This window comes from Euleptes europaea, chromosome 6 (assembly GCF_029931775.1).
Source record: "Euleptes europaea isolate rEulEur1 chromosome 6, rEulEur1.hap1, whole genome shotgun sequence".
NCBI lineage: Eukaryota > Metazoa > Chordata > Lepidosauria > Squamata > Sphaerodactylidae > Euleptes > Euleptes europaea.
Window position 1 is genome coordinate 51,315,259 of NC_079317.1, and position 277,425 is coordinate 51,592,683.

Genomic DNA, 277,425 nt, shown 5'->3' on the forward strand with positions numbered 1-277,425 from the left:
GACCTGAGTTCGATCCCGACGGAAGTCGGTTTCAGGTAGCCGGCTCAAGGTTGACTCAACCTTCCATCCTTCCGAAGTCGGTAAAATGAGTACCCAGCTTACTGGGGGTAAAGGGAAGATGACTGGGGAAGGCACTGGCAAACCACCCCGCAAACAAAGTCTGCCTTGGAAACGTAGGGATGTGACGTCACTCCATGGGTCAAGAATGACCCGGTGCTTGCACAGGGGACATTTACCTTTTAATTTGTATTTTGGTAAGCTTGTATGATGAATAGATTTGTTGTGGTATAATATAGAATTTGTTACATTTGTATAAGAGTTTGTTTCTGTGTCAACTTGGTTGTAACTATTGTATACACAGAAGTGTCTATTGCTGCTAACCAAATTTCTACCTAAACAGCAGTACTTTGCTTCCTTCTCCAAGTGTCCTCATTATGTACAATTCCCCCATAGCACTTTGGGGTCCTTAAAGAGCTGTCATTTCCTGACATGTTTTCCCTGTCAAGATCTAGCCCATTTCCATCTAGATTATCCTGACTGCTTAACCCACTATCCCTTAGTGATAGGTCATCCTGAAGCAGATGCCCTCCAATGTTTTGTTTCAATTCTGTTTATATTTCTGGTTGGTTCCAGATTCCTACAATCCAAATCCTGTAGCATTGTCTGTCCCATCCTGTTGATTGTATTGACTTATATTGTGTAATCTACCTTGAGTCCCAGTAAGAAAGGGGGATTATAGCTAACATGAACGAATAAATTAATACACTCTTATCAGTTTTCACCACAGGAGTTCATTTGAAAGCTGCTCTGGAACCTGTTTGATGGTAAGCATTTGCAGTCTGGTGCCATTTAATTTCAGGTGGTACCCATATCTTCTGTACTAGCTTGGCTTGTTCCAAATTCTTCCCCGCTTCCTAAGAAGTCTCTGCCCCAAGCACCATGCATTGAGACCCCTAATCACTGCATGTCTTTCTGGCTCTGTGCTGTTAAAACAAGCAACATTTCTGAAAATGCAACCTTGGAAGTCCTGCACATTAACCTCCTGCCCAGCAACCTATTTTTTTCCTCCAGGACCACACAACTACCCTTGCTAATGTTGGTGCAGTGGACAGCACAACTATTAGCTTTTCCTCCACACTATCTACCAGCCTATCTAGACTGTGTGTAATGTCCACATGCTTTCTCCATGGGAGGCAAGTAACTGGCGAAAAAGCAAGTCACAGACCCATATTTCTATATTCCTAAGAAACTAACAGTCCATTACCAAGCCCCACTTCCACCCCCAGAGGCATCTCCTCAGCACAGAGTTCACCATCTGAGGAATGGATCCCTTCTTACCAATCAGAATAAAGAGGACAGAGCCTAGCGCCCTGGCTTCGCCCTGTTACTGAATTCACAATACTTTTATCCCTCTCCAGATGCTTTATCACTGTAGCTGTGATGTTTCCTTGCTGGGGCTCTCTTGCTTGCAGAGACCCAATTATGATGAAAAGCAAAAACAAGTACCCCCAACACTTATTCAAAACAGCACATTGACTAGTTTATAAAGAGTTACAGCAGTTCATCAAGATTAGGCCCCTCTTCAGATGAGAAGGAAACCGGATGTCCTGCTAATTACATCTCTTTTGAAGGTTGTATTTCCTCTAGTGTAGAAGTGAAACAGAGTTCATTTTAGAATCACTGTGTTAAAAAAACTTACAATTAACTCAGCCAGTGTTGAGCTATAAAAAAGCAGATCAAGTCTAAATATTCTTGTTCCTGTTTCAATTTATCATGCCTGTGCTATTTTTCAGTGGAAGAGAGATTTACATGTCTTGTCATCGTCAACATTTATTATTTCTAGAGTGTTTAGCATGTCCTAGATGCCTTAATTAGATAAACATGCAGAAGAATCTCTACCTGCAGGCTTATTTCTAACGGAGCTGTAGTAAAACAAAACAAAAAAGATAGGGAAGGATTGTTTTCATATTTCCTCTTTCCTTCCTTGCTGCACAGGCTGTTATTCCTGTTAATTAAGATGGTTTTAGAATAACTGAAAAGTGGTGTTAACAGTTCTGCTCCCTTCACCTGGGTCAATGTGTGCCATATTAAGTAATAAAATAGCAATAATAAAAATAACATAAGAACATAAGAAGAGCCTGCTGGATAAGACCAGAGGTCCATCTAGTCAGGTATCCTGTTTCACACAGCAGCCAACCAGTTGCCCTGGAGGGCAAGCAGGGCATGGGGGGGCTGAGACTCTCCCCTGCTGCTGCCTTCGAGCGCTGGTTTTCAGAGGTTTGAAGTCTCTGGAAATTGAGGTTCTATTAAATTATCACAGCTAGTAGCCATTGATGGGCCTCTCTTCCAGAAATCTGTCTAATTCTCTCCTGGTTAATATTTTTGGCCAGTTTTAATAATATAATCAAGGATATTATGAATGAAGCATAACTTATAAATAAATCATGTTAGCACATCATATTTGTCCTATAGTACATCTTCCAACTTATGTATCAGACAGTTCAGTCTTATGCAGAGTTGCTCTCTTTACAGTGAATCAATAGGCTTAGACTAGTGTAACTCTGCACGCACTATGAATTGCTTAAATTACTTTACCCAGGTAACAAAATGTTGCTTGAGCCCAATCACAGGAGTTGTGAGATGCGAACTGACATGCTGTTTTCTTTTTAAAGCGTTAAGCTTTCATTTAACATTAAAAAGGTTTCCATTGTCCTATAAAACGTTTTCAGAATGAAGATTAGACTATAATAATGGGTGCTAGATGAGATTGCCTTTGAAGTCAACTCAAGAAACTTCAGCTGGTTTAGAATACTGTAGCTGAATTGTTGTCAAGATCTAAGAATACACATAGTACACATATTTTGCAGTTGCTCCATTGATTACTGATTAGTTTCCAGGTTCAGAGTGCTGGTTATTACCCAAAAAGTCCTTCATGACCTGGGACTCACATATCTGCAGGGTCACTTCTCCGAGATCCTCCACTGCAACAGCTTTGCATATCAGAGCAAGGTCTTTTGAAGATGTCGCCCTGAAAGCAGGGTGCCTGTACCTGAGCATTCTTTGCTGTGCCCCCTGCTCGGTAGATGATTTTCCTGAAGAATTCAGGAAGGCTCCCAAACTTCTATCATTCCATAGAATGTGTCAAAGTGAACTGTCCAGGAGGACATTTTAGTAAGCAATATCTTTGATAAGTGTTCATGTATGTGGCAATTTTATTGTATGTATTGTTGTTTTAATTGTATTTATGGTTTTCATTGTATTGTTGGGTTCTTAGTTTTTTTTTGTAATCTATTTTGAGTCTCTGAGCAAAAGGTAGATTGTGAATCAAGTAATTAAATAAATGGATATGTACTTGTGGGTTGATCCTTATAGAAAACAGATTGCCTGGGAGCTTCAGGCAAAGCTGGCCAGATCAAAGATTCCGAAAGGAGAGCCAAAAACAAGACTGATCACTAGCCAGAATCAAAGGAAAGGCTATATCGAGTTATTACATTTGGCAAAGGCTCTCTACTCAATTATCTCTACCCAAGCCAGGTAATATAAGTTCACCGAGCAGCTGAAAGATGGAGATGTATCAGAGATTGGTGAGAAGAATACTGTTTTTTGTGCATCTGGGCATGAGTCACCAATGGAAATGCCAGTGGGCTCTTGGTTCTGCTGGTTCTTTTGGACATCTATGGGACTTCCCTACAAATAAAAGTGCATAGGTGTGTCTATACCTAAATTTCACTGTGTGGTGACCACAGGTAAACCAAGCTGGCTGGTATCCCACCATACCTTAACACTGAGCCTGAATGACAAAGGCACATAAAGATATTGTCAGCCTGAGGTGAGCTTTAGGAATTCAGCATGGCCCATATTCAGTTTCTAAGATGAGAACAAGTTATCAGAGAGACAAGCTGAGTGTGAAGCTGATTGAAAGGGGAATAAATCAGCACTGAAAGCCTAGATGTGAAGTCTCGAATCCACCAAACTTCTTCTCACATTATTTTTTAAACCTCACATGTGAAGAAGAAGAGGAAGAATTTCCTTACCTTCCTCTCCCCACAACAGACACCTTGTGAGGTAGGTGAGGCTGAAAGAGTTCAGAAAGAACTGTGACTAGCCCAAGGTCACCCAGCAGACATCATGTATTGGAGTGGGGAAACCAACCCAGTTCACCAGATTACCTTCTGCCGCTCGTGTGGAGGAGTGGGAAATCAAACCCAGTTCTCCAGATTAGAGTTTGCTGCTCTTAACCACTACACCACGCTGGCTCCCATGAGCAGACCACCCTATCTGAAGATATGAAGCTGACTTCTACTAAGTCAGACCATTGGTCTGTCAAGGTCAGTATTGTCTACTCTGAACAGCATATTGAAGAACTGCACAGATGAGCTGCACAAGCAAAGGTGTAAAAAGCAAAACAAAAGGTGTAGAAAGCATCTTTAAATATGTAAATAATATTTATCCAATGATCCTAGCGTGTTTCACATCAAAATACTTCCTCAAAGGATCAAACCTTGTTTTCAACAACAGCCCAAAAGGTTTCTCAATGTACACCCAACTCTGAATAGCAGCAGCTCTCCACTGTCTTTCACATTACCTAATGTGGGGGATTGAAGCCAGGGCATGCAGAGCAGATGCTCTACCACTGAGCCACAACCCCTTCCCAGATGGCTGTCACAAAGTCTGCACCTAGACTGGATTATTTCTGCAAGCAATAGAGCTCCTCTCTCTATGGAGACTGAGAGAATGGTTTATAGAGATTGATCTCCAAGTTTGAGGACATAACTTTTGATTGTCCCTCTAGGAAACCAACTTTCATAACGTAGTCAGCCTCCTTTTGGAAATATTGTTATGATAATTTAATTTTTTTTTTCAAATTGTAAATTACAGCCTTAAAATAGTTACAACAGATCAATGTCTGGGCCAACTCCTTAGTGCACTGAGGGCTTCATATGAATTCTATGTCTTCATTTGTTGTTCGAATGGGAGGGGGACTGCCTGGGTTTGATGTTCAGCTATTAAGAGGTAAAATTAGCAAATGGCAGTTGAGTGTGACATGCTTGCATATAAAGCAGTTATCACACATTTAGCACTCAATTCATAATTAATGTGTGTTGGAATGGAAGGAAAGGCTTATGGAAAAAGATAGCCCATCTAGGCAGCTAACGCCAGTGACATTGATCCCTTGCTTCGATGGAATCCCAGAATTAGCTTCTTTACATGGATTTTGAAAAGTCATTTTCAGATGTAAGCTTTTCATCCCTTCTGATTTTGAAACCAAACCTCATTACAAATATATGAGCCATTGCTGCAATGAAATCACATCACTTCATAGCCTTCTACTCTGCTTATCAAATATTTTTGCATTTCTCATAGTACACATTGCATTTGGAATACTGCTGGGAAAACTAAATATATCAGTCACAAATGAGATATATACGTTGTTAAATGCTCTTATATTACATTTGCGCCACTCCTCGGACATGGTGTTTGACTCAAGGAGGTGCACCCAGGTAAAAAGGGTCCTTGTCAATGAAAGACTACTTCTGCCATTTTTTTACATGGTGTAATTCCTCATGACAAATGCAACATCTGAAGAATAGTGCAATCTGAGAACACTTACACAGTGCAATCCTGAACAGAGTCACACCCTTCTAAGACCATTTATTGGAGGAATATAACTCTGCTTAGGTTTGCACTGCTAATAACACAGGCACCTGTGTTATTATTGAATGTTCACTTTGCAGCATTCTGTAACAGACCATCATGTTCGTGTGATGCCTCCATCTCACCCTTACCTGAACTTCTGTGACATCATGAACATTCAGACTGATGGGAGGGGTGAATATCCATGTGATGCTGAAAACCACTGCAGTTATAATCAGGGAATTAGGTCATTTTGTTCAGAAGAAATATCTTAACCAGGGCCCAAAGACAAGAGAGACTGTATATGTTTTTGAGTGACAGCATACAAAGAAACTGGCTTTGATGCCGTTATAGATTGTGCTTGCCTATTGTGGTGGCCCATCTTATTTTGATGTGTATCAGTGTCTATCCTATCAAAGCAACTTGCTGCCATGCATGAGGAACAAAGTATTTTGCTGACATAACAAACTACATGTCTTTAGAACAGACGGTGCAGGGCAGGTGCCATCCCATTCAGAGCAACTTGGGTTTTGTTGGTTTTTGTCCACAAGACGGTGACATTTATAAAATTGGCAGATTATCTCAAAAAATGCCCATTTTCTATTTCAGCTTTGCATGGCGTTATGCCTGGCTATGGTGGCTGATGTTGTTTTAGTGGTGCTGTACCCAGATTATTGCACTGTGCAATGTTCTTAGTTGGCTGGGGTCAGGATGGTCATAACTTACAGATCATTCAAGCCATTAAATGGCTGTTTACCAAAGCAGAAAACACCCCGTCTTGCCTTCTGAACACTTCAACTGGCTGTCAGCATACCTTGAATTAATTGTTTTGCTATTTTCTTATTAGTTTCTCTGAACCCCTTTAAGTAAAGCAAAAGTAGCTGCTTGCAGTGTGGCCAAGAAGTCATATTTGGAGTTTCTTGGCTCTCCATATCACCTATCCCCTGGTCTTTTTAAGTGGAGATGCTGGGGATTGAGACCAGGACCTCCTGCATACTCTTCCATTGAGCCACAGAGGAGTGAAAGGACAATGGGACCATTAGGATCAGAAGAACCAAGCTCATTTCAGAAACAGGCTGGTGATTGGAGAACGTTTAGGTGATGTCCAAGAACCCAAATTTATGAATGGGGAACGGCTTTGTGCAGGACAAAGCCTCCATAATCCAGGAGAGGAATGTCCCAGAAAGAACCTCCTGGAGGCAAATCCTTGTTTCACTGTCAAGGAGGACTTCAGTGTCCTAGTCTTTTTGGGGTGCCCCGTGCCCGAGATCTTGCCTCTAGCTAACAGGATCTTGGGAAGAGGAGCCGGATCCCCCCCGCCAGCAGATGCCATCCGCTCAAGGACACCTTTCCACAGACGCCGGCAGGGGCAAGCCAAAGAGACTCCCTCCAGTGGAGCACAAGAACCGTCCTGGGGGCGGAGGCGGGGCGGGGGGAGAGCTTTCCTTCCCGCGGGCCAGCCTCAGGAACGCTGAGAGCGGCAGGGAGACCCCGCACCCGGCGGAGGGAAACCCGAAGTTGGCAGCAGGCGAGCTCCACTGCAGAGTTGGGGACTGCAAAGGCTGAGGATTTATTGGCCAGGGACAGCAGCAGGGGAGGCGGACGCCAGCGGCGCCGGGGAGCCTCCCGCCGGCCGGCAGCCTCTTCTGCGTCTCCCAGGGGCGTCTTCAACGCATGCGACCCCCCAAAGTTAAGGAGCAGCCGCAGTATCTCCCCCCCCCCAGCCAGACGGGCAGTGATCGTCACGCCGGCGGGAGCCCTTAGCCCTAAGGACAGCAGCTGGACCCAGGATCGGGACGGGTTTCCATGCAGGGCTGGGACTGGGGCGGCCAGGAGGCGAGCCGGGGTCCCGCGGTCCGTCCGGGGAACGGTGGAGAGGCAGCTGCAGCCCGGAGGCAGGAGGAACTGCCCCATCTCTTGGCTCGCCTTTGGCATATGAGGGGGAGCGGCCAGGTTTGTAATGGCAGAGGATGCCTGCGGAGGGGGAACCAGAAGCAGCCGCCCAAACAACGGCGAGTCCTCCAGAAGCAGCGGCGGGAACTGCAGCCACAGATGCTACGGAGGAGGTGAGAAAGCCAAGGGCAATAAGGGCGTCCGTTGTTGCAGGGGCCGAAGCGGGGCGGGGGGGGGGGGGAGCTGAGCCGGCTGCACGCCAGCAGGGGCTCCACCGCATATTCGATACCAAACCGAGAGAGAGTTACAGGGCTGGAGATAACAGGTGCATGCTCAACTCCAGTATCGCCCTGGCAAAGGAACTATATGGGGGAAAGGTTACTTGGATGCTTTTCTACCTAGGCTTCTCTAAACTCACGGAAAATTGTGGGGGGGATCTGGGTTGGGGGGAAATAATAGCTAACAATATGCACATTTGCATCTAATAGAAATGCATTTGGAAGTCAGTAGGGGTGTGTCTATGCAAGACAGAGAGAGAGAGAGAGAGAGAGAGAGAGAGAGAGAGAGAGAGAGAGAGAGAGAGAGAAAGTTGTTTGTAGACTTCCTTTGAGTTCTTGCAGATATCTATCTGGAGCACTAACCAGCAAACCAAAATTAACTGTCCAGGAAACAGAGCAAAAGAAATACACCTCTCCCTCTATGGCTATTTATACATGGGAGGTTTTGCTTTGGATTCAGCACTCCCTAGATACACTTCTGAATTCTCAAAACTCTGCATGGGGGCTTATTTTTGAGTTTTAAGAATTCAAATGGGAAAAATGTGCATCCAGAGAGTGGCAAATCCAAAGCAAAACCTGCCATGCATAAAGGGCCTCTGTAGGATGAGGTGCTCTCCAAGGTGCTGGAATTTGCAATTTGGACAACCACCAAATATACCCCTCCGCCACATTCCACCTCCAGCTTCCCCTCCTAATTCCTCACCTGAAACCACCCCATGTCATCCAGAGTTCCTGAACAGACAGCATATGCACACCCTGATCATTAATGGACTTCCCTGTTTCATCCTATACGCCACCCTCTGCCCGCCTCGCATAAGGAAGCCCATTTAATTTCCAAACTCTGGTGTGCTGCAGTCTGATGGACTGACCTCAACAAATCACTTTTCTCCACTAGAGCCATAAAACACGCCGCAAAGGTTTTTGCATGCCTTTCTGTGGGTTGTCAGCCATGCAGGGGGCTGGCATCAAGAGCAATACTTGCATGTTTAGTGATGAATGTTTGGGTTGTAATATACAATAGTGTAAAAATCTACACATTTCAAATCAGTCTTGACTGTTATGCTGCATAAGAAGTACAAACAGTTTCTTATTTTATATTGCCAAAAACATTGTTTAAATTCATAATTTACCATTCTATTAAAATAAATATTCTACAATTAAAAACAAACCTACAACACTGTAAACATAAAAATATAAAGTATTACAAAAACAAAGCATTTTTACATCCTATTTATTCTATTGATTTCTATTATAATTGAGCCTGCTTCATCATGAGTCTGACCAAATGGGATCTAGCTCTCATCAGTTTATGCCATAATAAACACGTTAGTCTTTAAGGAGCCACCTTTGATTTTTTGTTAGTTTTTTGCAACATGACAGTCCTGTAGGACACTTTCCAGGGAGTTAAGTTCTCTTGAATAGACCAGAGTAGATTTCTGAGTTGACCTCCTTAGGATAGTACTGTCAGGGTGCAATTGTGGTACAAAATCCATAATCAGACCTCCCACAGCTTAGCCTAACTCTCCCATGAAATCATTGGGACTTAGACATGTTTAACTTTGCCAGATGAGGCTCTGATCCAGCTCTGCATTGATCCAGCTCTACCAACTTTCCCCTCCACCCTCTTGTTACAGTCCACTAAACTTTAATCTTTAAATCTTAAATAAAGGGAAATGTTTATTCAGGAAAAGACTATAAATTCATATATGTTTTTCTGTGAAATTCATACCTGTAATAAAGTTGTAAAATTAAATTTAGTTTACACATGGAAATCAATTTTGAAATGTAATATTGTTTTCCTTGCCGGCTCAACACACACACAAATCACAGTTTAATTTCCCCTCTTTAAAAAGGTAAAGGTAGTCCCCTGTGCAAGCACTGGGTCATTACTGACCCACAGGGTGATGTCACATCATGACATTCACTAGGCAGACTATGTTTACAGGGTGATTAGCCATTGCCTTCCCCAGCCATCTACACTTTACTCTCTTTAGGTTTTGAAAATCCATGCAGATTTGGAAGTGAAGCAGAACTGATTGTTTCTCTGACTACAATATGGAAGTGATGATGGTAGAAACTGTGCTGTCAACTCACAGCTGACTTATGGCAACCCTGTAGGGTTTTCAAGACAAGAAACTTCAGAGGTGCTTCACCACTGAACACCTCTGTGTCACAATCTTGGATTTCCTTGGTGGTCTCCCATCCCAATACGAACCAGGGCGGATGCTGCTTAGCTTCTGAGATCTGATGAGATCGGTCTAGCCTGGATCAACAATATGGAAAAGCTCCCATTATCCAGACTTCAATTACTCCGAGTCCATACAGAATCACCAAAGAAACCTGCATGCACACCAAAAATGCTTCTGTGCCCACACTACAATATTCTGACCACAAGTCTTTGTGCTACGTGGAGTCCATACTATACAGTCCCACAACCTTATAGAGCTGCTTTTTGAGGAACAACATCAGGCTACAGTAAAAAAAAAAAAAAAGGTAACCTCAGAAGCTTCTGAATGTGAGTGAGCTCCATAGCTCTTTGGATCCAATGTTTTATTTCTCTCCTTTCTGCTTGCAGGCTTCAATGGCTGTAGTCCAGGGGTGCTTTTAACTTCCCTCTTAGGCTCCTACACAGGGAGCTGCACAATCTAATTAATCTTTTGAAATGGAAAGGAGATGGCTGCAAAGATCCACAGAGAGATATTACTAAAATTTGCTCTGTGTGAAAACATAGTAGGCCTGATACTGTTTTAAATTAGCTTGGTCTGTCTTCTATAATTGCCAGTATGGAGACATGATGTAAACACACATCCTATATAAAAAGCACAGACTGGCTGCTGGGTAGTCCAGCTTCCAAAAATACTGACTACCAGTTTGGAAGCTCATCTCTCCCTCACTAAATTATGAATCTTGTTCTCATTTACACACAGCAGAGCTTACCACCCCAAATCTGCCTTTCTCCTATTTTTGCAATGCCCTGTTCTGTTGAACTGTCGGTGCCTGCCCAGAATGGGTAGTCAATTTCCTGGGGATCTGCCGGCCAATTAAATATTTTCCCTTCCGGGCAAAGCCCTACTGGTGTGGCTGTATGGGGGGGGGGGCGGTGCCCGTACGCTGCCGTGTTTGCCCCTTCTGTGATCAGGTGGCACCTACGCTGGCATGGGGTCATGCCGGCTCCAAAGGAACTTCACTCCCCCTTCAGGAATAGGTTGCAAAACACAAATGAATGTGTATCAGGTGTCTGAATCCATTGATTGCCAAGCAAGAAGGTTGACCTATAGTTATGTTTCAACATACCTGCATGCTTTAATGCAGGTGGGATTTGTATCTTATCCAGCTACATTGGTCATGGCAGTATGCTGTTAATGCAAGCAAAAAAAAAGAAAAGAAAAGGAAAAGCTTAAGTGTTTTTCAGTTTAACTTAAGTTTAAGCTTACGTGGTTTTATGTTAGTTTGATTATGTTATTTTAATTGTTAGCCATGGTGTCCCTGATTGGGTAGAAAGGCAGAGTAGAAATTCTGTAAATAAATAAATAGTTGCCAAAATATTGTCGAAGGTTTTCACGGTCAGAGTTCCTTGGTTCTTGTAGGTTATCCGGGCTGTGTAACCGTGGTCTTGGTATTTTCTTTCCTGACGTTTCGCCAGCAGCTGTGGCAGGCATCTTCAGAGGAGTAACACTGAAGGACAGTGTCTCTCAGTGTCAAGTGTGTATGAAGAGTAATATATAGTCAGAAAGGGGTTGGGTTGAGCTGAATCATTGTCCTGCAAAAAGTATCAAAGGTAATGTGCTAATCATTGTCCTGTAAGTATCAAGATAATGTGCTAATGAGGGTGTGGTATGTTAATATGGAACCATTGTATCCTGAAGTGATCTGTTAATGTGTGAAATCCGATGCTAATCTGCATGGATATTGTTGACTGTAGTCTTTGTTAGTCTGGAGGTTTTCAGGACAGGAAGCCAAGCCTTATTCATTCTTAAACTCTCTTCTTTTCTGTTAAAGTTGTGCTGATGTTTATGAATTTCAATGGCTTCTCTGTGCAATCTGACAAAATAGTTGATAGAATTCTACTTCTCTGTGCAATCTGACAAAATAGTTGGTAGAATTCTGGTAGAATTCTGGACAAGAATTCTACCAACTATTTTGTCAGATTGCACAGAGAAGCCATTGAAATTCATAAACATCAGCACAACTTTAACAGAAAAGAAGAGAGTTTAAGAATGAATAAGGCTTGACTTCCTGTCCTGAAAACCTCCAGACTAACAAAGACTACAGTCAACAATAGCCATGCAGATTAGCATCGGATTTCACACATTAACAGATCACTTCAGGATACAATGGTTCCATATTAACATACCACACCCTCATTAGCACATTATCTTGATACTTGCAGGACAATGGTTAGCACATTACCTTTGATACTTTTTGCAGGACAATGATTCAGCTCAGCCAAACCCCTTTCTGACTATATATTACTCTTCCTACACACTTGACACTGAGAGACACTGTCCTTCAGTGTTACTCCTCTGAAGATGCCTGCCACAGCTGCTGGTGAAATGTCAGGAAAGAAAATACCAAGACCACGGTTTCACAGTCTGGATAACCTACAAGAACAAATAGTGGCCAGTTTACACCACCTTTCCATTAATGGATGGCATAGATAACAACATGATAATGAAGAATGGCTGTGTAGTTACACCCCTGTTGAGACTTCACATGGATATTTATTTATTTATTTACTTTCTTACTTCATTTGTAGTTTGCCTTTCTCACTGAGACTCCAGGTGGATTACACAACTGAGAACCATGCAAATAAGGACAATATTATACAAACAACAAATAATGCAGTAAAAGTGGATTGCAAGTTTAAGAATAAACCCCAAATAGTATAAAATGTACATTAAATAATGCCATGAAGTACTTAAAATTTCACAGATGTTACTACAGCCCTATTCCCTTTACTTGCTTCATATCATGTAAGACTATCCATCTGTCTAGCTCAGTATTGTCTACTCTGACTGGAATTGGAGCTTCAGTGTCTTAAGCAGAGGAAGGTCTTTCCTATCATCTGGTCGCTGAGATATCCTACATTGAATGTTAGCAATTGAACCAGCAACATTCTGTATGGAAGGCATATGCTCGGTCACTGAGCCACATACATACGTAAGTGGCATAAAGGTGCAAGTGACTTATGGCAACCCCAGCAAGGGGCTTTCAAGGCAAGTGAGAAGCAGAGGTAGTTCGCCATTGCCTTCCTCTGCAGTCTTCCTTGGTGGCCTCCCTTCCAAGTATTGATCCTGCTTAGCTCCTGAGATCTTACAAGATCGGGCTATACCATGCTGCCACTTTTCCCTCACTGAGCCACAGCCCTCCCCAATTTCCATTATTGTTACATGTTTTGGAACTACCACCATCTTCTTTTTAATGGTGTGTTGGTGCACATAATTTGGACCTTACATTTTCATCAAGCCCTTTCTCCAAGAACTTCAGAATAGTGTTCATAGTTCTCTCTCCCACTTACCCCCATTTTATCTTCACAAGAACCTTTCAATCAGGTTAGATTGTGACGGGCCTAAGGTAATTCAGTGTGTTCATTGGTACATGGGGATTCGAACCCCAGTTTCTCCTGTCTTAGTCTGAGGGACTGTGAAGAAGCCATTTGTTTTTGCTGTGTATAAGCAAATGGGTCCAATCCATCCAGAATCAAACATCAACAGCTTCAGGGTTAGAAAGGGTTAGAGTTAGAAAGAGCTTTTCCTCTTCATATAGTCTACAGCCTGGCACCTTGCAGCAAACTTTCACTATTGAGAATATTTTTATTTACTACACTTTCCCCCACCTTTCTTCCAAAAAGCTCAGAGTGCCATACACAAAACCTTCCCATTTTACCCTCACAACAACTCTGCAAGGCAAGTTATGAATAAAAGTATTGATTTGCCCAAGCTCCTTTGGCTCGTCTCATGACCAAGCATGGATTTGAACTCCAGCCTCCCTGTTCTGCATCCAACATACAATGTGATGTCCCACATCTGTTCCTGAACTTCCCTAGAATTTAGCCTGTCAGATGTTTCCTCATCCAGCCTGACAATCTGGCAGCTCAGTTTAATGTAGTAGAAACAGATGTTCCACAAAGGGTTAATCAAGCAAAAATAAAATGAGATTAATGTTCACAAGAAAAGTGGTGGGAGTGAGATGCATACAGCCTTCAGCAGGAATAAACAGATGCATCTATATTTATAAAACTACAAAGTCCTGGAGTGTAAGCAGGCATTCTCACTTTTTTTTTTAGATCAAAAGCAAAATCTTCTCTGCTCAGTATTTGACAAGATGGCTCACAGAAGACAATTATTGCCTAATGATCACTGAAACCTGATCTAGCAGCCGAGAATAGCTTATGCACACACCCAGTGATAAGCTCCAAACATTGCATTTATCTAAGTGCTGTGGGAAAATCCTCCCTTAAGCTGTATTATGCTTCTTGTAGTGGTGATTCACAACCTGGCTGTTCAGGTACACTGCTCAGGTACACTAGGCCACTTCCAAGTATCTTAAAAGGCCAGCATGGTATAGTGGTTAAGAGCAGTGGTTTGAAGCAGTAGATTTTGATCTGGAGAACCGGGTTTGATTCCCCACTCCTCCACATGAGCGGCAGAGGCTAGTCTGGTGAACTTGATTTGTTTCCCCACTCCTACACATGAAGCCAGCTGTGTGACCTTGGGCTAGTCACACTCTCTCAGCCTCACCTACCTCACAGGGTGTCTGTTGTGGGGAGGGGAAGGGAAGGTGATTGTAAGCAGGTTTAATTCTCCTTAAAAGGTAGAGAAAGTCAGCATATAAAAACCAGCTGCTGCTGCTGCTCCTCCTCCTTCTCCTTTTCCTTCTCCTTCTTCTATGGTTTTCACAAAATGCTGCTCAAGGACACCAGAGAATCAGATTATCAGTTAATAAGAATAATGGCGTATACAAGCTCCTTTCCTAGAGACTGAGGAGTGGGGGTTGGGGTGGGCGTCAGGGTAGTACCTGGCCTGCAGGCTAGAGGAAAAACACAAGCGGGTTCCAAAAAGTGAGATGTACCTACTTAACTCAAGCAGCCCCCAAGCACCTGAAACTAAACAGATCTCCAGATGCAGCAAAAAGAAAATGGGAATGAGGCTGTAGAATCTTGATGTGGTAGGATGGACAGCACCAATTTAGCCTGCAGGCAGAGAAACCCGTTTTTGAAAGTTCCTTAAAGAGCTGGGCCAAAACATATCTCCAGGATATGCTAGGTGTCTGTTGGAAATTGTTCATATAGGGCAGCACTCAGAACTGTCCCCTACCTGCAATTGGAAGAGGTATAATCCACTCTACCACCTTAGTATTTGGCTGCATGAAAACAAAGCTATCCAGAATAATGTTATCATCACTGTTTGAAACTGTTGTTCATTGGGGTATATTTGTGAGTCTTCTAGTGATAGCAAGATACTGCAGGCTTGAGTGCAGTTATACATAGCAAGTGCCTGCCAACGATGGTGTTCTCAAGTTGGCATTTTGTGTCACTGTGCTGTGGATCAGTGGAGAAAGATTGAGAGCCACTGTTTCATATTATCTCTTCAATGCCTTTCTCATCCTTTTTGGGAATCATTCTTCAGCTGCTCTTGTATAGTGAGGGTTTTGATGCAGGGTGTTATACAGTGAAGCCTCATTGTCGCTTCACTGAATTTATGTTTCAACATTGCTGCTTTATTCCATATACTTCAATGGACGTGAAGAGCTGTGCTGGTCTATGACTGTTTTTAATAAAGATTGATTGATTGATTGATACTTCGATGGACAATTTGTATAGTTATTTGACTTGACTAACTATTTTCCACTGTGTAATGTTGAACACTGTATAACACTTGGTATTAGTCTTGTGAGACTTCATTATATTTTTGTTGTTCCATGTAGTTTACTTATTTGGGTCTTTTCTTGGCCTCTGTGCTAGTACCTGGAGGTTGGCAACCCTAACAGTCCTGCTCTGAGGAAGATCCTTCTTGCCATGGCGCATGGAGTTAAAACACAAGCACTGGTGGGACACAGGATGAAGGGTGGACTGCTCTGGGTCCTTGTACTATAGTTCAGTGGTAGAAATGAGAAGATGTGACAAGATATGTTGATGCTCACATACTCTTAGCAACAACTGCAATGCTGCTGCTGAATTCCTACCACAGGGTAATATTAAGCAGATGCACCACTATACAGAGCAAGTACTGCATGAACCAGAAGGACATAAACACTGATAAACATGATTACAGTGATTCTCATTATTGCAACACCTTCAAAAAGTGCTGCCACACCATCACTATAAGCACATGTATTGATGTACCATGTATGTGTGCCCCTGTACTACATGTGATAATTTCCTTACATGGATCCAAATAAACCCAAGGGTCAAAAACATGTATGCCTTCATACTCTCTCACGTGTCTCGGGCACCATTGCACTGATGAATAAGTCTTTAAACACTTGCTTCTTCTTTTTTTTGGTATTTGCATTCTGTTAATTTGGTTCACTTTTTTCCTTCCTCTGTTGGACCATTGCCATTGCTCGCCCTCCCCGCATGCGTGTTATGTTTCTCTGCCGTTGCTGTATTTCCATTCAGCCCTCGTCTAGGTTACCCTCTGTTTTCTCTCACTCCATCATTTTAGACTTGATGGCATTTTGTTTCTGCCAAACTGCAGTTGTTAAAGTTAAACATCAGGGCCAAGTTCTTTATCACATACAGACTCTTCTTTGCACATATGTCACAGAAGGGAATGCTAGGCCACAAAATTCTGCATCGAGTATCGCCATTCGGTTTCTCAGTGTTTCTGTTTCTTGTTTTCTTTCTCTTTGTTGTTCCCTTATAGCATTTTTATGAGCTTGGCATCCTGTACCTTGTCTAATAAAAAAACAGTGTTTGGAACTACAAACATTAACACCCAAGAGCTGTTTTAAACCCTTTTGAAATCACAGTTTGGCCTATGACAGCTCTACTGTAGCCCAGATTAAGACAATTTCAATGGCTTCCAGCCCCAATTTTCTTTACAGAGCAAGTAATGGGGCTGACTGATCAGTAGGTACTACTGTATATCACTGATAAGTTTGGAATACTGGTTTTAGGGAATGAGAGTAGGTTGTTGCTAGGGTATCTGGGAAATAACAAAGTAAATGCATGTGTGCATAATAACTATTGCTTACAGTATTTCGTCTATAAATGTATAAGAACAAGTAACTTGCTAGAATTGCACTGGCAATTACTATTTAATCTCAGGATCTAATTGATATAGGATGTCAAATTCAAGTGAAATTCATATTTATCAGTGAACCGTTGTGGCCCCTACACTCAGTGACAAATTGGGCCCTTCAGCCCACTGGAGTTTGACATTTCAGAGATACATGCTCCCACCTCCCACAATAACCAGACATTTCTTTACATTTTAAGGGATGAATTACTCTGTGTGTTTTCTATTGTGTCAACCCTTTTATTATGTTTATAGCAAACTAGTCTTGTCTTCTTCCACTTGGAGGTATCAATGATTAGTAAAACTATAGGTATTCAGCAGTGTTTGTGTAACTGCATTTCAGCAAGGTATGTTTACAAACACTTGAATTAGATGCAATGGAAGATTTTTACTTGTGATCACCAAAATTTTTGTGTAACTTGTGAAATCCCAAGAAATTAATGAGGGCAAAAGTTTTGCAATCATTTTGGGGCTTTGATGTTTAATGAGTTACAAATGAATGTACCCCTAAGCCTTTACAGGTGTTTCCTGTAGAGAATAACAACTTAGTTGGGCAAGAGGTTTTTTTGTTTTGTTTTAATACATCAGACCATATTCACAACATTTTCTGTTCAGTTGCCAACTTGGCAGCATGTGAATGCCAGAGGTACCTGAAATTCCAGTTCTAAATCTACAGTTTCTGGAGCAATTGGATAAAGATCACAATAACAATGTAAATAATCATTCTGAAGCAAAGTAGTGCATAAAAAGGTTTCACACTACGTTTAATAACAAATGATGAGTGAGAGTGATCAGTTTGCTTTTAACATATTTAACATATTAATGAACTTTCCAATGATTTGCCTTGGAAAGTCTTTCATAAGATCTGGGAGCAGTCAATGTATTTGTTGCTAATTAATGACAATATGTTGCAACTATTATGCAGACTTTCTCCCCTGCTGCACTTTCTGGTGATAGGTAGGAGAGTTTTAGTACATTTTACTAGTAATAATAATAATCGATCCAGAAGAAACTGGGCTGAATGGGACAATGATTAAAAAACAGCTTACTAATTAAAAATCCAAAGAAATAATAGAACGCAGTAACCTAGTGTCAGAAACTGGGTCAAAGGATCAAAAAAATCTAACCCTTTATTGGTCCAGCCAGCTGGAACCATTAGCATTCATATATCACCCAGTTAAGAATGAAATGAGTTCCATGGTAAGGCTGATGGAATATTGAGCTTTTTTATTGCTTAGGCAAATTGCATGTCCAGGTGGTAGGACTCCCAGAAAACTTGTGGGCAACTCGTAGCTTTTGCTATAAGACTAGTGTCAGGAGCAGTTCTGCAGTCTCAGTTTAAGGGTAGTCTGATTTGGGGTTGAGCAATTCACTCTTGATGGGATCGCTCAGAACTGCAAATGAAGGCCTAGGTCTCTTCAGTACCAAACTATATCCAACCATCAATATGTGGTATAATACTGCACGTAATAATTTAAATGATCTCATAAGAAATTCTCTTTCTCTCTCCTTGTTCTCTCCCGCCCCCTTCCTTTTTGTGCTCTCTGATTCTCAGCAACAGCCTGTCAAGCAGTCTTTGAGTGCCTCCATGTGCAGAGAGTCCCACTGGAAATGTCTCCTCCTCTCCGTGCTCATGTACAGCTGCCTGGGGGCTGTAGCTTGGTGCCAGCTCACGCAAGTCACCAAGCTTAGTTTCGATAGCTCTTTTAAAGGCAAGTCCATGATCTACCACGATAGCCCTTGCTCTGATGGCTACGTCTATATCCCCTTGGCATTTCTCACCATGCTATATGCAGTTTATCTGGTCGAATGTTGGCATTGCCGGGCCAAAACTGAGCTCCAGTACAAGGCTGATGTGGAAAGTGTCTATGACCGAATTGGCCGAATGAAGCAGGCCACGCCGTGCATCTGGTGGAAGGCCATCAGTTATCACTTTGTCCGACGAACCAGACAGGTGACTCGATACCGCAATGGCGATGCTTATACAACCACCCAGGTCTACCATGAGAGGGTCAACACCCATGTGGCTGAAGCAGAGTTTGATTATTCCCATTGTGGATTCAAGGACATCTCTAAAGAACTCATGGGCTTGGAGTGGTATTCGGCCACAAAACTAAAATTCACCAAGTGTTTCAGCTTTGCCAACACAGAGTCTGAGAACTCATATCTAACACAGCGGGCTCATTTCTTCACAGAGATTGAAGGGCTGGATGACTACATGGAGGTCAGAGAAGGCATGCAGCTCAAAAATATTGACTTCAAAGAGATCATGATGGCCTACGGGGACCCAGAACACCTCCCGTGGTATGTGTCCCACTATGCTTTCTGGGTGGCCGCTCTGATGATGCTTTCCTGGCCACTGAGAGTTTTCATAGAGTATCGGACTGCATATGTGCACTACCATGTGGAGAAGCTTCTTGGGGTAGAGTACAGAGTGCCAGCCGTGGCAGAGGAGCCCTTGTACAGATATCGGATACCCAGGGTCAGCACTCAGGACAGCACTGAACTCGAGTGGCACATCTGCACGAACCGGCAGCTGATCCCCAGCTACTCAGAGGCCATGCTCTTGGACTTGGCAAATCCTCCCACTTGCAACAGCTACTCCGTGTGCAGATACAGCGAGGTCACTCACGGCTGCGAGCACTGCCATCACGCCTCCAGCACCTCCTCCATCTTCTCTCGCCACGCCTTTCACAGCTGCAGCGGGAACTCGCAGCTCTCTCTCAACACCAGCCGCTTCTCCTTGTGCCGAATTCACGGCTCTCACAGGACAGCCCTCGGGAGAAGTCACAGCAGCAGCATCGCCGACCGCGGCTGCCAGGATGACCAGTGCTGCTCCCACTCGAGCCAGCTGGCCATCAATGAAAACCCACCCACTTACCACGACGCGCGTTTCTTCCCGGTGCTAATTGTGCAAAGGCCTGAAAGGCAGGAAGGAAGGCAGTTCTACCTCCGCCGGGCATCCTGCCTGGAGACTCAACTGTGAAAGTGCTTCCTGTCATTCACTCACTGCCTGAATCCTGTTGACCAATGAGAGCAATACCAGGACAGCCATACAGGACAACTGCCCTCTGGTTAAAGTCCCAGTTGTCCATTTCCTGAAATAAGAAGCCCACTCAAATGGCTAGCTACAAGAAGTCTGATGGCCACTTGTTAAGTGTATTGATGTATTCCATGGTATCTTGTTCTCCCTTCAGAAGACAGCCTAGGTAGGGCTGTCCCATCACAGCCACAGTCACCATGGTTAGGGTTAGGTTGAGAGTTGTTCCCAGAGCCATTCAGTGAGATTCATGGCAGAGGAGGGATCTGAACCTAGATCTCCCTTGTCAAAGTCCTAATACTCTGTCCCCTGCAGCATTTGAGCTCTTGTGTAGTAGGAATGCATATTTGGACCTTAACTGATTGACATCTGATCCAAAGATTCTATTAATTACCATAGTTATTGTATTCTAATTAATCTGAATTGAAAAAAGTAACACACCAGTAATATTTGAATATTTTGGCAACCAACTACCTGGCTTCAAGTTCAAAGAGGTAAAAGGAAGATGGGGAAAATTTCAGCAGATATGTAACAGACAGGTATATTTACCAGTCAGTATATTTACCAGTCAGACAGGTATATTTACCAGTCAGCATCTTTCCATCAAGGAGGATTGCACTGATAGGTTTGTCTTTCCAAAATGCCCACCCACAAACACTTTACTAGCTGGGGGAGGGCTTTGATCCTATGTACCTAATATCTCCTGCTAGCTCAGGCTATTCTTGTCTTGTGCAGCATTATCTAAGCGTAGGGACAGACATTTCCCTTGCATACCCTTGTATATAGGCGGAGCTGCAGACTTTTTTGGGGGAAGGAGGGGAGATAATTACTATAGCTCTGACCTCCAGCAATAAGCAGCCCTGCAGTGTGGGGAGGGGACGGTTAGACAAATGTTTTTTTTGCACCCCCTGGAAAGTGAATAGAGGCAAATGCTACAATCCCTCCAACACACATACCAGTAGCATCTATAATTTTCTCTCAGAAATGTATGTGAACAGAACACACAGAGAGGCTCCAGTGAACCAGGGACTTCCATTCATTTAAAAAAAACACACAACAACAACCAGGAACCAGAGACTTCCATTAAAAAAAACACTGAGAGAAACTCTTAATTAAGATCATGGAACTAGATGGAGCCACGTGTGATGACTAGTGACACCCTTAGAGGAACAGAAGAAAACCTCATGCGCCAATGTCACAGAGTGGGCAAAGGGGGTCTGAGCCCCATTCACTGCGTGCCTGCCCAGTGGCATTTTTATTTGTTACTTTATGTATTATTTGTGCCTCCTCAGCTCCACTGCCCACTTTCATGGGTTGCCAAATGCCAGCTTCAGTGTCTGCTCCCCCATTCTCCCTGCTTTCTTGACTTTGCTTTCCCAGGTGCTTCCTTCTGCCCACTCCCCCAATAAAACAGGGAAGCTTTTCCCTACCTGTCAAGATGGGGCAAGAAGGGCCCCCTGGAGGGGAGGGAAGTACAATCTCTGAAAATTGGATGGTGGGTAGAGTTACAGTACAATCTCAAATAAGCCTGCCTTATGCTGATGCCCAGCTTGCTTAGCATTGCCTGGCAGCAGTTCTTTCAATTTTCTCTTTAATTGGAGATGTCAGGGATTGAATCTGGGACCTTCTGCAGACAAAAGCTGTACGTTGAGCTATGCTTCCTTTCCTATCACCCACTCATTTAAAAAAAACCACTTCTTCCTATGCATCTATTCTGATCTTTTCCTTGATTTTTTGCAGTCATGTAAACATGTTAAGCTAAGTACATAAGACACTCTGGAAACATAATGAATTAGGCACCCCACCTTTCTTGACCATGGCATGATACAATGCCACAACAATGACTAATAATTTGTCAACAATTATTCATTAGGGTCTGTGCGTGGGACGTGCATCCTGCAAAATTTCTGTTTGAAAGCAGACAAGTGAAATCCCCCCCCTCAGCGCTCCAGTAGAAACAGTCACTTCAATTACAACTCCATATTAACATATATAGTCAAGGCAGGACTTTGGCATTATACTAAATACCACAACCAAACTCCTCTTATAGGGCTGCTATTTAAGAATCTGTAGTGCACAGTTTAACCTGCTTCATGTGCTGGGACAGTGAAACCCCCCCTGCAACGTAAAAATATGGGAACTAATTCCCTTGCCACATAATAGAAGAGCATTAGTGATGTTCCCAAACATGGGGAAATTTGTGATGTCCTTTTGGTGCTACGAAGAGAAGGATGATCATGATCTCTGGCGTGCCTTTGTTTTCTGAAGGGGTCCAGGAGAAAAATGCTTACTTTTCCACTTCTCTGCGGGTGGAGATATAGATCGAAGAATATGGCTCCGAGAGATCAGGTGGGTCTGCTCTAAATGTCAGCACCACACCCGCCAATCTGACATTTACCTCCAGCCCAGTCAAAACAGACCCTCCTGCCCTTCCCAGAATCACGTCCCATTGTTTCCTTGCTTGTACATTTATAAAATGTTAAACCTCTTCTTTGCTTTTACCTTTTTCTTCTACTCATTCTTCCATTATCTATTCACTTTGAGGGATTTGAATTCAAGTTCCTTTGCATCTTCCCAAGATCATCACATAACATTTCACACCAAGTTCAAGTGTCCTTCCTCATTTTTCAGCATACAGTCAGCTAGAACTGACTTAAAAATAACTTCCATTCAATTCAGCTTTAACATTCACTGTGTGTGTTTGTGTGTCTGCTTCTGTGTGAGTTTGCTCCAAGTAACTGGGTCTCGCAGCTTGGCTTTCACTGCAATACAACAAGCGGCAATTTGCAATGCTGTGCTTCTATCCCTGTACTGGAGACAGAGGGTGCCATGCAAAGGAGGAAACATTGATCCACCCTTTGTTGCATTGTTGCTCTTGTGAAGCCCAGCAAAAGTGGCTCTTCTTCCTACACACTGAATAGGGTACCAATGCAAAAGTGGAGGCTGTACCGTTGTGCCAGAGCTTGGAATTTATATATATAAATTCTTCTGGTGGGCTAAATGCCTTACAGATTTTATCATGTTGTTCCTTACCACAGCCCAGCAATAGATGCATATGGATCACTCATGAACGTTTTTTGTTGTTGCTAATGTTTTACATATGGGAAACTGAGATTGAAGACTGCTTCTCACATGCCTGCATCACCCCTTGATGACTGACTCTCGATGACTCTTTAGCTAGTAACTTTTCCAAGATCACACAATGAAACTGTGGCTAAGAAGGGATTTGAATTCAGGTCAGTGCCCAATGCTCTGTCCACTGGATCTCACTTGTAATGTGCTGTACTCATACAGTGGCTCGTATCTACAAGATCCTGAGCAGCCAGTGAAGAATCAGAACCATAAATACTGACAGTAAAAAGAGAAAACATAGTCCCCAGTACTGTTTCTGCATGTTTTTCTCCATCTCTTTAGCTTTGTTGACTGTTACAGTTCGTAGCACTACTGTGGCTGGCTGTGCTAACTGCAGTGCTGGTGCCCACCTCCCCAGTCATTCTGTTTCTATAACCGGGCCTTAAGAGTCATTTTATGCTGAGCATTCTGTAGTGTCAGTCAGGAGCTGATGGAGAATCCAGTATTGGTTTGGGCCCCTGGAGTACTGCTTGGCTTCTCCCTTGTCCACAGAAGGTTAATCTGGTATGGTTAAGCTATGTACTTGTAGCCTGCCCACGCACTCCCCGCTCATATGCCGTGCAAGGGGAGCGAGGCTGGAGTCAAGCCTCTGTTTCTTTTTTTAAAATCTTCTCAGGTTTACAGACCGCTTCAAGACGAAAAAATCCCTTCCTATCAGCAGTCTTCACACTCCGAAGAACCCCAAAGAAGCAATTTGTATCTGGGTCACAAATGCAATGATCATGATGCCTGGGTTGCAGCAGCTGGCCAAATGTAGTTCCTTGTCTGTTAGAAACAACACTGTGACAAAGCAACTAACATGACCGAGCAACATCTAAGGAGGGTCTGAGAACAAGCCGTCACTCCCAGTCTTGCTTTTCTTTTTAGTAGTATGTTGAAATTGGCAGTGTTTGTTTTGTACATGCAGATGATTATATATGCCTATCTGTGCACATATATCATTGTTTCTTATGGCACCGACTGTTGCATCACATGAAATATAATTCTCTTTTGGAATAATTACCTTGTTTTGCAATCATGTGCTTATTTCATCACAGGAGATGCAGATGCTACTTTATACTGTGCAGATTCGACCACCTGGACGGAAGAGTCATTGAAAAAAGAAAGTGTCTTAATCTTTATGGATATATAAATTTTATAGACGTGTCTGCCTCCTAGTGCTAATTATATATGTTGAAAAACATCTCAATGCTTTTACCCTGATAGATGTTCTTACAGGACCTTGGCCTGCCTTGTTTCATCACATATGTCTGTTGGTCAATGCAAATGCATGGAGAAGGAATGGTATGGGGACATGATTTAGTGTCTATGGCTTGGATCCTAAGGCACAACTGCTGCCCCTCCAACTGAACAGAGGGGGGGGGAGATTTTGCTGATTCCTCCATCCTGCTACTCCTATGTCTCCCTCACAGAAGGGCCAGCCCAAGGATTTTTGGCATCCTAGGCAAATGACTTTGCTGCAAGGAAGCCACTGCCTGCCCACCCCCACCCCCCCGCACCATGAGAAAACTACCTCAGGGAAGCCATCCTCACTAGGGTTGCCAGGTGAGGTCCCTCTTCCCAACCAGTGGCAGGTTTGAGGGGAGGAGCCTGAGGAGGGCAGGGTTTGGGGAGGGGAGGGACTTCAATGCCATAGAGTCCAATTGCCAAAGCGGCTATTTTCTCCAAGTGAGCTGATCTCTATCGGTTGGAGATCAGTTGTAATAGCAGTTCATCTCCAGCTAGTACCTGAAGGTTGGCAGCCCTACCAGGGATGCTGCCTGGGGTTGCCTCTTGCCACAGCAGACCCCATCATTGTGGGCAGACATGGTGGTGACAGGGTGGTTTTGGAACCCATCCCCCTCTTGCGCCCTTGTGTTTCTGGGAGTCCTGTGTTTCTGGGTATAGAAGGCTGCATTGAGAGGAGGGGGCAGGGAAGTTGCATTCCTAGAGCACGGCTCCATTCACGTCTTTCTTTCCATTCCTTATTACAATTTGGGAATTTTTTAGGGCTGGATCTTGGGACAGCAGCATTAATCTTCAAATTTCACATCTTGGCTGCTATCTTCAGTTTAATCCTTCCCAAGTTAATTTGAAGGATTTAAGTATAGGACTTGAGAACAGAATTTTGGGTGCAAAGCACATCACTCCCAGAGCCGTGGGCAGCTGAGCTCAAATTTAGGATTGCAGGATGAGGAGATGCTGAAAACGGAATGAGGAGGAAGCAGCCAAATGATGAAGACTCCACTACATCATATTGCCGATCCTGCTCTTGTTGACAAGACGAAGGTATGATGGCAGGCTCCTCGTATTTATACCACACCTGGGTGATCAGAGGCTCCTTATTGTCTGCCAATTTCATGCGCAGATGTTCCACATCCCTGTTCCCAAAATGGGCTCTAACCTCCAGGTGGTGGCTGGAGATCTCCCACTATTACAACTCATCTCCAGGCGACAGAGATCAGTTCACCTGGAGAAAATGGCTGCTTTTGGAAGGTGGACTCTATGTCGTTATACCCCATTGAAGTCCCTCCCCTCACCAAACCCTGCACTCCTTAGGCTCCACCCTTAAAATCTCCAGGTCTTTCCCAACTCAGAGCTGGCAAGCCTACTCCAAGGTCCTATCCGGCAGTGAAGAGCAATAAGAATTTATTTGTGCAATGTTGCACACATTCAGTGTCTTATGGGGGCAGAAATAGCATGCCAGAGATGCATCATTTGGCAGCCATTGCACTTAATGTTAGCTCAAGTGCATGCTCAGTTTAAACAAGATGCTGTGTGAGTGCAATGTTAGACAAGGAAGTTCCCCAGACTTGTGGTCATACAGGCCCAGGCTAAACCTCAGACTTTGACCATGAATTTCCCGGTTCAAGCTTTGTACTAATACCAGATTACCCAAAGGTAGGGGGGCGGGAACTTGCAGACTTTCTCCTGCAAACGAGTTCCCCAGATTGTCTTCCCTGGAGGTAAGAATAAAATATAGCTTCTATGTGCCAGATATAATACTTAAGCAGGAGGTTTTTGTTTTGGATAACAAAGCACTCCTCAAGGCTTCTTCTCATCTCAGAGCACAACTGGAGAACTTCAAAAGGGACAGATGGATTTTGCAGGGCAGAATCAGCAAGTGGATGAAGATGTATGTTGTGTATGTATTTAGTAGGGTAATAAGCAAGGGGAGGTTTAGGAGCTTGAGTTCTGCACAAAGGATCCTAAACCCTGCTCGCCCTATTGGCTAAGCAAACGGATCCTATTGGCCCTAAGCCAGCATGTCCCATTGGTCACCGAGAGGGTATTCCCCCCTATCACGGATCAGGGGGAGTGGCCGCAGGCGGCCAGGGGGGCACATAAGCAGGGCACATTCAGTGTGTAAGTTAGTTCTGTGCTGAAATCAAATAAAGCTGTGTTGTTGAACTCCATCTCTGATCTCGTGAATCCTTCCCACGTGGACTTAACAGTGGCGACGAAGACTGGGGAGCGGCCCGACTGACCTGCTGACTCACTCTCGTTCTGCCGTTCACAGTGACCGGTAGGCAGCCCGGTCCGCAACGCTGAATCACACGCTGGCTGACCCGCAGCTTCCGCCTCGCTCCGCGACCTTGCTGTGTCTAGGCAGCAGGCCCGATTGCTGATTCACTGGATTCTCGGGAGAGACGACACACGCTGCACGATGGCCACCATCAGCTCCGTAGAAGCCTTCGACATCTCCCGCCCCTGCGAGTGGGAGAGTTATGCCGACCGCATTACTTTCTTCCTGTCCGCCAACTCCGTGACGGACGCTGAGAAGAAGCGCGACGCCTTCCTCAGTGTTTGCGGTCCCCGAACGTTCCAGCTGGCCAAGACCCTGCTGGCCCCATCGAAGCTGAGTGCCTCATCCTTCGACGACATCATGAAGACTCTGGGCAAACACTTCGCTCCACAGCCCACTCAGATGGCCCAAAGCCTGGAATTCCACTTGCGTGACCAGGATCCCAGAGAGTCCGTCGCCAAGTACCTCGCGGCGCTGCGCCAGATCGCAAGGTTCTGCGCATTCAAGGACCTCGATAGGACCCTGCGGGACCGCCTCACCTTCGGCCTCTGCGACAAGAAGGTCCGCTGCCGCATCATGGCCATGAAGGAAGTGAATCTGGCCACCGCCGTTGAGGAGGCCACCGCAGCCGAGACTGCAGCCAGGGGCGACCACCGCCGCAGCCCCGCCCCCCGCCCAAGTGCAAACAGGAGCTTCAGGCGTTCTTGGGACTTTTAAATTTCTACCACGCCTTCCTGCCCAATAAGGCGTCGGTTGCCGAACCCCTCCACCGCCTCCTGGACAAATCGACCCAGTGGGTGTGGGGCAGGCCGCAGCAGCGGGCCCTCGAGGCCGCGAAGGGCCTCCTCTCCTCATCCAGTCTGCTCGTCCACTTTGACGAGAGACTGCCGGTGGTGCTGACCTGCGACTACTCACCCTACGGCGTCGGCGCGGTCCTGCAGCACCGGTTGTCGGACAGCCGGGAGGCCCCAATCACCTTCTATTCCAGGACCCTCACCCGGCTGAGCGGAACTACGTGCAAATCGACCGGGAGGCCCTCGCCGTCGTGGCCAGCGTTAAGAAGTTCCACAACTTCATCTACGGGCGGCAGTTCACCATTGTGACGGACCACAAGCTGCTCTTGGGGTTGTTCATTCCGGATCGCCAAATGCCGCAGATCCTGTCGCCCCGTATGCTCTGCTGGTCGATTTTCATGAATGCCTACGAGTTCCGGCTCGTCCATTGGTCCGGGAAGTCCATCGGCAACGCCGACGCCCTCAGCTGCCTACCGCTGGAGGCCTCCGATCCCGACCCTCATCCCACCTGCGAGGTGATGCTCCTAGAGTCGCTGCCTGAGCCTCCCCTCCACACATCGGACATTGCCGCGCACACTGCGAAGGATCGCTCCCTCCACTGGAAGCCTCCGATCCCGACCTTCATCCCACCTGCGAGGTGATGCTCCTAGAGTGGCTGCCCGAGCCTCCCCTCCACGCATCGGACATTGCCGCGCACACTGCGAAGGATCGCTCCCTCGCCCGGGTCCTTAGCTGCGTGGGGAAGGGGTGGCCGGCGACCCGGCCGGCCGGGGAATTCAAACCATTCGCCTCCTGCCAGACCGAACTATCCCTGAACAAGGGGTGCCTGCTGTGGGGGTGCCTGCTGTGGGGGAGCCACGTCGTGATTCTGGCCAAACTACGCACGAAAGTTCTGGAGGCTCTACACGTTAGCCACCCAGGGGTCGTGCGCATGAAGGCCCTGGCAAGAAGCTATGTGTGGTGGCTGGGCATCGACGCTGATGTCGAGGAGTGGGTGTGCCGTTGCCAACCCTGCCAGGAGTCACGCCTGGAGATGCCACGGGCCCCGACCCAGTACTGGGAGTCTACCCACACACCCTGGTCCCACATCCACATAGACTTTGAGGGGCCATTCCAGGGTAAGACATTCTTGATTATCGTGGACTCCTTCTCCAAGTGGCTGGAGGTGGTCGACGTGGGTTCCATGACCTCAAGTGTGGTCATCCGTGAGCTGCACAAGGTCTTCGCAACCCATGGCTTGCTCGACACTGTGGTCTCCGACAACGGGGCCCAATTTATGCCCTCCGAATTTAAAGACTTCATGGCCAAGAACTTGATCCGCCATGCCACCTCGGCCCTGTTCCACCCTGCCACCAACGGGCAGGCGGAACGGATGGTCCGAACGACAAAGGATGCGTTACGGCGCATCGACCACAGTGACTGGGACAGGGGGCTGGTGGACTTCCTCTTATCTCAGCACACTGCACCCAACTCCGCAACCGGCAAGAGCCCCGAGGAACTCCTCATGGGTCGGCGGCCAAAAACACTGCTCGACCGGCTGCACCCTGACCTGGCGCCTGAGTACCCGGGCCACAAGGACTCGACTGCCACACCGAGGGTCATTGAGCAGGACGACCCCGTGTTCACCTGGAACTATGGAGCAGGCCCCGCCTGGATCCCAGCCATGGTCCAGGACACCACCGGCCCGGTATCCTATTGGGTAGCCACCCCGGAGGGGCTCGTTCTGCAGCGCTACATTGATCAGCTATGACGACGCCCCGCCGACTTGCCAGAAGCAGCCATGGTTCCAGCGCCGCTGCCGACCCCCGTCACCAGAGAGCCGGAACAGCCGGAGCACCCGGAGCCACCGTTGCCGTTGCCTGCGACAGATAACACCGATGACCCAGCAACCGAGGGTGAGATTGATCCGGTGCCAACGGACCATCCAATGGCCCCCGTCCCGGCGCTGCGCCGTTCCCAGCGGAACCGCTCACAGCCAAGCTACCTCCAAGACTTTGTGTGCTCCTAGTGCACCGCTAGGATCACTCGGACTTAGGGGGGAGGGGTGTTGTGTGTGTATTTAGTAGGGTAGTAAGCAAGGGGAGGTTTAGGAGCTTGAGTTCCGCACGAAGGATCCTAAACCCTGCTCGCCCTATTGGCTAAGCAAACGGATCCTATTGGCCCTAAGCCAGCATGTCCCATTGGTCACCGAGAGGGTATTCCCCCCTATCACGGATCAGGGCTGGAGTGCCCGCAGGTGGCCAGGGGGGCATATAAGCAGGGCACGTTCAGTGTGTAAGTTAGTTCTGTGCTGAAATCAAATAAAGCTGTGTTGTTGAACTCCGTCTCGTGAATCCTTCCCACGCGGACTTAACAATGTAAACATACCTTTCCCCCAGCCACCAGTTCTTCCCTACAAATCACATACGTATCCTGCCTTGGTGTTATGAAGGAAACATAGGTTTCCTTTGTTGCACATCCATAGACAGTATCCTATGTGAATCATGGCTTCTCAGAACAAGTGATCTGCTGCAACCCTGTGTGGCCTCTTATGAGTGACTAGAGGGAGCATTTCCCCATACAGGGAGGAAGAAATACACAGTGTTAAGGGACTGGTCACAACCTAACCTGCTGCCACAGATTAATAAAAAGCACTTCTTCCACTTCCTGCGAGTGAAATATTTTCTCATTTCATCCATTGCAGATAGGGTTGCCAGGTCCCTCTTCTCAACTGGTGGGAAATTTTGGGGGCGGATTCTGAGGAGGGCAGGGTTTGGGGAGGGGAGGGACTTCAACGCCATAGAGTTCAATTGCCAAAGCAGCCATTTTTCTCCAGGTGATCTGATCTCTATCGGCTGGAGATCAGTTGAATTAGCAGGAGATCTCCTGCTACTACCTGGCAGTTGGCAACCCTAATTGCAGAGGAGTTAGTTATTAAGAGCTCTCTTGAGGAGTTCAGAAATGGCTTCTGCATTCTAAGGCAAGCCTAATATAACTGGCAGGGTAAGAAAACATGCCACTTGTGGGCTGGATAGGGTTGCCAGGTCCTTCTTCGCCACCAGCGGGAGGTTTTTGGGGTGGAGCCTGAGGAGGATGGGGTTTGGGGAGGGGAGGGACTTCAATGCCATAGAGTCCAATTGCCAAAGCAGCCATTTTCTCCAGGTGAACTGAACTCTATCGGCTGGAGATCAGTTGTAATAGCAGGAGATCTCCAGCTAGTACCTGGAGGTTGGCAACTCTAGGGGTGGATAATGCTACAGATAATCAACACAGCTCACAAAAGATTGCTCAGTTGATTCCTGCCACTAAATGCTGTTGAACGTAATTTGCAATTTGTACATTAAAACTGTTCCTGACTTGTACTACTTTAGATTGCAGGTGGGGAGGAGAGTTGCATGTCTGGGTGAAAAAATTATCACCACCCATGGAAAGGTAGCCTGTCAGGGAGAAGAGCTTTTCCAACTTGGGTTTGTTCTCTTTTGAGTGAAGCCAGTTAGTATGATTGGAAATGTCTTGCTGTCTTCTTTGTATGTGTCCCAACTTTCTGTGAACTGAGATTTTAGCTGGTTTGAATGATGTAAGCTGCTTTGAGGCCTGTCGCTCGGGAGAAAAGAAGGGTATAAATATTTTAAATAAATAAATAAATAAATAATGGTTAGCCTGAGAACCTTTCTCACTGACATGCTACATTTCTATTTAAAGGAACCTTTATGTGGGGATGCATTCAATTACACCATTTCCTCCATCTGCAATGGTATAGTCAAGGACAATTTTACAACATAATCTCTTACCCACAAGTTGTACAGTGACAATGCCTGAGGGAGCCCAGAGAGAAAACAACTTCAAGGACACATGTGCTTGATGCATTTAAATGGAATTTTTTCTACAATGTCATTACTCCATGGGAAATAAGAGAAGCAGGGAGAGAAGAGGAAAGAGGTTATAGACGTCTGTTTCAAAAAAGATCATGTGAGCATAAATGGGGAGGGGAGATAGACTGCACGCAAGTCACAGCTACATCAGAGATACTTAACATCTGGCATGATAAGAAGTTTTTTTTAAAATGCCAAGGGACCTCACATGCACACTCATCATGTTTTTGCACTGTGTACGATGCTTTCCACTGTGTTTTTATTGACAAAATGAAATGCAGTATGTCCAAGACTGGAGCACAATTAGAGAGTAGCACACTTCCATGTAGGGTTGCCAGGTCCCTCTTTGCCATTGGTGGGAGGTTTTTGGGGTGGAGCCCAAGGAGGGTGGGATTTGGGGAGGGGAGGGACTTCAATGCCATAGAGTCCAATTGCCAAAGCGGCCATTTTCTCTAGGTGAACTGATCTCTATCAGCTGGAGAGCAGTTGTAACAGCAGGAGATCTCCATCTAGTACCTGGAGGTTGGCAACCCTACTTCCATGCAAGGAAGAATACATCACATAGGTGCGTCAGGAGGCAGGTATGGTGCAACTAGGTTCCTAGTCATAGTGGCAGTTGTGTGATTTTGCTGTTGGATGTACACAAGCTGGAGGAATTCCATTATTAGAATAAGCAGGGCAAAATCTCCACCACCCAAGTTGAAATCACAATGCTCATCATGTTTGCACGCTAACAGTGCAGTCCTAAGCAGACTTACGCTTCAGTGGATTTAGTCAGGTTTAACTCTGTTTAGGATTGCACCGCAAGCACTTCAGAACATTCCGGTCTTCCTCCTCTTCATTTTGGTCTTCTGCAATCCTGCAGATGTTCCATAATCTTTTGTGTTTGAACATGCTTTCTAATGAATATATCAAAGCTTATCTAAGATACACGACAGAGATCAGATCTATCTATCTACCATTCAGAACTCTTCTTAGTACTGGAAAGTCTCCCTGGCCTGGATGTGAATGAACACTGGATGTGAATGAGCACTCTCATAACCAGCAAATAAAAAACACCCGGCAGTCACATCCTGGATTTCTGTCCCCGCTTGGCTTGAATGTTACCAGCTTGGACACTCCTTCAACATACCAGTGCAAAATGACAAACCTCTTCTCTGGCCAAAACAAGCATTCACTCCGAGGAAAAGGAAATTGGAAGAGCTTAGGCCTTTCACCCATGACTACAGAATCACCCAAATGTTTGACAAATGAATGCACTAACCCAGCAAGTTCTTTACCTTGAGCAGCATAAATCTAATGTTTGAGGGATATCAGGACTGAAATAAATTTTGCCACTGACAATGTAGCCTTGAGATCCCTATCACTTAATAAAAAAGGCATCATGTGCAAGTTCTTAACAGAAAAGGCTTTCTCATTATAGGCCTTTTTTGTCCCAGTAATTTTCTGTCCTGCTATCTCACAGACAGCAGCACATCTGAGAGAGTGAAGGCAAACACAAATTTAATCCTGACAAAAACAGCATTATTGATGGCTGGCAGCCCGTTTGCTCTAGGAGAGCTCTTGTTGTGGACGGGATCACATTCTCCCTCAAGGCTCAGGTGTGCAGTCTGAGAGTATTCCTGGATCCAGCCCTGTTCCTGGATGCTCAGGTGTCTAGTGTGCCTTTTATCAATGGGATCTGATACTTTGATGCTCTAGCACCTCTTCTTGTATGACAGGGACCTAGTTCAGAGACCGAATTGTGATAATGTGTTTTTTGCAGTCCTGTCCTTGAAGATAGTTCAGAAGGTTCATCTTGAGCAACATGCATCTGCCCACCTGTTGGCAGGGCTGGTCACAAAATCCATAATACACCCATCCTAGATAATTTGCATTGGCTGTCAGTATGTTTCCTGGCTCATCACAAGAGTTGGCTTATGATATTAAAGCCCTATAGAAGCCTTTCTCCATATGTGTCTTTCCAGATATATCGCTCATTTCATGAGATCCTGATGAGGGTTTTTTGTCTATAGCATTGTTTGTGCCCTTAATGCATCAGAATAAGGAGGCAGCGTAATTTTAAACAGGAGCGCAGTTTTAATAACTCAGGTTCTTTCTCTGTTTGGAGCTGCAGTAACAACAACTTCCTTTCTTCCTGTTACTGCCCACATCAAGTCCTGGAGTGGAGTAGATCACTCTAAAACACTGGTCCAGGTTAAAGGAGGAGGAGGAGGAGGAGGAGGAGGAAGAAGAAGAAGAAGAGTTGGTTTTCATGTGCCAACTTTCTCTACCTTTTAAGGAGAATTAAACCAGCTTACAAGCTCCTTCCCTTCCTCTCCCCACAACAGACACCTTGTGAGGTAGGTAAGGCTGACAGAGTTCAGAGAGAACTGTGACTAGGCCAAGGTCACCTAGCTGGCTTCATGTGTAGGAGTGGGGAAACCAGATTAGAGTCCACCACTCCTAACCACTACACCATGCTGGAATAGTTGAGTTGACAAAAACATTGCAAGCAGGTCCAATTGATGAGCAGCAAAAATCATCTTTCTCTGTGGTGCCACCACCTATCTTTTGGAATTCCCTTCCACAGGAGACAGAACAGTCTGCTTCACTGTATCGTTTTAAGGTCAAGCTTTTGGTCTTCACGTTTTCATGTTTTCTTTTGTTAAGATGGGCTTTCTGTAATTATGTTTTGTTGTGTTTCAGCTGAGAAGTTTTATAACTGCGTTTTAAATGTCAAATATGTTTACTCTGCTGTTCTTTTACTGTTACTGTTCTTTGTGTTATTATATACCACACTGTGTTCTGTTCATGTAAACATGGGTTTTACAGTGTAAAACGATTTTTAAAAATAAGTAAGCACCCTGCTAGTATCTAACTCAATAAAAGGCCTACTGACGAAGTGGACTGGAAAACGTAGACAGGATTCAGCCCTTCCTCTCAAACAGCGCCACTCACAACAATTGATAAAGCCACACTAACCCCAATCCCCACTAAGTATCCTTCACCACCCTCACAGCATTGCATGAAGAGGCATCCAAGGCAAACCACCATCCTCTTCAAATCCAGACAGAGGAAAGAAGGGAAGAGCGAGAGCCTCTCCATGTCTTCCATCTTTCAGGTCTGTTTCTGTTCCGGTCTCTCAAGGAACATTAAAGGGAAAGCCAACAAAAAACCTATCTGCCTCCACACTACAAGCACTGACTCTTCAAAGAGTCGCTGACTTCCCTCCCCCACCCCAACATCAAGCTCTAAGTGGCATGCTAAACAGGGATTCTGGGATTTTCTGCGAATGGCGTCAGCTGTTCCTAGGATCTCAGGAAACAAGCTGATACAGGAAAGACTTAAGCTACCGTACAATATAAGGTGAAGTGGATATAACAGTGACAATTGGGTAGTAGTCTTTGGAGGACTCAGCATAGGAACATAAGAAGAACCATGCTGGATCAGTCCAGTGGTCCATTCAGTCCTGTATCCTGTTTCACACAAAGTCAATCAGATTCCTGACAAAGGCCTACAAGCAGGGCAGGGAGGCTAAAGCAGCTCCCAGGTCTCAGAGTTAACTCCCAGAGTTAATTCCTCTGAACATGGAGGTTCCATTTAGCCTGATGGTGAACAGCAATTGACGGACCTATCCTCTATGAATTTGTCTAACCCCCTCTTAAAGCCAGCAAAACAATTGGCCATACTACATCCCACTGCATTGAATTCAGCAAGTTAACTACTTATAGAGTGAAGAAGTATATAAGGAGCTACGTTTGATGCAGAACAGGTAAGCTTTCTTTGAAATGCTGCTGTATTGCTTAGAAGCCAATGGTCAGCAATACAGCCAGAGGTTGGAAGATTAAACGATCTGTTTATTAAGGCCAAAATAAATGCAGTCGGGTGTGTTTACCACAAACAAGCAGGTAAATTCACACACCAGAACAAAAGATTACAACATTTATAACTTCTGGTCAGGGGTGTTACAATACATGTAATACAGAGCATAGACATACAAAGATCCAATAATGAACACCTTTGGATTAGCATAGGCCTATCAGTGGGGGTTGAGGCGGCACCTTAACTGGTTACATGATCTGGGGCAGGGAACATTCCTTAGGCCGTAGGTAATTCTGGGCCGTGTCTTGGTGGAAGGTTGTATCAGGCACCGACAGCCTGATTTACTGACTCCTGACTTCTGGTTGCCACCTCCCCAAAGCCCTCATGTGTGTGTGCACATGAATGCATAGTATTTCAAACTGCTCTTATACTTCAGGCCTAGCCTTTCCATAAGAGCAATTATGCAATCTGAACACAAAAGCATACATTCAGATAATAATAATGATTACAGGCATTTCATCTTGAGAGAGCATCACAAAGCCTTTCTTTTATACCTGTAACAGAAAAGTTATTATAGGGTTTCACCAGCACTTGACCATGCTAAACTAAGCTGTCTGGGGGGAAATGGCAAGGAGCATTGTTTTCCTGTTTGTTTGTTTGCTAATTAGCATTTTCAAATGTCTGAAACAAACACGCAAAGATTATTATTGAGCAAAAGCTGGTAGCTATTTGCCAGCAATGACTATGTCTACAATCCTGAGGCCTGGCATGACCCTGCGCCAGCGTAGGTGCCACTTTATCGTGGGATAAAGGGGCACCCATGCCAGCGTGGGGGCAAACACGCCAGCGTCCAGGAGCCATGGAGCTCCACCAGCGCCCCCCCTCAACAACGCAGCCACTCTGGGAACTAAATCCCGGAAGAAAATGGCTGTGCCGGCATCGGGGGAGGCATTCCCAGGGGTGGAGCTGCCTTTAGGCAACTTCCACAGCCCTTTTGGCCTGGGAACGCCCCCTTGAGCAGCAGCAGGGCTGTGCCACCTTTTTCGGTGGTGCAGCCTCGCTGTTTTAATGGGGCCTTTCCCCAATTTTTCTGTATCTTTATTTTTTAAAACCCTTTTTTCCTCCACAGCGGCCATAGAGCCTCTGAGGATCTACCTCCCCTTTAGAAATGGGCTGTAACTGTCCAATCTGTAACTAAATTAAAGTGTCTGATCTGTTTAGCTCCATTGCCTTCAAAGGGGAAGTAAGCAAGTTGCAGACCAAATACTGCAGGGTAACTAGTCTGTAGAAAGGATCATAAGGACATTGAGAATTATACCACCCTCTTTTTCTGTGGGGCAACCTGAGTTCACCACAACAGATGAACTCAAGGAAAAGTGTACAGCTGTATTTTAAAAAGTGACAATAACAACACGAACATTGTCTCTGATCTTTTCTTTCTCATTTGTTAGGGCCTGAAGACATGGCATTGCTGCATCTGTGAAATCACACGGTCCAGGGCTCTGAGGATGTAAATGTTACAAATCAGTGAATAAAATGTTACATTCTAATCAAAATGTCAACATTTAAATTCATTTTTACAAATGCCACCTTTGATTTTACTACAGAGCTATGTATTGGGAAAAGGACATACATTTAATCCAGTAGCACATGCAATGTCACACTGTTCAAAAAGAGAAAGAGGAAGGGGAAATTATTCAAGTCAATAAAGAAGACAGGATTTTATGACTGCATGTCTGATCTAAATCCACATTGGGTGATCACCTGTGATAGATTTGGAATAATCATGCTACCAGCTGCATGTTTCTACTTCAATGAGAAAGAATAAGGAACATGCAGACAAGATTCATCTGCTAAAGCTAGAGGGTGAGAGATTCAAAACAGTTAAAAGGAAGTATTTCTTCACACAGCGCAAAGTTAAATTGTGGGACTCCCTGCCCCAGGATGTGGTATGGCTGCCAACTTGGAAGGCTTTAAAAGGGGAGTGGACATGTTCATGGAGGAGAGGGCTATTCATGGCTATTAGTAAAATTGGATACTAGTCGTGATGCATACGTATTCTCTCCAGAATCAGAGGAGTATGCCTATTATATTAGGTGCTTTATCCACAGGCAGGATAATGCTGCTGCAGTCGTCTTGTTTGTGGGCTTCCTAGAGGCACCTGGTTGGCCACTGTGTGAACATACTGCTGGAGTTGATGGGCCTTGGTCTGATCCAGCATGGCCTTTCTTATGTTATTATTCCTTAAACTCAAGGGCAATCCAAATTCAGAAATTATTTTCTGAATGGTAAAATAGTTCTCTACTGTAGCTTTGTAAAAGAGCCCCATGGTGCAGAGTGGTAAGCTGCAGTACTGCAGTCCCAAGCTCTGCTCACGACCTGAGTTTGATCCCTACGGAAGTTGGTTTCAGGTAGCTGGCTCAAGGTTGACTCAGCCTTCCATCCTTCCGAGATCGGTAAAATTAGTACCCAGCTCGCTGGGGGTAAAGGGAAGATGACTGGGGAAGGCACTGGCAAACCACCCCATAAACAAAGTCTGCCTAGTAAACGTTGGGATGTGACATCGCGCCATGGGTCAGGAACGACCTGGTGCTTGCACAGGGGACCTTTACCTTTTTACTGTAGTTTTGCCACAGGAGTCTAGAATTCAGGGCCATCTGTGCATTTTGTTACATTCCATTTTCCTTACCTTTACTGATGTAAAACAGTTTTCTCAGCTCTGAGAACTGGAAGGTCTCAAGAGAACTCATATTCTATTAAAAGCCATGGAGGTGTGCCTGTTGACAAAAGCCAAGACACTGGCAGTGCCTTCCTAAGCAGAGTAGCCCCCTTCACAGCTCCACTTAGGAAGTCACTGTGGGTGGCATTCACAGGTTTTCTTTTTGAAGCGGTTGCATGAGAACATACAAGTGAAAGTGCTTGATTGCCATTGGCTGTCCACATCCCTTTTTCAAAGGACACTTCAGCTGGAGCAGGAGAATTAGTAGGACAGACCAGGGTCATTCCTAGTCATTCTGAGGCCCAGGGCAAATGTCCAAGATGGGACCCCAGAATCATTGCCATTCCCAACTGGGGCCATCCCCCTGCCAGGGTCAAGCAAGTGGTGGCCCTAGCCATGTGCTATTTGGGAAGAGCTACCACAAGCTGGTAGCCTGAGCCCAGGCCAGGGTGAGGAGTAGTAGCCTGCTCCTCTTCTTCTTTTTCCCTCTCTGTCAGAGAGGCAGTGCCACGGGCAGTTGGGCCCCTAACTGTGAGATTCAGGGCAGGTGTCCTTGTTGCCCATTGGCTAGGACTGCCCCTGGGACAAACAGTTCCAGTGTCACACAATAACATCATGCCAACATCACTCTTCAGAGTTCCAGGCTGTGCTGATACTATGTCTAATTCATATTTCAGAAAAGCTGAAAGCCAGGTTCCCAGTACAGGGCAGAAGGATCAGATCCCAACATCTGCACTCTAGAAGACTCAATGTGCACCAGGTTGTACAAATCTGAAATTGCAAACACAGCTGGTATGTACTGATGAACAACAATTGCTTCAAAGAGTGTCCCCATAATGAGACTGCTTTTGGTGCTTTGGGTCCTGGTGGGCGAAAGGTGGGATAGAAAAGTTTTCAATATATAATACTAAAGGTTTGCCTTATCATAAACTATTTCCTAGCTCTGCTGATTACTATTCTCACTTATTTCTCCTTTCAGTTATGTTGAGAATCACTGTACTGATTAAACATTGGTCCAGGTTAGGCTGATCTAGAGAAGGGATTATTGTACAACTGAAATGAAATTTCACACAGTCAAAGTGACAATTGATCTTTTAAAACATTTTCAAATATTGTTTCTGAAATTTGACTGATTTTGTTTTGGAAATTTAGATTTGCAGTTTCTACTGTGAATTCCTGAATGGATTTACACTATTCTAAGGTGAGTGGAGTCATCAGATTTAGGATATAACTCTGTTTAGGATTGCACTGTAACAGTCCAGTCCTAAGCAGAGCTGTCCTCAGTTAATATACAAGATTTACAAGTTTTACTCTTGTAATATACTTCTTGGGAGATTTATTTTACTGCACTCAATATCACACTTCTATGACTGGGCAAACTCTGCTATATTAATCATATATCCAATAGAACCCACTTATTTGTCTTTTTGACAGTCCATGGTATCGGTAAAACTTGCAGGCAGTATAGGCACTGCTTCAAAAATGGTGAGAACCTACTTGAACTCCTAAAGAGTAAAGCAAGCCTCAACTGAGAGCTAGCAAGAATTTTAAATTCAAATCTATTAATGCAAACACAGCCTTTATATGAAGAGATACATCCTGGCGTTGTTTGTTGACCTCTGGGCACTTCCTTTTGTCTTCTTAGCAGTCTTCCAACAGGTTCCTTCTCAGGATACCATTAAAAAATAAAATTGTTGGTATTCTGGGAAGGAACCTTATGAAGGATTCTTGGATATGGATTCTTTAATATGAAATAAGAGACGGGATATATAAGGTTGGTGAAGTGGAACTGATGAAGAACTGCAACGGCCATCTTCCTCTTCACTTTTGATCCCCTGCTTTGGGACTGAGTAATACTTACCTGGAAACCACACCTGAAAGAAGAAGAAAATGTAGAATTGGTATCTATTGGACTTTTTGTCTGTCTTTAGGATAGTGAATTTTGGAAACCTTGGAATATCGGGATTTTGTGACTTTATGCTTAAAAAATAGTACTTTTTGTATGAGCTTGTCAATGTTATTGTATAATACAGTCTGTTGTTTAGCTATAATTTGTATGGTTGATCTGTATTAGATTTGGAGTAACTACATTTATACACAGAGGTGTCTTTTTTGGCTTATCCTTCAGGTACTAGCTGGAGATCTCCTGCTATTGATACAGATCAGTTCACCTGGAGAAAATGGCCGCTTTGACAATTGGACTCTATAGCACTGAAGTCCCTCCCCGCCCCAAAAACTTCCCACTGGTGGTGAACAGGGACCTGGCAACCCTAAAGTCAATACCCATTGCTGGCCCTGTTGGCCAGGCCGGCCCCTGACTGCTAGATTGTATCACTGCATGGGTCCATCAGTTGGGCTTGCTCTAGGGCCATTCTGACTTCCCAGTTCACCCCTGCCTGAAAACAAACGTCTGTACCAGAAATGTACACCAATCTTCTTCCTCACATTCATAGTCTACTATAAGAAAGGACTGGGAAACAGCAGAAATCAGGAAATTTGCTGGACAGTCTCTCCATCCCCAACATTTATTTCTGAATGCCAATAGTCTTATGAGATCTTGTGGAATCTGCAGAAATGCATAATGAACACAAAGAACAGCACTCTGGTACATACAAGACTCAGACTGAAATCACTTAACTCATTAGCACACAGAGCAGTCTAGGTTTTTAGCAAATGCATGTATATGGCTTAATAGCCTATGAGCAACTGATAACACTGCCTTCGTAAAAGACCTTTGAAGAATGTCATGCCCCAAGAGAACCAAGACTTCTCCGTTTCTCACCTACATGTGGTTTGTAATCTCTCTTCTGAAACTCTTTACTGAAAGAACAGGAGTAGAAGAGAAACATTTTTATTCTAGTCATGAAGACAGCTTGCCATTTTTCCAATGCTGTAGGGATTCCTAAAGGAGTATGAGTAATAGTACGACTGCAGAGCAGGCTTAGCAAATACAGGAGAACAATAAATCAATTCTAATCATGCCTCAGTTTTCTCCTTTGCAGGGAGAATATAATAATACTTGCCTGATTTTAAAAGGCATTTCAAAGCATGACAAATGCAAATTGCTTGAGGGGATGGGTATCATTTAGCTGCCTCACATTTATGCCTATACATTCAAAAACAATCATTGCAATGCAATACATTTAAAATGGCATTCTGTTATTATTTTGCTCCATGCAAAGCTTTCTTATCTGAAGCTCTAATAACAATTACTACTACAAATCAGTCAAGCTACACCTATCAGTTCCATACTAAACATCATCAGTATCGTTTAGAGCAATGGTTCTCAATCTTTTTACCCTGTGAGAAACCCAAGATCAAGTAGTTGTTTAACATCTTCAGTTTTTACTCTCAGCCAGTTTCCATAAAAACAGAAAAGATCACAGAATAGTAGTACTCTGCCACCCCTGCAAATGGGTACTTGATGGCTTCTTCTTAAATATTAATGCTGTTCTGGCTATCCTTTAGGCATTTGGAGACACCTGGTCTAGTCTTAGATTTTTAAAACAACAGACTATCATCAGTACAACAGACCATGGGGGTTACACCGCACCAAGTACGGCAAATGTTCCACAAACTCTTTAAAAACTATAGTGTTGGAAGTGTATTCCAGTTTACCTACCACATCATGGTTGTTTTCACACCGTCTCCAACGTTTAAGCATGCTCACAAATTCAGGGGATTTAACCCTATAAGCAAAATAAGCATATAATTGGGGGATAATTTATTGGGTTGAATGTACTCAGCTTTCCCAGTCAAGGAGCCAATTGTCCTTCCCTTCCTATCACTGCAGTTCCACTCCAAATTATACCCTTGTATGCCTGCTGTTTGAAGCAGAAACTCTGGGATCTCTGTTCATCGAACTCACAGCATCATGTCTGGTTTGGCCTTTAAATACTGTTTTGCACTTTGTAGTCAGACAAAGCCACTGATCATTTTTTACATTTTTATTATCATTATTGCATAATCACATTATTATGATGATCATTAGATCCAATGCTATGAGCAATAACTGGTTTTCTACCAAGGAATATGTAGTACTTAAGCCCCCCCTTCCCCTCCAAAGGAACAGGAGCTGATAATTAATCATTTATTCATGAATATTGGGAGAGAAGCAGCCAGCTGGGAAAGAACAGAAAGTAACTAATAGAGCTGAAAACAAGTAGAAAAAAGAAAAATTGGGGGAAGAAGTGAGACTTTTGCTGAATGAGAATTACTTCTGAATAGGCATATCTTAGAATCTTGTCTTTGGGGACAGATTTTTATGGGGAATACAGTGCTATAGGAGCCCCCATTTTAATTACAGTAGCAGCTAAGTGATGAGCAGGCCAGTACAAAAGCCAGTCAGCCTTTCTTAACTCAGCTAACATACTACAGAGGAGAAAAAGAAGTACAATCAGACAAATTTGTTGACATATTGATTTTATTTATATCAGATGTCAAAACATCAACACTTTTAAACAAATACTTACCTGTATTTCTTTTTAACTTTACAATAAAAAATATTCTCAAAATATTCAGAAGAATTTGAAGTGGAGAAGCAACAGGAGAAAGAGGTGTCCTTAATCTTTGTGATGGAATGGAATGGTTCAGGTGGTTGCTTTTTACCAAAGGAACAGGACTGTAAGCTATTCCGGTGTTTATTGTATGTAGTATCCTGTTCTTACTGCATTGTATTCTACTTTCATAATTTCATTTTCTGCATAGTTTTCAATATATCTGATACCTTTCCCCTTTTTGCACAGTTTTTCTAAATTTGTAATCCAAGTCTTGCTGCATTGTTTATGGATATCTTAAGCTGTCTGATTACATTGTTTTATATCGTGTGATTCGCCTTTAGGATTAGCAAGAAAGGCAGGTTATAAATAAATAACAAAGTGAAGTAAACTAGATAATTATCATCCAGTAGACGATATCAACGTCTTGTACAAGGAGCTTGAGTGAGCGATGGCCAAGGACCGATGCATTTTCCTAGATGAAGTAGTTTATCAAGATTCATTTCAATATAATTTCAGGCCTGAGACTGAAACTGCCTTGGTCTCCCTGTTAAACATCCCGCTCCAGGACAGAGACAGGAGTGTGTCCCTGTTGATTTCTCTTGGATCAGTCAACATCCTTGAATACCATGGATCATAGTATCCTTCCTGGCTGCTGCTTGTCAGGTTAGTACCAGAAGGGGGTATAAGGAAATAACTGACTGAGCCAATAGCACTTGTGCCATCTTATCCTTTGTGCTCTTCAACACATACATGAAACCACTGGCTGAGGTTGTGTAGACATTCAGAGTGAAATGCCACCAATACACTGATGATACTCAGCTCTACCTCTCCCCTTCATCTGATTCAGGTGAAACCCTGTAAGTTCTAAATCATTTCTTGAGGCAGTTTTGGAATGGATTGTGTGTGTGTGTGTGTGTAAAGTGCCGTGAAGTGGCAGTCGACTTATGAAAACCCTAGCAAAGGGCTTTCAAGGCAAGTGAGAAGCAGAGGTGGTTTGTCATCATTGCCTTCCTCTGCAGAGCCCTCCTTGGTGGCCTCCCTTCCAAGTACTGACCCTGCTTCTAAGATCTGACGAGATTGAGCTATACCATGCCACCTTCCCTCTCTTGGGATGAATTAGGGGTGATAAATGGATGATCAGTCCAGATAAGATGGGTTGATAATAATGGGGTCAGTAATATGGCCAGCCAGGAATTGAGGAGTTAGCCTGTTCTGAATGGTGTTGCAATTCCCCTTGAGCTGGTTTGCAGCTTGGGACTGCTACTAGAACCAAAGCTACAGATGGAGGTGCAGGTCTTCTCTATAGTGCTAGGGTTGCCAGCTCTGATTTGGGAAACACCTGGAGATTTTGGGGGTGGAGCCTGGGGAGGGGAGGAACTTCAGCAGGGTATATTGCCATAGAGTCTACCTTCCAAACTGGCCATTTTCTCCAGGTGAACTGATTTCTGTCGCCTGGAGACCAGTTGTAATCCCAGATCTCCAGCTACTGCCTGGAGGCTGGCAACCATATATAGTACACAGCACTTTTGACGAGCTCTGGTTGGTATGGTAGCTGTGGCCCTTCCTGGAGAGACAAAATTGGCAGGGAAGAACCACATATTCCATCCTGAACTCCTTGGAGAAAGAACATGGGTGTTAGATAATATTTATCCATGCTCTGACAACATCCAGGTTACTGGACTGTGCTCTGCATGGGGCTGCCTTTGAAGAAGGTTAGAAGCTTCAGCTGGTGGAGAAAGTGGTGGTCAGATTGTTAACTGGTACCTCCTACAGAGACCATATTTCCATGGGTGTTGAAACAAGTTACTGGGTGCCAATAGACTTCTGGGTACAATTCAAACTCATGGTTATTCACAAGAGAGAACCCATGTGATGCAGTGGATGGAGTAGAGGATTAGCACCCTGGGTGACGAGGGTTCAACTCCCTACTTGCACCATGGAAGTCCGCTGGGTAAAATGGGAGCCATGACAAACTTAGCCAGGTAACTCTGACAGGGTTGCTGTGAGAAAATGGAGGGAAGAATGATATTATAAAAGCCTCTTTGAGTCTAAACTGGGGAGAAAAGCAACATATAAATAAATAAATGCATCAAAATGCACTTTAAAGCCTTAACTTTAAGTTACCCCTGAACAATTGAATGCCCCCCATCTGTATCAATGTTAGAGTTGCCAACCTCCAGGTACTAGCTGGAGATCTCTCGCTATTACAACTGATCTCCAGCCGATAGAGATCAGTTCATCTGGAGAAAATGGCCGCTTTGGCAATTGGACTCTATGGCATTGAAGTCCCTTCCCTCCCCAAACCCCTCCCTCCTCAGGCTCCACCCCAAAAATCTCCAGGTATTTCCCAACCCAGAGTTGACAACCCTAACCAATGTTCAGAGCCCCTCCCTCTTCACTTCTCCTTTACTGTGGCCCAGATGTGGAGTACCCTTTTCTCAGCTATTTGCCAGTCTTCTGAATTTCCGGCACTAGGTGAAAACATAGTTATGTGCTCCCCCATCCCGGTAGAAGAGAGACAAAGAACAATAAATCTGTTAAAACCTGATCCCGTTATCTTTACTCAGAAGTAACTCACATGAAGATCAGTGGTAGTTATTTACAAGTAAATTGGCATAAGATTGCACTCTGGGACCCAATACTTTGCCTGCCGCCTCTGTCTATATAGACAAGCATGCAGTGGTCTTTTTGTAATATTCTCTCTAGAGAAACATTTTATTGCCTTAGTAATATACTGCGTGTTTGTTTTCTGAGTACTCAGGACCAATTCCAAGCGAGTGTGTTGTCTCCATGGAACCTGTGGAGAAAAATTAAGTCTGAATGTCAAAACAACGCTGGAGGCACATTTTACTATGGCAGTGACTCTCCTGAGCCAGAGCCCACTTCGTATGTAAGCAACCACACTGATCTCCCAGCAACATGCCTGCATATCATGGCAATAGGCCCATGTGTTTACTATGCAGGTATTCTTCCACACAGGCTTTTCTGTTTGGGGTGTGTGTGTCTTGAAGTCTAGAATTATTGGTTCTTGTAGGTTATCCGGGCTGTGTGACCGTGGTCTTGGTCTTTTCTTTCCTGACGTTTCGCCGGCAGCTGTGGCAGGCACCTTCAGAGGAGTCACACTGATCAACCCAACCCCTTTCCAAATATATATTACTCTTCCTACACCCTTGACACTGAGAGACACTGTCCTTCAGTATGACTCCTCCGAAGATGCCGACCACAGCTGCGGGCGGAACGTCAGGAAAGAAAAGACCAAGACCACGGGTCACACAGCCCGGATAACCCAGAAGAACCAATGAACTCCGACCGTGGAAGCCTTCGACAATATCTGGAATTTATATTGTCGAAGGCTTTCACGGTCAGAGTTCATTGGTTCTTGTAGGTTATCCGGGCTGTGTAACCGTGGTCTTGGGATTTTCTTTCCTGACGTTTCGCCAGCAGCTGTGGCAGGCATCTTCAGAGGAGTAACACTAACCTGTTACTCCTCTGAAGATGCCTGCCACAGCTGCTGGCGAAATGTCAGGAAAGAAAATCCCAAGACCACGGTTACACAGCCCGGATAACCTACAAGAGCCAATATCTGGAATTATTTTCCTGAGCTTGATTCGTTTGCGTGCCCGCTCTTGCGTGCCAGGCTGCTAGCAGCACCCGCCCACGTTTCTCTTTGGGAAGCAGAAACTGGCCCCCCTGCGAAGAAGTGGCTGCCCAGCTGGGCGAAAGCAAGAAGGGCGTCGCGTGCAAGCTTCATTCCCCCGCAAGCGCCGCCGGGAGCGCGTGCTGCTTCCCCAGCCTCTCAACCTGGCCGAGGCCTGCTCTGTTCCCCGGCGTGGGGGCGGTGGGCGCAGGATCATCGATAGGTGCGATCCATATTCATGAGGCTGCTGATGTCACGGGGAAACGGGGCCCGGCCGGGCGGCCTCCCCAAAGCGCCATTTCCTGCACGAGAAGGGAGGCGGCGGGCCGGGGCGGTGGAGAGCCGCGCGAGGCAGCCAGAGGGGGCTCCGAGCCCGGCCCGGGCCAGCGCCGCTTGAGCGCCGCGCCAACCGCGGCGTGCTGCGGGAGGCCGGCAGGGGGAGGAGCGGCCCGGCTCCGGCTCCGGCTGCCTCGGCGGCGCTGGAGTACAGCGAGAGGGAGAAGGGACGGCCGAGGGGTTGGGCTGCTGCCTGCATCTCCCACCCCGGGCTGCTTCCTTTGCACTTCCCCAGGTTGCTTGTGCAAAGGGCGCTAGCAGCGAGCCGTTTCCGGAGGGAGCCCCTCGGTTAAGAGCCTCGCTTGGGGTCCTCCCCCCCCCCGCCTTGCCATTCGCCCCTTCTTCCTCCCCCCCCCCTCCTCCTCCTCCTCCTCCTCTTCTTTTTTGGTGTGTATTTGGTTGCAAAGCGAGGAGAGGCAACCGGGTTGGAGGATGGTGAAGATGATGATGTGGAAGCGATGGAGATGAAGCCGAGGATGCGGATCCGGGGACTCCTGTTGCTGCTGCTGCTGCTGCCGCCGCCGCCGCTATGGGCTGCGCTTCTCCGGGACGCCGCGGCCGGAACAGGTAAGGCTGCCCCGGCGTCCGAGCCCGCCGCAGCTGAAGCGGAGGAAAGGGATCCGGCTGTCTGGGTCGGGAGGGCAGCGGAAGGAAGGAGGGAGGGAGCGGACCTCCTGAACCAACCCCCTTCCCCCTTGGGTTGTAGTCTTTACGCTTCCCAAGTTTGACCCCAAGGATGCTCTCCGGGGTTTCTCGCCTCGCCTGGCTGTTACCCTGCCCGGTTTTTCTGTTGTTGGTTTGTACCCTGGTCGAAAAGATCATGGGGGGTGTGTGTCCCCCCCCCCGCACCCCCCCAACCGATGCCTACCGCGGCCCTTTTCAAAGGTGTGCTATTCCTTGGGTCACAGAACTCCTGTTGACAATGTACTTCGGAAGGGACTTCAGGGGGAAATGGGAGGAGGGGCTCTCTGCCACCAAACCTTCAGTAGTGACATTTTTTTCTTTTCACCGTTCGTGCCGTGGAGCTGGCCTAATTTTTTCCCTGTTTGCTAAGTAGGGCTGAAACAAGTTACGAAACTTAATGAGGGTATCTAAACGTCATTTCGTTTTTTAAAAAAAAATACCTGCGTTGTATTTAATGACTTGAATTCGTTCGTTTCATCTTTCACCTTGTACAACAGTTTGTATCGTCTGACTTAGAGCACCCCCCTCCCCAGTTTCCCACAATGATGTAGGAAACCATTTCTTCTAAACAAAATGAACATATTCTAGGGATAGTCAGGATTTGACTGCTATTGTGCCGTGACAACCTTCACCTGTAACCTGGTCAGATTGTTGGGTGTCTATAAGTCTTTGAATGTCTCTTATAAGTTCCTTCTAAGCACCTCCATAGATGGCTTCGCTACATTTTTAGAGGTCCTAAATGGAGATACAACATTAGTCACTGGCTAGGAGTGGACTTGCGTGTGTTACATCTGCGGGAAAATGACCAAATCTATGACTGGAGGAATGTCACCTGTGTGACTTTGGAAAACTACCTTATTTTCCAGCCTTTAAAATACTACTGCTGAAATAAAAACCACTAGACATTTTATTTCACTGGTTGCTTTTAAAAATATGTTGTTTGGCATATTGATTTTGGAGCCAGCATTGATGTTTTCTTACCTGAATGTTACCCCTTAGCCTTTACATGTAGGAAGGGTCTCATTCATCAGTATGTGACCCCAGATGTTCATCAGCAGTGTCGAGACAGCTGCAAAGAGAATTTTTCAAAATAGTGATTAAAAATACTTCTGGTACAAAAACTTTTAACGCACATGGGTTCGTGTAACCCTATATGTTCACTGAATAGTTTGGAATAAAACAATGTTCCCTGTTATGATTACAAATTAATAACAGTCAGCCATTGAATCTGTACACCGCATTTGCACTGTTGGTTAGAAGTAGTATTTTTATCCAATTCCATTGAGTGTATTAGAAGATAAAGTAGTTATGTATTTCTGATTTCACCCCTGAATGAATAGATACAGTAGATTCAGTTGGCTAGAAGGGTGGAAATGCAGCTAATTCTTCCCATGCGAGCTCAAAGGGCTCCGAGAATGCAAGTCTGGATCCTCCTGTCAAATATAACTGGTCCAAATAAAAGCATTACTAAATGCAACTGAATAGTTTGTGAAATACTGTTACAAGATATAACTTGTCAGGAATCTGGCTGATGATCAGGTGCTCACCTCTGTGTGGAGTGGATGCTAGTGGCCAGGCCAGGTTATTTGGCTTAGAGCCAGCTCATGATCTGAAGACAAAACCAGTTGTCATAACAGCCTCCAGATTACATTATTTAGGAATGGTTCATCCTTGGCACTACACTAGTCCGTTCTCCCACTATAACCCCAGAGCAGGAGTTGCTATTCCTGTGTAGTGTCTAAGAAAGCTACAGGAGTTGTCTCCAGGTTGTGGACTGGCAGGGAGTTTTTGGTGGTGCCCGTCAGTGTCTCGGGTTAGATGGCAGTATAGTTGTGTGGTCGAAGGCTGAAGTCGTTGTTGAGTGAAAACAGTCTAAAATAGACATGAATGGATGGGAGTAGGGAGAAAAACCAGAAGCAAGGATGAAAGGAGAAATGCAGCTATGACTCATTGGCTCTAGGTAGATAATTCCCAATGCAGTGTCCAAGAGGTATTGCATAGGATTCATAGCTAATCAGGGCCTGTACACTGTCTGAAGACATATGAAAAGGTGGGAAAGTCAACCTATTTCCCAGATGTTCCATGCTGCATAGGATTTGATCCAAGCATTCCAACAGCCATGTGAAATCTACTGGAAATGCTGCCGCAGTCATTATGTGGTTCCTGTCATGTATGACAGATGCTTAGATGTGGTTTGCCCCATTTCTTGGAGATCCTTAATATCACTACCAGTGTCCCCTAGGAACATGCTGCACTGGTGTGAAGACACTTCTTACAAATGGGGTATCCTATGCCCTCTCTTAGGACTATCCATCTGGCAACTGTCAGGTTGTAGGTTTTTTACTGTGATAGTTCCTGCCCTTCAGAATGACTTTCTAGAGTGGGCGTAGAACGTACCTTCATTTCTGCATTCAGGAAGGTGTGTGAAACAATTTCTTAATGATTTTTGTTAGGGACTCCTTCTGGAGCCTATGGGAGAGACCAAATTTCCTACATCTCCTGCCTTTCTGCATAATTGATGTTGATCCCATAAAAGCAGGAGCACTTTCCCTCTGTCTAGCAGAGTATTGTGGCTGAGACTGAGCCACACGACTACTTTGAGTCCAAATCTTTCGGAATCCTGTTTAGCAACTTTTGCATTCCATAGTCACTGCAATTTGAAGAGACATTTGATGACTAGGTTTTAATTATCTCTGTGAGTAAGAGTTTAATTCATTAGGTCATAACCATGGTTGTAAATTTGGAAACTATATATGTATGTATAACATATATATTAATATTAGCGTCTCATCTTTCTAAGCCTACCTGTGTGTTAAGCACATGTTTCCTTTTACTCAGTGTCAAAAGATGACTGTATACAACTGGTCCCTAATTCTCCCTCTTGAAATCCCATCTTTTGTGTACTTTGCCCAGTGCTCTCCTCCTGTACTTTGGTTCCTTCAAATCTTGGTAAAGCTGGGACAATAAACCTTAGTTTGTCTCCAAGATAGCAGTGTTTGTTCATGATTAACCCTTTCAGCCAAGTAGATTGTGGGAAGTTTTGCAAGCACAGGATGTTGCACATGTTTCAAAGGTTTATGTATGGATCTTGCGTATCTATAGAATGGCTATATTGGGTTTTATTACGTAACTTATGGAGAGACATGTTGCTTCAGTATTGTGCATGATGAGAAGAAGAAGGAGAATGATTTCAGGCAGTCACACACATACACGATTTATACCATTGTTGAATTAAATGGCATTTCTCTCAGTAGACTCCTTAGTCCGTAAGCATCAAGATTGTATGTCTAAATGCAAATTATCATTTTGTCAACTTCATTCTCTTAGTAAATGCATTAAGTGGGTGTGGGAACTAGTGGATGAATAGGCTCCTAATATAATAGTTCAAAAAAAAAACAACCCACTGAACACTATTCTGCTGCAGAGTTGGAGTAAGCAGCACTCAGCAGAGGTCTACACCGATCCTCCTTTCTTAATCTCATATTTAAAAGTTCCCTGTTTACTTCCCAATATCATGTGCTAATTTGGCAAAACCAGACATGCCCACAGCATCTTGGGCAACTCTGCCGCCATCCACTGATCATAGGTACACAGGCTCTGCAGACATTGTATACAGTCAGAAAGAAACTATTACACCTTCTACTGCATAAGTTGCCATGGCCTGTATGGAGAAAGCAAGGGCTCAAACTCTGCTGTGGGAACAGTACCTCCATGCCGACAAATTATGTATTTAGTTACTTCATTAATACCCTGCCTTTCTCCCTAGTGGGGACCCAAAGTGTCTAACATCATTCTCCCCTCCTCTATTTTATCCTCATGGCAATCCTGTGAAGTTGGTTAGGCAAAGAGTGGGTGACCGGTCCAGGGTCACCCAGTGAACTTCCATGGTAGAGTGGGGATTTGAACCTGGATCTCCCAGATCCTAATCCAACACTCCAACCACTATACCACACTGGCCACAATGTTGTACATCACTTATTCATTTACAGTAATACATTTTAATCTCACCCTTCCTCCAGCAAGTTTGGGGTGGTGCACATGGTTCTTCCCTCCTTCATTTATTTGCCCAGCAATCCTGTGAAGAAAGCTGAGCTGACTAACTAGCCCAAGTCCGCCCAGTTTCACAACCAGCCGGGATTTGAATCTGTGTCTAGTCTAGGGCTCTGGCCACTATAGCAGACTGTCTCAGTGTGCATTTCTGCCTCTCTGAGAGGAAGGGGGACAGAGGTGTGGGGACGCATGCACAATAAAGAAAGGAAGCTACACCAGCAAGCTCACCCCATGCAGTGGTGGGAAAAGCACAACGCAAGGAGAAAAGGGGATGAGGATTTTAGGCCAGCAGAAATGCCCAAAGTGACCCTGGCAATTCTGTCACCACCAACTTATCACAGAGCTGCTCACTGATGGTGCCTGCTGTTTGAGGCACCTTCTCTGAAGAACTTTGGGTGGAAAAAGGGAGAGACAACAACGGCAGAACATATGCTTTCTGCTCCGCAGAACAACAATCTACCTACATAGCCAGAAGGGTCAAAGCCCATGACAAGCTCCCTTTTCCTCCTCACCCCATGGCTCCCAACCATATAATCCAGCAACCTGAGGAGCCCCATGTGGAAACACAGAGGTTCAATGTGTCACAAGTGGGCACAGGGACTGGCATGTAACTGTATGGTAGGATGCACTTCATTTTACCGAGGCCTCTTCATCCCATCTAGTTACACACACAAGCACATACCTCCCATGTTCATTAGAGTGACAGTCTGTATCTGCTGGTTGTTGTCCCAGGATACCTCATTATCACCAGATGTGTAAGGGACAGTTGTCCTGCTAGTTCACAATTTCCCCACATTGCAGTGAAGGGTATGTGTGGAGAGAGAGAGTGAGATTTTTATTATGGTGTTTGACTGTTCTATATTTATATCGGTTTCTTGGGGGGGGCTTGAGGCAGGATAGGAGGGGTGAAAGGGTGATACTTTGAAACATGTTTTCCTCCTCATGGGTGAACCCCTCACCCTTGCTTACCTGTGTGGCTATATGGCTTTACTTGTAGGTATGGAGCTGAGATTCCTAGTGAGTCTCCCCAAGGGAGGGGGCCTATAAAGGTTTTTGAAAAAGCCATCTTTTTATTGTTGTTGTTGGACTATTGGGTGTTTGTGCAAAATGGCCCATCACTGTGTGCTCTTAGTTTTCTAGACATGCGGGCAGAGTGATGTAGTATATGACATCTTGATGTAACAGATGTGAATTCCCTGACTGCAGCTTTTATGTACCTGCTGATGTGCTGTGGTTTGATGTAGAGAAGTTTGGGATTCTATCCTCCCTTGTACCTGTGGGGATAGAATAAAGTAGGGAGTTCGCTATTGTCTGCATGGGTAAAGTTTTGCCAGGGAGGGGACTGAGCATAGAATTCCAGTCCCCCTGCCACACTCCCAGCATTTCCAAGGTTTCCCCTTTTGTGCTGATGGCCTAGAAAATAGTGTTCATTCATGCCAACATAATCCCCCCCCCCCCCCGTATGCATGGTAAGGACCATACATGTGATCTTATCCCACCAAGCTTGCATAATTTGAGGATAGGATCACTTTGCTGTTCTATGCAGGAGAGGACAGATCATTTAAAAGTGACCTAGAAAATAGTGTTTGATGGTGAACTTTTGGTAGTGATGGGATATGTGAGGCCACATGTTGTCACTGGGAGTTTTCAAAGTATTACTGACCAGGTTCATCAATCAAGTCAAGTCCCTTGGCATTGCCTGGCCCTTATTCCATGGAAACCTTACTACTTAGGACTAGTCGCTTACTCGTAATGGAGATGCTCAGTAGATCCATGCATTGGCAAGACTCAGGCCTTTTATGCAGGGATGTTTCCCTGCGGTCACCCCCACTGACGGCTTTGGGGCTTCCTTTTGATTATGCATGCCTTTTCTGCCCGTCAAAGGTCACCTTACTCTCCACGTGAGGAGAGCGAGGCGACCTCTGACGGGCAGAAAAGGCATGCATAATTAAAAGGAAGCCCCTAAGCAATCAGCGGGGGTGACCACGGGAAACGTCCCTGCATAAAAGGCCATAGTTAGCTTTTTTTTTAAAGCACAGCATGCAAGAAAGCATTGGGGGGGGCATCTTGGAGAAAGCTCGAGCAAATTTGGCAAATATGCAGAGGGGACACTTTCGGTTCATGTGTAGATAGTCTTTCGTTTTATAAATGTGCCATAAAAAGTAAATCTTTAAGAGACACTCTGTGCACTTATGAGACAAAAATTCCTAATGAGCAAGTCTTGCCTTTTTTCTTCTCAAACCTCAATGTATGCAAAGAAAAATCTCTAACCAGGTGGAAGATAATGTGTTGAGTATTGTCACTGGGAAGTTAAAGTTTATCTCAGAGTGTCAGCTTCAACCAGAGTTTTTGTGGTTGGCTAGTTGGTATATAGCTGCTGGGTTTAGTTCACAAAACTGAATTTGTATTGTATTACTGCAGGGAGGATTTCAGGGGTTGGAGATTTTTTATAGATGAAGAACTACTTTTTGAAAAAAACGGAGAAGCTTCTTCAGGTTCATGTTGAAAAATAAGAAGCTTTTAATATGCATCAACTGATCGGCAGACAAATAACATGGAACAATATTTGGAAGGCAACATAACAATATGTTATAGTCCTGAGGTCCTGGAGAGCCGCTGCCAGTCTGAGTAGACAATACTGACTTTGATGGACTGATTCAGTATAAGGCAGCTTCATGTGTTCATGTGTACAGCCCAGGAAAGTGTTAATGCCTGGGGTTGGGTCCAGCCAACAGGTTCATTGAATTTCACTCAGTTCCCCTCCCTTCTACAGCCCCGTATAGCTTCTATGCATGCAGATCCTATTATCCTCAGCAGAGCCTTTTTTTGGTGATCAAAGGAGACCCCTCCTTCCTTTTTATCTCCAGAAAACCTGGCTGGATCTAACTCTGGGAAAATATCGTGTATCTTGTACTGGTCACTGCCCAAATCAGCTAATTAGATTAGTGTGCATTGTGATAATGAACAGACATCCTACTTACAACCAGGTCTCTGAAAAGGCTGCATATAAGTTTTTTACCTAAATAAATATTTGTTAGCTTTGTACCAGACTTTTCCGTTAGCATGCTAAGGCAGCTAACAAAAATTGCCCCAAACTATTTCACTAATTCAATACAAAATGATAATAATAAAGCTCAGAATCTTACAGTGGCAAATCTGAGAAAATTGGCAACTGGCTCCTCCCTCTGCTACTTACAGCAATTTCTGACCAGTGGTTACAGCAGGCTTTTGTGCTGAACTATTTTATCTTCCATCTTCTACTTTGCATGCTTATTTTCAGTTGTGTTTATATCCTTCTTTGCTGCATGTGTTCATTTTTCTCCAAAGAGCTTGTGTAGCCTGTGTCAGTATTTGTGCATGCTAACATATGCCATATATTCTCATTTTATTGAAGCAGTTGCTCTCCACCCACCCACCTACGCACATTCTAGGCTCTGAGGCGTATTCTGAATGCTTTTACCCCATAGGAAATGTGAGAAATAGCACCACCTGCAAAGGAATTAGTGACACCCATCCAAATGAGGGATGAGATCAGGATTTGGCACTTCGTTTTACGCTTAGAGGTTTCCAGGCTACTGGCTGAAATAATCCCACACCACACAATGGAGGTGGTGGTGGGGGGAATGGAGAGAAAGTATGTTCTATAAAAGATTAGTTTTCTTCCATGGCAAAGCTCTAGATCAGCCTTTACTACCACACTGTTTTTAAACCACTTGGAAGCTTTAGCTATAAAGGGAGTGTGAACACTGAACAATCCCTTGTATGAATGACCCCCTGTATGAATGCCAGCTCTTTTCATAGGAAGGGATCAAAAGTCCTGATTGACTCAGGGCCCATTAGTATTACCCAGGAGTCAAAATTCAAAGGAAAAAAATGGGGAGACTTTTAACCACTGTTCTGAAAACAGGACCTAATAAAAGCATTACCAGGGCACTGCTTTAAGGATGTCCTTTGCCTCTGGATCTATCACTGACCGAGTGTTACTGTATGGATTTCACCCTGCTGATCTCCAAATTGGCATGTTGCTGAAGAAGCCCTGCATGGATTTAGCCTCCTCCAATATTTCCTAACTGGAATTTGGCACTCTTATGCTATAATCATTAAACAAATGTAATAAAAGTTCTGATGAGGCATTCAGGGCAGCTGTGCATTTTGTACTTTGATTGTATTGTGCTACAGACCACCAACCTGGATTAATTTGCTGTACTCCCAACCTCCTCGCTCCCATCTTGTGGGTGTGGAGAGAAGGGAGGTTGCTTTCTTCTAGGCACAAAAGGTACTGGAACGCCAATCAAACTGAAGGTGTCCCAGGGGCAGCCTGTGAAACTGAACTGCAGCCTCGAAGGAATGGAAGATCCAGAGATGCTGTGGATAAAAGATGGAGTTGTGGTCCAGAGCGTAGACCAGGTGTACATTCCAGTAGATGAAGAGCACTGGATTGGTTTCCTCAGGTAGGCATGGTGTGCAAAAACAGAGCAGGGAGTGCCAGACTGCAGTCAGAGCTGTGTGTGTTACATACAATTGCTGTGCAAACATGGAATTTGCTATCTGGAATTCTACTGAAACCTTCCTTCCTACTGGTTTAAAACCCTAGACATGTGAACATTTTATGTTAATATCTTATAAATTCAAAGCTCTTTCTAGTTGTTTTCTCATTCATGGTTGGGTGAAGAGCATGGAGACATGTGGGCACAGACAAGTGAGAGCTCAGAGAGCTGAGGTGACCCGAATGGGGCTGGAGCCTCTATGCACATTGGACCAGTGTAGTGCACAGCTCTTTAGAACATAAGAAAGGCCCTACTGGATCAGACCAAGGCCCATCAAGTCCAGCAGTCTGTTCACACCAGTTGCCTCTAGGAAGCCCCCAAACAACACGACTGCAGCAGCATTCTCCTGCCTGTGTTCCACAGCACCCAATATAATAGGCAGGCTCCTCTGATCCTGGAGTTTACAGAAGGAGAAATAACAAACATTTTAAAAGGTATAGAAAAACAATTATTACAGCTAAGACAGGACTTAAAACAAGAATTAATAGAGAGGTGGAAAGAAGTGTTAGTGTTAAGCTCGTATTATTGTATCAATTCCCAATGACAATAACACAGTAGGAGGTTGATAGTTCAAAGCAGTTTGTTTATTAGGCCCAATATACACACCGGGTGAGAATTGCCCCAAATGCGCAGGACAATTCACACACCAGAACAAAGGATTGCAACAACGTTTATAACTTCTGGTCAGGGGTGTTACAAATATGTCATATAGTGCGTAGATACACAAAGACCCATAATGGACACATTTGGATTAGCATAGGCCTATCAGTGTGGTTTTGAGGCGTGGATTTAGGTGGCTACATGATCTGTAATGGAGAAACGAAACTTAACATTCCTATCTGACACCCCTAAATCACTGCCTTGGGCCTCATTAGCCCGGCTAGCTGTACCAGGCCTGCAAGGATGATCTCACTGGCACCTGATTCATAGTGTATGCCAGTTTATGCTAACTCAGTGATCACACAGGAGTGAATCAGAACCAAAGAATAATACTTGACCCCTTATACATGGAGTATTACCATTATATATGTGTACAGAATATGGTATTGTGCTAGATGCTAACCCTTATATCCCGGGCTTAGCATCTTTATAAGTGTGAGTATGCGGACTGAGTATAAAAGCTACATTTCCAATAATAATGAAGATTATAGGCATTACATTAGCACCAATTAATAATCAGTTAAAACAGCTAACTGCTAATATAAAAGGTATAGCAGAGGCTGCCGAGGAAGCCTTTAATATGGGTAAAGAACACCAAAAGCAAATTAAAAGATTGGAGAACCAAAATAGAATAATGAGGCTGAAACTAGCTGATTTGGAAGGCAGAGAGCGTCAAACATCCGCATACACAACCTGCAAGAGGCAGAGGAAGGAGACGATATAATAGACTTCCTTACTAACTGTTCAACTCCCTGGTGCCTGACTTTCCTTTAAGCAAAGCAAATACAGAAAGAGCCCACAGAATTGGGCCATTGAAAACAACAGGCACTCTGATACACAGAGACATCGTAGTACGCTTTGCTAGATATGCAGTTAAAGACTGCTTTCTTAAACAAGTTTGGAAACTCCCATCTCTAATGTATAAAAACAACACAGTCCTGTTTATGCAAGACCTTAGCCCCTAAACGCTCAAAGACGTGCTTTGCGACCAGTCACTAAAAAGCTGCAGGAGGCTTATATAAAATACCGCTGGGGATTTCTTCTCAAGCTAATTGTTCAAAGAGACAATAAAACATTTATTGCTACCTCATTAAAAGAGGCACTGAAAATGCTGAAGGATTTACAACTGGAACCCCCACGTGAGATAAGTGACGATTCTGACAAGGATTCTGGAGGAGGAGGAGAAGAAGAGGAAAGAGAAAGCTATGAATGGCAAATACAGGGGGGGGGGGGAGAAAGAACCCGAGGTCAGGGCAAGAATCTGAAATTCCTGAACGTTTTCAGCTCCAAGGAAAGCAAAGTAAAAAACTTAAAAGATAACGAGCAGTGGATGGTATAAGTTGTTCTGATGCGTGGACGAGTAATCAGCAAAGTTAAAATTCTAGTACTAGAAGTATATTACGTTTTGATTGTCATTGAGGATATGCTATTTTGTTAATATGCTGTCAAGTATATAATATAAATATGTTAAGCACATGAGAGGCTAATTGTATTCAGGTGTGGCTGCAGGCCTCTTTCCCATTCCAAAAAGAGAAATTAGTTAGAGACCCACAAGGGTGTTACATTTTTGTGAGGGGGCAATATGCTAATAAAACATTTACATTTGCCTCTATGCACCAAATACAAAACAAAACAAATTTTTAGGAATACATTTAAAAAGTTAGAAAAATTTAAACAAGGGGAACTTATAATAAGAGGGATCTAAAGTGGACTCACATAGATAGTATAGATAAAAAAGGGGAAAAGAATATAAAAAAGAAAATTGGGGAAAATAAATTGGCAAAGGTGTTGTAAAAATTTGACCTCATTGACGCCTGGAGAATAGACGGTCCACAGGAGAGGGATTTTACATTTTATTCACATAGGCATAATACATACTCCAGAATAGATTTCATCCTAATGTCAACAAGTTTAATGCAAAGTATAGTGAAAGCAGAAATTGGAACTAAAATTATCAGACCATGCACTGGTATGGGTTGATTTAAATATCTTAGGACAACAATCCACCACCTATTCATGGAAATGTAATGCTATTTTATTAACTAAATTAGAATCCAAGAAAAACTACAAGAAGGAATACAGAATTACTTCAAAGAAAATATAACAGAAGGAGTGCCAATGCATATAGTATGGGATGCTTTAAAATCAGTAATAAGAGGGATATGTATTAAAGAAATGTCCAGGTTAAAGAAAGTCCAACTGTGTAAAAAGGAGACTGCAAGTAGAAATAAAGGAGTTTAAAAAAAAAGCATAAAAAATCCGGATTAAAAAATACTTAATGAATTAGAAAGTAAAAGGAAAGAACTAGACGTTATTGAAGTAGACGCTATCGCAAAAAATTGTTATATATTGGACAGAATTATTACGAATTTGGTAATAAAAGCTCCAAATTACTAGCCAACACTTTGAATAAGCATAAAAACAGAAATAAAATAGCAATGATAAATTGCAGCAGTAAAAAAATACATAACACAGAACAAGTAGCAGAATAGTTCACCGATTTTTTTGAAAAATTATATTCCTTGCTTAGTCCATCTGGAGGGAAAATAAATGAGTATTTTCAAAAATTGAATATTGTTGAATTGAAGAGTGAACACAGGGATATTTTAAACAAACCAACTGAGAGCTGCGATTCAAAAGTTTTAAAATGGAAAATTTCCAGGGATGGACAGATATGGCCCAGAGTTTTATAAACAATTTAAGGATCTACTATTACCAAGTATGACGATACTATTCCATCAAATACTGAAAGATAAACAATCACCTTACTCCTGGGAAAAGGCAAGAATCACAGTAATTTTAAAAACTGGCAAGCAAGTGGACCAATTAAATTCCTATAGACCAATAGCATTATTGAATCAAGATGCCAAATTATTTGTGGCAGTCCTTGCAGCCAGATTGAGCAGTATAATAAAAAATTATGTTTCTCCTGATCAAATGGGATTTATACCCCAAAGACAAATAGCAGATCCAATACGTAGAATAGTAAATGTGATTTTTATCAGCAAAAATAAAGAACTACCCCTATCTATATTGTCTCTTGTTGCACAAAAAGCATTTGATCACGTGGAATGGAGCTTCATTTTTGGACTCCTAAAAAAGTTAAATATTGGACATTCTTTTATGAACGCAATAAAATCTATCAAAAATCAAAAGCTAGGGTCAGAATTAATGGCTTTGATTCTAGAAGTTTTCCCCTAACTAGAAGAACTAAACAAGGCTGCCCTTTATCACCTTTGTCTTTGCTCTCTCATTAGATCCCTTAGCAATGGCTATTAATACAAATGACAGATTTAAGGGATTAGAAGTGAATAATAAAGCACATAAAATCAATATGTTTATGGATGATGTAGCAATACTTACTGTTAACCCTAAGGAAGCCATACCAGAACTAGTGAGAGAAATTAATAAATATGGAGCAGTAGCAGAATTACGGATTAATTATAAGAAATCTAGGGTAATGTATATATAATTATATACAAGAATTTGCAACAAATACTAAGCCCTTGACCAATAGTGCTGTAATTTTAATTTCACTGTTTTTCTTGTTTTTCTTTGTTTGCTTTATGTATTTATGTGTTCCTGTGTTTGTGACTGTGATTGTATCTATATCTGTTAATAAAATATGTTTAAAATTTTTAAAAAGCGGTGGTTTGGAGCAGTGGACTCTAATCTGGAGAACCAGGTTTGATTCCCCACTTCTCCACATGATTCCCCACTCTTCCACATGAACAGCGGACACTAATCTGGTAAACTGGGTTGGTTTCCCCAATCCTACACATGAAGCCAGCTGGGTGACCTTGGGCTAGTCACAGCTCTCTTAGAGCTCTCTCAGCCTCACCTACCTCACGGGGTGCCTGTTGTGCGGCAGGGAACGGAAGGTGATTGTAAGCCCGTTTGATTCTCCCTTAAGTGGTAGACAAAGTCAGCATATAAAAACCAACCCGTCTTCTTCTTTTGTTCTCCACTTCTTGCAATCAAGAGAATTTTGGTGTGATGTGGAGACCTGTGCCTACTCCTTTTGTAACCATATAATGGCTGTGTAATGGAAGTAAAGAATGTCAGAATAAGGCTGATAAAAGCTTGTATAATTGTTAGGGGTGTTTCTAGACTCAGGAAAAGTTAGGAGGTGACAATGAAATTCAACACCCAAGGACTGTCTTTAATAAGGCCACCTGACACTCCTGGGATGCACTGTCCTTCTAGACAGACAGCTGCCTGCCTGATCACCTGGTTCATGCCTCACTGCCATCCCCAAACAGGAGCCAGAGGAGACAATCCTCCTTATCTCATCACTCCCCCAAGCCTTTTACAAAGTAGTGCGGCAAGTTATACATTCCAGTTCCCAAACTCTTTGTGCTATTTCTTCAGGCAAGAGTTTGGCCCTCTTTTCTGGTAGCCTGTTACTACAGAAACCAAAATAGTGACTGAACTCTCACAAGAGGAAGTAATCTCATTAGAATTCAGGATGGCATGAGTGGGCAACACTATTTTGAAAGAGCCAGAACAGCAAAGAGGCAAGGAGAGTTATCGCCTCCTTTTCCTGAGTGGAGGCAATGGTGTGTCACTGGGAGGAGGGCAGCAACTGCAGCTGCCTCAGGCAGCAAAACACCTTGAAACATTACTGTTCATGAAGGAGCACTCAACACCTTCCATGTGGACTGCACTAAGCTGTGGGTTTCTGTGTAAGGCAGCATCCTTATCAGGAGATGGGGGATAGAAGGTGTAAAGGGTAAACATGAAACGTGCTGTCCAGTTGCAACTGCCTCATGGTGACCCCATGAAATTCCAAGGGAAGAGATGAGCAGAGATGATGTACCCTTGGGAAAAAGCCCAATATATGAACTTACAAAGTTGCTTTAGACCAGGCCAGGTCATTAGTCTACCTCAGTTCTGTCTGTTCTGTCTACTCCAACTAGTGGCAGCTCTCCTGCATGTCAGGCAGAGGAAGATCTTTCCTACCACCTCTTACCTGACATCTTTTAACTGGAGATATTGTATGTGCTCCCTGCACAATTAAATCTGGAGATAAAACATTTCTGAAAATTTTAAACCATGGGTAATTTTGGAAAAAGACAGTAATATATGTAGTACTTTCTTATGAACCCTATAACTTATTGTCCTGTTGTAACAATATAAAATACAGTATTTATAATAGTTAACAGTGTACTGTTTAGCATAATTATGCAATTTAAAAAGTATAAATGCATTAGTTTTCTACAAGCAAACCAGTACTAGAGGTAGGGAGAAGAGCTGTAAACTGCTGCACCCTAAGCTACCTTAGCACATGCATCTTCGTTTTCGCCATCTGAGGGGTAGGAAAAAAAGAAGTTAAAAATGGAAAACACAAATTTGGTAGCAGCAAAAAGAAAGGAACAGTTGCATACTGAAACAAAGGACTGGCAGCATTTTGGATTATCAAATTGCTTTATAACAATGAGTACTTTGAACTCATCAATAGTTAATATTATCATTACACACAGAGTCAAAATTAGTTACTTCTGAACAATAAACATATCATCGAAATATGTTGTATATGTTATCAGTATGCACAGGAATTACCATTATCTAACATTGCAGATTATCTTATATAGAACTCTTAATATTAAACATTTTAAATGAGTAAAACCTTGTTCTAGAGAAAATTTAACTCATTCTAAATAAATATTTCACAGGATTTTTTTTCAGAGCTCTCAAATATTTCTATTTTTCCATTGGAAAAACAGAAAATAAATCCTTGTTAATTCTTTTTTTTATTGTTTCCTCCCCACTCCACATTTCTACTTAAATGCCAGGTACTAAGCCTTTATCTAAAAGACATAGAAATACAATATGTACACTTTGCAAACTAATAGAAGTCTATGATGTATATTTAAAAACCCATCCCATTTTCTGATCAGGTATTGTTTCCTATATCCTGGGTTTGGGGTGAGAAATGGGGCATAATTTTTAAAGGGTAGAGTGACAAAATTGCATAAAAATCCCCCAAAACAGTTGGAAACAAAAATGTACAAATTTTTCATACTGTGATCATTCTCTCATTCAAGTTCCTCGTAGAACAACTTTAACTAAACCAGTGCCTGAGTGTTCTACATTTGTGCTCTCGGCATGTTATCAAAGCTTAGGTGGCAGCATAGACCCGGAGAAACTATTTTGACCTCTTCTTCCCCAGTGTGATTCTGTGAGACCAGAGCGAAGGAGAACCAGCAGAAGGGATAGCACAAGCCTACACTGTTTCCTATCCCTACCACATCTGTCATTCTGATACAGGAAGACTTTCCTTCTTCTGGCTTTCTCAGTTTACAGCCCCTTTTCCAAAAGACAGATGGAAAAGAAAGCTTTTCTGCCTCTTTTCACCTTGTTTGTTCCAATATGCTCTGCAGCAAAACTGGGAGGCTATCTTTTGAGATGTATTTATGAGTTCTCTTGCGCTCATTTATTCCCAGTGTGTCCCTCACTCCTTGTCTCTGACTAAAAAGAGATGCCCTAATTAAAATCAGACTTCTGAGACCAGATCTGAATCCTGTTGGGAGAAGAGGATGTGTCATATAAACCAAGCCTTGGTCGTCCCCACAAGAGATTTTCCAGCATTTTTACTCCATCATTTAGATCAAGCCAACCATGCAACTCTTGGGCTAATTACCAGGAGGTAAACATATTCAGGGATAGTTTGTTAGCTGTGAAAAAAAAGAAAGAATCAGGCACCTTCGTTGATACAGTTTGCAGGTACAGTGAATACAGTAGCAGTTGCCATAAATATACAAGGAACCCAATTGGCAAACTCCTTTCCCATGAGGCATTTTGATTTAATCTTGAATTTCCAGCAGAGCTCATGAGATTGAATTGGGCTCCTGTAAGCACTTGTTTTAATTGGGTGGGGAGAGAACAAGGTCAGCAATATATTGTAGTCACTGTACTATAGTCATTGACACTGCACCTCTGGTTGTTCTAATTAAAGGCTTTATAGACTGGCACAGCAAACAGAAACTTGGCTTAATAAACTTGCTGGTGTACTGGGAGAGTGGAGCTGGTTGCCCTGTCCTCCGCTGGGCATCTCAGCTTCCTGACACTCTGACTGATGCATATGACCTCCTCTTGCGGCATGTGGTCACCTTGCAGTAATCTTACACCATGAGGTCAGTATAGGCTGACTGTGTCCTGCAGGTGCCATAGCCTGAAGTCATGTAGAGGGATCCCTGGTTTGATATAAATATATATATATATAACTTTAGCGACTGAGGACTCTGCTCTACGAAGGTGCTGTTTCATAGTTGCACCAGCAGCTCCTGCAACGGAATGGTTTTTCCATCTGTGGAGGAGGGCAGGGAGATTTTTGCCAATTCCCCCTCCTGCTGTAGACCCCCACATTGCCCCACCAATATTTCTGAGAATCCACTGACCACAGGAGCAGAATTGCATAGAAGGCTTAAATGAGGGGGGCAGGTGAGGAGGTTACTTTCCTGTAGTGCAACTCAGCTTGCAGGGCTTGGAATCTAAACCCAAGTTTCTCCATTGGCTCAGGAATTTAAAATCCCTAATATCCTATGGGTTTTTTCCTCTTCCCTTCCATAATAAAATATTTGTTCACTAGAACCTCATTAGTTTTGAGCTGTGATGGGGAGGATCACAGAATCCAATGCTTGATTCCATTCTGAGTCACCTTTATTTGAGGAAATGTGTGCTCTACCCTGTGGTTTTCTGTGCATGTTTAAGGCTTTAGTTTCAGGGCTGACTGACTTGGCAGGCCCATCTTTCATTCTGAAAGGAGCTAGACTTCCTGGAACCAGTGAGTTAGTTAACTCCTTCATGTTCTTCAGATAGGAAATTGTACGGCACTCAGTTAATTTGGGCAGCTGTTCCAGATAAGCTTTTATCTCCTGTGCATTGGTGCCAAAGATTTCAACTCTTTTGATAAAAATAGGTCTTCCCACTTCAGTATCTTTGTCTCAAGAACATCTTTTCTGTCATTGTGCTGTGTTGTGCATTTTGCATGGATTAGCTAATTGTCCCGAAACAGGCTTGCAGATGCAACTCACCTTAGCTGAGGCAAGCCATATGCACCGGGCGGCTGCATCAGTCCAGGCAGGATAAGCCCAAAACTGGCAGGGTGGAGGTGTAGCTTCTAGGTTAAGTAATGGAGTTTGGTAGCCAGGTGGAGGAACCAGTCCTCAGAAGGAGTTGGAAGGGTGGCCTATTTAAGGAGGATCAGCAGGCTAGGGAAGATGGAATATCCCTGCTCAGGCAGTATGGGAGAGTAGAGGGTACAGCAAGGAGGAGGAATGAAGTGTTGTAACCTCTCTAACTTGAGGTCTTGCAGGCCATCCGTTGTGGGGAAGGTCATGGAGGAACAAGTGGTGGCCTTGATGAGGGGGCATGTCACACTAATGCCTTCCTCTATAGAGCTCCAGTGATTAATGTCCTAATCACACAATTACTTTTAGGTGCCCTCATCATCCCCACTATACTACCTGGGTTATTTTTTTCTGTACTCCATGTGATAAAATCATTATGGCACAGAACCCTCACTGTGACATTACATGTCCTGCGGAATGTTGGAAAGTAATTGCTTTTGGGTTATGATAAATTGTGGCCTTATACTTTATAATGTGGTCCCAAGAAGAGCCATAGCTCGGGGGCGGGGGGGGGGGCAGGATAGCATGCTTGACACAAAGAGGATCCCAAGTTTATATCCTGCGAGTTCCAATGAACATCAGAGATAACAGATCTGATGAAAACGTAGTCTACGTGACACCCTGGAGCACTGCTGTGAATCAGAATATACCTTACTGGGCTAGAAAGACCAATGGTCTGACTTGAGTACAAGACAGTTTCATGTGTTTATTCTGACTTTTGAAAAATTATTTTATTTATTTTAAATGTTTTAAATCCACTTTTCCACCGAACTTAGGGTCCCTATGATGGAGAACAATATAAGCCATGACTAAAATACATATAAATATATAAAAACAATTAAAATAGAACACAGGTACAAGAAGAAGGGTCAGTGAGAATCTGTGAGAGTATGCAAAAAAAAAAATACAGAAGTCTTCACTTGCTGGTGGAAGACAATAATGATGAAAGGGGACAAGCAAATCTCCCTGGTGAAGAAATTCTATAATTTTGGTGGTATGACTGAGAAGGCCCTTTCACCACCCGTCTAGTCTTAGAGGGTGAGGGCATCCAAAGCAGGGCCTCTGACAATGACCGTAGTAGTCGGGTAGATGTTTTGGCTGGCTGAGGTTGGCCCATTGCTAGTGCCTGTGTTGCTATGGCTGAACACAATATTAATTTGAATGCTGAAGGGGGAAAGATCATAACTTCTGCACTTCAAAAACAGTGCTCACGGTGGCATATCTCCGGTTTGGAAATATTTCATGACGATAGCTGAATATTTATATACATTACTATTTCTGTAACAGTATTCCCTCTTTTTAGCTTGAAGTCCGTAGATCGAGCTGACTCAGGGAAGTACTGGTGCCAAATTGAGACCAAGGGGAAGAAGAAAGAATCACAGCAAGTGTGGCTCACTGTGGAAGGTAAGGGGGAATCTTGGTGGCTCCTCTCCAGAACAGTCATATTGAGTATACAGTAACGGACTGCATGTCGATGTTTTGCTTGGTTGGTGTTGGCTCATTGCCAGTGCCTGTGTTGCTATGGCCAAAACAATTATGTTATTACTATGAGCCAGCGAAGGATCATAAGAAAGTCGTGGCAGTTGTAGGGACTGATTACATCAGTTCCTCTTGAATGCTGCAGGATATGGAGCACTTCCAGTGTTGCATTTCCCAACTTGTCTTTGAAAAGGCATGTGGGAAATAGACAGGATAATGATGTTATGATCAAATGGGATGCCAAACGCATGACCTATAGAGAAGTTCCAGAGAGTCTCCCAAGACATTAATAGGACCCTTCTGACATTAGAAAGATCCACATCTTCTGCCCTTTTCTACTTGCTTCCCTGTACCCATTTTTAAAGCACAAGTAGTGCCTTTAGAGGACAATCTTTTAATGGATATAGATCACTGTGAGCTATTGGTGGCTCACAGCTATTGCAGAGTAGCTCATGCATCCCCTAGAAGACCCAGGTAAAGCTTGCAGAAAGGTCTGCTCTAGCATTTTTTTTGAGAAGCTTTTATATCACAGGATTTTTCTCCTTGCTGCTTAGCTAATAGCTTCATTTCTGGTGCTCTTTCCAGTCCATGTTCTGTTTCTAGGACAGAACACAACTTGGTAGCATACCAGGGTGGGGGGAAGAGCTCAGAACATTTTTCGTTATTCAGAAGTAGCTCTCATTAAAGAGAAGGTTGGCGACTCCTGAATGTAGACTCTCTTTTAGACTCACTGCTTTGAACTTCAAATAACGCATATTCAGAGGCCAGGAGGAACCCCATGAGACTTCTGTTGTTTATGATTTTTAGGTGTAACAAATCTGTATTGGAGAAGCGTTTAGGATTTTACTTTGCGCAGACAGGTAGCATATCAATTTACTTTAACTGCACACACCAAGCTACAGGAACACTTGCTCTGCCTAACATATAAATGGGTTGTCCAAAACCTACACAACTTAGACTAGATGGGTGACTTCCAAAAGCTCACAGCCCATATTTTCTTGGACTGTAATTGCAGCAAATCTCATGAAACTATCCATGTCAGGTCTCTGTGGTGTCTGGGAGTATCTGGAAGGGCATGTGCTGCTGCTGCAGCAGCCTTTCTGCAGCAGGGTTAAATTGCTGAAGTAGTAGGCAGCACTCTGACTCATGCCTGAGTCAGTGTCCCAGCATGGGCTCAGAGTACTGTGCTGCTTTAGGTATTTGCCTTTTGCATGGAGAGCCTTCATCTTTCCAAGCCATTAGAGATTGCATTGCAGTCCTTTGCAAGAAGAGATGTGGTTTCCAGTGGCTGCTGGAACCTGGCAATGATGCAGGTGGGATGTGTGGTCTTTCTCTGCTACACTGGAGAGAAAGGATGTGCCTGTATACTTCCAAGCCAGGAGCTTATGACAATCCTTAACCTGTACAGTGAACTGGGAGGTTTCCTTGTTATTGTTGCAGAGTCAACAAAGGGAGTGGAAGGCAGAAGCCATTTGAAGCAAGAGATAATTTGAGAAATCTAAGACAAGGAATGAGTGTAAAGGATATCCTGAGTGTTTTGCACTTGCTCACTTTGGCTTGGTATTCCTCTTTCTTCTCCTTGTTCCCTTTTCAGCATAGATATGCAAACACATAGCTCAGGTATTGAAAGGGAGCTGTTAAGGTCTCTTTTAAACTGGCCTTTATCCCCAGTGTGCCTGAGAGGGAAGGTTGAACAGCTGCACAAAACATTTTGGTGAATTGGGTGTAGGCTAGGTTCAAATCCTTTCATAGCCATGAACATAGTAGGTGGTCCTGGGCAAAACAAATATCTTCCATCCTTAGTTCCCTGATTGTTACAGTACAAACCTATGTAGAGTTACTTCAGTCTAAGCCCATCTAAGCCCATTAAAACAATGGGTTTAAACTGGAGGATAATGCAGAGGAAGGCAATGGCAAACTGAGAGCCAGTGTGGTGTAGTGGTTAAGAGTGGTGGACTCTGATCTGGAGAACTGGGTTCGATTTCCCACTCCTCCACATGAGCGGTGGAGGCTAATCTGGTGAACCAGGTTGGTTTCCCCACTCATCCACATGAAGCTAGTTGGGTGACCTTGGGCCAGTCACACTCTCTCGGCCCCACCTACCTCACAGGGTGTCTGTTGTGGGGAGGGGAAGGGGATTGTAAGCTGGTTTGAGTCTCCCTTAAGTGGTAGAGTAAGTCAGCATATAAACACCAAGTCTTCTTCTTCTTCATCTCGGTTAGTCGCTTGCCTTGAAAACCCTACTGGGTTGCCATAAATCGGCTGTGACTTGATGGCACTTTACACTCACACATAATGCTGCCCACTGCCTGGAGAAAGAATGTCCTGTTCCTTTAATAGAGGCTTAATGGGCTGTTATTTACCAAGTGATGTTATTTACCTCTGTGCTGATAAAAGCTTCAGCTACCCATCGCCACACCTTAAGCCTCTGTTAAAGGGACAAGACATTTTTCTCCAGGCCTGTTGTCCACCCAGTTGGAGTAACTGCACAGGATTCCTTGCAATAACAAAAAGTAATAGTTTTTTAAGCACTTTGTGCATTAGAGAGATTACTAATAATCCATTTTCATTAGAGTTTGACACGTCTCATTAGGGTTTGACACATCTCAACCCAGGTACTGCTGTTTCATGAAAGAGTAAAGGAGCTTTCATCCCGTCACTTCCCATTGCCTGAAAGGAAAGGAGCTTAAAGCCCAGTCCTGAAGGGTACATAAGCATGCAGAGCCAGCAATGTCTTTAGGTAAGGGGAAGTGGAGTGCCTTAGGCAACAGGCATTGTAGTTCAGTTCAAACACTTCACATGGTCAATGATTTACAATGAAATCCGAAACGAAACAGAGTTACACCCTTGTAATTCCTTTTAAGACAATAGGTTTATAGCAGGGTATAACTTTGTTTGGGATTGTACTGCCATTACTAAATTTTACCACTGGGGGTGGGGAGAAGGGTTTGGGTTTTTTTGTTTGTTCGTTCGTTGTGGTCTCATGCACCAAAAGGTCTCGGGCCATTTCTACAGGCATCTCAGAGCTGATTCACGTTGTGCTTTTTGACAAAGTACACTGCACAGCAGTTTTTCCATGTTTATTACATATGGAGGATACTTCCTCTGGAGGCATCCTCATATCATAGAAAGAAGTATTTACTCTTACGAGCCAGAGATGTAAGGGTTCTTAGAAGCTCACTGGGAGGTCCCAAGGGCTCTGGGGTCATCTTGCTTTCCCAGGGGAAAAGGCCATAAAATGCTCAGGAAGAGATGCATTTCCTTGAAGAGATAACCACTTGCTTTAACTGCCAAGAAAAGCAAGATGGGTGCCTATTGTTAAAACATGAGCTGAGCATAGAGGCATGTGGGATGTGAACCCTCTAATGACAGGAGATAGGGGTCCACAGCCCCATGAGGGACAAGACTCCCTAACTCTGGATTGGGTAAGGAACTTCTAGTTAGCTAGGGTGTGATGGGCTGTGTCTCAGTGGCAGAGCATCTGCTTGGCATGCAGAAGGTCCCAGGTTCAATTCCCGGCATCTCCAGTTAAAGGGACTAGGCAAGTAGGTGATGTGAAAAATCCCTGCATGAGACCCTGGAGAGCTGCTGCTGGTCAGAGTAGACAATACTGACTTTGATGGACCAAGAGTCTGATTCAGTATAAGGCTGCTTTGTGTGTTCATGTGAAGGGTGAAAAGGTCTGAACAACCTGTTAACATTGCTCCAACACCAGGGAGTTTCAATGCACAGAGCAGGTGGAGAGCCAGGATCAGTGTTTGTTCCACAAAGCCTCCAAAGAGAGTGATGCTGAGGTAAACATCTGTAATGTTAAGGTTAGTTTACAGATACCTCTTTTTTCTTTTATTTCGCTAGATCTGCTATAGCTAGTGTATATGATCCAAATGACTAAACTGAAGCTATTGTAGTTTGGTCACATTATGAGAAGACAAGAATCACTAGAAAAGTCAGTCATGCTAGGAAAAGTTGAGGGCAGCAGGAAAAGAGGAAGACCCAACAAGAGATGGATGGACTCAATAAAGGAAGCCACAGCCCTCAGTTTCAAGATTTGAGCAAGGCTGTCAAAGATAGGACATTTTGGAGGACATTGATTCATAGGGTTGCCATGAGTCGGAAGCAACTTGACGGCACTTAACATACACACAGTGTATATGATAGTTATTTTTCCTTGTCTTATACTCTAGTTTGTTAAGCTGTAGTAAATTAAGTCTTTCCTGTTTAAACAAACAGACTGTGTTCTATTATCTCTCCTTGCACCTAGCTCTGGACACATGCACACACTGAAAAGGGGGAGAAGTAGTTGGGAAACATCCTTTGAACATGCTCAGAGACAGCCTTTACTGGTGCTCCCCAGACCACCTGGAAGGCAGGATTTAGTTTGGGGTGGTGGCACTAAAGAACATACACACATTCACACATATAAACCAGGGTGGGTTTGTGTCATTTATCACATCAGGGCAAAACTTGAGGGCGATCCTAAGCAGAGTAATACCCTTCCTAAGTCCATTGAAGTCAGTGGTCTTAGAAGGATGCAACTCAGTTTAGGCTTGCAATGTTAGTTTCAGTAGTTTGGTCTGGCATGGTACAAACACTAGGAATGTTTACAAAATTCTCCAAATGTATTTCTCCCCAGATTTTGGGTGCTGAATTATCTGATGTTGCTTGTGTGGCAGCACCAATAACTGTCTCTTTTCTGTTTTTGATAACTTTGTTTAGACCACTGTGTATGTGCAATGTGCTTCCCCGCCCTTACCAGTTACTAATATGCAGAAGTGTGTATGTGAACTGGTTAAAACACTGCACAAAGTAATCTTGATGTAATCCTGCAGTTGTGTCAAGATTGGAACTTAAGGTCTATGCCCACTCTTGTGTGTTGGCAGCCTGTAAGCACAACACAAATGTGAACTGAATATTGGGGCAGAATGCGCATGTGCCAGTTCCAAAATTAATTTTGGACATCCTCCAACATCAAATCGGAAGGCATGCAGAGCAGAAAGCATAGCACAGCCAACCCACAGAACAATAATGAAAAGGAAGAAGGGATATTCACTCATCCCAAATAAATACCAGCTGTCTTCAAAGGAGTGCACGTTTAAATAAAATGGATGTTTCAGAGAAACTAAGCAGGGCAAAAGCACTTCATAATTTGGTCGTATGAAAAAAGCAACTTGGGAATCCTCAGCCATGTTGTGGAGAAAGAAGATGCTCCTTTGGATCCTGGTCAGAAATTTTACAGTGGCTGTTCTAGATAAACTTTTCTGTTTCACTCCATGATCTTTGGGGAGAGGCCACCCTTGAAATGATAATGAGTAGCTATTGGTGTCAGATGTTGGGTCCTTTTTAAACTGCAGTGTTGCTAGTGTTGCCAGCTCCCTCTTTGCCACTGGGGGGAGATTTTTGGGGTGGAGGGTGGGGTTTGGGGAGGGGAAGGACTTCAATGCCATAGAGTCCAATTGCCAAATCAGCCATTTTCTCCAGGTGAGCTGATCTCTATTGGCTGGAGATCAGTTGTAATAGCAGGAGATCTCCGGCTAGTACCTGGAGGTTGGCAACCCTAAGTGTTGCGAACCCTCATAAATCCTCTTTTCATTTCAACTGGTAATAACTTTTAAACATATGCACCATTGTACAGAGCTGCTTAGGTACACAATGACTGCTGCTGTTATCTTAGAACAACCTGTGTTATGGGTGTGTTATACTTTATATATAAAAAGACTTCAATAGAGTTTGGCATCTTAATTATTTTAAAACAACAACAACCCTATACCTACACAACTTATTTAGGGGATCAGAAGAAGAGTTAATTTTTATATCCCACTTACAAACTGCCTTTAAGGAGTCTCAAAGCAGCTTACAATCACCTTCCCTTCCCCTCCCCCTCCCCACAACAGACACCTTGTGAGATAGGTGAGGCTGAGAGAGTTCTGAGAGAACTGTGACGAGCCCAAGGTCACCCAGCAGGCTTCATGTGGAGGAGTGGGGAATCGAACCCAGTTCACCACCGCTGTTAACCATTATACCATGCTGGCTCTCTACACACTCAAAAGCATCTTGTGTTTCTAATACAGTATCTAAAGGTCAAATCATGCTGTTTTTACTTGAAGCAAAATCTTATTAAGATTAAATTCTTCAAGCATTTGGCCTGAGAGCTGTCAGAATTGGCATTACGAAATGCTTCTTATTTAGGACCTAAAGCCAAAAAGGATGTCTTTCAAAACTGGTCCATTCAAAGCAAGATTCTATTGTACGTGTTGTTTATGTTTTTTTTTAAATTATATTTATTCAATAAAATTAACAACAGCAAAAACAAAAAAGTGGAAAAACATATAGCAGTCTTCATAATTTAAAATAATATATATGTGTGTGTGTGTGTGTGTGTGTGTGTAAACTTAAGAAAACACACCCTGAATTTCTATATTACAGCTTCACAGTTTAGTCCTCTATAAAATAGCTAGACTGTCATCGCAGAAAGTTGTCCTTTCCCACCCTTGATTATAAGAGTTTCCATTTTATTTACAGTTCGTAACCATAGCTCGTCTACGTTCATTGTATCACCATTTTTCTGATATGTTGTTAATTAATACATATATTTCTTTTACTTTAACCAACCATTCCTCTATCTTTGGAGTCATTTTTTGTTTCCTAAGTCTGGCAAAAGTCATTCTAGCTGTTTTTTTTTTATGTTTTATTTGTTACCTGCAAGAGCCAAACAGGATGTTATATGGGGGAAGATAACATAACTGTCTTCTGACTTCGACTATGGGAGGCTGTGAAACTGAGGGGTAGAATGGTGGTGGGGAGAGTCTGCTTACTATGTTATCTATCATTAAAAGAATGCTCCCCTAAAATGGAGGCAGCAGCCATGGGTCAAACCTCTGGCTGCCTGAGGTATTTTCTGTGGTACCCTGTTGTGCCCATCATTTTCTCCCTCCTGACTGCCGGAGTCCTTTTCTCTGGCTTTTAAAATCAGTGGTAGATGATTTTAGCGCATCAAAACACTACAGTAACATACTACTACTGGTTTTTTTTTTTTTAGCCAGCAACGCCAGCAAAAAAGCTGCTATTGTTGGGGGGGCGAGGGTGGTAGGTATGAAGGGATACCGAGAGATTTCTCTGATCTTTTTAAAAACATGAAAGCTGAGAATTCAGAGGGACCAGTAGATCATGGGATGGTGTAGCGGTTAAGAGCGGCAAATTCTAATCTGGAGAACTGGGTTTGATTCCCCACCCCTCCACATGAACGACGGTCACCTCTAGGCTGGATTAATGTAATTCACTCTACATAGGGCTGCCCTTGACACTGATCTGGAGACTCCAGCTGGTACAAAATGCCACAGCAAGGCTCCTTATGGAGACCCCCTCTGTGGGAACATATTCATCCAGTGCTTCATCAGCTGCACTGGCTCAAGCTGGAGTATTGGATCAGGTTCAAGGTGCTGGTTTTGACCTTTAAAGCCTTACACAGTCTGGGACCTTTGTGCCTTTTCTGGTATAGCCCCCCACCCCAAAGAGCATTAGGGTGAAAACGCATGGTCACTTTATCCTCCTTTAATCCCTGTTTCAGCCAGGATTCAGCCAGGATCGAACGCATGCGTTTCGCTTAATGTGCGTTCGATCCTGGTGAAAACAGCGATTAAAGGAGGATAAAGCGACCATGCGTTTTCACACTTACACTCTGCAAATAGCAACTTGTTTGTGGTCCCCAGCCCAAGGAGTGTGTGGCTGTCCTCGACAAGGGCCAGGGCTTTTTCAGACCTGGCCCCAGCCCGGTGGAACTCCCTCCCTAGTGATATCAGGGCCCTGCGGGACTTGAAAGAGTTCCATAGGGCCTGCATGATGGAGTTGTTCCACCAGGCCTATTACTGATGGCAGCCACCGGTTGTCACCTGTGCTGGCCTCCCTACACCCCTCTTGGCTTGCATATGTTTTCCTTTGGTGGTTGATACAACTCTGTAAATATTACCTAGACAACATTAAGCTCTTTTAAGTCCCATTGATTTCACTTGGACAGGTTAGGAATATGTTATCTCCCATTTAAATTAATGGGACTTGTATTTGGCTGGTTTGTAGCTATAGTTATTACATTAAGCACAAAGACTGAAGTAGAATTTAAAATTCATTGTAAACATATGATAAGAGTGATCCAAGTTTGCAAGCAAGGGTGTGTTGGTAAGATACTCTCATAGTCTATATAAGCAACAGCCAATTTAACAGAATTAATGGCTTCAGAAACAGTTGTGCAGAGCAGAAAATTTACAATGCTGGACCTAATTGTTGCCTGCATTCAGAATTTACCATTTTCAATTTAGAATTGACTGATCAGAATTGTCCCACCAACCTTTACACAGTATAAGGAATTTGGTTTTCAAGGTGCAACTCACATTTTGCCAGACCTAATACATTGGGGAAACCCAAAATTAACTTTGAAATTTGTTTTTAAGTATATTTTGAACTATGGGCATTTAATTAGAATTTAGATTGCTATAAAATTTCATATTGTGATACACATGTGGGTGATCTAGTATTCAAACTCGTTTTTCTACATTTCTTTCATCTTTAGCAATAGAAAAAATTGGATCTATTTTTCCTTTGACAGGCAACAAAGTCAATTGGCTAGCAGAGCATGTATCAATCTCATATTTTCCACTGGCCTTTGGAAAACAGAATAGGAAGAGCAATTTGAGGCATTACTTCCATACATTTTTGATTGGTTATTTGCTGTGTTTAGGATAATTGTGGCTTCAGGTCCAGGAGTGAAAGTCAGAACATAAAATAGCAGTACAGTTTAGTACAGTCCAGCTAGGCACATAAGGAGGTTTCTGTGTGCACATCCCTAGTTGGCTTTTAAATTTTGTCTTCACGTTGGTTGCTGACTCCAATTCAGCAGCCAGACTTAACATATACTGCCCTATTTACAAAGCTAGTCAAAAAGGGCAAGAGTCCAGTAGCACCTTAAAGACTAACAAAAATATTTTCTGGTAGGGTATGAGCTGTGGCTCACGAAAGCTCATACCCTACCAGAAAATATTTTTGTTAGTCTTTAAGGTGCTACTGGACTCTTGCCCTTTTTGACTACTGCAAACAGACTAACATGGCTACCCACTGTGAATTATCTACAAAGCTAGTGTTAGACTCATCAGTTGTTCGGGGGGGGAGTGGGGGGGCTGAATGCAGTGGTCCCCAACACCATACCCCTTCCCTGAAAAACAGCAGATCTATGGAATTCCAGCTTTTTAATAAAGAGTTATATGTGTGCAGCCCTGGCCATGCTGATGGATTGTGGCCTCTGGCTGTCATTTCAAGGGTCCATTAAAAATCAATAGAAACAACCGTTCCTGTTCAGTTATCATATGATCATGTAATTGCCTTGTAGTAACTAAATATACACAAATGGGTTCTGTATCTGAACTAAGCTGATCTGTGGTCAGTGTTTGTTAAAGAGAAAGAACAGAAATTGACAACTGTTTTAAAAATCCAGCTCCTAATGTATGTTTTTTTTTTAACCTGGCAGCTATTATTCTGTAAATACCAAGTATTGTGAAGAATTAAGAGGATATACATTGGTTGATCAACATGAAAAATCTCCCTCCATTACATCTATACTTTGTTCTTTTTAGGTGTTCCCTACTTCACTAATGAGCCTGAAGATCTGTCTGTAGTCCCTAATAGTCCCTTTCATATGACCTGTGCTGCAGTTGGTCCACCTGAGCCAGTCACAATTGTCTGGTGGATGGGCGATTCCAGAGTTGGGCATCCTGACATCTCCCCCTCCATCCTCAATGTGTCAGGTAAGACTTTCTCCAAGGATAAATAAAACCACAAACAAAGGATATAGCATTGGCTCATGAGGAGAAGATAAAACCATTTTGCCAGTGTTATGTGAGATGGTTCCTCCGGTGTGTAAAGAATGTGAAAAACAAATGATAGCATTAAGTGGCTGATATACAATGGAGCTCACCAAAGATGCAATTATCGCTAGTGAAATGTCCATAAATCTTTATATAATTCTGTGTAATTTATTTAAGACATTTATATCCTGCTTTTCTGCACAAGGGAACCAATGTGGAATGTGTTACAAAATAGATAATCCAATGAATAAATATATGAAGCTGTGTTATATCAAGTCAGACCATTGGCCCATGTAAGTCAATACTCTCTAGTTTGACTAGCATTAGCAGCTCTTTGTGGTCTCAGGCAGTGGTTGTCTTTCACATCACCTGCTACATTCTTTAATTAGAGTTGCTAGGTATTTAATCTAGGACCTTCTGCAGACCATATTCCCTATGACTGAGTCACAACCCCAATTTTAAGGTTGATAATGAAGAAATTGAAATTGTTAAAAGTTTTTCTAATCCTTGGCTCCATCATCAACCAAAGGGGAGACTACAACCAAGAAATCAGAAGGAGCCTGAGACTGGGGAGGGCAGCTATGAAGGAAATAGAAAAGATCTTTATGTGTAAGGAAGTGTCGCTTGAGACCAAGATCAAGATAATTCATACTATGGTATGCTCCATTACTAAGTATGGATGTGAAAGTTGGACAATGATGAAAGCTGTCAGGAAGAACATTGATTCATTTGAAATGCAGTATTGTAAGAGAATTTTACAGATCCAATGGGCCACCAAGAAGACACAAAATTGGGTTCTAGATGAGGAACTGAGCCTGAAATCTCCCTAGAAGTCATTGTACTTTGGTCACATCATGAGAAGACAAGCCTCATAGGAAAAGACAATAATATTAGAAAAAGTTGAATGCAATAGGAAAAAAGGAAGACCCAATATGAGATGGCTTGACTCAATCAAGGAAGCCATGGCCTTCAGTATGCAGGCCTGAGCAAGGCCTGTTAATGATAGGACATTTTGAAGATAATTTATTCATAGGGTTGCCATAAATTGGAAGTGGCTTGATGGCACATAAAACATGCAAAGTCTCTTGCAATTTTTAAATGTCATTTATACCCCGCCTTTCTCCCCAATGGAGACCCAAAGTGGCTTACATTGTTCTTCCCTCCTCCATTGTATCCTTACAGCAACTCTATGAGGTAGGCTGAGAGTGTGACTGGCCTGAGATCTGAGCTGTAAATCTATTCCATAACTCTGTCATATCTGGCACTTTCATAGGTCTAGGGTAGTATCATAGAGTTGGAATGGGTCATACAGGCCATCTAGTCCCACCCACTGCTTAATGCAGGATCAGCCTAAAGCATTCCTGACAAGTGTTTGTCCAGCCACTGCTTGAAAACTGCCAGTGATGTATATATAGCATATGATCACTATATGGACTTACAGCCATAGAGCAGCTGTGATTCCCTATGGAAACTCAACTTGGAAGTGTTGCAAGTGCCTCATATGGACTGGGACTTTGGCTTGGGAAGAAGAGGTAAATTGGGAGGGGTAACAAATATGGTAGAAGACAGAGCCAGGATACAGGATGATCTTGACAGGCTGAGAAATTGGGCTAAAACTGATAAAATGCATTTTAACAGAGATAAATGTGAAGTTCTACATTTAGGTAGGAAAAATCAAATGCATAATTATAAGATGGGGGAGACTTGTCTTAGCAGTAGTGTGCGTGAAAAGGATCTTTGGGTCTTAGTAGACCAAACACTGAACATGAGTCAGCAGTGTGATGCGGTAGCTAAAAAGGCAAATGGGATCCTGGGCTGTATCAACAGAAGTATAGTGTCCAGATCACGCAAAGTGATGGTATCACTTTACTCTGCTCTGGTTAGACCTCACCTAGAGTATTGTGTTCAGTTTTGGGCACTGCAATTTAAGAAGGATGTAGACAAGCTGGAACATGTCTAGAGGAGGACAACAAAGATGGTGAGGGGTCTGGAGACCAAGTCCTATGAGGAAAGGTTGAAGGAGCTGGGTATGTTTAGCCTGAAGAGGAGAAGACTGAGAGGGGATATGATAACCATATGTCAACATATGTCAAAGTTATGCCTAGTCTGCAGTTTGCTAAACAGATCATACTGATCAGAGTGACAGCTAAGTCATGTGATGATGCTGGTCTGATCCAGTTTGTACAGCCAGGAATGGGGATTTCCAGAATGACTCATCTCAGGTGAACTGTGATTGGTCATGAATGTGTATATAAGTCTGTATAGTGAATGTAAGTTACCTCTTGCTGAAATATATATGCTGGCGGAGCATGCTGTTGCTCAGAGCTGTGAATGTTAACAGCAAAGGACTCTGTGTAAATATTGTAAATAAACTGTACATAGCAGTACTGCGTGGTGTGAAGTTGCTACCAGGTAAACTCCTGAAGTCCAGACAAGCTGTGCGCGACACTTCAAATACTTGAAGGGCTGTCACATAGAGGAGGATGACGAGTTGTTTTCTGTTGCCCCAGAAGGTCAGACCAGAACCAACGGGTTGAAATTAAATCAAAAGAATTTCCATCTAGACATTAGGAAGAATTTTCCAACAGTTAGAGCGGTTCCTTAGTGGAACAGGCTTCCTTGGGAGGTGGTAAGCGCTCCTTCCCTGGAGGTTTTAAAGCAGAGGCTAGATGGCCATCTGTCAGCAATGCTGATTTTATGACCTTAGGCAGATCATGAGAGGGAAGGCATCTTGGCCATCTTCTGGGCATGGAGTATGGGTCACTGGGATGTGTACTGGGGAGGTAGTTGTGAATTTCCTGCGTTGTGCAGGGGGTTGGACTAGATGACCCTGGTGGTCACTTCCAACTCTATGATTTTATGATTCTAGGTGCTCCTGCCTTCCATCCATGCCAGTTTCCCAACCTGAAACAGCACTGTGGGTGTTATTCACTGTGTTAGTACTGATAAAGCTTTAAAAAAAATTGTTATGAGCCAAATGTTTCTGTATCATCATGCCCTGTTGCCGCAGATTAGGGACCAAACCAGTTCATCCAGCCTTCTTCTGACATTCACAGTCATTCCTGAATGTGTAAAAAATGGAGTGGGTTGGTCAGCTATCCCTTTGCCATCTCACTGAGGGCAAGGAAGTCTTGTACCCCTTTTTGTTTAATCCCAAATGGGTTCCAAATTCTCTGTTCATTCTCCATGTGGATTCTATCTAGGCAATGTGGGAATTAAGCCTTGTATGTCCCCAGAAGTCAAATCCTGACATGTTGGCTCATTTCCCCACCCCCCTGCCCCTTTTTTATACCTTTTAAAAGAGCAGAGCAAGACGTAAACAGCAAAATGCATACCAAGAGAAAGAAACAGAGAAAGATAAATGATATTGGAAAAGAGAGTAGAGAGATGAATAAATATGGCAAAAACTTTTCAAAGTGAGCGTGATGTCTCAGATTGTTGTTAGGTGTGACTCCGTAATATGAAGGGGTTGCAGACCATGGTGATTTAGGTGGGTATAAGCTAGAGCTTCAAATTCTCAATCTTTTTTTGAAGCAGAGGTTTTTGCATGTGGAGAAAACAACATCGAAGGAGACTTGAGAGAGAGTTATCACTCCAGGCATTGTTTGCAGAAACATCCCGTCAGAAGGCAATGGATGTAGAATCAAAATAAAGCATATATCAATAGAAATCAAGATAGCCTAGTGAAGTCTGATATGATTAGAGCTGTGCCCTCAATAATCTTCTAAGTGGGCATACCAAACTAATGTCTACATATATTCGTTTGGATGAGACACTCCTAGACCAGATTACAAAGTTCTCAAAGACACGGGACACAGTGGTCACGGGAGATTTCAATTACCCAGATATCCATTGGAAGTCCCAACTCTGCTAAAAATGCAAGATCCAATAAATTCCTGTCTTGCTGACAACTTCATTTCCCAGAAAGTGGAGAGGGAAACAAGGGGGTCTTGGACTTGATTCTTACCAACTGGGAAGAACTGGTTGATGAGGTTAAAGTAGTGGGCACCCTGGGTAGTAGTGACCATGTAATTTTGGAATTTACAATCTTGGAGAAAGGAACAGCTGTACATAGTCAGACATATAGGTTGTACTTTATGAAAGCAAATTTTAACAAACTTAAACTTACGCTGGGTAGAATCCCATGGTCAGAAATACTCAAGGAGAAGGGAGTTCAAGAGGGGTGGGAGTTTTTTAAAAATGAAATACTGAAGGCACAATCACAAACGAGCATTTAGAAAGGATGGATCTGATTTCTCAAGAACAAGTCATGTCAGACTAATCTTATCTCTTTTTTGAGAAAGTTACTACTTTGCTGGATCAAGGGAATGCTGTAGACATAGTTTATCTTGGTTTCAGTAAAGCTTTTGATAAGGTTCCACATAATATTCTTGTTGACAAATTGGGAAAATGTGGTTTAGACCCCAGTATTGTTAGGTGGATCTGTAATTGGTTGACAAATCACAACCAAAGAGTGCTTGTTAATGGTTCCCCATCCATTTGGAGAGGAGTGACTAGTGGAGTGCCTCAGGGATCTGTCCTGGGCCCTGTGTTGTTCAACATCATAGAATCATAGAATCATAGAGTTGGAAGGGACCACCAGGGTCATCTAGACCAACCCCCTGCACAATGCAGGAAATTCCAAACTACCTTCCCCCCACAACTATCTCCCCACCCCCACTTTATAAATGATTTGGATGAAGGAATAGAGGGGATGCTTATTAAATTTGCAGATGACACTAAATTGGGAGGGGTAGCAAATATGGTAGAAGACAGAGCCAGGATACAGGCTGATCTTGACAGGCTGAAAAATTGGGCTAAAACTGATAAAATGAATTTCAGCAGAGATAAATGTAAAGTTCTGCATTTAGGTATGAAAAATCAAATGCATAATTATAAGATGGGGGGGACTTGTCTTAGCAGTATTGTGTGCAAAAAGGATCTTGGTCTTAGTAGACCAATTACTGAACATGAGTCAGCAGTGTGATAATGGTAGCTAAAAAGGCAAATGTGATCTTGAGCTGTATCAAGAGAAGTATAGTGTCCAGATTACTTTATTCTAGGTGAGGTCTGAATTATGTTCAGTTTGGGGTACCACAATTTAAGAAGGATGTAGACAAGCTGGAACGTGTCCAGAGGAGGGCAACAAAGGTGGTGAGGCGTCTGGAGACCAAGTCCTATGAGGAAAGGTTGAAAGAGCTGGATATGTTCAGATTGGCCAAGGATCCTGGAGGGGTGGTTTTTGGTTTTTGGTTTTTGCTATCTTCTGGATGTGGAATAGGGGAGGTGTGGGGGGAGGTAGTTGTGAATTTCCTGCATTGTGCAGGGAGTTGGACTAGATGACCCTGGTGGTACCTTCCAACTTTATGATTCTATATATCAAACCTAGTTATCAACATTCCATCCAATTGTCCCAACATTCCTCCATCTTCTTAAATAGGATAGAAACAGGCTTAATTCTAATGGCTGGGGTTAGTTGCAGAAGGGAGAAGATTTATCTTACACTACAGTAATGTCTATTAATGCACCCTTTTACTTCCATATAAGTAAATAGCTGCAATGTATTCCTGTGAGGAAAAGTAAAATGTTGCTCTTAGGGACAACATTACAGTGTGGTAAATCCTACCAACCCACCCCTGTTACTGAGTAATGTCAACAAGAAGTAATACCCATTTTCTCCTTTTGAAAACAACTCCAGTGCAGAAGGTTAGGCAATATGTTGCAGTGCTCACCTCAGAGAACTGAAGACTCATTCTGGAGGGAGTTGGAGGTTTGCACTGAAACACTTAGTTGGTTTGTGCTGTAAAACCAGAAGCAAGTTGGTAACTTGAGAGGTTTCAATCAGGTAGACACATATATGACAAAGACTTTCCAAATACATTTGTAAAGCCCAAGGCATTCTGTGATTTATTTTGTGCTTATGTTTCTCAGAGCCTGAGGAGGATTAAATAATAAATCTCCTGGACTTAAAATCAATGTTTTCCTCATGGCTTAACTCACTTGTCTTCTTGGGGCTTGGCGTGTCGATTCTTGTCTCTGTAGGGAAGAGGAGGGATCAAAAAGTCAGCCTGCCTGTGCTATCATTAGGTCATGATTCCTGAGGCATGCAACAACAAAGACTCCGGGAGCAGAGGGGAAAAAACTGGTATCAGCAAAGCAGCATCCAAAATAATAAAACTAGAACAAAGTAGAGGGAGAGTCACCATTTTAGTATTTCACCTGATTTATGTGAAATATGTAGATTACATCTCCTTTCAAGCAAGAATGCTGGGTTTTCTTTTTTTGTACCTCGAAAGTGATGAGAACATTTTGGGTGTTACCACAGTTGAAGAGAACAATAGTCATGCTAATATTACTTGGCAAGTCATCTACTTGAATATATCAACTTCTGGTTTCATGACGTAAGAAGCTTTTAAAATGTATCTCGCCATACTGTCATCTTTCATCTTTTGATCTTGAATTCCTCTTCTTCATCTTCATTTTCAATTAAGGCAATACAAGTCGACTACGGACAAGCTCTGCTAGTCCACCTTAGTGCTCAGTTGTAGTTTCAGTTGATATTTTGTGTGTGTGTGTGTGTGTGTGTGTGTGTGTGTGTGTAAAGTGCCATCAAGTTGCAGCTCACTTATGGACCCCATAGGATTTTCAAGGGAAGAGACGTCCAGAGGTGGTTTGCCATTGCTTGTCTCTGTGTAGGGACCCTGGACTGCCTTGGTGGTCTCCCATCCAAATACTAACCATGACTGTTAAGAACATCAACAGCCATTGTATGTTAGCTACATGGCAAATTGAATATAAACTGCACCTTTCTTGTTGGGTAGCCTTTGATCCCATTCTTTTTCATTGTAAATAATTATAAAAGCGGTAGGGCAAATTGCCAATTAGGCCACTTATTGAGAGCCTTGTGTACAGGTCACGTCACCAGTGCTTTATGTAAAAAGGGTAGGGCCCAGGAGCTCAGACCTGACTGGATATTCTGCAGCTTGATTATGGCACTTTGTTTCTAGAGCATTCCAGGCCTTGGGCTGAATCAGATGCAAAGTCCTCTATGGGCTTGGTTGCAGAAGCTGATGCTGGACGTCAGATCTGAGGCACAATTCAGGCAGGAAGAGAAAAACTGATCTTGCATATGCACAGTATGGGGGAACGTGATTTCAAAGCTTGTCACCAACAAGCCTTGGGACAAATTAAGTCCATTTTGTCATCCAGTCTGGATCCATACAGTCTTCTGAATATGACTGTTATTTGGATCATGACAAACTAAAAGGGGGATTGTGTGTTCCGTTTTGTGCAAAAACCATCCATTTTAAAAGCTTTTACTGGAGTAAAAAAAAAAAAAAAAAACACCACAAAAACAAAACACTTTATTTGCTTTTTTTCCTTGTCCACATGGGAAGGGGAAAAAAAGGTTTGAGCAAAATAAACATTGAAAAAAGCTAGAGAGATAGCTGTATTAGTTTGTTCCAGCTAAAATAAACGGGAGTCTTGTGGCACCTTAAAAATTAACAAGATTTTCTTCCAGCATAAGCTTTCCCAGAGTAGAACCCACTTCATCAAACGAAGTGGGCTCTAGACTACAAAACTTACACTGGAATAAAATCTTGTTAACCTTTAAGGTGGCACAAGACTCCGGTTTATTTTAGCTCCAGTTTATTTTAGCTGAAAATAGACCTCTGGAAGAAATAACCACCGCACAACAACTACAACAAGAAACAGCTAAGAACGGAGGAGGGTTGTAATAGCTGTTCTCCATTTTAGATTCTTTCAACATAACCGTATTAGTAACTGGAAAGGTACCAGGGTGCACCCAGACATTCATGCCAACAGTGGCCCATTATGACATGCATGCCTTTTCTAATAAAAGTTTCAGTTCTCAAATGGGGACAAAGTAGAGTTGCCAGGTCCCTCTTGGCAACCGGCGGGAGATTTTGGAGGCGGAGCCTGAAGAGGGCAGGGTTTGGGGAGGGGAGGGACTTCAATGCCATAGAGTTCAATTGCCAAAGTGGCTATTTTTCTCCAGGTGATCTCTATCGGCTGGAGATCAGTTGAATTAGCAGGAGATCTCCTGCTACTACCTGGCAGTTACTAAAAAAAGGCACTAATGGCATATATGAACATCAAGTAATAGTCAATGAAATAGTTGCTAAATCATTTATGAGAACAATGCAAAACTGCAAGGCAATGTAAATAATACAAGCAAAGCACAATCTTTCCAAAGGAAATGAAACAAAATACAATGTCAGAACAGTAATGGTAACAGTATGAAACATTCAAGAGAATAGAGACACTGTGAATGAAAATAGTCTTATCATGAATGTAGACAAATCTTCATAAATCCAAAAGCTAGGAATATGGGATTTCGGTATTAGTCCCCATTTCGCATCATGCTTTTTCAATTTCTGGCCAATTTCTGGAAATTCTGGCAGCTTTTGTAGTGAGATTTACATTCCTCAGAACATTTGTTCTGCAGTACATATATACAATATAACTATGCATATAGAAATATCAAACATAGGAACAAACAGAAAAATAATAGTTACAATAGCAATAAATACACTTACCCAGGAAAAGGACTGTATCCTATATGACAAATTTTAGCTAGTGGATGGCGAAATGTGTCATCTACAGGAAGAAACTTACACCTCGTATAAAAAGCCCTTGACAGGCTCTAATTAGTAACAACCAATCTCAATTGAAAGGACAATGGCAATTTTTACAGTCGAGAAGACCTACAGTCCACTGATAACCATTAAACAAAAATCTATTATTATAAAAAACAACTCAGATCATATTGTATATTAAGTCCATTGGGAGTTAAAGTATCAAATAAAAATATGAAGCGGGCCTCTTGTTGTGATAGTATACGGTCAGCATTTTGAATTTGATATGGTCTATTAGATTTATGAAGATTTGTCTACATTCATGATAAGACTATTTTCATTCACAATGTCTCTATTCTTTTGAATGTTTCATACTGTTACCATTACTGTTCTGACATTGTGTTTTGTTTCTTTTCCTTTGGAAAGATTGGCTTTGCTTGTATTATTTACATTGCCTTGCAGTTTTGCATTGTTCTCATAAATGATTTAGCAACTATTTCATTGAATATTACTTGATGTTCATATATGCCATTAGTGCCTTTTTTTAGTCACTTTCACATTTTGGCACGAGTCTTTCTTTTTGACTACCTGGCAGTTGGCAACCCTAGGACAAAGTACTTTTTTAAAGCACCACTTGCGACCTTCCCACTCCCCCTCACAGGAGTGCTGTGAGTTTCTTCTTGGAGAAGTCTACATTTTCTACATTTGTGTGAAAGGTTGTGAGGGGTATTTACTTCTGAGACAAAAGTACTGTTTTTTTTCGGACCATTGTTCACACAATCCTGTCACACTTTATTAGTTAGTGTCAGCACTGATATTCACTGTTTTTTTATTGGAGGGTGAGGAGATAATTCAAGAGCCATGAGAAGTCCTGGCTGGACCTGGACATTTTCTCAGACATTGCACAAATGTGCTAGTAGAAGGCCACAAGCCATGCCTTGAGTGCACAAACAATAGGGGAGAGGCCAGCCAGGGACAGCAATGAGATCACAGTGGAGAGCAGAGAGCCTAGCACTTTAGCCGCCTGTTTCACAGAGTGCTCCTCCCTTGCATATCATGTGAACTCATCTACAACACCAAATCCTTCCTCTTTTATCAAAAGAAAACCCAATTGACTAGTGAATTACACACAAATCCATGCAATTTTGATCTGCTTCCAGTTCAGCTCCTGACTTGCATATCCAGAGTCTGAGCTGCATGTCAGACATAATTGGAATTCCACTTGAATTTGAAGCCGGGGGATTGTACAGCTGTTTTGTATGTGTTGCTTTCTCATTCTTCCCCTTTTCTGGCTGATTTCCAGGTATTAATCAAAGCACAGTTTTCTCTTGTGAAGCCCACAACATAAAGGGACTGTCTTCGTCTCGGACGGCCACTGTACAAATTAAAGGTGAGAGAGATTACTCTGCCCTCCAAGAGAAAGGTTTTTAGGCCAGGAGGGATACTGTTTGACTGGAAGAGGGGAAAAGCAGGAATAGCTAAGCTGAACAGACTATTCCCCCCTCCCCCCCACCGCTCACACGCACTCATGCTCCGCTCCATGCTCTCAGCAGATGAAATAACATACTGTGCTCACTGTTTGGTATGCAGGCCGGTTCCCCTGCAGCGAAACTGGCAATTAAAAAGCAAACCTCAGCTGACTCAGAAAGGGTATGTGACGCAAGATAACAGATTTTCCTTGAACAGGGGAGAGTCAGAGTAGCAGTGCCATTGGTGGAAGATGGGCTGTGACATAATCTGCAGTAGGTAAATGGTGAAATCTTCCTATTCTTCAGAGACTGTCATCGTTATAGCCCCAGAATCCTTGTCTCTGTGTGTGCGTGCCTTGCTTTGCTCCAATGCACTGGCATCTCATTAAATGCTGAAAACTGGAGGAGGCAGCTCACCAGCGGGGACAATTAAATTTCAGCCATTCCATGGTTTGTATGAGTCCCTGGGCTTTGCAGCTCCAAAACGCTCACTTAAACCATGTCATTTGGAGCCTCATAATTTTTGCTCCCTCCACAGTCACTGCTCTAATATTGTGTTTTCTTCCTCCCTAGCTTAAGAAACTAAAGCAACTACAAGCCTGGAGGAATTCCATTTTCTCTTGGGGAAAATCTGCACTTGAGTTTGCTTGTATTTTTAACTTGCTGTGGAGATGCAGCCACTGCCACTTCATTCCCAAACTCCTCTGACCCAGGAGCTTGTAAGGTTTAGTGAGTTTCCAAAAGCATGGATCCCAGACTCCTCCTTTAAAAATGGGAGGGGGGCTTTCCTCTTCCTGCCATTCTTGGGATCTTCCCTGGACCAGCAACTGGCTGGACACCAGTGGAGCAGAAGGCTGGGATGGACACACATTAGGTGTGATTCAGCAGGGCTTCTCTTATATTCTTTTGAGTACCTTGCACGGTGATTGCGCTGAGGCATTAAGGAGCTATTGCGAACAAACAGAACTGGGGCTGATCTCGGTGTGATGCAGACTGGTGACAAAACGTCTGGCAGTTCAGAGCCTGCTGCAAGCTGCAAAAAGGGGGATTTTCATCCTGCTGCTGAGAGTCTCTGATAAAGGGAAGCTGCCCCTTAAAGCTCCCCTCTTAGCCCCAGTTTGCAGATGTAGTTACAGCCCTTTGAAGTAGGCCATGTGAAAGTGCGGCAAGTGAACCGCGTATGAAGGATTGCTGTGCAGGAGAATGAGGCAAAGCAGATGACAGAGAAGGATCTGAAGGCAAGAGGTAGCATTTTCGGGGAAAGGGAGTGGGAGGCGGTTTCGAGAGTAAGAGGCAGCATGAATGGAACTTCCAAGCCAAGAAGTGGGGGCAGGAGATGAGGGGAGCAGTGAAGGGGCGGATTGGAGAGAACATATGGAGTGAGAAGATTTGGGAGTAAATGAGAGGGGAGAGGGGAGAAAAAGAGGGCCAGAGTGGTGGGAAAGGGAAGGCAGACCTCCAGAGCGTATGTAGCCGAAACAGACAACGAGCTAAGGAAGACCTTGCAAATAACGCTCTAAAATCAAAGAAGCACATAGAAATGTTATCCATTTCCAAGTACAAGTCCTCTGGGTTCTGCTTAAGGGAACTGCAACCAGCAACAGTGCCAGATTTCTGCACCAAAGTGGTGGTTTTAGATTGGTGCGTGTACTCCCCAGCTCATTCTATGCTTCTCTGCATTCCTTTCTAATGTGTCTTGGTGGGATATACGTCCAACTTGTGACTCGCTTCTTTTTAAAATGTATCTTACCGTCCAATATTGGCCTTATGAGTTACACCATATTCATTAATAAAGAATAATCCTCATGTTCTGGGCAAAAGAAAACATTTGGCCCAAGCTTGCCTGTTCAGCTACCAGAAAAACAGCAGGGCTTTAGGAAAAGAAGACATGTTGATTTTTAGACTGTCGGGAGCGGCTGGGACTAGAACTGAGAACTGTGCTCTGCTGGATCTGTGCTCTGCCCAGTGTAATGAGCCATCTGGATTTGTTGAGTGGAAAATCCTTCCTTTGCCCACCCAGGGAGTCAATGGATTTCCCCTAACCTGAATAACAGGCAACTTTGACAGTGTCAGCTTGCAATGCCTTGTACTTGTAACAGCTCACCCGGTGGACTGTCACTTGGTCCTTGATCTTAGGCTCTTGAGTCTCCTGCTTTTCAGCTTGCCAGTTGTCTGTGGGCTTTGCTACATGTTACAAAGTTCTTATGTTGGTTGGTGGAGGACACAAGGACTTTATCAGATGTGCAATGGGAGTTTTGTGCCTTCCAAACATACGCTGATCCTTTTCTGCTGGTGAGTGTGGTACACAAGGAGAAGCAGCTTCATCCTTCCCTCAATGCACCCTTTTCTCATGCTCAGACCACCATGTTAAGCCACTATTGGCTTTGTTGGGTGACTTACATGTAGCCACATAAGTAACATAATTTTTTGCAATGCAGCCAATAGTGGCTCCATGTGGTTGTTTGAGTTTGAGCAAATGATGATTATGAACCAAAAAAAGGCTGGTGTGCATCTGGGAGAGACAAAACCTCCACCAAACATTGGTCCCTTATGTTTTGTGCTTGCCAGATGCATACCAGCCCTTTTTTGCTCATGACCACAGACCCAAGTCCTTGTGTCATCCAGCTACAAAGCTGACAACTTTGTAAGGGTCCCTAAGGATTAGCACCATGGTGGCAGCTGTGGCTTCAGCTTCAATAAATTATTTACTCTTGAGAAGTGTGATGTTTGAAATTTCAGTCTTATATATGGGGCACATTCACAGGGTGTGCCCCATAGAATTTTTAAAAGGAAGACACCGCTGAAGGTGGTAAGATTGATACAAAAGTGAAATTAATGAATGAAGTTTGGTCTGGTTCTAAAACATGCAACTGGTGGTATAAGAAAATGGCACGTGGATATACGTCTGACAGCCCATTCCTGAGAGGAAGGGCTGAGCTGGTGGCTCAAGGCAGTGCCACCACGCCGCCTCCAAAGGAGGATTCACCACCACCCCCCGAAGCCAGAAAGCTGCCCTTACTTCCAGCCCCATGGAACAGCTCCATAGCGTTCCACGGGGCTGTGCCACCTAAAAAGGTGGCATAACTGAAAGTAAGGGCAAAGGGGGTGTTCCTGGCCTGAATGGGGTTAGGAAACTGCCTAAAGGCAGCTCTGTCCCCAGAACGCCCCCTGGAATGCCAGCACACAGATGTGTACTGTCAGGGCGCTGGCGGGAGGCCAAGCTAGTGTCCCAGGGCCACACTGCCACAGCAATGCAGGGAGGCCAACGTGAGCACCCCAACTCCAGCTTCTGTGCCAGTCTTGGCGGTGCAAGTGGTACCGGTGCTGCTGCAAGTGGCACAGATGCCAGCACGGGCCCTTGCTCTCCTCCTAAGACCTTTCGGCCTCACAGCTCAGGAATGGGCTGATAATGTACTGCTTCAGATTACACCCCACTATTGAGTTTTTCGTGAGATACAAGTGGTTACTCAGAAAGAGGAGTATTAACATTTCAGAGGTGTTTGAACTTTGAAGAGTCCATGCAGATAAAGTTTACCTTATCAAGTGGAGACTTAACATTTTTTAACTCAGACTGTTCTGGAAATTCAAGATCCTCCTAACTTAAAATGGAAGTAAGTGAGGATTAATTGCAACTTGTGGCTATCTACCTTTATAAAACAGCATACTATTACGTCTGAGCCCGCTGCTCTTTTGAAAAGAGAAATAATTTAAAAACAAAGAACTTCAGACTGTGACCCTTTGCATCTCAGATTCCACAACAGAATGTTTTAGGAAGTGTCTGTAACAAATGTTCTGTGTTTCCTGTATCTGTTTAGCCACCAAACAGTGAATAAAAAGAATAAGTTATTCAGTGTTAATCAAGGATTATATTAGCATAGCAAGCCACCTCGGTTCATACAGTGATCCATTTGCAACCCACAGGGACCTTATCTAAATCTGCAGGCTGTAGTGTCTGCACATATTACAAATATCTGCTCAGTTCTGCTAAACAGTTTCCATCCTTCTGTTTCAGCTGCCCCCTTTCCACCTCTCAACGTTACAGTATCCCGAATCACCAGCAACTACGCCAGTCTCACATGGGTGCCCGGATTTGACGGCCTTTCCCCACTTCATTCTTGTACAGTTCAGGTATTCAGCATTCACATATACTCCTTCAAAAATAGACAGTGATTTGGCAAAAGGGGAAAGTCTGGAAAGCAAGGCAACCACGAGGTCAGGGAAGAAGGCTTGGGTACCAGCTACAGAGTTGGTGTGGATTGAAATGCCCTTTTAAAATGCCTTGAAAAGGATAAGGTTTGGGTTCACAATGGGATTACCAAACTGAGAAGGTGGAGGAAGAATTCTAGGTGGGTTGATTGAGTTACCAGGACTGGGGAATGGTTCTAGTAGACCTAACAAAGGCTGAGTAGCAGCTTAATGGCATTGTCCTAAATCAGCAACTGAGCTGCTGGGGTAGGCTGGATGATGAAGGTCATTTATGCATGGGTACTTGAACTCATGTTCACCCCCTGTTTGACTTGGTTGTTCCTTGGAGGTCTGCACGTATTTTCCATCCGTTAGAAATGACCTCGCTGCCAGCCCTCACAATGTCCAGATCTTCCTGTTCCTCTGTTAACCCGACTCTTCTCTCTCCCCTGAGCTCAGCCTGGCTGAAATCTCCATGTGGAAGGCAAACCATGGGCCACAGGAATCTCACAGCCAATCACAAAGCAGTGTGTAAAGAGGCAGGGATTCAAACGTTTCCTTCTTCCTCGGGGCTCTTTCTGAGCAAAAGAAAGGCTTTTTAAAAACGAGGCTTGGGTTTCTCCCCCCCCCTTCTTTCAGATTGCTCTGTTTTTTATTTTTATTTGTAAAATGCTTTTTATATGGGAATTGGGTTTTGAGTTGGGGAATCCTCTCTCACAGTGAGCACTGCAAAGTAAGCCAATTACAAAGCAGCATTTAAAGGGGTGGGACTTGATTTGAGCTTGGAGAGAGCTTGGTGCAGAGATTCCCAACTAGAAAGTGTGGGTCTAGCCAGCAACGAACCTCAGGCAAAACTCCCATGCATAAATGACGGAGGGGAGCTCTGTAGCTGCAGGTTATTGTCCAGCAAACTTGAGTCAACCAGTCAAGGATGTGAGGGTGCTTCTGGAGGCTGAGGACAATAGGCTTTAATCAGCATTCCAGCAAGCGAGCTACTCCCATGTGGGAGTGGTCAGAGGAATTCCTGCTAGATCAAGGGAGCCCATTTTGTTATCAAGCTGGATTGCTTAAACTAGGCCTTCAGCAGCTAGGCCAGAGGGTTTTGTGTGGTGTGCAAATATGAAGGCCCCTGTTGGGGAGGGGCAGCCTCACTCGCAGCAAGCTCTCTACTGAGAGTACCTACCTTCATAAGTCACTGTTGTAGCATCGGTTTAAGTAGTGCAGGGTTTCCGTAGCTCAATTTGCAGTCAGAACTCAGATTTCTAGGATTCCAGTCATGCAAAGCATGAGGCTCTCCAGTGGAAGAAACAAGGCATGTGGCTCAGCTTCCCCGATAGGAGTAGCTTTATCAAAACAATGACAGCAGATTGTGCGATCAGCCTTAACTGCAGGCATCAGTGTTTGGCTGGCCTTGCTAAAACATACCCAGCCATCTCAGTCAAACACAGAGCAATGGTTTTTAATGCCGAGCTGTCAGATTTGATTACAGTCAAGGCAATGTCCAAGGAGCAAATCAAGGCGAGGCTGGGTACATAATATCTGCTTGTTCAGTACGTTACACCTTGTTACAAAATGTTAAGATTTTCCTGTTCATTCTGCAGTTTCTTATTCTGGCCAGTGCCAGACACAAAGGGCAGACCACTACAGCATACAATCCAGGTTTATGACCCAATACAAGCTCGGGTCCTAATACAGAGTAATATAATATGTGTCTGTGTTGGCAGCATGTGAGTGAAAGTCACTTCATTGCTCAGACTAGGAATAGCACCACAGTTGTGGCAAATTTAATGATCAAGTTGCAGTGTTGAGCATATGGGCTGAACAAAAGCCGGCACATAGTAGGGTTGATTTGCGATTGCTTACCATGTGTATGGGCTGCTGTTCACCTATGCTTACTGAGCAAGTGGGTTAGTAAACAAGGCTTGAGTTACATGCTGAAATTGTCACACAGCCACTTTATCAAGTTCAACTCTGCTCAACCCACATTCTCAGCAAGCCAAATCAGTCATGTACATTGGTACTCAATATAAACCAGTGGCCCTGTGTGCAGTGCCAAGAATTCTAGGGTCGTCCCTGGCTTAATAAAACAGTCCCCTGGATTCTCCCTCTCCGTTGCCTCAGAGCATGGCGTGCTGTTGCAGTCTGTCTGCCAACCATTCTGCATGCAGCAGATCTGCTTACTTTTTGTACAATTTCTCATGCTGTCGACAGATCAGAATGAATTTCCTCCTGCGTGCTGGAATGCTGAGCTTGCCTCAGCCAGTACAGCCTATCCTCCCTACTTTGCACGTCCAGCAGTGTTAATCCATTTGAGTTCTGAGCTCCTCCCCCAGCTTTCCCTTTCTTTTGCTGTCAATGAAGTTTAAAGGGAAACAAAGTGAGAGTAGTTCAGGTTTCCTCGGGCAGCTAGACTTTCTTCTAAGCTTTGCAGTCCTTTCTACCCCAGGCTGGGAAAAATGAATACAGGGATGTTTCGCTTTCCAATCAGCTGTAGCATGACACTAGTACTCTGTTACAGAAAGCTTTACCTACGGATGGCCACATGTTGGGCATCAGCAATACTATGTTTCATCTGCACTCTCTATTCCACTCTGTGCTCTGATTTTGCTTGTTGACCCATCTTTTCAGATGGCTATCCAGACATGCTCCTAGCTGTCAGGAAATGAATGATGATTATCTTTTAAGGTCTGGGGAAAGGGATTGCTTTTTGGAAAATGAAAGGTGGCAAAGGCATCATGGCCTGTGATGTGCTTACTTCCCCACCCTCATCTTTGTATGCAGGCTTTGTGGGTTTTCAAAGTGCTTTGAACACTTGTGAAAATCTGCTTAATATGCAAAGGTAACGGTGAGTCAAAAAAGGATTGCTCACCCTAGCACTTTTTTCCACCTCTCAGTTTACACTCCATCAAATAAGCAGGGGAAAGGACAGTAATGCAGGAAGAGGTTTTTTTTTTTTTTGGTAGGAACTGCACCTACAGGTAAAATCTAGATTCAGAGACTACCGTGTATAAAGATTAGTTCTTAAACAGATAGACGTAAATGCAAGTCTCAAAAGGCCTTTGTTGAAAATGTATATGTTTTATAAAAAGGATTTTTAAAAGGAACCACCACTCTAGAAATGCTTTGTGCAAATTTTTCCCACTGTGTCTTTGATTTATTAAGTGAATCTTTTTTATATAATGACCAGGCCTCAAATTGTCACTGGATAATGGGGGTTTCATGTTTTACTATTGTACATCTGAGCAAAAACTATAAAATAAACTAAAAAGGAGTCTTGTACAGTATTGAGAATTGCTTTATGTCAATACAGTTCAGCACTAGTATATTTGGGCCCACAGGAAATCTGTAGTAAGTATTGGCTTTAATATAGTCTGTCTTGAGGGCATGCCCACCAAATATGATAAAATGTCCTCAATTGACCATGCTACTGTCTTTTTTTCTGAAGAAGCTATTCTTGAGTTTTGCAATTTTGTATTATTATACAACCTCCAACTATCTGAAGAATTGGTGACTGTATAGCTATGTACTGAAGATAAGCATATACATTTTATGTGAAATTAATGAGATTGCATCTGATTTATGTGTTCATTTTTTTATTTTTGCAACAGGTGGCTGAGCCACAAGAAGAGGAAGAGGTTTTCAGAGAAGTAGTCCCTGTCCCATCCTTTACCTGTGGTTTACCTGGATTAAAGCACTCGACCAATTATAGTGCCCAGGTGCAATGTACAAATGAAATAGGGAGCTCATCTTTTACAGACTCGGTCTATTTTCAGACCTTGGGTTTAGGTAAGAACATAGCAGACAATTGCATGGAATCTTTGGAAGATTTTCCCATATCTTCTATTCTATTTTTTATATTTTTATATTTAAGTTATTTATAGTCCACCTTTCTCACGGGGACTCAAGGTGTATTACACAGAGTGAGTCAATACAATCAACAAAATGGGACGTGCAATAATCAATGAAATAGGATTTGGATCGTAGATCCAACCAGAAGTCTAAAAAACAGAGCTGAAGCAAAGCATAAGTGTTGACATGACACATTAAATGATGAATCAAGTGTGGCCTAATCTGGGAATTGGGGCTGCAGTGACATAAACCAAATAGTTTTGCAAACTTGGTCAACTCCCAGGTTTGCAGAAAAATCTGAAAACCTAAAATTTTTACATTGTGGGTGGTTTAACCTCCCCCCAATAAAAAGTGTTGTCTGCACACATGCAGACAACAGACTGACCTTTGTCGTGGAGAGGAGGCAGTGGTGGAGTCTGGGAGCTGTTCCAGGCCCTGCTGTAGTGGCAGTGGAGTCTGGGAGCTGCTCCGGGTCTGGAGGTGGCTGCGAAGGCTGGAGCCACACCAGGCCTGGTGACTGGTGGGGGATTGGAAGGTGCCGGGGCTGAGCAGGCAAGGGAGGGGAAGGGTGGGGTTCCCCCTGCGAGTCTTGGGGGCCCCTACTTGTAATTATACATTTCTGGAGCACAATACCACTGAACAATTCCCATGGATCCCTGATAAAAGAAAAAAATACAAGGGGCATGTAACCATGTGGATGATTCAAACTATGAATCACTTTGCTTCCTTTCTTTCAGTCAAGCTTGCAGTTTGCAAGTAAACCATATGAAGATTTTCATTCTGGTAATCAGGAGGAACTGCCATTTACACAATTTGTTACAATAAAGAAAAAAGTGCTTTGGACTTCTTAGGACCCTGAGGCATCCTCTGTACAACGTACAGAGAGAATTAGCAATCAGAATATCCAGTTCCCATGGAATTCCACTGAGAAGGACGGAGCCTCTTAGAGCACAGGTGCTCCAAACCCCCATACCTCCGAGAGTTGCTGCTGGGGATGCTTCTTGCTTTCTCCACTCTCTCTTTTTTAAACATAATATACACTGTGACTTTTCTCTCTATACAGCTCCAAACAGTACTCCACAAAATGTGCATGTTATCCAGAGAGATTCGTGTTTGATTTTGGAATGGGAAACAGTGGCTGCAGAAATGCTTAGAGATGGTACCTTGGGATACAAGTTGGAATGGATTCAAGATAACATAACTCAGGTAATGGAGGAGCATAAAAATTGCCTTGGTAGATCAGAAAAGGTCTATCTAGACCAGCTATGGCCAACTCATTGTTGCCTCTTGAAGCAATGATGGTGCTGAATAACCTGTTGTTTGTACTAAGCATCCAGTGCTCAGAAGCCTGAACATAAGAAATTCTGGTTAGCGAATAGACTAATAACCTGGATAATAGCCCTGTTCTTCACTAATTTGTCTAATCCTTTTTGTTTAAAGCTATCTAAACTACTGGCCAGCACCACATTTTATGGCAGTGACTCCCAACAAGATAAATTTGTGAACTATACAAGAATAATTTCCTTTCGCCTTTTGCCAAGAAGTGCGTTTACACATGTGACATGAATTCAATTGATTTGTGTTTAAATCTGGCTACAATGTGAATATAAACTTTGTATGGGATAGAACAGATCTTTTGCATTCTCTCCTGCATTAATGGCATTCACATGTGGCACAAAGAGCAAGAGAGAGACTCAAATGCATGAGGGAGAGAGATTAAAATTTAGTCTCATATATGAAAGTTGTACAGTCAGAGGTAGATCTTTTGGAACAAAGCAGAGAGTGGATAATGTGAATCAAAGAAAATAATCATATGCTGTTATTCATAGTTGTCTTTGATTTATTGAGCAATATCCTGGGCTGTCTTTCAAATAACTGGAGATATAAAAATGAAAATTCATCTGGGGTGAGAAAGCTAAGAAAAGGTTCTAGACTGACAGATCTGGAAATGAAAACCCTCTGTTTATATTCTGAAAAGGCCACAAATACTTGTGAATGGTTTTCTGTCAAGATGAAAGGAAGTAACATATACCATCCTGCAGCAGTTTCTTCTGGATTGGGATCCTGTTCAATATGTTCATGGAGGATTCCCCCCACCCTAAAATGTAGATGACAGAGTTGAGGGGCACTTCAGAAACAAGGTTCCAATTAATAATTTCCTCCAATCTGTTTTGCACAAGAGCAGATAGGCCTGGATTAACTATTTGAAATCAATAGCAATTCTGATAGGTTAACAGCACAATACTAAAGGGGGGGTAGTTAGGTGCCGACTGGTGCATGGTGCAAGTGGCACAGATGCTGGCGTAGGCGTCACGCTGGCTCCTATGCAGCTCCAGGCCCCTCTTTAGGATTGCTCTGTAAGTGTATTGGTACACTCAATTCCAATCTGATTTCAGGGGCTTGAAAAGAGTTGCCTTGGAAGTATGTATGATCCTTCCTTCTGTTTTGTGTGGCCTTGTTTCATGTTATGTTGGGGCACCACTGTGCCTTGAGCTTCTGTACTGTCACACTAGAACAGCGTATTAACATTGTTCATGGGATTGCAAAATTGAGCAATGCATAGGCGAGAAAGACAAAAAGAAAAATGAAGTCCTGAGAGAAAGGAGACACAGCATTAAATGCTCTAGTCATGTGGACTGGGAGAAGTTAGACAAGGAAACTCAGCGAGGACACAAAGGAGATACCAGAATCTTCCCAGATGTGACTGGTATTTTCTGTGTCTTGTTGTGTGCATGGGTGGGGTCCTCTATAATAAAATGTCATTTTAAATGCATTCATTCCAGATTCATAGAGGGTTGACTTCAGAGGACACAATTCAGATGCATACAAGATAATGCCTCAAACGATACCCACAAGGTTAAAAGCTGGTGCAAAAAAGGTCCTGAAGGGATACAAAAATCAGTGATTGACCAATGATGACAATGCATTTCTAGCCCTTGAACAAAGAGTATGCTGTAATTAAAGTAAAACAGTAGTTTGGAGATTCACAGAATCAGACCAAATCAAAAGGTAATTTATCCTAACAGGTTGTAGTGAGGCAGAATATTTATCAGCCCACCGCAATCTAGAGAGCAGGAGCAGTAAAGAAGATGTTTGTAGAGCAAATAGTTGAAAAATACAGGAAGGATTCCTGTGATGATGGAAAATAATCATTGTTGAAAGAAATCTTTCTCTGTTGGAGGAAGACTAGGTAGAATTCAGCATAGTAGAATGGAGTCCTGAGTCCAAATCCTATATAATTTGAGTGCTGATTACAACTTTTGGTTTTCTGGTTTCAGGGGGAAATGGTAGTGCAGGAGACAAGAGCTAACCTTACTATGTGGAATCCCCTAAAAGAACTTGTCATAAGAGTGTGCGTGCTCAACCTGGCTGGTTGTGGACCTTGGAGTGAGTCCTTACTGGTTACAGCCCAAGATTTAATAGGTGAGTTGCACATGCAGTGAGGTTTAACTTTGTTTTTGCACAAGGAAAATGGTTCTTTCCCTGTCAGGACTGCACATGAGCTGAGGAACAGTGACAGCTGCTGGTACCATTGTATGCTTGTGGCCCGGCACTTCTTAGTGCACACAGCTGCCTTTGTTGCATGTGTTAACTGAAGGAGACAGAAGCCAAATGAGATCAAGCAGTCTAGCAGAACCAAAAACAAAAACCCCTCAGCTGTAAATATGATATATTCAAGGGATGTTGCTTTGAATTGGACCTGGCAGGCAGAAAGGAAATGCAATACAAGGGCTCTTTGCCATTGCATTTTTTTGGTAACTAGGTGGGAAAAAATCTGTGGGCATGATATGTTAGATATTACATAATTGGAGCATTTTGTTTTCTACACTTGTGAAGACTTTGTAGGAAGTGATGTGTGTGTGTTAAGTGCCGTCAAGTCGCCTCCGACTCATGGCGACCCTATGAATGAAAGTTCTCCAAAATGTCCTGTCTTTGACAGCCTTGCTTAGATCTTGCAAATTGAGGGCTGTGGCTTCCTTTATTGAGTCAATCCATCTCTTGTTGGGTCTTTTTTCCTGCTGCCCTCAGCTTTTCCTAGCATGACTGTCTTTTCCAGTGACTCTTGTCGTCTCATGATGTGACCAAAATATGATAGCCTCAGTTTAGTCATTTTAGCTTCTAGGGTCAGTTCAGGCTTGATTTGATCTATAACACACTTTTTTTTTTCTGTAACACTCTCCTCCAACACCACCTTTCAAAGGAATCTATTTTCTTCCTATCAGCTTTCTTCACTGTCCAGCTTTCAAACCCATACAGAGTAATAGGAAATACAATGGCATGAATTAATCTAGTCTTGGGGGCCAGTGACACATAGGAAGTAATACAGTTCACAAAATGTAAATGTAAAGAATCCTGTTGATGACGGTAGATAGGTCACAATAAGTCATTGTTAGTTGCTGTAATTATATATGCGCACTCTCTGAGTGAAATAGTCAAGGAGAGAAGAGAGCTGTCTGCCCTCAAAAGACTTGCACATCTCAGTTCCTCCACACTTGTGTCCCCAATACTTCCATAGCTCCCATATTTCCCTCAAACTGCCCACCAGCAGCAGTCTCTTCTCTCAAAATTGCATAACAACTGAAGGCAAAGTCAGTAGCCAGAATCAAGCAATTATGTGTTATTTTCGTTTGGAGCCCACAAAAGCTGAAGTTTGCACTTGCAGAATGTTGCTTTCATTGCTATAGAATTCAGAATATTTGGGTCTAAAATACATATGGAATGGCTTATAAAGCCTCCTAAGAACATGAGAAAAGCTCTGTTGGATCAAGCCAAAGGTTCAACGTTCTGTTTCTCACAGTAGCCAGTCAGATGCCTTTGGAACCCCACAAGCAGAGATTGAAAGACCCAGCTGCCGCCTCCTGCTCTTGCCTCCCAACAGCTGATGTTCAGATGGACAACTAATGTGCCCCTGGAAATGGGGGTTGCTTCTGCCATCATGATTAATAGCTGTTGAAAGACTTATCCTCCATTAAGTTGGCTAGTCCCTATGTAAAGTTGTCTAAGCAAGTGGTTATCCCTATACCTTGTGACAGTGAATTCTACAAGTTAATTTTGTTTTGTGCGGGAAAAGTGCTTCCTTTTATCTCTTGAGTCAGCTACCCATCAACTTCATTGGGTGATTCTGAATTCAAATGTGATGGGAAACAGAGGATCAGTTTTTCTCCCTGTCCCATACTAGAGGTCACCCAGTAACGTTCCATGAGTGATAAGATGATTGTGATGTATATGGGCTAATATCTTCTTTGCTGGAGATCCACTTTCACTGAGGTAGCCAGCATGGTGTAGTGGTTAAGGTGTCAGACTAGGACCTGGGAAACCCAGGTTCAAATCCGCACTGGCACCATGGAAGCTTGCTGGGTGACCTTGGGCCAGTCACACACTCTCATCCCTGACTCTGGCTAGTATTTGGATGGGAGACCTCCTCTCGTGCCGCAGAGGCCTCCAAAGATGTCTTGCTTTGAAAACCTTACGGGGTTGCCATAAGTCAGCCCACATTTAGATATGTTCATGCAGCAAGCCTTGCCTTCCCTGCATGGTGAAGTGCTGTGAAAGGCTGGGATTTGACAAGACCGTCATCATGCTTCATGGAAAGCAAGTGTGTGTGGGAGTTAATATGGACCTTTGCCCAGGAGATTGTAATGTGGCAATCTCAAATGTTGCTACTCAGTTATGTTTGGTTGTGTGGACATGGAGTGGGAAGAAAAGCATCTGGGATAAGAATACAAGCCCATATTGGATAATCATAGGTTGAAGTCAGCACTAAAAGAGAGGAATTGGGAATTAACAAGCTGGTCCCGCCCCTGTTCACAACCAGATGTGCTGGCCCCACCCCAACCTATGCCATAGGTGCTGGAATGTTCTAGCAACTGAACAGAGAAGGAGGGTGGAACCAGCACACTCATTCACACTCCCGTTCCTCATGCGCTGGCATCCATCTAGATTTGACACTGTTAGGATCCGCCTCCTTCCCCAGGATGGACCTAAGAGCAGATCCCTCATCCTCTTGAGGATTGTGAATGTTTATGTAAAGAGGGACATGCTGAATCTTTAGAACTTTTTTTTGTTTTTTACTGTAAAATCTACAAAGATATTTGGGATGTTTTGATTGTTCCTATAATGAAGGGTTCTCCAGGGAAGAATATAATGCTTTACCTTTATACTATGTTATCAGATAAAAATCAGGAGATTACTTTTAAAGTGGCAAAATTTGGCTGGCTGGTCTTTAAGATCATGAAATCTTGGTCTACACTGGTTCAGGAAGGATCATAAGCAGTTATTATTATATATCTTCTTTTACTCATTTTCATTTGTTTTAGTATTATTTTATTCTATATTTTAGTGGTGACGAATGATCATCAATCATATGGAGTCTGTTTGAAGATATGACATTTATATTTATAACCTATGTTACATTCTGGTCTAGGACCATAATAAATATCTACTTACTTACTCATCTAAGGGGGAGTGGGAGGAGAAAGAGTGCTCCCCTGACAAAGTCCGGCAATCTCTGGAGACACATGGAAAGAGCAGGGCTGCTTGTCTCTAGAGCTACCTATGTAATCATCATTGCTAACTAGGATAATTTTTGGTTCAACAGACCAACTCCATTTCTTGGTCCATCTACCTGACAGAGATCCCAGCTCTGTCCCGGTTAGGGTTGCCAGGTCTCTCTTCACCACCAGTGGGAGATTTTTGGGGTGGAGCCTGAGGAGGCTGATCCAGATGATCTGATCTCTATTGGCTGGAGATCAGTTGAATTTGCCGGAGATCTCCTGCTACTACCTGGCAGTTGGCAAACCTAGTCCCGGTGGCAGTTGGATTGCCGAGTGCCAATTCAGCTGATGGGCCCAGTTGTTTCCTCCTTTTAAGGAGTCATTTCTTTGCTCAAGCTTCCCGAAGATCTCAGCTAGAATTGTCAGGGCTCCATAAAGGTATGATTGTTTATTGTATGTGTAGACTGCATTATACAACAATCCATTATATGAGGTTTCCTCTCCTTCATGTACACAAGTTATACACATGCTGAGATGCTGCAGCCAGTTCTGAGCATGCACCGAATATAATGACTACTGACTAAATCTTGAACACTGCATGTTTTGACAAGGGAGACACTAAGAACAAATGGCTTCCCTTACTTTAAGCAAATTGCTTTTAATTAAAAAAAAAGACAAAAGCAATCCTTCTTTTGTCCTGAGACTTGTTGAATTCAAACATCAGCTGCACCTAACATAATATGCGGCCAAGCCTATAAATGCTTGAAAGTCAACCTGCATTACAGAAATGCTGACAGCCTAAAATGATAGATCTGTAAAAATAATGAAAGCTTGTTGTAGGCCTGAGCTTGGCGGAAAATAAAAGTTGCTTGCTTTCCAGAAATAACTAGCTGGGTACTGAATAGGCATTTTCTGTGCCTCTTCTGCTTGTGAATTATCTAGGGCAGCTTGTTAGTGTTTCTCAGTGCATGGGTATGGGTGGAGAGTATGATAAAAACTTTTAGTGGTTTTATATGGGAGAAGTGCTTTCAAGTTTCACTGGAACACCCTTGGCATGCAAGGAAAACATTTATGGGCATTCCATATATCCTGTTGTATCCACCCCATTTTGGGCAAATCCAGAATGTTCCTACAGTTGTGTACTGTCTAACATTTATTTCATGCCAACTGTGTTTTACCACCACTTGTGGAAACATTCTGATAGCTAGGTCACGTGCTTTGTTTGTCACACTCCCTATTATCACTTTTGAAGTGTTTTCATCTGGACCAGGGCCTTTGCATCGATGATGGCTTAATGGGAGGGAATGGAAACTTTGTACTTCTGCGGCAAATGTAGTTCCTGTGGAAGTCACAGAATGCTCCTTAAACCACAATAGAACATAGCAAGCCACTGGAGTGGATTGTATTTAAAAGCACTCATATTACTAGCCTAATATAAATCACTGTGATGTCATCAGGCTGATGCAGGAAAAACTAATATAGATCCAAGGCTGGGGAAAACTGAAGCTGAGTATAGTCAGGAAATGCTTCTTGTTATGGATATTGGGGTGGGGGATTGCTTTAGCTAAAAAGTGTGTATCCTGCCTTATCTTGTTGGACTCCAGGCAGCTAACAAAACAAGAAATTGCATAAAAAGATTACAGAGAAGATCAGCAAGATTTTAAAAGCACACAAGATTAAAAAAAAAAAAAAACAGCACAGCCAGATCTGCCAGAACAATTTACCCTCCACCAAATGCCCTTTGAAATAAAGGCGCTTTCCTGAATGCAAAAAGAAAAAGAACTCTCCACACCCACTCTGGTAGACCATTCCAAAAGACTGGTCCTACCACGGGGAAACAGCCTGCACACCCTGACTGTTGCCAAATCTACCCGAGGAGTCCCCCCAAAAACCAGTCATATAGATTTTAGTTGGTTGCCTGTTTTAATTTTTATTGTTGAATTGCTTTTATGATTGAGAGTTGGCTTAGGCACTATAGTGGAATGAAGGGCTTCCAGTATTTTAAATAAGTGTTAGCGAGCAACATGGACTGACTATAAACAAACATTGCTCAGCCTTTCCTCAATATGTCTAGGTTTTGTTATAATATTTAGTCTTAATTAGAGTTCTTACTGTAGTGCCCTAATTAACTTAGTTTATAGAGAAAACATATATGCTGTCACATATATGCATATTCACATAGCATAACACACACACACACATATATATTCTTATGTACAAGTCTAGAATCACTTTGCATTATGGGTAACATGTACTTTGGTCAAGCTATATTCATTGCTGAGAAGCCTGGGTCACAGTGACCCAGCAAGCAGTTTGCAGGCAGCTGACTAGGTGAGGTCATTCCCTCTTGGTACAGGCAGGTTCCTTAATTAAGCCTGGAGCTTTGATTTAAGACAAGACATGTCATCTTGGAATGTAAAGCTGTGCCTCCTCATTAACCATTAGGCAACGCCTTGAAGAGCATTTTCTATTGGATATGCAAATAATTGCTTATACGTCCAAAAGGTTTATTGGACAGTCCAGTCTGACGTGTGTATTTCGCTTCTGTAACCACCCATCATCAGTCTATATCCATGCTTGCAATCCTTTGATGTGGGTGGAAATTGCTCTGCGCTTTAGGCAATTTTCACCAGCACTTGTATATTGGCCAATAAAACAATCTGCTTTTGAATCTTCAGCTTCCAACTGTTTTATTGTGATTGAATATTAATACAATAAGGCAGGAAAACATTACATTACAAGTTGGCAACCTCAGGTGCAGATTTCATGATTTTTCCTATCTTTATGCTGGTGTGTTAGAAGATCAGGGAAGATAAAATCATTTTGCATAGTCTTAGGGCAAAAACGCACGGGAGGTTTTGCCTTGGATTTGCCGCTCTCTAGATGCATTTCCCCCAAATTCTCAAAACTCAAAAATAAGACTCCATGCAGAGTTTTGAGAATTCAGATGGGGAAACTGTGCATCTAGAGAGTAATAGAATTGAGAAAATGATGTATTTATTAAAATACTGTATATATCTCCTGTCTTCTTACATAGTGTACCCAAGGAATTTGCAACATTAAATAATAATCTGCTAGAACTCCAAAATGTCTCTTTAATCTCTCTGGTTGTGTGCTGCAAGCAAACACATCTTTTATATGCAGATGAGGAAATTCCTCTAAATGTTTCCCTCTAGTTTTGAGGCCAGTGAATATGCTGATGCCACCATATTTTAATAGGCAGTACTCACAGATGATTTCTGCTGCCAAGCTGCTTGATCTTTTCAACAAAGACTACTAAAGCCCATGTGATAGATAAGTAGATTTCTAATCTCTGCCACAGTTATTGCTAGAATCACCAGCAAGTTCAATGGGACTGCTAGAGTCAGGGTGGTGCAGTCAGAGTAGGATCTGGGAGACCCAGATTTGAATCCCCACTCTGCCATGGAAGCTTGCTTTGTAACCTTGGACCAGTCACACAGTCTCAGCCTAGCCTACCTCGCAGGGTTGTGAGGATAAAATTGAAGGAGGGGAGAAAAATGTAAGCAGCTTTGAATACCCATCAGGGAGAAAGGCAGGGTGCAAAAGAAGTAAGTAAATAAATACAAGTGGGCAGTTCTGTGTGTGAAAAGAGAAAAGGAAATAATCTTGAAAAGTGTTCACAGTATTATTCATTCTGTTGGGTATGCTACTGACAGCCTCTTTTATCCAAATACCCTGGGGACACCCCCCTCCCCAATACCTGGATAATCAAAAGTTGAGATAAATGCAAGAATTGTTTGTGTGGACCTATGCTGATGTTGGACCACTTGGGAGGGCAGATACTGAAAGTGGAATAGTAGGAATTTTTGATAACCAAGTTCTGGATATCGAAGGGTTCCTTTATAGAACATATAGTCAGAAGAAGCATCTGATGGAATAGCACTGAGACAGAACAACAGATGTGTAAAATGCTCTGATGTCATCACTTGACGCAATCAAATATGTGGTGTAACTCTGTTAATACCTTCCATTTATGTCATCGAGAATGTGTCACACCAAGCTTCTCCACCTTTACTAGAAGCATCATTACCATTCAGCAATCAGATTTTCTCCTGTCTGAGAAGCAGCTTAGGTCTATCAGCAGTTTAGTTTCATACAGTTTGCAGAGTAGGTCTCAGACAGCATGATTATGCCAGCCTAGCGTCATTACGATCCTTTGCCCTCCCTGCAGCAAACAATACCAGTCAAAATAAGAGATAACACAGCATTGCTGACAGCTGCTCCCACAGTCTCTGTGGCAGCACCACCATCACCACTACATCCCAGCCACACTCATGATCTGTGACTCCACCCCTATACTAGGCATGCACGGAATGTAACTGTTGCCACACTGCGAATGCCAAGTGACCCTGCCTGTGATGTCTCTGACCTTAGTCCATACTTTCCCACATGCCTGCAACATGAAGACATGAAGCTGCCTTCTACTGAATCAGACCCTTGGTCTATCAAAGTCAGTATTGTCTACTCAGACCGGCAGTGACTCTCCAGGGTCTCAGGCAGGGCTCTTTCACATCACCTACTTGCCTAGCCCCTTTAACTGGAGATGCCAGTGATTGAACCTGGGACCTTCTGCATGCCAAGCAGATGCTCTACTGCTGAGCCAGAAAAAGCTGTGAAAACCCATGCATACTTAATACAATGCAATGATATATCCAATCAAAGAAAGTGGTACAAAGAACAATAGCCTTGCTAAGGTCTCACTCACTCATTCATGCTTGCCTTTAATTTTGCCCGGTCCCCATTGTTTATTTATACATATATACCCTACAGTTCCCTTGTGGTGCAACCATCATCTCCACAAAGTGGAAACCACAATTGAAAAGGGCCATGCTCTGGTAGACGCCAAGAGTGCAGCCTTAAGACGTTGTCTGTTTCAAGGTGGCATATTTGAGGTGCATCTTGCTTTCTCACAGAGGTTTTTTTTTCTATACAGGAGGACAGAGACAAGTCCGCTACGGCACATCCTGGGTCCCAGTGGTACTAGGAATTCTTACTGCACTTGTTACAGCTGTTGCCTTGGCACTAATCCTCCTACGAAAAAGAAGAAAAGAAACTCGTTTTGGGTAGGCCTCTGATTATTCTTATTGGTGACAATGACTGCCCCTCTGGATCACTTACATGGGTGCATTAATGCAGAATCACTGTGAGATGACAGAATTGCCAATAATAGTGTGACTATCCGGAGTGGAAGTGTTGGTGGGGGGGGGTGCTGATGTTTACAAGGCAGTGAAAGGCTGAAGTCAACTGGTGGTGGGTGGAACAGAGAGTCTGAACAGGGAGAGTAGCAGTGGTGAGAACATCTCTTCAGACCATGGTGGCCTGCAAAGACCTGGCTACAACAGTGTGCCATTATAGCCAAGAGGGAAGGAACACAAAGTGGATGGGGAGCTATGGGGAGGCATAGGCAAGCGTGGAGCGTGGGCATGTGTTGTCCCCATGTCTCTTGTTGGCATGTGCTAACTCCTCCCCACTCCCTTTCTGAGAGTAGCAAGGGCTAACTCCTCCCCACTCCCTGCCCAGGGACATCATGCTTTCCTCACAGCCACACAAAGTGGAAATACCAGTGTATGGTGGCTCTATGCCACTGTGCCCATATTAAGCAAATGTAAGTCTGTACTGTGCTATACTGTGCCTTTTTGTAACTCTCTGTGAATATTTCGTTAATGATAACATTTTGTTTCTTTTCTGCATTCCAGTCATGCTTTTGGCAGCGTGGTGGGAGGGGATCCTGTGGTCCATTTCAGAGCAGTGAGATCTTTCAACAGAGAAGGCCCAGAGCTTATCGAGGCAACATGTAGGTCAAATGTTCTGAGTGACTCTTTCATGCAGATCCCATTTATTCATGGAGTTTCTGTCAAATGAGGCTCTCAGGTCTAGGTGCTGTTTTTCACCATTTCCCGCCCCCCCCCCCCACACACACAAATTTGTCTGATTCTTTTTATTGAGTTCTACACACCTTTTACACAGACAAGTTGAAAAGCTGTCAGCAGGACTGAATAATCCCTTGGACCATATTTACAAATGCCTTGGCTGGAGCTGACCCTTCAAAATGTAACTTGATTCCCAGTGCATATATGCAGTCCTTGCGCTTCATTTCCTAGATAGCAAATCCAACACTGCTGGATTGTGATGCTTGTAAAGACACACTTTCATTCTGCTTCCCTCCAGTCCAATCCTAACCATGACTATTTGGAAGTAAAATGGCAATCCAAGGGACACTTCTTTGGAAGTAAATGGAAGGCCTTGTTTCTAGGTAAGCTTGCATAACATCAGGCAAGCCATCTTGTTGATTTCAGTGGGACTTACTTCCATATAAGGATGCTTGAGATTGCAGAGCTGGATTCATCAACTGCTGAGCATTCCCTGGTGTCGTTCCCTTCGCCAGGCTCAGCCAAGTCCCCCCTTCCCAATTCTGCATGGGGTGAGAGTCACCCCATGCTTGGAGCCAAGGGCATTGGCTCACTGGGACTTTCCCCAGTGGTCTTAAAGGCCAACCCACACCTGGTTACAGGTACTGTTATTTAGAATCAGACTGTGCGTTTTCCATACTCTTCATCATAAGCAACCCCAATTATGGCTATGAATAAAGACTGAGATTCTAGATGAGTGGTAGCAGCTACATCCACTGAGATTCTTTGTTAACTGACCCTTTTTCTGCTTTCATTTCTCTAGTGGATAGTATAGGAATCAGTGATGACTTGAAGACCAAACTGAAGGATGTCCTGATCCAGGAGCAGCAGTTTACTTTGGGAAGAATGCTAGGCAAGGGTGAGTATGAAACAAAGCTTAGCTAAAAATGTGCATTCTAGTTAAGGTTTACAGCCCAGTCCAGCTCCAGTGGAGTAGCTATTTAGCCTACTGATACAAAAAGACCCTTGTGGTACCTTAAAGACTAAAGGGTTTATTGATGCTTGACTTTCATGGGTTCTAGCCATTGAAAGCTTTCTCTTCAATAAATGTGTTAATCTCCCAAACAGAATGCAGAGTTGGGTGTATTTAAACACATTGATTGTGATGAGCTTGTGCATGCCTACTACATATGATTGGGTTGTTAGTCTACAACAGTCAGCACATCATTAGAATGAACCCCAATATTGCTGATAGCTGTAGTTTAACCACCTTTCTGCAAATGGTCCATTCAACAATTTTATAAGAACTGTGTAAATGTATAGGTGGTAACTCAAAGTCAATGCTCATGCTGATCATTGTTGTTATGAGAATTCCTATGGGGGTGAAGAACCCAAAAACATCAAAGAAGGGGAGAGATTCAGGAAAAATTAGCAAGGACTTCAGGCTGTGAGGAATTTAAGGCATGAACATATGAAGCTGCCTTATACTGAATCAGACCATTGGTCCATCAAAGTCAGTATTGTCAGTGGTCGGCAAACCGTGGCTCGCGAGCCGCATGCGGCTCTTCGGCCCCTTGAGTACGGCTCTGCCCCTAAGCACCATACCTGCTGCTTCATTTCCCCCGGGGCCCGGGCGGCCGCGGTTCCTGCCGGCGCTTCTCCCCGGGCTGGGGCTGGGGAGTGGGTCCGCCTGCAGGAAAGGCTGGGGATCGAGGGCTGTGCCTAGGCCCGAGCAGGGGGCTGGGGGGGCTGGGCGGCGCGCGCCCCGGCAGGAGGCGGCCCGCTTCGGCGTGCATGGAGAGGCGCCTCGCCGGCCCCGCGTCCCCACCGAGCAGGAGCAGGAGGAGGCGGCAGCGGCGCACGGGTGGGGGGGAGGCGGTGGCCAGGGGGGTGGGCGAGGGCGGCCTCTTCCCCTGGCGGCGGCTGCAGCGCTCGCCTGCGGCCCGGAGCGGTTGCCCTGTGGGGAGGAGAGGCGCCGTCCGCAGCAGGCCTGCCTGCCACGAGGCGGAGGAGGCGGAGGAGGGCGGCTTGCCGGCTGGACCCCATCAGCCCTAGACCCCCCCCCCCCGGCAGAGAGGAGGAGGAGGCGGCGGTGCATTGCGGAGGCGCATCAGTGCGGACTGCACGGAGGGTACCTGGGCTGCCGGGCAGCCCATGGAAGGGCCCCCTCGCGACCCCCAGATGATGCCCGGAGGAGGAGGGGCTCGGCGGCGGCGGGTGGTCATGCAGGGCCGATGCGGCGCCTCCTGATCCCCTCCCCACCGCCGGTGTTATTTATGTTGATGGGACTTAATCAAAGCGAGCTGACAGCTCCATAAATAACTGCAGGGTGGGGGAAATGATGGGGAAAGCAAGCTGATTTCCTGCCCCCTCTTTATTCTCCCTTTATTTGTTTAGGTGGCTCTCAAAAGAAATCTCAGTCGTTGTACTGTTGATATTTGGCTCTGTTGACTAATGAGTTTGCCGACCACTGGTCTACTCAGACTGGCAGCAGCTCTCTAGGGTCTCATGCAGGGATCTTTCACATCACCTATTCGCCTAGTCCCTTTAACTGGGGATGCCAGGGATTGAACCTGGAACCTTCTGCATGCCAAGCAGATGCTCTACCACTGAGCCACAGCCTCTCCCCAGAGAGCTCATTGTATGGTGCTGAAACAAACCAAAGCAAGGAGTGGAGATGCAATAAGAGAAAAAGGGAGTTAGACCTGAGAAGATTTTACAGAGAGGAAACTAGAGTAAGGGCTGCTGCTATAGCTTCCTGTTAATGTCTCAATTCCTTCCCATGTCCTCTCCTTTCTATACACCATTAACCACTAAAGGTCAAAGGGCACAATCCAGGCAGAATGAAGTACTTTTATGCATAATTCCATTTATTTAAAAAGGAATAATATACACTAATTTAAGCTACATCCAAAAGAAGAAGAAATCTCCTTGACAACCCAGTGGGAAGGAAAAGCGGTGATCAAATTAATAAATGTAATCTTTTTTATAAAGGTATTATAATTAACATAAATGATCCATTAGAGTCAAACTAAAATTTAAGTCAAACCCTCCCCCCTAGAATATCAAGGTAATCAAATCTTGATTCATCTATAATTGAGGGGGGACAATGACATACTTTTAAGTTTTAGCTTTGCTTTGGCTGGATCATGCCTTCGGTTTCTGTCCCTGTAGATTTAAAATTCCTATAGATTTGCAGTACCAGCGTGATGTGGTTTATGCACACACCTTCTTGGGAACATTTTCAACAAGTGTTGTCATAGGGGGGTGGGACTTATACTGAAAGAGGCCTGGAGGTAGCACCTTCTCTCTTCACCTTTGTCTACCTAGCAACTCCACCTTTGATGGTCCCTGGGATCAAAACTCACATGCCTTGCATCACCCATAAACTGTTTTCCTTCTTTTGCTTTCTAACCAGGGGAGTTTGGCTCCGTAAGAGAGGGCCAGCTGAAACTGCCTGACGGCTCTCTCCAGAAGGTTGCGGTGAAAATGTTGAAAGGTGAGTAAGATCTGCCTCCCTGTGCCTGTGACCTCTTCTTCACCAAGCAAAACTGTTTAACGTATTAACATTTCCTCTCCTTTCCTCCCTCCCTTTATTTCACCTTTTGACGCTGCATACCTTTTGCAGTAAAAGCCATTCTGTCCTTGAGTATTTGTATCGTGCTTTGAAGTGCTGCAGTTACCACCCAAGAGGATTCCACAAACCCTTAGCAGGACTCTGTACATTAATAAAGTGCTGGTGCCTTCTCTTGGCAGCGGTAGAATTTGTGGATATGCAAGCAGGTTCAGGATATCACCCTAGAGCTGAAATCCTTTCTATTAACATCACTGGGGGTTCTTATGATTCCTTTAGGAGTAAAACTGCTCTCTAAACCGTTGCTTACACCTCTGATTGATAATATTCACAATCTCCAAAGCAGAGCTGGTAAATTTAAGCACACGTCTTGTAAAACTGAATGTCTGATCAATTTATGTGTACATTTCAGTATGAATTATGTATTGTCAAAGCTGCAGATCAAATTGATTGCACCTTGATTTTGAGCCTGGATTCCAGCCATGCCTTCCCAGTTTGGTGGTAAAGTCTTTATTGGCCCTTTCTGTTCATTAAATTTAGGTAGTTATTTTCTATTCCATTAAAAGCGGTGACTTCTGTGGTTGACAACGGTAGTCCTGGGGAAAGAGACTTATTCATCTCGAGCCCTTCTCTGTGACAAGAATGAACCTGCGACATTTCTCTAGTGCCTGAGGAGATCTCCCTGAAACAACGTGTAATCATCTGGTAGATGGATGAACAGGCAGGATATGTTTCCTAGTGACACTTATCCATATGTGCCTGTATGTTTCTCTACACAAACATTTGACAATGAGAATGCCCTGTGTGCCTTGCAGCACCACCCCATATGTGTTTTCTTTTAAATTAGCCCCGTTGAGTTCAAAAGGAAGCCTCAATGCTCCTTCCCTGTATTTCAGCGGACATATTCACTTCAAGTGACATTGAGGAATTCCTGAGGGAAGCTGCCTGCATGAAGGAGTTTAACCATCCCCATGTCACTAAACTCATTGGTGAGTGCTTTTGCATGATGCATCTACTTTTGCGGGGGAAGATTCCAAACACCACCTGTTTCACAGTTCCTTTGAATCTCATAGTGCTCCATTAGAAAATAGCAGTGCACTTTGGCCTGTTTAAGATGTTAGACTTTTTCAAGCACTTATACACATTCACAGTAAATTTCTGCAGCATATTGATTCTCAGGACTATGTCAGACCAAGAGTGTAGTAGGTAGGTAGGCTAAGAGAGAGAACCTCCTTCATCAACCTTCCTTGCTGCTTCCAACTAAATGTTCCTTGGTACAAGTCTGTGTGTGTGTGGGGGGGGTGGAGTTGCATATTGAATTTCCCATATGGCACTGAGGAATACAGAATAATGCAATTTTTTTTTTTGCTGATTTATTTCAAGTAGAGGATCAGCCTCCTTGGTGCTTACTTGGCAAATACAAGAGTGCTCCCTTGCCAGAAATTCAGTGCTTACTGTTCCTGGTGAAGTAAATGAGAAATATTGTAATTGGATACAACAGGTGGATCAGGCCTTTGTTCCTGGTTTAAAGATGCTGCCTTTCAAATATTCATGAGAATATTTTCAGCAGGTTATGAAGATGAGAGTATAATAAGACAGATCAAGATTGATTTTGCTTGCTAATTGCTTTTTTTCTTTTCTACTCTCTCGCATCAGGAGTCAGCTTGCGCAATAGGCCAAAAGGCCGGCTTCCGATCCCGATGGTTATCCTCCCCTTCATGAAGCATGGAGACCTTCACTCTTTTCTCTTGATGTCCCGAATTGGAGATAATCCTTTTGTAAGCATCTCTTACCAACACCCCAAAGGAAGAATAGATTATAAGATCACAGTTTGGGCCGAAGCTGTTGTTTCTCAAATGTACATCATCTCTTATCGTTTGGGGCAAATATATCAAAATTTATTTTGCCCTGTATTCAGTTCCGCAGTCAATGGTAGACATTTCTGGACTGCTCTGAGCATCTAAATAAGTGTATTTTGACTTGGATCCTATGACATTATTCCTCTTGTGCTTTTTTCTAGCTACTGTGGAGGCTTTTCTTAACTGTGATGCTGACTTCCTCTGCCACTATCCCTTCTGCCTCTGCAGCAGCTTGAGAGAACACAAGAGGAACAATGTCATAGGATCCAAACCCTTCTGACTATGTGTAGTAGTTATGGTCCACAAGAATGAAATGTTAAAACACTTGAGTCTCAAAAGAGCTGTATTGTCAGTTCCTTGCTATGATAGTCTGGTAACATATCACTTTCATTAACCCATTAGCCTTTGCTAAACCTATGAATCTTGAGCACATGGCTCCAGTAGGGTTCCCAGTATTAGCATGGCTCCAGTAGGGTTCCCAGTATTAGCATCAAATATTTCTCTCAACATGATCAGAGCATGAACATGGCTTTGTTCTTGAATTCAAGTGTTCAGCCCTTGATGGGGTAATGCTCCAGTCTATGCACCAAGAATAGTTACAAGAAGGAGAACTTTCTTTTGCAACTTGCTAGACCACTGAGTATCAGGTGACAATCTGTGGTTTATGTTCCAGTTTCAAAGTCCAGCATGGACATACCATGTGTGTTCTCTGACTGTCTCCTTGCTCCCTCTCAAGAGCCATTCTGCAAGAGAATATGATGGCGCTCTTATTAGACTGTATCACTTCAGATCGGAATGGGGAGACCTCTGAGTTCCACCTGGGTGACTTTGGGCCAGTCATTCAGCCTAGCCTAACTCCCAGGGTTGTTGTGAGGATAAAATCGAGGATAAAGGAAACATGTATGCCACCTTGAGCTCATTTGGGGGAAGAACAGGCTAAAATGTAATAAATAAATTCCCAATAGGGGGAAAAAACTCCCTGGCCATTTATGCAGGGGTATTTAGTTCGCAGTCCCTGCTAGACTGCTTCGAGGCTTCCTTTGCATTATTCATGATTTTACCGACATTCAAACATGACTTCACTCTGGCATCATTCTTCCCCTGCAATACTAGGATCCTGTTTTAGAACGAATTTAAATACTGCTTTGAGGCAAGAGCAATGCAAATTCCCCCCAATTGCATTCATAGCTCTTAACATCAGGTTTCTCTCCACACACCCATTTTGGCTTCTCCCTCTCATGTGTCTGTCCATCCCAACCAACCCCTTTCCTCAAAGCATAGCACAATAGAGGAAATTAAACCTTCATGAAATGTGCAGGAAGACACTGAAGAAGCCTGCAAAAGTTGGAAGGCAGCTCCCAGCAGGGAGCTGTTGAAGAAAGGTGGGGAGTAATTCCCAGCAAACGCACATGCTGTCCCTTTAAGAGCTGAGCCACCCCCTCCAAGTAAAGTGCAACAAGGCTGCATTTTCAGGGGGATGGACTCAGAAACTCTGTGATTCACTGAGAATGCAAAATTGATCACAAGGTACTCCTGGGATTTGGGGTGGGGGGCTCGTGCATATGATGTTTGAGAATTCAGAGCAGAAAACTGGGCAGCAAACCAAACACAAATTTCCCCTGCATAAATGATCCCTGTGTAAAGAAAACAAGTTAGAAGGAATGCTCCATCCTAGTTGTCAAACATGTTCATTTTCTGTATGATGGGAGAATGTGGCATATGGCTGTGCTTATATATTTAGTGTGGTTCTTGGCCATAAGCCCTCCCTTCAGCCAGAACACATGAAATTTCCAAAAGAAATGGCTAGTGAGCAGTGCCAGCACTCTCATGTCCTTATTTTCTGTGCACACTCTTGGTGACAGAATGAAACTGCTGATGCTGCAGTGCGGCTGGCCGTTAGGGTGTCTACATCATTGAATGACCTACCCCTAGCTCTACTAATTGCTCTTCACCATCTCTGGGGTAGATAATAGCCTCAGTGCCTTCACACAGTATGGCAGAATATTAGTCATTTTTCCAATAACCTGACACTAATTGTGCTTCTCTTCTGCAGAGCCTGCCTCTTCAGACTCTTTTAAGGTTTATGATCGATATTGCCAGTGGCATGGAGTACCTGAGCTCCAAAAACTTCATTCACAGGGACTTAGCTGCCCGGAACTGCATGTAAGTCAATATCCTTCTAGGCTAACTAAAGCATTTACAGAGATTAAAAAACACTGAGGAGGTGGGCTGGGACATCCCAAAACTTGAAGGGTTGGAGTGAACCACTCTTGTCTCCCTTAATTTATTTATTTGTGTTATTTATAATCTGCCTTTCTCACTTGGACTCAAGGCGGATTACACAGAGTGAATCAATAGAATAGATGGATGGTAAACAGTAAACAGTGCAATAGGATTAGGGTTGTAGAATTACCCAGAATTCTAAAAACAGAACAGAAGCAAGGCATAAGTATTAACATGACACATTAAATGATGCAAAATTCCATAGTAAGATCCTGGTTTCAACAAGTTAATACACAGCATATAGACCACAGTCTCTAATAATTTTTCCAAGTGACTTTATAAATCATTTAGTACAGCGCAAGTCTATTGCGTGTGTAGAAAAGCCCTCTTAAATAATTCAGCTTTGCATAATTTGTGAAAAGCCAGGAGAGTGGGAGCCTTCCTGACCTCCTCAGGCAGGCCATTCCACGAGGTTGGGGCCACAATGGAGAAGGCATGTGTATGGACAGTTGTTGATTTTGCCCAGTTGCTGGTTGGCAACTGTAGAAGACCCTGCTCTGAAGAGTGAAGCTGTCATGGCGGAGCATAGGGGGAAGAGGCGGTCTTGTAGGTATGAAGCATCAAGGCCATGATAGCCTTAAGTAATAGTTAATATGTGATAGCTAATACCTTAAATTGAGCCTGGTATCTGATGGGCAGCCCATAAAGTGCCTTCAGGATGAGAGTAATATGCATGCTCTATCTAGCTCCCAGTAATAGCCAAGCTACGGCATTCTGTACCAGCTGGAGTTTCTGAATTGATTTGAGTGGAGACCAATACACAGTGCATTATAAGAACATAAGAAAGGCCCTTCTGGATCAGACCAAGGCCCATCAAGTCCAGCAGTCTGTTCACACAGTGGCCAACCAGGTGCCTTTAGGAAGCCACAAACAAGACGAGTGCAGCAGCACCATCCTGCCTGTGTTCCACTGCACCCAAAATAATAGGCATGCTCCTCTGATACTGGAGAGAATAGGTATGCAGCATGACCAGTATCCATTCTAACTAATAACCATGAATACCCCTCTCCTCCATGAATATGTCTACTCCCCTCTTAAAGCCCTCCAAGCTGGCAGCCATCACCACATCCTGGCGCAGGGAGTTCCACCATTTAACTATGCGTTGTGTATCTGTTTTGAATCTCTCACTCTCCAGCTTTAGCAGATGACCCCGTGTTCTAGTATTATGGGAGAGGGAGAAAAACCTCACCCTGTCCATTCTCTCCAAACCATGCATAATTTTATAGACCTCTGTCATGTCTCCCCTTAGCCGCCTTCTTTCCAAGCTAAACAGCCCAACATTGCAGTAGTCTAGTGTCGATGTTACTGTGGCATGGATCCCGGTGGCCAGATCAGCCAGATCAAGATAAAGGACCTTTGTTTGGGCTAGGCTGAGTTGAAAGAAAGCCTTTTTAGCAGCTGCGTTAACTTCTCCAGTAATAAAGTTGGGTCCAGTATAACCCCAAGGCTCTTACCTGAGTCAGCAAGGATCAGCTGAACTCCATCAAAAGTGGGGAGCACAATGTCCTTCAAGATCTCCACCTTCCCAACCAGTATTACCTCTGTCTTTTCAGAGTTTAGTTTCAATTTGTTCGCTCTTAGCCAATTTACCACAGCAGTCAGGCAGGGGGGGTTGTGGCTGTTTTCCTCCATGAGTCCTTCAGACTTCCAGGTCAAATTACCATTGGCATTGACTGTATGCTTCTTATGCTTGGGACTAAGACAGATTAGGCATTCATTCTTCTTGTCTACCATCTACCTCATTCTCTAGTGGGCACAATTCATGAGTTAGAAGAGGTACTGTCGGATGTGGTACTGGAGACTCCTAGACTGATCATTTTAGGGGGCTTCAATATCCATACCAAGGATTTTACAGGCTCTTTGACTGCCTTGGGCCTCTATCAACTTGAGTTGGGCCCAACACATGAAAGAGGTCACACGCTGGATTTAATTTGCTGTACTGAGCAATTGAGGGATGACCTGAAACATGGTCTGACCACTGTCTACTTAAAGTCAAGGTAAATGTGGCTCTAACACCCTGCATGAGAGGGGGTCTGGTGAAAATGGTCTACCGATGGAGGCTCATGAATCCTGCTGGATTCCAGAACACTCTAAGGGATTTTAGGATCCCAAACACATGCTCAGCTGAGGCTTCAGTGGGAGTGTGAACCTCCTTGAAGCTATTGACAATGTTGCCCCTCTATGACCACTCCCACACCTGGGGCGGAAACTGCCCCCCTGGTTTACTATGGAACTGGGTGACCTGAAGAGGTCTGGGAGATGTCTAAAATGACGCTGGTGGCAAATCTGTACCCAGTCTGATAGATTATACTCTAGAACCCATTGGGAGACCTTTGAAGCAGCCGTGATGGCGACTTTGACTGTTTAGGCCATCAATAGTTTGGCAGGAATAGGGCAGTTTGCTCATGATAGGTAAAGATGGGGGCTGTGTCCAGAATAGCCCATCACAAATCTTGTGATGGGGTTTGGCAAGGAGTACCCTTGGTGCCGAGGAACATTTTTCCAAACTTGGTATAGGCCTTAACAGTGCATGAGGGGAAAGGAATGAGGCTTGACATCTCTCAGCAGAATTCATGTGCCGGTGAGGGTGAAAAAGGCTGGTGGAATCTGCTGGGCCAAGTTTGGAGCCAGAGTGGATCTGCCCAAGAAAGGCAGCCATTGGTAGGCTGCCTAGCTCAGTCCACCCTTTAAATATGTTAGCATATTTAATAAATTATTATCATAAAACCATGCAGTGTCCTGGTGTCTTTATTTGGGGTGCCAAGGCAATCACCCCTTTCTGCCTTTTCCATTAGTGGAGCATCTTGCACCAGCGGAAGTGCTGGGGGCAGAATAGGCAGGGAGGTGCTTGTACCTGCTTTGCCCTTTTTGGTGCAGCCACCTGAGTAGTATGGCTGCTTGTCCATGTGGGGTCCTGCAGCCTTTAGCATTGCCCTTTTTGAGGCTCACCGGTGACTTCTGGGGGAAGGGAGAGGAGGGAAGAATCTGCTTCTGCCAGCACCTTCCGCTGCCACTGCATAGAATCCAGCTCATTGACCTGTTAAATCTCTTTGGTGGCGTGCACTCTCCTGCTGAAGTTCTTCAACATGACTAACAAAAGACACAGCAAACTCATACATTCTCCCTCCTACACGACGCAGCATGTCAGGAACCTGGTGAAATTGATTTAGGAGGACAAGGCAAGGAGGATCTTGGCAAATAAGGAGCTGGCTAAATTTGACTCAGGGAAGAAGCCCTGCAAAAAAAAAAAAAAAAAAAGAATCTGTACAAAGGAAATGTCAGCATGGCTCCAGTAGGGTTCCTAAGCTGCAACCATCCCCACCCCCAAGCCATTATTTGGGTTCCCTTCTTGCAGATTGTATTCTCTGTTCTGGTGCTGTGAATATAGCTGTGCACATTTTAAAAGAAACATTCACAGAACAATGAAAAAACCGAACAGCAGGTAATCCTCGCGGCAAACAGCCTGCCCACTAGACACAAACTTTCAGAACACCTTGTGTCAAGGAGGACTGGGCTTTCCTAATTGGATCCCGTATATACACTCCTTTGCAGTGAGCTCTGACATACAAAGGCCTATGCTGAAATAAATTTAGTTAGTCTTTAAATTGGCATTGGACTTCTGTTTGCTTTCTTAAATGAAGGCAACCAAAGGTACATCTGCTCCAAGGTCTTCAGCTGGCATGAGGTTTTTTTGTGTATCTATTCACTGTGGTACCCTTATGACTTTGTACACACACTTCTGTAGTGTCAAGCATGTTTATTGCATTTTCACATTCCTCAAGTTAATTTTGACAGAATGGCTTTCCTTTCTCCCCCTGAAATTTAACTAAGCTAAGGGACAGGAGGGACAGTTTCAGCTAGGTTAAGACTAAGATATATGGTCAGACTAAGGGTAAGAGTAAATAAAGTAAGCCCCGCCCCAAACTATGATTAGCTCTGATGTGCTAGGAAGCAAAGCAAGGGTTCTCCAAGCATCCAACTCATGGGGAACTAACTGCACTTCTGCGAAAACAGTAGCTTTAAAATAATCGGGCATTAACAACATTTTGAGACTTGTGTTGTTTTTCCCCCACCCTGAAATTCAGCTGAACAGCTTTCCTGGTGTTAAATAATTTGCTTGCTTCCATTCTTTTCCTACCCTAACAAACCTGCCCTGCAGGAGCACTCTGTTCTGGTGCTTCCTACGTGCTCAGGTTGGGGAAAGAGTCTTAAAGGAGGCAGGGTAGTTTGTGCTTTTGTAACATGAAACTGCACTGACTGCAAACAAAGGTAGGATGGAAGTATCCCAGTATACTATTACAGTTGGGAATGTCTCAGTCTTGTCTGTGGTTTGTTACATGAAGATGATTACATTACCTTAACACAATTTTTTGGGGGGAGCAAGGTGAAGTGAGAAGATTTGTTTGGTTTGATCTTGGTGTACTTCCTCATCTTCAGGGTTTCACCTGGGTGAAATAGCTGGAGATGACATCCCATGCCATTAGGTGGGGAAGACCAGTGGCCTAAAACATGCCCGGTCTGGTAAATTGCACCTTTTAGTCTCTGTAGGTGCCCATTCTGTTACACAAGGAAGAAGGTGAATTTTGAAACAGGTGACCTATACCTTATGTTTCTTCTTGCGTTTCCTCATTTTCCAATTTGCTTGAATTCTCCTCTGGTGTCTTTTAGGCTGGATGAAAACATGAACGTGTGTGTTGCTGATTTTGGCCTCTCGAAGAAAATCTACAGTGGAGACTATTACCGTCAGGGCTGTGCCTCTAAGCTACCAGTGAAGTGGCTTGCACTGGAAAGCCTGGCGGACAATCTCTACACAACACACAGCGACGTGGTGAGTGTTTTCTGCTCTGCCCTGTTTTTGTTAGAGTTTCAGCTCTTTTCTCTGTCTTACTCTGCTTAGAGAGGGGTAAGTTTTCATCAAGAGCTCGTGACCCTTTCCTTCTCATTATTATATATATAACTTGGTCTAGTAAGGCTTGATCAATTTAACTAGATAGATAGCTGAAATCAATTTAAAAGCGGTATTAACTCCCTCATCTAAAAATTAAATTGTAAATTAGTTCATGAATTCACTATTTCCTAATTGTAATTCATTATAATAAAACCTGAATCAATTTACAAATAGCTAAAATGGCGAAGACTATCACAAAACAGAAATTATATAACAGATGTAAGAAAACGCCTTTCCACCTTAGCCCTTAAAAATCTTAAGAGCAAAGCCTGGATAGTCTTAAAAGCCTTAACCAGAAAAGCCTTGAAAGGGTTTTAAGGGTTAAAAGCCTTGCAGACCTTGGAAGAGGCAAATAAGAACAAAACAATGCAAAAGAAGCAAAACAAAAACAGAACAAAGAAAAGCCCCGCCTTCTCAGATTACATACTCAGCAGACCTGACAACAAAATTCCCTCTAACTCCTTTTCTCTGCTCAGCCTTCTCACCACTCTTCCACACCCTAGCGAGAGGGAAGAGGTAGATTTCCACAATGAATTCCAAGTTAAACGCTTAGCTTATAGGTGAGGAGTACAAAGCAGCATTCCCTCTCCCCCCCCCCCGTATAGCTGTCAGTGTAAAGCAGAACGCTTCATCAAACTTGCTCAAGCTTGCTCTGAAAGAATTTTACGGAGTCGGAAGAGCAGGGCCTATTACTAACGCCCTTGATAATGTGGACACCAGCCTGCTAAACGCCAGCAAAACAAAGATAATAAAACTAAAAATACAGTAAAATAAAATACTCTGCGAAAAAGAACCGCCACAACGCTGTTCTCAGCTCAACTGGAACCGGACGTCCAACTCATATCCCTCTTTAAACATGCAGACTCATGTATAAATTATACCCTTTCCCATCACATCTCTGTGTGTGTGTGTGTGTGTGTTAAGTGCCGTCAAGCCGCTTCCGACTCATGGCGACCCTATGAATCAACGTCCTCCAAAATGTCCTATCTTTGACAGCCTTGCTCAGGTCTTGCAAATTGAGGGCTGTGGCTTCCTTTATTGAGTCCATCCATCTCATGTTGGGTCTTCCTCTTTTCCTGCTGCCCTCAACTTTTCCTAGCATGACTGTCTTTTCTAGTGACTCTTGTCTTCTCATAATGTGACCAAAATACAATAGCCTCAGTTTAATCATTTTAGCTTCCAGCGTCAGTTCAGGCTTGATTTGATCTATAATCCACTGATTTGTTTTTTTGGCAGTCCACGGTATCCGTAACACTCCTCCAACACCACATTTCAAAGGAATGTATTTTCTTCCTATCAGCTTTCTTCAATGTCCAGCTTTCTAGTTTGGACTAGAGCAAATAACTGACTGAGAACGATTCCAGCACTGGTGGGTAGAGTGCCATACTTGGAATGGGAAGACCTCCTCAATCAAGGAGCTCCCTGGTTAGCTTTAGAAACAGCACTGTCTCAGTCTGAACTTTTAACACATGTTGCATGAAGAATGGGTAGGATACAAAGATGAAAAATCAAACAGCAGTAAGAGGCTGAGTGTTTTGTATCTTGTTAACTGCAGGTAGCATGATTGTTTTGTGAAAGAAAGAAGATTGCTCCCTCTAGTGTAAAGTTGTAGTAATCCTAGTCCAGAAAGGAGAGTGTTTAAATTCTGATAGGGAGGCAGGCAAAAAGATGGACAAAGAGAGGTTTTATTCTTCGGGCCCTTTTAGAATGGGTCATGGTTTGTACTGGTAAAGAACCAATCATGCCACATTACACCATTTCATTTAGGAATATTTCTCTAAAGCCAATACTGAGCAGGCCATATGCCCGTTTCTGATGAATTTTATTTGTTGTGAATATGAGAGGGCATTCTGGATGTATGTGCTAGGAGGGTGTGGTGGATTTCCCTATTTTTATAATGTGTATTTTTAAAAGTTTGTTGTAATGGTTTTGATTGTTTGCCGTCTTGGGGTAGAAAAGCAACATCCAAATGTTCTAAATACACAAACAAATGTTGCGGGGGTGGGGGTGAAGGGGCACATTTCCCTTTCCTCTGTGTACCTAGGTTGATTACCTCTCTACATCCCTAGTGACCCAAAATGTTTAAGCTGAAAAATTCCAATAAATCAGGTGACAATAGCTGGCATGTACATAATTATTTAGCCACAGTTCTCCCATTCTCTCCTATTGCTCTATTTCAGTGGGCATTTGGTGTGACTATGTGGGAAATTGTGACTCGAGGGCAAACTCCTTATGCAGGCATTGAGAATGCAGAAATTTACAACTACCTCATCAGTGGAAACAGACTGAAGCAACCGCCAGAGTGCCTGGAAGATGTGTGAGTAGCAGGTTATTGGCCCATTTTGTTTGCACAAACATGAACATAACTAGTGCAGGCCACACTGAAATAAGCAGAAGCGTCCTGTAAGCATAGTCATGCTTTTTTGCCAGCTCAGATTATTTGTATGTAAGAAACGCTTCTAGTGGGCTGTACTCATAATAGAGTTATAAGAAAAAGAATCGAATTATTTCTGAATGGAAAGGGGGTTATTGATAATTTCATGCAGAGTTTTTCATTTTCTTCTGACTCTCTTCAAATTATCTTCAGCAAATGCTGCCAAGATGCCTTGAAAATACCTTTGACAACCAACCAGTCCTGTAGCAAACTGGCAGAGCATCCACTTTGCATGCTGAAGGCCCTTGGTTCAACCCCTGGCATCTCCAAGTTAAAGGATAAGGTGGTAGGCATTGTGAAAAACCTCTGCCTGATGCCCTGGAGAGCCGTTGCTAGTCAGATCAGACAGTACTGACCTTGATAGACCAATGATCTGATTCAGTATAAGTCACCTTCTTATGTTCACATAACTTGTTCAGCTACTGTGCTTCACTGTATAAACTGAATACAAACGGGCTTATTTAACTCTTGGGCATGCACTTTTGACTATTAATTCAGACATCTCGATCCTTTAAAAATTAGAGTAAAGATAAACATACACCATATAATCACCCTATTTTGAACCAGTGTAACTGTTATGACTTCGAGGCAATTCAGAGACTTGTAGTTTTGAAGTGACTGGAATTATTGCTATTCTTATTTTAGAATTCTTGAGGTTCTCTGGGACAATCACAAGACATTCAACCAATTTAAAGAACACTGAAGTCAGTGAACTTAGAAGGGTGTAACTCTGCTCAGGATAGCGTTGCAAAAGGTATAGTGTAGACGTGATAGTCATAAACATTCGATGAATGAGTAAAGAGTAACGGGTAGATAGATATGGAACACAGTATAGAATGAAGTTGCTAAACGCATTTAGAGTGCATTCTTATGCAGAGTTACTCCAGTGTAAGCCCATTGATTGCACTGTTAGTGTCAATGATGTATAACCTGATCCTGTCTGTGTTTAATTAGAAGTAAGTACTTGTAAGTTCAATAAGGTTAGTCCCAAGTAAGTGAGCATAGGAATGCAGTTTTAGGAAAGAATGTCTGTCAATTGCCTCCTGGAAAAACAATTTCAGAACAATATGCATGAAATGATGCTCTACAAATTGAATTGGCATTATACTAATGGATCAGGACACGATCCAGTGCATTTGAGAAATTTGATATATCTCTACCAGAAAAGAACTTGTTAAAATTGTGATTAGGAAAACTCAAGCCTTAACTCTTCCGTCTTTCATTCGTACATGTCATGTGGTTTCATTTAACCACAGGACTTATAAGTAAAATAAAATAATGCTTGGATGTTAACAAAATTATTTGCTATTCTTTTACATTTTTCCTGCTGGGCTCCTTTAAAATTTGCCATCCTTGTTGAGCCCTACGCATGCTTCAGAGCATTTTATTTATTTATTTATGGAAACTATTTAGTGCCATTCTAAGCAGCTACATTGTTCAAAGTCCAGTGACTTCAATGGACTTTGAGGAGGTAACTCTGTTTAGGATAGCTCTGAGGGTCATTCAGTAGAGAAATTTAGAATGCTTCAGCATAAAAAGCAGAAGGTACACAATGTGGTATAGTGGTTAGAGTTTCAGAGTAGGATCAGGGAGACCTCAGTTCAAATCCCCACTTTGCCATGGAAGCTTGCTGGGTAAAGTTGGGCCAGCCACACACACTCAACCTATCTCACAAGGTTAAGATAAAATGGAGATTTAAGCCACTTTGGCCCTGACCTGGATGGCCCAGGCTAGCCTGATCTCGTCAGATCTCAAAAGCTAAGCAGGGTCAGCCCTGGTTAGTATTTGGATGGGAGACCACCAAGGAATACCAGGGTTGCTGTGCAGCGGAAGGCACTGGCAAACCTCTGATAGTCTCTTGCCATGAAAACCCCAAAAGGGGTCGCCATAAGTCGGCTGCGACTTGAAGGCACTTTACACACACACACAAGCCACTTTGTGTCCCCATTAGGGAGAAAGGTGGGGTGTAAACGAAGTAAGTAAATAAATGAACAAATAAACAGCCATCCCATTATAGGGGTTTAAAATGCTGCTTCTTATATTATGGTCTCTGGGCACTACATTAAAGCACACAGACAAATGAAGAAATTTGGAATACAGGTCAGAATGATATATCATCCAAGACCATGCAAAGAACCATAGAACTCATTCTGTGATCCAGCAGGGCTTTAGACGTGTTTTTCCGAATCAGGTCCCTTCCTAGATGGCATGGCAAGCTGCTGTTTGAATCAGATGAGCATTTCAGTTGCAGCTTGAGATGTCCTGAAGGAAAAGACATCTGCAGAACTAGAACAACCTCACATCCTTGTAGTAAGCTAAATAGTAAATTGGATCCCAGATTCAGGGAGGGCCACCCTTTCTGTTAGGCAGGGTGAAGGAGTCTGCCTTAGGTGGTAGAGCTAAGTATTCAACAAAAAGGCAGCAAATGACTTAGTTGGAAAACTATTTTGTTTATTGTTTTATTTTGCCAACCTGCGGGGCCATTTGAATTTTCTGATTCCAGCTCCAAAATGATGCAGGCCGTTGCTGCTCAGATGGCAGAGTTTACAGCTGCCACATTTGTTAATCTAGTTCTGTATACATGGCTTTTTAATGGAATTCCTGTCCATGTTGCTAACACAGACAGCGTTTCTTAAAATGCAGGTGAAATGGATGTTCCCAGGGATTATTTTTCCCCCTCAGTGCTTTTACTCTGTTTGCCTTGCAGCTACGATCTCATGTGCAGATGCTGGCATTCGGAACCCAAGCTACGCCCAAGCTTTGGAGCCCTGAAATTGCAACTGGAAATGATCCTGGCCAGACTGACATTGCTCTCTTCCAGTCAGGATCCTCTGTATGTCAACATCAGGAAGCCTCAAGAAGCTTCTAGGAAAACCACAACAACTGACTGTCCCTTTGGAACTTCGGACAGTGAAGTGAACATTGCAGGAGCAACTGCTGCAGTCACTAGTGACTATCGTTACATCTTGAGCCCCTTGTGCCTTGGGAATTATGCCGAAAGAGAGGGATACCCAGATGCATCAGAAGGGGAGGCCAGGAGCCTTCTTTATGATTTGGAGATGGGAACAAAACCATGTTAGTCTGAAAGAAAAAAAAAACATTTCTCTCTCCTCCAATGTTTTTTTCTCTGTGATAACATGGCACTGGTTTATATAAAACAGCTGCAAGCTACTTTGAAGCAGCAGAGGTAGCTATCATATGGATTCCTTCTGTAGCTGCCTACAGCTGTTTGGTTGCTATGTGACATTCAAAAGGGTTGTGAGTCCTCCAGATCACCTCTTGGCCTTCTGATAGGAGGCTTAACGTTGAGAGACCCCAGCTATTATAGCCAGTGAATGCTTATTTGTTCACAGAATTCTCATCAAGTACTGGAGTCAAGTGGGATGACAGTCAGTATTCTGTTTCTTGTAGGATTTCCTCCCCAGCTATAGGCAGACAAGATTGGGACCGGCATATCTGGAAATTATTATCTGGCAGGTATTCATATTGATTTATACTCTCCTTCAGGGCATGAGGGGGGAAGCCTCCTTTAGCAGTACTGCCTAGACCTCTTGTCTACCTCAGTGGTTCTCAAACAATGGGATTTGTATGGCTGCTTCTGTACAATGAAGAAACATTCTGCCCTTTTCTCAGTGGTGTTTTGTGGACAGGAACCGGCATCCCTCAAGCCTTATAAAGGAGCTAAACAACAAAATACCAGCCCCACACTCCGCAGGGCCTGCATATCCTGACATTCTGTACTTTATCTTTGACATGGAATTGGTTATGATCAAATTTGCCATTGAGAGCTAAACTATGAGGGTGTCAGATGCAGGTGGTCATTAACCAAGATTCAAACAGATTTTAAGAGAACAGTGCAGGCAAAGCTGGCACTGTGTGGAATAAATTGATAACTAAATCACGCAACGCTCTGTGTGACAAGACAGGCAAAGCAAAATGAATATACAAAAAGTGGTCTATGGTGAGTGTAGGAAGCAGCACTTTCATAAAAAACAGATTTTTTTCCTTGTTTGATGGTCTATGCTGCTGCCTTGGTAAACTGACATCATGAGAAAAAAATAGATGCCAGTGAGATGTTTTATCTGTGAAAAAATGGTTTGAGAATCACTGGCTTACCTGATTGGAGGCTCTTCTGGTATTCTATACAAGCTCAGCAACATAGCTTCGCCTGTTTGGGGCAACATTCCAGAGGGATATACTCAAGTTTTTTAAGCTCTCATTTTTCAAATCAACCCATCCGATTAATTGCAAAGAAGAATAACACATTTTAAAAAAAAAAAAAACAAGATGAATACCTGTGTAAATCAATGTTTTCATACAGCTGTTCCTAACATAGAACATGACACCTTATCAAGGCTGCCTGAATTTTTTGCACACTTAAATTCTTCCTTTCTGTTTGAAGGACTCCCTGATGCTGTGATATTCAGCATGCAACAGAATCACATCAGTGATGCCACTGAAGTTTGATACTTGTCTGTCCAACTGATTACACATGCTTCATGTTCTGTTGAAATCTATAGAACTCATAACAGTTTATTTTGGCTTGAACATCTGCATTGTTTGCAGGTGGTAGATCCTTCAAAAACTGTCCAAACAAAATTGCACGGAAAGTTTTTAAAAATCCCACAGACAGGATGTCTTGTTATTCATGCTTACTTGTTTGATATCGAATTCAACACTTACCGAGAAGCCATTTCCTCCTGTTCCTTTTAGAAATAGGTCGCTTAAAATTATTGAGGCTAAAATCACCAATCAAGTCCTCTTGAGGGACACCAGAAGGCACTTTCTACAAATCACTTAACCCTATCATGTTTTAACCTCTCCTGTTCACATAAACAGAATGGTTAAAGACAGCACCAAGTGGCCATTTTCATCTTTTATATTTACAAGTACTATTCCAGAGAATGTAATTCATACTCTACCTTCCCCATCAAGAAATAGAAGCGGGGATGGGGAGGCAGATGTATGCTGTGTATGCCCTGTTCTCAGTTACTCTCTTTCCATTCTATGGGACAAAGTAAAAGCACTGTACTGAACAAGACTATTTGTTGGGGGAACCTGTGCACCCTTCAGATAACGGAGCACATCATCAGGGGCAGATTGACACGCACACCCCAACTGTGTCAGTGACTTCCCTTTACTTTCTTCCACGTAAAAATGTATCTTTCATTCAAACCTGTGAATAAAGTGTTCACTTTGGTCTCATTACCGTGTATCATAGTGCAATCCTAAACAGAGTTATACCTTTTTAAACCCATTGACATCCATGGATTTAGAAGGGTATAACCATTTAGAATTGTACAGATAGGCTACAATCCTAAACACACTTTCCCCTGTGCAAGCACCGGGTCATTCCTGACCCATGGGGTGACGTCGCATCCCGACGTTTACTAGGCAGACTTTGTTTATGGGGTGGTTTGCCAGTGCCTTCCCCAGTCATCTTCCCTTTACCCCCAGCAAGCTGGGTACTCATTTTACCGACCTCGGAAGGATGGAAGGCTGAGTCAACCTTGAGCCAGCTACCTGATACCAACTTCCGTTGGGATCGAACTCAGGTTGTGAGCAGAGCTTGGACTGCAGTTCTAAACACACTTACTAGGGAATAAATCCCACTGAACTCAGTGAGCTTTTCTTCTGAATATACATGCTTGGGGTTGACATGAAGCAACCACCAAGGGCCAAATTATGCATGATGATGGCACCCATGTGTGTTTATCTCATTAAGGGACAGATGGGTTTTAAATGTTTTAACAACAATAGATACAAGTAGCTAAGCAGAGAGGGTCCCTCTTCTGTTTTATCTTGTTGACCTCTGTTGGTTTAGACATTTTTCTTCCAAGCCCAGCACTGCTTCCATAAGTGATCCAGGCCAGGGAGAAAAATGCTTGAAATAACAAAGCAGAGATAAGTAAGGTGAGGGATCATTCAGCTCTGCTCATCATTTAAAAAAATTAGATACATGCACCACTCATACTAGACATGTGAACAATCAAAATGACTTTCCACTCACAATGTGACTGCCACCTAAGGGCCCCTGGAGAGGAATGCTGGGAAGAGACACAAGGTATTGCACTGTTTCCTGGATCTTGTAATAGGCAGGCACATTCTTCCCTTCTTCAACTGCTTCCACACGAGGATGTGAAAAGCTGCCCCTCCTGTGGAAGCAGCTATGATTGGGTAGAGGTATACAGGGATGGCAGCTGCTTGCCTTGACCCAGTGCCACTTGATGCTGTCCCCACAAAACCCCTGCCTCGCTGTTGCCTTGGCACAGAAGTGCCAGAAGTGATTGCAACAACTCCCCATGGTCTGGTATGTTCCCCTCCACATCGCAGCTGAGAGGTTGTGCTCAAAGCCCTGCAGCTCAGCTGGACGGAGAAAAGCCCCTTAAAAGGTTTTAAGGGGAGGATGTGGGGTTTAACTCCATTCTGAATGCAGCGCTAAGCTCTCCCTCTCCTGGGACTGGCTGTAGGAAGAGCACCCACAGGGATGATTTGCCCACGGCCATCCAGCAGTCCCATTCTAAGAGACTGAGAAACTGGGAGGGGGAGGAATCCTCGTTTTAGTTTTACTGTTGCCGATTATGAGAATTGGACAGAGAGGAGTGGCTAATGTTACCTATTTTGTATTACATTATTGTGAAATAAGTCTGAAATATTACAAGTGTCACAAGCATTAATTAATCCATCGTAAAATAGCATGCTCGCTAAAAACAGGTCTTTATTTGTGCAAACGTCACCCACGGTATTCATTTATTGCCTACCTATTGTATTTGGTTGTGCATACCAGCTTCCCATCCATCATTACAATGGCATGTTACCAAAACTAATAATTTCATGGGGTTGATAATACTGCTGAGCTACTAGCGTTATAACGGTGATTTAAAATGGTTGTGTATGTTAAATTTTGAGAAATCCACACTTCGTTTTCTTGAATGAAGTGGTAGGCTTAGGACCAAATGGTAGAGTTCAAAATCCTCTGGGCTATTGTAAGAGAGTTCCAAGTTTTAAATTTCATTTTTCAGTTTCAGACCAGATTTGCAATTAATGTTCCACCATAGGTTAAATCTGAGATTCTGATAAGACACTAATCTGGTTGCATTAAACCACCTGAAGCAAGCGTTCTCCAGCAGCCTTTCTGATGGCCCATGCAATAATTCAACAGGAGTATAGACATAATTTTATTGGATGTTAGGCAGTGTCCTCCCCCCCTTATTAAGCTTGTTTACAAGAGACACAGGAGAGTGGTGAGAGCATAACTCTTAATGAAGAATGCCATCTTCTCACCGGATGTGTGTCTCATAAATGTCCAGTGTGAGACATGAAGTCGAATAGCGCAGTCCTATGCCTTTTTACTTGGAATCAAAATTTACTTCAGTTCAATGAGATTTATTCTCAGGTAAATCTGCATAGGATTGCAGCTTAAGTTTCCTGCAGCAACCACTTAGCAAGAAGAACAACTGTATATATAAAATCTAATTTTCTGACGCATGTCATTTAGTTTTTATGCTTTTATAAAATAAAATACATACTGTGTCCTAGAGCTTGTCTTTTATGAATTCCCTATCATCACTTTGGAATTGCTTTTCATGAGTTTTTGAAAAAGAATTAACCAAGGTGGGTGTCCCCATTGCTTTGGATGCACTATATCAAACAACTGCTGCCTTCTTCAGGTTAAAGTGGTAATGATGGGGCCAAACGTTCCCAGAGTGCACTGCTACCATGTCCAGGCAACTGCCAAGAAGCAGTTCCTGTTTTTATGTCAAAATTGTGATGTCTTCAGCTTCTGCTATCTTCCAAAATTCACTATCATGGAGTATTTATGAAGATGAGATTGATGCTATGAAGAAGCTTAGCTCCCATGCTGGACATTTCCAGTCCTTTCAGTACTGACTTTTCTGCAAGAAGGGAAGTTTGCAAATACGTCTGTTGATATGTTGTTTCGTTTCATTCCAGGAAAATTATACTATTTAAAAACAAACTGAGACACAGTACTTTTAAATGATTTTAGGGTAACACAGTAAAGAGGCTTGATTTGCTGCTTGGCCTTGACAAATGTAAGGCTCTTTCCACAGTGCACTAAAATGGAAGTCTCATGTACATAAAGTAGAGTTGACTGATTTCCCCCCCCCCTTTCAAATCATCATTGCAGAAGCAGGAATCTCTTCACAGCCATGCTGCTGGCACGAACAGCATTTTTAATATTAGCTATCACCATAAAGTAATATTTGCTCCTTTGTTCTGGGGAAACAGTTTAACAGATCTTTCAATCCTGGCTGGATTAGCCCTTCTTGCATCATTCACTAAACACAATATTGAATGTGGGTCTGTACTTGTCAGCAGCTTTTAGATGAGTGAATCAAATATCAAGACTAGCCATAAAGCAAAAACTGTTCAACTGATTTTGGCAAACCACAGATGGAAAAATGTTTGCAAAGAATGTTTCAAGTCAAATTGCAAAATCAGGCTTCCATGTTGTCTAGATTTTTTTTAATGTTGTAGACCTGTGAGAAAGTTGCTGAAGGAAAGATAGTGGCAGACAGCATCAGCTAAAGATTTCTCAAGATAATTCAGTAACTGGACCCAATGCACAACCTTTGTAATTAATTGTGTGCACGCCACCCCACCCCCCCAAAGTTGTGCAACTTTCCTCAATTCAATCCCTGGCGTCTCTCGGTTTCATAAGGAAAGATAATCTAATGACAACATATTGTGCCCTTTGCTCCAAAACATAAAGAGAATAAAATTTGTTGCAATAATTCATATTTCACTTCCATGATAGCTTAGTGCCGAAGACCTCCACCTCACCAATTGCAGTTCTTATCCCCAAATGGCACATGTATGCTATGAGAGTATAAAGGGTATAAAGGGACATGCTTTTCAGTTTGAGGGTAATCACGACCTCAAACTCCTTCCTCACCTAGATGTCTATAGCAACAACCTTTCCAGACCTGGGGCCTACCCTTTAACCCCCACACAGCTGTGGGAGATCACTGAGCATGTGACAGGAAGTCACAAAATTGAACACATTACAGGAAGAGAAGCCAGTTACAACTTCCATAGTAGTGGTGGGGCTCCATGCTGCACTTGCAGAACATTGATGGAACAACTGGGGGGTGGAGGTAGCCAGCTAGGGCAGGGCAGAAGACAGAAAAGTTAAGGGGGGCATTTGCAGGGAGGGATCTCTGAATCTACTTGTGCTAAAAAAGAATCCTCTCCACCACTGTGTGACATCGCTGCTCCTCTCACCGTGGATGCATGGAGAGGTGGGAGCCATCGCACCCTTGTGCTCTACACACAGGGACTAGCAGAAGGCCCTAATGAAAAGCTGTAAAAAAAACTGCACTTGGAAGTTGCGCCTTGCACTGAAGTAAACTGCCAAATGAAAGTTTACATCACAGTAAAAATTGGCATTTCCTTTTCTGATATTTCTGTTTTTACCAAAGAAAATCAAAGCATTAACCCTATGATTTTGAAATTGAAAGCACTGCAGAGCAGAACTGAAAGGGGAAAAAATAGCTTGGGGAGAGGATACAGGGGAAAGTGAGCCCCCCCTCCCCAGTCCCTGTGGGTCCCCACTTGTCATTCCATAATTTTGGTTCACAAAATCCTAACATTTTGAATCAAGATTCAACATCTGTGCTTAAGCCAAAGATGAAATGCTACAATTTACTTTGGAATAGCTTGATTAGTGTAACGGGAAGTATTAAGTTATCATTGATTTTAATACAAAATCCATCAAACAATGAAAATTCTTCCATCACCTGCAAGGCTGCAACCAGATGCACTTACAAGAGAATAAACAGCACTGCACTTGGTAGAGTACACTTCTTCCCTAATGGCTCTTATGCAAATGTAACTGGAAATAAAAGTTTTTTTGTTTGAAAATCATTTTCCCTAATAGCTAGACTTGATATATGAAAGAGTGCATGGCTCATCACTTCTAGGCATTTTTGTTCTCCCAAGTTCTCCTTAAGCATCTTTTCATGCTTTATCATCAAATATTGAATTCTATAGTACTACATTCCACAGAAGAAATGCAGTGTGCAAAAACATGCATTTTAATGCTATCAGCATCTGCAACATACTACTAGTAGTATGTGTTTAATTAAGTCCTTAAAGACACGCTGTGCAACACTTCGATAAAGACAGGCAATTTGACTAACAGTCCAAGAAAACCATAAGATGCAAAAGTGAATGGGGAAAAGAAAAAAATCAAGCAAATACACAAAAATACATACCCTGACATAATAAAACTGGTGGGAATGCGCACACACTTTTAAACATTTTAAATCAAGTTTACAGCTTTTAAAAGGGAAAGATAAATGAAAACGTAGTGTTTTTAAGACTTCTTGAAGATAGACTAGTGGTGGATGTTAGGAGAGCATTCCTAAAACACACACACACAATAAAGGCTGAAAAAGCAACAAAGGAAATGCAAGAGATCTAAGGTTTAATAGCAGAACAGGTGAGATGAATTATCAAAGAAAAATAATTTTTGTTGAATATAGTGATGGGAGACCAATGAAGAAAATTAAAAGTGAGAGGGCACAAGTAACACTTTAATCGGCGTCATCATATTTTTGAATGTTGTAGATGTCAGAAGATCAAGAGATACTAGGATCCATTTCAGAATGGCAAAGCAGCAAATAATATGCCTCTTTCATGGCTTTCATGCAAAATATAAAAACAATGCAATTAGACAGCATAAGACATCAAATGAACAATGCATAAGACATCAAATGAACAATGCAATAGGACTAAGACGACAAAATTAGAAGACTACTCAGACAAAAAAGTCTAAGACAATGAAGAAAACGGGCTACAAAAGTAGAAGTCAATGCACCAAAAGCAAGGTAATACATATAGTAAATACTGGAATAGCCTATAAAAGCGCCCTCCTGACCCAGTCCATTATTTGTTATAGAAATGTCCTCCTGAACATTTAGTAGAGGTGGACTGGGAGACTCAGCCATTCACCTCACTCTGTCCATCAAACCAATGTATGTTGGATCTTTACATATTTCCTAACCATTAAGGCGATGAAAACTGATATATTCCTTAGGCTATGAGATTAGGAAAAGGCATGTTAGTTGAGGGCAATTTCTATAAATGGCACTATACCATATACTTAATCTTCCGTTATCTTAATGTACCATTTTTATACTTCTCTGAATAGTCATCGTAAGACATAAGCAGCCCCATGTACACATTAATCGGTCGTCGTATATCATTTTTTCCAAGCACCTGGACGTGTACTGCTTGCTTGCTACAGCTAATATATAGTGGTCTGAGTGTTAATCAAGGACTGTGGAGAGGTGGGATCAAATCCTCACTGTGCTGTTAAAATTTTCTGGATTACTTTGGGTCACTCACTCACCCAGACAAACCTACATCATAGGGTTGGTCTGAGGATCAAATAGGAAGGGACTACATATGTTGTCCTGAGACCCTTGAGGGAAGATGGGATAAAAGTCCTCCAGGGTCATCTAATCCAAGCCCCTGCACAATGCAGGAAATTCACAACTACCTCCCCTCCCCACCCCCAGTGATCCCTATTCCATGTCCAGAAGATCCCTGAGGCATTCCATTTGTCACTCCTCTCCAAGAGGATGAGGAACCATTAATAAGTACTCTTTGAACGCAATCTGTCAACCAGTTACAAATTCATCTAACAGTAATAGGCATTATTTGGGGCTGCTATGGCCCTATTGCCATTTCTTTAACCTCCCCCTCTGTCCTTCCCCCCTTCCTCACTTACCTGAAGTCTGATTCGCTGGGGCAGCTGAACTCCAGCTGGAGTTCAGCTGCTGTGGCGAATCACAACCGAAGACTAAGATAAACTATGTTCACAGCATTCCCCTGATCGAACAAAATCGTAACTCTCAAAAAAGAAGATAAGTTTAGTCTGACACAATTTGTTCTTAAGAAATCTGGGTCTTAGTAACCACAACCATCCTTTCTAAATGCTCAAGCACTGACTGTTTGATGATTTGTGCTAAAACTTTTCCAGGTATAGACGTCAAGCTGACGGGTCAGTAGTTACCCAGATCTTCCTTTTTCCCCTTCTTGAAGATGGGGACAACATTTGCCTGCCTACATAATGCTCCCACAGTGTATTAGGGCAAAACTTGTAGCTGCAGAATAGGATATTCTGGTCATAGAAACAAAAAGGCCAAATATGCAACATCAAAGGAGGATAATGGGCATACATATTGTGATGCATCAAGCTATAACACTACTAGTCTTACCTATGCTCTCGGACCTATGCTCTTAAAGCATGAGGACAAGTATTCTAGACTTCTAGCATTTTAACATTATGCCTCTATGGGAACTGGCGACATCCTTCACTAGCAAATATGGTGTTGAATATTGACTCTCTAGCTGTATTTAGACACAAACACCATTTAATACAGCATGACTTCACTGTGTGGCAAAAGCCATATACACCAATGACTGCATTCCAGCTTTAGTTTTTGTTTCATTCAACTAGAGATTTTGGACGGACATGAGCTGACCCACCTGCATCCAGCAAGTTCAGTGAAGACCGTTATACTTACGCTGGATTGAGTACTTATTTGTTTTTATTTATTTGCATGTATATGCTGCACTTGCCCTGACCTGGATGGCCCAGGCTAGCCTGATCTCATCAGATCTCAGTGGCAAAGCAGGGTCAGCCCTGACTAGTACTTGGATGGGAGACCACCAAGGAATACCAGGGTTGTAGTGCAGAGGAAGGCAAGGGCAAACCACCTCTGTTAGTCTCTTGCCATGAAAACCCTACTGGGTAGTCATAAATTGGCAGCGACTTGATGACACTTTACACACATACATATGCCGCACTTATGTGTGTGGATACAAGGGAAAGTTATGGTTTCTCAAAGTGTTTATGTTCTGTGTAGATATAACAAAACACAAGCAATACAACACACTTGCCATCATGTACGGTGGTTTTCCTACACAGATGGATTATCCATCAGCATTTGTGGAGTACCAAGTGACTCACTGTGCAACAGAGCACTGGTTTCAACAAGTTTACAGCGGAGTAATTCTTCATAGGATTGAGCTATCAAAATAGCCAGCAGCAAGACCTCTAGGGTCCGTTGTGCCCGGCCCTCTGCTCTCGGAATATTCGGGTAGACGAAGGTCCCATTTCCGCTTAGACGCTCCAAGAGAGAAAAACGGAGGAACAGAAAACGCTTCCTCCTCCATCCGTCCATCCTCACTACCCCCTAAAACACTGGTTCCCAACCGGGGGTCCATGGACCCCCAGGGGTCCGCGAGAACTAAATTAAGGTCCGCGAAACAAAGTTATAAACCAATAATAAATTAATCTTTTCAATTAAAAGTTTTCTATTATAAAAAACATATTCAAATATTATTCTAAGTTTAATGTTTAACTAACAGTTATGATTAAAATTTATTTTCAAATTCTCAGAATTTTTATTTTGAACCTTGGGGTCCCTGCACCGAACAAAAAAGTCCTAGTGGTCCCTGGTCAAAAAAAGGTTGGGAACCACTGCCCTGAAAGCATGCGGGTGTCTGTAGCCTGGAAGCAGCGGTCTACTATGCGCCACGTCCGAGAGGGGGCGCGCTGCTGCTGCGCCGCCGCCCCCTCGTCGCGCGACTCTGTGCGGTCCTGTTTACTACGACGCCCCGCTGAACTTCGTCGCAGGTAAGAGCGCTCTCACGATCGCAGGCTTTTGAGTCCGCGAGAGCGGAACGTCCACGAGGCCAGGGGAGCCCTCGAGTGGGCGCGGCGGCCCTGCCTCTGCCGGGCCGCCCAAGGGAAGCAGCCCCACGAGCGGCCAACGTCCACGAGGCCGGGAGCGCTTTACGGGTTTCCCAAGCAGCAACTTACGACCCCCGGGCCCTTCTTTTGCGCCACGCCGAAAGAACCGAAACGGGGGTGTTCTAGAACCTTCCCTCGCGCGGCCGTTGAGCGACACGCCGGCTGGTTAGCATTTCGGATGCGACGCGGTGGGTGGGGGGTGGGTGGGAGAGGGGGCGAGACACGTGACCGCGCGCCGGCCATATCGCGGGAGCGCGCGCGGTCTGTGTCCACCTGGCGCGTCCTGCTACGGTGGCGTGGCGGGGCAACCTAGCCGCCACCCTCCGCCCAGCGTCGCCCGACAGCCACGAACCGGAAAGCGTTTTCATTGGGGCAGGACCAGATCGCGCGCCCATGCCTCTCGGGTGCTTAAACTTGCAGGGAGAGCGCGTGCCAGGCCCCACGTGGCTCTCCCCGAGCCTCCTTGCGAAGTTATTGTGGGCGTCGCGAGGGGAGGGATGGGGGGAGGGGCGAAACCTCGGATTGGATGTGGGGGAGGGGGGGGAGAGCGTCGGGTGCCGAGCGCGGTTTCCGCGTGTTGTGGCCTTTTTCTGTCTTTTAGGAAGTTGGAACGCAACGTTTGAAAAAAATTAAATGAAGCCGTGCTGGGTTTCATAGGAGCGTTGGGTGATCAGCGCAGTGCCTTAGTGATGCCGATTCTTGCACATGGTCTGGGTCGGGGCTGATTCTACGGAATATAAGCCACCTTGATAGTTCCTCTGGAGCCATTAAGGGGTTTAAAAGTTGTCAACAGCCATATCGGCCCATGCAAAATCCCAAAAAACAAGAACAAATTCCTTATGAGGACCAACCAACCTAATTTACTTTAAAATATTGTCGAAGGCTTTCACGGTCAGAGTTCATTGGTTCTTGTAGGTTATCCGGGCTGTGTAACTCTGATCTTGGTATTTACTTTAGTTTAGTGAATGCGCGAAAACAACAGCTCAAATACAGCTTTCTTGTGTTTTTGTTAAAGTTCACTTGTGCATGTTTTGTTTTTGATGTTTAGTGTTTTAAATGACCTGCCTGTATTTCTGCATCTTTTCTGATACACAGCTGAGCCCAAACCAGTGTATTTGACTGTGGTTTACAATTTCACAACAGGTTTTGTGAGAAGCTTGTTTGTTTAAAATATTGATATCTTGCCTCATTCAAGGACATCTTGGACTCCAGTGTTCTTGGACTCACAATGCCTAATGAAGCAAAAAGCGCTACAAGGATGCAAAAACATCGTAAGTATCCAACAAAAATAATAATCATATAGTTAAAAATGCAGCCGATTCTGGCAAAACAGTTTACCCTCCACCAAATGCCCTCTAGCATGAAACCATCTTATACCCCTTCCTGAGTGCTGTAAGCAAAGGGGCCTCTTTAGCACTTTGGTGTAGAGTGGCTGATCAAGCATACGGTCAAAAAAATCTCTTGTACAGGTTAATCCACTACCGTCTCTCTAGCTATTACCCCTTATTATTATGGCTACATACCACTGTTGGGATGATAATGTTCAATTTTGGTATTAGTGTGTGTGTTAAGTGCCGTCAAGTCGCTTCCGACTCATGGCGACCCTACGAATGAAAGTCCTCCAAAATGTCCAATCTTTGGCAGCCTTGCTCAGATCTTGCAAATTGAAGGCTGTGGCTTCCTTTATTGAGTCCATCCATCTCTTGTTGGGTCTTCCTCTTTTCCTGCTGCCCTCAACTTTTCCTAGCATGACTGTCTTTTCCAGTGTCTCTTGTCGTCTCATGACGTGACCAAAATACAACAGCCTCAGTTTAGTCATTTTAGCTTCTAGGGTCAGTTCAGGCTTGATTTGATTTTGTGATTAGACAGCACATCTATTGTGCTTTATAAACGTTTTACAGACTGACATACAGTTTAACTCTTCAAGGATTGCTTGTAAGTCACTTAAACTGCAGTATAAGGTTAGAATTGAATTGATAAATTATTGGATGTGCAAGCTTAGGTTGTAGATATTGTCTTATAAATGCCAGAGGTCGTTTGTCATGTATATGCAGATTTTCTCTGCCACTTAAGGAAGAATCAAATCAGCTTACAATCACCTTCCCCTCCCCACAACACACACCCTGTGAGGTAGGTGGGGCTGCGAGAGCTGTAAGAGAGCTGTGGCTAGCCCAAGATCACCCAGCTGGCTTCATGTATAGGAGTGGGGAAACCAATGTGGTTCTTCAGGTTAGAGTCCAACCCTCCAAATCACCACTGTTAACTACTGCACCACGCTGGCTGGATGGCTGTACAATGAAAAAGAAACACATTGTACAATTATCTTGGTGTATGTATAAATACCTCACTGTATTCTTAGTGCTAACCAATTCCTCTGTAGTTTAGGTATTTTATTAATTTGTTTTTCAGGAAAGTGGCCATGAGAGGAATGCTGTCAATACTGTACAAGATTGGGAGTTGATATGAGAATATACAGTAGTACATGCGATGGAGAACCAACCAATTCTGTTAGGGAACCAGGATGGAGGAACAGCAACAGGCACAGCACCTGCTTTTTATGTCCTTGTGAAACAGCCACCGACCAATGAAAAAGCTGATCAAGGAAACTTAGTTTCAAATCAGGACAGTTGTGGTATTGCTAGCAATGCAGGAGTACCAGTAAAATCTAAAGTAAAGACTTGCCTTCCTGCGGATTGCACCTCTGGAGGCATTACTGTCACCCTGGACAACAATATCATGTGGAATGAATTCTACCATCGTAATACAGAAATGATTGTCACTAAGCAAGGGAGACGGATGTTCCCATACTGTCGATACTGGATCACAGGCTTGGAATCCAACCTGAAGTATATCCTGGTCATGGATATTTCTCCTGTTGACAACTACCGTTATAAATGGAATGGGCATAGTTGGGAGCCTAGTGGAAAAGCAGAGCCTCACGTCTTGGGACGGGTATTTATTCACCCGGAGTCACCTTCTACAGGTCATTACTGGATGCACCAGCCGGTGTCTTTCTACAAACTCAAACTTACTAACAATACCTTGGACCAGGAAGGGCACATCATTCTGCACTCTATGCACCGCTATCTACCTCGACTACACCTGGTGCCTGCTGACAAAGCCACAGACGTTATCCAGCTGAACGGTCCCGATGTCCACACCTTCACCTTCTCACAGACAGAGTTCTTTGCTGTGACGGCCTATCAAAACATCCAAATTACACAACTAAAAATAGACTTTAACCCTTTTGCAAAAGGGTTTGTGAAAGATGGACTGAAAAGTAGTGCCCAGTATAAGGCGAAGAAAAATGGTAGGTCAGAGCACGAAGGCTTTCCTAATGATGACAGATGTACATATTCTCCTGAAGCTGATGTTTTGGATCTTGAGCAGAGAGGCCTAAATGGTTCATATAACAATCAGAGGATGTGTAATACTGATTTGGAAAGAGAGCCATTCAATTCAAACATCAATGAGCATGATGAACCAGAATTAAAGCAGGAGACAACTGAATTGTAAGATAATACATGTATAATTTTTGGTGATGGTTGAGCTTTGTTGGTTATTGGTCACAGTACTTTAAAATACTGTGATGTTATAGCTTTTAAAAGAGAAATACCTGTATGGAGTTTAAATGCAACAGGAAATACCCTAGTTTTCACCATGGAGAATTTGTAAAATTATCTGGCCCATATTCATGTTGTGTACTTCTCCCTTAGTTACTGCTTTTGTTTTTTCATATATTATATGAGTCTTCATTTATACCCATCTTTCTCCACAATGGGGACACAAAGCAGCTTATATTATTCTCCTTTCCTCCATTTTATCTGTACAACAACTCCATGAAGTATTTCAGGCTGAGAGTGTGTGATTGGCTCATAGTCACTCAGCAGTCTTCCATGGCAGAGTGGGGAGTTGAACCTGGGTCTCTCAGATCTTAGTCTGACATTCTAACCACTATGCAACACTGGCTCTGAAGCATTTCCAATTCTTAGTAGCAGAAAGTTGAGCAAAAATGTTATCTCAAATGGCAGTATGCTTCTGACCATCACATGGAAATGGGCAGTGGGTATTGTCATCTTTGAGAGATTCAAAACAGATAAAAGGAAGTATTTCTTAACACAATGCATAGTTAAATTGTGGAACTCCCTGCCCCAGGATGTGGCAATGGCCACCAAGTTGGAAGGCTTTAAGAGGGGAGTGGACATGTTCATGGAGCAAAGGGCTATTCATGACTATTAGTCAAAATGAATACTAGTCGTGATGTGTACCTATTCTCTCCAGGATCAGAGGAGCACGCCTATTATATTAGGTGCTTTGGAACACAGGCAGGATAATTCTGCAGTTGTCTAGTTTGTGAGCTTCCTAGAGGCAGCTGGTTGGCCACTGTGTGAACAGACTATCGGACTTAATGAACCTTGGTCTGATCCAGCATGGTCTTTCTTATGTTCTTATGCTCTATTTATGTAAGTTTGTTATGGAATCCAGTTGGCTTCCACTGGAGACAGAATACATACCTAGCTGCTTCATTGTTTCCTTTGCCAGCAGGCATTTCTTCTGTTCCTGCGGGCTGGTTAATTGGACTATTATGGTAATACTTCTGAATAAACATTAGTTCCATTGATTACACTGACACCTGCTTCCAAGTTAGTATGGTTAGGGCTACAGCATAGAAGTAAATAGATTCCGTTTCAATCAGTGGAACAATCAGTGCTATAATAAACTGAATTGGGGAATAAAATTTTCTTTTGAGTAAACATGGTTAGATAAGATTAATTTTGGGAGTAGACAGGATTATAGCCTTTAGTTTGTTCTGTTTCAGTCTTTTAAAAATGTCAGAACGTTGAAGTCTGCTCCTGTGTATCCTTAATCAAAAACAAGCACCAAAGTGAAACATTCCCAGCAGAAGTGCATAGAATGATAGCATTGCCTCTAAGGCTACAATTACATGCAGTGGGTCTCACTGAAGTGAGTTAAACTTCCATATAAAGAATAATGGTTGAGAATAATTCACTGAAAATAAAATGCGTAAATATAAATGTTTTCTGAGTTAATAGTGTCCAGAGATTTTATTGGTTTAGAAAAGCTCCGTTATTGTTTCAGTTAATCGGCATTCTCTTTTTCTTCAAGGAATGCTGATTATTATGGGGAAAGATCATAAGGTAGGGGTGTGTGTTTATGTGTGTAAAGTGCCGTCAGTTCGCAGCCAACTTATGTAGGGATAGGATCATCTACAAAAATGGGTTCAGTCTTACAAGCCGTGAACAGACGGAGTTCATTGAAGAGATCTCTTCCCCCTTCCCTCTGCAGTCTCCTGCACCCTGGGTAAACTGCTACAAAAGGTTGGGGATCCCTCAGGAGTAGAGTGGACTTAGGCAAGGGCTGCTGCTGCGAGAAGGAATTGGCAGAAGTTGTGCCCTCACCGCATGCACAAACTCTTGATCTGTTTGCTGAAGAAACCATGCAGACCAAGGGTTTGTTTGTGTGATTTCTGTTGAACTCTCCTTAAACTACAGCACCCTGTGCTGCATCCCACTCTGTTTGGAAGAGAACAGCGCAGAACAGGGTTCCTGACCTTCAGAAGCATCTCTTTGTGGGCACAAGAGGCTGCAGGAAGAAGGCAGGGAAATCAATTTGATAATTGTGGCTTGTTGTATTGAACTTGATATGTTGGTTGTACAACAATTGCCTGTTATTTCTTTTCTACAAATGCAATATATGGATCTTTAGAGGGTAGAGAAACTTATAAGCATAATATTTATTATATTGTTTTAATTAGTGTCCACGTTAGTGGACACTAATTAAATATTTTTTCTTAATTTTCTTTTTCCAGCCCAATAGCTTATCCTTGTGAAAGTGGCTCTCATGTGAAATCTCTGCTGATCTCAAATGGAGACATCAATGTTTCTATTAAAGAGGAGCTAGTAGATGACTATGATTATGTTCCAAACATCAATATGGAAAGGATTCAGTTGAAACAGGGACACATCATCAAAGAGACAGAAGATTTTTCCTGTAGTGATGATGATCCCATCCTGGAGAAGCAGTTGAAGAAACATAGCAAAATGGAAAGAAAGGAAGTGGAAATAAAATCCCACAAGCGATCACACAATAGCCCATTGGGAGTTGCCAAAACAAAAATGTTGAAATTGTCCAATGGGACCATGTCCACTGCTTCTACAGGGCCCTGTGAGGTCACCAAGAGTATGGTAAAGGTCTCTGCTCTTCAGGCCATTTTGTCTTCTTGTCGGACAGATAAATCCTTTTTGAGACATTCAGAAAATTCATTTGTAGAAACAAAAATTAAAACCCTTTTTTCTGGAAACAATGAAGAACAGCAGTGTCGTTTAGTCAAAGATGTGCCACGGGGAAACATTCAAATACGTAACGGCCATTCCATGAAGCAAAAACCATCGAACTTCAGATGCGTGTCCTCAGCGGTAGCCAAATTTATCACTGGAGGGAAAAGGCCAAATACAGCAAAGAAACCTGTGTTGAGCGCTGATGTTGATAGCAATCCAAGTGTTGTGTTATCAGGATCATGTAAGAGAGGAAGACGATGGAAGCTGAAGTTTTCGGAGGTTAAAGAACCCCTGAAGGCTATTATGAAGAACCATTGTGCCCCTTTGAGACCGTATTCTGATCACCCAGAGTTTATGCTTGATCTTGAAAACGTGGATGGATTCCTGTTTGTATCCTTTGAATCAAAGGTAAGTCTAAGGGTCGTAATTTGGTGTTGTCAAATGCAGCAGTTAATAAGTTATACGTCAGTTCCTTCTGTGATTAAAATCTGAAGGTGCGTTTCCTCTTAGCAGTGAAATGTGAGGTCTTGGAAAAGGGGTTCCTCCTACACTGAAAATTACACACTATGAACTTATTTTTATTAAACTTCCACTAGCTTTAATAATTTTGATCTTGAGTTATGTATATGATAATTCAGAATTTTATTATCCAGGCCAGTCGATTTCAGTTGGTTTGTATTGTTAGATGTCACTTACATGACTTTTGGCAGGTTGTCTCTTGTGTGAGCCTGGAATACTGTTTCATGAAAGAAATTTGATATTTATTTTAGTCCCTGTTTTTATATAGGAAGGTCTCAATAATCACATTGTTGATAAATCTGGGAGAACAGAAGAACCACAGAATGAACAGGCTGCTTTACAGATCACATATGATTCAGGTACTGACTTAGCAAGAAATTTGTGATGGAGTGACCTTAAGAACGTTACGAAAACAATGCTAAAAATGGTATATTCACATTCTGACCACTGTGTGTGGTTATTTCGTTTTCTCTGGCAGGCGGTCAAAAAAGGCTAAGTCTGCTAGAAACAAAGCTCTTAGAAGATTTGAAGTCCTTCAGGCACAAACAAGTGATACACCCTGGTCTTCAAAAAGGTGTTTATAGACATTCATATCTTCGCTATCATGAAAGATAAATAGAGCATATTCAGTCTGCATTGATAAAAACTGTTGCTAAATTGATGCAGGTACATTTTATGGTTGAAATTATACATGCAGCTCCACTATCTAGAAAAAAAAACGATTCAGGAAGAAGCACCCTTTTCTTCCATTTATACTATGTAAACTGTTTAGCTGTACTTTTATTTGACATATTATGAATACTGCACAGGTTTGATGGTAATGTTGCCCTCCATCCAGAGGATCCGATCCAGTGATCTGCCAGCAGGAGGACCTGGAGGCTGCAGAACTTTCCTGTGGTCCCCTCCCCTCAGCAGGCCCTTCTGACCCCAGGAAAATTGATTCATGGGGTCTTGGGACCCACATGGACTAATAACCATGTGGTCAGGGGGCTTCTTTAAGAAGGGGGAAGGGGGCAAAATGGCTCCGTCTCCCATTAGTGGGAGGTGCTCACAGGAGCAGGAAGCAATTTCATCCCTTCCCCCTCAAGGTAGCCTCCTGATCCAAGTGGCTTGTTGTCCCTTGAGCCTTAGGAATCAGTTTTCCCAAGGGTCATGAAGGAACTGCTGAAGTGGAGAGGAATGCAGCAAAGAAACATACTCCTTGCACCAGTGGGTCTTTAAATTCATTCCATTTCATGGAGTCTTTTATTTGTTTCTGAGGAGGCTGGTTATTCACATAATCTTATTTGAGCTGTAAAGATACTTGAGGTGGTATTTTCTTCTTCCAGTGGGACTGAAGCTGGGTTCTGTGGACCCAACAGTTAGCATTGACCTAAAATATTTGGGTATACAGCTTCCTCTGAGCTCTTCAAAGGATCGTGTATTTGGTAACAACCAAGGAACAAGGCCCAGTTCTTTAGGTAAATGGGTTTTAAAATTCATAGTGTTAGAATATTAGTGGGAAAGAAAAGCTTGAATATCCTAATTTTAATAAAATCATATTTTATCATTCTTTTTCTAAAAGAAAATTTTGGTGTTAACCTGTTAATTTTTTGTTAATCTTGCCACCAAATGAAAATAATTTCTAGTATGCAGTTGCTAACTGTAAGTCTGGTAAACAGCTTTCTGTTAATTTTTTAAAAAAAATCTTTTATGTATCAAATAGTCATTTGGATACTGGTTAGTAAGCTAACTTTGTTGTCTTTACTTCTAGATACTGGCCTTTCCTTCATTTCCAGGTCTGGGAAAACAGACGATTTCAGAAAAATAAAAGGCTGGCAGGAAAAATTCCAAAATGCTTCTAGTCTGGAAGGTAAGAAATAGATTCTGTAGGGAGTGGTAATTCTACAAACAGAAAAAATTAATTTTGCTAATTGGATAAAGTGGAATAATTAGCCAATATTTTAATATTGATCCTTTAATTGCAAAATGGGATTTTGTACATCAGGACAATAAAATGTTTCAGAAAGATACTTTGATAATGGAGTAAAGATTGTGGACTATACTACTGTGTATAGTAAGTATAAGTATGATCCCAATATGTAATTTCTGCGTCATTTGCAGTGTCATGTTAATGGTTACATTTTGTTTCAGCTTGATTTCCACTCTGTTTTCATTTTCAGATTTCTGCAATCCAAACTCTATTGCATTGTCTGTTGGATGTCCAATTCCTTTTGATTTAAAATGTCTTGTGCTATGTGATCTGTCTTGTGTCTGTGAGAAAGGCAGACTATAAATGAATAGGGTTGCCAACCTCCAGGTGGTGGCTAGAGATCTAGGATTACAACTGATCTCCAGGTGACACAGATCAGTTCACCTGGAGAAAACAGCTGCCTTGGAAGGGGGACTCTATTGCATTATACCCCATTTAAGTCTCTCTCCTCCCCAAACCCTGCCTTCCTCAGGCTCACCCCCCCCCCCAAATATCCAGGTATTTCCTAACCCGAAGCTGACAACCTTAATAAATAAAGTAAATAAATAATTAATAATCCCACTGTAATAAATCTTTCGCTTTCCTTTCAGTTAATTTTCTGTTTTTGTGTTTATGAGGAACTTAAAGATTTGATTGATGCTGAAATATTTTTGTTTATGCAAAACAAGCATACTTATATATAACACCAACTCCCAGGATTTCATCACACTTGAGTGTGACCCTCCCCCCAAACCAGAACTTCTGTGGGTCTGGGTAAATGGCCACTACTGAGTTCTTAGCATTAAAGTGAACAGATGGAAGCAGCCAAGACTGTTGAGAGAGGGTAAAACTCTCATCTCCAAGAAAATGGAATTGTTACTGGTGAATAATTGATGCTGATTATTCTGTTTTTGGCAACAACCAGGTTTTTGCTTGCCTGTGTTCCTGGAAAAACATCAAGCTTCAGATCCTAATTAGGTTTTCCATTGATGGAAGGCACTTCTGCCATTAGAAAGGAGGGGTTTTTTTGGCTAATATCCCCCCTCCCACTGCAGCACCCCCCAGCTTAAGGCACAGACATCCACACTGCTTCCAGGGGTTCACTAGTTCCTGGGGGCATGACCGGCAGGGGCCATAACAGTTTGCAGCCAAGTGGGGAAGACAAGAATGCTTGTTTCTTCAAGTGTTGTTCTGCTTATGCGAGATAAGATTTAAGTCCAAGCTTTTTCCTTTATTTTTTGAAATACATCTTTGCATCGCCATGTTTTTAAGAAGATAGAAATAGGGAGTTGTTGTTAATGGTCCCTTTTACACTGATTTTTCAAGGAAACTGTTTTGTTGAAACCAAAGTTGGATTCCATGCACTTGTGAAACCAAAGTTGGGTTCCATGCACTTTTAGGTGGTTGGGATTTAACATCTTTCTGTGTCACATCCTACATTTATTCAGGAAGCATTCTAGAGAGCTCCTTGAAGAACCGATCTGCCTTCTGTAGTGACAAGCTCGATGAATATTTGGAGAATGAAGGGAAACTAATGAAAACAAGTATGGGATTTTCTGCTGGCTTCTCCAGTTGTCCTGTGGTTGACCAGTTTCCATCTGAAAGTGACAAGTATGAACAAGCACAGGACAGCATTCTAAAGAAGAAATGCACTCCACTCGCCTCTTACAGTTTTCAGCCTCTTTCTCTGCCTTTTAGAAAGAGCAGAAGAAACATAAACAGTAAACAAGCATCTTCTAGAGGCAGCATAAGATCCAATAATTCTGCAGTGCCTTCACCTGTTTTATCGAAGGAGCAACAACACTTCCAAGTCTTGGAAGACAAATTTACTAATTCTCAGCCAAAGAGCAAAACGGGCAATACAGTAAATGTTCTTGTGATGCCAAACTTGGATGAAAATGTGCAGAGAAAACAGAGAACTGTGTGTCAGTCAACACAGAATAGTCGTATATGTCACACTCATACAAAGATGATGGAACTGGAGGGTTGTTCATTACAGGTTGGGAAGCCACGAACTTATGTTACTGAAGAACGTGCAGATTTGTCTCTGATGACTCTGTTCAATTCGCCAGTAAGTACAGTACCAGTTTCCCATCAGCCATTGGTTCTTTATGGTTAGATGTTCATATGCTAAAAACGGGGCGCGTGTAGAATCATCGAAACATATCTATAGTTATTTTTCTTCTGAAGTCCTTTTGTCTCTGCCCAGTTAGGTTTTGCGTGACAACCATGTCCTCTGCTTGATGGTTTCTCTGCAAAAGAATAATAATAATAATAATAACTCGTTTCAAGCCTTCTAGTCAGTAGAACGAATTGGCAGCGGTAGTGTCACTAGTAATGAATGCCCTGTGATTTCCCAGACCATCACAAAGGATTTTATTTCAGAAGGATTTTATGTGTGCTGTTATTTATTTGTTTCCCTCATTTATACACAGCCTTTCTCCCCAGTTGGGGTTCAAACCCGGGTCTCTCAGATAGTAGTTTGGCACTTCACATGAATAAAACGTTGTAATTACCTCTTGTTCAGAAGTATGCTTAATCTGCTTGATGAAATATATAATTTCTTAAGATTTTTATACACATATGGCTGCATTAAAGGCCAGAGTTTCTGCCCATTCTTCCTTCAAATTATAGTTCTTAGTTTCAAATAAAACTAAAGCAATGTTTCATCAATGTTCAACCAAGCAGGTTCAAGTGAAGTTGATGGACTTGGAGGATCGTGCCTCATGGCAGAGGAAGCCACAGACCTATGTTTCAGAAGAGCAAACAGATGTTTCTTTGTCAACCTTCAGGGCCATTGAGGGGGGGACTGGGGGGGGGGGCAAAATTCCCAGGACCCAAGTCAGCTGGAGGGCCCCTGAATCTAGGGTCATGCTGCATCCATCAGAATATTTTATTTTTATGCAGTTCTGGCTGCAACCACTAGGGGCACAGCGAAGTCTGAGCACAGTAAATGGCAATCGTGACGATCAGCTAGCTTGCCTTTTTGCAAGGCTGAAGCAAACCCTTGCCTAACAGGATCATGCAGAGCCCATCAACCAAGTGAGCACTGGAGCAAGGCAAGCCAGCACGGTGATGGCTGCTATAGTAATTGCTAGGCCGCAACCTGCTAACAAGGTCGTTGTCTCCAGCAGTCTATCATTTTTCTTTCATTGTACCCAGTTCCATAGTTTTGTCTGCCCAGAGCAGCAGTTAGCGTGTTGCAGCAAGATAAAACAACCTTTCCATCTTTCCCCCTTAATTTATGTCCCTCTTTTACACACTTTTCTCCTTCGTTCTGCTCCCTTTCTTTCACGATCTGCCTTTGTTTCTCTCCCTTCACCTAATTCTTCCATGTCTCTTCCCCCCACCCCCCTTATTTTCAAGTCTTGGTTTCCACCCCTCATCCCTATCCTACTTGGCAACTGAAAATGTACTTGATAGTAGAATAGTAGCAAACCTTTGTTAATATTATGAACAGAAGGGGGAAGTTAATATTTCCCCATAACCTAACAAAGTAGTAAAACGTTGCTCTCCACATGCATAGTAATGGAATGTTACTCTGTTTTAGTAGTTATACCTGTAAAATAGAAGTTAGAACTCCTAGTTCAGGCACTGGGTTGCTATTATTATTGCTCTGTTGGTGGGCATCTAATAGCGCTTTGTCCAGGGGCCCATGGTGGCTCTTGGCAGCCCTGTGAGCTCTACTAACTGCTCAGGTCAGTAGTTGCTATAGCCATTTTCCTTGCCTTCTTTATGCTTACAATTTCTGGGGTAAAGTTTTAAATATAGGCTAATGGTGTTATTGCTTTGTAATTAGATTCACTTGCATATATTGTAGAAAAGGGGAGTTCAGTTTAGAAAGCTGAAAACTGTAACTGTCTATTTGCCCTTGTATGCTAGGAAGTGTATAAAAAAGAAATATGTTATAATATGTGCCAACATGATGCAGTCCAGATATTATTTCTAGTGTATTAAGCAGTGAATATCAAGGATGTTCTGTGGAAAGGGTCCCTAATGTTTCTGTGCCTGTGGGCACCTTTTGTTCTGACACAACATGGTGGGCGCAGCCACAAAATGGCTGCTGCAGGTGACGGATCCAACCACACAATGGCTGCTGCAGGAGGCAGATCCAGCCACACAATGGCTGCTGCAGCTTAACTTCAGTCACACAATGAAGATCTCTGTGCTGTAGTGACAGCTGCTACCAAAGCAATGTTTTTAAAAATTTGTGCAGCCAGTCAAATCTCCAGCTGCCAACCAGAAACATTGCTGGGCAAAAACCCCAACTGGCCCTGCCCACTCTCTAAAAACACTTGGGGAGGGCACCAGAAAAGGTGTCAGTGGGCCCCATGGTGGGAACCCCTGCTCTGTGGCATAAGAAATCTTTTTTTATTCTCTAAAATAGCAAACAAGTGTCACTATAGTGTGTTCTGTGTACAGAATATGCATAGAAGTTGCTCCTAGAATAAGATTAACTGTTCATTAGTTCTCTGTCCTTGTACTTCCCCCCTTAGTATCACCTTTATACTCCCCATGCTTCCCCCCCCCCCTTTACACAGAGGGGTACGGCCAGTTACTGTAGGAAGCCTAGATACCCATATGCTTCAAGAAGATAGCTAAATATTTATTTTATAAACAAGGTGAAGATATGTTTCTGTCATAGAAGTGTATTTTGTGTTAGGAAATCACACATTCCCTCTTGCATGAGGGGAGGTATTTTGGAACCAGCCTTGTGTACAATATGTACTGTTAAAACTTTCCTCTTGGCTTTAGTGCATTTTCTATCACATAATCAAAAGCCAGTTATAAATTATAGATCAGAATAATATTGCCCCGTTGGTTTTATACGGTGTATGTATTCCAAATGTGTATCTGGACACTTATCTGAATGTTTGAAATATGTGGATGTATACACTCTTTCAGGCTTTACTCAACAACAGACATGTCTGCGAAGGATTCAGAAGGCAAACTGCATGGTGCGGCAGCGACTCTTGCCAGCCTGGATGTATTTATGCTAGTTCACCTCTTGAGAAGTCCCAACCTACACTTCGCAGCGAAACAGAATGCACATTTGACTGTCAGAAGAGAAATCTGGCCCTAATGAAGGGGATTTCCATACAGAAGAAGCCTTTGCATGAAATTATCACATGCTGTAATGGGCAGGAGGAGGAGTGGAAACTGGAACAAATGAATAAGTGGGAGACAAACGATGACTGTAAGTGTTAATGGAAAAATTATCAGTTTAAAACTGTTTCCAAACTGTACATTTATCGTGAGAGTTTACAGTCAGTATATAGTAAACATATCAGGACTCCAAAGTATTGAGTGCATACACAGTGATTAAATAATGTGTCTTTGTTATCAAATAATTTTTCAATGAAGTTCCATTTTCAGTATTTAGATTTTTATTGCGCTTTAGGTTCCAGTTATTAAATCTCTCATTTGATCTCACTTTAAATCAAAGCCTCAAGATGCAGGATATTGATGGCAAGTTGATGTCCCTGTTTCCTTGCTTAGAGTTATGAGTTGAAGTAAGATGATTGGTACTGGACTTAAAATTTATAGAAATAGGGTTTGTTCTTTGCTGCCATAGTATTAGAATTGTAAGCTATTTCTTGTCTTTCCTTTACCAGTCTACAAAGCAGAGTTAAAATCTTCCATAAATTTCCCAATGTGGGTAAAAGAAGAAGAGACTGATACAAAACCAATTTATATCCCAACACCATCTGCCACTAAATCAACAAAACGTGTAATGCGTCCTTGCTCAGAAGTCATTTTACCTTTCAATAAGCTAAACCCTACCTATGATGTAGTCAAAGTGGAGCAAGGGGAAACACCTAATTCCAAGTCCATGGTAAGATGGGGGATATTGTTTTGTTTTACTATGAAATAAGTACTTTTGAACTATTTATGTCCAAAAAATGAGAAAAGATGTCTTTTGACAACTTTATTTGAAATCACTGTTTAGCCTTTTAAGGTGCAATTTGGGTAAAGTGAGTAAAGAGAAGTTGGTAAATGGTAATGTGATAGTGTAGGTCTGTCAGTGGAGGAAGGAATTCAGGTTGGGTAACTTCTCCCATTTGCTTTGCGGATAGAGCCTTGCAAATGAACTGAGCCTTTATCCCTGTCAGCAAGAAGGACTTCCCAGTTATAGTCCTGTCTGTTCTGCAGCTTGAAACCTTAAGGTTCTCTCCTCTACATTCTAGATATATCTCATGTTTTTGTACTAAAGTTCTTTACCTCCTTTTACCCTGTCTCCATCTTCTTTGGTCAGAATGTCAAGGGGGGTTCCGTTCTGGTAGTGAATGTAGCTGGGGCATCCATTCTGTGGACCTAGGAACTCAAGGGAATTATTTTGCAGTTGCGTCTTTGTATAACATGAACAGAGTGGAGCTCAGGTCCATCCCTCTAGCCTTCCAAGTCCTCCAGTGGGGACTCACGCTGTCGTGTGAATGGACAGTATAATGGTGAAAGCCCATGTACATTGACATGGAAGAACACCGATCTGTTCAAGGAGGCAGTGAGTCCCTTCACTTGAGCAGAGGGCAGTCTGGCACCCCTGAGGCTCTGCTCGTTAAGGGAATTCTTAGCTCCAAAGCAGATTTGCGTATTCAGCAAAATCTCAGCCAAGCAGAATGGGGACAGAGCAATCTGAAGGAGTTTTGCCCCCCCCCCCATGGACCTCTTCACATCTCCAGCCAAGAATGAAGCTCAGAGGTTTTGTTCCTGTCTCCCATCTGAGAGAGCAGAAGGGGGCCACCTCTCTCCTTCAAGACTGGTGTTCAGGATTACTGTACTTGTTTTCGCCAGTCTGTTCTTCCCAGAATTCTCAGGAGCATCGGGTTCTGTAGGGCTGAAGTAGTGTCCACACAGGCCCTGCTTCTTGGACTTTGTGCAGCGGGCTATTTGACCATGATTGATAATCCCATCCCCCATTACAATCTTCTCACTCAAAGACAGTCCCTGCATCCAAATCCTGGCTGGTTTCACCTGTTTGCTGGGAAACTGAGTGGAGCATAATGTAAATATTGTAATGAGGTCATCAGTACCATCATAATTTCTCACAAGAAATCCACAGATTGTTTATATGAAACATCCAGTTGAGCATTTGTTTGTGTGAATACAGTCACTCAGCAGGCATCAGATGTGCTTGCATTCCTACAGTTCAGCCTGGGTCACATTCTTCATCCAGACAACTTGAAGTGCTAGATTTCAGCTTTCTCTGCTGTCATTTGTTACAAAGATGCTAAATCTCTCTTCCATCTGCATATAAAGCACTACTTTAGAGGAGCTTCTTTGAACAATTACATGGACATATATAGCTGCCTAATATCACGTCAGACCATTGGTCCATCTAGCTCAGTATAGTCTACTTTGCCTGAGATCTTAGAGAGTTCCTGCAGTTCTTTCTTAGCACCTGGTTCCTGAGACACCTGGGATTGAACCTGGGACCTTCTGAATGCAAAAATGTGTGCTCTACAACTGAGCCATGGCCTCTTCCTGCTACATCTGCCAACCTGCTCATAGTATCCATCTTGGCTCTCCACAAGGTTCATACAGCATTAACTAAGTTTCTGTTTGAAGCACCAAGACTCTTCATGATCTGTCATTTAAAGTTGCTTTCTTAGTAGTGGCTGTTACATCAGCCAGACAGATCTTCAAAGTTAATGTGTCATCCATCTAAAGAGAGCTTTGTACCTTTCTTCAGGAATGATTGATTGTAATGAAGTACTGCCCTTTATTCTAAAAGTCAACACCAACTTCCACAGGCCTCAAGAATTGGTTCTTCTTTCTGATCCTGCCCAAAATGCTCTAAGGAAAAGGAGCTGGTTGTCCATAGAACTTTGTGTGTCTGCATCAAATGTGCCTCAAAATTCTGTACTAGTGAGCATTTGTTTGTATTTTTTCATCAATTGTGCAAAAATCTAACGATGTGGATTAAGCTGTACGTTATGCTGGTTTATGAAGACCAACACCTGCCCATTCTTTCCAAGCTGACTGTTTGTTTGTTTCATTTATATCATACCTTTTTCTCTAAGGGGGACCCGAAGTGGCTTGCGTTATTCTCATTTCCTCCATTTTATCCTATGTAATGTAGGTTAGGCTGAGACAGTGTGACTGGCCCAAGGTCACCCAGCAAGCTTCCATGATGCAAACGTAGATTCGAACCTGGCTCTCACAGATAGTAGTATAACACTCTTAACCACTACACTTCACCACACACACTACTGCATCATTCAGCCCTCAGGCACCATCAGAGAAGATTTACAAGGGAGTAATGTAGGCTTGCCTCTTCATCTTTATTTGCCATTATCAGTTGTATGTCTCTGCAGATATAGCTTTCAGGTGAAGGGTGGTTCCGTAAATAACTTTCACCCTGCATCTCTTTGGCAGTAGTTCAGCTCATGCAGGATGTGGATACTGCACCATCATCTGCACCTGGATTTCCTCCTATGCTGATAAGGAACAGACATGGGTACTTACCATGAAAATGGTTTCTTTGTGGTGGATAGAGGGAATCCAGCCCTGCTTAGGATACTGCTACAAAGAGTGCTGCTGTATGTTTATACTCCATTTTCCATATTCTCATATTCCCATTTTCTCTTTCAGGCAGCTGGCCTGCAGTGTTTCAAGCTGTTCATCGTGTTACTTAAAAGGTGTTAATGTGTTCCTGTTTGTTCTCCATATGACAACATGCCTTTTTTTCTAAGTTATCTTTCATGCAACTGCTGTCTGTCACAGTTCATGCCATAACTGTGAGTTTCATCCTCCAACTGGCAGAGACAATGTCTCAGCTTATTTTCATAGTCCCTCCTGAGGATCAAATGGGAGAGTATCCTGGCCTGCATTTCCACCATCCACCAAGAAGAAACTTTCATGGTAAGTGCCAATATTCCATTCTCCCATTGTTAAGCACAGCATGTTGCACAGATCTGCTTTGTGCAGGATTAGTGCAGCACTGTGACATTGCCCCAAAACTGCTGCTTCATTCTGCTCTTGTAATTCATGAAACAAGGGTACAGCAGCCCTCCCACCACTAAATTTTGTATTGCACAGTGCCCCATAGGATCAAGTTGTCATTGTGGTTGTCCAGGACGGTGCTGAGCTAATCCCCCTCCCCACAATTAATAGGTAACTGGAAGCCAAATCCAACCCATAGATGAATACCGGAGAATTCACCACTCACTTGTGCCCTTTTAGTGACTGAAAGCAATCCTATTGCCCCAGGCTTCTTCCTCATTGCTGGCTATATGAAGAAAGGGAAATTGCTTAACAAAAACAAAGGACAAACAAACCAAGCTGTTTGAGTCTAGGTAGGAAATTCTGGTGTTTTGGTTTGTTGTTTGGAAGTTGTAGTCAAAAGGTGCAGTTAACACTTTTGCCCTTTTTCAAAATATGCCTCAAGTTCCTACAGTTCAGTACTAAGTCAGATGTTTTTTCTTGTCCAACCTATCATTGCGGTCTTTTAATTCCTGTAAGGAGCAGGAGAAACTCATGATGAAATTATGTGAGGGAATATCTTGAGGGAGAACACTTTTAGGAAAGAATTCCATATTGTTGTTCTGTGATGTGCATTGTTGTTAAGAAAGCTAGTAAGCATATTCCTTAACTCTCTGAAATTCTAGGCTGCTCATGTTCTCACTATGTTTTAATACTAGTAAGAGTCAAAAATAATTTATACTTACGCTGTTCCTTGCGCATTACTAATTTTAAACTTATCTTTCATAGGACTGTGACTGAGCTTTCCTGAAGAACTTTGTGGTATAGAGAATGACTCTGGGGGTGAGATCTGAAAACGAAATCTCTGTTAACAATTTTCACAAATATTATTGGAAAACCCAAGGGCGTGCAAAATAAACGTGATGTTTTTCATTAAGTATTCTCAAAGCAGTCTGCTTCTTGTTTAGTTAAGAATGGTACCACAGACTTTGGAATCTAATAATACAATATACAATTTGTAAATGTCAGCAGTTTTCATCTTTTGCCTCCGATAACTTTTACATGTGGTACAGCTCCCAGATTTGTTGAGCTGTGTGTGTTGTGGCAGTGTAGAGGAGAAATCCCCTCCCCCAGGTATTTTATAAGAAACCCAGTGATGTACATTTACATTAAGAAAGTGGCACCACTGTTCATCCTGTGTTATTAGTAGCCGTTATTTCGTTTCATGGTTTGTGTGCAGTTCAACACATGGGATTCTACAGGTGCTAGCCAGCTTAGTGGAAATGTTCCAGAAAGTTCAGTCAGCAGTATTTTTTCACCCTCTTGAGCAAAACTGCTTACTATTTATTTGCTCTCTGGTCTCTCTGAGAATCTCAACATGGAACGGGAATTCCTCATTTCCTCTCTCTCCTGCTGTAGCCCCAAGTTCTAAATGCTGCTCTGAGGACCTCCAGGAAGGGTGTGCGGGTCAAAGTTCTACAACAGTAGAGGTGAAATCAGCAAAAAAATCCCCAACCCTTTTCCCTCTGTATCCAAGTTTTATTTGTCTTTTAAGTTTGATTTCATCATAATTCTTTGTTGAGTTTTATTAAGATGGCTGCAAAATAAGGAGGTACTGCAATACTCTCTGCCCTTTTGGATGCTGCTGCTTCATTTCGTAGTGCACAAGCTGAGCCTCAATTTACAGCTTGTGGCAGTAAATTCTCTTTGGGATGCAGCAGTGAGCTCTGTTGTTCTTGTCTGGGAGAGGGAAATAATGTCTCTTTGAGGTGCTGCAACAGAAGATGACTCAGAAGAAGAATAAGCAAGGAAAAATGAGATTTGAATTTTGTGTTTAAATTCAACTCATGGTCTGGCTAGCTAGACTGCCAGTGGAGTTGTATACAGCCGTCTTTAGTACTTCTGCATAAGTGTTGATTTTCAGGGTGGTTGAGTTACCGAGTACTCTGTATTGGCTTACAGAATGCTGTGAAGTTTTTACTATGCAAGGTATTTTATTTTGTAAGAAACATTCTTGTTTCTGTTTGCTGAAAATAACACAGGTCAGGTAACAGCAGCCAGCTTTCAGGGCTGTCTTAAGGTACAGAGATGGATCTCTGTGGGGCCTTGGCTGCTGTTCTTCCACTCAGTCAAGATTCTCCTACATTTATATGGCAGGAAATGGTGATTACCTCTTTTCCTGCAGGGTTTGACCTTGGAATCCCATCTTCTGGAATGTCTGTGCTCCCAGGGGCCAACTTTATGTCATTCCAGTTCAAATTGTGTGCTCCCTGCTCCAGAGCTGTCATCACAAACGGTTCAGTCCAAGCCTTCGCCAGCTATTTCAGTTACTCAGGCAACATCCTCCCTCCCTCCAAAACCTAATCTTGTGATAGAAGCTGACAGTTTGTCACCACAATTACCTCCTGCCGGAATGAAAAGTGTTGCACCAGTGGCAGGTTCTGATCCTAAAACTGCATTCGACTTCTGTCAGCACCCAGGCAATGCAGCTAGTTTAGTACAGCTTCAATCTAGCAGTTTTGCTTTGCTTCTGCTTCTAGGACAAAACAGGAATTTACACATTATTTTTCCGCTTGTTTTACCCTTCAAATGTACAAGCAATTCAGTGAATGAAAGTTAAAAAGAAAGGAGCTGGGTAACCTAAAGCCAGAAGAGGGGAAAACATTGCATGTGGAAGACTCTTCACAAACTCAGAAGTCCCAGTGTCTTATCTGATACCAGAAGCAAATGGGCTGATAGTAAACCAGCCAGATACTTTTGAAGACAGAGCTGCCATTGTGAGTATATTTGACAAAAGTGCAAATCCCTCAAAGGCAGTTCTGAGGCACACAGGTACAAGAATTGGCAAGTGAGGCACCAATCATGTATCCTGACATTTCTACAGATGATTATATCAGACCGTTCCTACATTAGCAGGAAACCAAACACTGAGACAGTTGAAGTGATGATTGAGAAGGAACAGCATGCCAAATATCTTGGAGACACATCAGATGAGATTTCTGAAGGTTATAAGCAGACTACAGGTCTTGCATATAATATATTACAGGAAAATTCCATAAATCAGGAAGAGATTTAAAAGATCCAGTGAAAGGCACCCAGACCTTGCTCAAATTTAGAGGCCAGCTGCTGATTCAGAAGCACATGAATAGACACAAATCATCGGAGGAAATGGTCATTGTGGAATGGCCACTAGAACAACTACATGATCATATGTATGGACACTACAGAAAAGCAGCAGAGAGGAACAAGATCCCGTCAGTGCCAGTGGGGTGGGGAAATAACATCACTGTCCAAAAAGCATTGGAAGGAGGAAAGAATTGACTGTATGAAAACAGAAAGAGAAGAGGAAGAGATAACCCTGAGGACCAACATACCGTAATAGGAAAGAAATACAGGAAGAGTGCTCAAGAAGCTTCTCCTAAAGGAAATACTGATTTTCAGGGGGACAGTCAAACTTAAAAATAACCTTGTTCAAATCAACAAAACATCCAGATGGTCAGTTGCTAAGTGCTTAGAAGAGAATATACCAAAAATCAACCACCAGAAAGAAGGTTTTATGCCTCTTGTTGATACTGCCATGATGAAAAACATGATGATTTCCAGAGGAAATGATTGATAAGAGTACATGGCTACAAAACAGACAATATATTGAACACTGAACTGGTGAGCATTGAGCTCTTTTAAAATGAAAAATTTCTGACAGCAAATTGTTTTAGCTATAGGATTGTGGAAGCCACTGTCACCAGTTGAGATCCCTGTTGCCACTTGCCTGAGAGCCAGGGATCTCTGAGTCCATGACCAGCAGATGTATGTTGGAAGATTCACACCAGATTAGAAAGATGAATGACAGGGTTTTTTTTTTCTACTGGGATCTCTAACCCCTCTCTTTCACTGTCCATGCTGGCCTTTTACTTCTCTCACAAAGCTACTGGTTACAAATATCCTGTTGCTGAGTGTTTCCTTAGGAGGTAGAATGTTTTTAAACATTCCTTGAAGCTACATGAACACATGAAGCCGCCATCAAGGTCAGTATTGTTTACTCAGACTGGCAGCAGCTCTGCAGGGTCTCAAGTCTTTTGTATCACCTACTACCTGATCCTTTTCACTGGAGATTCCAGGGTTTGATCCTTCTGCATGCCACGCAGATACTCTACCACTGAGCCACAGCCACTCTTATCAGAGGCGAATCTTCCTCAGCCAAAAATCCTGGTGTTTGGAGTCTTGACAATTGTGAATCGAAGGCAAGAAAACAAATGGTGTAGAGGGAAACAGTTCTTCAATAATTTTTGGAACCCTTCTTGACAAATGTGACTATTTAATCTAGCATAATACAATATACATAAAGATATAGCCAAAGAAAACCAAATCCTAGGTGTCTGTTTGTTGACTGGTTAAATGTGATGCTAATCCCCAGGAATTTGAAAATGTTTTATATCTCTTTGTATGCCTGGAAGTTAAAATCTAGTGCTAGCTCCCAAAAACTGAGGCTATCAAAAAGGTTCTACTTCAAAGGTATTACAACTCAGGCAGGCTCAGATTCCAAAACAAGGTACCCAAATAGTGGCCTAATCAAATACCTTTTCAGTTTCCAGGGCAGAAGACTGTTCCAAGTTCCATCATTCAACATCCTGCATCTCCAATGAGAGAGAAAATGACAGCGGAAGTTGAGGTTGGTGCTGTCCATCTAGAAGAAAGGAAGTCACACATACATGGGACAGAGACCACGGAGTTAGAAGTCACAATGTCTTATAGCAAACCAGAAGAATTGTTAGTAACTCAACCACAGTTCCATGTAGAAGGGATAATGTATGAGAGAAATGGTATTACTTCAGGGATAGCTGGGAAGAATGCAGAAATGGTGGAGCAGTTATCAAGTGCTGTTCCCGTTTTCCAACTTGAGACTGTTTTAGCAGATCACTCCTACTTCCTTAAAGAAACAGCTAAGATGGAACAGCATGTTAAACTTTCTGAAGACACATCAAATGATATTTCTCACTTGGTAAGCCCAAAAGAGCTCATGACAATTGAAATTTATTATGTAGTATTTTTAATATACTTCTGTTATATACGATGTGCTGGGATCTCAGTGAGATTTTTGCTAATGGAGGAGGGGGCCTTTGTCTCCTGTCCCCCAGGAGCAGCATTTCTGGCTGGGGGAAATACTGTGCCATTGACAGAAATGCCTTCCATTAGCAGACATTTACTATGGAATCCAAGTCCGAGTGACAAGTTTTATTTATTTATATTCTTTATAATCCACCTTTCTCACATGGACTCAAGGTGGATTACACACTGACTCCAGTGTAGTTTACCTAGTCTAATTTAAGTGGAGGATCGCAGCCTAAGAACTGTTGCAGTTATAACAAGAGTCCAAAGAAGCAATATATGGATATGCAGGAGAACCAAACACATAGCCACAGATTTCTTGCGAACTTGCCCCTAGTCACTAAAGAAAAGCAGTTTTATAAATAGATCAGTGCTTTGCCTGTTTGGTACTAGAAAATGTGATGTGGAAGCGGTTCGCAGTTCTTCCTTCTGTTCTTGTTTAAAGCTTGTATTCACAAATCTACCCTATGCTCAGCCAGGCTATTAGTCCAGGTCTATCTAGCCCAGTATTCTCCACTTGGACTGGCAGAAGTTCTCCAAACTCTCAAGCAAAGATCTTTCCCAGTCCCGCTACTTAAGATCCCTTAACAGTGGATCCCAATGTATGATTCACTCGGATTTGAGTAATGCATACTTCAATTACATAGATTACCCTGGCTGCAAGCAACCTTGATCCTTCCTTAGCCATTTGTGCACCTGGGTAAATGTTGGTGTGAATCAGTCTGTACATGGATACAGCCTCAATTTTTCATAGAAGGTCATAGCTCTACTTAGGATTTCACTGTCGGGCCTTTCCAGTTCAATGGGTGGCTTTTCCATTTTCCAGTGTAGTGGCTTCAAGGTCGGGTAGTTCCTTGTGTGGGGATCCCTTGGATCTGTCCCACTAGCAGAGGCACTGTCCTCCAGTGAAGGAGTGTTCCCTTGACACAAGACAAGGGAAGCATCTTCTGCTGGTGATAAGCATTTTTAGTAGCAGAATGGCTCCATGGAATCCAACCCCATAATTCTTTTCCACCATCACCAGTTTCTGGCCAGTTTCATTAAGATCAGGGAGTCATGCATAATCCCATTTTTTGAGAGACTGTATAAACTGCAACTACTTATATCGATCACTGCATTTTTATTTTGTTTTATTTGTTCACAATCTCACTGTTGTCAATAGCAGTTGGAACTCAGGAACAATAAGCCAAAGGGTGTGGCACCAGCTGTGGCTAGATGTCGTTCAAAACATACAGAAGAAGAACGTTGCCGTCGTAAAGAAATTAAAGGACTGTTTGAAAAATTGCAGGTGACTTTGCAATTGCAGAGCCTCCCTAGAGTTGCCAACCGCATCCTGCTTGAAAATGTAAGTCTTATCTATCCTGATATGTGAAAGAAATTCTTGCACAGGGAAACTGTTGCATCTTCATTGAAGCAAGAAGAAATATCTTGTAGAATGTAAAGCCTGTGTTTTAAAAAATGTATACATAAAAGCTAGAATAAAACCTCTGAAGTGTCAGAATGTTCCTTCCTCAGGGAAGAGTGTCAGACATGACAAATGCACCTGAAATACGTTGAGTGAGTAATCACCATGGTACATACCGAAGCTTTTCATTCTCACTAGCTTATTTTTTTTCTGGCTGCAGCTCATGGCCCTGAATCATTTTTATAATGATTTGTTAGAAAGAAAGAAAAGCCATATTTGTTCTGTGCATGTTTTACTAGAATTTAAAATTGACCTCTTGGTCCCTTCTCAGGCCTTTGAAGAGATCCAGGGGCTAATGAATCAGGCAGATAAACTGATGGATCAGAAAAAGTTACTCATGTGCAAGCAGGACATTCTGATTCGTAAAGCATCTGCACTATCAGGTGAGATGGCTTTAGGGACAGGGTGCACCCAAAATAAAATAAATACAGAAGTGAAGAATGAAATCCCAGGATATGGAGACATTAGAATGGTTCTGCCCAGTTTTGAATGTGGGAGTGAATGATGGATTCATATGGAAAGGGTACATTTTTAAAGAAATAAATGGTAGTCAGATGGCTAATTTGCTGACTCCCTGTGATTGACTCCTGCCAACTGTGTAGTCTGTTGCTAAGCAGTGGTGCTGTTGGACTGATTTTTGAGTTCCTGTAATTGTTTTCAGGGCTCTGAATTGCCAAGTGTGGTGGAAGTCTGACTATTTTCTCTGTAGGGAAGACACAAGAGGTTGTCTTGAAGAAGCTACGGTATATCAGTGCAAAGGAGAACGCAGCAGAAGCACGGAAGCAGAAACAGAAAAAACAACCCATGAATGCTGCTGGAACTGCAGAGACTGCTGGGCTGTATGTGCAAGACTGTCCCTGTTCTGAGACAAAAGAAGTGATTTTGTCTAAAAGGCAAGAGGAACCCACGGTACTTTCCATGACCGGAAGTCATGCCACAGGTAAACTGAAAGAAGAGGAAAGTAGTTGATTTTCATAGAAGTTTTGGAAATATCACCATGAGGGATATACTTGATTGAAACACGAACGTAGGCATGTAAAGGAAACTTGTCCGCCCAGGGTTACATGTGGTCAGTGATATGTTTAAATGGGTGCCGTTTCCTACATATGCACAGTGTGCACTTTCACTGTGCATTCCTGTCAAGGCAACATAATTTAAGTAGTTCACCTGCAGACTCTGCGTGGATCAGTGGCAGTTGCTGCCCTTCAGAAATGTTGGTGCTACAAGTCCCGTCTAGCCCACCCACCCCATTTGAGCATGTTCCAGATGCTGCAGCTTTTAAGGAGAATATAACTGTAGCCTGCTGTGAGAATTAGACCAGAGAGACTCCAAAGAACCATCCCTGCAATCATCTGTCTTTAATCAGGTGAACAAATTAGTGATTTTCACATGGCCCCTCACTGGACCATGACTGCTATTGTGAGTACTGTCACTTTGGTGTCTCACATAGTAACTTTCTGCAGCAGTGAAACCTGTAATTCCCCCAACCATTACAGTTGTTAACTAGCTTACCAAAACCAGGGGTGGACTATGAGGTGAAAATGGCCATGGGAAAGGGGACCCCTGGCCTGCCCACCCAAGGATGGGAGGAAGAACAGCCTTATCAGCCAGCCCAGTAGCAGAAGAGTAGAGTGTGGCCTCTCTGTTACCGCATGAGGCTGTATGCCACCTTTCCCCCCCCCCCCCGGACCAGGCATCCCAGCAGTGCACAGCCTCCCCCTTGCCATGCAAGGCTCAGGGGGGCCTCACATGCTCCCACCATCAGGTTGGGCCAGTCCAGTGCTAGGAGAGTGGCACATGACTGTATGTGTTTGGGACCATAATACTGTTTATGAAGAGATTGGAATTTTACATCATTACTTGGTGTTGCAGTGTTCCTGCATTTCATGGCCTGTTGACCTTGCTCTTCATTTTATTATTCCTTGTCCCCTTAAATAAAATGACTGTGCAATGAGGATCTACTTATTGCATCTGAATAAGTGGAGTCAAAAATTGTTAGTCTGCAATATGCCACAGGACATCTGTTTATTCTTCCTGAAGATGGAGTCTTACTGCTCTGAAAAGTCACCATTGAGAGATCTGAGCAACGGTGGTCACCATGAGGAACTGCCTGGAACTGCCTTTATACCACTCCTTTGAACACAGATCGTTCCAATCATAGATCAATGCCCTAGCCACTGCATAGCATTAGATTCTAATTTAGTCCATGTTAGCAGTGTTCTAACAGATATTTCTTTGGCTTGCAGAAAATGAAGACTCGTTCCTGATGCCAAGGATAGTAAATGTGATGTCACTTGCTAATGAAGAAAATAGAGATTTAAATATGGACAAAAATAGGAATCCTTACATATCCCTCATTACAGATTCCCTGGCATCTAAGCCCTCCTTTCCAGTAATGTCTCGGGAAATAAATGTTCAGTATGTAGAACAAGCTAGTTCTCCTTATGGGAATGAGAGAGATGCTACTGGCACAAGCAAATACTTTACTGGGGGAAAAGAAATCAGTTTTTCACAAATGGTGGAAGTCTCCAGTTTAAAAAGATCCTCAGAATCCTTTGCAACAAAACTCTGTATTGAAGAATCAGCTCCAAGACAGGCAAAAGAAAAACAGATTGACAGGGGAAGAGGCAGACAGTGGACAAAATATCCTTCCTTCCAAGCATTGCAGGTTAAGGAACCCAAAACCCTTGGGATAGAAATGGAATTACAAAAAGTAGTTTCTTCAGTACAGGAAGCAACACCAGATGCAAGTGATTTAGTGGACATCAAGGAGAATGATGAGACAGATGAAATTCTTACCTCACTTCTGAATGAAATTGCATTTCTTAACCAACAGCTGGATGATGATGCTTCAGGTGTATCGGAACTCCCCAACTCTCTAAGTTGTTGCTTTTCTCCGGGAGACATGGAGAGTCATAAGGAATCAGCTGCTGCAGATGGATCTGCCTTTCAGTTTGGCCCATTGGGTGGGAACTTCAAGAACCTCTGTCTTGTTCAAGAGAGCAGCGGTTGCATTACTCCTCTCTTGCTTCACTTGGAAGACGACAGCATAGCTGATCGTGACAGAACTTTGGGACGGCCTCCATCTAAACCAGGTGTTTTGAAACGAATGTTAGGCTCTGAAGTAAAGGATCCAAATCTAGATTGCTCAACAGTAAATATTGATGGAAGTGTAAAACATGTGGCACCTCTGTCAAAGACCACACTTGTGTCACCGCCAATCCTAAAGATGAAGACTAATCTGGAACCTGGCAAAGTTGACACAATATGGAAGCCCATGCCCAAACTAGCTCCCTTTGGATTAAAACCTGCCAATTTCCCAGGAGGGCAGATTACCAAAGTGATGTCTTTATTGGCAAAAGTATCATCTGTTGGGCTAAAAGCCACACAGTCAGTTACTAGTCAAGAACAGGAGTGAATATAGTGCCTATACTTGCACCGGTGGTTTCAATATCAAAATAGTATGACAGCTTTTACTTTGTTAAATGCATGCCCTATTTCTCAGAAACAAAAAACAAGTCAGGAATGTGGGCCATATGATACACTTTTAACATAAAGTCCTTTGCATGTATTTTATGAAGTGAAGTGTTTTGGAGAGTTAGTTGAGTGAGCATCAGAATAGACTGCGAGGGAAGGCGGCACAGTATAGCCCAATCTTGTCAGATCTTGGAAGCTAAGCAGGGTCGGTACTTGGATGGAAGACCACCAAGGAAGACTCTGCAGAGGAAGGCAATGGCAAACCGCCTCTGCTTAATCACTTGCCTTGAAAGCCCCTTACTGGGGTTGCCATAAGTCGGCTGGGACTTAGAACATTTGTGAAATAATGTGTTTTAGAATAAAAGAGTTCAGATTTTTTTTCCCATGTTTGTCTATGAAGAAGAGCAGAGATGTGAGGATTCAGTTTTTCAGTTTTGGAATCAATGCACATATCATTCCCTTAGTAACATTCTCATAGGACTTCAGAACATCTTTTAAATAATACGTTTTTTAAAAGAATAAGTTCTTTCATTTGTCAGTGTTTCTCTTTTCCTGTATCAGTTTTTGAAAAGCATTATTGTTTATTTACTTCATTTATACCCTGCCTTTCTCCCCAATGGAGCACCAAAGTGGCTTATATTATTCCTTTCTCTTCTGTTTTATCCTCAAAAACAATCCCCGCGAGGTAGATCAAGCTGATCGAATGTGACCTGCCAGCACCCAGCAAGCTTCCATGGCAGAGTGGGGATTTGAACCTTGGTCTCTCAGATCCTAGTCCAACACTCTAACTTTTAGACCACACTGCCTCTGAAGCCAAAGAGTAGTCTTTCTCCCTTTTAAATTCTGAAAAGAATACTTTGTGCATGCATACAAACATTTTTTCTCACTAATACTTTATAGATCTTAATGCAACCACAGGGGAATTGCTTCCCCATGGTTCTATACTATGCAGCAGCAATATGCATGTGATTACCTCAAGCATTGAGGGGTTGGGGGAGCATTGCACATGTCTTTCCCACCCGATTGGCAGCCTGCTAGGGGGGACATTGGGTGAAATTGGATCCACTTGTACAGGTACAGTATTCACATGTACATCACAGTCATATGAGATAGCACCATGGGTTGGATAGATCCCATGTGGCTGTGTGTGAAGGAGGCCCCAGATTCAAGAGAATCAGCATTTACTTTTTAAATGTATTTGGCTAGTTCCTCTGACTCTTTTTTCCAGGCTTTGGATATTAACTTAGCTGCTGAAATACAAACCACATTGAGCTGCTGCAACTAAACCAAACTCTTAGGACTAGGTAGTCTACAGAAATTTCATTTGCAAGATGTATTTTTTTATTTATTTTGTAAGTGGTAATCAAGGGTCTGGAGACACTGTTCACTTGTGTAAAAGTTCACTTGTGAGTGTAAAAGTATGTAAAGGAAATTATAGTTTTGTACAGTTAACTCTTACAATTTTTGCTAATAAAATACATTTCAACTCAAGAGGTTACTAAGTTTCCTATCAAAATGGTGAATAAGAATTAAGAAAACATGAGGCGATCCATTAGTGGAAGGCAGTGGCAGATCTTTGCCATGTTTCCCTCAGCAGTCCCAATCCTGAGAAGGTTGATTCTTGGGGTTGTGGGGTCCATGTGGAATTAACAATTGTGCTGGTCAAGGGGCTGTGCATAAGAGGGGGGAAAGAGGCAGTATCTCCCCTTCTCCCTCTTCTGCAGGTGCAAGCTGTATTGGCACAAGATGCAAAAATGCAATTTTACCCCCTTTCCCCTCCTCCCTACAGCCCCCTGAGCTATGCAGGTTGGAAGGGTCTCCTTGGGGGTAGAGTTGGGGGCAAAAGAGACATGGCACAGATCAGCAACTGCCAGTGCCTTCCACTGACAGATTGCTGGTCTAATCCACATTTTGCAACTTTTTGCCATATTGATTGTGCTCTTTTTTCCACTTGTCTGTAGAAGTTCTTTTTAAATGTTGTGTACACAGCCAAAGAGCCATGCAATGCATTATGTTACTGATGCTACATTATATTCCACAAGTTCCATTTTCCTTGTTTAGAACTCAGAACAGCTACCTTTTTGTAGTGCAGCAGGCAAAACGTCATCTGGTTTCCTCTCTTGACATCCCTGTGCTCCTCATAACAGGGCAGTTACTCTTATTCTTCATTGGCTGAGCAGCTTTTTGTTTGAAGGGAAGGAAGGGTTAGCTGTCTGCTCCAGCTGTTGGGTTAGAACCTTACTGTGTATTCTGCTGGTAGAAAGCAATTTTGGCAATTTTAACTAAGTCCTGCTCCAGGGAGTTTACCAGTCCTCAGCACACAGTTCAAAGGGGGGGGGGGGAGTTTGTTTCTCAAGTGTCATTCGACTTGCACTAGAAATAATTTAATTTATAATTTGTTGGCTGTTTTTCCCTGGCATTTAGGAGGAGACGCAGGGAAATTAGATACTAAAGATTTTAAAAGGGGCACAATATTCAGCCAGTCTACATCTTTTTTTAAAAAATAAGTTGTTCAACTGAAGGTGAGCCTGATATGTTCTCTCTAAGAAATGTAGGGATGCCAAGGAGGAAACCAGCTTTTCAAGCTTCTCTAGCCTTCCTGCTTGTAGGAACAGCTTGTGAAAAGAGACCTTCAGTATTCCAGACAAGCTGAGTCAAGTTACTTGCCCACTGAGTTAACATAACATGTAGCTTGGCACTCATTCTAATGTCTTCTTTACCTTTAGTATTCTAAAATGAATGTTTCACAGTAACTGCCAATGTATGCCTGCAGGCTGAGTGCCTGAGGTTCTGGTAGCAGGAGATTCATAATTAGGGTCATAGAAACAGGTTTGTGGTACGAATGTTGACTGCATAGTCCCTGCCTGCTGGGAAGGTTGTGACATTATGTTTCCTCTAGATAGTCCAGGTGAGGAGTCAATGGTTGTGGTACACATAGAACCAACAACATTGGAAAATGTCGTCTTGAAGGCCTTGAAGCAGTTTTGGATTGCCAGGTGAGACACTGAGGTCTGATGATCCAGTTTCCATGGTAGCACTTTCATATATGTTAACCTATCGCACATGCAGGGCCAACTGGACAGGCCATGAGATAGTGATGTTGGAAAAGACAGTTTGGGTTTGTTAGGTGTTACCCAAATTGCTAGTACACATGCAGCAAAAGCATCCTTCTGCTAGCAAGGAGAAAACACATGTATTATGGGATATTAATATTGAGATCTTTACCCCTACGTATACCAAGGCTGTGATGCAAACCAGCATTCAAAAGAATGGGACAAATAAGCTTTTTAGAATAAAATAGGTACTAACAGAAAGAGAACATGAGTTTAAAAGGTTAAGTGGTTTTTGCAAAGAAAATAGTTTTACAGAATGGAAAAACAAGGGCATTATTAAAACAGTTACATCTTTCCCTACCAAGCTACCTGCCTGGGGGGGCAGGGGGGGAGACTAAGAAAAGGAGGAGGAAACCAAAACACATAGAAGCCCGGTCCTGAAGACAGTGATGCAGCTCTGGACAGAAATTGACCAGCCAGGAGAAGCACAGCAGAACGGGGTTGAGAACCAGAGGGGCCAACCAAGAGGCTGGGGTAACAGGTGGGGATCTCAAACCTGCTACAAGTTGGAGGAGCTGAGGGGTAACTTTTTATATAGGTTTAGTTGTATTGAGAAGGTGGGACTGGGTTCCAACTAGAAACTTTGAATCCTACTGGAAGGTTTGCATGTTAGGAGAGTAGGAGGAGTAAGGAACAAGCCCAAATGTGGGCATGATTATATCAAGCTGGGATGATAAGGTTACCTGCTTAGAGTACAATTTTGGCTTGGTTTAACAAAAGGACTGGGCAGTGCTTGATGGCCCTTAACAAAGGCCAGGAGTTGGCCGATGGACTAGTTTGAAAGAAAGTCATTGTCAGCATTGTGGAGGATAATTTTTCTTTATTCACAATACAGTATTGGAAATATTATTTTGGGGAGATTGAGAGGTTAGATATTGTTAATATCGATAGCAGGGTAGTTTGCATGATTGAATCAGGGCAGAGACCTGAAATAGCTGGGATTGGCCTGTTGCTTTTTGCCTGGGTTATTCATTCAAATCAAATTATCAGGGAGGAGGCTCCAGGGTCCTTCGGGAAAATGGCCCTCTGGTTGACTCCCTCCAGAGATGGGCTTTCCCTTAATAGATGAAGGAGCTGCCTTAACATTCCTCTCATGGCCTCAGCTTGACTCACTGTAATTTTTATATTCGTTTCATGCAGACTCCATCTTTCATTGCTGGGCCCATGCTAAGATGTGCACGTGTAGAGGCATAAAAATGGGGATCCCAATGAGGCGGGGATCCCAGGGGGCATCATAGTCACTGGGAAGCATTTTGGGACAGGCTAAGCCTATGTTTACCATAAAAAGGGTGCATAGCAGCTTTTAAACTGACTTCTAGAGGAAAGTTGACAAACTGAGGAGCATCTGTTTCAGGAATGACTCCCCTAGTACAGATGACTATGTAAATGTTTTAGATCCTCAAAGTGGGTTTTAAGCAGAGACCAAAGAATTGTATGAAAGTTTGCACACAAAAGAGGTGTAATGTATATAAGCTTATATGCTAATGTCAGAAGCTTTTAAGCCAGGAAAGGGAAAGGAGAGTACTTGTAATTATAAGAGATCATGGATGTAGTATATCATGAACCTGGAAGAATGGAGAGAATTGTGGTAGACCCTAGAACCATTATCCCTGGCATCTAGTTTTCTGTATGCAGAAGATTTTTTTATTTTTTTTACATGGAAAATTCAGACAACTAACTTCTCACCTGCAGTTTGAAATGGTTCAGTCCAGACACAGGTTTACAACTATCTGTTGCCTTTTAGAGCTTAATGGAAACAAAAAGAGAAACATTTTAGAACAAACTGACAAAAAAAGTCAACAAATCACAAGAGTACTGATAGCATGTACCCTCAGTCTTCTTAAGGATTGTTGATGTCCAACCAAACATATGCAACAGAACTAACATTGACCTCTTTACTAGAGGACTGAAAAATAGAAAATCTTAAAATTAGTTTTTAAAAATTACAGGTGGGTAGCTGTGTTAGCTTTAGCAGCAAAGTAAAACAGGAATCCAGTGGCACCTTAAAGACTAATAAAATTGATTCTAGCTTAACCCTCCTCAATAATAAAAAAAATGCCTATGGCTTTTAGAATAGAATGCCCACTGAACTCTCAATCACCTTTTTTGGTGGTTGCTATGCAACCTCAGCAATATTTCTGAGCCTTCTAAGCCTCCTGTAAAGCAAAGCCATGGGGGAGGGGAGCAGGGATAGACTTGGAGCCAACTGGAAAGGGTTCCATCCTCCCCCTCCACTGTCATGTTAAAGATATTGAATCAAGAATGACTGAAAAACAATCCATTGGTATCTCAGGAAATGAAACTTCACTCCAAAATACATATTTATCTCTATGGCTTAGAGATGATTAATGGTGGCTTCCAAGCTTAAGCTACACTGTTCATGCAAATAGGAGGGAATGAAGAGGGAGGCCTAAGAACACAATACCCCCCTTCCCAAATGTCTGTTGTGTACATCCACGTTACTCACTCCACAGCTTGCAGAGACCCCCATTTGCAATTACCATCAACCAAAAGAGCCACATTTACTTCCATTCCTGGCATGTGGCTTACAGCTCAAGGAGGCCTCTTCCTCCAACAATATTTGTTTTGAGGTGGGAACCACCTGCCAGTCACAAACCACACTAGCGAAGGGCCTTGTTCGCTTTCTTGAAATGTGGGGCAGGTCCTACATTGGGAAATAGTGTTCAGAAGAGCCACAGGTGGCATGTCAAAGAGCCAATTGTGGCTTCTGAGCCACTGAGTATCACCGTTTTACATAATTCAAGCTGAAAATATGGATTAAACAGACTTGCAGCTCTTAGGGAAAGAATACTTTTGAGAGGAGACAATTAAAAGCAACATTTAAAAATAAAATTTCAGTTTTTGAAGGATCGCCTAGATGCTAAGTGAAAAGTGCCTGGATTTATTTATTTTTATTTACAACAGGCATCAAGAATTTGTGTGTCAAAAAGGCATATCCTCCAGTCATACTTTAAATAAAAAGGTCCTTATAGGTGACTTTCAGTGCCATCCTAAGCAGAGTTACAACCTTCTAAGTCCATTGAAGACATATGGCTTCCAAGGCTGTAACTCTCAAGATTATACTGTAACAGTGCCAAAATGTGGATAGTGCTGTGCATTCAAATGTCAGAACAAACTGATATCATCTGTACTTGATTGCTCATTTGAATGGGCACCAGAATTACACCCATGGTAAGTAATATGCGCAAAAAGGGCTGTTTATGCACACAAATCTTTGGAGATGGACTGTGATGTATAAGATAAAAGCTGCTCAAGTATTATGATCCGGTTTCTTTCAGATACATTTGCAGAAAGCCACTCAGGATATGAGGGGAAACAAACACTCAGCAGTTCCCTAAAATAATTTATTCCTTTCTTCTAGTTATTTCATCCGGTTTTCAGTTCTTGTACTCAGGTTGCTTATTCATACTCATCTACAGTTTTGGAAACTCTTCCTTTTTCCCCTACAGTGGTGTACACTGTGTTTGAAAGAGCATCATAAAAGGATAACATAGGTAAATTGTTTTCAAATAGTGGGGACAAAACAAATTATTGCTGTGTAATACATTTTTATTTAAAGTAAGAATACTTTGTACTTTAAGATTTATCATTTTTAAACTACTGGTATGTTTTGAAGAATACGGTTAAATGCGTGAGAGGGTTTTTCTAATCAATTAATCTTCCTGCCTTTTCTGCAATTTTTGAAAACTACTTTTGTAGGAACAATGAGCAGTTCATTTCTGTAAAAGATGTAAAGCTAAAATTAAGCCTGTGTATTTACTAGATGAGCCCTGTGGCACAGAGTGGTAAACTGCAGCATTGCAATTGAAGCTCTGCTTGTGACCTAAGGTCAATCCTGACAGAAGTCACTTTCATGTAGCCAGCTCAAGGCTGACACAGCCTTCCATCCTTCCAAGGTCGGTAAAATGAGTACCCAGTTTGCTGTGAGTAAAGTGTAGACGACTGGGGAGACAATGGCAAATTAACCCCTAAATACATAGCCTGCCTAGTAAATATCCTGATGTGAGTCACCCCATGGGTCAGTAAATTTACACTAGAGCTGGCTTTGGAGAGATATTAATTTTAAAAAAGGAAGAGCAAGCAGCACAGAATGGCACCCCCTCCCAAATTCCTTACATACTTTGTTCTTCTGAAGTCAAACCAGGGGTGCACTGGCCATTATGCAAACCAGGAAAAGTCCTAGTGGGTCAATGGACTAAGGAAGCTGTCCCCTGCCAGGGCCACCCCAGTCTCAAGTGGGGGGGGGGCATGTCACACTTGGAGCAGGGAAGGAGGCACCTGGAAGAGCTCCATGTGGGGCACGGAAGGAGGCGCCTGGCTGAGCCCTGCATGGAACTGGCTGTGCAGTCTTTCTTCTCTTCCTCCCATGTAGGGTCCTATTCCAAGGCTGTTTTTTTCCTTCTCAGTCTGTCCCTGGGTCAAACCTTGAGTCAGTCCAGTCCTTACTGCATTGCGGTTGAGGATGCTGAGTCAGGATCACCTCACAGAAAGAACTGCTGTGGAATCCAAGCAGCTATCCTGAAAAGGGGCAATATGGGAAAATAGGAAAGCTGTACAGGGTCTGGGTCATTCATTTTCAGGAGTAGCAGCTACATTGACTGGGAAAATAACAAGTACCTGAGTGAGGCAGGAACATGGCTGCAGAAGCACAGCTAGAGATGAATCAAGGGAAGTAGGGTCATATGAATGTGCCTTGTATTATAAGCAAAGGATAGGATCAGGGTCAAAGCCAGAAGCAGACTGACAGTACAATCATAAGAACACTTTCCTGGAAGTAAACTCCATTGAAAAGAACTGAGTAGAATTTTAAGAAGACTTGCTTAGGATTGCACTCCGAGTACTCAAACTTCAGGTCCAGCTTCGCTAATCCAGAGTAGTTAGGCATAGGTGGCAACAGACTTAAGGAAAACAGTCGTACTGAAGGTCTGGATTTATGATTTATAGGTAGCACAAAGAAGGACATCTGCCTTCAAAGACTATCTAATGCAGGCTCGGCCTGAGGAGGCTTAATGCTGGTTGCTCCTGTAAAGTGTATATTCTGAAAGTTCTTGGTGGTTCAACAGGCCATCCTACTCATAATTTTAAAGTAAATAACTGGGGGAGGTGTTAGATTTTCCTAGGTGAATACTTCTTTGATGACATGATAGTAAAAAACAATTCTGTACATTTGCTGTGACTCAGTGGTACAGCATTCCTGGATTCAATCCCTAGCATTTCCAGTTTAAAGGATCAGGTTGTAGATTATATAAAAGACCTCCCTCTGAAAGGACCTGAGACCCTGGACCTCAACATATAAATAGTCTGACTCAGTATAAGGCACCTTCATTTATTTATACTATAGCAATTGTATGAAATATTGTGTTTTAAAAAATCAAGTATAACAAGTTATCTTTCAAAGTATTCAATGATCAGGAAATCTCTGTTGGGAATAAATTTTAAACAGACTGAAATATGGCTGTCAAGTTTCAGTCATTTGCTAACGTATTTACTTCATTTATTGTCTGCTTTTCTTGTTGAGATTCAAAACAGATTACAGGATTATAAAAACAGTGCAATAAAGGCTATTGCATACAATGAATAATGCAACAAAACTGGATCATGTAATTAAAGAATGATGAAATAAAAACAATGTAGCACAGCGAATACACAATTCAGTTACAGAACAATTAAATAAAAGCTGTTATCATACATAAAATAAATAATTCTGCATAAAGGGGGAAGAAGGAACAAAGTGTCAAACATTTTCATAAATATTTATGCTCCAGATCACAAATCCTGGTTTGTGATCATATTCTTATATCTACTTCAGTGGAGTTATGCCATGTGGTCATTGGTAAACTGAAAATGTGGTTCACTCAAATAGTACAGTTCTCAAAAACACTTAACTAGTATTATTGTGTTTTTCATCTATGAAACAAATCTGTAGGGGTGTGCCCCCCCAAAAAAATACTATGTTGGATTTAGAGTTGGCCCATATGCCATTTTAAAAACTTGAGTTGGGTTCTGTAATATTGGGGAGAAAGCTAGTTTGATTAGGAAATCAATCTGACAGTCATTTCCATTGATATAGATGGAAAGGAATTTTCTAAGTTAACGTGTCTCCCCATAGGATTGAAATTCTCAGGGACTGTACCCCTCATTCAAATGATCTTTTTGCCAAATTTGGACAAATTGGAGACAGTATCCCTGTCCTATACAAAATGAACCCTCTAATTGGCAGAGCAGATACAGAGGTTTACAAGTGAGCCTTTCCCACCTTTTCTGAGATACTCAAGGTGTGGGAAGGGTTGCTGTTTTTTAACTGAAATAGTATGTACTAAAAAGAGGAGCTAACCCTGACACTCCCGATCTGTTTGATGGACAAATTGATCTCATGGATTGGCCCTCAATTCAATTTGGTATCCCTGTTCTATCACTTGCAGCACCCAGGCATCCGGATGGGAAAACTTCCAGCATGGGAGAAAGAGCTGCAACCTTCCTCCCACAGGTGCAGAGATGGCATCACTGCTTGCCTCTTTTGGGGAATTTTTCCCCTTTATCCCCTCGGAATTGTTGGTATTGGAAGGGACGTGGAAAACGGCCTGGGCAACGAAAGGACTGACGATTGCCTGACCAATAAAATCGCTTTAGGTCTTGCCTGAATCGAGGCAGGGTATGAGTGGTACAAAAGGGCTGCTGGAAACTCTTGTCCTTCTTATCTTTCATCTCTGTTAACATTCAATCAAGGTGATCTCCAAATAGTTTTCCACCCTGCAAGGGATAGGCTAGTAGGGGAGATTTAGATTTGATGTCAGCCGTGGCAGACGGAGGGCTGTTCAATGCCCAGAGCTCCTTGGACTTGCAGCACGCAATCTCCTTGGCTTGCAGTGTGCGATCATGATCCCCTTCTGACAAAAAGTAATCTTTCTTCTGGCCTCGGGAAATGACCATCGCCATGTTAGCCAGGGCTTGCATCAGAATGGAGGAGGAGGGAAGGACTCACAGAAATATTGAAAGGATAGTTGTTGTTTTTAAGTAGAGGTTAGACGGAGATAAAATGGTAAGAAAAGATTGAAGAAGGAATTTCCCTAAGCTAAGTATAATCACAGTAGAGCTCTGCTGCCTACATGAGCTCCCCAGCAAGGCAGGAGGGAAACTGGAAGCTCAGGCTATTCCCGCCTAGGAGACAGGAAGTAAAAAATTAGTCCTGCCTCCCCTAACAATAGGCGAGAATAACCCAAGCTGCAAGATGCCTTTCCCTCAGAGTGGGAAATGAAACCAGACAGTCAGGTGCTAAGGTGAGGCACTCCCATAGGCATAGTTTGGGTTAGAACTCGATTAGGAAAGTTCTAATTGTAATAAAATCAAGGTCCACAAATCAAGATATCTGTCAGAATCAGAATGCCATCCCTATTCTTGCACAGAAGAAAGTCATGTCAGATCCATGGACACTACATTCAGGATTGGGAACATTTGGATTAAATGTTGAAGGGGATCACAGTCTTGGGATTTGATAGCTTACTCTTATCACAGTAGCTTCCATACTCCTGTTCAGGAACAAATGTGAACAGGGAAAATATTTTGAATTGAGGAATGGTGAAAGGCCAAAAATTATAGCTCTGTAGGATGACCATATTTCTCTGCTTGTTAGGCTTATGTTTAGTTATTTTCATATAAAAATGTTACCTGGCTATGTTATGCAATATTAAAATCACAAGTCTAATTATGCATAGAACAGTATAGTATTCCTATTGTTGTATAACTTGTTTTATTACAGCAAGAGACCATTGCTTTTATTAATACATGTTCAATTTGTGGTCCAGAACACTTCTTCAGTCTGGACCACTGCCATGCCTAGAATAGAGAAATTTGGGACTACTGTCCCCAGCCCCACAATTTCCTGAAAAAGCTGCTGATCACCAGGCAGCAGGGGCTGTACAAGATGATTGGTTCTGGTGACTTGGGGCTGCAAGCAGGCTTTCAGCCCCAACCCACCTGACCAGTTATCTGGTCAGTGGAGTCTGTGTAGGCTTCTGCCCATGTGATCAATGGCGGTAGCCTCCCAAGATAGGAAGACTGGTCAAGAGCTTGTTCCAGGCCCCATGCTTTGCACCTCTAGGGATGGCCCAGATCATAAAATGGTTTAATATGTGGAAAGAGAAGAAATGTAGCTTGTCAGAAAGAAGCAATAGCAATTGAGTTTCACAAATGTTTTGTGCAATTTATTATTATTAGTATCCAAGCATTTTTGGTGTGATCTAGACCACTAAAGGTATCAACACTATGGGCTGAAAAATCTGTATAAAGCTCAGTCTAGATTTAGGTCAAGTTCTGAAGTCTTCTGGGATGTTTAAATCTCCATTCTGTTTTGAGATTACTTGGTTAGCTGTGGTGGAAGTTCTGTCACATTTCCCTAACAACAGTATGTTAAGGTATAACTGCTAGAAGAATGTGATATTCCTTATTGAGGAATCTCCATTTTTTTTTTTACCAAATAAATAAAAATAATTGTGGATTGGTTATATAAATTGATCATCTGAAAATCCTCATGAATTTGTGATTTCAGTGACTGAACTGGAATTGAACATTCTGGGCAGCATTAACCAAAGGAAAGGATGGAAAATTATAAAGTGAGATGTTTTAAAGAGATAGTTTATGTTCCACATTTATGAATCCCAATCTGGTGTTTTGTTAAAGCACCCAAAACAACGCATGCGAAAACAGTGTACAACAAATAATTATGGATGCAATTATAAATAAAATGTAGAAGGTGGATAAACATCCATTGTTAAAAAGTAATACAGATTTAGCAATGCCTAGTAAAGGTCTGAGACGCAGGCTCTACTAATGTTTTAAAATGTACCCTGCTGGTTTCATAACCCGAGCGACACTTCAGTTCACACACTATAAATGAATCAGGTTTGTTTTGTTTTCTTCACACGTTCTCCCCTTTCCCTAATAAAAACTATAATCAACAACAAAACTGCCATGTGGTATTCACATCTGCAATGAGAACTACACTGTGAATTTTCACTGGGCAGAAGCACTTTCAGCTGCTGATAGGCTGCCCCACAAACATTATAGAAGATACTTTCAAAAACAGACACAGAAGACATTGGAAAATCTGCTGTTGCTACATCTGCGGAATCTCTTTACAGAAAAAATGGTTGCAAAATGAATATGTACGGTATGTGTGTATGTTCAGATGTGACATATTTTGCCACAAAGAGAAAGTAACCATAAGTCTGTTATCAACCTCCTCTCTCTTGTGACCCAGATCTCTCTGCAGACTGGAATACAATTAATCGCTGACTGGGGTAAAATGTGGAACAGAGCTGTGAAGCAACGAAGCCAGCATGAAGTCAGTGCCTTGAGAAACTGTTCTGGCAGGAGGCTTCGAGGAACGGGGCCGTCCCCGGCGAGGATTTGACAGCATGAGACGCCCAAGAGGACTCTTGCGTGCGTGAACAATTGGGAGAGGCCGAGTGCGAATGGATAGATAGGCTGAAGAATGAGGGGATAAGCACGGAGATTTTATATTCGCAACTACGTTAAGAAAAGCAACGAATACCGGCCCTGCCTTCACAGGCGCCGAGTGGGAAAGGCCGGCTGCTTTGCCAGGCGCTGCCGTTTGCGTCACTACTGCCTAATAAGACAAAAGAGCTTCGTCCGTCTGGTGTCAAAACCCCGAACCGCCGCCGCTCACACCGACAGGCTCGCTCGAGTGAAACACCAGGCGGCCAAAGCTTCCTCCTCAGCCAGTCTCTGGGGTCGCCGACACGCTGCCCGCGTTTCTTCCCACGTTTATCTACTGCTGCCCGTGGGTGGCCGGCGTGCCTCGGCGCTACCCGCCATAACACCACACCCACGCAAAACCGCCGCCACCACCGGGGTTCAGGAGCGGGGGGAGGAGGAGGTCTAGCTGGGAGACAGCGGGGTAGAGAATGCAAGTCGAACACGAGCGCTTCGATTAAAGGGGGGGCGGCGGCGGCGGGGGGGGGGGAGAGGGGAGAAACGGCTTAAAAGAGCGGTTAAGTCAAGCAACGTAAACAACAGGCCGGCCGCCATTAGGTCCCCTCAGCCCTCCTCCACCAGTGCTGGCGTGCATTGGACAGGCTGGTCAGGAAGGTGCGGGAGTTCCAGAACTTTCCTTTCCGCGCCCGAGAGCTGACGGGGGCCAAGCCAACCGGGCAGGCGCAACTGGAGAAAGGGGGGGGGGAGAGACAGAGGCGACCCGCGGGCACGTGACAAACTACAGGCGAGTAGGAGGAGGTGCGCGGGCTCGCCCCGCGCGTGCGCCGCTTCAGGCGCCCCTGACGACGTCACATGGGTGCGTGCGCACGTTCTCATGCCGTCGGGCGCTACGGTTTTGCCTGTGTTTTTCCCCCCGCCCAAGTTGGGGGAAGGGAAGGGGAGTTTCATCGCCTCGCTCAACAACTGCACGGTAACTGCCGGGGGACGGGGGGGAGGGGCGAGGTAACGCCCGCGTGGGCCCCGTCGACTCTTAAGCGCGCGGGCGCGCAATGTTTCCGCGTGTCTGACACACACATCTCCTGCCTGTGCTGCCAGCTGAGAAAATTAACACCCGTTTGCGGCGGCCATTGGACAGAGGGCGCGAAGCCTCCGAGGGGGGGAGGGGCGGGCGCGAGTGCGCAGCTCTCCTCGCGTGTCAGGGAGGCTCCTCGTTCGGGGTGGTGGGCGAGAGCGCGCCTGCTCTGCGCGGGGATCGAGGCGCCTTCGACCGTTTGTGCGGAGGGCTTGGGTGAGGCGCTGCATGCGGATTCGCGGGCGGAGGCTTTTGCAGCGGAACTGACGGGCTTCGGGCGGGCCGGCCGAGCTGTGTAGTCGAAAGCGGGGGGGAGGGGGCAGCGCGGCCCGCGGCCGCCTTCGGGACGGGCACGTGCATCTCGGGCTCGGAGAGGCTTGTGGGTTTTGAACGCGCGCCGCCGAGCTTCGGGCCTTCTGGCTTCGCCGTGTGTTCTCGGAGCTTTCCCTCTCTTTCTTCTTCTCCCCCCGCCCCCTGCATCCTTCGTTGTGCCAACGGCTTTATGGCGGTTTCGCGGCGCATCCTGGCTGCACGCTTTCCCTAGCTGATGGCTCCGCTGCGCGGTGTCTTAGGAGTGGGGAGGAGGGGAGGGAATTTCTCCCCGGAGGGCCGCCCTCTCCTGTCTACGGGAGCACGTGACTTTACAGCTCTTTCCCCCCCCCCAAAGTCTAAAGTCAGCAAACATGGCAAGATCTAAATTGCGTTGAGTGGTATAGGAACATGCAAATCGTGTAGCTGGATCGTACTTAAACTTCTGTATTATCGTGTTGTAGTGATTAGAGATGCTCCGACCTCGATGGCCCGAGACTTTCCTGATCTAGGCAGGGTCAGCCTTTGGATGGGAGACCACCACGGATGTCCAGGGTCTCTATGTAGAGGCAGGCAATGGCTAAATCACCTCTGTAGGTACGTATGTCTCTTGCCTTGAAAACCCTACAGGGTCGGCATAAGTTGCTTGTGACTTGACAGCACTTTCCACCACCAGTGGTTAGGGTGTGAGTATCGGACTAGCATCTTGAAGACCCGCCTTCAAATCCCCTGACCTTGGGTATGTCCTTCTGCCTTGGCCCCAACCTACCTTACTGGATTGTTGTGAGGATAAAATGGAGGAGGTTAGAATGAGGTGCACCATTCTGAGCTCCTTGCAGATAAGGTGTGATAAAAATTAATAAATATCTCAGTCTTTAATATGTTTATGAAAAAGTGACTCGCCCTTATTTCCAGGTAAGCATATTTAGGCTTGTAGTGTGAAGCATTTGAATGGAAATTAAAGCATTCAGGTTATCTATCGCTTTTGAAAGACACAGCTATATTTTTCATTTGTTTCTGGACTTGTTATAGTTTCAGAAGGTAGTTGTGTTGTCTGCGGTAGAACAGCTAAATTTGAGTCCAGTAGCACCTTAGAGACCAACAAGATTTTTGGGGTATAAGCGTTTGAGAGTCAAAGCTCCCTTCATCAGGTACTTTGCGGGATATCTGACAAAGGGAGCATTGCCTCTCAAAGCTTATACCCTGAAAATCATGCTAGTAAAATCAACATACCCTATACTCTTTAGCAGAGGTTGGCAGTTTATATAAGGTATTTTTGGCAGCTATTGTAATAACTTTAAATTGACAGAGCTATTTAATCACAACATGTATAGTAGTTGAAATCAACATTTCAATATTTTAATGTTATTAATACCTAAACTGATTGTTCTTCCTCTTTTATATAGAACTAAATATAGGATTTTTCCATTTGCACTATTCATTAAAACCTCAAATAAGTCCTGAGTAGAAATATGCTTCAGGATCTTAAATTGCATTCCACAGGCATCCTGCTTTGCAGCTCTACCAGTGGATTTTAACATACATTCATAAATAAGTATCAGTATTAGTGTTATACTGCACTAAGATGAAAACAGAAAGTTGGTACACTGTTATATTTTCTTGTACAGAGGACTTCAGAAAAATGAACTGTAGTGCAAACTTTAACCTGAAAATATCCATCTTTGACACTGTAATTCTCAAAATGCGCTTAAGTCTAAGGCAAGTGTTGATGACCGGTTGTTTCTTGATCCTTAAACCTTTATGTATTCAACTTTAATATTCCCTGATGACACTGTTCTAAGATCCATGTATTGCCAGAATATTTTCACATCAGATAACAGCATCTGGTGAAATGTTTGGCATACTGTTTGCTAAGGACAGAAGCCTTGATCGCTCCTATTACCCATACAGTTAGTTATGTTTTTATCCCACTCTTTTTCCTGGGAGCTCATGATTCTCTTCTTTCTCTGTCCCTAGGGTTGCCAACCTCCAGGTACTAGCTGGAGATCTCCTGCTATTATAACTGTTCTCTAGCCAATATAGATCAGTTCACCTGGAGGAAATGGCCACTTTGGCAATTGGACTCTATAGCATTGAAGTCCCCCCCAGACCCCAGCCTCTTCAGGCTCCGCCCCAAAAACCTCCTGCTGGGACCTGGCAACCCTATCTATCCCTCCTCTCCCAAATACTTAAGAGGCTAAACTGACTGAGGATTATTGGTCTGTACTTACTGAGTTTCTTGGCCAAGCATATATTAACCTAGGTTTCCTTTTCACAAGTCTGATACTCTGTCTGCACCTCCACATGTATAAATATCAATCTGTTAATGTTCATATAATATATCTGGCTAGTGAAAGCTATGAAAAAGAAAACATTTTACACTGTTTTGTGATTGATATAGCTAAAAGGATGGATTTGATTCCGTTTTTGTGGTGTGGTTCTAGTTACTCACAATTATAGGTTATTTCATCCTTATGTGAATTGATTTGTTGCTGAGTGATAGTTCTCTTGAAATAAGAATAGTTAAGTTCCCAGGTACCAATACCAGCAGAAAAACCCTGCTTGATTTTGTTGCATAAAAGCCAGTAGCCCTGTAGTGTTCCCTGTATGCTAGCTAATGAAACTTAATTCTGTCAAGCGTTGGTGTCAGCTGGTTCTTCTCTTCCCAATTCAGTCAGTATATATAACTGCCCAATGTTTAACTTGGCCACCACTCTTAACCACTACACCACACTGGCAGTACGGCTTGAGCTTTTTATTTAATAAGTTGGGGTGTAATTTTCAACTAATAATCTTATTTATTTTTGGCTTAAATATAAGCCTGTCATCTTTCTTTCTGAGAATATCTTCATAATATCTGAGGGTTTTGGCATGGAATTACCTTGGGAAAATATTAAGTCTGTTGTTGATTTATAATGGAATGGAAAACCCAGTACAGATGTTGATTAAAATGTATTAAACAGTAGCACTTCTTGTAAATTTGGGGGCATATGCGGGCATATGCCTGATTCTAAATTATCTTTCAGATTTGCATTCACTAAAATAAAAAACTTGACATGTGATGCCACTGAGCAACAGTACTCTTCTGAAACAGGCTTTTGTTTCTTCTAAATTCCAAATGTAGTCAGCAAATCAGGTGTTGGCTATTATGAAAATGTCGTGGGTTTGTACACTCCCCCTGTCCTCACATGTGTTCGTTTCCTCATAATTTTTTGATAAACTACAGTTTGCCTATTCTGTATGTTATGGCAAAGTGTGGTTACTGTGAAACAGAAAGCAGAGGAGGGGAATTGTCAAGGGGGTGAGTCCAAGGGAAGGAGGGTGTGTGCATACATAACAAGTCACAACTCTTTCCAGTCTGGGACAACATGTCTTTAGTAAAATTGGGAAGTTTTGGGGTTTTTTTCACCCTTGTTCTACTGCACAGGCTAATTATGTCTCAAGTGTTAGCTTTTCACCATGTCTGGAGGATTGCTAAGCATACCCATCATACATCGGTCAAGGCCTGGGATGAGAGGGAGGAGTCTGTGTGTATTTTCTATTACTTTTAAAAATTTCAATTTTGATGGGCTGTCAATGTTTACTTGCTCTGCATTAACAAGATGTAAACTGATGAAATACGTATTCCCACGTTCACTTGAAGTGTCATGAACTGGTCATATAAATCTGTTATTTGTTTTCTAACGTAGTTTTCTTTTTCATCAAGGTGGTTGACTCTGCTGCTGAAACCAACACTGTATCTCTACTATAATGACCTGTGGAGTTTATTCTAAAATGATTTTAGAAGAAGCAGGTGACCTGGTACTACAGATATAAATGTAGTTACAATATTCTTCTGAAGATATGAGTACAGGTAATTCAAAGACATAGAAATAAAGCTCAGTGATTAAAACAAGATACATTTTAATTTTATCTTACAGAATAAAATAATGGTGTGTTCTTTTAAAATTTGTTGAAAATTAAAGCTGAGTTTAATGCTTATATTGGAGTGTAGGCTTTATCTCTTAAAATTGAATTGATCACTCTGCAAAACATACTGGCTCATTACAGACATCACAACAAATCAAGATTTTTACTAATCATAGGGTTGGATGGAGCAAACTGTCAACAGAAAGCAATGGCAGATGTTTTTTTTTTTGCCATGTTTCCTTCCCCCTGCAGTCTCTTCCAGCCCTGAGAAGGTTGATTCCCAGAGTTGTGGGACACATTTAGACTAGCAGCATTGCAGCTCAAGGAGGGGAGAAGGTGGCAAAATTGCCCTTTAGAATGATTGTGCCCCCTCTGCATTAGATCCTGAGACACTACTTTGCTGTGGTCAGAAAAGGCTTTTGGGGTAGAGGAATATCTACCCCAAACATCTACATTTCTTGTGCTGATGGATTGCTGGATTAGACTCATTGTTTAAATCCCAAATCATGGCTGCTTGACCTTCTGCACATTAAACCATTGTTCACCAGCAAAGAGTTCATGGTTTATTTCAATTTTTTCTGCTTTTAACACTTAGCTTTAAGTTCGCTTCCACATTTATTGAGCAATGATGTGAATTTTTCACAAAAATTTGATTTTGAAACAGTTTAAATCTAAATATATAATTTAAATAATGTTGGGAAAATTTAAATGATGTTAGCAAAGGGAGGTAAAAATATCATATACAAGCCTGGACCATGTACAAGCACTGGGGTTTGTTAGCTCATCTAACATGATTGATTTGAGGCACAACAGCCCGACAGTTATAGACTACAAACAAGGGACCCACGAGGACTTGGGGGGGGGGGAGCTCTTCTCATTTTCCCCCTTCCCGTTGTTTCTTCCCCTTCCCTGAAAGCTTCCATAGCCTTTCTCCTTTTTCTGCCAGCACCTCCTCTCCTTCCTGCCTACCTTTATCTGTCCACCTTTATCAAGTTAACTTTCTTTCTACCTCTGGCAGCTTCTCCCTGAAAAAACACTGCCTAGGCCCAGTTGTGTGGTGGGGAACCCGCAAGGACTTGTGAGGGGCACCTCATTTTCCTCCTGTATCTCCCTCCCCACACTATTTCTTCTTTCCTTCCTCCTTGCCGCCTGCGTATCCTCACCTTTCTTTGCTTGCTTCTTTCCTACCCTCACACCTACCTACATTTATCTGTCCTTCCCCTGTCTTCTACTACATTATTTATTTACATTACATATACCCCTCCTTTCTCTACAATGGGAATCCAAAGCAGCTTACATCTCCTTTATTTTATCCTCACAACTACCCTGTGAGGTAAGGTAGGCTGAGAGTATGACTAGCACTGTGAACTTCCACAGCTGAATAGGGATTTCATCCTGGGATTTGAAACTCTTATTGCTGCACCACACTGGCTTTTGTGGGTTGTCTGCTGTTGAACAGTAGCAAGAAGCCAGTCCTACATACGTTATGCAAGTCATGTAGGAGCAAGTTGTCTGGTAGTGGCTTCAAAGCCTGGCCCTACTGAGTCCTCTCTTAAAGGCCAAAATATCCTTGGAAAGTGTCTTCCCCCCACCTTGCCTTTTCTAAACAGAAACCAAGGCTTGAAGGCTGACAATACTTTTGTAGTTGCATAGCAACCACAATGACTATTGAGGGCATTAATTTCTTAAAGCCACAGGTGGTGCTTGTATTATTTTGGTGGGCTTCCCCCCCCCCTTTTTAAAAAGATTTCAGATTTATCTGCAAACCTGGGGTGTTTTCAAGGTTTATAGAAGGATTTGTCTTGTCTGTTCTTGGCTCCAGTCTCTGGATTTAAGTATCCCCATATTTGGCCATGCTGAGAATTCAATTTATTGAGGATGATGATGTTGCTTATATATGTTTCAGAGGGACACTTTATACTGCAAAATGTCATGTTTACAATGTAAGGATGTTAATTATGTATTGCACTGGTTTTTCAGGATGATGAACAAAAAAGAAAAACGGTGAAATACTGTGAAATTTTAACCAGTTTCCAAAATGGAGAACCAGCCAGTAGTGTTAGGGAACCAGGATGGAGGGACAGCAACAGGCACAGCACCTGCTTTTTATGTCCTTGTGAAACAGCCACCGATCAGTGGAAAAGCTGATCAAGGAAACGTAGTTTCAAATCGAGACAGTTGTGGTATTGCTAGCAATGCAGGAGTACCAGTAAAATCTAAAGTGAAGACTTGCCTTCCTGCGGATTGTACCTCTGGAGGCATTACTGTCACCCTGGACAACAATACCATGTGGAGTGAATTCTACCATCGTAATACAGAAATGATTCTCACTAAGCAAGGGAGACGGATGTTCCCATACTGTCGATACTGGATCACAGGCTTGGAATCCAACCTGAAGTATATCCTGGTCATGGATATTTCTCCTGTTGACAACTACCGCTATAAATGGAATGGGCATAGTTGGGAGCCCAGTGGAAAAGCAGAGCCTCACGTCTTGGGACGAGTATTTATTCACCCGGAGTCACCTTCTACAGGTCATTACTGGATGCACCAGCCGGTGTCTTTCTACAAACTCAAACTTACTAACAATACCTTGGACCAGGAAGGGCACATCATTCTGCACTCTATGCACCGCTATCTACCTCGACTACACCTGGTGCCTGCTGACAAAGCCACAGAAGTTATCCAGCTGAACGGTCCCGATGTCCACACGTTCACCTTCTCACAGACAGAGTTCTTTGCTGTGACGGCCTATCAAAACATCCAAATTACACAACTAAAAATAGATTATAATCCATTTGCAAAAGGGTTCAGGGATGATGGACTGAGCACTAGGCCCCAACGTGAAGTTAAACAAAATGGTAGCTCAGAGCATGAAGGAGGTAGTGTTGCTAGTTCTCCAAGCAATTGTAGGCATTCCACTGAAGCTGATGATTTGTATCCAGAGCAGAAGAGCTTAGAGCCATCATCCAGTCTAATATGTAACACAGATTTGGAGAGAAAATTATTCAGTCCAGATCATGACTTCATGAGCTTTACAGAGAGAGATGCACATATTTCTGATAGGGCAGCATTGAAGCAGGAAGCCTTGGAAAGGTAGGATTGCATTTACTTTGAGGGGAAACACTCATGAAGATAAATATTTTCTATTCAGATACTATAATGTTTAGGAGCTGATTGTATAGCTAAGTGAGTTCAAACTATAAATCTTTGCTGTGGTTAAATTGATAGTAAAAGAAAATTGCAGATTAAATGTGTTTGTACAATAAATACATTTGGATTATAATAATTATTCCCAAAGGCATTTCCTAATTGATATTGCTATCCCCAGCCTGCATGTAGTAGGAGTTCCAGTATGTTTGGAAGTAGATAACATTTAAAGTATGTCGATAATGTTTTCTTGCCCAAGGAATGTGATATTGGTACAGTATGTTCCAAAACTGAGAGAACAAAGTTTTCCCATTTTTTGTTACGCCTTTGAAAATCCACATGCCCAATCCTTTGACAATGCTTTGTTGAGAAGACTTCTCATGTGTCCAAAGAAGATCTGGCCTTGGAGACTGCCTGAGAAGTTTATGTAAACTAGTCAGAGTTCTTTGGGGGGAAAGCTTGGTATAAGTAAACAGTTTTGTCTCTGTGTAGGTCTTTGTCGTGAATACTTGATTTGGATGCTTCTTTCTTGGTTTTAATCTAAGAAGTATTGATTAGCTCATGCACAACAAATGTGTTTCATCACTTGGTAAAGGCCTTTCTCCTTTGATGGAGGGATGGTATCCCTGAGTGGGTTACACCTTTCCTTCACTCTGAGGATAATCCCATAAAAATCTTGAGTGTATGCCCTTTCCACTGCAAGGAGTTCATCTCTCCTCACCCTTGTTTTCTGGTCTTGTTTTCTTTGCAGAAACAGAGGTGTACAGAACTCTTATTCTGCTAATGATTTTGTAAATGAAACCTTTTAGTGGCAGGCCTTGGACTTTGTATCCCTGCTTCCTTTAATTGAGTGTTTCATGGCACTAAGAGAACCAGGCTGTGGTCTTAACAAGGCATGCAGTATATTCTCTGGCAGCATATTCTCTAGCTCAAATCCAGAAGCAATACAGGAAGGAAGGCTCCTTCACCACCTCTGTGATCAAGGTGGAGAGTCTGGGTTGGGTGCTGAAAGAAGTCCCACCTTCAGAATAGCATGAGACTGGGGCTGAGTGAAGAAACTAGTTCAGGTGTGAAGGAATGTTGTGTGTGTAAAGTGCCATCAAGTCACAGCTGATCGATGGTGACCCCGTAGGATTTTAAAGGCAAGAGACGTTCAGAGGTGATTTGTTTCTGCCTGCCTCTGTGTGGGCTGAGAGAATTCTGGGAGAATTGTGACTGGCCCAAGGTCACCCAGCAGGCTTCATGTGGAGGAGTGGGGAATCGAACCCAGTTCTCCGGATTAGAGTCCACCGCTCGTAACCACTACACTACGCTGGCTCTGAAGGGATGTTAATGGTAGTAAATTTGGCATCACGGATATGGGGGGCCTCATCTCTGCAGAGGTCTAATTGGATGACCATTATTATTTATTATTATTATTTATTTCGATGTGTCTCCCGCCCTTCATCCTGGCTAGGGCCGGGCTCAGGGTGGGCCAGGCTCAGGGTGGCTACAGTTTGGTAGCAACTTGGAGGTGGCAGCCACCCTAAAGCTGCATTCTAGATATGATTCAGTGGCTATTTCAGGACAGAGTGGCCCAGTATGATCATAAAATGGCAAGTGTTCACCCTTCTCAACCATAGGATTTCCCCCCTTCCTGTACCCGCCCCCCCAAGGAGGAGACAGCTATCCTCCAGCTTGGTGGGGAGTAACAGAACGATGCTATTAATGCCCAAATTGCTACAGATGAGCACAAGAATGTTTCTCTAAAATTAAAGCTCTGAGCAACATTATTTCTTTTCCAGTGTCATTTGACTTGTCTTTGAGGAATGGTGTAACACCCCCCCAGGAGCATTTTAAGCATAATTAAGATTTTATACCCTACATAAACCAGAATTAATAGTTTTTAAATATTTGTAGATGCTCAACTGTCCTTATTGCTGTGGCTGTTTTTTCAAAGAATGGGAATAACCCCAGAGATAGATCAAATTATGTAGCACCTGGACTAAATCATGCACACTTATTCAGCCAGAATCTTCCTACCCTGGGCAAAAAGAGCATTTCCTGCATCCTCAGGGTTTGTTGGCTGCATGCATGGAGGCAGTTTCATTCCAGAGCCCTGCAGTAGCTTTACGCATTGAGCCAGTTGCATCCAAGTAATATCAGATCTGACTGGAAGACTTGCTCTTGGAACTGGGTCCAAGGTGGAAGGAAGGTTGTTCCTTTTACCTTTTCATAGAGGCAAGTCTTGGTAAGAGCGGACAATATCACTGCCAAGGCATGTCGGCAACAAGCGCGGGGTTGGGGGATCAGATTATATTCCCATAAGAGACTGCTTCTTCTGTTGACTCATGAAGTTGTCTTACACTGAGTCGTACCATTGGCCTATCAAGGTCAGTATTATATATTCTGATTGCCAGTGGCTTTCCAGGGAGATGCAAGAGGTTGAATCTAGGACCGTCTGTATACCAAGCTGGTGCTCTTCCCCACAGCCCCTGTTCTTATCGCTTCTCTGGCAGCTCATCACATATAAGGAATCTTCGGCATACTGGCAGAGCTACCAGGGCCATAGAGATGCACAGCTTGAGAAGTTATATGGACCATAATGGGTCTTGCCACTTCTTGCTTGAGAAGTTATATGGACCATAATGGGTCTTGCCTGGAGCTAAATAGGATGCTGCATGACATGACTTGGTCTCCCGAAAAGGTCCAAGAGCTGGTTAGAGATAAAGGCTTTGTATTTTAAAAGCATCTGCTTCTAGTTTACTGTCAACCATTTGTTGTCCCCTTCTGTAATCAGAGAGCAACAGGAATATCGTTGGCTATTCTGCCCTGTTCCTAATAATCAGGATGGGCCAGTGTTTCCCAGGGACGTCCAGGTTCCTGGGAAGGGGAGAGTGAGCTTCCTCCTGAACATATCACTCAGGTCAAACAGGAGCAGCAAGGATTTGGGGGAGGGGACATCTTTGCTTCTTCTCAGAATAGGTTGACCATCCAATTGGCCCTTTGGGACACCAGCCTGGTGCAGGGGAATACAAGAAGACAGGTGACAGCAGAGAAGATACATGCTTGCTCTGCTGATCCAAGATCTTTCATGTGAGATGAGGTTTTTTTCCAGTGCTTCCCTAACTTTTCCATTGGAAAAATTGAAAAGGTTCTCAGACTTTTCCCTGCCATTCTTCATTCTGAGGTTGAAACACCATGCCCTAAAAAGCATTCTATTCATTCTAAAAGAAGAAAAATTCTTAGGAGCTTCTTTTCAGTATTCTCCCAAATTTTCAAATTTTTCTCTCAGAACAGGGTCCTTCCATGGGGTATGGGACAGAAACTATCCCCCCCCACACCTTTTCCTGGTTTTTTTTCCTGTGCCGTTACAGGTCTAGGTGCAGAACAATGGAGTCTCAAGATGCTTATTGTGATCTAGAAATTTTTTTGCAGGCATGTGATTGACCTTTTCACATCACCTTTGCTCAACAAAATGCCAGGTTCACCTCTAGGTTTCTGGAAGGAGCAGAAAGCATTGGTGGTAGATTGATTTCCTGCTCTTCTGTGTGCTTCTCCCACTGTTCTTGCTTTCTCTAGAACCCTTGTAGAAATTTATCTGACCTGATTCCAATGGAGTTAAAGCTGTCCCTCATTGGCCATTAGATTTTGTTCACATGGCAAAGCAAGCCCTTTGTATATACCTGCTACCTGTCTCAGAGTGTCGTGTCCCCGCTCTGGTAGTGAATGGGGAGGAATAACCCTCTCAGATATGCTCCATCCAGTAGAAAGAAGAAAAGTTAATGAGAAGTCCAGTGTTCTTTACAGAGGAGTAGAGGAGAAGGCTGGGATGATTTTCAGCTAGCCTGTATGGGTTCCAGACTGTCCACAAGATCATATTACATCATTATCAAACAGGACAGATAACACAACTTCAGATAAGCATTTCGCCATGGCTTCATTGCATATAGCAGTATTTTCAGGCAGCAGCACTGTGGAAAATATTTTCAAAACCCGAGCAAGGATTTCTTAGAGGAACCAATTATTGAAATGAGATATTTGTGATAATGCGATAATGGTTGTTGCTTCAAATTAGAGTAAAACCAATATTCAGAGGAAGAAAAAAAATTGTGTACTCTAGCAAGGTATTTGCTGCATCTCCTCCGAATGGAGAGCCCTCTTTGAAAAATTAGAATGGCTTATTCAAAATGGTAGAGTAGAATCAGCTGCTTAAACAAAGTATGCTGCTTCCGATCTTGCTGAAAAATATTCAACCCAAAAACATGGTATTCCATATTAATTGATCTACAAGCAGTCTTTGATTCCATTTCAGCACTTTTGGGAGAAAGTAGGTTGCCTAATTTAATTAAACAGCTGTATGCTGCTTCTGAGTTTGGAGATTTTATGATACATTTGGTGGAGATTTTATGATACATTTGGTAGATAACACATTCTGTTGATATTGTACATTTACGAAGCAGAAATCACAACCCAACATTTGTATGGGGTTTCTATTTGAATTAAAGCATTTAGATCTAGTATAGAATCCATTCAATCACCTTTCATTTGTGTACTTTTTTGGAGTGCCAAGATGTGGGCCTTGTCAACTGTTCGTTTAGAAGCTGGTATGAAACAACTGGCAATCCTACCTGGGTGTTCTGCCATAAAAATTTAGGTAGGCTTTATCTTTGTCAGAAGATTTGCTGGTAGTAACTTAAAACTTCCTGTGTATTGCCACCTCTTTCTGGTATGCTCTAATGCATTATCCACTGCTGGGCTATATGGCAGAGGATTTGCCCTTGTGGATCTCAGTTGCCGGAACATATAACATATTTGTTTGTAGTTTTATGTTGAGTTGAGAGCATCTTTGATTACTCCCTTTCTTGTTACCTTCTGAAATCACTCTTATGATTATCAGCTCTTCTCTCGGGCAGTGACAGGAGTGTTACTTTTACTGTTTGTCAAATATATTTTAGCAGCCTTAAAAATTTGGGTAAATGTTCCTAACAAGGAAACATTTAAAATTTGAGGGCCTGATTTCCCCCTTCTTTCGTTTATATTCTCATTGCTGCCTATGTCTGTGATTCGATGGGCCTTCTAAATTGTATTTTTTAATAAAATAAATATAACATTTTATTTTTTAATATTAAGATTTTAGTAGTTGGATGTTTTCCTGTCTCAAAGCCACTGTGCTGTATAGACATTCCCAGTGCAATGAATTGGTTTATTGCTGGGTTTTACTGCTCCAAAATCAAATGGATATATATTCTTTCTCTTTCCCCAGTATAACAGGAATTTGATCTTTTAGCTGAGAGTGACAGAGGGAGCTGTAACCCAGAGCTACTAGTTTCTTACACTGTTGCTGTTGTAATGTTGGAGCCAGAGTTATTCATCACCAGAACAGTCTTCTCCTTCCCTCATTTGCCAGCTGGGTTCTAGTATCCAACCATAAGCTTCTATCTTTGGCTATAGTCCGTGAAGAAACCACCTGAATAAGGAGCTTGAGTTACATCCCCTGTTAAGCAGTTGGCATTAAAGAGCTGCTAAAAGCCTTCCTTTATAAAAGAAGAGTAAACAGGAGATCTCTGAAAGCACAAGGGGAAGAAAAATCTTCAGGTGGTTAGTGAAGGTGAAGAGGAGGAAATAGACAGCTAACAGTGGTGCACATAGCAAAAAGCTAATATCTGTCTATTGGAGCAAGAACAAATTAAGCAGCATCAGAAAGCAGTATAAGGAAAATACCTGTTCTGAAATCTTGTTATCTTCAATTCATAGATGACCTGCTAGTGGACATAAAAGTCTCCTTTAGCAGATTGCTGTTTTGCATGGGATTATAAAAGTTGATCAGAAATTATTTTTGAATATTACATATTTGTTAACTCACAGCAGACAAAAGTTTGCAGTAGATTTTCCATTGTAAGTTGTTTATACTTTGTGATAGTGTGGCCTAGTATCTTTCCAAATGTAAGGTGGAGCTTCCTTGTGAAACAATCTGAGTAACAAGTTGATTTAGATACATTTCTAATGTATCTGAAGAAGTGAGCTATGGCTTACGAAAGCTCATACCCTGCCAAATGTTGATAGTCTTTAAGGTGCTACTGGACTCTTGCTCTTTTCTACTGCTATTGACAGACTGATGCATGTTAGTGATGTGTGTGTTCTTGAGTTTGTATTGTTAAAGTTGTCAAAGATTGCTATGGATAAAATAGAATGTTTAAATGAATACGAACACCAAATGTAGGCACATCTATTGACCATACTAAATTTATTATCTCAGACTTCAATTCTAGTGGTTTGCTGCAATCTCTTAAGAGAAATGCCAGTGATGTCCAATTAAGGGATACTAGCGTCTGAAAGAGAGCACTTCTAGTTGTAATCTTTCAATGTTTGTTATATATAAAACAGACTTAAGGGGTACAGCTTGTTTTTTTAACTGTGAATAATTTTCTTTGCTTTGCATTTTGTTTCTTTCTTGTTCAGCCCAATTGCTAGCCCTTGTCAAAACAAATCTCATGTGCCATCCCCACTGAACTCAAATGGAGGCATCAATATTGTTGTTAAAGAAGAACCAGTGGATGAATACGATTATGGGCCAAGTGCATGCATAGAGGGGATAAAAGTGAAGCAGGAGGAAGGAGATGAAGAGACAGAAGAATACTCCAGTAACGATGATTCAGGGGACAAGCAGCTGAAGAAACACAGTGAAATGGGCAGAAAGGAAGTGGAAACTGAATCCAACAACCCAGCACAGAATAGCCAATTGGGTGTTGCAAAAGCAAAAATGTTAAAATTGGATAGTGGGAAGATGCCTGTAGTCCATCTAGAGCCATGTGCAGTCACCAGGAGTACAATAAAAGTCTCTGCTCTTTCACAATCTGTGTTGTCACCTTCTAAAAGTGAGAGATCGCCACTCAGTTGTTCAGTTGATTCTTTGTCTACTTGTTTTGAAAATAATGATATTTCTAGCCCTTTAACAACCATGAAAAGTGAGGAAATGGCAATTGAACAAATTTCTGAAAATAATATTCCACATGGGTGTTCTTCAGCAAGAGATATGCTATGGGAACCTGAAGCATATAGCAATCTCACTGTAACAAAGAAAGCATCTACCTACAGTGTCAAGACAACTCCATGCAGTGGGTTGTCGTCAGCAAAAGATAACTCGGGGAAAAAGAAGACAAGTTCATTTAAGACTCCTCTGTCCCGCAAGGGAATTGTTGGTAACCAAAAACTTGTGATACCAGGCCCACGGAAAAGAGGAAGACCACGGAAAATAAAGTCATCAGTGGCTGGACAAGCACTAACATTCACAGGAAGCACTTATGTCTCATCAGGGCCTTGCGGCATCCATTTAGATGTTAAGCCTGATCTTGAGGATGTGGATGGAGTGCTGTTTGTTTCATTTGCATCGAAGGTAAATATATACCTGAATTAACTTTAGAGTTTTCAGAAATAGTAAATAGTACATCAGAAACAGAAATAGTAAATAGTACATCAGAGTTGTTCCTTATATAATTAGAAACTTGAAGTGTGTTTCCCACTGAACTGTGGATTTTACAGTCTTCATAAGCTTGTTATTGTGGGTTTCTGTATTATCACTCTTCATCTGAATGTAATGATTTAGATATTGCAGTTTAAATAACAAAGGGTCTTGTAGCTTAATGACTACCAAATGTATTTTGTCACATAAGCTTTTGTGAGCCAGAGCCTTTCATGAGTCTGAACAATTCTGGTGAAGTGGCCTCTGGCTCACAAAAGCGTATGCCACAATAAATGTGTTAGTCTTAAAGGTGCTGCAGGACCATTATTTTGGGCATAGCTGAGTAACACGGTTAACCCCCAGCTCTCCTGCCCTTGAGGTTTGTATGCTTCTGTCTAGATCGGTCTGCTTTAATTGACCCTAGTACTTCCATGAATGGGTTTAGATTATCTAGTGGAAAGTAACATTTTATTAAGATAGTTAACATTCATTTTAGCTCTTTTTAATATAGGACGCTCTTGATATCCACACTGTTGATGGAGTTGAAGAGAGAGAAGACCTTCAGAGTATACAGACTCTTTCACTAGCTCCGTATGATACATGCAGTGATCCAGGTAACAAGCAGAAATTTGGCTTGGTATTACCTTTGTTATCACTAGGCTTGAAATTAACCTATCATATGGGGCAAGGAAGAATCTCTTCCAGGTGAGCAGAAATAACAGAACCTGGGTTGCATCCTCCCTAACTGTGGAAGGTGCATGTAAAGGCACTCTTTGCAAACAAGTGATATGGCTCTGCTTGGTTATGAAAAGTTGGAGGTGATGTCTGGGGCTTCTTCCATCCCTTGCCTGAAAGACTGGTATCTAATTTCATGTGTATTTCAAGAATAGAGACTGCGTCCTACGTGGGGCACCATTTGGAAGGCTGTGTTTTGGTTTTGTAGAGATATGTTATCTGTCTAGTTGGAGGAGAGAGACAGAAAGAGAACAATAGTCCACCCAGCTCTGTTATGTAGCTGGGCAGAAATAAGTAGCTGGCTGCTTTTTGTTTTCTGCCCCTTTCCCTGTGCTAGAGAGAGAAAGACTTAGAGCACAATGGTCAGACAACCCATTATGTTTCTTCTGTGATTATTTTTAAATATTTTTCCTATTGCTGGGGGTGCTTTTTCAAGGAGGGAGAACAGTTCTCTAAGGGTGAGACTCTTAAACCCTTTCTCTCTGTCACATCTGAAATGCTTATTGAGGAAGAAACAGAGCACTGTACTTCTTCCCCAAAAAGATGAAAACATCTCGGGATTTTGTTCATCAGGACAACTTCAGGAAAAAAGGGTTAAATAGATGCTTTATCTCCATTTTATTCTTCTCAGTGGATGTATTTGGGGGGGAAAGAAAACCCATTATGTGTAATTTCACCCTGAGATTTTTTTGGTTTAATTTAATTTATCAAGCTGAACACTACTATGAAGATGATTATCTACTTTCTCTTATCCTGAGACAGATAATTAATTAATTAATTGTGATGCCTGTTCTCAGCATCTATAGTGATACAAAGAGTACCACATGCATGCTGAGGTTCTTTCTTGTGTTCAGAATTAAAACTTTTACTTCTAAGCATGGGAGTTGCAAACAACTTACATTAGTTCTGTGCTGCTAAGGAAAATAAAACAGTGAAACACACTAGCTGCCTGTTTTGGGGTATAGATCTGTGTGTGCATGTGTGTAGGAGTAGCCCCCTTTCCATGTTCAGGGAACACACAAGAAGAGCCTTGCTGACCCAGACTAGTCATCAGTCTAGTTCATTCCAGCATTCTTTTTTGCTCAGTGGCCTACCAGGTGCTCTAGAGCAGTGGTTCTCAACCTTTTTCCAACCGTGGCCCCCTTCCGACCTTGTTTCCTTCCTGTGTCCCCCCTGCCTACTGGTAGAAAGGTTTTTAATGTTTACATTTAAATGTTTTGTTTGTAAATAGCCAAGGAACAAAGAAGCATAAACAGCCACACAAAATGCACACATGCAGTTCTTATTGGGAAACTGAAATTTACAAAAAATACCCCACAAAAAGGGAATACAACACGCTAATAAACAACAATGTTCACATACAAGGGAGAACAAAGCCTCTACCACTGTTGCACAAGATTACAGCGATACAAAAATCCACAGTTGCAAACGATGCATAGAAGTGCAATGAAGAAAGTCATGTGTTAGGTTTTCATGTGTTTCTGTTTTCTTCACTTCTCACTTCCCTCTGTGATCTCCTAGTCTCGTGCCGTGGCCTCCCATTTATGCAATTTTCACCTGTGGCCTCCTTGGAATATCCCGGGGCCGCTGGGGGGCCATATGGCCCCAGGTTGAGAACCATTGCTCTAGAGGGCCAATAGATGGGATAAAGGCCTTCCCTTGCTGTTGCCTACTAATACTGGTATTCAAAGGTTTGCTGCCTCTGAATATGGCCTTTGAATACTACTAACCCTCTGAATACTCTTAACCCTAACCTAACTTCTTCCCAATTTCTCATGACTTCATTATTGCTTTAAAAAACTCTGTTTAATTGAGCTGGAGCCAGTATAGAAGACAACTGATTCAGTAACGGATTCTTCTACCACCACCAAGTGATGTAAAGTTAATATATGCTTAGGCAATGACACGAACCTCATGTGCATGCAATGTATTCTGATGTGAAGTGATAAATTAGCTTTGTACTTCCACTGAGGATTGCTGAGATACATCAGAATAAAGTCACTGCTGAAAATATCAGATGCCACAGTGAAATGTCTAGGCCCCTTGGAGACTTGGCACCTGGGATTTGTCAAGCCCCTTTTTTAATCATCTTGATTGCCCTGTACTGTACTTTTTCTTTCTCTGTAATATCCTTTTTGAGACACATTGCTGAGAACTATACACAGTATTCCAAATGAGACTGTGCCATAGATCTGTGCAAGGGAATTACAATATTGGGTGGTTTATTTTCAATTCTTATCCTAATAACCTCAGCACAGATTTTGCCTTTTTTGCCTTTTTCACCATGGCTGCACACTGAGTTTTCAGTTTTATTGAGCTATCAGCTACAACCCCATGGTCTCTTCTCAGTCTTGGCCAGTGTAGTAGATAGAGATGTGAAGATCAGGGGTGGGGGAATGGAAAAAAACCGGGGTAGGGGCGTTTTTCCTGAGGTCTTCCCCCCCCCTTTTTTTAATAAATTTTGGGGAGTGTTGAAAAACCTCAAATGAGATATGTTCTCTTTTAGAACCTGCACCTCGAAGGATATATAATCTTCATGAGGGACACTTAACAGGGCATTGCTTTTCAATTGTTGCATGTTTTCTGTTGTTCTTTTGACCTGACTTATGGTTGACCTTTCCACCTCCACCTCAGACCACTGTGACATAGATAACTATAGATTGGGTTAAAAGTAGCTTAGTGCCCTAACTTGCTGGAGTGAGAAAAGATCAGAAGGAGATGAGGCAGAAATTACACCAAAGCTTCAAAAGAGAAACTCTGAAAGTTTCATTGAAAACTGAGCTCCGTTGAATCAGATAGCAAAAATTAAAGTACGTGTGCTAAGATAGCCTAGGGTGCATCAGCTTGCAGTTTTCTCTCAAGTATTGGGTATATTTTCAGTTTTGTTTGTACAAAACTAAGGCTTTTATAACTGTTAAAAGTCTGTAAAATATATCAAATATTGCTGTTTTAAAATGCAAGAAAGTTATAAGTGATGCATTTTATGTTGTTAAAGCAGTAAAATTAGTTTCAGTTTGACTGGGAAGTAAGTATTGCATAGATTTCAATTTCCCCTAAATTTCAATTTATTCTGGGCGGAAAACTTTAGTGGTTTCAAAATTTCTGGAAATTTTACATCTCTAGTAGTGGGTGGGAGCACTGAAGCAGAGCGAGGGGAGAACTTGGATTAGAGAGTTGGAAGCAATCAGGTTATGGTAAAAATGTTCCTTTTTTGACAGATGGTCAGAGGATACAGCAACTAGAAAAAGAACTTTTGGAAGATCTGAAGTCTTTTAAGTACAAGCAAGTGATACATCCTAGTCTTCAAGAAGGTAAATATTGACTTAAGCATGTCTGCCTGTCAAGTAGTGGATGCATTGTTTTAATTCTGGGACTCCTGTAGGTTGTCATTTTCTTTGATTTCAGACTATATTATTTTCTACTCTAGTAGAATCAGTAAAAAGGCTTGGGTGTCGATGATTCAGATATCATTGTATTTATCTCCTTATAATGGTTACAAGATCACATACAGGATGGGGGAGTTGCGTGTTTCTTCACCCTAGCTTCTATCTGGAATGAATTCTAACACACACACACACCACAGTTCTCTTTGCCCTTCTATTAACTGAGTCACACGTAATAGTCTTCCTTAACTAGAATGTGAAGCTGATCAGCAAATCGTAGCTGATCAGGAAGTTGGGTTGCATCCAGATGTCACATGAAATTGTAATTTATTTCAATTACAATTAATTGTACAAATCCTGGTTAGTATCCTAGATGTTCATACTGGCCACAGTCACAGTCTGCTGCTTTCTTCTGTTCTCACCGCAAAACAGAATCCAGATGTTTTGCTGAGATCCTTCACATTGCTGGTCTGCTGGCAAAGTCTCACTTTGTATAAGGTTTGCTTGCTACTGGTCAGTTACAACAAATGGGAGCAAATTGGGAGGGCCTTAAGAAAGCCAAGACTCTCCCACTTTAAAGATTAGCTATTTCCCTCCCTTTCCAGCTATTTCATTGAATTCCTGATCTTTTTACAAATAAAAATCTTTTCCAGAAGACAGAGGGGAGAAAGCCCATCTTACAGTGGAGGGACGCTAGAGTTGGCCGCAAGAGGGGGTGAGGGAAAACAAGATTTACCTCCCTCACCAGTCCCCCTTTCTATGGTCTAGTATTGTTTACTGTAGACATACAAGTGGAACCCATGTGGACGGAATAGGAGAAACCCCATTACCTCCTCACTGGCCCACATTCCAACACTATGTCTTCTTCTCCTTGCCCTTGACAGCCTTTGCTCTCCCTCTCTCATAAGAACATAAGAAGAATCCTGCTGGATCAGACCTCTGGTCCATTCACTCCATCATCCTGTCTTGCACAGTGACCAACTAGATCTTCTGGAGGCTAACAACAGATCACAACTGATCACAGAGGCTGAGGCCTTCCCCTGTTGTTGCCTCCTGGCACTGGGAGTCAAATGTTGACTGCCTCTGAACATCGTCATGGCTGGTAGCCACGGATAGACCTATCCTCCGTGAATCTATCTAATCCTCTTAAAGCTGTCTATGCCTGTGGCCATCACTATATCCTCTGGCAGCAAATTCCACATTTTAATCACTGTCTGTGTAAATAAGTATTCAATTTTGTCCGTCGTGAATCTACTGCCTGTTAGCTTTATTGGATGCTCTCGAGCTCTAGTATTTTGGGAGAGGGAGGAAAAGTTCTCTTTGTCAACTCTCTCCACACCATGCGTAAATTTATAAGCCTCTATCATGTCCCCCCTTAGTTGTCTCTTCTCGCTCTGAGGGAGGAGAGCGTCTTCAGCTCGTGGTCATTTACATATCCTTGCTAGGGAGGCAGGAATCAAAATATATACTAGGCCTTCCTGTCTCCCGGGGAAAGTGACCCCCTCCTTCCTGAAAGCTCCAGTTTTGTTTCGTGCCTTCGTTAGGGAAGCAGTGTCTGCAGCCTCCGGCTGCCATTAGTGCTTAAAAAGGAAACTTGCTTGTTTTTAATTTCACTTAGTCTTAGAGTAGTTTAGTACTAGCGCGTAGTCTTCCTCGTTCCCCTTGTCTGTTCCCTGTTTGTTGGCTCCTTCCTCAGGCTAAAATTTTCCCGCCTAAAAAAGATGGCGGCAACCATTAACGACGAGTATCTCTCGTCCATGGATTTCGACCCGGGACTGCTTACGACCGCACATCAGAGTCGGAAAAACTCAGCAGTTGACCAATTGCCAGAAAAACCCTCACCGTCCCCTCTCAGGGACTTAAAGCGCAAGAGAGCACATACAAAGAAAGACAAGGGAATGAAAAAGGCGAGGAGCTCCGCCTCCGGAGCACGGAGTACAAAGAGCGGTGCGGCTTCTAGCCGGGCATCAGGCGCCAGCGTCGCTACTTCGGTAGCAGAGAGTGTTAAAATAGGCGCGGCTGCTAGACGGTTGCCAGCACGCAACGAGACGGCTCCTTTAACTAGCGCGGCTTCTGCAGCCGCAAACAAGATGACTGGCACGGCTCCTAGCTAGGCACCTGGAACCAACGGTGCGGCTCCTAGCCCTTTCACAGTGCCCAGGAATGTTCCTCCCTCCATGGGAGAACAGACCTCGCTTCGGCCGGCTCAGCAGACCTTTGCGCTGGCCCCGCAGATCACCACTTCAGTGGCACCCGATCTGCAGCTGATTTCCCCGGGCGGTAATGTACAGCCGCGTGCATCGGCTCCGGCCGAGGGGGGGCTCGCCGCCTTACGATCGGAGCTCACAGAGTTCATCAGAAGTGTTTTTGTAGAGGGCCTGCAGGCTATACAAGCTTCCCCCACACCATCTGTAAGAGGCTTGCCTGATCCCCAGGATCCCCTGGAGGGCTCTAGCCTTGACCATGGGGGTTCCCATCTGTGGGGGATGTTCACGGACTACCAAGTCCACCAAGAAGGCCACCTCCAGGCATTCAGAGGCCAGCATATCCCCAGAGTCCCCTGACGATGAGGCAAAAGAGGAAGGCGAGTTTTCCTCAGAAGAAGATACCCCCCCTCCAGAGGAGAAACAACTCAGATTATTTCCACAGGAGGATTTCACTCCCCTCCTTTCCAAGGCCTTAGCAGCCCTAGACCTCTCAGATACTCAGGACGCTCAGGCTCCTGAAAACCTGCGGGGCTCCAAGGAGTTCTTTCATAGGCACCATGTCCTTTCAAGGGCCACCCTGGTACCTGAATATTTTACTTCTTTGATTATGTCTGAATGGGAAAAACCCCTAGCAGTTAGACAGACACCAGCGTTTATCAAAAAGTTCTATACACTGGCTAATGCCTCTACACAACTGCTCCAAAGCCCGGTTGTGGAGGCTCCTGTCACCGCATTGCACTCGTTTGACCTAGTGGCAAGAGATGGTATGGGCTCCATTCGGGACCCTCTGGATAGAAAAGCGAGCTTGCCTTCAAGAGGGCCCACGAGGCCTCCGCCCTCTCCATTAGTAACTCAATAACATCTGCCCTCATGTCCAGGGCGGCAATCTTGTGGACGCGTAAGCTGCACCAACTTATTCCAGAAGAAAACAAAAAAGCCTTAGAGGGCGTCTCAAGGTTTCTAAAGGCCGTTACATTTCTAGCCGACTGGAATTCATCTAGAGGTTCCTTTAGGCGGGGAGGCTGCTCCACAAGACCTCCCCGCTTCTCTCAGACCAACACTGACAGGTCAAATAATGGGTCCCCCCAGTCCAAGCAGTGACACCGGGGCCTTCCCAGTGGGGGGCCACCTGAGTCACTTTGCGGCAAAGTGGGAGGCTTCTCACGCAGACCACTGGGTGACTCAAGTGATCAACAGCGGCTAGCTAATCGAGTTCCGACACGCCCCCCCCCAACAAGATCATCTCTCGCCCGCTCATTCTTGGCGGAGAAAAACTCTGTACGAGAGCAGCAATACAACATCTGCTGGACATACGAGCCATCGAACCAGTCGAGTTCTGAGAGCTATTATCAGGGGTCTACTCCGTGTTCTTCACGGTCCCCGAGAAGAACGGGAACTGGAGGGCCATCCTGGACCTGAAGTTTGTCTACAAATTCGTCATATACAAACGGTTCAGGATGGAGACCCTGAAATCAATCACCAAGACGCTAAGGCCAAGAGCATTCTTGACATCGGTGGAGCTCACTGAAGCCTACCTCCATCTTCCCATCCACCGGAGATTCCTGAGGTTCCGGTTCCAAGACAAACTATCAGTTCAGGGCACTCCCCTTTGTCCTTTCACCGGTCCCCAGGGTCTTCACCAAAGTCTTAGTGACCATAATGGCTGCTGCCCGGAAGCAAGGTGTCCAGGTACATCCGTACCTGGACGACATACTTATATGTGCCCCATCACGGGAACTCAGTCTGGCCAACACAGACTTAGTCATCCACCTGCTCCAGGCACAAGGGTTCCTGATCAACTGGGACAAGAGCAACCTGATACCGTCCCAGAGACTCGTCCACCTGGGAGCGATCATTGATACGCTTACCACCTCCCTCATTCTCCTGAGGGAGAAAGTAACATGCAATTTGGACCTGACCAAGAAAACCTTATCTTCTGCTACCTCTCGCCTCATGGCCCTGGCCAAGCTGCAGGGCCACATGATTGCCTGCATCCCGACAGTTCCCTGGGCCCGCTACCATGCCAGACCGCTGCAATGGTTCCTCCAACCCCACCAACAAGACATAGCCCGGAAAAGAAACAGGACTCTAGCCTTGTCAAGTCCACTCCGCCTAGCATTGAAATGGTGGACCAACCCACACAACCTATCTAAGGGCCGTGCCTTCCTTCAAGACCCACCCATACAGATGTTCACGGATGCCAGTCTGATGGGCTGGGGAGCCACGTTCCAGAATCAACCGGCTCACAGGAAAAAAGAAAAAGCATCAACTTCTTGGAGATTTCAGCTAGCCTGAAGACTCTCCTGCACTTTGACCCACAAGTGATTGGGAAACATCTGCTTGTCTGGACAGACAACGTAGCTGCCAAGGCCCACGTCAACAAGCAGGTTGGCTCCAGGTCTTCCAGTCTCCACAAGCAGGTGTCGCTGATCCTCGACTGGGCGGAGAAACACCTAGCCTTGTTAACAGCCGAACACATCCAGGGCATCCTAAATGTACAGGCGGACTGGCTGAGCCGACAACACCTCGAAGAGGCCGAGTGGTCTTTGAACCCAGCGATATTCACACAGATCTGCCTCAAGTTCGGCACCCCTCTGGTGGATCTATTTGCAACCTCGTCCAACACTCAACTCCCGAAGTTCTTCTCACAGTACCAGCAACTGACAGCAGAGGACACAGATGCCCTTCTGTCACCCTGGACCTTGGGCCTCCTGTACGCATTCCCTCCTCTACCGCTAATCCCAAGGGTCCTCAGGCGTATCCGCACTCTCAAGGCCACGGTTCTTTTCCTGGCACCAGACTGGCCAAATCGACCGTGGTATCCAGCGCTTCGAGAGATGTACATCCGCCCTCAATGGCGCCTCCCACACAGGCACGATCTTCTCCTCCAGGGTCCCATTTGCCATCCGGATCCCAGGTGGTATTAGTTGACCATATGGACATTGAAAGGCGAAGTTATACCTCGGAAGTCACCGACACCATTCTGGCATCCAGAAAGCCTGCCACCCATCGTATTTATGGTGCCACCTGGAAGGTTTTTGCCACCTGGTGCAATCGCAATTTAGTGAATCCACTCAAACCCAAGACTGTCAATATCCTCTCCTTTCTGCAGGAGGGGAGGCAACTAGGGCTCAAGACCTCTACTATGAGACGTCAATTAGCCGCCATTGCGACCTTAGTTCTTCACATTTCTGGATATGCCCTCAGCAAACATCCACATATCAGGGTGTTCTTACGGGACGTTAAATCCACCTCTCCGGCGGTTATCCATTGCTTCCCCACCTGGAACCTTCGCACCGTCCTAAAGGCCCTTACGAAGTCACCGTTTGAACCACTTAGAACGGTCGATCTACAGTGGCTCCGAATGAAGACGTTGTTTTTAACAGCTGTAACCTCAGCCAGAAGGGTCTCAGAACTAGGCGCCCTATCTATTCTACCCAATTTGTGCGTCTTCCGTAAAGGTAGAGTGGTACTACGCACGGATCCCACCTTCATCCCAAAGGTGAATGTGCGATTTCACCGCGAACAGGAAGTGGTGCTGCCCACCTACATCCCTAATCCTGCTACTCAGAAAGAAAGGGAGTGGCACTCCTTGGACATCAATAGGGCCTTAAGAATTTACATTAGACGCACACAACATCTTAGGTCCTTGGACTCCTTATTCATCACCTTAACAGCCCCCAACAAGGGGAAGGCGATGTCCTGAGCCGCCATCACTGGCACCATTAAACGATGCATTACACATGCATACAAAGCAGCAGGCTTACAGTCCCCTCTCGGTATCACAGCACATTCCATCAGGAGTGCGGCCACCTCGACAGCCTTCAATCATAGTGCATCTGTGGAACAGATTTGCCATGCAGCAATGTGGTCGTCGGTTACTACATTTACAAGGCATTATAGGGTCGACCTAATAGTCGAAGGAACCACCAACTTCGGAAGAAGGGTGTTACAGGCGGTGCAGGATACCTAATAGCACCCACCCTTTTCTGGCATAGCTCTGGTACATCCTGAGCTGAAGACGCCCTTCTCCCTCAGAGCGAGAAAGAGCCTTGAATTACTTACCGTGAAGGCTCTTTCTGCTCTGAGGTATGGAGGGCGTCTTCCCCTCCTGATGGTACCTGCAACAACAACAACAAAAAAGAACCATCGCCACACTCAGCTGTTCGTGCTCCACATATTGAGTTTGTTTTTGCTGACACGAATGTTACAGGGGAGTCTGTCCTTACCCCTCGTTGTTATTTGTTGTACGGAATGTTAGTTCCTCCATGTTAGATTATTACAATACGTTGTTTTTCAAGGGTCTTTCCTGTTCATACCTCATTTTAGCTCTACAACTACTGGAGCTTTCAGGAAGGAGGGGGTCACTTTCCCCGGGAGACAGGAAGGCCTAGTATATATTTTGATTCCTACCTCCCTAGCAAGGATATGTAAATAATCCCGAGCTGAAGATGCCCTCCGTACCTCAGAGCAGAAGGAGCCTTCACGGTAAGTAATTCAAGGCTAAATATTGTCGAAGGCTTTCACGGTCAGAGTTCATTGGTTCTTGTAGGTTATCCGGGCTGTGTAACCGTGGTCTTGGAATTTTCTTTCCTGACGTTTCGCCAGCAACTGTGGCAGGCATCTTCAGGGTAGTAACACTGAAGGACAGTGTCTCTCAGTGTCAAGGGTGTAGGAACCCCTTTCTGACTATATATTACTCTTCCTACACCCTTGACACTGAGAGACACTGTCCTTCAGTGTTACTACTCTGAAGATGCCTGCCACAGTTGCTGGCGAAACGTCAGGAAAGAAAATTCCAAGACCACGGTTACACAGCCCGGATAACCTACAAGAACCAATAATTCAAGGCTCTTTTTCTAAACTGAAAAGTTCCAGACTCCTCAGCCTTTCCTCATAGGGAAGGTGCTCCAACCCCCTAATCATTTTGGTTACACTCTTTTGTTCTTTTTCCAGCTCTGCAATGTCCATTTTGAGATACAGTGACCAGAACTGTGCACAGTATTCCAAATGAGGCTTCACCATAGATCTATATGAAGGCACTGTAATATCAGCTGTTATATTTTCAATCCCTTTCCTAATACTCCATAACATACATGTTGCCCTTTTCACTGCTGCAGCAAACTAGGTTGACACTTTCATTGAGCTATCTACTACAACCTTAAGATCTTTTTCCCTCTCAGCAAGTTCAGACCCCATTAGCCTATACTTGAAGATGGGATTTTTTTTGTCGCAGTGTGCATCACCTTACAGTTACCAACACTGAACTTCATTTGCCACATTGTCACCCACTGACCCAATTTGCAGAGATCCTCCTGGAGCTCTTCACAGTCATCCTTGGTTTTTATCATCCTGAATAATTTAGTGTCATCTGCAAACTTTGCCCCTACACAATCACCCCTAGTTCCAGATCATTTATGGACAAACTAAATAGTACCGGCCCCCAATACTGATCCTTGTGAGACCCTACTGCTTACTTCCCTCCATTGTGAGAACTGTCCATTTATTCCTACTCTTTCATTCCTGTCATTTAACCAATCTTTAATCCATATAAGAATCGATTCTTTTATCCCATGACTGCTAAGTTTACTCAGGTGTCTGTGGTGAGGTACCTTGTCAAAAGCCTTTTGAAAATCCAAGTATATAATGTCTACTGGGTCACCGTTGTCTACATGCTTGTTCACTTTCTCAAAAAACTCCAAAATGTTGGTGAGGTAGGACTTCCCTTGGCAGAAGCCATGCTGATTTCCCCTCAGCAGGCTTTGTACTCTATGTGCATAATAATTTATCTTTGATTACTAATCTACTACTGATTTGCCTGGGACAGACGTTAGGCTGACTGGCCTGAAATTTCCTGGTTCCCCTCTGGACCATTTTAAAAAAAATCAATGTAACATTTGCTACTCCAGTCTTCTGGCACGGTGGCTGATGGATTAGTAGATAAACTGTCTCACATTTGAGTTCCCTAAGAACTCTTGGGTGTATGAACTGGAGACTTAATGGTTTTTAATTTCCTCACTCTCCAGAGTGTTAAGTGGGAGAGAACCTTTCTCAGGATACCAAGCAAGTCTCAGAGTCTGACTTCTTTGGGAGGGGAACTGACTGATGATTTGTAGTTTTTGGAGGAGTTCACATTTACACCGTGCAACTCCAGAGGCTATGGGAAGGCTGATCTTTACCTCAGGAATAAAAGCCTGACAGATAACTGTTCTCTGCACCCAAAGGTTAACATCTGAAATGTTATATAGTAACTACATTTAGAAGGCTACCTGGGTTCCTTCTGTCAGTAGAAGATTGGGGTAAAGACCACCTTGCTGCCCTGGTCAAACTACACCACATACTACCTCTTCTTAGGCATTTAAAACCCTCACCTTCATTATATGAAATCACTGACCACTCTTTGAAAATGTATGGGCACTTAAATGTTCTTAACTGTGTAGTTAGATAAAGGCCAGTAATTTTTATTCTAACCAGTGTTCACAAAATGTTCAAATATCAAATGTTCCTCAGCCAATAGCTTTATCTTTACAAAAGTGTAATGCTGGCCCAGAGGAAAGGTTTTCTCTCTCTCTTTTGTTTACCTGATTTCATATTAAAATTGTTTGCAAAATTGTATATAATTACTGGTGGCATTTTCTTGTTATAGTGGGACTAAAGTTGAATTTTGTGGACCCAACAATGAGTATTGATCTGAAATACTTAGGTGTGCAACTGCCACTAAGTTATTCAAATGACTGTGCTTTGTGGAAAACCCTGGGGACCAATTCCTGCTCTGCTGGTAAGGTCACATCTTTTTCTGCAGATGTTGTGGTAGAGCTTGAGTTGTAGACTAACCGTGCAATCCTGAAGGGGGGGGGCAGAGCTGCTTAGGAGCTCGTGTGACCCCACCTCCAGCATCCATGCTACTTGCACCGTGCAAAGGGGCATTGACTCCGGTGCAGGGCAATTTACAACGGCTCTGGGGAGTGATGCAGCAGCGTTTTGTGCCAGTTTCTAGTTTTATAATATCCAACAAAACTGAGTGGTTCAGTTTTGTTGGATATTATGAGGCTGAATTCTTATATGTATTTACATATATGTGTCTAATAGTGCAATCCTAAGAACACTTCTCTGAGAGTAGGTTCAATTGATTGGACTTGAGTATGATTTTGAGTATATAGCTTAGGATTGCTCTGTAACCATTTTTGACTCTGAATGGGATCAGGTTATGACATAAGGGGATTTGTTTATTTGGTGAATGTAGGAACTTGAGCTGATATGTTTTACAAGCAACATTCCCAGAACACTAGCAGCAGTGTTTTTATATCTCATTAAAATTTGCTGTATGTACAGCGCCTCTCTAAACCGAATTACACTCTTCTGATTCCATTTAATTCAATGGACTTGGAGCAGTGTAACTCTAAGGACTGCACAGTTAATGTTGCACACGTTCATAGTATCTCTGATTGATAACTAAGTTGTCTTTTTCCCTCCTCCCAGATGCTGGGCTTCCCTTTGTTTCTAGAACTGGGAAGACAAATGATTTCACAAAGATAAAGGGATGGCGAGGGAAGTTACATAATTCTTCAAAAAATGAAGGTAAGAAACTTTGAAGATGTTCATTTTTTTGTTTGGTTCTTTTGGGGTGGGAGGGGAGAAGAAAGAATTCTGCAGTAACCTTCCCTCACTCGTTATGGAAGACAACCACCGTGTTGTACCTTTGACCTGTCTCCCCATCCCTATGCAGGGCCTCATGGCTTCTGTTAATGAAATCTTCTGTTAATGAAATACTCCCCTTGATCTTATGAAAAGTAGCAGTCTCTTCTAAGAGCCCTATCAGCTTACACTTTTAGCAATTGAAGTCCATTTCGTCCTCAGGGAGGAAAACAAAGATGGCGCCTGTGACTGGAGCATTCATCACCACCTGTCAAGTGGATTCCTTCACCCTAGAATTTCCTTCATGTATAGCTATAACCTGGAAACTTACAGACCTGACCTAACATCTACCAAAGCCAAAAGTGTAACACATATAGGATGTAAAAACCTCTTACCTTCTTACAAGGCCCCCTGGCTCGATCCCCAGGCCAAGAGCCCTTTGGCCTCTGATGAGGAGGAGCCAACTGTATACATGTTTTGAAAGAAATACTGAGGTTCTCTATTTTCATATAACCCAATGTTAGCATGTAAGTTTCACTAGCAAAGAAGCATGGTCATAGCAGTTGTGATTGCGAAGTCTGCTAGTGTGAGTCTTTCTTTGTTCTAATAGTCAGTATAGTTTTTTTGCCATTACTGACAATTTTGTTGCAGGGAGTAATGAAAACTAAAGTAAAACAGTACCTGTTCTCCACTTAGTAGTTTTCCTTTGAAGTGTCCATGGTGGTTGTGTGTGTGTCAAGTCTCAGCTGACTTATGGCGACCCCTTTTTTTGGGTTTTCATGGCAAGAGACTAACAGAGGTGGTTTGCCAGTGCCTTCCTCTGCACAGCAACCCTGGTATTCCTTGGTGGTCTCCCATCCAAATACTAACCAGGGCTGACCCTGCTTAGCTTCTGAGATCTGATGAGATCAGGCTAGCCTGGGCCATCCAGGTCAGGGCTCAAGGTGGTATACTTATGCATAAATGCACAAAGTACTATGATGAGAGAGCTTTAGAAAGCTAGGTACTAGCTGTATTTTTAATAAGAGCCATGCTGAATCATACCAGTGGTCCGTCTAGTCCACCATCCTGTTTCACACAATGGCCAACTGGTTGCTATGGAGGGTCAACAAAGAGGGCACAGAGGACAAGTCCTTCCCCCTGATGCTAATGTTTGAAGGTTAGTGTAGAATTGGTAACAGTTTCTGTGAATTTTTGCTTCCTACTGAGGCTGTTTGGGTATGGTTTCCTGCCACATCTCTGAGATCCTTTAGAGAATCCTTATCACTCATCCCTGCTAAACTGAATTAGATGGGTGTCTAGTTACTTCAGCTTTACTACTCAGATTAAACTCTCTACATCAGTAGCTGCCACCATCTATTGAAAGAGCCATGGAACTCTTACTACCAGGGTTAGGTTCCTTCCGCTAAGAAGTATAATTCGGTATCCTAGTTAGAATTTTGCCAACTTTCAGCTTCTCTCCCACCTCCTTACTTCACAAGTTATGCCTGTTAACATAGCGAAATAACTTGACTGCAGCAAAAATAAATAAAATAAAAATGAGACCAGAATCAGACCAGTTGTCCAAAGGAAGTACTTCACTTTGTTTCTCCTGAATCTGTTGCTCATTAACTTAATAGTTTCTAGTATTGTGGCAGAGAGAGAAAAAGTTCTTGCTTCATGTTCTCCGCCCCATGCATGATGCATAATTTCATAAACCTCTGTCATGTCCCTTCCCCCAGTAATCTTTTCTCTAAAATTAAAAGATCCCTTCTTAGCCTTGCTGTATAGGAAAGTTCCTTAATAACCCCTTAATAACTTTGCTTCCAATAAAATTATCAGAACAGTATACAGGATTCTAAATGCAACTGCACTTTGTTCAAAGGCATTGTGATAGGGCTGTTTTGTTTCCAGTTCCTTTCCTAATAATCTCTAGTATAGAATTTTCCTGTTTTGTTCTGCACTCAAGCATTGCTAATGCTTGTTTGTAGAAGAAATCATGTCAAAAGACCAGTGTTTTAGGTTGGAATTCTACAGCCCTTTCTACCTGTTGGGAAGAAAGGCATAACCAAGTTCAGCGCTGTCTGGCTCCATGACCAAAGATTCATTTCAAAGACCCCCCCAGCTGGTGAGCTTTAGAACTAATCTTGTAGCCCAACAGAACTGTGAAATAGATTCTTGGGCACAAGATTCAAGAATGGAAGCAGTTGATTTGGTGATTTAGATAGTTCCTTTGTGTTAGATTAATTCAGCTTGTCATAGCCTTTGCACATTAGGGTTTTTGCCACTGTATGGAGATAAGAAATGAAACCTAGGAACAAGCAGTATTTGTGTAACAGCTGTTCTATTAAAAATGGAAGTAACTCTAGCCAATCCAGAGGATATGTGTGAAATAAAAGGATATTCCTAACTTCCCCACTCACCGTGTGCAGAAAGAAGTATATGCCCAAATCAGGAGATCATGTAGTTATGAAATGTGGAATCTCCTTAAGTTGAACATACTTTATTAAAATATCTCGGTATTTTTAAGTTCTCAAAATTAGAGGAGAATGTGTCATTTATTAAATGCTTACCATATATACTCGGGTATAAGCTGACCCGAGTATAAGCCGAGGTGCCTAATTTCACCCCCAAAATGGGGGAAAATTAGGCACCCGCATATAGGCCGAGGGGGAAATGCAGCCCCTCCCCCCCCCGCAGGCTTACCTTAAGGCGGGCAGGCGGCGGCCCCCTCCCTGCGCCCAGGAGGCCGCGCAGGCCGCTCCTGGCCCGCAGAGAAGGCGCGCAGGCAGGCGGCGGCTCCCTTTCTGCGCCCAGGAGGCCGTGCGGGCCGCTCCTGGCCTACAGAGAAGGCGCGCGGGCAGGCTGGTGGTTGCGGCGGTAAATTTCCCCCCTCCTCCCCACCGTATTGATCCGCGTATAAGCTGAGTTGGGCTTTTTCAGCACTTATCTTGGGCTGAAAAACTCGGCTTATACGCGAGTATATACGGTATTCTATAGTGGGCAGAGCATGGAATAAGATGCAGAAGCCCAGCTGATCTCACTATGTGGGGAGCATGAAAAGTAAAATGTGAAGAGACCTGTAATATTTAATGCAGATATAAAGCTTTCAATTCCAGAATACGATTTGCAGTTTTATTCTCAAACAAAGATGTTGTATGTGTGTGCCAGACAATAATGTGATCTTGTTGTTAAGGCATTTGACCCACGTGCTGAACTATCATTTCGTGTATTCACTCAATTACCCAGGATGCCACTAATAAGTTGTATCCTATGATTCTGTTCTGCTAACTGGGAATATTTTTGATGATGTATGGCACCTTCCACTACTGGAAGCCTCCTCCATTAACAAAATTGTAGGGTCTTGTTTATTTTGTAACATATGGTCTAAAATCAGTTAAATCCAGTTAAAATGAGTTTAATTAAACCAGTTTTTACACATAGGATTAAGGGTACTGCATAAGTAGTACTGTATAACACAGAGGTTTAGAATCAAGAATATGAGGGTTTTCAATGAATAACCGTAATTTAGTTCAATTTTTATATTATTGATTCCTTGAATGAATCGCTCCTTCTACATACACTTTATAGGTGATGATTGTTCCAGCTGAGGGTTATTGCATTGTTCCAACACTTTGTCTTGTGAACTGGAGAGCCAGCATTGTGTAGTGGTTAAAGTGTTGGATTAGGGTCTGGGAAACCAGGTTTGAATCTCCACTCTGCCATGGAAACTTCCTGGGTGACCTTGGGCCAGTCACACACTCAGCCTCGACCCTGGCAGGTTTTTGGATGGGAGACCTTCAAGGAATATCAGGGGTGTGATGCAGAGGCAGGCAATGGCAAACCACCTCTGAACATCTCTTGCCTAGAAAATCCTAGGGGGTCATCATAAGTCAGCTGTGACTTGACAGCAAAAACAATACGAAACACTTTGTCATGTAAACTGAACCACCAGCCACAAGGTACTGTCCAAAAGTTTCTGTTACCCAAAGAATTAGCCATATATAATTTTTGTTATGGCAAAAGAGAAATCTAATCTTGGACTCTCTTTCTGCCATTGAAAGTTGGAAATTGTTCATAATTGCCCTCTCAGAGTATATTCGGTCAGTATCTTTCCTCAGCTCTGTGATAATGGGGAAATGTTTGGTGCTTCAGTGGCTATTGTGTAACAATTCCTAATGCTTTTACAGTTAGAATACATATTCTGAATGCTTCAGCAATATACAATAAATAGAATTTACTCAGCAGTTTCTCATAGTAATGTGGTCAGTATGCTTTATCTGAAATTGATTTTTGTGCTTATTCAGGTAGCGTTTTAGAAGGCTCCTTGAAGAACCGATCTGCCTTCTGCAGTGACAAGCTTGATGAATACTTGGAAAATGAGGGGAAGCTAATGGAAACGAACATGGGATTCTCTCCTAGCACATCCAGTGGTCCTGTGGTTTACCAGCTTCCAACTAAAAGCACCAGCTATGTACGAACACTCGATAGTGTTCTAAAAAAGCAATCCGCCCTTACTCTATCCGGCCCTGATACTTTCAAGCCTCTTTCTGTGCCTTCTGTCTCTAGAAAGAAGAGAAAGAAAATTAAGAGTAAAAAACAAGCACTCTCTAGAGGCAAAGCAAAGCCACCTTTAAAACTTGCAGTGCCTTTAGCTGCTGTAACAAAGCAGAAACACAACTTATCAGTCTCAGAAGAGAAAGTCACTAAATCTCAGCCAAGTAGTCACACAGCTGAGGTAGATGCTCTCATAGCGCTGAGCACAGATGAAACGGTGCAAGGAAAACAAATTCCCGTGCGGCAGGCACAGCAGCAATATCAGAATAGTCGCCCATCAAGTTTATCTAAGACCCAGTTGAAGTTGATGGACTTGGAGGATTGTGCATTGTGGGATGGTATGCCACGTACCTATATTACTGAAGAACGAGCAGAGTTATCTCTCACAACTCTACTCACAGCTCAGGTAAGTTGCTGTAATTTTACTTTTTGGACTTTGGAAATGTGGCAATTTGCAGTACGGTTTGTCTTTGTAGTACGGTTGTCTTAATTTATATCTGAAATGCCCTGTGCTGTAGATTTTCAGTTGAGACAAGAAATTAAGGGACGTGCCAATAATTCTAGAAGTTCTCTCCATTTTACATCACATCATTGTAGATCAGGGGAGGGCAGACTTTATTTATTTCAGTCAGCTACATACTTACTTCATCAAGAACCCTGGAAACTACCAATCAAAAAACAGTGGGCTGGTTGGGGAGGCAGTCAGAAAATGGCAGCCTGTACAAAAATTACAGTGTTTTAGATTAGGTCTGCAGTGCTTGGGTATGGAATCCTTTCCTCTGCTGGATTCTACTGCAAACCACTTCTCCAATTCCTAACTTGCCCTGCAGGGCTAAAATATACAGCTACCTGTATGTTTTTCTCTGGAAGAGGTGAATAGAAGCTTTGATGCAGGGAGAAAGAATCAGTAGCACAGTTCTTCCCATCCAGAGAAAAACTGTATGTGTGCACACTTGGTGGAAGAGGAGAGCAGTAGATGGGAAGGAATACTGCCACTTTAACTTCACAAAGCAGAGATCTGTATCTGCAGATGGGGCCCTTGATACATGGTATGGTTAGAACTTTCTTCCCTTCAGTGAATGGGTAGTAGTGTACAAATTACAGCTGGCAACAACCGGATAACCTTTTGGCCTTTCTGCTTGATTGTAGTCCTCACAGAGGCATCTGGCTGACCATTGTGAGAAACACAGTGCTGGAGTATATAAACTATTGGTCTGATCCAGCAAGGCTGGTTTCCTGTTCTTAAAACTGTTCCTGTCCCAACCCAGCAGCAGAAGACTCGAGCATATGTATCACTTGTTGGATCAGGAATCATAAGTGTAAATCAGATACATTGTCACATGTGCATCTAATAGTGTGTCTGCATTGTATTACTTTAGAATGCACAGCCACATTTTTGTGCAACTGATCTTATGTTAATATTTTTGTTTGCATGTGACTAAAAGAGGATCATGGCCTACATATGGAGGAAAACCTCCCCCAAAATTACATACAGCTTTTTAAAAAATAACTATATGCTCTGTGTAGTACTCACATTGCTAAAATTGTGTCAGATTAAAATAAGAAGATTTAAGTATTGTCTAGAATCACAAAAGGTATCCCAGCAGTATACACAAAGGCTTGCAATTGCTCAGTGGGATTTTGGACTTCTTTTCTTTGAATAGGGAACCCTCCTTCCCATCCTGTGCTGTATCAAAAATTCCCATAAATTCATTAAGGCTTGCCTTATATCTGGGGAAACTGTTGTTCAATAAAGGAGGAGTCCAAAACTCGCCTGGGCTTGTGAAAATAGTTGCATGACAGTTAGAATCCTGACCTCTGACATAATTTAATTTTTTTAAAGTCTTTGATATGTTGGCTCCTGGGCATGGTATACAGTTTATTTTTTAGCTGTTAAGTTTGTTGGTATATTCACTGTGGACATATACATAATTAGTGTTTCAGAGTCCCTCAAAGAAGCTATTTGCAATCTCATCACTGAAAGCAAACTAAAAATCTCAGGACCCTTTATTATGGTTATTTCTTTTCACTTGTGTATACAGGTAGTTTTCTGAATGTTTGCAAATAATGTCTATATACCTTTAGGCATCGCTCAAAAACAAACCTATCCACAAAATCATCAAGAAGCGAGCGCCACCATGTAACCATGAATTTTGCCGGCTTGGGTGTATCTGTTCTAGTCTAGCTCTTGAGAAACGCCACCCTACACACTGCCAGAAGCCGGATTGCATGTTTGGCTGTGTGTGTTTAAAAAGAAGAGTGGTCCTAGTGAAAGGAGGTTCCAAGCACAAGAGGATCCAGGAGAAGTCTCTGTCTGGAAAGCGTTGGTTGTATTGTGGGAAAGAACAAGAGCAATGGGGAGAAGAGACGGAAAAAGAGGAACAAGAGAAACTGAAAGATAAGAGAAAAAAGAAGATGGAATATAGTAAGTATTGGTCAGCAGTTGCAAAGTCACTTCCTTTCTGTAGTGGGATTTCTCCTGGAACATATCTGGTCCTCCCCACGTTCCCCTCTAACCCCAGGAAAGTTGATTCTCAGTGTCTTGAGGCCTGCTTGGACTAATAGCCATGGAGGCTGGGAGGCTGCATTGAAGAACAGGACAAAACAGCCCATTCCTGCCTGTTCCATAAGTACTAACCACACTTACTGAAGAAGCAGGAGGGTGATTTTATCTCTTTCCTGCTCCTAATGTAACCTCCAGGCCCATGGGGCTGTTAGTCATCTTTCCCAGGGTTGGAAGGGTCTGCTGGCAAGAGAGGGATGTGGAAAGGATCTTTGACTGTTGGCATCTTCTGAAAAATTGCCGGATCCATAGTACTAATTATCAATAATCATGGCCATAAAATATCAAGATAATATGGAATACAATTCAGCTAAAGTTAGTTGTGACTAAATCTCATTGAAACAAATGCAACAAACTAGTGGCAACTGAAGTTTCATTATTTTTCATGAGGTTTAGCTGCAGTTCTGTGCATACTAACTGTGGATTAGTGCTATTTGACACACTAGAACTTGCTTCTAAATAAGCTAACTGTGTTGCTTACGGTAACTGACTTCACGTGGACTGTGTTCATTAAATGTAATTTAGAATTTAAAGTACCATTTTTTCCTAACTGTATCAAATATCATTTTTTCTGATTGGCTGACTAACACCAAATGGCCGCATAAAATATACTACAGATTATGCATAATTCTTTAACAGCCATTTAAGAGGGAGCGATTTGAGCACTTGACTGCTTTTAGGGAAACCTGGGTTCAGATCTCTTTTCTGTGATCTCAATTATAGGATGACCTGGGACCAGTCGTTTTCTTGGCTTAACTTACATTGTAGAGTTTTTGTGAGGATAAAAATACTCATTAATACCATGTAGACTACAGAGCTTCCTGGAGAACGGTCATGATAAAATGTGAGACAGCTTTCGATGTTAAGTAGCAGTCTGTGGCTTCACTCAGTCCAGTTGACAGGCTTAGGGCCAAGGCTTCTTGAGAAGTCCTTTTACATTATCAACTCAGCTGTTGTTGCCACAAATTCCTGCTAGTGCTGCTGTGGCTTTGTCTTGTACACTTGCCCAGTGAACACAGGCTGGTCTGTTCCTGCTGGTCTGGATCATTAGGGTCACAAGTTGAGAGCCCAAGGCCAAGAACCTTGGTTTGTACCTCTCTTAAGCTCTTGTTTTTAAAGCAGCACCTGAAAACGTGAAGGACGTACTGAGCCAGACTATTTAGCTGATCCCAGGTCCCCCCATTCAATTCTTGCAAGGCCCTCTTCATTGAGGCTGCTGTTGGAATGCCACCTGCAGAGATGCCTGAAGGTGCAGGCGCTGGGCAGAGGTCGGCTGCTCAGGCTGCCCCTCTTACCGTTGTTGTTGAGACGCGGCAGCAGGAGGATGAGCAGCCCAAGCTGTCTTTTGGGGTGAGCTTGAAGGACGAGTACCTGTCCAGGGCTTATTTATAATTAATCCTTATGTTTCTGTAGTATGTATTACAGCAGAGGTCATTCATGGGAGAATAGACTCCTAATAAAGTCTTACATCTATCTTTTAGCAGTCTGTGACTCAGAGCCAGAAAAACCTGTTAAGAATTTTCCATTGTGGGTAAAAGTAGATGGAGAGCTGGATCCAGAACCAGTTTACATCCCAACGCCATCAACTATTGAGCCAGCAAAATCGGTGACACCACCTACCGTAGATGTTTTACCATCTGACAAGCCTATGCCCAGCGGAGCCAAGTCTGCACCCAGCATAGTCAAGCCAAGCGTAGTCAAGCCAAGAGTGTATACGCCCAAACCTAATCCAGTGGTAAGCAAACAAATTATTTTTTGAATCCAAGAGTTATGGAAATACTGCTATAAACCATATTACTGTAGTGAATTTTGTATGCTGATCTGAAAAAGGGAGACTTTCAGCTTCTCCACAATGCAGTGGCCAGGCCCTCAACAGGACTTGTTATAATTTCCCCAGTTCTCAAAAATCTTTGTTTACATTTAGTTTGTTTCTGGCCACAATTCAAAGTGATGGCTGGAATGGTCTAGGACCCAGAAGGACCACCTCTCCCACGTGAGCAGGTTGCACTACTAGATACAGTAGTATCTTTGCTCCCTATTAATGGAACCTTCTCTTAAGAATATAATCTGCTGTCTTTTATGAGCTGGACAAAGTTTGTCTTGCTAACTACCAAAGCCTGTTGCTTTTATTCATTTTAGTTATTACTGCTGGGTTCATTGCTCCTTTTTAAAGTAGTTTATTAGTTTTGCTTTTAAGTCTTGTTAGCCACCTTGAAACCCCCATTGGAGCAGAAAGGCAGCACATAATTAAAACTATGGTTTGCTTATTAATGAAGGAAGAATGTCACAGTAATGAGGTTTTCCCATAGATGATCGCTTAATTTGAAGCTCTATCTTGGTATATAGATTCGAGAGGAGGATAAGGACCCTGTGTACTTATATTTTGAAAGTATGATGACCTGTGCTCGGGTTCGAATATATGAATGCAAGATGCAGGAGAAAAAGCAACAGAAGTGCCTTCAGAATTCTGAAAAACACATTGAAAAGGTGAGATTGTATTCTCTGTATTAATATATGCAACTCTGGTAAGAACAACCTGAGTTATAGAATGTTGCTGCTGCACAGTTGCCAAACTGTCTAGCGCTTAAATAACTGTATAAATAACTGTATAACTAATCTTAAGATATGAAATTTTGTCAAGTTTTATTTTTCACTCTTGCCAATTTGAATGCTGGAGTTTGAGCTGTTTGCTTTTAGATATGTATTATTCTTGGAGATACAATTTTTTCTGAAGTCTTAAGGTTAGTTATCTTTTAATATTTCTTGCTCTCCTTTTCTCTTTCCCAGGAGCAATCTGAGCTTCAGCCCCTTAAAATGGAAGATGGTAAAGAGCCTGAAGGTAAGATTAAAATCTTGAATCCCCAGGTTCCAAAACTGGGGTGTTTGTATGTGCATACAGGCCCTGAAATTCCAGTGAGGGGAGAAACCACATGGTAAGCTAAGCTTACCTTCTCACTAGTTGAGATATGGCATCATTGCCAAAACAGGCCATCACTGCCTCTTCTAAGGCAATCCTAAAGTGAGACATGTAAAGGTTGATAGATCCACATATCTTTCAGGGGGTGGGGGCAGTGAGGAAATAGTCACCCCATATGTTGCTGACTTGAAAAAAAAGGGAGTTTGAAGGCAATCAGTAAACCCTAAAAGTTTCACTTCTGTTTGCCACCGAAATACTGGGAAATTTTTTTTAAAATGCTTTTCTTAAACCATTGCTGAATTAGTGTCCCAGATACTTGGGTACAACAGTGGGCTTGCCCTCATGCTCCTGTGCTCAGGGATTTTTACATCCTGAAAACACATAGTTACTATTAAAGGGCGAATGGGCGGAAGAAGGTAAGGCTAATCAAAAAGGTCTGTCTCAAAGTGGGACTTAGTTTTTTCCTGTTGAAATGCTATAAATGGGCCTCCACAAACACAATATTCCTGATTGCTTAACTGTAATAAATAACTGGGAGTGTGTTGTGGAATCAGGCTCTCATTCTGTGTAGTGAAAATTCCCTCTGCTGGATTCAACCACAGCTAGCTGTTACATTGGTACCAACATTAAGTACAGTTCGCACCAACAGGAGTTCGTGGTTAATCCAGGAACATTTTGGAGAATTACATGTGCATCTGCACAGAGAATCAGTGGAGAAGTTCTAGTTCTTTCATTGGTGTTAGAGGGTAGGGGGGGGAAATGATACTTTGGATATATAAATTTAAGTAGCAGGAAGTTGGTTAGCATTAAATAGTTTAAGTGATGGAGTAGACATTGAGGTAGTACTTCTTGTTCTTGTCAGAGGATACCTTTGGTGGAAAACAAGAAGTGTATACCCTCATGCTTATGTGGGGTGTGAAAGTAGATTTGCTTTTATTTGTATAAAGTGCCTCCATGGCAACTTTCAGCTCCCAATTTGAATCAAATTTGATGTTTTTGAAGGCGTGATGATTACAATTGGTTTTCATTTTTATGAAGCATTTTGGTCATTTTAGCCAAGCTGATTTTTATCCAGTAGAAGGTGGATTTTGCTTGAGAAGGTTATTCCTGGAGTTGCAGAGCCCCCTGTGGACAAAAAAAGCCGTGCAGGAGGTGGGCTGCATTTAAGGAAGAAGGGCGAGAGAGAATTGTCCCCCTTCCACAAGTGTAGCTCCACTTATTAAAGGAAGGATGGGGCGACTTCATTCCCTTCCTTCTTGCTGCAGGCCTCCCCACTGACCTGACCCACATAACTATTTCTTCACATGGGTTCCACAACCCCAGGAATTATTTTTTCTTGGAATTGAAAGGGATTTGGGGGGGGGGCGAAGAACTCATTGTATATCAACACCCTTTCTTTGGCAATTTGTTTAATACAAGCTTTAGCTTCAAAACACATTTTTAATTCACTTGCTGAAGCTCAATAAAGCTACTAGGATATTCCAGCATTAGTGTAGAGACTAAAAAAATTGTCATGATCCACTTCTGACACATGGGGATTAAGTGGGTATTGAGGAACATGATTGTTTATCCAGCTGAAAACAGGGATATTGTAACACATGGTCTTTGAGATGGCTGTGCTCCATGCCTTTAGTACACTTAGCTTCTGCTGCTGGTGGTACAAGGTAGGCAGTATCAGTAATAGAACAGTTCAATTTCTAGGTGGTATAAAGCTGCAATATTGCAGAAACCTATTTTTATTCTTTCCCAGAGAAAAGTTGGTGGTTTTCCTGTAGTGCAGGAGATCCATCCACTTCTTATGTACATCACACCACAGCAAATGGGACAACCAAACTAATTGAGATTGTTTCTGATTGCAACTGGGAGGAGGATCGCAATGAGATCTTGAATATCCTGTCACAACATATCAAGAACAAGATGCCAAAGTCCCTCAAAGTAGGAAACTTTGCTATTGATCTAGAGTCTGAAAGCAAAACCTGGGATGAGAAGAACACTCCCATCTATTCTTCCCGAGTGAAAATCTCCATGCCTTCTTGCCAAAATCAGGACGAAAAAGTTCACATGTCTGTTTTGGAGGTACCTAATAATAGATTGTTACCATGCGAAAGGACAGAAAAAGTAACATTTTTAACCCCTGGCTCCTTGGGCAAATTACAAGAAGAAAGGAAGAAGGGCTTGCCCTTTTATGCTGGGCTTTTTCCTGCAGGAAAGCTGGCTGCCTATACATGCAAACCTAATTTGAATCCTTCGTGTCTGATTCAGGTATGTTTTTCTGTTGAAATTGAACTTCTTTCTGAGTTCTGGAACTTGTCCCAGTGTCTCAAATAGTACAGTCTAGGCACAGGTTTGCCACCAATCTCTTTTTTGTGAGAACTAAGCTTTATTGATACGTTGAGCAAAGTTTGGGAAATAATGATTATGTATTGCCTTAACTAAATTCGGTGCAGCTCTGAAGAGTCTTGGTAAGGGAATTTTTTATGAGGGCTGATCCCCCCCCCCCCAATTGTTAAATCAGAGGAAACACCCTGGATATCTTTGCAGTAAATCCGTTCGTTTGTATTCATCATTTTGGTCTTATATGTATTTCCTGTATAGGTGGAAGTATTGCTGTTTAGAATTTGTGATGATGAAATACCCACAGACATTAGTGCATTTAAATTTCTATCATCGTCTCCCATGCTTATTAACTAGGAGGTTCTCAATATTTTGTTTTGGGATCATTTCCTACTAACTGGGCCTAATTGTAAATTGTTTGGCCTGAAACAGTTTTTACAGTGTTTAAGAGCATTCTCTCATTAAAATCCAGGTTAGATTACTGTAATGTGCTTTGTCTGGGGTTGCCTTGGAAAACTCTAGGAACTTGAATTAAAATGCAGTGATCTGGCTGTAATTGTTATGAACCTCCTACCCACCCTTGTTGCTTGTGCCCTCCCCACCTGCAGTAGTGAGATGGGTGGTGGTCAGAGACACAAGCTCCCCCCCCCACCCCAGTTGACGTCTCACCGTTGGAAAGCCCTTCCCTCACCTTACTGTCTAGTTACTGTTTCTATTTACTCAGTAAATCGACAGTAAGGTGAGGGAAGGGCTTTCCAATGGTGAGATGTCAACCGGGGCGGGGCGGGGAGGAGCTTGTGTCTCTGATCACCACCCATCTCACTACTGAAGAGTTCCATCTTTTTAATCTGCTTTTATGGTCCACTTCTAGCTTGAGAACTGGCTTATTAATATCACTTTAAGCTGATGAATTTTGCTATATGTTGTTTCATTCTCCTATCTTGTTTTTAATGGCTTGTTTTTATTATTATAATTCTTCTGTTTTTATGATTTTATTGGGTTGGCTCCAGTGATCTCTTAGTGGAAGGTGCTGACAGTTATGGACCTTTCCTTTAGTCCCTCCCCCCAGCAGTCCTTATTGAAACCAGAAAGGTTTATTCCTGGGATTGCAGATCCAAGTGGAGTATAATAGCCATGTGGCCTGGGCGGCTGCAGTGGAAAGGGTGAATGCTTTCTGATCCCTTTCTGTTTCTTCCATCAGTTCAGCTCTGCAAGGTAGTTGGAGAATTCTATTTTTGCCCCCTTCCATCTCCCCAGTCCAGCCTCCCGACCCTGCTGCTATCAGAGCATGCGGGTCCTGCTATCCCAGGAACAAACTTTCCCTGTGTTGGAAAGCACTGGAGGGGCATGTGCGAACCTTGTGTCCACAGATTGCTGGATCCAGCCCATTGTACTGTTTTTACTTTGTGAGCCACCTTGAACAAGTCTGGAAAGTCAATGTATACATTTTCTTAATAAGTCTGTTTTGTGATTTCCCAAAAATTTAATTGAACGAAGTTAATGAAAGAAAACTTATCTTTTAGTGAGCAGATATTTGAGCTGATCGATTATTTTCTTTAGCAAGATATTACCCATATCTTGCCACAATATCAGAAAATTAAAAAAAAATAAGGCTTAGAAAACAAACATCTATTCCATTTTGCACATGTATTCAGGGGCTCTATGAATACATCAGGCTAGCAGGAATTGTCTGGTATCCATTTAAATACTGTTCTACTGTTGTAACGGCATGAAAAGGTAGCTATTTACGATCTCTAACTACATAGTAAGCCTAGCATTTTCACTATCTTGCCCCTGCATTGGCTTAATTATTTGAGAAAGTGGGCAAGATTACTGATCTCACCTTTTCACACAAGCCACAGGATAAGCTTTCTAAGGGCCAAAATAGACCTGATGGCAGCCACAGGACCAACCACAGACCATTTTAGTGGAAAATTTAATGATTTTAAGTTTGGCATGAGGGCCTGATCCTTATTGGGCCTATGGTATGGTGGCAACAGGCAACCTTGTTCCCAACTCCATGCCTTCCAAAGTGCAGAAACAACACCCCCCACACACACACACACCTGTTTTGGCACTTTAAAAGGTACACAGGGGAGAGCAAGGTAGCCTGATCCTGCACTGCTGTAGGCTGATCCCTTCGCAGCAATATTTAAATTGCTAAATTTTCCTCTAAAATGGCATTGATGAGGTTGGCCCTGTGGCTGTCATCACGTCTATTTTGGCCCTAAGTGGTTGCTGTTAGGGTAACACGAATGTGAAAGAGACAGAGTTTTTTTCTTCCTTTGAACAGTATTGTTTACCTAAAACTGTTCAGATGAACAACATGGGAAGAAAAGCACATGGCAACTTCAATCACTCTTCTGTTTCTCCTCCAGATTTTGGGATTCTTTAATGTCTAAAATGAAAAATGAAGACAATCGCTTTAATATTTCCCAGCCTAAATGTTTTTACTATGCTAGATTCTTTTGGGAAGTGCTAGTTCTGTAAGCCCAAGAAGCGTTTAGACTTGGGGTCACCAACCTCTTCTTTAATGAGAGCTACTTTTCAGTCATGAAAAATATCCCAGGCTACTTCCACCTACCCCTAGTATGTTACCAAGTTTTTTTTTTCTGTCCTGGAAATGCAACATAGATTATGGACTCCAGAAATGAAGATACCAGCTAAGCAGCAGAGGGGAAAAATCTATGAAAAAGCCTAGAATAGATCCTTTTGCAGTTTTTTTTCTGGGGGATGCATGCGCTGTTCTGCAGTAGCTAACGAGGTACCTTTTTGAAACCCCTGCTTTAAACTTTTCCCCCTAGCTGTAGCCCTCTATGCTACATGCTAAACTGCTTTTAAAATTGAGAGGTTTCAACTTATATATAGCTGGGAGGGGGGAAAGGTCAGCTGTTTATAGAAAACAGAATTTCCATAGAGATAACATATGTCTTCTGCATAGTTTAAGCAGTTCTTTGAATCCTTTGCATTGTTTGAAAGGACAGAGTTAGCCACTGTTGGCATTTTCTCCCTCTCTTTGTAGGTTAATGGTAAAAATTATCCACAGGCCAAGCTGCTTTTGGGACAGATGGGAGCATTGCATCCAGCCAATCGACTTGCTGCTTATATCACAGGAAGGTTGCAACCCACGGTGCTTGACCTCTCAACTGTAAAGGTGACATCTAACCCTAAGGTTGCTGGCAAATCACAAGTTTTCACCAGCACTATATCCTCTTCCTCTGCAGCACGCAGATATGGTCGTGCCCCAGCACAGAGACACATAGGTAGGTTAGAACATTATATTCTTTGTTTTTAAAAACAGGAAATAATGCAGCCTTTGTGTTTATTTCTGTTCACCTCACTGCTAATCCTTAAGGACTCCGGCATCAGTCTAATGGATGTATATTACATGCATCTGATGAAATGAGCTCTGACTCTTGAAAAGCATATGCTGGAATGAATTTCTTTTAGTGTTTGTGGTGCTAGTGAACTCCTATTTTGTTCAGGCAGCCTAAGTTCCTTTAACCTGCTATGATGAACAGCATAGGTTCCACATTTGCCTAAGAGTTTGGAAAGAAGGCGGTTAAGGGGAGACATGATAGAGGTCTATAAAGTTATGCATGGTTTGGAGAGAGTGGACAGGGATAAACTTTTCTCCCTCATAATACTAGAACGAGGGGTCATCTGCTGAAGCTGGAGGGTGACAGATTCAAAACTAATAAAAGGAAGTATTTCTTCATACAACGCATAGTTAAATTGTGGAACTCCCTGGCCCAGGATGTTGTGATGGCTGCCAACTTGGAAGGCTTTAAGAGGGGAGTGGATCATGAAGGAGAAGGCTACTAGTCAAAATAGATACTAGTCATGATAAATGCCTATTGTCTCCAGGATCAGAGAAGCATGCCTAATATATTGGGTGGAACACAGGCAGGATAATGCTGCTGCAGTCGTCTTGTTTGTGGGCTTCCTAGAGGCACCTGGTTGGCCACTGTGTGAACAGACTGCTGGACTTGATGGGCCTTGATCTGATCCAGCAGGGCTTTTCTTATGTTCCTTAAGAGAGACCAGTGAGAGCTGACAGAATGTTGAGGGGAGACTGTTGGAAAACAACAGTTAAGAACAACAATTGGGAGTTGGCAGCTGGGGTGTTGAGAGGGGAAAGAAGGATGCTTGACTGACTGGGTGAAACTGTGCAGAAGAGCTGCTTAGAGCTGGCTGAAAATAGTCAATTTGTAACCAAAGGGATCCCAGTTGCAGGAATAGGACCACAGTTCAAAAGTCCAATGAAAGCAAAACGTTGTAATTTCTTCCTTTCTTCAGTTTTTTGATAACCCTTGTGCACTACTCAATTTCTTCCAATATTTCACAACACATGTCATGGAGTTGTGTTCTGCACTTGACGCATGACCTATACTCGGAGCTAGGGGATCTTCTCGATTCGTCAGTCGTGGCAAGATGCTGCAGACCTGGGGCCCAAACCATAAAGTTAACATCTTGTTTTGTTTAACCCTGTGAGCTGCTTGTCTAAAGGAAAGAAACACACACAGTTTAATCTCTATCTCTCCCCCCCATTATATGAAATGAAATTAATAAATGGGTCAGTGTGTGAGTGGAACATTGTTTTGAGCCCCAACTCCAATAACTTTGTGTGAGTGAAGGCTTGTTATTAAAGGGGGCTGGGCTACCCTGTCAGTGGATGTCTGTGTGAGGGAGAGGACCTGAGGTGTGAAATGGTCATGGCTTTCTGTATACTTTAAAAGAGACAAGGAGGGTGATGAGTGTGATGTCCTGACCTACGTGTAAACTATAACCCGAAGAGAGAGGTTTGAGAGGATGGTAGGCACTCTGTGTGAGTGAAGAGGGGGCGTCACACTTGCCTTTCTATCTGCCACTGAAAGTGACTTATTTTGTATTCAGTTCATGTCTGCAACTGTGGACATGTCGCTCATGTAAATATTATTCCAGAACCTATCCATACAAGGAAGTACATTTGCTCATGATTATAAATATACTGCATTGCTGTGTGGTATAAGATGACCCGTGTTTCTCTGATGAAATATACTGATTAATTTTTTGTATTATGCAATATGACAAAGTGCTAAAGAATTACTACAGAAAGGGAACACTATTGGGAAGCTTCAGCTAGTAAGCAGTGTGGCTGCCCATCTTTTTGATGAATCTCAGGTGGTTGTAAACCTATTCAGCCTGTGTTATAACATTTTGCACTCAACGCCTACGTTTTTCTGAGCTCAGTTCAACTGGCTGGAGCCTTTAAATCCCTCCATGGCACGGAACCCACATATTTTGGAGATTGGCACAGTGGCAGGCAGTCTTTATACCACCCTTGTTCTTCAGTTGAGACTCTACTTTACATTATATCAAGGTGGAAAGCTTAATTGTAGTTGCCAGAAGCATGGCCTTTCATTAGTGACTTGAGATTGTGGAATGTTTTCCCCCAGAGATGACTTCAGAAAGGACGTTGTAGCATATCTTTTTTCAGCTGGCATTTGATTTAGGTGGTTAGGAAATACATCAGCCTGGTGGTGGTCTTTGATGTTGTTTATATTTCTTTTTTGTATGTCACTTTGAGCTTTTGGAAAAGTTATCTAAAACTGTTTTAAACAAACAAGAAGTTGGTAGAATACACAAAACAAATCTGCTTTGCATTGTTCTTAGCCCTTTTCTTACCCAAATAAGACAACCTAGGCTTCCTGAATTAGTCAGGAGAAGTTTGAGTACTCCTCAAAGAAAGCATGCCCTCATGGCATCCTTTCTTGGAATCTGTCCATTCCTATTCTCTCCTGTTGTGTTGGAGCTTGTTTTTACTGCCCAAATGATGACTGAGTGTGGAGCATCTTGAATTCAATGGAAGAACATAGTCTGCCATAATCTTTCCTTGAGTTCAAGAAAAGCTGTGATGCCCCTTTTTCCTCTCCCACAGAGTGCCTAGCACCCTCCACAGCCTCTCTCTCTCTCAGGTTCAGGCTTACAAGTAGGTCAGCCTATCACACATCACTACCCTTCTTGTCTCTTTTAAAATATAGAGAGAGTCATGACCTTTTCACTTCTCAGGTCCGCTGTCTCACAGAGGTATCAGCAGATAGGGTAGCCCAGCCCCCTTTCATAATTTACCATCACTGAAACACTGCTCAGAGTTATTGGGGCTGGGTGCTCAAACACAGTTCCATTCACATGATACCGCTATTTATTCATATAGCTATACAACAGATAGACCAAGATCTTAGCTTGTATGTGTGTGTGGGGCGGGGAGGGGAGGGGGGATTCTTTCCCTGAGACAATCATCCCACAGGGTTAAAACAAACAAGAAGTTAACTTTTATTTAGTTTGAAGGTAACACTGAAGAAAGTAAGATAGAGGGTTACAAAGTTTATTTTCTATTGAACTTTTGAACTGTTTCCCTATTCCAGCATTTAGAATCCTTTGTTACAAATTGACTTTTCTTTCCAGTTAGCTTTAAGCAACTTCACTCAGCCAGACATACTCTCACACTCCCTTAACTGCTGTCTTCAGCTCTTTTAACCGCTGTTTTCCAATTCTCTTTCCCTAGCATTCTGTCAGTTTCTATTGGTTGCTCTTAGGGAGAGGCAGAACCTAACCTCTCTATCACACAAGACCTCTCTGTCATAAGAGCCGTGAGGAGTGGGGTGGGGTGCTGACCTGGTGGCAGAAAATGGCAGATAGCAGACTTTGATGGGTGAGCTCTTCTTTCTGCTATTGTTAAAGAAGTGAGGGGAGAAAGTAGAGCATCTCATCCCTCTCACTTGTACCTCTTCTTTGCACCTAAAGTTATTACACGGAATCACCTTAAAGTCAAGAGAGAACATATGCCCAAAACTTTCCAAAACGTTATGGTTTTGGCAGTGAAGTGGGCTAAGCAAATTCAGAGTCTTCCATCTTGGAATTCAATAGGGAGGGAAGGACTGAGCTCAAGGGGAATCTGCTTTGGGGTGATCTTCCTCTGAGACGAAACTAAACAAAATCACATGATCAGATTGGGTATCAATGCAGTCTGCATCCCAAATCGACATCTGAAGCTAGACTGAAAAGGATCAAATGCAGTGGGAGAAATTACTATTCCAGATTGCGTGTAGCTGTTCTGTTGCTGTATAGTCAGTTTTGTTGCCCAAGGCAGACATTTAGCTTGGGTCTGAAATTAGCCATGTTGTCCTTACCCAGTGATAGCTTTTTTTAAACAGAGGACTTACCAACTTTCTAATCTACTGTTTCAAACTAGCTTCCAGAGGAACTGTTAGATTTTGCAAGTCCAGTGAGAACTTTGCTTTTTCAGCTAACTTTTTAAGAATTCTTGAATAATGTGACTGGGCTGATTCCATTTCAGTGTTGTGATTCAATATTTAATGTCTTTGATATGTGGTGATTACCTTATTAAACACCAGCTATTTAGATGATAATACTTTGAGTATTGCCTTGAGTTTTGGAAAGGCAGGAACCCATGTTTTACATCTGTTATCTTATCTTCCTCCTATCTTATCTTGTCTGCCTCCTAGTAGGTCACTTTGTGCACCTGTATGCAGCAACAAATATAGATGATAAAATGGAATGGCAAAAGGATAAAATGGAGCTGTGTAACAAGGCCAGTTCTAAATGGTTCAAATAAAGAGTCAAATAACACTCAGAACCTGACATTCATAAATCAGTGTTGAAGTAAAAAAAGGGAAAAGAAATATTTTAGTAGGAAAATGCCCACTTTAAATGACTTTCTCTAATAAAGTTAAAAATAACACACAGATTAGTTCTTTTGTATCTTGCGAAGACGAGTATTAACTGTCTCAGAAAATGCAGTAGGTTTATGCGGGAGATACAGAGGGAAGGAAACTTAGATTTTGACTTGGTAAGTTTTTCTTTTCAGCTGCTCGGCCATCAGTGGATAGTTTGCCCTCTCAGTTGATAATAAATGCAGTTGGAGCTCTACAACAGAAGATCCCTGGAGTTAAAACACTCCAACCTCTGACAGGACCACAGAAATTTAATATTAAGTCCGTACCACTATCTCCGAGGACAAGTGCTGTTACTACTGCTTCTACCAATGTTACTGTGACATCACATACTGTAACTGCTCCTAGTCATTCAGAATATAAGGAAGCTACCTGCTCTTCTGGCATTGCTTTAGCGAATACTGGTGGAAAATCTGAAAATAGCTCCCATACCATTGACTCACCCACAACTACTATGGCTACTGTTACAATAACAAAATCTACTGCAGTAGCTGCGCCAGTTGCAACCATTGCTTTTGGGAAGTCTGTAGTAGCTCCATCAACGGTTCCAGTTTCTGCAGTACCTCTGTCCCCTGTCTTAACAGCTCCATCACCTGCCACAGTGACTACACCAGTTTCATCAGTTGACGGTGTTCATGCTGCACCATCAGGAATTCAGACAAGTCCCTTATCAGACCAAAAACCAGGTATGATTCCTATTGATTACCAATTGTTACTAGAAGCTGCTTCACTAGATAGATAGTCTGTTAGGTTCACTAGCCTGCTGTTGTTGGGGTACTGGGATGGCTAACGTGCATGGAAGAGCTATCAGGTGGCTTTCCTAAATGACCAGAAAGATTAATGAATAACAGCAGGCCTTGGTTTACATATGTGGAAGGAGGAGGTGATTGGTTTTGCCTAATCACCTGACTCCCTGGCCAGAATTTTTTGCCAGGTGTTTTGAAGGTCTTGCAGCTCCCCTCTTTGACCTAGTGTCGTACTACTATAGTAATCAGGGAGCTGGTGCCTGACTCCTAAGGAACCTGGTTCAAAACTGGCAACACTTGATAATATGTAATCTTTTCAGCCAGTTTTCTAATGACTGAAAGTAAGGCTGCAGAAGTTTCTTCTGTCAAAATAAATAGGCAATTTTTTTCAATATTTATCTCAGGGGTGTCCAATCTTTTGGCCACATTGGAAGAAGAAGAATTGTCTTGGGCCGCACATAAAATACACTAACACGAACGATATCTGATTCATAATGTTTTAAGTAAGTTCACAATTTTGTGTTGGGCTGCATTCATAGCCGTCCTGGGCCGTATGCGGCCCGGGGGGCACAGTTTGGACAAGCCTGCTCTATCTGATAACTCTGTGTGACACTTGAATTTCTTTAAATCATGATCCTGTCTTCATACCATTAATTATGGTTAGAACTGTGGCTTTAAAATTGTACTCTCCATCCGTGGAGGATTATATCTTTACTGTGGGTTATGTTCCTACTTTCTCTGAGGCAGGGCATATGCAAATTAATTGGGAAACGTCCAGATCTAGCTGGACGCAGATCGCCAGTTCATGTCCTGCTTTGATTTGTGAGCTTTGGTTTGTGAGGAATCCATACACAGCAAAAATAAATGCACACTATGCTTAATACTCATTATACAAAAGTCCAGACCCACTCCTCACCTGGATCTGAATAAAACACATACAAAAAACCAGCTCTTACCTGGTTAAAAACAAACGAAAAAGTGGCATGCCCTCACCCTCCTCTTCCAGAACATCAAGCCAGAGACCCCATTCTTCTCTCTGGGTAGCTTTCCCTGCCTTAGTACAGCAGGTGGTGGACAGCAGTGCCAGTTGAGCCCTTCTTCCATTTACACTCAGGAAACAACATTGTATGTTGTTAAACCAGTAAAAGAGATTTAGGTTTCATAGGAAGGTATAAGTATTGCATACATTTCAGTTTTTCACAAATTTATTTTGGCGGGGGGGAAATGTGTGCATTTTCCCCCCCTGTGGCTTTGAAATTTCTGGAAATGTTAAATTTCTTTGTCTCTCGTAATATTTTCCAGATTCATTTGGAATGTGCATTGGTTCCATTCCATACATGTAGGGATTCCTCAGTGGAGAAATTGATGTGAAACGAGTACCTTTTTAGAAAATAAGAAATATATTAGTTTTGAGGGGATCTTGACGTTTATTATGCTATCTTGTTTATATGAAAAGGAATACTGGGGAATATGTTTTAATCTCTTTCATGAAACCAACTTTATTATATATTTTTTAAAATTTAAATTAATACATTTATTGAGGCACTACATGTTGACATATTACAAAAGCATAATGAAATCCATACATTAAAAAACAAATAAATGGTAAAAGGCCAGGGAATGGGGACGACCCCATTGTTAAGATGGTTACATAAGAATATCATGAATACATGAATGGAAATTATATGAACAGAGAATACATAAACTTTTACTCAGGTCACATGACCAGTACTCAGTAGAGGGTAGGATGGACAGCTAAAAGATTAGTATCTACCGTTAAGCACTGCAAAGGAAATCAAATAATTCAAGTATCTTAAACATAAGAGCAAAAATGTAACACAGAAGCTAAGGCCATTCTAAACTGGAAATCACTGTGTTATGTCCTTGGCTATTAAGAAATAGTTGCTGGAAATAAATGGGAGCTGATTACCTTTATGATGTACTTGCAAGCTTCCTAAAAACACCTGGCTTGCCACTGACGGTCATTTTATATTGGAGTAGATTGACATTAATCAAGTTGTTATCTAGTAAGGCCATTTTGTAAAATCACGGACTGAGTATTGCTATATGTACAAATATTAAGTTTGTTGTTTCCTAATATTGCAGGCACTACAACTGCATCTCCAGTTACAAGTCCTCCAAGATTATCTCCTGTAGCAGAGAAACGTATGGGACCACGACTGCTTTTAATTCCTGTACATCAAGGGTCTCCTGCATTGCGACCTGCACAAAACACACAGCTCGCTCAAGGGAAAAGAATGATTTTGCAGCCTTTAAGGAATCCTGGAGGTGTGAATCTCTACCGACATCCTAATGGGCAGATTATCCAGCTGGTTCCTTTGCATCAGTTCCAACCTGCAGGACCCCAACCCAACCTGCCATCTGTAATGTTCCGTAATTCAGGTAAAAATCAAAAGATTGTTATGCTTTCTGAGGTTGAGAAGAAACCACGTCAATAAATGTAGTGTCTTAGAACTGTCCATCTGTTTTTCCTGATGCATAGGGATATAGTTTAATGGGAGAGAAGAATGGTGTGTCTACTGTCTTTGTGTTGGGGTAGCTGTGGTGTAGGTGTCCTTGCTGTAAAATAATACTACCAGTGCAGTAGAAGAATGGGACTGGCATGGCTTTTATCACTCTAGCATAAGCCAATTTTTCTCACATGATAAAAACAATTTGTTCAGGACATTAATACTTCCTATTTTAATATTGTTTTGTTGGTACATGCTATGCTACTGTGCATTACTCGGGACAGTTCCTAACTTCTTACATGGTGATCGGTCAGTTCCTCATAACCAAGTAAAAAAGGCGTGTGTTTGTTCAGTCAAATGTAAAGGACACACATGTGAAAATTGTCATTTCCCTTTTAAAATAGTTGTATGTGGGAGATCCAGTCCTTTCCATTTAATACTGACACGTGTTTTGTGTATGCATTTGTATATATTTGTTTATGCCTGTGTAGCCTTCCCCAAAAAGCACTTGCCAGTGACAAGGGAGAAGATGGCATCCCTGGAAACTAGTTACTTCACAAGAATCCTGGTTTTTACTGCTTCTTCTCACACCAGCAAGTGTAAAATTTTGCACTGGTATAAAGCTCTCTTAAATCAGCCTTTGGCTTATTTTACTTCCAGTGTATTTCAGAACTGAAGGCATTGAGGGGCAGATGTAGATGTAAATGTGCATGACAAGTGAGGCAGAGAAAGCAGCAGGGACTGCTTCCTGTTTGTGATTTTTTGAGTCCATAACTACAAGATCTCCCTTTAATGTTACATGGCTCCAGAAGCAGCTTCTTCGAAATGCCTGCACCACTCACACATTTTTCAATTTTAAATTAAAATAATAGAACAAAACCAGCGAATGAAAGGATTAAGACTAGAAGTAAGTTGTGACTGTTAACCCATTTTATGGAAGGTGATACTAAACAGGTAAAGAGCTCTGGTGTGTTTCTGTTTGAGCAGTTTAAACCAAGCCAAAAACTTGGAGCTGTAGCGCAGGACATTGCAAACTCTTTAAATCTGTGCCTTCGCCGTATTAGGAACAGTGGCAAGGACTAATATATTCTCTCTTTCTCACTCTCTTGTTACAGGATCTGTTGTAGGGATCCGGTTGCCTGGGCCTTCTCAACTTCCAGATACATCTGTATGCCAGTCCACTTCAGTTTCATCTGTGACTCCGACCACCACAGCTACTTCAGTTTTGCCCATGAGCCCTTCTGCTTCTCTGGCACCTCTGACCACAGCGACCACCTCAGTGTCGTCTGTCACCCCAACCACCAGACCCACTCCTGTGTTGTCTGCACCATCTTCCTCTTTGTCCTCGTCCCCTTCCACTGAGGCCACTTCAGTCTTTACTGTGCTCCCTGCTACTGAGACTTCTTCAGTGTTACCCACTTCCTCTAGTACTGAGGCCGCTTCCGTATTGTTATCGCCCCCTACCATTGTGGATCCCTTGGTGTGGCCTACTTCCCCTTCTACTGAAGCCACTTCTGCTTTGTGCCCATCCCCTGCTGTAAGCCAGACATTGCAGACTCTTAAATCTGTGCCTTCCCCTCGTGTTTCAGCTACTCAAGCAGCACCCGTTATTCCTCCAGTACTAGTTCCTCTGTCACAAGCTGGCACTCTGACTCTGAGAATTTCTCCTTCAGGACTAAAAAGCACTGCATCTGAGACCGGTGCGGATTCGAAGATTGTTGGGCAACCAAGTAGTATGTCTAGTTTAATTCCTCTTCAGACTGGCAGTTTTGCATTGCTTCAGTTTCCAGGGCAAAAAAGTGCCTCAGATTCCATTGTGAAACAAGTTGGATCTCTTGAGGTAAAAAATACCACTGAGAGAGTTGAGATCCGTGCTGTTCATATAGAAGAAAAGACATCATGTACTCAAGAAGTGGAGGCCATGGAGTCAGATTTCACAATGTCAAATAGCAAGCTAGAAAAAAATATCTTGCCAGCAAAAAAAACAGATTCTCATTCTGAAGGGATCATATGTGACAAAAATGCTGTTATTCCAGAGATGATTGAAAGGGATGCAGACATGGTGGGAAAATTATCAAGTGAGGCTCCTGGCTCCCAGCCTGCTGCTGTATCTCCAGACCACTCCTACCTTGGCGAGAAAATAAAATGTGATGAAATCAAGTTGAAGGTTAAAAAAAAACAGAATGCTAAACCTTCTGAAGATACCCTTGATGAGGTACCATATAGTTCAGAAAATGTTTCTGAGCAATGCACAGTTCTTGCACACAATTCAGTACGGGAGTCTATGGAAACTACGAAGTTAGAAAGCTCAAATGAGGAGCAAACACAGTCTGTCCAAACACAAAGCTTTGCTACTAATTCAGGGGGAGCTGAACAGACACAGTTGGAAATGGAAGAGATGTTGGTTGATGTACAAAAACTATGGGAGAAGCACAAAGTACACATGAATTCTAGAGAGAAGCTGCAGAAAAAGACAAAACCACCTCTTAGTCGATGTGAGAACCAAAATCTGGAGCTGCTAGGGAGAAACAGGAAGCCAAATGGTGACTCTGTTACTACAATAGAGAGGAGCGAGGAAAAAGAGAAAGGGAAACCCAAAGTCAACCGTGCCAAAACCCAAAATAACGCATCAAGAAAAAAATGTATGGATAGTGCTCAAGAGTCTTTACCTAAAAGAGATGCAGATTTTCAGGTGAGCAATAACACGTCTACTCATGAAACAGTCCCTACTGGTTTTGAGGAAGATGATCATATTGTTAAAAAGAGCCTTTCTCAAGTCAGCAGGCCTTGCAGTGAAACATCTACACTGTCAGTTGCTTTGGAAAATGAAAATATGGGTGCCGATGAGCGTATTGAGAAATTTCTTAGATGCACAAAACAGAACACTGTGAAAACAAACCACTACAGAAAGGATTATGCAGATATTATTGATATTACTATGGATAACACGGAAAAAGATGAAAAGACTGATGATTCTGCAGATGAGACCATTGATGACGTGTCTGGTTATCAAAGTGAAGATATCGTGAACATTGAAACACTGGTGAGCTTATGCAGTTCTTTGAAGTGCACAGGTCAATAATTATTAAATCATTCTGATGAAAGAGAAAAACTATTGTCATGCAAAGTGGTGAAAATATCCCAGTTGTTCAGATACCAGAGCTTTCAGAAATATGATACTAGGCTTTTGAAAATGTTATAAAACCCTCTGCAGGCCAGCAACCAGAATTCGGTTACTGATTCCTTACACTAAGGTATTTCAAATATTTTCCCAACGACATATTTATTCAAGAACATCCACCCTGTTTTTCTCCCCAATCAGAACCTAAGGCGGTTTACAAAACACAATTTAAATATATATGATAACCACACCTTGCCCCAGATTATTCAAGGCCTCAGCCAAAAAAGCCAAGGGCTAAGAGACTTTTGGCTCCTGCCCTTCAAGGCTAGCAACTCGGGTCACAGCCAGTGTTAAATACCTCTAACAGAATGGGAAACATTAGCTCAACCTTGATCTTACGCAGTTGACAAAGATGTTCCAAAGAGTCCATCCCTCTTAAATATATAAAGCAATCATATGTCTTAAATTATTCATTACAATGGAAATTCTGCTGCTGCTTCTATATATGATGATCATCAAATGCAAAGCTAGTGTGCATTTGCCACCAGTTATCCTTGGATTGGAGCTTTCTGCAAAACTTCAATGTGTTTATTACTCTATTGCAGAATGAAAGTGAATCTAGTGAAGGCGAGGAGAATGTGGACATTGAGACTGTGGAAGAACTTTCAGAGAAAATTAATATTGCTCGCCTAAAAGCTTCTGCTGCACATGCCGTGGTGTCCAAGCAACTGTAAGCTGATATGCATTTAGTAGCATGGAGATTTATTAGTGTACTACTGTTTTGTTTGTTCAAAAAAGTATATATCACCCCTCAGACAAGATGGCTTTTGGAGCATCTATTTTTTAACATCATTTTGGCAGTTTGTTAACTGAAAATAGTGCAAAGCTCTAATTATACAGAAGGTTATTTTGATGCATAGAGACATTATGATAATTTGGGGATCAAACCAAATGGTTTTCGGGTAAATTTGAAGTTTGCTGGTTATTTTTCCCCAAGTACTTTCAAGAGCTATTGTTTGTTTTTAACACATATTTACTACACATTTTTAATGGAAAGATCCTGAGGCAGCTTATATGACAGTAAAAATAAAACTGTTGGGGAAAAATAGCATTAGAAACAGTCATGTCCAAAAGCTGTATCAGTACAATCATGTGTGCAAAGCAGGGCAGCAGTAATAAATATGAAAATGATAAAGCTGATCAAAAGGAAAATAAAATAGATTAAAATGACCAAGATAAATCATCTACAGTGCCAGTCTATAAAGGCCTAGCAAGATAACATATTTACATAATACCTAAAACTTAGTCAATTTAGCTGTAGGTGAATTACTGTGAGAAGGCATTTCCAAAGGAAAACAAGCCACAACAGAAAGGACCTGATTCTGGCCATTCACCTCCCATTAGAATATTGGGGGCACACAGAAAAAGCTTTCTAAAGACAATGTTATGTATGTCTTGTAAATGCTGGGGTGGGTGGGAGATGACAGTTTAGTCATTGGTCAAATTAGATCAGAAAGACCCCCTAATAAGTTATTAAAATAACTCATTATTGCAACTATTGCATTAATTATAATTATTTATGTTTTAGTAGGTGAGATGATAGGTTTACTGCTGTGCAGTAAAAGAGGGGCCTAGCTCAGTGGTAGAGCATCTCAGCCTGCAGAAGGTCCCAGGTTCAATCCCCAGCATCTCCAGTAAAAAGGATCAGGTCACAGGTGATGTAAATGTTGGAGGCCCTGGAGAGCCGAAACCAGTCTGAGTAGTCAATAGTGACTTTGATGGACGAAGCATCTGATTCAGTATAAGGCAGCTTCATGTGTATGTACGGTATCTTGTATTTTCTATGATGGCCTCAGTATTAAAAAATATCCTTTATACTAAATTTATTTAAAATTATATTCCAGAACTGTAGTGAGGCACAGAAGCTTTATTTATATTTATTAATTAAAATATTTTATCCCTCCTTTCTAACTCCCCCCAAAAGGGGCCCAAGGCAGCTTGTAGAAAAAATATACCATAAGATGTATACGTTGAGATATACACAATATAAAACTATAATATCAGACAGAACAAATCCAAATAGTAAATGCTACCATCCAGGTACAGCCACAAACAACCAGGAAAATTCTGTCATATTCAGTCTCAGCTATAAAAAGCCTTCCTAAATAACACAGCCTTTTCTAAAGGCAGGCAGAAGATATTCTCCTTATGACACTGGAAGATCATTCCAGATGGATGGTGCCATCTCTGATAGTCTACAATGAGGTTAATAAAAATGTCACCATCCTAAGGGAAAGTACAGCAAGCTAGAATTGCTAAGCTGGGTGTAAAAATAATATCACCATTTACTAAATTCCACTCCTGTATCAACAGTCAGCCATCCTAAGCAGGCCATCCTAAGCAGGTCTGCTCAAAATCCTACTCGAGTCTATTCAATGGGACTTATTCCCAGGAAAGCATTCTTAGGGCTCCACTGTAGGTCTTCAAGATGACACATCTTAACCAGCTGGTTTGCAAGGATGGGCTTGAATTTCTGGCTTGCTTCCTTGTCTTACAAATCTGATCTCAAACACTATAGCCAGGATCCTTTAGAAAACTGAATTCACTCACAGCCACTACAACTGCTTCCCAATCTCGGTGCTCTTACTTCATCCTCCTTTAGAGCAGAATGTGTGAAGTCTTGAGGGCTTAGATGCAGTAGAGTGTTCCCGCAGGCGGAAGGCTTTCTGCCAGGAGAGGACGACTTTCTGGCCTCTTGCTCCCTTCACTCCTGCTTCCCTGTCCCCCCAAACCGTTCATGGGCTGTAGCAGGAAGAGAGAAGTGAGAAAGTAGAACTCTTCAGGTAGAAATCCTTCTGTCCACAGAAACATGTTGGTGGATCCAAGCCTAGTTCTGTTTGAAGGATGTTTCCCCCACTATGTTGGCAGGGGTCTGCATGAGGAAGTGTGTTTCCACAGATGTATCACCCTTGTGATATATTATGAGAAGACAAGAGTCACTGGAAAAGACAATAATGCTAGAAGAAGTGAAAGGTGGCAGGAAAAGAGGAAGACCCAACATGAGATGGATTGACTCAATCAAGGAAGCCACAGCCCTCAGTTTGCAAGACCTGAGCAAGGTCTTACTTTCTTCAGGATTCATAGGGTTGCCATGAGTAGGAAGCGACTTGATGGCACTTGACACACACACATCACCTTTGTTGGTTTAGTCATTCATGTATAGGTGTGATTAACTGTTGGCATACCTAAATACATATTAGAATCAATATTTTGTGGAAAAAGTTAAACGTGGAGTGTTTTTTTTGTCCAGCAAGATATTCTTTCGAGTTTTATCATGGGATATGAGTCCATGATTAGATACTCTTGAAACAGATGGCAGAAATGTCACATATCATTGAAAGAGAAAGCTTGGAATTATTTGAGGGATATGAGCTTTCAGAAAAATGAATTTGAGTGTTGAATGTGTGGGCATGGGTTAAAATCTTTTTTTCTTTTCAGTGGCCACAGTTAAGTGATTGGGCTTTGTTACATTTTAAGTCTTTATTAATTTTTAATTGCATACTTTATTAACTCTTTGTGAGGGTAGAAATCCACATAATTAAGATAAAATTCAATTCTATTCTCCAGGCATATTGTTCGTGACCATTCAAACAAGGCAATGACAAAGACTCCTAAGGTAGATGTATTTTATTCCCCTATTTTTTTATGGTGATTGTTGCCATCCAAAGGTGTAGTAATTTGTTGTTAGGTTTCTCTAAGTAAAGAAATAGCTGCAATAACAGGCACCAGCAAAAACTACTGGCTTGTATCAAGATCTCCTTGTAATTTTAAGTGAGGTAGGATGGTATTGCTTCCCAGCAGGCAGTGATGTGGAACACAGATGGGCAGATGTTGGGAATAAAAGTAAATCTGACTAAATGTTACAATTAGATGGAAGATAACTCAGCACAGGACTTGGAGTCAGTGGCAGCCCCCTGCCCAGAGTTGCATCTTGTTCTGCACTAAGATAACATGTGGACAGAACATAACAAAAGATACCATGAGGGTTACTAGCACCACAGGAAAGGAGCTTGGAAGGCTTTGTTGATTTGGCTATTGCATATAATCAAGTTTGCACTCTTAACATGCCAATGAAAGGATGATACACTGCTGCCTACTGACTGGTTTAGTACACTAGAGACAAAACTTCACTGAACTCAGGAGGATCGTATTTGTCTTAGACAGCCATTATTGCACATTTTGGATGTGATACATAGAATAAAAAAGTTGACCACCACTGCTCTAAGGACATTGTTTGTAAATTGTATTATCTAAATTTGATTGTAACCCTCATCAGCCCAACTAAGAATCCCAGTCTGGTTCCTTTTACTTTCTAGTTCTGCACCTTTGAATTTGGACAGCTCTTTAACCACCGCTACTCTTCCTTTAAATATTTGTTCAGTTTAATTGAGAACTCTGGAACTATGACTATAGCCAGGTTTATAGGAGAATTTAACATCTGATCTGTTTATACAGATCCTTGTTTGGACTGTATGTTAAACTGTTAACCAAATGTTTTTGTATTGATAGCAGCCTGAGCTCTCAATCAAAAAGCCAAAAAATGAAGAAGAAGCCTTTGCTAACTATCGCCAAACACACACAGCAAATGAGCGTCGTCGTCGAAAAGAAATGAGGGGACTCTTCGAGAAACTGGAGGCAACTTTGGGATTGCACATGGTCCCCAAAGTTTCCAAGTGCTTCATCCTGAAACAAGTAAGTAGTTTATAGCATAGCAGCACTTAAAGAACTGAAGAACAGAGTTTTATCTTTACTGAAGTAAGATGAAAAATCTTCAAGGGACATGTAGGATTATTAGGCTGAGGTAAGTTGTGGGGGGGACACGATTGCTCTCTTTAAGTATTTGAAGGGCTGGCACTTAGAGGAGGGCAGGGAGCTGTTGTTGCTGGCAGCAGAGGATAGGACTCGCAATAATGGGTTTAAATTGCAGGCGGAAAGATACCAGCTGGGTATTAGGGGAAAAAAATTCATAGTAACATTGGTTCGACAGTAGAATCAGCTACCTAAGGAGGTTGTGAGCTCCCCCTCACTGGCAGACTTTAAGCAGAGGCTGCTCTAGGCTGATTCTGCATTAAGCAGGGGGTTGGACTAGATAGCCTGTATGGCCCCTTCCAACGCTATGGTTCTATTACTAGGGGTATAACCCCATTAAATAAATCTTTGTTGATTAATTGCATCCATATTAGTAGACTAATAAATTCAATCTGTATACATTTTCATCAGAGCAAAAACAATAGTTCTGAAGAAAGAAGCTCATTTTTGTTTGACATGTAAATTTCACAGTAGACACTAATTTAAAAGGGTTCCCTCATTACCAATGCTGCCTCCTAAAATGGCAGTTACCAACAGTGGTTTTCATTAATTACTTGTAAAAATCATTAAAATTTTTCAAGAGGTCTGCTGTATGAGAGTTCTTAATTGATCTAACCAATAATGTGACTAGCAGGGCAATTTTAAGCAGAGGTGTTGTTTTGTTTTGCTTTTTTGCCATCAAGTCGCAGCCAACTTAGGGTGACCTCATAGGGTTTTCAGGAGAAGAGATGTTCAGAGGTGGTTTGCCATTGTCTGGCTCTGTGTAGTAACCCTGCTATTCCTTGGTCTCCCATCCAAATATTGACCAGGGCTGACCCTGCTTAGCTTCCCAGATCTGACAAGATTGGGCTAGCCTGGGAAATCCAGGTCAGGGCTAAGCAGAGTTACACCTTTCTTAACCCACTGAATTCAGGGAATTTAAAGGGTGTAAATTACTAAATTACCTTTGGGCCTGGTATTCCCACCCAAAAGGACTCTGTAGACAAGTCTGCCATTTTATGGTTTCTAGTTTGTTAGATACTATGCCTTTCTTGATGTACTTAGCAACACCCCCTCCAGTGTGCCCTTCCCTGTCATTGCTATAGAGTTTGTTTCCAGGGATGACTATATCCCACAGGTTCTCTCCTTTCTACCAGGTTTCTGTAACGCTCATTATATCTGTGTTTTCCTTTAAAACCCAGGCACTCCAACTCCCCAATTTTTGCTTGGAGGCTTCTGGCATTAGCATTGAAACTCCTCCACACTGTCTGTCTCTTTCGACTTGCCTGGCATGTGCCCTTTGACTTCTTTGAGTGACTGTCCTGGTTTACTTTATCATCACCTTTCTTATCTATCCCATCCCCATGTGGGTAATCAGAAGCCTTTTCCCCTTCATCCATTTGCAATGAGTCTGCCTTAACCATGCTTAACTCGATAGGCTTCTTCTCTTTGTCTCTGTGACTTCGTTGCTGTGGCTCTCCGCTCACAGAGCAGTGTTTGCCAGGGATTGGTTATTTTTTATGCTGGCTACAGATTTATGCCCTAAAATACTCTAGAGCTGTATCTTCTGAAGAGCATTTCAAAAAAGAAGTTGTCTTTAATGTATCTTTTGCTGGAATCTAAAAATGGCTCATTATTTCTTTCAGGCTTTTGAAGAGATCCAGGGCCTAACAGATCAGGCAGATAAACTAACAGGGCAAAAGAATTTGCTAATCCGGAAGCAAGAAGCCCTAATTCGTAAAGTGTCTGCACTCTCAGGTGAGATGGCATTAAGAGGTGGGAGCAGTAAAACAGGCCACAGAGCAAGGAAACACTAGGATGTTTTTCAGCATTTGTGAATGTACAAAATGGCATGTATATGGAAGTATGGGGGCTAAATTTTCAAAACCATGTGTGTGGGGGTAATAAGATGCTCAACTTTTTTGATACTGTTGAACTCTAAGGAGGTTGGGCAGAGGCTATGATTTTGTGCTGTGAAATAATGCATTTTGGCTAAACCTAGACACTATTTTTGGTTGTTCAGGGCTGTAGAAGCATGTGAGGAAGCTTTACTACTAATTTGTTTTGGTAGGCAAAACACAGGAGGTGGTCTTGAAGAAGCTAGAATATATTTATGCCAAACAGAAAGCAGTAGAAGCACAAAAGAAGCAGCAACAGGAAGCAGAACCTGCAAAGACTGCTGAACCTGCAGAGATGGCTCGATCTTCTGCAGAAACCAGTCCCTCCCCTCTTTTCAAAGAGATGAAAGAAGCCACTGTGTCCAGCAAGCGTACAAAACCATTGATACTTGCTAGAAAAAGAAACCACACATCAGGTAGGTTGAAGTAAGAGGACAGTAGTTGATCATGACCCAAAGGGAAAACCTCAGTTTTCATGACCCAGAGGGAAAACCAAATGAGGGGACTCTTCGAAAAACTGGAGGCGACTTTGGGATTGCACATGGTCCCCAAAGTTTCCAAGTGCTTCATCCTGAAATAAGTAAGTAGTTTATAGCGTAGCAGCACTTAAACTGGTAATTCTTGTAAACATTGTATCTCTGTACCTGGAATATTCCAAGTACAGCCTCATCATTCAAATTTGTATTTGTTTGCATTATTTATAGTCCACCTTTCTCACTGGGACACAAGATGAACTACGCGGAGTATATCAGTACAGTCAACAGGATGGGGCATCCAGTAAACAAGGCAATAGGATGTGGATTGTAGAAATCTGAAACCAACCAAAAATCTGAAAACAGAAGTGAAGCAGAAATATTAACATGACATGTTATGCCAAAAATTACATAATAGGATTCTATTTACAGCAACAGGCAGTACAAACTATACACAGTATTATAGGGCACGGTTCCTAACCCTTTATTCAAGGGTCTTTCTGAACCATTTTGTTACAGTACAGCCCTATTACATGCGCAGAGAAGCCCTCTTGATTTTGTCCAAATTCAGGGTGGCTCCTGCAGGAGGCTCTGCTCAGATGAGCAAAGGTGTCATGCTAGAGAATAGGGGAAGAGGCAGGGACCAAGGCCATGATGGGCTTTGTATGTTATATACAATTCCTTAAATTAAGTCTGCTAACTGATAGGCAGCCAATGGAGTGACTGCAAAATGAGAGTAATATGCATGTTCTATCTAGCTCCCAATAATAGCTAAGCCATGGCATTCTGTACCTACTGGAGTCTCCAAGTTCATTTTGAGGGGAGACCAATGTAAAGCACATTCCAGTAGTGTAATCTCAGTGTTACTGTAGTGTGGATCCCAGTGACCAGATCATCCAAATTAAGATAGGAGGCCATCTGCTAGGCTAGACTGAGTTGGAAGAAAACTTTTTTGCAGCTGCACTAACTTGCTTCTTCACCAATAACGCTGGGTCCAGTATAATCCCAAGGCTCTTAACTGAGTCTGCAAGGATCAGCTGAACCTTATTAAAAGCACAATGTCCTTCAAGTTCCCTGCCTCCTCAGCCAGAAATACCTCTGTCTTTCCAGGATTTAGTTTCAATTTGTTCATTGTTATCCATTTAACTGTAGCAGCTAGGCAGTATGATTTGGATAAAGATATATAGAGCAGGGTATCATCAACATATTGATGACAGCCAATTTCAAAACCAGAGATTGAAAAGCATGAGGGGAAGGACTGTGCCCTATGGATTGGTCCTACATTGATGATAACTGGTATCCATCAGCAACACTTTGAGGCCAATCTGAGGAATGATTTGAACCAATACAATGCACATCCCCTATACCTACTTCTGCCTCCAAGCACCTCAAAAAGATGGCTGGACCACTGAATCAAGAACCAAACTCTTTATTGCTTGAAAACTCTAAGCACAAGGAAACATTTATCACACAAGGTTCTACTGCAGCTTAGCCCACATAATATTTTATGCCATGTCATCTTAATATTTTCCCCAGAATTTTCCTTTTGGTGCCCTTCATTAAGCTGGTAGACTTGTTCCATGAGAAAGCAGAGTTTACCATTCTTGCATAGCAAGAGATTGATCATTGTAGCTGATAGTGAGATACAGTGCTACTGCTCTTCTCTGCCTGTGCTTCAACACTTCTCTGCCTTGTGTTTTTTTTAGGGGAGACATCTCCTGTGACACCCCCTGTGACACTAACAAATGCTAGCTTAGTAATGACTGCACAAGGTCAGGTCCTTACATTCAAGAGTCCCCTGATGCCGGGACAGGTGGCTGCCGTGCCTTCCACACTCCTGCCAGCTGAGCTCAAATCGGAAGTTGACTGTAGCAGTGGGATGATGCAGCCAGGTAAGGCCGATTTGGATTTGGATTTGAGCCTGTTTATAAAAGCTGACGGTTCTAATAAAATCAACGTTTTGCTTCACAATCTGTTTCATTCTTCCTTGTATTATCTCATCTGACTTTCAGTCAGTATATTTATGAAAAATATTTGATTATAAATGAACATTTTAAACACGGTTCAAGATCTGGTCCTTAGACACATAGGTAGTTGGTTTTTCTCGACACAACTACTTGCACTAGTAAGTATGGCGAATGCACTTGTTAAAAGTATCAAAACAAGATGAATGTTTCATCTGTTGCCCTATGGTAAATGTTATTTATAGAGCTGTTCTGCTTAATTTTCTTTTCCCTGATTACATATCTAATATTACATTCACTGTTTGTGTGGATAAGGTATTGCTTCTGTGATGATTCAGTTGCCGGGATCAGCAGTGCCAGTACAAGTGAAAGGCATCCTCCCTAACTCCGCTGTTCCTGTTACTTTATCTGCTGTAGCCAGTAGCCCTGCCTCTCCAGTTGTAGAAACAGCTCCAGAACTCACTCCAGGTATGCTTAAATTACACGCAATAAGGAGGATGCAAATAACTTTCTCAGTTTGCTTACAATTCATGACATAGTAAATATTGCTTTTTCACTGCAGTATTTTGTTGTCCAGTAGTGTACCATGTGACTGTTTTCAGCCCCTCATTTGTGAATTGCCTTGCAATTCGCACATTTATTTGGTTGTTCATTGAAAACATTTATGTCCTACACACTCATATTAGAAAGATCCTAAGGTGGTTACTTGTTTAACAACCACATTTCTAAAGTAGCTTGCAGTATTATGTGGAGGTGAATAATGGCTTTTATTTGAATAAGAACATTAAAAGGAGGAGAATAATTTCCAGCTTCTCTCTCCAGAGGGTGCTAATAGACTTTGCTTTATTTTGGCTTGCAGAAAACGAAGACTCATTCTTGATGCCAAGGATAGTAAATGTGACATCACTAGCTACTGAAGAAGATAACAGTTTAAATCTGGATGTAAATGAGAAGCCACATATAACCACAGATGTCAGTTCCCAGGCATCTGAGCCTTCCTTGCCAGTAGCACCTCAAGAAACAATAAATATTGAGTCTGTAGAAAAAGCTGAAGCTTCTTGTGGAAAAGAGAGAGAGGCTGTTGAAACAACAGAACACTTCCTTAAGAAAAAAGAAACTGTTTTCCCACAAATAGTAAATGTCTCCAGTTTAAAAGAATCCCCAGAATCCTTTGCAACAAAACTCTGCATTGAACAATTAGCTCGAAGCCAGGCAAAAAAACAGATTGACAGGGGAGGAGGCAGACAGCAGTCAAAGGATTCCTTATTCCAAGAGTTGCAGGTTAAGGAACCCAAAGCCCTTGGTATAGAAATGGAATTACAAAAATTGCAGGAAGCAACACCAGATGCAGGTGACTTAATGGACATGGAGGAGAACGATGACACAGATGAAACTCTAACCTCGCTTTTGAATGAAATTGCATTTCTTAACCAACAGCTGAATGATGATGCTTCAGACGTATCTGAACTCCCCAACTCTCTAAGTTCCTGCTTTTCTTCGGGAGACATGGAGAGTCATAGGGAATCAGCTACTGCAGATGGATCTGGCTTTCGGTTTGGCTCATTGGGTGGGAGCTTCAAGGACTTCTCTATAGCTCGAGAGAGTAGCGATTCTATAACTCCTCTCCTTCTTCACTTAGATGATGATGAATTACCTAATGGTAACAGAACCTCGAGAGAGCTTTCGTCTGAATCGGATGCTTTGAAAATCATGTTAAACTCTGAAGCAAAGCACCCAGATCCTAGCCTCTCAGCAGTAAATGTTGGTGGAAGTGGAAAACGTATTGAACCTCTCTCACCTCCCATTCTGCAGATGAAAACTAACCTAGAAGCTGGCAGTACTGATGCATCATGGAGACCCATGCCCAAACTGGCACCACTTGGGTTAAAAGCTGCAAACCTTTCATTAGAGTCAGAAGGGCAGAATGCCAAGGCGATGCCTGTATTGGCACCTGTTGCTGCAAAAACATCATCTACTGACATAAAAACTGCACAGCCGGCGACTAGTCCAAGTCAGGACAATAAAGCAATGCCCACACTAGCACCTGTGGTTACAAAATCAAAATAGTAGTGCAACTTCACATTCAAACAGTGTTCACAAGTAATTTGTTTACTTCTCAGAAACTTTCGAAGATAATTTAGGCATATAACATGCTTCTGACATCTGGCTTCCTAAGTTAGATTACTTAAATGTGTATGTAGTTCTTCAGGCTAGATGTTTCAGACTTGGAGAACCCAGATGACAATAAATGAGGAGTACAAGTCCTGCCAAATAAGTAAATTATAAATCTGTCCAATTTTCTGGGTATTTTTTTAGAGCCTTTGTGAAATAGGATAATGATTTAATGAAGAATGTTAGATATTTTTAATGCACGTTTTCCTGGTTAAACAATGTAGAGCTGCCCCCCCAAAATCACTAAGCTGAACTATTTTCTTGTCAATTTCCAGAGTTATTCTTAAAGGACATGAAAGGGGATACAACATGCAGTTTTCTTTCACCTTCCCAGACAGTTACAGGAAAAATATTTTAAACGCCTCTAAAATTCCTAGAGGTGTTTTTTTTTAAACAACAATTCAGGGCTGTAAATGGACTGTATATAAATACCTTATCATGTGAGTCGTATTAGGAGAAGCAAAAGTTCATTATGAGGAAACTAAAGGCAGTTTAACCACACAATGTGTTTTTTCCTGTTCTTAACTGAATAGTTGGAAACTCTTCTAGGTCAGTGACTGTAAAGTGATTTCATGCTGTAAAGTGATTTATATTTTTGTACACAGCTTTTTTGTATGTATGTAAAATAATGAATATTTCTATCTAGGAAAATGTTGAGGGTTTTCTGCGATGATTGTATATAGCAATTTTTGACAACTTGTGAAGTATCTAGGTGCTCTAAGTTAATCACTGTTATAGAAATTGTATGAAATCCGATAATTGCTGCATTTTTCTTAATTGTATTAAGGAATGTAGATCATTGTTCTTGCTTATCCAAGCAGCAAGTGTAAGGCTTTCCATTCATTGTTGTGGTTTGTTCAGATAGAAAGGTTCATCTCCCATTACTGTAACTGATCTAGCTTGTGAGAAGCAGTCTTCTGCATGAGTGTGGAAAAGTAGATCAGTTCTACTTGCTTGTTTTAGTGAAGCTTCATGCAGTATCCATTAAGCCCCTGCTTCTTTCTACTCATATGTAGGTTTATAACCGTGGATAGACGTACTTTAAACCTCCTTTGCTTTGTAGTTTTACAAAGTGAAGGAACATTTTAAAGAGAATTTATGGACACCTGAAAAAGTGATTTGAAATAATAAGGTAAAGAAAATTGTTTGATAGATTCCATAGCCTTTCACTGTTGGATATACTCTTGTCCTATATTTTATCTGTTTTTATCATAAAGCTCTTCTATGCTTAATGGAAATTATTCAGTGCCTTAGGATCTGGAAAGAAACCTAGCATCTACATGCTCGGTTAAAATCTAATCCGGTGTGTCTATTTCAATGAGTATCAGCTGCAGTTACTTCCTAAATATAGAAGACAAATGATGGTATGTATGCTGAAGATGGTTCTGTTCGCTAATTTCTTCTGCATGCAGTGATACCAACACATTGCTAGAATCTCCACAAAAACGCTGCACTATAGTGTTTTTTTTTTCTTTTTCTGCATCTTCCCTCAATCTTTCTTGGTTATATTGCATGCTTCATTCTGTTTAGCAACAGAAACTACATAGTAACCGCCTACAGTAGATGATGAGTCTATCTGAGAAATTAGACATCGCATTTTTTGAGAAAGCACTTGGCTGTTTTAAAGAAGTTATCTGCATTATGATTTAACATTGGACAGTGAAGAATTAGAGGGAAACTTCTGTTTAAGTAATCAAGTCTAGTTTTCAGGGCTCTTCAAAATACTGAACTCTTCCGTCTAATTACTCTATTCTATAGCCAGGTTTCATCCTGCATTTGAATGCTTAGTCCCTGAGTTTTTAACAACTGAATAAAAGTGCATCCCAAGATGCACAGTTCCGCTGTCCTTTATTTCAGAGGTAATCTTGGAAATAGTGTATATTGTCTTCACAAATAATCAAGACTATGAACTTCAGATATGACATTTTGTAATTAAGACATCAATTGAACCCCTTACAAAGAGCACATTTTCATTTAATCAAGATTCCTCAATATTTGATTTTAATGTCTCTGTAAATAGGATGGAATGTTTTTAAGAATATAATGAAATGTCCGTTTTGATTTTAACTATATATTCTTGTCCTCATTTTCTGTATCCGGAAAAGCTAATATTTTTATAGACATCTAACCACAAAGACTATTTCAGTAATATGGGAGGGAAAAACTATACAATGACAATAAACTCTTCAACGAGAAGCTGGCTTTGAAACATTATTTCTAGGTGAAAAAAAGACAGGTGGAATAAGTAGAATCTCACGATTTTTGTGTGTATTCTGTCCTATCTAACTGGGAATTATATCTGCTGAAAGGACAATATTAGTGATTTCTGTGCCTAAGAAAAAGGAGTTCAGGTTTTATGCCCAGGGGAGGACACTGCAGACCTTCTACCACAAATACACACTAGCCTTCTCAAAGGGTTTCCCCCGGGATAATTTTTCCCCCTTTGTCAAACTGTTCATGGATATGGCCCCTTGGGAAGTCTTTTGAGAGGCAAGTCGATTTTCTCATTTTCAGGAAGAAGAAGCCTGGATCGTTCCATCCCATCGTAGGAACCCTGTAGGGGAGGGAGGATTTGTAGATAGGATTTCTTTTCTCCCTGAACACCACAAGAGTGAGAGAAGAAAATATTAAGTCAAGATTGGGCAGAAGGGATAACACCTGAAGAACTTGGGCAGGCTATTATTGACAATCTCCATTTTGGCTTGATCTCTTTTGTAATTCCAACTCTCCTGTTTGATTTACACCAAATATGACATTTCTTATTTATCAAGAACTCAGTGTGTTTTAGGCGCTTACCCTTGTATGGAAAAGGTGGTAGAAAACAGCATTTATCCATAAACATTATCAGAGCAATTATTGGAGGCTCACCAAAGTGTTGCTTTGTAGAATTGTCTTCTCTATTTTGCATTAAAGGGACTTCGTTATAGGATCTCTGCACTTAGAGTGACGACATTGCTGGAAGGGTATGCACACTGGTATCAAGAGGTTGGACCCACTGGATACCTTCTCAGAAATTGCCAGAGCAAACATTTCCCAAGCAGCCCATTGTTTGTATCAGACAGCTTTTAATGGTCTTGACAGGCTTGCAAACATACACTATAGTACAGATTGTTGCAGCAACAAAAAGGGGTTGAGTAGAATTGCATCTTTGCTCCATTTCTGCTGGTGGCTTGTGTCAGTACAGTAGACTAGTACCACTTTACCATCAAAATGTCATCATTTATTTATAGAAGCAATTATAAACATTAAATATGTACAGTACTGGAGGCTGTGTACAGCATATGTATCACCTGACACTGCTGTGAATCAAAAATTGCCTCTGTTCACACTTCTTTGCCAACTGCCATTACAGACTGCATATGCAGTTGAAGGAATTAACTGCTTGTGCTTATTTGTCACCCTCCAATAGTCCCTGACCGTGGGAATGAACTTTTTTTTGTCTACTCAGAGGCAAATTCTACCCCACCCACACTCCATGTAGTGCCATCACAGAAGAACCCTTTGAGGAGGAGGAAGAAATGGTGGTGTCAGGTCGCCTTATCTTGGCATAGAGCATATTGGCAGGTAGCTTCCATCCAAGTGCCAGCAGGATCAGTTCCTCCTAGACTTCAGCCTTCCTAATAAGGAAGCGTCAGGTGCAAGCGCTAGAACCTGACTCAGCGTGATTGCTTGGGGATGTTCATACTAGGAGGCTGCTCCTAAGCAGGCTTGAAAGAGGAAGAGAAAACAGTAGCAAGGAGGATTCATTGGAGACCTGGAGCTGCTGGGAACCTAGGTATATTGTGGTTTGCTTTCTTTTCTGCAATTAATGTGTATTTGTATTACCACACTACCTTGCCTCGCTTAGCTTCTTTTGGCCAACCAAATCCATTAAAAAGAACCCTTGCTAAATCCATTAAAAAGAACACCACCAAAACCACATTGGTCTCTTCTCTGCAATGAGGTTTTCTCCTGGACTGCTTCACTGTGTTATCTAGTTGGCAGAGCTTTTCTCTGCTCGCAAGCTGGATCCAAATTTTTTAATGAATTTCATTAGATTGCAACTGAGATTAAGCTCAGTTGCTAGGGACACTGAGCCAACCTCTCACACCACACACACACACCAGCCTTTGGAAGAAAGAGTGCAAGCCAAGTGGGTGTTAACCTCATGCCCTACACAGTGGTCTCGCCCCCAATTTACTTCTTGGAATCCCTCACCCTGGGTGCAGAGGTTGCACCCTCCTCCCCACTGTAGTTTCAGATGGATTTGGGAACGCCAGCTTTGGGGCATTATGGCCCTTGCATGCCAACGGATATAGAGGGCACCGGAAGAAGCAGCCTCTTGGTTGTGGTCTTCCCTCTCCCAGCTGTTGGTTGCACACACTTGGCAATGACATTCAGAAAAAGCTATCCTTAGAGGCCCTAGGCAGGCATGCCAGTTGCTTCCCTCTGACTTAGGGGAAATTGTCTGACTACAGCTAGCCTGGAGTAGGAGGGACAAGGAGACACAGAGGCCCTCCAAACAAGGGACCCTGCGAGGCAGAATCACTTTCCGTTGCACAGGAATCCAGCCAGTCACAAGATCCTTGGGAAGCCTGTTCAGTCTGCTGTTGCTCACTAATTGCCGAAGCTTCAATCTGTGGGCATGATCGGGCCAAGCAAGAGTTTTCTTGTCTGCATAGTTGCAAGCTCAAGTGACGGTCAGTGCATCAGGTGACGGAAGTGACGTTGCTTCAGCCTCCTCTCCCAACCCATGGGTACTCTAGTGTCAGCCACAAACCTAGTCCAGCGTGGCCATCTTCAAGGGCTCCTCTCGCCTTGCCAACACTTTAGTTGAGGAAGACAGCCTAGCTATGCTTCACAATAGCCTTTCCTGTTCCCTGACCTTAAGGTTTCTGACAGGAGTTTCCCTTTGTGAGCTTTTGGCTAAAGGGCAGGTGAAAACATGAAAGTCCACTTATACTATATCAGACCACTGGTCTGTCAGTATAAGTATATTGTCTACTCTGACTGACAACAGCTTTCCAGGGTCTCAGGTAGAGGTTTGTTTTGTTTTGTTTTTTTGCATTGCCTCCTGCCTGACCCTCTGAACTGGAACCTTTCTCCAAGACTGCTGGTTTCCTATGTGAACATTGGAGCTGTTCATATGTAGACAGTTTGTTTAATGTTTAACCCCTGACCGCTACCTGTGATCTGCACCAGTGAGTGATCGAGCATCCTTGGTTTTATGCAAAGTTATTCCAGTTGTGTGAGTCACCTGCAGTCTGAAGTGGCACAGCCCAGGCTCAGGTTGACCATTTTTGTATGCTATTAATGAAAAGTAGACTTGAAATAATCTCGAGTTTTTGGTGTACATGCTTCTTGCAGCTGTTTGTGTAGCACTCCTTTTATGGAGAATTTGAAAACACAAATATCTCTAGATTGGAGCATCTATTTTTTCTGTTCCGTCAGAGTTCGTTAAAATGATGAAAAAATCTTCATGTTGTTCTCAGTAGCTGCCACCAGATGATGCTAGTCACTGTAGATGGATATGTGATTTGCAATCCAATAAATGTGATCTACTAGTATTTTAGATGGATATACACACAACCCTTCCTACCTCCTGAAAGAACCCTCAAAGGACTTCTGACTTTAAATATTGCAAGGCTTACACAAACATCTGTATTTCCAAACAGTTGCATGGTGCTGCTTTAATTCTCTTCACAGGCAAATAGCATCATGCCCAAATGTGTATTAGGGCTTCCAGTTATGTGACTTGGTTTTCAAGAGACCAGATCAACTATCTGCCTGCTGCTTATGGAAGATCCTAATTTTGCAGTCAACAGTGGAAGATCTTGATCTGATTTCTGTTCAACCACTTTGAGTTAACTCTACTCATATAACTCAGGGTGAGTGCCAGCAATTCTAAAACCATGCATTCTAGACCAGACCCTCTACCCTGAGGAGAATCAAACCGGTTTACAATCTCCTTCCCTTCTACAACAGACACCTTGTGAGTTAGGGGGGCTGAGAGCGTTCGGAAAGAACTGTGACTACCCCAATGTCACTCAGCTGGCTTCAAGTGTAGGAGTGGGGAAACCAATCAGGTTCACCATATTAGAATCTGCCGCTCATGTAGAGAAATGAGAAATCAAACCCGGTTCTTCAGATTAGAGTCCACTGCTCTTAACCACTATACCACAATGGATACTACTGCTCCCAGAAATGGTTAGCTTCTGGCTCCAAGTGAGTTACATTCTTTATGGCCATGCTTTTCAGGGGCTGGATAACCCCTAGGCATTCTCTCTCCTCCCAGCAGATTGGTAGGAAGAATCTGTGCCTGCCCCCAGGTTACAGAAGCTAACAGAGAAGTGCTTGCAAGGAAGAAGCAGCATGCATGAACTCACCCTGTGGCTCCTCTCCATGCCATATTGGGAATCCTGGACATGATGCTTACTTTGCAGTGTAGGACACAAGCTCCTATTTCTCCAAGTATACTTGTACTACTAGACTGCTCCAGCAGCTTCTACTCTTTCAGCACTGACCATTTAGAATACGACTGGCCCAGTTGCTGGCGGTATCTAGATCATGCCATAACCAATAAACAATTACTTCTTTGCACTGATAAACTGGATCTTATGTGGTTGCTGTGGTACCACGTCTGCTAGCTGGATTAGACCATTTAACATACTTTGTAGCAAGACATGGTTCATATCCATTTTTAGCAATTATCGGCTTTCTGAAGATGGTCCAGTTGGCGATGAAGACAGAGGTCAATCCATTACTGGCATCTTCTTGGGGTATGTTGTGGTTCTTTCTGAGAAGTGTCTGAAATTTATTTAATTAGTGTAAATTTCTTTGGATCCTAGTACAGAGCTGCAGCCTAACTCAGAACTAAAAGCTACCATGGGCCAAATGACGCTTAATGAGGGTGCTGATCATGTGCCTCTCTCCGTTATATTGTCAGTGGGGGGAGACTCATGTTGTAAACCAATTCTAGAGTTTCTCTGCCCCTATGCAAGTGCATGATGAAGCAAAAGTGTCTGCTGTGTGATGTCTGCTGAAGTAATAATATTCTGAAAGAAGTGCATCCATTTTATTTTATGGAGCTGCACTGATTTGAAGAAGGGCAACCCCTGGAAACTGGAGCATGAAACGGAGTGCTTAAATGTCAGACTCTGGCTTTCAGAGCAAACGAAATTCTTGCTCAGACTTAGATGTTAGCAAGCACAGCAGCAATAACAAATTAATGTGGTCTTGATGGCCCCTTTTCCATTTTGACAATTTGCATCTCCGATACCATTAGAGCTAGTCAGAATCTTTGGAAGGGCAGAAAGAAAGATAGGGAATAATGTGGAAAAACAGAATTCTGCAGGAAGTTGCTTGTGGACATTTTAGGCAGTATTATTTTCCTCCCTTTTATACTGCATTGTTTTATTAGATATGTTTTACTGTCTCTTTCATTGTTCTCTAATTGTGAAACTAGTTTATGAGATGTATTATTACTGTTTTTATTTCATTGTTCTTGAATTGTGAAACTAGTTTGAGATGTATTATTACTGTTTTCATTTCATAGTTCTTTAATTGTGTGGTCCAGTTTTATTATATTGTTCATTGTATATATGTCTTAATTGCATTGTTTTTATAACTGCAATCTGCTTTGAGTCTGAAAAGCAGACAATGAAGAAAGTAAATAAAGTTAATTTTAAGAGCACATGAGAAGGAAGCTGAGAGTGATACAGCTGTATGGGTGGGTAGCTAGGTGTGTGCCTCTGCTTTCTGGAGTAAAACATGCTGGGCTCTATGGACCAATGGTCTGTCTGTAAGGTAATTCCACATACATGTTATGGTCAGAATTTGTCTTTCATCATGTATTGAGAAAGTATCACTTTCCTGACATTTCCCCTGAATGTTAACTCTCATGTGTAGTGGTGATAAATACAACAGACTAGACATGAATTATGGACATCCATGTGCGAGTTTTGAGAACTTTCCTATGTCAAAGGTATCCCCTGCTCATGTGAGCAACCTTTCACAACCAACATGGTGTAGTGGTTAAAAGCAGCGGTCTCTAATCTGGTGAGCTGGGTTTGTTTCCTCACTCCTCCACATGAAGGGCTGGTCACAGTTCTCTCAGAACTCTCTCAGCCCTACCTATCTCACAAGGTGTCTGTTATGGGGAGGGGAAGGGAAGGTGATTGTACTCCGCTTTGAGGGTCTTTAAAGGGTAGAGAAAAGTGGGGTATAAAAACCGACTCTTCTTCTTTTAGAACCAGTTATTCCATCAGCAGTGCCAACTATCAACCTAAACGTTTCATGAAAGCTAATGTTTCATCAAACATGGTCATTTTTAAAGTGCCCAAAGACTCTTTACCATTTAGGCTGTAGCAGATTAATATGGCTGCCCCTCTGGAAATGGGCTGAAGTGATTCATATAAGTTACTGTTTTGTTTGCGGTGGTGCTTCACCATGAGAGCAGGTTATAAATCATAATTTCATTTAACCCGCTTTTGGAAACTTTACAAGGAAGTAGTGATTCACAATCAGTGCATATAGTGAAACACTGATAACTTCCTCACCATGAACCAAATCTGGCTAATGTCAGCTAAGTTCCTGGCCCTAGAGCAAGCCAAGATGAATTGCCTCTGAGATGCTACAAGTCAGCACTGCAGCGCCAACAACAAGCACTGGCTCACCCATTGCCTCCAGCTGTAAGCTGGTGACAATGCAGGAAGAGGCAACTGGTGAGCTAATGCCAATCTGCATTGCCATTGCAGGATCCAAGTCAAGAGGCCCCAAGGCACTGGCAGAGTGGCAAGGACTTGGCTTAGTCTGCTCCTTGCCACCAGTGGCCCTCTAACACAGTAGCCCATGAGGAAATTTAAATGACCAGTCCACCCCTGTTCCTAGAATAGTTTGTTTTGCTAATGTTGAAGGAGAAAGAGAACTTTCCTCTTCTCAACAAATATTATATAACTATCCAGCAGCCATAGGATTTGAGTACCAGGTGACCCAAATAGAGGTGACTTCCCTAAGAATGGCATACCTTATAGAATCATAGAGTTGGAAGGGGCCATACAGGCCATCTGGCCCAACCCCCGCTCAATGCAGGATCAGCCTAAGGCATCCCTGACAAGCATTCGTCCAGCCGCTGCTTGAAGACTGCCAGTGAGGGGAAGCTCACCACCTCCCTAGGCAGCCGATTCCACTGCTGAACTACTCTTACTGTAAAACATTTTTTTGTTAATATCCAGCCAGTACCTTTCCACCCATAATCGATACCTGTTATTGTGAGTCCTATCCTCTGCTGCCAACAGGGACCGCTCCCTGCCCACCTCTAAGTGACAGCCTTTCAAATACTTGAAGAGAGCAATCCCGTTCCCCCTCAGCCGCCTCTTTTTCTCAGTGTGTATGTGATCCATTGGAGAGGGGCTGTGGCTCAGTGGTAGAACATCTGCTTGGCACACTGAAAGTCCCAGGTTCAATCCCGGCATCCAGTTAAAGGGGCTAGGCAAGTAGGTGATGTGAAAGACCTCTGCCTGAAATCCTGGAGAGCCACTGCCGGTCTGAGTAGACAATACTGACTTGGGTGGACCAGGAGTCTGATTCAGTATAAAGCAGCTTCATGTGTACATGCCCATCCCTGCTGGTGCTGCCTCTTCCCACCTGTTCCTGCTCATCATGTGTTCATGTTTTCATATGCACTGCAAATGAAAGTTTTAAAAAAAGTTTTTTTCAATCATTCACTGACTTATGTGCCAAGTTTATTAATATCTCTTCTATGCTCTTCTTTCCGCCATAATTTTTGCCTTTATAGTTTTATAAGACATCAAATAGAAATATTGCTCAGGGTCACTGTGCCCTTTCTCTGTGTATGTGTATTTCGCTGCTCTTTCCTCCCACCCCCAAACACACACATCTTTATAGTTTATCAAATTAATATGTGTTCTAAGGTTGCCTTCTTTAATTCCTTGATCTGTCAGCTGAACCACTCTTTCTGATCTCATAGCTTGAAGAAATGATGCTTTAGGCCGTTCTGTCTTGTTGAATGTTATCTGTTTGGGGCTTGTACCAGGCTCATCTGTCTGGCATCTTGAAAAGTTTTCCTGATGAGCTAAGGATCATTCTACAGATTCATGCATTTTCCTACTTTGGAGAAGTTCACTACACAGTGAGCTCTGTTTCTTCACTTTACAGATGTAGCAGTATATTGCTGGCTTGGTCCCAAAGAGTAAGGTATTAACTATATTTGTTGCTGTCCCATTACATATTTTTTCATAGTTCAGATGTAGGAAGGATGCATCTGTAGTCTCATCTGCCTTTGCTTTTTAACCCCGAGGGTAATTTATTGCTTTATGGTTACAATATGACAAGCGGAGAATCATGGGGAGCAGAAATTCAATCCCCCCCAATTAATCTGCCTCCTAGCCCAGCTTGCCATTGTCTCCTCCTTCACACAGTTTTTGGCATGGCAACCCCTCAATGGTGCCTGAACACCAACACTTCTCTTTTTGTGATGCATATGCATTTGCATTTGGCACCAGTATGAAGTTTTTATTGGGGGGGGGGACTTTTATCCCCATTTTTAAAAGAAAAAAATCAGATGTTTCTGCAAACCTTGGGTTCATTGTTGTGGCTTCTGTGCAGGCACACATGGGACTGTGTATGCGCACAGGACTTGCCATGGAGGTTTTACTAGAAAGCTCTTCTAGCACTTTCTAAAGCACTAGGAGCGCTCCCCCTCTCCTACTGGGATAGCCTTTCCCACCTAAACCAGCATGTGACCAGAGGAGGTGGAGCACTCATTCCCTCAGTCCTTTCTTTGCTGCCGTGGAGGTAGGATGTGCTTTTCTCTTCTCTCCTTGTAGGTTCTTCACAGGCCTTGAAGAGATCTTTTTTTCTTCACCTATCAATTGTTTAAGGTATAATACCTCTTCATTTTTCATCTCTATACTGTTTTTCATTAAAAACAAAACAAAACTATCCATCGTCATCATTACTCATTAAGTTTGTCATCATTTCAACCGACATGGTCCTCTTTAAGAAGTGTACCAAATGTGGTACCAGAATGGCACAAACAGGCAATCACTCCCTGTGCTTACTGTGTTTGAGTGAATCCCACTCAAACAATGTTGGGGCTTGCAATGCCTGCAAGCAGTTCACCCTGAAGGCCTGACATGAGAGGGCAGTGTTGTAGGAAAAGGCACTGCCAGCCTCTGGAGCCCAGCCACCTCACCCCTCTTAGGATGAAAAATGGGCCCGTATACCCTCTGGGGTGTCTGTGCCATTTCTCTCTTCTGTGGAACCGACCTCCCATCATTTGCACTGCTCTGCCTTGGTTCCAAGAAGTTCTTCAGAACTGCCTCTGAGGAAATCAAAATTGGAGCACAAGTACTCCTCAGCTCACTGCTGCGGGTAAGGAAATCTGTCCCCGAACCTAAAACCATCTTGCAGCCACCCCATACACCTTCACCACACATTGAAAGCCTTGACAACCCCCTCAGTTCTGAGGGTGATGTTGAACAGGTAGGATCCCCAGCTCTTGTGGGCCCCAAACCTAAGAAGAAGTCATCTCAAGAACCTGTTGCGACTGCTCCTATGTTTTGGAAACCACCTTGGTTCCCCTGCCCGATGCCCATGTGCGTTCTCTGTTGGGTGCACCAACTGAAAAACCAATGTGGTTCCTGCAGATGGTTCCAAAACCAGTGGTCTTTGACTCTGACCCCCCCATTGGAATATTATCATGCCAACCACCTTCCCCACGCTTCTCACATCCCCAGATGGTTCCGACTCTGAGGAAGAGTTTCCTGCCCAATCCAGTGCCACTTCTGATGTCACCTTCGATCCATCCCAGATGAGAAGGTGGGAGATTCCTCTCCAGTGCCCCTCATGGAAGATTTATGGCTCTATACCAAGCAGTTAATGAGAATTACGAGGTTCTTCAAGAGGACATTGTCTGCTTGGATCTGAAGCCGTCAGATCCCATTCTCTAGGTCGCCTACTCCACCTTGTCAAGGCAGGTGGCACTACCTATGCTACCCAGTCTCCTTGAGACTGCCAATTCAATCTGGTCTAAGCCAGCTTCAATCCAGGCTTCAGCCTGCATATTAGAAAACCTGTATAGGGTCCAGCATGAGAAGTGTGAATTACTCTTCACCCACCATCCTGCGAATTCCTTGGTGACAGAAGTAATGTCTTCAGGACATAGGATGGGCTCACATTTGTCCTCTCTGGGCAAGGAGAGGAAGGGATGGCCTTGGCAGAAAAAGGTCTATCCATGAATACAACAGTCCATTATTTGCCTAATTAGTAATTTGCATAATATAGAATATTATATAATATGTAGAATAGGTTATTCAGATTTGGGGAACTTGAATATGGCAAGCTGACTAGATGGCAGAGTGCTCAGTTTTGATGGGTGTTGGTGAAATTGCTGTGAGGAACATCCCCAAGAAATATTTGTAACACCATCTGTCTAATTTCCATGTATGACATATTGTAGCCTGAAACATATATAATCAATGAAAGCATCACTATAGAAAAGAGGGAGTCAGGAAGCTCTTTGGGATTAGATAATCCATGTGGCTTCGAATTCCCCTATCCTGTACCTCCCAATACACCATTATAATAAGCCAATGGTATGCAGTGTTTCACCGGATATCCTTGTGCCTTTGGTAAGTTGTGAGTCACAGGCTGAAGTGTGGGTTTCTGCCGCCATTTAGTAAAGTGCAGCCAGCATAACCCCTCACTGGTGTACTTCAAGAGGTTGGTACTGGTTTGGCAAATGATACAACATAATTACAGCAATGAGAGATGAGAAGTTGCAACCAGTGTTACGGACTGAAAACAAAATCACCTAAATCCCTGGCTCTTATGGCTGTTAGTATCATTCTGGGTTGGGTAGGTTGCAAGGCTGGATTAAGACCTTTACAGCGCATTCCTGAAAGGAATGCCTGCGCCGGGCTTAAAAGGCAAACTAATGGCGTTGCCACCTAAGGAGGCCAAAACCTCTGCCCGGCGCAAAAAAACCGCCCGGCACAAAAAAAACCCATGCAACCCTCATAGGCATATCTCGCCAAAAAAAAAGTACATATGCGGGTACTCACATGCTTAAACATAAATTGCCATCATTTTGTACAAACATGAAATTGCATTAGAAAGACCAGGTGCACAGCTTCCAAACAACTGAAATTCACAACATGGCAGGGAGTGCTCTGGCAAATTAATACAAGGTAGTTCTTCTGACCGAAAACATTGTGTCACTCTGTGCCACAAACGTGACAGATCACACCCAGAAAAGTGCAATCACTCTTGAGCCGTTGCAGCCCACACACTGCAATTGCAAATTGCAAAACTGGGTACCATTTTTACTCCCGAGCCCCTTGGGCCTGCCATTCCTCTCCACACTCAGTGTACATTTGGCCTTTCTAAAAACTGATAGTAGGTATATTGCTATAAAACTATAGCAATATACCTACTAGAGAGTCTTCCACAGATGTGTGTGGGGGTACAGAGAATTGCCCAGTACAGACATTTGTTGCCACTGCAAATGCCTCTGAACTCAGAGCAGCAATAATTCCGTAACAAGGAACCAACTGCCCCTGTGTGGAAGCAACCCAGCACTCTTTCTCACGTACCAAACTAATGTGGCTACTAGGGTTGCCAACCTCCAGGTATTTACTAGGTGGAGATCTCTTGCTATTACAACTGATCTCCAGCCGATAGAGATCAGTTCACCTGGAGAACATGGCCGCTTTGGCAATTGGACTCTATGGCATTGAAGTCCCTCCCCAAACCATGCCCTCCTCAGGCTCCGCCCCAAAAATCTCCAGGTATTTCTCAATCTGGAGCTGGCAACCCTAAATATGGCTCAGTAGTAGGGTTGCCAGGTCCCTCTTTGCTACTGGCAGGAGGTTCTGACCAGCACCTGGAGGTTTCAGTAGTAGAGCATCTGCTTTGCATACTAAAGGGCCCAGGCTCAGTCACCAACATCTCCAGTTAAAAGTAGGTGATGGGAAAAACACTTCTAACAGAGACTCCAAAGAACTGTTGCAAGACAGAATAGAAATTCTGGGCTTGGTACATCAAGAAGAAGATAAACAAGAAGAGTTGGTTTTTATATGCCGACTTTCTCTACCACTTAAGGAAGAATCAAACTGGCTCATAATCTCCTTCCCTTCCCCTCCCCACATCAGACACTCTGTGAGGTAGGTGGGGCTGAGAGAACTGTGACTAACCCAAAGTCACCCAGCTGGCTTCGGTGGAGGAGTGGGGAAACAAATCCAGTTGACCAGATTAGCCTCTGCCGCTCATGTGGAGGAGTGGAGAATCAAACCCAGTTCTCCAGATCAGAGTCCACTGCTCCAAACCACCACTCTTAACCACTACACCACACTAGTTCAATAGTTGGAATAGGTATAAGGCAGCTTTATGTGTTCACATAAACAAAATTTAGTCTTGAAGCCTAATTAAACTCATGTTTACTTGGAATAAAGTCACACCAAAATCAGCGGAATATTTCCCAGTAAGGCATAAGTCAGATGCAGCTTATCTTCAAACTAAAGTTCTAAAACAAACAAACCAACATATGTGCCTCCAAGAGACATTGGTCTACAACATCTGCTGTAACAGATCAGAGATAATGTGTGTTCCCAGCCATCTTTTCATGCCTTTCAGCCACTTGGGAATTGCACCATTCTTCCTCTGGCTTTCCAGGTGCATTCTTGCATCAGTCCCTTTTCCAAGGGCCCCACCCTGTCCTGTGCTAGCTAGAAATGTGGGGATGAGGCAACTCCCTTGTCTCTTCCCATTCACTCTTTGGGGATAGCAGTTTCACATCGACAAGCAGGTATACTTGACAAAATCCAGAAACCAAACAGGAGAAATCTACATTCTGCTAGACACCAGCGTTTAAAACTTCTGTTAAAATAGCAGGTGAGAAGGGACAGTAGCCACAGTAGCCAAACTGCTGAGCCATCTAAGGCTCAGGGGAAGAACAAGAAAATGAACAGAAATAAAGAAGGCCATAATAGGCTCATTCTACTCCAGAGCACAATGGATGCTTCATTCTTTCTGTAATGTTGTTAATCATAAAGTCCAAAGGTTTGACATCATGTTTAACAGCCCCTACCCCTGAGCCTTCAACAGCATTGTGATCAGCAGACATTGGCAGATGCCGGTCGCTTCCATGGAGAGAGCTTGCTCGAAATGGCAGTGACTCTTCTGGGGGTTTCTGCATGTAATTGCTGCCTGTTCATGCCTCTTCTGGGGGTTCCTTGGCTTCACTGCCGGTTTACCCAAAACTGATTTGATACAATCTTTCCTGTACCCAAAGCAGGTTTGGGGAAAGAGCAGAAGGGAAGGTGTGGATTTCTTCACTTCCCCACTCACATCTGACAGCATTTTCCCTCCCGCACATCATTCTCCTCCTCCCAATCTCTGTTGGGCTTTGTGCCATTTTAAAAAATTGGCACTATATTTTGGTTAACAGTCGGAAGCGACTTGATGGCACTTAACACAAACACATATTGCTGTAGTGTTTTAACCTAGTGGGAAATGGCAGGCGTTAGGGGAAAGAACAGTGAATCGCCCAATGCAGATGCTCAGTTGTCACTGTGAATCAATTTGCAGCAACTTTGGTCGTTTATGCATGGGAGTTTAACCTGAGGTTCATTGCTCACTGGACCCACACTTTCCTGTTGGGAATCTATGCACCAGCAGTCTCCAAGCTCAAACCAAGTCCTGCCCCTTTAAATGCTGCTTTGTAATTGGCTTACTTGTAGTGCTTACTGTGAGAGAAAATCCCCCCCAAACCCAATTGGCACATAAAAAAGCATTTTAAGAACAACATAAAATAATGGAGCAATCTGAAAAGGGGTGGGCGGGAATCCAAGCCTCAATTTTTAAAAGATTTCCTTCTGCTCACAAAGAGCGCCAAAGAAGCAGGAAGTATTTCAATCCCTGCATCTAGACATGCTGCTTTGTAATTGGCTGTGAGCAAAACCAAGCTTGTGTGCCCCGCACTTTACCTTATGCATGGGGATTTCACCTGGGCTTTACTCAGGGAAGATGGGGAGTCAGGTTAACAGAGGAATGGGAAGACCCAGACATTGTGAGGGCTGGCAGCGAGGTCATCTCTAATGGATGGAAAACTCATGCATAACTCCAAGGAACAACCAAGACAGACAAGGGGCAAACGTGAGTGAAAGTACCCATGCATAAACAACCTATGAGAACAAAATGGGGAAATATCCCTATACTGAAGCAACTACTGTTGAACTCCATGCTATGTAAAACTCTGTTGGCTGATTTTTGCAAACCAAATTACTGTTAATGGCATAGGAACAAGCCATGTTTCTGATCAGGCAATACCTCTAAGGAAGAAGTGTGGGAGCATAGGTACTTTTGGTGGTGGCAAGAGCAGCTAAGTCTGTGGAGAACTGAAACATAAAGACTGTTTCAGAGGGTGGCTATGTTGGTCTGCAGTAGAACAGCTAGCTTAGAGGCTGACATGATTTTTGGGGTATAAGCTTTCGAGATACCAGATGAAGGGAGCTTTGACTCTTCAAAGCTTATACTCTGAAAATCTTGTTGGTCTGTAAGGTGCTACTGGGCTCAAATCTAGGTTGAACCATGAAGTTTCTGGGACTGAGAAGTAAGGAAGAACAATTACTGGAGGATGTGTGGAACTTATGTGAAGTGGCATTATGGCTGAGAAGGGCTAATATGAAAGGCAAGGGCACAAAGGACGTGTGTAGGATGCAAAGGAACAGAGGGTGAGCCATATGTTTCCTAATCACACGAAGATAAGAACTGGTTTAGCAAATCATACTACTACAAAATGAACAGTGACACTTTAAGGGCTGAGAACACAGGAGTATGTCCAAGAGAGGGCTGCATATTTCAACACTCAAGCATACCATTTTGTATTAAACTGCTCAAGTCTGGGAGCTGATGCATACCATCAAAGCTGATTCATGGGCAACCAGCTGCTGAAGAATCACCTCTGTCTGTTGCATAACCATCTTCCTGGAATGCATGGCGTTTCCTATTTCATCGATGCCTGCCCAACCATTTAAAAGCTATCATGGTAATCTTAATAACAAAATCCAAGAGCTTCAAGCCCGCAGAATTAATTTTTTCATCTTTAGATAGTCTTTCATAAAAATAAATGTAACCAAATCCTTCATTTCCCTTCAGTGAGTCCCACTGAAACCAACTATAATGCATCCTTCTTCCCAATACGGGATTAAGGGTGTTGCAGTCGCCTGCCATCAGAATTTTTGCCCTAGGGTACAAGCTAATCAATATATCTATTGAATTATCTGGCTGGGACCAGACCTGATTTAAGCACGGCATGTTGCATGTCACAACTATCTATGTGTACCAATGACTCCATGTCTGCATCTTTTCCAAAATGTGAAGTGGTGTCTATCTGCTTTCTTGTAATCCCATCTTTCTATCATTGTGCTTACATAAATTATCTGTTTACATGTCCAATTTATGTTTCCTTAGCACAGGGATGGGGAACCTCAGGCCTGGGGGCCGTATGCGGCCCCCGAGGACATTTTTTGTGGCCCTCGGGAGCTCCGGGGCCCCGCCGCAGAGGAGCAACATAGGGCGGCCCTCCCTGAGGGTGTTCCTGGGGCCACGGCTTGCAGGGGTGCTGCGGTGCCCTTTGGACATCCTCTCGCTGACTGACTGCTGTTGGTCAGCGAGAGGAGGGGGAGGGACGCTTCCCCCAAGGTTGCCCCCTATAGCCACAGCGTGCAGGAACACTGTGGCACACTGTAAGCCCCTCTTGCTGCCTGTCGGCTGTTGAGCAGCGAGGGGTGGGGGAAGAGGCCTGCGGCTCCCAGCGGCAGAGCATGCATGCAGGAGCTGATTGGGCTTCAGGGGCCTTTTGTGGACTCTGGGGCAGGGAGGGCATGGAGCCTGGGGCCAGGTCGCGTGGGGCCAGCGAGTGTGTGTGTGTGTGGGGGGAAGGCTTCTCTCTCCCTCTCTTTGTCTCTTTCTTTGCCTTCTCCCCCTCTTTCCGTTTCTTTCTCCCTCTCTCCCTTTTCCTCTTTCTCTGCCTTCCTTCCTCCCTTGCCAATCGACCGCGGGCTGCGCCTCCCTGGCACCTCATTTGCTCGGGCCCACCGCTGGCTGCCCTCCTGCCGGGGGGGGGGACTGGGGGAGCCCTCCAGGCCTTCTCTGCGTGGCCTCCCCTGGGGTTGCCAACCTCCAGGTGGTGGCCGGAGACCTGGCAACCCTAGCCTCTCCCCCCCCACCAGGAGATCTACACTTGGTGTGGCCCCCGAATGATGTTATAAATGTGCAAATGGCCCTTGGCAGGAAAAAGTTTCCCCACCCCTGCCTTAGCAGAACATTAGACTGTATACAGCAACCAATTAATCAAAAAGTACCCCTAACACTGCAGTTTTAATAGCAGATAGTTGTCATTGGTGCTCGTAGCTGTTTTTTAATTTATATGCTACTTTGTTTGATATATGTTTTTGTAATTTATGAGCTGCCTTGATCATTTTTAACATGGTTGCAGTCTATAAATATTTTAAATACAGAAACACTGATTTGACAAACAAGATAAATTACTTCAAAGAGAAAACAGTTATAGTATTTTATTCACTGTCACAAAGAATCGTGGAGGATGAGAAAAATCCTAATTGGTCTACTTAGAAGTAAATCCAATTCTTAGGATTGGCACTTCCATGTTCAGAGAGAGTGGTACCTGAAAACATAACAGCGGAGCACTTTTGCCTTAATGCTTTGCTTGCAAACTTCCCCAAAAACATTTATCTGGCAACAAAATTTGGAACTAGGTGGAGGCTGGACTAATTCAGTAAAACTGTCTCTCTGGTCTCCGTTGTGAGTTTTCTAATGGAGTGTAGGTGTTTGGGTCACTGCAATATTGCAAAGCTCACCGGTCTAGTAATTCCAACCAAAGAGGCTGCAAAAGGAAGAGAAATTCTGAAAAGGTGTGGCCCATTTCTATGTGTGTGTAAAGGGCCATTGGGTCGCAGTCAATTTATGGCATCAAGGGGCTTTCAAGGCAACTGAGAAACAGAGATGGTTGCCATTGCCTTCCTCTGCAGTGTCTTCCTCAGTGGTCTCCCTTCCAAGTACCAATCCTGCTTAGCTTCCAAGATCTGACAAGACTGGGCTATACCGCATTGCCTTCCCTCCAGTCCCTTTCTGTAGGATATAGAAAAAGAGAAACAAGAAATGCTATATAAATGCTTTGGCACATTGAACATAGCCAATATGAAGAAAGGAAGCATATGGACAGTGCATAGGTTGAGGGAGGAGAGGGTAATGAAAACAAGTGTTCATATATTTCCTACTCTTCGGATGTTTACCTGTGAGAAGCATGGTTGCCTGAGCTTCTCACATACTTTATACTACATAATCTCAAAACAATATTTCTTTCCCCAATGGGCAGTAAATTCCTGTCATGAAATTAACAACCACTGCAGTTAAGCTATCTAAATATGGATTTTAATGAAACCATAAAAGGTAGCCAGAAATCTAATTGCAGCTGGCTAGGCATCCAGGGAGATGCTGAAACATGACAGCAGGCCTTAACTAAAGATAATCATAGCACTAAGAGAATTCCTTAAAGTCAAATTTAATTTAGCCAGAAGAGACATTGGTAATCTTCCTAAAAATATGTGTAATGTAAAATCCAGAAATTTTTTAGGAAATGTAATTACTTAAAGTTGCTGTAGAATAGCAGCTGTCAGACCTCACCAACCCAGGAGCTCCTATTTTGATTGAAACTTTTCACAGAACACCCCCCAGCCCCCCCATCCTCTCTCACCAGCCACGTGCAAGACTACCCCCTTTCACAGAGTGCAACAAGCTATGCATGCCCCATGGAAACCTTTATCCTCTATTGTCCGCAGAACACTGGACTGAGAACAACATAAGCTAGGGATGCCAGCCTCCAGGTGGGGCCTGGGGATCCCCCAGAATTACACCTCACCTCCAGACTACAGAGATCAGTTCTCCTGGAGAAAATGGATGCTTTGAAGGGTGGACTCTATGGCATTGTACCCCACTGAGGTCCCTGTCCTCCCCAGGCTCCATCCCCAAATCTCCAGGAGTTTCCCGGCTTGGAGCTGACAAACTAACCCCCCATCCGCTGCTGGTGGGACCTGGCAACCCTAACATTAACTATATCCCAAAGGCAAATTTCATTTAAACATATTAAATTTTGTATTGTCTGTACATGGAATGCAAGGTTAGGTCTCAGAGGATAGATGACTCTGTAGAGCCACGACTCAGAAACCCTGACCCATGTTCTAATCCACTTGACTGGAAGGGATGTTGTGCCAGAGATGGCAAGAAGCTTCTTTATTGGTTAATAACTTCTGAATAGAAACCAGCTGAAACAGGGTGGGAAGTGGTTTGGGAAAGTTTTCAAAGCTGCTCATAGAGATAGAAAAAGACCAACACAATCTGAACTTCTGATATTTAATTGAAAACTACCATTGGTAATTCTTGTCTATGGATGCACAGTAGCATCTATGGTGTAAAAAACGGTATTAGAAAATACAGTCAAAATCAGTTGCACTTTATATCTAAAGGAAATATAATCACTGTATTAGGATTGTACCTTTTTTGTACCACTCAACCGATTAGAGTTCCTAGATCCTGACAGTCACTCCGTACATTTTCTGACTAGGGCTCTGAGGAGATTTGGAAGTTAGGGGAGTTCAGGCAGCAGTAGCTCTACAAGCTCCTGCCCTTCAAGAAGGTGGGAGCTGATTTTATCCCCTTTCTCTGAGGCATATAGTCCATGTTCCCATTCTTAATGGCCTTGGACCAGGGTACCGCAGACTAGGGTTTGCCAGGTCCCCCCTGGCCACCAGTAAGGGATGGGGGGTAGGGTTGCCAGATCTAGGTTTGGAAACCCCTGGAGATTTGGTGATGGAGCCTGGGGAGGACAGGGACCTCATTGGAGCACAATCCCATAGATTCCATGCTCCAAAGAATCCACTTTTCCCATGGGGAACTGATCTCTGTAGTCTGGAGATGAAGTGTATTTTTTGGGGATCCCTAGGCCCCACCTGGAGGCTGGCATCACTACTGCAGGCACACCTCTTCTTCTATGCTCTCCTGCATATGCTCTCATCTGAGCAAAGCCTTCTGAAAGTGCCACTCTACAGATGGATAAGACTGCACACATTCTCTGAGGTGGCTCCCACCTTGTGGAAAGACCTGCTTGAGGAAGTCAGAAAGGCCCCTGTACATCTTTCATTCTGCAGAATATGCAAAACAGACATGTTCAGGAGGGCACTTCTTTAAAAAGGATTAGCACTGTAACAGAATGAGAGCACTTCATGAGAGCACTTTTATAAGGGAATAGGATTGTTGCCTGCGGCGGTGTTTATAGTAGGTATCATTTTGATTTTATTGCTTTGTCTTTTTGCTTTTACTGTATTGCTTTCTATCTTTGTAATCCACTTTTTGCATTGCTTATGATATATCTTGTTTATTGTTCGTGTTGTTTTCGAATTCTGTAATTCTAATCACATTGCATTAAACATTAGAAGTAGAAAACGGAAGTTTTGCATTAGCCATCCAAAGACACATGAGAGGGGCTTACCTTCTGCTCTTACAAAGGGCCTCCAACACCCCCAGAGGTCTCTCACTGATTCCCAAGGGGCCCTGGATCCTGTTTGGAAAATCCTTCTGTAGTAACTGTGAAATGAACCATAATTCCCCCCCCCCCCTTTAAGGCCAGTTTTATTCAGGTTTACTGAGAATGAGTGAATGTCTCACTGACCTCTGTGGGGCTTGCTTCTTAGTAAACAAGGCTGGGATCATCCTGCTGATAAAGCAGAGAAGCTAGAAGAGAAGTAGGATGTTATAGAAAACAGGTCCCTCAAATAATCTTTGTCATCTGGGTATTGATGAATGCTTGAAGGTATAGTTATGTGTATTGTATAGGTTAGTCTGAATATTCAAACTGACAACTTCCAGTTTATTCTGAGCAGGCATACTGTATGTCTGTTGCTAGGAGACAAGATTATGAAAAGCCTAGGCCCATTGTATTCAAACTACTGAATTTTAGCAATGAAGCAAAGTTACTGAATGCTGCCAGTAACATTACTTACAAAGGCCATGAAATTGCTATTTTACCCTCACCTCAGCAAAACATGAATAAGGAAAGGGCTGCATTCATTTGGGATAAATAATATTCAAAAAGCAAAACAAAACCTTCATGGTCAGAGGCAGTATACCTCTGTGTCAGAGATGCTTGTGAGAAACAGCAGGCGGGGCCTGCTTTTATGCCCTGCACAACAGACAGGGGAGTATATGAGTTCCTTGTTGTCAAACAACCAATCCCATGTGAAATCCAGAGCAGATTCAAATGCTGCAGCAACATCCAGTCAGCTTTCAGAGAGCTGGGATGTTAAGGGGAGAGATGGCAGCTGAAAAGGGGAGAGCTGGCAGCTGAAAAGGTCTATCTCTGAGAGCGAGTAGATGGATTTCATGTTAGAGCTGCAGCCTGACTCTTGTATGTAGCAGTCAGGGTAGACTGTCTCTGCATATATCTGGGTCTCATCTTGTCAAAGTCTGTTCTTCAGCTAGGAAGAGACTGGTTATCTTTTTGTCAAGACTGTGGGATTCTAACAGAAGAAAGTACCTCAAGGTGAATTCCATGGATGAACTGAGTCCATGCACAATTGCCGTTTATAAGCCATGCATTCAAATATTGATAAGAGTTCTAAGATCCTCAATCCATTGGTTTACCAGAGATGGGCTTTTATCTTTCCCGTGTTGTAATATTAGGCTGACCATATTTCCTTGAGACAAAAACGGGACATTGGGATGGCAAAAACAGGACAGGGTTTATGTAATATTTAGTGTAACCCGATGGGAGCACTTTTTCTATGAGAATTTACCCAGCCATGCCTGCATGCAGCATAAGAAATGTCAGAACTGAAGGAAACAAACGTTGGAAGTAGGGTTGCCAGAGCGTCCATTTTCTCCAGGGGAACTGATCTCTATCGGCTGGCGATCAGCTGTAATAGCAGATCTCCAGCTACTAACTGGAGGTTGGCAACCCTAGTTGGAAGTGTAATGAGGTGCAAAACGGGACAAAATTGAGATTTTAATTAAAAAGACGGGACAGCCGGGAAATATGATAAAAATGGGACTGTCCCATTCAAAACGGTACATATGGTCAGCCTACGTAATATGAGTCTTTTAGCTGTAGTAAGGGCATAGCTGTAGGAAGGAGCATTTTCATTGACCATCAGTTAGCCAGGGCCGTAACTGCGGGGGTGGGGGGGCAGCCACTGGCCCTGTGGCCTGCAGAGAGGGTGGCAGAACTGCTTCTCCTACCTGGCACAGAGGCACCTAAAGGACAGGCAGTTCTGCCGCCCTCTCTGCATACCACAGGGCAGTGGCTGCCCTCCTGCCCCCCCCAGTGACGGATAGGGTTGCCAACCTCCAGGTACTAGCTGGGATCTCCTGCTATTGCAACTGATCTCCAGCTGATAGAGATCAGTTCCCCTGGAGAAAATGACTGCTTTGGCAATTGGATTCTATGACATTGAAGTCCCTCCCCGCATACCCTGCCCTCCTCAGGCTCCACCACAAAAACCTGCTGCCAGTAGCAAAGAGGGACCTGGCATCCCTAGTTGTGGCCCTGTGGTTAGCCTCTGAGAGACAGGCAAATAGTTTAAAAATACATAATGCTCAAAAATCAGTAAATATTGTAATACAAAATTGATATGAGTAATAACTTCTTCCCAGAAAAACCGAATGACTAGGCATGTTTAAAGGAGTCTTCTGTGAGTTACAATGCCAACAATTAGAAACTTTACTCAATCCTTTGTTAAAAAATGGCTACAGTGTCCAGTATATCTTGAACCTAATTTTTTGCTGAATGAGTCTCAGCTGAAGATCCATGGAGCAAGCAGGTATAAACTTTAAGACCATATCCCATTGCTTTGGCAAAATAGGGTGATCTAGCTCCTTATTCCATTCATTCCTGAGACTCTGCATGTCATATTTATTACTCTACACATCAAATATTTATAAACAAATATTGTAGGTTTTGTTTTCTGTTGTGATTCAATTAGTGTTTCCAGGAGCAAAAGGGACTATGAGACACTTGCAACCACCACCACCCTTAGGATTGCGCTGTAAGGCATATGGGGACGGTACAGAGCGCCGCCTCCTGAATGTAATTAAAGAACAACAACCATGGAACTGCTCCATAGAGTTTTACGGGGCTACACCTCCCTTTTTGCACAAGTTTGTGCCAGCAAAAAGGGGCATTCCCAAGTCGAAAGGGCTCAGGGAGTTTACTAAAGTCAGCCCTGCCCTGGGAATGCCCCCTTTGGCACTGGTGTGAGTCCTTACTTTGAGGAAACACTGTGGCAGCGGCTGCATCAGTGCCCACGTGTGGTGCTGCTGCAGGACTTCCCGGCGCCAGCATAAGTGCCAATTTAGCAGGTGCAAGTGGTGCTAACACCAGCGCAGGGGTCATGCCAGCTCCAAACCCCTTTTGCCCCCCCTTGAGGATTGCTCTGCCTATGCCACAAGGTCATATTTAGATACCAACAGATGTTGCAAATGTAAATATTGCCATTCTACGTAAGGTTAGGAAATAAACAGCACACAAACTCAATATTATTCACAATACTCCTACTTTTATAGGTTCAATTCTTCAAACTTATCACACAGTATAAATATTCTCTATATTCTACTATCAATTAAATATGCACACATACAAAAATATCTCTCAACTGTGGCAATGTCCGTGAGGCAAAAGAGATCTACAAATACCAACTTTCATTGGAACTGACACTCGTGGTCTCTTTTGTCTCACGGACATTCCCACAGTTGAGAGATATTTTTGTATGTGTGTATATTTAATTGATAGTAGAATATAGAGAGTATTTATACTGTGTGATAAGTATGAAGAATTGAACCTATAAAAGTAGGAGCATTGTGAATAATATTGTGTTTGCGTGCTGTTTATTTCCTAACTACTAGTATTACAGCACTTGGGTGTATATTGATTGATTCTACGTAAGGTGGCAAGTCATGTCCAGACCTCGGCTCAGAAAAAGCCCCAAAATTAATCATCATAACTTATCAAATTGTTATGGTATGCTAATAGGCCCTAGGCTACCCTGGTACATCCCGCAAGGTGTTCAGGACTGGAGCTAGTGTGCAAGGATGGAACAGTGCCGTGTAGCCAAAGGGGTCTCCTGGCATCCATCTTGTTTGTGCCAGTGCTGCAGAAAGCCGACTGGGCTAAGTCTGGACTTGTTTTACCATGCTTTCCCCAAGAAGACACCGGAGGTGCAGGGCAAACGAACAAAGGGCAAGCATTTAGCATTTCTATAATTTTCCTGCAGTAGATCACATACATCCTGCCAGATCTCATCAGCCCCATTCAGATGGATCTACTCTCATCCTGTAGCCAGCCAAGCCCTCTCTGACTCACCTTCTCAGACCCCACCTTAATTTCCAATTCTATAAATCAATGCTTGGGTACTTAATTCTCAAGTATCCAGACATCATTTCTGATGACCTTACATCATGGCTGTATTCACTGCACCCTCTTAATCCAATATCGAGCAATCGAGCCTTTGTCACTGGCAATGGGCATCAATTCCCAGCCATTGCCAGGCACAGCCTCCAGCTACATTTAGGGGTATGAATTAGGGTTGCCAACCGCCAGGTAATAGCTGGAGATCTTCTGGTATTACAACTGATCTCTAGCCAATAGAGATCGTTCACCTGGAGAAAATGGCCGCTTTGGCAATTGGCCTCTATGGCATTGAAGCCCCTCCCCTCCCCAAACCCCATCCTCCTCAGGCTCCACCCCAAAAACCTCCCACTGGTGGTGAAGAGGGACCTGTTAACCCTACTTCCAACGTTTGTTTCCTTCAGTTCTGACATTTCTTATGCTGCATGCAGGCATGGCTGGGTAAATTCTCATAGAAAAAGTGCTCCTATCAGGTTACACTAATATTACATAAACCCTGTTTCTGCCCAATTTGTAGATCATAATGTTAATTTAGCATGTGAAAATGGATCAAATTGATATGGTCATGCCATTATACACCATTTTTCTTTAGTTGTAGAAATTGCAAGAGGAATAGGATCCACTCTAGCATAAGTAGACCCTAATACAGGGGTGTCACACATATGACTCTGGGGTTGGATCTGCACCCTTTAAGAGGTCTTATCTAGCCAGCTGAGGCACACACCCCCATCCAGATCTGGGCTGGTGAGGCATGGCCCAGCCCAACCATGTGACATTTATGTCATATCCAGCCTCATAACAAATGAATTCAACACCCCTGTCCTAATGCATTCCACTTAGAGAGGGGCAGCAAGAAGCTTCCAAAAGAGCCCAAGATGGATAGTCCAACTGCAAGGAGTGATCCCAATAATTAGTAATTTAAGAAGTATGCCTGATGATTTAAACTAAGATCAAGGAAACCAAATCCTCCTTTATTAAATGAAAGTTGTATCCTCTTAAAAAAAAAAAAATCCGAGGTGGTGAGGAACCCAACATACATTTCCAGAACAAAGCAGTAATTTTATGAATGTATCTGCAAGGTATATAGAAAGGAATTGCACATAAAATATAAAGATCCTAGGTATAATATTAATTTTGAGTGTATTTATTTTGCCCCATAGAGACAAGTTTAAAATTGCCCATCTGTCCAAATCCAAAGACATATCAGTGATTAGCTTATTACAATTTAGCATAATCATATGAGTCATAGCTCTAGAAATCAGTATTCCAAGATAAGCAATGACATCTGGGCACCACCAAAAATATCCACAGGCAAATATACTCTGTGACATATTGTCTCCCAGTGGCATCAACTCAGATTTTGCCCAATTAATTGAATATCCAGACAAACCTCCAAAGGCATTAATCATATTCATTAATGCAGGAATGTTATATATAAATAATAAAAGATCATCTGCATAAAGAGTACTTTTAAATTCCAAGGAGTTATGTATAAAGCCATGAATATAATTCTTTTGTTTAGTGGCACAAGCTAGAGGTTCCAAATATAAATAAAAAATAAGTGGAGAAAGAGAGCAACCTTGTCTAGTACCCCTCTCAAGCGGGAATAGCATGGAAAATATGCCATTAGTCAGCACCCTGGATCTGGAAAATGAATAAAAATTCTAGTCCACTTCAAATATTTGGGAGGAATATCAAATTTAGAGCCCATTCCTGAAGGGGGGAAGCTCCTTAGGAGCCAGCATGCCCCTGTGCCCGTGTAGGTGCCATCTTATCATGGCACAATGTGGCACCTTCACGGGCACGGGGGCAAACATGCTGGTGTCAGGAACCGTTGGCCCCTGTCACCAGTGCAGCCACGCTGGTAGGGCTATCTCGGAAGGGAAACCCCATGCCAATGTGGGTGTGTGTGTATTCCTGGGGGAATGCCCCTCATGCTACAACAGTGCTGCTACGCTGCTCCTGGCCCCCACGGAACTGGCCCCCCTTATCATTGTGCCATGATAAGATTTCACCTACACCAGCACAGGGGTATGCTGGCTCCCAAGGAGCTTCCCCCCCTTCAGGAATGGGCTCTAAATTTGATTTTCCTCCCAAATTTTTGAAGTGGATTTATTTTGTCCATGTAGCAAAAATAAATTTCCAGGATATTTGGTCAAAAACCTTTTCAACATCAAGAGAAAAAATGGCCACTTGATCAGATCTTCTACTATTTAAAGTGTTCAGATCCGTGACCCCACCTGTTGAACTCCACTGATAAGACTCGATCAACCCCCAGAGCTGTTGAATTGAATCGTCTGTCATCTTATTGTTACCGGAAAGTTGTTTTAGTTCTCCAGATAGGATGTTTCACAGGGTCACCATAGATCAAAAGCGACTTGACGGCACTTAACACACAAACATGCACACAAGCCTTTGAAGCTAGTGCTAGGAGGGAGCATCAGGGAAAGACCTTGGCCTCTATACCCTGTTTGGCAGCCCTTCCAGGGCAGTTGGTTGGCCACTATGTGAAACAGAATGTTGGCCTAGATGGACCACTGGCCTGATGCAGCAGGGCTCTTGTGATGTTGTTATGGCAACAGTGGTGGCTGGGGAGATGAGGGTTGTACTTAACTAGACAACCTGGGAGCAAGCCAGCCCCAGAGATGCAGCTAGTGCAGGGGTCCCCAGTGTGGTACCCATGGTTGCCATGGTGCCCACCAACACTGATTCTGGTGCCCACCAAGTGTTTTCGGAAAGTGGCACGGCCAGGTGGTTTTTTGCCCAGGTAAGGCTTCTGATTGGCCACTGGAGACTTGATTGGCTAGTGCAGATTTTTTAAAATGTTGCTTTGGCAGCAGGTGCCACCACAGCACAAGTATCTTCACTGTGTGAGTGAAGGTAAGCTGAGGCAACCATTTTGTAGCTGGCGCCACCTCCTGCAACAGATATTTTTGGCCGCCATTTTGTGGTGCGCCCACCACACTACGTTAGACTTCCAAAGGTGCCCGTGAGCTCAAAAAGGTTGGGGACTGCTGAGCTAGTGCTTCGGGGCCTGCTTTGGACTCCGCTGGCAGCTGTGTTAGGGTTGCTAACTCTGGGTTTGGAAATATTTGGAGATTTGCGGGTGGAGCCTAGGAAGGTGGGGGGAACTCAGTAGAGTATAATTCTATACAGTTCACCTTCCAAAGCAGCCATTTTCTCCAGGAGAAGTGGAATAAATTTTTCAAATAAATATTTTTTAAAGGTTTATGTCAAAGGAAAAAAATACAATGTATCAATTACAAACATGGTGAAAAAGTGAACCTTACAAAATAAAATGTCACTGTTTTAGTATCACAGGCTTCCAAATAATCTCAGACTTTCCCGTTCCTTATATAATTTTATCAATTGGTAGATCTCTAGACATTTTTGTGCCCATTTTTGTATTGATAGGGCTGTTTCTCGCTTCCAGTGTCTTGCAAACACAATTCTAGCCACCATAATAATGAGCAATACAGTAGATCATAAGGCTTTCAGAACCTTTGGCATATAATTGAGCAATGAGGCCTCCATTGACAGGGAGAAACTTAATCTAAAGCATATCTGAGCAAGCTTTCCAATAGTCTTTAGCTTGTGGACAAATCCATACAAATAAATAAACTAAATTATAAATAAATAAGTGGTCTATGTAGTCTGGAGATCAGTTTTAATTCCAGAATCTCCAGCCCCCCACCTGGACGTTGGCAACCATAGTGTAGTTCCAGGAAGTGAGGAGAGGCACAAACCAGGCTTGTCATCTTCTCCCATCCTTTTGGTCCCAGTGGTGCTTCCAGCTGATAGCTTTCTTTTTTTTTTAATATAAATTTTATTAGGTTTTATACTAGAAGTTTTCCATTACATTGAACAACATCTATAACAATATCAAATTTCAATTCTAACTTAGAGTTGTTATAGTTCCATATCTTATAATAAAAAAAAGAAAAAAGAAAAATGGAAAAAAATTTTTGACTTCCCCTTCACCTCTATCTGCCTCTTAATAAAAAGTTCATCCCGTCGTAGGTAATCTAATCTTAATAAACTATCAATACCATATATAGAAAAAAAAAACCATAGTCTGTTAGTAAATATACTTATACTTAGTCATTATAAAAAAGATCAGAAATAATCCTCTGGATCAGATTAGAAAATATTCTTCCATTCTTCCCATTTTTAACTCATATTCACAATAATGCATCCACGCCCCCCATTCCCCCAAAAACCGAACGTCATTTTCTTCATTTAGAATAGCTGTGAGTTTTGCCATTTCTGCAACTTCAAACATTTTAACAATCCAGTCTTTTTTCTCAGGAGTTTCTAGCCCTTTCCATTTCGCTGCATAAAGCAGTCTCGCAGCTGTTGTGGCATAAATCAAAAAAGTTCTTTGTATTGCTAAGTCGTCTGGAATCATACTCAGTAGCATCATTTCTGGTGTTTTGGGTATATTCTTTTGTAGTATTAATCTCAATTCATTATAGATCATGTCCCAGAAGTCTTTGGCTTTGTCACAGGTCCACCACATGTGATAAAAGGAACCAATTTCTTTGTTACATTTCCAACAAGTAGGAGACATCATTTTATAAATCTTTGCAATTTTCTTGGGTGTTAAATACCATCTATACATCATTTTATAAATGTTTTCTCGCACTGACTGTGCTTTTATTCCTTTTAGATCTTTGGACCATAATCTTTCCCATTTATTTAAAACAATATCATGTCCCAGATTTTGAGCCCAATCGATCATAGTTGGTTTAATCGTATCCTGCTCACAATATATTGTTAAAAGGAGATTATACATTTTAGAAATCAGTTTTGTATTATTATCTAGTAAAATCCTTTGAAAAGGAGATTTTTCTTTAGAGAAACCTTTTTTTGCATCTTGTATAAAAACTGATTTGATTTGGTAGTATTGGAGCCATTGTAAATCATCCTTAAGAAGTTGAAAGTCTTTTAGTGAGCATTTCTTTCCTTCCCAGTTAATTAGATCTTGATAAGTAATAAATTTGTCTGGTCTAAGTGGGCGCAAAGTTAGCATTTCTTGAGGCGATATCCACATCGGTGTTTCTGGTTCCAAAATATGTTTATATCTCATCCAGATACGAAGTAAAGAGGACCTGATTATATGATTACGAAATGTTGCTTGTAATTTAATTTTATCATACCACAAATAACCATGCCATCCACTTAAGTTATTATAACCTTCCAAGTCTAACAAACGTATATTTGACAAGTTCATCCAGTCTTTTAGCCATACTAAAGCTGCCGCTTCAGCATAGAGTTGAAAATTAGGCAGTGCTAAACCTCCTCTCATTCAAAAAAAGCTGGTAAAATACATGTCCACAGACAGGGCCTTTAAGGTGCTGATTAAAAGATGATAATTCAAACATCAGCCTAATAATTTTTTCGGGTTGAAAAGAGTCGAAATTGGCTTTAAAATTGCATTTTAAAGTTTTAAAATACCAGTGAGTTTTTTCGGTCGCTCTAGATCGGGTTAGTCAGGAAGTATACCGGAAGTTGCAAGTGCTGCGGACCTTCTACCGCCTCTTCTCGATGGTTATTCCTTCAGGAATGATTTCAAAGTAACTCGAGTGCGACGCATATTCAGTCCCACAGCTACTTCCTGTTGTTTTAGTTCCGATGATAGAGAGGGTGTTATAGAAAGTCTTCCGTTCCAGGCGCTCCCTTACTACAAACGTGGCAGGAAATTCTTTTCGCCGGAAAATCAGGAAGAAAGATCACCCTCCCCTTCCCTCGGACCTTCTCATTGGTGATAGTTCTTGTCAATCTAAAAGGTATCCTTCCGACTCTTTGTTATGGTTTAGGCTGATCAATTTGATAAAGGTCCTGTCGCTAATCCCGATGACTAACTCAGATCAAACTTTTTCAGTTCGAATTAAGGAGGAATGGGGGTCTCAGAAATGTTCTTATCAGCCCCCCGTCTGTTCAAATATTCCAGTAAGTAGACGCAGAGTTCTTTGTACTCACTTGGGTGTCAAGAGGTGAGGTTCTTTTCTTTATGTAGTCCTTATGCTGGTAATAAGGTGGTGGAGGGTAGAGCTTGAGGCCAGAGTTGCGTTTTGGCGATGTCCTTCCCTAGTGCCCTCGCAGGACCGGCGTCCAGGACTCCGAGGGGCTTAAAAAGCCCCCTCAGAGTACCTAGGAGGTCAAACCGCGTTTGCGGGCTGCAGGGAGTTCCTGCTTTCCAACCCACTTGCAAGGGTCGGATTGGGGTATCTATGTACCCCAGAAATAACGCAAACTTGGATTTCTCCCAGGACAGCCTGGGGAAATGGAGTGCTCTCTCCAGCGGCACCACCGGAAGTCCCCAGCTGATAGCTTTCAATACAAAATCTTAAAATGTGCCCTGTCCTACCTGGCATTACCGACAACTGAGGCAGAGCTCATGCTTTGCTTTGCCTTTAATAACCCCCCCCCTAAGAATTCAGAAGCAAAATTAGTTTGGCTTTTCAGGTTTAGTAGCAGATCTGCCACAGAGGGATAGGGTTGCCAGGTCCCTCTTTGCCACTGGTGGGAGGTTTTTGGGGGTGGAGCCTGAGGAGGGCGGGGTTTGGAGAGGGGAGGGACTTCAATGCCATAGAATCCAATTGCCAAAGCAGCCATTTTCTCCAGGAGAACTGATCTCTATCGGCTGGAGATCAGTTACAATAGCAAGAGATCTTCTGCTAGTACCTGGAGGTTAGCAACCCTACAGAGGGAAGAAGTGCCAGATGGCTTCTTTCCTCAGACCCCTGTTTGCCGAGCATGGGGTGTATCTTTAATAGCTACATGGCAGACAGACATTCAACAAGTAATTTTTTTCCTCCGGTTGTTATGGGGAACGCTTCACCTTCTACCTGCCAGGGAGGGAAAGTCTGGCAGCGTTATGTATTAACCCCACTTGTATCGCGCTGAAAGAGCTCCGATCTGGAGTGGGCTCCAGCACGTTAAAACGCACCCAAGGGATACGTGCGCTGGCGCAGAAATGATACTCGGTCCAATTTAGCAAACCGGGTCATCGTTTCTTCTTGCAAAGATGTGATCTGGCAGGCAGCAGAAGGGGCGTTCCCACCACCACCGGGAACACTGTTTAGGGGGGTGGGTGTTAGAGCACTGTATATTTTGCAGTTTATATTATACAATGTAACTGTGATGGTTTCATAAGTCCTCTTTTTGTTTTTGTACCTTTGTACTTTAAATGTTTTCTTTTTTGTGCGTGTTTTGATTTATGTATATTATAATTTTTTTCTTTTTTTATTATTATTATAAAAAACAATAAAAATTAGGAAAAAAGGGGAAGCAGAAGGGGCGAATAAAGCACTGCCAGCAATTCATCCTTGCCAAGAGTATTGAGGTCAGAACCCTAACCGCTCTCTCAAGGAGGGGGTTGGTTTCACCTCTTTCGCCCCCCCACCTCTCTTTTTCCATTTCGCGTTTTGCTCCACCTCGGCCACCGTAGCCTCCGCAGAATCTGGCTGGCTGGGATCTGTCAGTGTGAGTGCTGCGCCAGAAGGAATAGACGATCCCAGCAGGCAGGGGCTGCAGAGCGTGCAGGCGGCGGCGGCGGGAGTGGTGGCCAGCCTGCAACTTGGCGAGAGGAAGCAGCTGAGCGCGGAGGAGGCGGGGGAGGCTCTGCAACGAGCCCTCTGGGGAGGGGTCCTGCACGGGCGCCCCAGCGACTTCCAAGCCCGTGGCCGTCGGTTTTGCAAAGCGGGGGTGCAATGGACCAGGGCTGAACGGCAAAGCCAGCCTTCGGCCGAGTCTCTCTCTCCTCCCACCCGCTTTGCAAGCATTTTTTTTTGAAAACCCTGCAGGAGGCACTCCCGACCTTCCCTGCACTTTCAATCCCCTCCCCTCCCCTCCCCTCCCCTCCTCCTGCCTCTGCGGTCTTGATCCCTGCAAAGCGGCGACGTTCCGGGTGGGAAGGGATGAGCAGGAGACTCGGGAGACGCTTGTAACATTCTGCAGCGGCTTTCTTCGAGGGGGGGGGGAATCGGCTTCGTGGACAGGCGCTGGGCGAGAGAGATCCTTCAGTCTCCCCTCTTTCCTTCTCCTCCGCAAAGCGCCGCTGCCTGTTCCCCAAGGTAACAACGGTTGATCCACGCAGTGGTTTCCTTTGCAAATAACGTTTCGTGGGCTTAGGGTAGAAAACTCTCGCGACGGGCTGAGTTGCACCGGGGATGTCTCGTGCCATTTATGCACGGGAGGTTTTTGCCTTGGATTTGCCCCTCTTTAGATGCACGTTTTCCCCATCCATATTCTCAAAACTCAACCATAAGTCCCCCTGCAGAGTTTTGAGAATTCGGACGGGGGAAATGTGCATCTAAAGAGGGGCAAATCCAAGGCAAAACCTTCCATGGATAAATGGCTTGGTCTTCCCCTTACCGCTTGTGCGAAAACGCTTTGCGAGGGTTTATGAACTCGCGGGTTCAGGCGTGTCTCGGCTTCTCTCACTGGCAGGCAGGGAGAAATTTCAGTTAAAACTTCTGGTGGGAATTTGGGTCGGGTTTTCTGTCCCCCTCCATCAGTCAAAGCTGCGTGGAAGGTTTTGGGCCGGAAAAATCTAGCAGTACTGGCTGATCATTATACTTCTCTTAATAAATAATGAATGGGGGTAGGCTATTTGAACTAAGTATTTAGATAAGTTTTTATTTAGAAAACGTCCAGTACATTATGTGTCCTGTTTGAACTTAGAACTGTCAGGAATAAGTTCCTTGTTTACTCCTTGTCTACATATCTGACTTCTGTTTCCTTTGTAATTTAAATACCGCAATCATGCGCTGTGCATTGTTACTTCACTTTTCTTGGAAACTTGGCTGTGATTCTGCTTTGAGACTAACCTCTACTGACTATGCCTTAAGGTGTTAAGATCTGGCCATTAGAATTTTTT

The 277,425-nt window shown here is 42.9% G+C and overlaps 4 protein-coding genes across 5 annotated transcripts; all 4 read left to right on the forward strand.

Annotated features, from left to right (window-relative positions):
- The first annotated feature begins 18,494 nt into the window (after nucleotides 1-18,494).
- LOC130479482 (transmembrane protein 151B-like) lies at nucleotides 18,495-20,033 on the forward strand. The gene has a single exon (XM_056851882.1). The coding sequence runs from the start codon at nucleotides 18,495-18,497 to the stop codon at nucleotides 20,031-20,033; it is 1,539 nt and encodes a 512-aa protein (XP_056707860.1).
- A 26,772-nt stretch (nucleotides 20,034-46,805) lies between these two features.
- Nucleotides 46,806-124,417, forward strand: TYRO3 (TYRO3 protein tyrosine kinase). Of its 2 annotated transcripts, none has more exons than XM_056850926.1 (19): nucleotides 46,806-46,931; nucleotides 55,342-55,549; nucleotides 65,741-65,841; nucleotides 75,534-75,704; nucleotides 85,668-85,754; nucleotides 89,846-89,961; nucleotides 93,627-93,804; nucleotides 94,931-95,073; nucleotides 97,146-97,290; nucleotides 105,316-105,445; nucleotides 106,079-106,176; nucleotides 107,055-107,150; nucleotides 109,650-109,730; nucleotides 110,702-110,794; nucleotides 111,462-111,583; nucleotides 113,718-113,827; nucleotides 118,616-118,775; nucleotides 121,076-121,212; nucleotides 124,037-124,417. In XM_056850926.1, the coding sequence occupies exons 1-19, from the start codon at nucleotides 46,823-46,825 to the stop codon at nucleotides 124,407-124,409; spliced, it is 2,658 nt and encodes an 885-aa protein (XP_056706904.1). In that variant the 5' UTR covers nucleotides 46,806-46,822; the 3' UTR covers nucleotides 124,410-124,417. The 2 variants fall into 2 exon arrangements, with proteins under 2 accessions (XP_056706904.1, XP_056706905.1); XM_056850927.1 differs by having other exon boundaries at nucleotides 46,898-46,931; nucleotides 55,366-55,549.
- Nucleotides 124,418-137,605: 13,188 nt separating this feature from the next.
- On the forward strand, nucleotides 137,606-162,798 carry LOC130479483 (MAX gene-associated protein-like). The gene is made up of 15 exons (XM_056851883.1): nucleotides 137,606-138,630; nucleotides 140,949-141,825; nucleotides 142,205-142,295; nucleotides 142,415-142,510; nucleotides 143,265-143,396; nucleotides 143,690-143,788; nucleotides 145,336-145,958; nucleotides 148,793-149,084; nucleotides 149,503-149,723; nucleotides 155,040-155,337; nucleotides 157,390-157,808; nucleotides 159,078-159,260; nucleotides 159,652-159,763; nucleotides 160,090-160,320; nucleotides 161,627-162,798. The coding sequence occupies exons 1-15, from the start codon at nucleotides 137,606-137,608 to the stop codon at nucleotides 162,796-162,798; spliced, it is 5,871 nt and encodes a 1,956-aa protein (XP_056707861.1).
- Nucleotides 162,799-182,725: 19,927 nt separating this feature from the next.
- LOC130478723 (MAX gene-associated protein-like) lies at nucleotides 182,726-243,051 on the forward strand. The gene is made up of 24 exons (XM_056850908.1): nucleotides 182,726-183,830; nucleotides 190,326-191,259; nucleotides 191,837-191,939; nucleotides 195,279-195,371; nucleotides 204,297-204,428; nucleotides 205,130-205,228; nucleotides 209,572-210,227; nucleotides 211,907-212,246; nucleotides 213,866-214,119; nucleotides 214,731-214,871; nucleotides 215,172-215,223; nucleotides 217,052-217,563; nucleotides 220,658-220,898; nucleotides 225,506-226,057; nucleotides 228,224-228,520; nucleotides 229,704-231,631; nucleotides 232,315-232,439; nucleotides 235,337-235,385; nucleotides 236,279-236,461; nucleotides 238,204-238,315; nucleotides 238,629-238,871; nucleotides 240,635-240,820; nucleotides 241,208-241,360; nucleotides 241,752-243,051. Exons 1-24 carry the CDS (start codon nucleotides 182,773-182,775, stop codon nucleotides 242,957-242,959), a joined length of 9,651 nt encoding a protein of 3,216 aa, XP_056706886.1. The 5' UTR covers nucleotides 182,726-182,772; the 3' UTR covers nucleotides 242,960-243,051.
- The last annotated feature ends 34,374 nt before the right edge of the window (nucleotides 243,052-277,425 follow it).

Coding starts and splice junctions, on each gene's coding strand:
- LOC130479482 (XM_056851882.1), top strand. CDS start 18,495: ATGTGGTATAATACTGCACGTAATAATTTAAATGATCTCATAAGAAAT.
- LOC130478723 (XM_056850908.1), top strand. CDS start 182,773: ATGGAGAACCAGCCAGTAGTGTTAGGGAACCAGGATGGAGGGACAGCA. Junction 212,247..213,865: donor AAAAAAGAAGATGGAATATA/GTAAGTATTGGT, acceptor TCTATCTTTTAG/CAGTCTGTGACTCAGAGCCA. Junction 231,632..232,314: donor TCGTGAACATTGAAACACTG/GTGAGCTTATGC, acceptor ACTCTATTGCAG/AATGAAAGTGAATCTAGTGA.
- LOC130479483 (XM_056851883.1), top strand. CDS start 137,606: ATGGAGAACCAACCAATTCTGTTAGGGAACCAGGATGGAGGAACAGCA. Junction 138,631..140,948: donor AAGCAGGAGACAACTGAATT/GTAAGATAATAC, acceptor TTCTTTTTCCAG/CCCAATAGCTTATCCTTGTG. Junction 142,511..143,264: donor ACACCCTGGTCTTCAAAAAG/GTGTTTATAGAC, acceptor TTCTTCTTCCAG/TGGGACTGAAGCTGGGTTCT.
- TYRO3 (XM_056850926.1), top strand. CDS start 46,823: ATGGAGATGAAGCCGAGGATGCGGATCCGGGGACTCCTGTTGCTGCTG. Junction 107,151..109,649: donor GGGAAGAATGCTAGGCAAGG/GTGAGTATGAAA, acceptor CTTTCTAACCAG/GGGAGTTTGGCTCCGTAAGA. Junction 113,828..118,615: donor TTAGCTGCCCGGAACTGCAT/GTAAGTCAATAT, acceptor GGTGTCTTTTAG/GCTGGATGAAAACATGAACG.